The 208,930-nt window shown below is 43.9% G+C and overlaps 3 protein-coding genes across 6 annotated transcripts; 1 reads left to right on the top strand and 2 right to left on the bottom strand.

The window, feature by feature from the left end:
- Positions 1-7,431: 7,431 nt before the first annotated feature.
- On the bottom strand, positions 7,432-50,382 carry LOC143808555 (low molecular weight phosphotyrosine protein phosphatase-like). Its single transcript, XM_077291339.1, has 6 exons — positions 50,133-50,382; positions 48,776-48,849; positions 35,274-35,387; positions 33,249-33,310; positions 28,290-28,395; positions 7,432-9,301 (listed from the first exon to the last, which is right to left on the bottom strand). The coding sequence occupies exons 1-6, from the start codon at positions 50,173-50,175 to the stop codon at positions 9,224-9,226; spliced, it is 477 nt and encodes a 158-aa protein (XP_077147454.1). The 5' UTR covers positions 50,176-50,382; the 3' UTR covers positions 7,432-9,223.
- A 78-nt stretch (positions 50,383-50,460) lies between these two features.
- On the top strand, positions 50,461-171,594 carry SH3YL1 (SH3 and SYLF domain containing 1). 3 transcript variants are annotated; one of them, XM_077291335.1, is made up of 10 exons: positions 50,461-50,545; positions 94,734-94,844; positions 96,449-96,562; positions 96,660-96,724; positions 121,554-121,666; positions 122,982-123,110; positions 126,442-126,607; positions 130,438-130,498; positions 134,255-134,311; positions 171,215-171,594. In XM_077291335.1, coding segments are annotated over exons 1-10 (1,008 nt in total). In that variant the 5' UTR covers positions 50,461-50,544; the 3' UTR covers positions 171,406-171,594. The 3 variants fall into 3 exon arrangements, with proteins under 3 accessions (XP_077147450.1, XP_077147451.1, XP_077147449.1); XM_077291336.1 differs by lacking the exons at positions 50,461-50,545; positions 171,215-171,594 and adding exons at positions 69,993-70,219; positions 152,148-153,373; XM_077291334.1 differs by lacking the exon at positions 50,461-50,545 and adding an exon at positions 70,078-70,219.
- Positions 54,821-69,995, bottom strand: LOC143808554 (low molecular weight phosphotyrosine protein phosphatase-like). 2 transcript variants are annotated; one of them, XM_077291337.1, is made up of 6 exons: positions 69,811-69,995; positions 68,551-68,624; positions 65,363-65,476; positions 60,990-61,051; positions 58,890-58,995; positions 54,821-55,104 (listed from the first exon to the last, which is right to left on the bottom strand). In XM_077291337.1, the coding sequence occupies exons 1-6, from the start codon at positions 69,851-69,853 to the stop codon at positions 55,027-55,029; spliced, it is 477 nt and encodes a 158-aa protein (XP_077147452.1). In that variant the 5' UTR covers positions 69,854-69,995; the 3' UTR covers positions 54,821-55,026. The 2 variants fall into 2 exon arrangements, with proteins under 2 accessions (XP_077147452.1, XP_077147453.1); XM_077291338.1 differs by lacking the exon at positions 65,363-65,476 and adding an exon at positions 65,192-65,305 and having other exon boundaries at positions 69,811-69,961.
- Positions 171,595-208,930: the final 37,336 nt, after the last annotated feature.

The raw sequence follows: 208,930 nt of genomic DNA, 5'->3' as shown, positions 1-208,930 counted from the left end.
AGAACATGTAGTTTGAAATGTGTTGAGAATAAAGTCTGTGTTAGGATTTAAACTCAGCAGCTCTTGTGCACCAGGGGCAGCTCTTCCCTCTGAGCTATTCAGCTCGCTGGACAGTTCCTTGCTAAATCAGATACTAGTACCTCTGTTGTTTCTGATGTCTCCAACCTGAGTTCCTGATTGGCTCACCCTGTGATCTGATTGAGCATCCTACTTAAACCTGGCACTGCAGTTCCTTCATTGCGGGATTATTGAGCTCCCAGCCTTTAGTCTAGCTTCTTCCCACCTGCTGCTTATCCTCAAGATCCCACTGCTGCTCCGTGTACCGACCCCTGGCTATATCCTGACTACGTTACCTGCTTATCCTCCCAGCTATACTGCTGCACTGTGTACCAACCTCTGGCTATATCCTGACTACGTTACCTGCTTATCCTCCCAGCTATACTGCTGCACTGTGTACCAACCTCTGGCTATATCCTGACTACGTTACCTGCTTATCCTCCCAGCTATACTGCTGCATTGTGTACAAACCTCTGGCTATATCCTGACTACGTTACCTGCTTATCCTCCCAGCTATACTGCTGCACTGTGTACCAACCTCCGGCTATATCCTGATGAAGCTACCTGCTGGTGACTGAAACGCGACGAGAATAAAACTACATATTCTTCATATTTTAAGGACCTCAGACCTTCTTTCCTGCCAGCAGCTAGTGCAGCATTACCCGCTCTTCCACTATATATCCTAAAATTCATAAGAATGACACATGCAGGAATAATAAATGCTACTTTAACCATTTCCACATTACCCTGCCCCATTCTTCATTGTAGGAAAGTGTCTAAAACCTAAACAAAATGTGGTCTGCAGCTTTTTGCATTAAAATATGTTTTATTTTAGAGAAAGTCGGTACCCAGGATTGAAGCTGCTCCACCACCATTTGTGTCACTCCATTAAGATCTTCATGATCCTTTTCTTACAGCCCTGCAGACATTAACTTTATACATCACACTCCCTGTAAATCAGTGGAAAATAGTCCATTGGCCGTGTACCAAGGAACTTCTGCACTTGCCTATTAACCCAGCTTACCAATCAAATGCAGAGGGGCTAGGTTAGCAAGCTCACAGAATGCCACAGGGGGTTTTCATACCCGCTCATCAGCCCACTTGCTGCTAATAACTGGGTAGAGATAAGCATAGAGTTACTTTCTGCATGGCTGTATAGAGCTTCTTGGTACCTGCCATAATTAAGTGATATAGAAGATAGATGGTGAGGGCAGCAGCTTAGATTAAAGAAACCCGGTGACAGATTCCCATTAAAATTAAGTCCAGGCGCATAAAAAAAAAAATCACATGTATTGTTATCTGTATGGCATTGTTTTCATCAGCAGCAAATTAAATTTACAAGACCAAAACAAGCTTCTGTGGTAAGGGTATGTGCACACATCTTTTTCAGGCAGATTCCTCCTAGAATCCACCTGAAAAATGTGCCACAATCACAGTGCACAGCAATGTAAAAATAATACTGTTGTGCCCATCATGTGTGAAGACACAGGGTGGGGTGTGGGAGTCAGCGGGTACCCCAGTCTGCTAGCCGAAACCGCATGGATCAGGCATCATGTGGGGTCATTATACTCTATGGAGCATCATGTCTGGCCATTACACAGTATTGAGCATCATGTGTGGCCATTACACAGTATTGAGCATCATGTGGGGTCATTATACAGTACGGAGCATCATGTGTGGCCATTATACAGTACAGAGCATCATGTGTGGCCATTATACAGTATGGAGCATCATGTGTGGCCATTATACAGTATGGAGCATCATGTGGGGCCATTATACAGTATTGAGCATCATTTCGGGTCATTATACAGTATGGAGCATCATGTGGGGCCATTATACAGTATTGAGCATCATGTGGGGTCATTATACAGTATGGAGCATCATGTGTGGCCATTATATAGTATGGAGCATGTGTGGCCATTATACAGTATGGAGCATCATGTGTGGCCATTATACAGTATAGAGCATCATGTGTGGTCATTATACAGTATTGAGCATCATGTGTGGCCATTATACAGTATGGAGCACTGTATGGCCATATTTTTTTGTTTATAATTATTGTTTATGAAACAGTGTGATCAGCAGTGCTAAATGGATGTGGTTGGGATGTGGATATGGGTGTGACTACTTGTGAAATGGGTGTGGTCAGAGGCGTGGCCTAAAATTTGCCACGGCGCACTACGCGCGCCACAAACTTTATACCTCTTTCCCTTCTTCAAAAGTTGGGAGGTATGGTACCGCATTTGCCAGATCATGGCATGTGCCGCAAATCCCATAGGGAATGAATGAGGCCGAACGCAGTGTTGCTGTAAGTGATCCGTTACGCGGCAGATGCAGAAAAACTGCCCGATCTGCTGCAAAAGGCTACATTCACATCAGCGATTCTTGCCAAAGTCACTGTCGATAGTGTCATACTCACCAAAGGGGGAGGCAGCACTAAAAGTGCCTAGGGCAGCAGAAACTCTAAATACGGCCCTGGATACAAGGCCAGTTGACCGAAGGGTTATAACCTGGCTTCAGCTTCCAGGGCCGACTACCCCACCTGTGGCACGAACACAGAGAGGAGGTAATGACAATCTTAGGAAGATGATAGTCCATTGGGATACAAGGCCAGTTGACCGAAGGGTCATAACCTGGCTTCAGCTTCCAGGGCTGACTACCCCACCTGTGGCATGCAAAGAGGAAGTAAAGACAAGCTTAGGATGATGACAGTCCCTTCAGATACAAGGCCAGTTGACCAGAGGGTCATAATCTGGCTTCCCCAAACATTTCCATATAGCCAGGCAACCGGATGATGCCATTCCTGGCTTTCACAAGCGTATCCATGGGTTAGTGATGTTCAATGCAGATCTGCTCCATTATTTCAGGTGGGGCCATGGTCCCCTAAACTATAAAATGACAAATCTGTCCCTCGTGATGGAGAAATGATGTCTTGGCTGCTGTCCTGTAGTCTCTGGATCTCTTGGCTATCAAGATGTCGCTCTCTGTATATCTGGAGGTATCTCTCCTTTTTATAGTTAACAAATGTCCTTCAAATCGACATTCTCAGATAAAGTGGAAGACTGGAAACAAGACCAACTGCAGTTCAAGTTTCATGTATTCAATGTGTGCATGTTGTAGCATTTCAGAGTGCATCTTTAATTTGTTATATAGAGTGGTTCTATTCGCTTGCACCGGCATCATAAAGACGCAGTATGCATATACAGTACACTAACACATGCTCTGTATCCATATTTTGTGCACCCATAAGCTTGAATAGGCAAATTTAATCCAAAATACTTCTGACTAGTGCATGCTGCAGCCCCCCCAAACACCACACACATGGACATTCAATTCATGTGAAAAAGCAAAAAATAAACAACAACCCATCTTCGAAACAGCCCAATAAATTGATCCTAGAGTTGTCTGTGTGAGGTCAATCTTTTTCACATGTGGACCAAAATTATAGTCGTGTGAACGTGCCTTGAGGCTACGTGCCCATGACATCTTTTTTTAATATAGGAAAACATGATGTTCAAAGATGCCAAGTAGTGATGAGCAAATATACTCGTTACTAGAGATTTCCCGAGTACGCTCGTGTGACCTCTGAGTATTTTTTAGTGCTCGGAGATTTAGTTTTCCTTGCAGCAGCTGAATGACTTACATCTGTTAGCCAGCTTGGTTACATGTGGGGATTCCCTAGCAAACAGGCAAACCCCACATTTACATCTGTTAGCCAGCATAAGTACATCATTCAGCTGCGGCGATGAAAACTAAATCTCCGAGCACTAAAAAATACTCGGGAGGACACACGAGGGTGCTCGGGATATCTCGAGTAACGAGTATATTTGCTCATCACTAAGGCCAAGCTGTTAAAAGTGAGCAAACCATTCTTCAGATGGCCGGACAATGGCAGCAAAATATAAATAAAAATAAAACTTCCTGTAGGTATAAAAAAAGATTCAAATATGTGGGTGCACAATTTTTTTATGGATACATAGTGTAAGGGTATGTGCACACGTCCGGATTTCTTGCAGAAATTTCCTGAAGAAAACCGGAAATGTTCTGCAAGAAATCCGCATTTTTTTTTGCGTTTTTTTTAGCATTCTGCAAGCGTAATTAGCTTGCAGAATGCTCAAGTTTTCCAAGCGATCTGTAGCATCGCTTGGAAAACTGACTGACAAGTTTGTCACACTTGTCAAACATACAGTTTGACAAGTGTGACCAACTTTTTACTATAGATGCTGCTTATGCAGCATCTATAGTAAAAGATAGAATGTTTAAAAATAATAAAAAAATAAAAAAATGGTTATACCCACCCTCTGCAGACAGCCAATCTCCTCAGCGGCATCCGTTCCTATAGATGACGGTGTGGTTCAGGACCTTCGATGACGTCGCGGCTTGTGATTGGTCGCGTGAGTCACATGAGCGGTCACTCGACCAATCACAAGACAGCGACGTCATCACAGGTCCTGAACCACACCATCTATAGGAACAGAAGAGAGAGCATGCACCGGAGAAGCGGGAACACTTCGGGGCCATCAGAGGGTGAGTATATCACTATTTTTTATTTTAATTCTTTTTTTTTTTTACCAATTATATAGTGCCCAGTCCGTGGAGGAGAGTCTCCTCTCCTCCACCCTGGGTACCAACCGCACATAATCTGCTTACTTCCCGCATGGTGGGCACAGCCCCGTGCGGGAAGTAAGCAGATCAATGCACTCCTAGGTGTGCGGAATCCCCGCAATTCCGCATTTTTAATGAACATGTTGCTTTTTTTTCTGCGATGCGATTTTTTGGCGGGAAAAAATGCAACATTTGCACAAAAAATGCGTAATACCCTGTAAATAATAGGACGCATATGTAAGCGGTTTTTTTTGCGTTTTTATAGCGAAAAAACGCAAAAAATCCTGAACGTGTGCACATGGCCTTAGGGTATAAGCATACTGCAACTTTATGACACTGATTCTACTGCTGAGTTTTCCAAAGTGAAGCTGCTTATGGCAAAAATCACATTTCTATGAAATCAACATGTCCAGTTATCAAACAACACTGATTGTGAACCAATTTCTCCTGCTGTTGTGCAAATAGAACACACAACAGGTAGAAATGATAGGCAATTTGTCAGTCAACCCCTATAAAGGAGTGGATCTGCAGGGGGTGATTACAGACCATTTCTCTGTGCTCATTCTTTTTGGCTGTAGTTTTGGTAATTTTTGCATTTTATCATTGCTCTTACCCCTAAAACAAAGATAAGAAAGGGGATTATGTCAGCTCACCCATAGCGGAGTTCTGAGCTCGTAAAATCCAGCAGGGCCGCAGGAAGATCAATAACAGTAAATAAATCAATGCTCTGAATGTATAGCAAATTATTGTTATGTGTATTGCTCAAACATTTTTCTGCCTTGAGTCTTAACTTGCATTTTAAATGAGTTTTCATTGGTATATCACATCTATACTCTGATTGACATAGATCCGTCATGTGCTCCTGACAGGAAGCACTATATAATGCTAACTGACTGGCCATCTATAAATTACAATGACTAAAGACTTGAGGGTGTGAAACGCCTCTGCCTATTATCTCCTCAAGTCAGGGCTGTGATTATCATGCTGTTGCTTTATTTTTAATTTACTTAATAAATTTGATACTTTTACATATATCGAATCTCTGAAGCTGGATTTACTAATGATTGATGTCACCCCTAGAGATACAGTAGATGAGGAATGGTCTACAACCCACAGAAGTTGCTCAGGTAGTGCAGCTCATCCAGGATGGCACATCAATGCGAGCTGTGGCAAGAAGGGTAGCTGTGTCTGTCAGCAGTGTCGAGCATGGAGCAGATATGGTACAAGAAGACAGGCCAGGACACCAGGAGACAGATGGGACCTTAGGAGGGCAATAACCCAGCAAGACTGCTACGTCTTTTCCTTTGAGAAAGTAGGAAAAGGAGGAGCAGTGCCAGAGCCCAGCAAAGTGAACTCCAGCAGGCCACTAACATTTATGTCTGCTCAAAATGTCAGAAACAGACTCCATGAGGGTGGTATGAGGTCTGGATGTTCACAAGTGGGTGTTGTGCTTAGAGCCCAACACCATGCAGGGCAATTGGCATTTGCTAGGGAACACAGAGATTGGCAGATTCAACACTGGCACCCTATGCTCTTCACGGATGAGAGCAGGTTCACTGAGAGTGAGCACGTGAGAATCTGGAGACGCCGTACAGAACCGTCTGCAGCCTGAAACATCCTTCAGCATTACCAGTTTTGCAGTAGGTCAGTAATGGTGTGGGGAGGCATTTCTTTGGAGGGCCAAACAGCCCATCATATGCTAGTCAGAGGTACCCTGCCATTAGGTACCAGGATGAGATCTTCAAACCCATTGAGACCATATGCAGGCACAGTCAGCCCTGGGTTCCTTCTGATGCATGACAACGCTAGGCCTCATGTGGCTGAAGTGTGTCAGCAGTTTCTGGATGATGAAGGCATTAATGCTATGGACTGGCCTGCCCGTTCCCCATACCTGAATCCAATAGAGCACATCTGGGACATCGTGTCTCCTTCCATCCAGCAACGACAAGTTGCACCACAGACTTTCTAGGAGTTGACTGATGCTTTAAATGGAACCTGTCACCTGAATTTGGCGGGACCAGTTTTGGGTCATATGGGCGGGGTTTTCAAGTGTTTGATTCACACTTTCCTTACCCGCTGGCTGCATGCTGGCCGCAATATTGGATTGAAGTTCATTCTCTGTCCTCCGGAGTACACGCCTGTGCAAGACAAGATTGCCTTGCACTGGCGTGTACTCCGGAGGACAGAGAATGAACTTCAATCCAATATTGCAGCCAGCATGCAGCCAGCGGGTAAGGAAAGGGTGAATCAAACACCCGAAAACCACGCCCATATGACCCAAAACTGGTCCAGCCAAATTCAGGTGACAGGTTCCCTTTAATCCTTGTCTGGGAGGAGATCCCTCAGGAGAGCAGCAGCCTTGTCATCAGGAGCATGCCCAGGCATTGTAGGGAGGTCATACAGGCATGTGGAGGCCGCAAACACTACTGAGCATCATTGCCACATTTTGAGGCATTTCCACGGAAGTTGGATCAGCCTGTAAATTGATTTTGCACTTTGATTTTGAGTACAATTCTAAATCCAGATCTCCATGGGATATTATTATTTTGATTTACATTGATCATTGTTATTTTTTATTGTTTTCCACGCATTTCACCATGTAATGAATAAAGATTTGTAACTGGAAAATTTCAGTGATATCTAGGATGGGGTATTTTGATGTTCTCTAATTTTTTGAGCAGTGTATATATATTATATAAAACTTTAGACAACCTGGTTTCATCTATTCAGAAAACCTTGCCTTCTTGTCTTGAGGCATGAAGATGAATAAAGTGCATCTGCTAAATTAAAAGTCAATTTTTATTCTTGAATTTGATAAACATTGTGCAGTGTGAGGATTGTGATATGAAATGCTTTAGCGTCATGATATAAATTATAGGTCACCTCTTGTTAAATATGATTAAACAAAGCAAATGGTGGGAGTGAATGCCCACTAATAAGGGTACCGTCACACAGTGCCATTTTCATCGCTACGACGGCACGATTCGTGACGTTGCAGCGTCGTATAAGTATCGCTCCAGCGTCGTATACTGCGGTCACACGTTGCAATACACGGCGCTGGAGCGATAATTTCATGACGTATTTGCGATGTAGAAGCCGTTGGTTACTGTGCGCACATCGTATACAACCTGTGTCACACAATGCAATCATGCCGCCACAGCGGGACACTAGACGACGAAAGGAAGTTTCAAACGATCTGCTACGACGTACGATTCTCAGCGGGGATCCGGATCGCAGTAGCGTGTCAGACACAGCGATATCGTAAATGCATCGCTGGAACGTCACGAATCGTGCCGTTGTAGCGATCAAAATTGCACTGTGTGACGGTACCCTAACAAAACACAAATATCCCACTTGGTAAGACCAAATATATAGCACTTGTGAGAATTATAATAAGACTTAACTTTTAATGGTACAAGGATACATATATCAGACCAGGATATATTAATTGTCATAAACCAATACACTGCATCAAAACACATAATGGATAGAAAGAATGTGGAAAATTTTCACCCATTCTGCACTCTTCATTTTAGGTGGGGGTGTACTTTTTCCTGGGATATTCATCCAGGATAGAAAAGGGGTGCAGCCTTACCGTATAGAGGCTATGTCTGTCTCTAACCTCATGTAGTCCTGCCTTGACAAGGGCAATCCACAACTGGCGCTGTAATGGAGGCCCTACACTCTTATTTCACGTCCTGACATGTTGCTTCCAAGTAATTCCTCAGGGGCCAAAACACTTGTATCTTATTAATAAGGTTTCAAATTGTTAGGTGCAGGGTAAACATGGGTCCCTCCATTCTCTGTCTAATCCTGCAGAGAATGAATTATTGAAAAGGCTATATATACACACATATATATATATATATATATATATTAGTGGACAATTAGAAATTGATTAGTGTTTTCAGGGAATTTCTCCCTATTGTCCAGACCATAGTGGAAGGTCATAAATCAAAAAGTAGCTGGCATGAGGATGCCCATCCTAATTCCACTGGACCCAAGTGGAAAAGTACATACCATAAACCAAGTGAAGGACAGAATCCAATCCAGGTGAAGTAAAGGTTGAAAAAGACCTTTATGGTTGAAACGTCGCATTTGGCACAATAAAGAATTTTTTACTTCACCTGGATTGGATGCTGTCCTTCACTTGGACATAGTGAAAGGTCAGTCTACATCTTACAGCTGCCATACTTTCGGAACGTGACAGGGTTAAAAAAAAACAAACAAAAAAAAAAACAAAAAACACTGCTGTCAGTGGTTGGAATGCATGCCAGAGCCACCTCCGCTGTCGAGGAACGCAAAGCACCAACCTAACAATTACATAATTTCCGGTTGCGTGTATTGCATCACATCTGGAGATTTGGAACGCAGTCACCAGAATGTTAACAGGATTGGCAATCTACAGTCTTGTAAACCGCTCTCCCACCTCCCAATAGAGAGTATAATTCTGACAAGCGCTATATATCTTGTTACATATGACAAAAAGATTAATGTCCTGTGATAACACAACAGATCCAGCCATGACACACGGTGTTAACGTCAACACTTATGTGTAATACTAGGAGCACTTTTCCAAAAAGGATTTACAGCATCTAACACATTGCTGGTAGACAGTCTCAAAATCTTCATCGCTGCCCTGTAAATGGAAAAGGAAAAAAAGTCAGTTATACATGGAAACCTATTTACTAGAGATAAGATCTACCCCTCCTGACTTGTACAGAATGCCGTCACCGTCAATCGTCTGCATGAAACTGAGCACAACTCTGTATTTGAGGTATGTGCACATGACATCTTTTTGAGGCAGATCTGGCCTCAAAGTGCTCAAACACTCAGCAAGTTTTGATATCGTTCTTCTTAGGTTTCAACTTTTTTCACTTATTGTAGAAAAAACCCAAAAACACTTCAGACTTTGAAAGCCGTGAAGCTGCTAAAAGTAGTAACACGACCATTCTATGGAAGCCGCTTGTTATTTATAGTTTCAATGAAAAAAAAACAAAACACCATAGGCAGCTGTACCACCACAAAAATGACTGAAAAAATGTTTCAGGAAAAAGACTGTCACCACTTTCCTCAAACGTCTTCACCTTGAAAAACTCGGCGGCTCCAGTGGAGTCAAACAAATCATGTGCACATATCCTAAAGAGATTTTCAAGTCACGATACATCCCAGTTGGGATTCACTTTGTAGCAGCTGCTTAGTCATAACCTACACTATTCACAGAGACATATTGGGACACATCATAATCATAGAATTCAGGTCTTCATTCAGTGCCATTACCACAGCTGTATAAACATCCAACCCCTTGCCATGCCGTCTGCCTTACATGACAGAATGGCTTGCTCTAAAGAGCTCGCCGATACCAGTGCGGTTCAGCCACCTGTGTAACAGTCAATTCATGAAATAATTATTTTCCTATCATCTGTGAGTGGAATCATTGAGAAGTGTGGCCGAGTTGTTCTGGTTCCTAAAAGTTTCCAAAGTGAAGACCACGTAAAGTTATAGAGCTGGATTACTGGATGAATAAAAGTCACCAAAGCCCTGCTGATTCCATAACTGCAGAGTCGAAACCTCCTCAGGCATTAACATCAGCTGAAAAATGTGTATCCACTGGAAGTTTCAAGGCATGCCATGCCCAAACAGGTACATACAGTGGGTACAGAAAGTATTCAGACCCCATTTTTCACTGTTTCATTGCAGCCATTTGGTAAATTCAAAGAAAGTTCATTTTTTCTCATTAATGTACACTCTGCACCCCATCTTCACTGAAAAAACATATGTAGTAATTTTTGCAAATATATTAAAAAAGAAAAAACTGAAATATCACATGGTCATAAGTATTCAGACCCCTTGCTCAGTATTGAGTAGAAGCACCCCTTTGAGCTAGTACAGCCATGACTCATGGCATCTCATGGCATCATTCCCAAGAAGACTCATGGCCCATGAGTCTTCTTGGGAATGATGCAACAAGTTTTTCACACCTGGATTTGGGGATCCTCTGCCATTCTTCCTTGCAGATCCTCTCCACTTCCATCAGGTTGGGTGGTGAACGTTGGTGGACAGCCATTTTCAGGTCTCTCCAGAGATGCTCAAATAGGTTTAGGTCAGGGCTCTGGCTGGGCCGGTCAAGAATGGTCACAGAGTTGTTCTGAAGCCACTCCTTTGTTATTTTAGCTGTGTGCTTAGGGTCAATGTATTGTTGGACGGTGAACCTTCGGCCAAGTCTGAGGTCCAGAGAACTCTGGAAGAGGTTTTCATTCAGGATATCTCTGTACTTGGCCGCATTCATGTTTCCTTCATTGGCAACCAGTCGTCCTGGCCCTGCAGCTGAAAAACACTCCCATAGCATGATGCTGCCACCACCATGTTTCACTGTTGGGATTGTGTTGGGCAGGTGATGAGCAGTGCCTGGTTTTCTCCACACATACTACTTTAGAATTATCACCAAAAAGGTCTATCTTCGTCTCATCAGACCAGAGAATCTTATTTCCCATAGTCTGAACTCTGCCATAAAGGCCCGACTGGTGGAGGGCTGCAGTGATAGTTGACTTGTTGTGGACCTTTTTCCCATCTCTCTACTGCATCTCTGGAGCTCAGCCACAGTGATCTTGTGGTTCTTCTTTACCTCTTTCACCAATGCTCTTCTCCCACAATTGATCAGTTTGGCTGAACGCCAAGTCTAGGAAGACTTCAGGTGGTCCCAAACTATTTCCATTTAAGGATTATGGAGGCCACTGTGCTCTTAGGAACCTTGACTACTGCAGAAATTCTGTTGTAAACTTGGCCATATCTGTGCCTTGCCACAATTCTGTCTCTGAGCTCCTTGGCCAGTTCCTTTGACCTCATGATTCTCATTTGGTCTGACATGCACTGTGAGCTGTGAGGTCTTATATAGACAGGTGTGTGCCTTTCCAAATCAAGTGTTATCAGTCTTTAAATAAACACAGCTGGACTCCAATGAAGGAGTAGAACCATCTCAAGGAGGATCACAAGGAAATGGACAGCATGTGACTAAAATATGTGTCTGAGCTTATAACCATGTGATATTTCAGTTTTTCTTTTTCAATAAATTTGCAAAAATTTCTATATTTGATTTTTTTCAGTCAAGATGGGGTCCAGAGTGTACATTAACCCCTTCACCCCCAAGGGTGGTTTGCACGTTAATGACCGGGCCAATTTTTACAATTCTGACCACTGTCCCTTTATGAGGTTATAACTCTGGAACGCTTCAACGGATCCTGGTGATTCTGACACTGTTTTCTCGTGACATATTGTACTTCATGATAGTGGTAAAATTTATTTGATATTACCTGCATTTATTTGAAAAAAATGGAAATTTGGCGAAAATTTTGAAAATTTTGCAATTTTCCAACTTTGAATTTTTATGCAATTAAATCACAGTGATATGTCACACAAAATACTTAATAAGTAACATTTCCCACATGTCTACTTTACATCAGCACCATTATGGAACCAAAATTTTTTTTTGTTAGGGAGTTATAAGGGTTAAAAGTTGACCAGCAATTTCTCATTTTTACAACACCATTTTTTTTTAGGGACCACATCTCATTTGAAGTCATTTTGAGGGGTCTATATGATAGAAAATACCCAAGTGTGACACCATTCTAAAAACTGCACCCCTCAAGGTGCTCAAAACCACATTCAAAAAGTTTATTAACCCTTCAGGTGTTTCACAGGAATTTTTGGAATGTTTAAATAAAAATGAACATTTAACTTTTTTCACACAAAATTTATTTCAGCTCCAATTTGTTTTATTTTACCAAGGGTAACAGGAGAAAATGGACCCCAAAAGATGTTGTACAATTTGTCCTGAGTACGCCGATACCCCATATGTGGGGGTAAACCACAGTTTGGGTGCATGACAGAGCTCGGAAGCGAAGGAGCGCCATTTGACTTTTCAATGCAAAATTGACTGGAATTGAGATGGGACGCCATGTTGCGTTTGGAGAGCCACTGATGTGCCTAAACATTGAAACCCCCCACAAGTGACACCATTTTGGAAAGTAGACCCCCTAAGGAACTTATCTAGAGGTGTGGTGAGCACTTTGACCCACCAAGTGCTTCACAGAAGTTTATAATGCAGAACCGTAAAAATAAAAAATCATATTTTTTCACCAAAATTATCTTTTCGCCCCCAATTTTTTATTTTCCCAAGGGTAAGAGAAGAAATTGGACCCCAAAAGTTGTTGTCCAATTTGTCCTGAGTACGCTGATACCCCATATGTGGGGGGGAACCACCGTTTGGGCGCATGGGAGGGCTCGGAAGGGATGGAGTGCCATTTGGAATGCAGACTTAGATGGAATGGTCTGCAGGCGTCACATTGCGTTTGCAGAGCCCCTAATGTACCTAAACATTAAAAAAAAAACCACAAGTGACACCATTTTGGAAAGTAGACCCCCTAAGGAACTCATCTAGATGTGTTGTGAGAGCTTTGAACCCCCAAGTGTTTCACTACAGTTTATAACGCAGAGCCGTGCAAATAAAAAATATTTTTTTTTCCACAAAAATTATTTTTTAGCCCCCAGTTTTGTATTTTTCCAAGGGTAACAGGAGAAATTGGACCCCAAAAGTTGTTCTCCAATGTGTTCCGAGTACGCTGATACCCCATATGTTAGGGTAAACCCCTGTTTGGGCGCACGGGAGAGCTTGGAAGGGAAGGAGCACTGTTTTACTTTTTCAACGCAGAATTGGCTGGAATTAAAATCGGACGCCATGACGCGTTTGGAGAGCCCCTAATGTGCCTAAACAGTGGAAACCCCCCAATTATAACTGAAACCCTAATCCAAACACACCCCTAACCCTAATCCCAACGGTAACCCTAAGCACACCTCTAACCCAGACAGACCCCTAACCCTAATCCCAGCCCTATTCCCAACCGTAAATGTAATCCAAACCCTAATCCTAACTTTAGCCCCAACCCTAAATGTAGCCTTAACCCTAGCCCCAACCCTAGCCCTAACCATAGCCCTAACCCTAGCCAGAAAATGGAAAATAATTTTTTAAATTTTTTTAATTTTTCCCTAACTAAGCGGGTGATGAAGGGGGGTTTGATTTACTTTTATAGCAGGTTTTTTAGCGGATTTTTATGATTCGCAGCCGTCACACACTGAAAGATGCTTTTTATTGCAAAAAATATTTTTTGCGTTACCACATTTTGAGAGCTATACATTTTTCCATATTTGAGTCCACAGGGTCATGTGAGGTCTTGTTTTTTGCGGGACGAGTTGACGTTTTTATTGGTAACATGTTCGGGCACGGGAGATTTTTTGATCGCTTTTTATTCCGATTTTTGTGAGGCAGAATGACCAAAAACCAGCTATTCATTAATTTCTTTTGGGGGAGGCGTTTATACCGTTCCGCGTTTGGTAAAATTGATAAGGCAGTTTTATTCTTCGGGTCAGTACGATTACAGCGATACCTCATTTATATCATTTTTTTATGTTTTGGCGCTTTTATACGATAAAAGCTATTTTATAGAAAAAATAATTATTTTGGCATCGCTTTATTCTGAGGACTATAACTTTTTTATTTTTTCGCTGATGATGGTGTATGGCAGCTCGTTTTTTGCGGGACAAGATGACGTTTTCAGCGGTACCATGGTTATTTATATCCATCTTTTTGATCGCGTGTTATTCCACTTTTTGTTTGGCGGTATGAGAATAAAGCGTTGTTTTTTGCTTCGTTTTTTTTTTTTTTTTACGGTGTTCACTGAAGGGGTTAACTAGTGATATAGTTTTATAGGTGGGGTCGTTACGGACGCGGTGATACTAAATATATGTACTTTTATTGTTTGATTTTTTTTTTATTTAGATAAAGAAATGTATTTATGGGAATAATTATTTTTTTATTTATTTAGGAATTTTTTTTTTTTTTTACACATGTGGACATTTTTTTTTAACTTTGTCCCAGGGGGGGGGACATCACAGATCGGTGATCTGACAGTTTGCATAGCACTCTGTCAGATCACCTATCTGACTTAGAGCAAAGCAGGCTTACCAGTGCCTGCACTGAGCAGGCACTCGGTAAGCCACCTCCCTCCCTGCAGGACCCGGATGCCATGGCCATCTTGGATCCGGGACCTGCGAGGAAGGAGGTAGGAGACCCTCGGAGCAACGCGATCACATCGCGTTGCTGCGGGGGTCTCAGGGAAGCACGCAGGGAGCCCCCTCCCTGCGCGATGCTTCCCTGTACCGCCGGCACACCGCGATCATGTTTGATCGCGGTGTGCCGGGGGTTAATGTGCCGGGGGCGGTCCGTGACCGCTCTTGGCACATAGTGCCGGATGTCAGCTGCGATAGTCAGCTGACACCCGGCCGAGCTCCCCCCGTGAGCGCGGCCGATCGTGCTGGACGTACTATTCAGTCCTTGGGAAGTAGGGCCCACCCCACATGGACGGAATAGTACGTCCAATGGCAGAAAGCGGTTAATGAGAAAAAAAAATGAACTTTTTTGAATTTACCAAATGGCTGCAATGAAACAAAGAGTGAAAAATGTAAAGGGGTATGAATACTTTTCGCACCCACTGTACCAGCCTTACATCACTAAGCACAATGTAAAGTGTCAGCTGGAGTGGTGTAAAGTAGCCACCACAGGACTCTGGAGTAGTGAAATTTTGACCTGAGCAGTGACGAATCACACTTCTCTATCTGGCATCTAATGGACAACTCTGGGTTTGGCAAAGGCCGGGAGAATATTAGCTGCCTGACTGCACTGTTCCAACTGTACAGTTTGGTGAATGAGAAATAATGTTATGGAGATGTTTTCCTGGCATCAGTTCTCTTAGTTCAAGCAAAAGGAAATCTTGATGTTTCAGTATACAAGACACTGGAGAATTGTAGCTTCAAACTTTGTGGGAACAGTTTTGAGGGGGAAGACTCTTCTGTTCCCCATGCACAAAGTAAGGTACATAAAGGCATGTTTGGGTGGGTTTGGTGTAGAAGAACATGACTGGCAGCATTGAGCAATGATCTCAACCCTTTCGAAAATCACTGACCTTGCAAATGCTATTCTGAATGCATAAGCAAAAATGCCCACTGACACTGCAAAATATTGTAGAACGTTTTTCCAGAACAGTGTAAGAGGACCAGTGTAAGGGGAAGAGGACCAACCCCACATTAATGCCTATTGATTCAGCAGGCAGTGTCATAAGACCTCCCATAGGTGAAATGTGTAGGTGTCCAGCACCCTTGAAAATTGTTCCAGAAACTCATTGCAATTACAAGTTTCGTTATACACATTATTTCTAGTGTGTATTGGAAAACAAAAAAATGCAAATTGGACAGGACAATGTGAGAGAACAGAATCCATTTTGAGCATGTGGTAGCCATCTTGTCTTGTAACTTTTGTGTAATGGTGATCAGGCAACATTGATGGGCGGGGGAAGTTTCACATTTCTATTCACGCCCCCAAAGTTTCTATTGGCTCCTAGTGCTACAGATAAAGGAAAAGACTATTTAAAAGTGCCTACATATGCTAATAAACTAGAAATCCTGGGTACACGGCTACACCGTATAAGACTGTGCTGCATTGATTTCCTGAGCGCTCGTAAAACAAATGTTATGAATTTGGAGTTCAAAAGGCATAGAAGTGAATTTAGCTCATAGACAATTTCACACAAAACCAACAAAATGTGCAGGACAAAATTGTTGGCACACAACTTAATATTTGGTTTCACACCCTTTGGAATAAAAAACTGCAATCAATCGCTTCCTATAACAGTCAACAAAGTTTCATACAACTCTCAACTGGAATGTTGGACCACTATTCTTTTGCGGATTGCTCCAGGTCTCTCATATTTGAAGAGTGCCTTCTCCCAACAGCAATTTTAAGATCGCTCTACAGGTATTCAATGGGATTTAGCTCTGGACTCATTGCTGGCCACTTCGGAACTCTCCAGCGCTGTTTCCATCCATTCTGTGAGCTTCTTGAAGTATGTTTGGAGTCATTGTCCTGCTGCAAGACCCATGACCTAGGATGCAAACCAAGCTTTTTGACTGGGAAGTACATTCTGACCTGAAATCCTTTGGTAATCTTCAGATTTCATGATGTGTTGCATACAGTCAATGCACTCAGTGCTAGAGTGTCAAGAATGTGCTGCATCATGCGGGGACCTTAGGGGTATATGGGATCAGAAGGCTGCTGTGGTTGGTGGATCGTGGGTACTCTTTGGAGTGCGGTTGGCGTTTAACTTGAATGGGGAAGATTGATTTTTCACTTGGTGTGGAAGGGGTTAAGCGTTCCTTTTTGATCATGCTAGGATTCCATACGGCTTGCATCTCAGCTGCTGTCACTCCTCTCTCCTATACCAGTTGTAGGCTTCCTATGCTGACCTCCTTTGAGAAGTTGTTCCAGTCCCTGGAAAAGTAGTTCTTGTTTAAGCGGTGGAGTTCCATTTGTTTCCCTCCCTGTATTTCCTTACCTTAGCAGTGAGACTAGCATCTTGCTGCCTTACTAACTAGTTAGGGCTAGCTCAGGGCTTAGGTATGTGATGGCGCAAGGGGGATGGGCCCATCTAGGGGCGATAAGGAGCGCAGGGAGCAGTATCAGGTGAGTGTTGGGGAGTGTCCCTTTTCTCCTTTCCCTATTGTCATAAGGCACCCTTCACCTTCTTTCCTGGGTTTGCGCCGCAAGCAAAGAATTTTCTCGCTCCGGCGTGACATTATAACCTGCCCTATTTTCCTCTTCATGATTTTAACATGGATCCTGTTGTGGCTTTTGCAAAATAGATGCGAAGTCTATTTCTGGAAGTGAAAGATCTGCTGTGATTGGTTTTGCAACAGCAGACCTCTGGTCTGGTGGTCTCATTAGCTAGCCAGACTCAACCAGAAATAAAAGTGGCCCTCCAGGACAGGTTTTCTGGGAAGGAGCGAAGGTATTTTGTTCAAAGTTCCGCAGATGGGCCACTGAAACCAGGTGGAAATACCCTGATATTAGAAGTCATTTGTGTCAGGGTTTCTCAGAAAGGTTAAAAGAAACTCTGAAGGCTTTCAAGGCCGCTATGGCCTTAACAATTTGGATTGATAGAAGCCTCTGGGATAGACCTGATATCCCCTTCCCCAGGAGGACTCTCTAAGTGTGAAAACCCTCCCGCATGCTCTGATGAACCCATGCAGTTGGGGGAGTGTCTCTCCCCAGTCTACATTTTCTGCGATTCGCCATTAGACAGGGGCTTGTTTCTTCTGCAGTCAAAGTGGTCACTTTATTGAGGTCTGTCCCTCCATACCTAAAACAAAAAAAGTTGGAAAACTTCTGACCCCAGGTTGTGTGAAGGATTACAACCTGGGCGTACATAACTCCTCAGCATGTGTGTCTCAGTTTGTCTTACCTGCAATAGTCGTTGTAGGTATGAAAAGTTTCAATCTTTTTGGATAGTGGAGTGGGGACCAATATGGTGGATGCTCAGTTTGCCCAAACTCATGGTCTCTCGTAGTATTGTGGCAAATCCCATCCCCATATTTGCTATCAACTAAACACCCCTTTACACAAATTGTTCATAACTTCAACCTTCAAATAGGGGCTCTTCACAAATAATTAATTTCTTGCTATGTTCTTGAAGGTCTTCCTACCCCTATTGTACAACCTTCCTTGGTTGGTAACACACAATACTGTTATTGATTGACAGTGCAGGGAGACAGCTGGAGTGATTTCTGTAAGAATAACTGCCTGAATACTCTTCTTTCTACAGTCTCCCCTAAAACCTTACCCTCTTTTCTGTCCGGCTTTGAGGATGTATTCTCAGAAAAGGGGTGTCAAGAATTACCCCGTTAACTTATATCGCCAAGAGTCTTAGTAAGGGACATATTTGACCAACTTCTCCTGTGGCAGCAGGGTTTTGTTTTGTCAAGACAAAAAGATGGGAGTACGAGTCCCTGCTTAGACTTTAGTTAAATTGAATTCCCATCACAGATCCTTATCCCGTTCCGCTCATTCCAGATTTATTTAAATCAGATTGTTGGTGCTAAATGGTTCTCTAAGTTGGACCTAATGGGGGCCTATTATCTGCTTAGAATCAGAGAAGTGGATGAGTGGAAGACAGCCTTCCTAATATTCCTGAAGGGCATTATGAAAATCTCATCATAACATTTGGTTTGACTAATGCTCTTCCCATTTTCGAAAACTTTGTTCACAAAATTTTTCATCATCTGGTGACCAGATTTGTGGTGGCATATCTCGATGACACTTTGATTTACTCGCCCGCTTTCGAAACACATCAGGCAAATACAGATATTCCAAATGAATAAATTGTATGCTACTTAAAAAAAAGTGTAGTAGCCATAGAAGAGGTACAATTTTTAGGATATCTGATTTGGGTTTCCGGATGGACCCCGATAAAGTCCGCGCAGTACTGGAATGGGAACCTGAGGAAAATCTGAAAGCCTTATGTTTCCTGGGGTTTGCCAATTACTAATTGAAAGTTTATCCAGAATTTATCTTCAATTGTCAAATGTATAACTGACATCGACATGACCAAAAAGGACAGATTTTTCTAACGGGCCTGCTGGGCATTTATTTCCCTGAAATTATATATTTTACCATGGCACCTTTGCTCATTCAGCCTGATGCTTCCACAGTTTATTGTTGTGGTTGATGTGTCTGGAGTGAGGGTTGGGGCAGCTTTGCAGCAGGGGTAGTCTCCTGGTAAGTGGTGTTCATGCACTTTTTTTCCCACAAGAAAAAAAAAAAAAAATAGTAAGCACCGGCCAAAAAAACACATACTGGTAAAGAACTTCTGGCTATTAAGTTGGCTTTTTAAGAGTGGTGTAAATTTCTGGAGGGGGCAGCTCACCCGGTCATGATTACAGACTATCTGTTGTACCTGGAATCTGCTAAACATCTGAAGCAGAGACAAGCTAGATTGCCTTTATTTTTCACTAGGTTTAATATTTTTATCACTTACCGTCTTGGGGTTATGAACGTTAAGACTGATGCCTTGTCTCAGTTTCCCTGGAGGCGGTTGTGCTGATGACGGTTCTGATTCTACAAGAGGGAGTGGTCATTTCCACTGTTTCCTCCAATCTAGAATGTTCAGGAGGATGCCCGTGCTTCTTGTCCTTCAGGAAAATAAATTTGTGCCTTTAAATTTGAATCTTGAAATTTTAGGCAATCATCATCACTCGGTTCTTGGAGGTCACTTGGGCAGCAAAGCAACTATGGACCTTATTTCTAGTCAGTTTTGGAGGCCAAGGTTACAACAGGATTTTGTTGATTTCGTATCTACCTGCAATATTTGTGCACGTTCTGAGACCTGGCATACACTTCAGTCAGGGTCTCTCCTACCATTAGTTATTCCTGATAAAGTCCACAAACAAGTGTGTCTGTTCATGGTCTATTACCGACCTTCCTCCGTCCGCTAGAAAGACTGATCCTAGTGGTGATGGATAGCTTTAGCAAGATCGCACACTTCATATTGGCTCTTCTGAATACAAAAACCTTGGCTCAAGTGTTTGTTAGTGAGATGCTGAAGCTTCATGGGGTTCAATCCGATGTGGTTTCAGATCGGGGTACCCAGTTTGTATCCAAGTTTAAGGGCTTTTTGCTTCCACCTGGGGGTGCATCTATCCCTCTGCCTTTCATCCCCAATTGAATACTAAGGTAAGTATCTAGTGGTGAAGAGTTAGTTATCAGTTCTGTTAACACTTTGCTCTTGCTCTTTTGCCTGACAGCCTTTCCACGCATGTGCACTCATCTCTCTTTGGATTGCTCCACTGTGCAAGTCACAATTTCCGCTCTGCTTTCTTCATCCCATTCCACCAGTACATCATGTCTGCCCAGTAGTTCCTTGGGAACCAGGTTTTGTACTCCCACCCCTTCTCCTACTTATATCCAGTTCATGGGGGGGTCTCTGACACACACTGCCGTGACTGAACACGCTAGACACACATTGATGCTCCAGGTCAGATAATTTTGGTTATTCCATACCCCCCCTCTTTGGTCTGGTTATTTATATTCTGTTTCTGAAAGCTTCTCTATTAAATATTCTTCAAATGTCATTGCATACATTTTCACCGAGATCACCTATTGATGAGAACCTGACAGGTTTCTGTCTATCACTTCTAAATTTCTTGGCGGTGTCTTGTAATTTTCCCTATAGAGGTCATTAATTAAAAAAAATAATAATAATATATATTTTTGTGTGTATACATATATATATACACACACACACAAACACACACACTTGTTCTGTTGGATTTTTACTCCATATAATACGATCATTATGTATTACATACCTCTCCCCTTTTGATACCTGTGGGTAGCTTGACCTCATGCATACCCATATATCGTTATGACATTTATTGTACTTATCAGATATCTCCTCTTTCGACATCATGTTTACTTGGGAAAAAAAAAAATAAATTTCCAATAGAATCTATACGAACAAGAAATAGCGTCTATTATGACGAGTTTACGTAAATGTTATAAAAAAAAAAAGTCTAAATTTTCCTTTTCCTCATATTATGGGACATGTTCATGAATTCTCTTTAGTTACTGTATATATTTTTCACATTTTGTAAAGAGGTCCTTGATAAGGGCAGAGAGGCCAAAACGTCTGTATCAATTCTGTCTCGTGGGTGGCTCAATAAATTGATTTACTTTAAGCCAGATTCCACTTGTGCTGAAGACTTTTTCCTTTAACCTTGAAGATTGGTCTTCTTACTTACCAGTGGAATAACGATGACGATTGTTTAATGAAAATTCTGCCAAAGGAGAGTGCATTTTTTGGTGCATACGGTTTTCACCTGATGTTTTGTACTTTCAGTAGTGAGAGGTCTTCAGGGATTCCTGGGGGAAGAATGTTTTTCTTTGCCGCTCTTTTCTGTATGGCAAGAGGTACAGAGCATAACGTGAAGGTTATGGAGATGGGAGGGGGAAGCGCAGCTATAAACGTATGGCTTTAAAAAAATATATATACGTGTGTCAGGTCCGGACCTCTGTAAATGACTGTGTGGCTGTGATGGATGTTAATTTGAAATTTCAGGTAGCAAGAATTGTTGATTCTCATTTTGTTCAGTGTTCCCATTGGTAACTGATGCACGGGAAGCATTATGGTCCAGAAGAGAGAATGTAGGTTCCAGTATCAGAAGTTGATGCCAGTAAATTGGTTCATTCTTTCCATGCAGATGATCAAGATAAACCTGGTCCTGAGGAACCTCATAGAAGGGGGGCGATATCTGTCAAAAATGTGCCAACATCTCCCGAGACCTTTGGCGTGTTTGGGATCACGGCTGTTGATGGATCACAGGTACTCTTTGGCGTCCACTCAGCGTTTAACTTGAATGGTGCAGATTGATTTTCGCTTGGTGTGGAAGGGGATAAGTGTACCCATTAGGTCCTGCTAGGATTCCATATTGCAAAATCCTAGCTGCTGCAGCTTGCTGTCATTCTTAGCCCTCTCCTATGCTGGTTGTCGGTTTCCCATGCTGACCTCCTTGGAGAAGCTGTTCCTGTCCTTGGAGAAGTTGTTCCTGTTTAAGCTGTGGAGTTCCATTTGTTGTTTGATTTCTCTGTTCAATTCCCTGCGTTTCCATACTTTAGTAGTGAGACTAGTGTCTTGCTGCCCTACTCCCTAGTTAGGGCTAGGTCAGGGCTTAAGCATGTGACAGCGTTTAGGGGTGGGAGGGGACCCATGTAGGTGCAGTCTCAGGTGAGTGTTTGAGGGGTGTCCCTTCTCCCCTTTCCCCATCATCCGGGCGCCCTTTACCTTCTTGCTCCGATGTGACACAGAGGCAGCAAAAAAAACAACAAAACACCTTTAACCGCCACCATATTTGAATGTAGGTACTGTGTTTTTTTGTAGGTTTCATTACGTTTACGGTAAACAGTAGTATAATTAAAGCTCTATCTTGGCCTCATCTGTCCACAAGATGCTTAACCAGGATTTTGTCAAATGGCAGTCTAGCTATTTTAGGTCTGCTTTAGTAGTGGGGGTCCTCCTGCCAGAGTTTCATTTCATTCAAAATATCGAGGGATATTTCACACGGATACTGATGCGCCCCGAGTCTGCAGGACAGTTTGAATTTCTTTGGAACTTGATTGGGGTTGCTTATCCACCATCCAGACGCTCCTGTGTTGCAACTTTTCATCAATTTTTCTCTACTGTCAAGGAAAACTAGCTGACTATGCTGCACTCCGTGGATAAAGGAACATCAAGATCTCTGGAGATGGACTTGTAATCTTGAGATTGTTGATATTGTTCAACATTTTTGGTTCTCAAGTACTCTGACAGTTCTCTTCTCCTACTGTTCTCCATGCTTAGTGTGGCCCACAAAGACAAAATGCAAAGATTAAGTCAACTTCTTTTTTCTGGTTTCTGGTGTGATTTTCATATTGCCCACACCTGATATTTGCCACAGGCGAGTTTACATGAGCATCAAATGGTTGAAACAAAGATTAGTTGCATCTTGAATTTTGCAAATATGCCAACAACGGCCCATTTTTGGGGTTGTGTGTGAAATTATGTCCAATTTGCCTTTTTTCTTTGTTTTATCGTGTTGTTCCAATACACACAAGGGAAATAAAATGTGTATAACAAAACATGTGTAATTGAAAATTTTCTGGGGGGGAAATACTTCATTTTCTGGAACAATCACAAGGGTGTCAATACATTCGGCCATGACTGTAGTGCACGCTCTATGGTCTATGACTGTTTTCAAGCCCTAAAAATGGACCCTTCACAGGAGAGTGTTCTCTATGGCTTCATACATCCCTTAGTCCTAGAGTTTTCAGAGATTGTTTCCGAATTGGATCTATTTTATGTGGTGAGAAAAATAAGGGATCTGCCAGGGACAATTATATAGTTAGATAAGGATTCTGCTGTTTTTTGCAGATACCGGTGTGATACCATAGTAGCGACTAGCTATGAATAGGGCAGCACGGTGGCTCAGTGGTTAGGAATGCAGCTTTGCAGTGATGAGGTCCTGGGTTCAAATCTCATCAAGGACAACATCTGCAAGGAGTTTGTATGTTCTCCCCGTGTTTGTGAGCCCCAATGGGGACAGCAATGATGTCTGTAAAGCGTTGTGGAATAAGCGCTATATAAGCAATGCATAATAATAAATAATGATGGCAAACTAAGACTAGAAGATGCAGCTTTAACAAAGTTTACATAGCCCTTGTCTAAAAATGGACCTCAGTTAAACCTTGAAATTAAATGATATCTTGGAGAGTTTATATCAGAATTTTTTTTTTCTTTTCAGAAAATACAGACAATTTTTCTGAGAGGCCAAGTTGCCTAAACTGCTATGCAGCATATTTCGAAATGCTGTTAATATCAGCCACAGGAACCTTAGGTGGTTTATTTACATCTATAGTCTTATTGGCATGCGGTGTGATCCGTGTAGAGGACTTTGCGCAGCAATGGGGAGAAGGTGAGCTGTGACGATCCTCTATGTGAATTGCGGATTCAGTTTTCTTCTATATAAAAAAAATGTGTTTCATTTTGACTATAATGAGATGACTGCAGAGATGTTACGTCTACAGAACACGAATTGAGTTGCTCCGTTGGTCAAGAAAAAAAAAAAAATTCCAAACTTTTCGGATATTTTTTTTTAATGCAGAACTGTAAATCATGACAAGAGGTTAAAACATTTAAAAAAATAAACAACATAGGAAATTTTCTGATGACACATGCTCATCACCAGATTTCATAATATAAATTGTATAAATTAAATAGCTCTTTTACCTGAAGAGGATGGTGTGGTTACTTTGAGAGTTCATGCCAGAATGGCTGTACAATTCAGATATTCAGATGAGCATTCTAGGGGTCTCCACCCACCCAGCCCAACAGCTGCAGCTTGTATGGAGCAGTGTGAGATCTCAGAAGGGAGGAGGAACAATGAGGAGCTGTCAATCACGGTAGTTGGGCAAGGGCAAGGTAGTTGATCTATTACAGTGTATTGTAAAGTCCAGTCATCATAGCCCCCCAAAACTACTTTTTTCAGAATTTTCATAGTATTGCCAAGGTGATTGAATTATTATAAGGGTATGTGCACACGCTGCGGATTCTCTGCGGATCCGCAGCGTTTTTTGCAGTGCAGAAACGCTGCAGATCCTCAATTGATTTACAGTACAATGTAAATCAATGAGAAAAAAAAAATTCTGTGCACACTTTGCGGAAAATCCGCTGCGGAAACGCTGCGGATTAAAAGAAGTAGAATGTCACTTCTATTTTGTGAATCTGCAGCGTTTTTGCAGCCATTACATTATAGAAAACCGCAGGGGTAAAAAACGCAGCAAATCCGCAAGAAAACCGCAGCAAAAACGCACAAAAAAAACGCAGGTGCGTTTTCTGCCAGGAGACAGAATCCGCACCAGAAATTCCTAAGCCTAATCCGCAACGTGTGCACACAGCCTTATAAGGCTATGTGCACACGTTGCAGTTTTTACCGCGGAACCGCAGCGTTTCTGCAGCTGTACAGTTACACGTAAACCTATGGAAACCGCAATCCGCTGTGCACATGCTGCGGGAAAAACCACGCAGAAACGCAGCGGTTTACATTAAGCAGCATGTCACTTCTTTTGTGCAGAATCGCGGTGATTCTGCACACATAGGAAAGCATTGATCCTCTTACTTCCCGCATGGGGCTATGCCCACGATGCGGGAAGTAAGCGGATCATGTGTGGATGGTACCCGGGGTGGAGGAGAGGACACTCTCCTCCAGGCCCTGGGAACCATATTTGTGTAAAAAAAAAAAAAAAAAAAAGAATTAAAATAAAAAATAATGATATATTCACCTCTCAGCGCTGCACGCGGCCGTCCGGTCGCAGGGTTGTTGTGCGAGCAGGGCCTGAGATGACGTCGCGGTCACATGACCGTGACGTCACGAAGGTCCTTCTCGCACAGCATCTTTGGAACTGGACCGCCGCGTGCAGCTCCGAGGAGATCGGGACGTCAGAAGGTGAGTATAAACCATTTTTTTAAATTATTTTTAACATTACTATTGATGCTGCATATTCAGCATCAATAGTAGGAGTAAACCCGCAGCGGAAACCGCAAAACAAACCGCGATAAATCTGCAGGGATAACAGCAGCAGTTTTGCCCTGCAGATTTATAAAATCCGATGCGGGAAAACCCGCAGAGGACCCTCCCTACGTGTGCATATAGCCTAAAGGGGTTTTCCCACAAACAAAAGATCATTTTAAATCAGATCTTGGGATGAGGATGAGGATGAGAAAAGAGAAAGAGAAAGAGAGAGAAAGAGAGAGAGAAAGAGAGAGAAAGAGAGAAAGCGAGAGAGAGAGAGAAAGAAAAAAAAAAGAGAAAAGAATACAGACATAACAGCAGGTGATCGCACATGATTCTCCCTTTGAAGTAAGACATTGTTTAAAAAACAGGCAGTAAAATGTTTTACCTCACAGAAAGAAGCAGCCGTGATCCTCTGATGTAATGTCTGTGTACTCTCTTTTACTTCCCCCCCACCCAGGAGCTGTGGTATGATCAGACCATGTTCCTGCATGGTCAGACCCGGCCATTACACAGCAGGGACACATTTATAAGATTCTCTCAGCACAGGAATATTTTATGTAAACACATCTAATTGTGGAAATTATTATTATTCCAAGATCTATTGATTACAATGAACTTTTGTTTGTGGGAAAAAAATAATTTAAGGCTTCAGAAACTGTCAGGTTCTCTCACCTGGGTAATACTTGGGAATCCTGAAAAAATGATGTGTTGGTGGACATGAGGACGAGGTTTGGGAAACACTGATCTATTATAAAGGATTGTACAACCATTCTACATGGATTTTCAAAGTAAATAAACCAGCCACATCAGGTATTTAACAACGCATGCAGATTGTTTTGTGAAATCTGGTGAGATCTACTGTAAAGACGACCTTTCACCAGTTTTATCATGTTAAACTGGCCCCATTATAAAATAATCACTGCAGAGATAAAAATATATACAGTATATACTTGAGTATAAGCCGAGACCCTTAATTTTGCCACAAAAAAACTGGGAAAACTTAATGACTCGAGTATAAGCCTGGGGGAGGGGAATGCAGCAGCTACTGGTAAATTTCAAAAATAAAAATAGATACCAATAAAAGTAAAATTAATTGAGACATCAGTAGGTTAAGTGTTTTTGAATATCCATTTTGAATCAGCAGCCCCATATAATGCTCCATACAGTTCATGAGGGACCCCATAAGATGCTCCATACAAAATATGCCCCACATAATGCTCCATAAAGTTCATGATGGGCTCCATAAGATGCTTCATGCAAAAATATGCCCCATATAATGCTGCACAAAGGTTGATTATGGCCCCATAAGATGCTCCATAGAAACATTTGCCCCATACAATGCAGCATAAAGGTTGATTACGGCTCCATAGAAACATTTGCCCCATACAATGCTGCTGCGAAAAAAAAAAAAAAAAAAATGACATACTCACCTCTTGTCCTGAGCAGGAGAGGACACTGGCACTTGTGATATTCACCTGTCTCCGTTCCACCGCCGTGCGCTGCTCCGTCTTCCGCAGTGACTGTTCAGGCAGATGCTGCGCACTAAACACGTCATAGCGCCCTCTGACCTGAATGTCACAGCCAGGGGACGCGGAAGACAGAGCGGTGTGCAGCGGTGGAATGGGGACAGGTGAATATCGGAATGCTCACCCTCCCAGTTATGCTCACCTGCTCCCGGCGTGGTCTCTGGCAGCTTCTCACTGATAGATGATCTCCGGGCGCCGGCAGCTTCTTTCTATGTTCAGCGGTCACATCGCACCGCTCATTAAAGTAATCAATATGTGGCTCCACCCCTATGGGAGTGGAGTGGAGTCGCTCCCATATTCATTACTTTAATGAGCGGTACCACGTGACTGTTGAACACAGGAAGAGCTGCCAGCGCCCGGAGACCAACAGAGATGCAGGAACTGCGCCAGGAGCAGGTGAGTATGTGACAGTGCCGCTCCCCCTTCCCCGCTGACCCCTGGGACAACGACTCGAGTATAAGCCGAGTGTGGCACTTTCAGCCTAAAAAAGAAAAAAAAAAAAAAAAAAAATGGGCTGAAAATCTCGGCTTATATAGTATATATGTTGTTTTTCTCCTCATCTCTGTTGAGATATTAGCTAGTAACTATTACATGCTAATTTGCTATAACCAAGAGGGCATTAGCAGAGATGGTAAATTCGCGCAGTGAACACTTTCCCTCTGCATGACATTGACCAATCATAAGCAGGCAGTGTCATGCTGGCGGCAGGGAAGCTCCTCCCCTCCCAGGTTTCTCTGTGTGATATGGTATCAAGAATCTTTTATTGCCCCCTTGTATATACTGAAAATTAGCTTAATAGGCGCCATAAACTTTAGTAGCCGAAATCAGATGACAGATTAAATACAAAATAAAACAAACAAACAAAATGCACAACGTTTCAATTTGCTCTGCTGGTCGTCATTCCATGATGTGGCCAGTTTAAAAAACTAAAATTGGTGAAAAGTCATCATCCTTTTGCGTATGTGCACAAGACGGTGTTTTCCCTCAAGCGTGTCTTCTGACGTCCTTTGGGGCGACTTTGCCACCAGCACTGTATTTTTTATTTCACAAAAAAACATTGGTGGCTTCTAAGCGAAGCATTGTTTAATGGTAAAAAGAACTTTAGCCGAAACTTACGCGATATGGGTCTTCAATAATGAGGCATTTTTGAGGATCGTAACTTCCAAGGAGTTCGATTTTAGCTTTGCAGTTTTGCACTTGGCTACTTTTACCTGTCAATTCTCTGTAAAACAAGAGCCAAACATTTAAAAAAATATCAAGTGCTTCACCTAGTCTAGATATCTGTGGAGTGGGGTCCTACATCTGAGACCACTGAATTGGAGGAACATTTAAAAAAATAAATAAAACACACACACCCCACAACACTAAGGCTAGGTTCACATTGCGTTAGGGCAATCCGTTTAGTGCTAGCGGATTGCGTTAACGCAATGTTTTTGTAGGGGCCGCGTTTAGGGGTCGCGCTAACGTCCCCGCTCTCGCAGATCCTCGATCTGCGAGAGAGGGGAACGGACCTCGAGCGCGCCGTGGACGCTGCAAGCAGCGTCCGAGGCGCGCTACAAAAGAACGGCACATCGCTAGCGCGAGCCGAAAAAGGCACGCGCTAGCGATGCGCTACAGGCGAAATTTACATTGCTGTCAATGGGTGCGCTAACGGACCCGTTGCACGGCGTTAATTGCGACATTTTCGCCGTGCAACGCTGTCCGTTAGCGATCACCCACTAACGCAATGTGAACCTAGCTTTAGACAGTTGAACTAATTCTTACAAAAATACATTCACATTACTAAATTGTAGGCAGCTTCACAGCTTTTAACATGTGAAATTTTTATAATCACAAATACGAATAGAAGCATGCCCCTCTGGAATAACACGGTACATGAACATGCATTCCATGGTGACCAGAAAAATGCCCATATAGAAGACTGCCCACACAGACAAAATAAGTTTATTAAAAGAGGTCTAATAACAATAACTCCAGTTTATTAAAGGGAACCTGTCACCCCCAAAATCAAGGGTGAGCTAAGCCCACCGGCATCAGGGGCTTATCTACAGCATTCTGTAATGCTGTAGATAAGCCCCTGATGTAACCTAAAAGATGAAAAAAAGAGGTTAGATTATACTCACCTGGGCGGGCGGTCCGATCCGGTGGGCGTCGTGGTCCGGGGCCTCCCGTCTTCATAGGATGACGTCCTCTTCTGGTCTTCACGCCGCGGCTCCAGTGCAGGCGTACTTTGTTTGCCCTGTTGAGGGCAGAGCAAAGTACTGCAGTGCACAGGCGCCAGGAAAGGTCAGAGAGGCCCGGCGCCTGCACACTGCAGTACTTTGCTCTGCTCTCAACAGGACAGACAAAGTACGCCTGCGCCGAAGCGTGAAGACCAGAAGAGGACGTCTTCTGATGAAGATGGGAGGCGCCGGGCTGGACCGCGACACTCATCGGACCGGACCGGGACTGCCCCTGGGTGAGTATAATCTAACCTCTCTTTCTTATCTTTTAGGATACATCGGGGGCTTATCTACAACATTCCAGAATGCTGTAGATAAGCCCCGGATGCTGGTAGGCTTAGCTCACCCTCTATTTTGGGGGTGACAGGTTCCCTTTAAACAATCACTGCACACCTGCAAATCAGCTAATCTGTTTAAAGCATACCTGTCAGCAGGATTTTGCTAAGTAAATTACAGGCATTGTCAGGTTGGGGCTGTTACACCGACTAAAATGATACCTGGGGAGAAAAAAAATAAAAATCTGTCTTGTAGTTCTTGTGTAATAAGTGATAGAAGCTTTCAGTTAATGAGATGCCCGTGCTCCGGGGCAGGAAAGTAGGCAGTCTTATCTTCCTGCTCTAAGCCAGAGAAACCAAGAAGAGACCTGCCCACAGGCCTCCCCAAAACACAGTCTGTCTCTCTCGGTCTCTATGATGAGGAACATATTTGTGCTTTGGGGCAGCCTGTGGGCAGGTCTTTCCTTGATTTCTATGGCCTATAGCAGGGAGATAAGCACGGGCATCTCATTAACTGGAAACTTCTAACCCTGATCACACAAGAACCACAACACCGATTTCTTCACCCCAGATATAATTTTAGTTAGTGTAATAGCAAGAACATGACAATGCCTGTAATTAACTTCGCAAAATCATGCTGACAGGTTCATAACTTTCACCTGGTGATATTCCAGTACAGAAGTGGCAAACGTGTGATACAGGGCTTAAAAAAAAAACAACAAAAAAAAGCTTATATCAAGGCAGCCTGCCTGTGCATTAGCCAGATCCTTTTGCAATCCATCAGAGAGAAACCACATGCTGGGATGACTGCAGCGGAACAGGGAATTAAGTGAATTGTGAAATCCCACACAACAGTTTGTAGATTTGGGTGACTGCCCCAGGGCTGCACCATAATGCCACCATATTCTTATAGGAAATTGAGGATTTCTACCAGCTGCACCCTCAATATATGGGGAAAAAGTAAGTATGTGAGCACCTTATTATAGCATTCTTCATCTGGTAACGTGGCAAGGGGCTTATCAAAAACAAGTCTCACATCTTCACTTGGCACGAACGCTAATGCAGCAAGAGACTTCAGTCAATTTTATGTTGATATTAGATTCATATTCTGTCTTCAAACCATTTTTTAGTTTTCTGATCAGAGCAACACAGATGATAACACCCTTTGACCTTGGCATGTGGAAAGGCAATCCTTACTGCAGACATACAAGCCTTCTCAAAATCCACTAAAACCTTTTGAGGTGCCAGATTTGGAATAGCTTTATTATTTCAAACAGTCTCTCATACGTGTTCATGTCCTTTGTTTTTAGTAAAAATGTACAAACATAGCGGATACGAGTTACCCACCTTGGCATACCAAGTGTACTGTTGGTAAAACGCATTGGATACTATATCAAAGGTGCCATCTCCATAGATGGCATCTTTGTTCTGTTCAAGTGTAAGATCTCCATCGCCTAAAACCATAATTCTATTTCGATAATCATTTCCTGAATCATGAAGTATCAGCTGACTATACTTTTCTGGAGTATAAGAATGTATAGTTTTGGGGTTAGGCAAATTACCATCTGTTCCATGATGGACAAGGCTCCTCGGAAGAGACCATTGTCTTGGCATATGGGCCAATGCATCATTACTCAACACAGACAACACCGTTCTCTGCACATTGCGAGTAGCAGCAGCACTTACTGCTTTCGCGTCTTCTCTTATTTTGCTTCTGCTTTTTGAGGGCGGGAGTCATGACAATGTTCTGTTAGTTTTTGGACTATGTTGCCATGTTTTGTTTTGATAATTGAATGGCACGTTGTAGAGCGACGCCGTCTGCATCGATAGTGTGAAATGCAAGATAGTCAAACCAAGTTAATCATAACTTTGCTGATCCTCTGACAACTTGAAAACACCATTGTTTGCACTACAAGAAGGAATAGAACACTTTATCTAAAGTGTATTTTTAGTTTAGGAGAAATTGACAAATTTGGGAACAGATCTATTAAAGTAGAGGTTTAAAATTAACCAAAACACAATTGGCTGGCACAGCAGCAAAGTCATTGTTCAATGGGGTTGTACAAAAAAAAAGGATTGGAAACAATGCAGGAAGGCTGGAAAGCCCATTCCAAATAATGGCAACAAAGAAAGCCAATGGACTTCCATGGGCTCCATTGAAATACAATACAGCACAAAACAGGCAGCAAAGAAAATGCAGAATGGATTTCAACAATGGTCTCTGGGCCCACTTTACTTCTCCAGGTTCGGTTCATTCATATCTAGTCTCAGAATACAGATTCTGTTCTTACGAGTGGTCATTCCACTGTGCTAGATGTCACTCCAGTCAACAAAACAAGAACAAAAAAGACCGAACTCATGCCCAATGGTTGTGCTGAATAATGATATTTATTGTAGATATAGAACAAGATAGGGTAGGAGGGAAAACACAATACCAAAAGGAGGGCACTGACCAGGAGACGGAAAAAATGCTATATATAGTATACTGTGATACCCATGAGGGTAGATTAATTATTAAAGAGTAAATAAATAAATAACACAGTATGAATCCAAATCCATAAGAAAAAGTTATAACAGGTGTATCTATATGGGAAAGTAAAGTGCTAGTGCGATCATGCTAAAGGCTTGGGCAGCAAGTTAGACAACAGAGATTAAAACACATAAAATTATGTGCTGCTGGCTGATAGTAAATAAAATATAAAGCTGCATGATAATTACCTGTTATGTGTATGAAAGCCGTCTCCTGGATGCGCCCTGCCCCGACACGCGTTTCAGCGTCTGCCTTCGTCAGGGGATCTTATACTGCATAAGTTGTATGTCTTTATTATCATATTTTTACAACTTTTTCTTACTGTAATCACTGAACCTTTTTTTGTATTAAAGTATAAAACTTTAACAAGTTGAACCTTGAATGTTCTAAAAGAATCCATAGCCTAAGGTGTGAGCCTTATGAGTGGTAGACATTATTAGTATTAATATTTCCGGGACTAATCGCCCGTGTATTCGGTGAGTGGTGGCAGCGTGTATGAGCGGGTGTGTGGCCTGGGTCGGCCCGTGACTAATTAGTTACACCACGGAATAGGGATCCGTGACACCGTGACTTGAGCCCTTTATGGTCAAGATCATGGGTGTCCCAAAGGTATGCTATGACTTTAAGAATAAGATTCTTATGTAGTAGTTCCTGATGAAGGAGTTCTTTGAAACTCAGAAACACGTTGAATAAAGACCTCGTTTTAACAATACCTTTGGACTACATGATTCAGCAGCGCAGAATTTGACCACGTTCTCCTACATTGTATTCTCAATGGCCGGTCCCTCGTGGATCTGTAGCAGCGAATCTTTCCAATGCTTGTCTTAAGCTACGTCTGGTGAGTGCTTTTACCTTGCATTGACTGCTTAATCTCAGATAAAACCCTATTGCACTTTTTCCTCCAACAGTTTTCATAGCAAATAACTTTTTTTTTTTTTTTTTTAATTAAATTTTCATTAAAAAGGCACGATTTATTTAAAAAAAAAAAAAATTGCAGCAAGCAATTATAAAGTAATGGCTACGCATTTGGAAAGAATAGTTCACTGACCTCAGATTATTTTCATCCATGCATAGAATGTAGTCATAGGAGAGGAAATCATCATTTGTGATCTGGATATAAAAAGAAATACTGGATCAACCAGACATATTGACTACATTACTTCATACTATTGAGTTATGTAACAATTCTGGCAAAGTCGTGATGCTCCTCGGACTAAAAAGTGGCCATGGCGCCAATTGTACAGAAGTGATCATTGATCCCGCATGTACGACGAAACCAATACTTCCTAGAAAATTAACAGTGGCATTCCATACCCCATCTCCTGAAGAACAACTTTAGGCCCAGAAAAATCCTTATGTTGGTAAAAGGGGGTTCTCGGAAATGTTATCCTAAACTAAAAGGAGAATAATTTTCCGGGTCCAGTCTTTGACTATGTTTTAGCAAAGTTTTTCGAGAAAATAAAACGAAAACTCTACAAAATCTCAAAAGCTTAGAGCTTCTGCTACGGAAACAGAGCATAAAACTGCACATAGCATTTAGCTATACAAGAATATGCTTTTGGTTGAAAATGGCTTTATACCAATAATCGTTATATTAGCGGACACAAAACTGCAGACTATAATAACTCAGTGGATGAAGAAGAGTTCTATAAAGGAGTAAAGAGACCCTATTGCACTCCTACCTGCGACATACTACTGAAGATCCTACAAAGCAGCTACAGCCTTACTTTGCAAAAGAGCTGCCAGAGGAACAATCAGGATTCAGACAGGGCAGAGGAACAAGAGATGTATTTGCTAACCTTAGATGGATAATGGAAAAAACAAAACAATAATATAACAAAGAACTATTTTTGCTTCATCGACCATGTTGATCGCCAGAAACCTTGGAATACCATGAAAGATATGGATGTGCCGAACTATCTGATTAGTCTCATTAGAAACATTTGCATTGACGAAGAAGCAATAATCTGAAAAGAACACGGTTCAAAGTAGAGCAAGGCGTCAGACAAGGCTGCATCCTGTCACCATTTCTCTTCAATTTATATGCAGAAACTATTTTCAGGAAGCCTGGACTTGCCGAAAAAGAATGAATCAAAATTGCTGGACAAATCATCAACAATCTGAAATAGGCAGACGATGCAACACTGATAGCAACAAGTGTAGATGGAATGAAGGACTTATTAGAGTGTCAAGGAGGAAAACTCGAGCGTAGGACTTCTACTCAATACAAAGAAGACAAGGATATTGACTACTGCCAGGTACGATGGGGACACATTTGAGATGGACGGCGACGTACTGGAAGTTGTAAAGGACTTTAACCTACTCGAATCCATGATCATTTAAGATGCAGTGACAACACCAAAAGTCAGTAAGAGAATAGCTATGGACTAATCAACAAGTCACTGGACAAAGTCTACAAATTGAGGGACATTTCATTGACGACAAAGACACAGCTTGTACATAATCTAGTCATTTCTGCAGTAACATATGGATGAGAAACCTGGACGACAAAGAAACAAGACAGAAGGAGAATTAACACCTTTGAAATGTTGTGCTGGAGAAAAATGTTATCAATACCATGGATGGCAAGAAGAGCAAACAAATCAATTTTGGAATAAATCAAGTCAGACAAGTCACTCGAAGCAAGGATCACCAAGCTACGACTTGCCTACTTTGGACACAACATACGAAGAGAGCAATCACCGGAGAAGGACAGCATAGTTGGAAGAATAGAAGGAACAAGGCGAAGAGGAAGATCAGCAACCCAATGGCTTGCTACTATAAATATGAAAGACACTGGTGGACCTAACTAGACTTGCACAAAATCGATCTTCCTACAGAGTGTTCATCCATCAAGTCACCATGGCTCAAGATCGAGCTGAAAGACGTTAATAGAGACCCTGGAAAAAAAAAAAAATGTAAAAAAAAATCCCAAAACACTGAGCTGTCTCCAGTAAGACACGGCACAACAATATGGAAATTACAAAACAGCACAGCAAGAGGGTCCCTGCCAAATAAATAAAAGCTTGCATAATGGATAGGATTCAATAACGGAAGGAACGAGGTACATTACCTGCCTGGCAGTGTGATTCATAGAAACGCCGTGCTTCTTCATACAGTTCTGGCCACGATAGTCTGGGGGGTTTCCTATTTTATAAGTAGCGGTGGCCGCACTGTCTATGTTCCACTAGAATAGAAAGACAAAACAGTCCAATTCACCGACACATTTATATACGCCATTATCAACCTAGCAACGAATTTAGTACTAAGAGTTCCTGGTAGTTTTTAGTGGTATTCATTCATATTTTGAAGAAAACCCTCTTTATATTCATATGTAAATTAGCTGCTTACAGCACAGTGGGTGGGACTGCACAACTCCAGAGTTCCCTCTTTTCACCTCCTGCTATACTGATCAACGGCAATGAGCTATCCCATAAAAGAAAAAGTGCTCAGAATTACACAGCCCCACCCACTGTGCTCAGAACCTCATTTGCATACCAACAAAGCATTCTTTAACTATTAAGTGTATTCTTAAACTAAAGGAATGGCCTCTTTGCTGAAAGAAGTTGTTCACTACTTGGACAACCCCTTCTCATACCACACGTTTGACCCCGATAAAATAAAAATAAAAGTTTATACTCCCCTCCCGTGCCAGCACTGTTCCAGAGGTGTCAGCACTAGTTCTCCAAGGGGCTCTTGTGCGGTTGTTAAAACACGTGACCCTGGCGCACAATCAGCGCAGGCGTCACTGTCCCCACCTTCAGACAAATTGAGCATGACGAGGAAGTCAGAGACCAGCTGCAGACCGGACTTCCTCTGTCACACAACCGCACAAGAGTCCTGGGACCGCGAGTGCGGACACCTCTGGAAGGCTGCCAGTACAGGAGGGGAGTAGAAGCTTTATTTGATCAGAGCCAAACATTGAGATCAAGAAGAGGTTGTCCTTGTAGCGGACAACCCCTTTAAGGCCTGCAGACCAGGGCTACATGGTGCCAGACTGAACAAAAATAGAATTTAGTCTTACCGGTAAGGCTACGTTCACATTTGCGTTGTGCGCCGCAGCGTCGGCGCCGCAGCGCACAACGCAAACAAACACGCGGCAAAACGCACGCTAAAACGCTGCGTTTTGCGCCGCATGCGTCGTTTTTGCCCGCAAGTTGGACGCAAAAAAAATGCAACTTGAAGCGTTTCTTGCGTCCAACGCTTGCGGCCATGCGGCGCAAAACGCAGCACAACGCATGTCCATGCGCCCCCATGTTAAGTATAGGGGCGCATGACGCATGCGGCGCCGCTGCGGCGCCCGACGCTGCGGCGCTGACCGCAAATGTGAACGTAGCCTAATTCGGTTTCAAGGAACCTTCCACGACAGCAGTATCGGAAGATGTCTCCCCGCCCTAATATGGGACAGGAAACAAATAGGTTAAATACCCCTCCCCTTCCTGCAACCACCAGTGTTTTTGCTGGACACAGTAGCTTGTATAGTTACCACTCAAGTGCAGGAATCATCCAATAAGAATAAATCAGATAGGGAGGGAAATTAGTGCTGTCATGGAAGGTTCCTAGAAACAATTACCGGTAAGACTCATTCTATTTTCTCCAGTCACCTTCCACGACAGCAGTATTGGAGTAATGCCAACAGCTAAATTTCTTAGGGGGGACAATTGCCTGCAGAACGCGTCTGCCAAACGATAGGTCCCTATTGAAATTTAGGCTGTAGTGCCTGGTGAATGTGTGGACTGATGACCAGGTGGCGGCTCTGCATATCTGCTCAGACGATGCGTTCCCTCTCTCTGCCCAGGAAGTCGAGACTGAACGGGTGGAGTGGGCCTTCAGCGATGCCGGAGGTGCAAGCTCTTGAGTTGAATACACTAGACAAATGGCTTGTTTGATCCAGTTAGCGATTGTACTTTTAGCTGCCTTTTTTCCGTCCTGTCAGCTGGACGAATAGGTTTTGGTCTATCCTCCAATTTTCAGTCTGTTGGAGGTAGAAAAGGACCACCCTGCGGACATCCAGGGTGTGAAAGGCTTCTTCCTTCGGATTAGAGGGATTTGGACAGAATGAAGGTAAAACGATATCCTGACTTTTGTGGAAATCCGAGACCACCTTAGCCATAAAGGAAGGGTCTAGCTTACGGATTATGCTATCCATGGTGCATAATCCGAGGACGAGGGATGGATGGAGCGACAATGAGAAAGTCGTCTAAAATGTGAGATGATGGAAATCCCTTGTTGTCGGATAAAGGTCACCGCCTCCGCCATTATCTTGGAAAACACTCGAAGCACATGATAATAGGCATCCCTCAGGTCTACCGTAGCCATCACCCAATCCTGTCCAAATGAGCAGGATTGCTGACTTGACCGATTCCATTTTGAATCTCCTGTATTTGATTACACGATTCAAAGCTTTCAGGTTTATGATATTCCTGTGTTTTCCAGATTTTTTTTTTTTACACAAAAAATAGGAGAGAATAGTGGCCTTCCCCTATCTCTGGATGAGGTACAAGGGAAATCACGTTTGCGTGAAGAAGATCCTGCAGATCTAACATTAAGGACTCCCGCAGGTGTGGAGACTGTAGGTAGGTAACTGTCAGACACTGAGGGGGAGGACTCCCGAATTCTAACCTCAATCCGTCCCATATGGTTCGGAGAACCCACCGATTTGTGGAGATGTTTTGCCACTGGGCAAGAAAATCTGAGAGTCGACTCCCGACAGGAGCGCAGTCATTGTTTATCAGGAGTCTGCTGATGTTGGGGGACAAGGATATTTCTGTCCTTACCTCCTTTTGGGTAGCTCCATTGTCCTGTTTTACCTTTCCCCTTGTAGTCTCTCTGGGAAGACTGGTCATGGGAGAGACGAAAAACAGTTTCCTAGAGCTCTTCTGCTCTGGAAGAGATTTCTTTTTATCCGTAGCCTTGTCTAAAATTTCGTCAAGGGCCCGGCCAAATACATAGAGTCCCTGAAAGGGAATACCACAGAGCTTAGTTTTAGAGGTATGGTCACCCCCCTCATGACTTAAGCCATAGTGCTCTCCTGGATGAATTGGAGAGGACTGCTGATCTTGCTGGTACACGGATGGACTCAGCCGAGGCATCCGCCAGGAATCCCGATGCTTTCTGGAGTAGGGGAAGAGAGTCCAGTATCTCCCTAGAAGCCTGGGTAAGGTGATTTTCTAACGTGTTAAGCCAGCGGAGAACAGACCTGGCGACGCACATAGAGGCCACATTCATTTTTAATAGATTAGTGGAGGTGTCCCAGGATTCCCTTAACAAGCTCTCGATTCTACGATCCATGGAATCCTTGAGCTGGGAAGAGTCCTCGAAAGGGAGAGCCGTCCTTTTAGAGACCCTGGACACCTGCACATCTACCTAGGGGATCTCCTATAAGGAACAATTTCCTTCCCTCGGGAAGCGGATTCTTAACTCTGAAGGGACACTAAGTCCTATTCCAGGGAGGCCTGTTGTGAACTATACTTCTTGGCTCCCTCTTGTGGTCACTAGTGATTTGGCACTTGGATTGTCTTTTACCAGGTTTGTACTCACCTGCTTCGTTAGGCCTGGGGTGTTGCTATTAAACTTCCTGGATTCTCAGTCCAGTGCCTGGCATCGTTGTAATCAGTTCATTTCTGTTTGCTCCTGTCTTCAGGTCCTGGTTCTTTGCAAGATAAGCTAAGTCCTGCTTTCTTACTTTTGTTTATTTGCATTGTTCTTATTTTTGTCCAGCTTGTACAAAATGTGATTCCTGATATCGCTGGAAGCTCTAGGGGGCTGATATTCTCCCCCCTCACCGTTAGTCGGTTTGGGGGTTCTTGGATATTCAGCGTGGATATTTTGCAGGGTTTTTTGCTGACCATATAAGTCATCTTACTATCTTCTGCTATTTAGTCAGTGGGCCTCTCTTTGCTAAAATGTAGTTCATTCTTACGTTTGTCTTTTCTTCTTGCCTCACCGTTATTATTTGTTGGGGGCTTGTATTTCTTTGGGGTCTTTTCTCTGGAGGCAAGAGAGGTCTTATTTTCCCTGATAGGGTTAGTTAGTTCTCCGGCTGGCGCGAGACGTCTAGGATCAACGTAGGCACGTTCCCCGGCTACTGTTAGTGTTTGTGCTAGGATCAGCTATATGGTCAGCCTAGTTACCACTTCCCTATGAGCTGGTATTTATGTTTGCAGACTTTGCTTAATCTCTGTGATCCCTTGCCATTGAGATCATAACAGAGGCCCCACTCATGAAGGATAAGGTTCTCAATATTTCCGTGTATGGGAAACCCCTTTTTGGTCCCTAGGTTCCAGAACAATTCGTCCTGTACGGACTGTTTCACTTCCTCCTCCACCCCCATGGTGCCTTTCACCATCCTAATCAGCTCTCCCATATCATCGGAAGAAAAAATAGAATTATTCTTACCGTTAATTCGGTTTCTAGGAACCTTCCACGACGGCATATGGAGGTTGTCTCTTTGCCCTAATGGGGAACAGGAAACACAGAGGTTAAAAGGACCTCCCACCTCCCACTTGCCAGTGACTTACAACTGAGACCATTGCACTGGTTTACCTTTAAAATCCCAGAACTAATCCAGGAATATATATTGGGTGGGAAATTAGTGCCGTCGTGGAAGGTTCCTAGAAACCGAATTAACGGTAAGAATAATTCTATTTTCTCTAGTCACCTTCCACGACGGCATATGGAGGAATACCAACTAATTTGGCACTAGGGAGGGACAACGGCCTGGAGTACTTTACGGCCGAAGGCTAAGTCCTTATTGGACAATACATCCAGTCTGTAATGTTTAGAGAAGGTATGGAGTGAAGACCACGTTGCTGCCCTGCAAATCTGCTCCGGAGATGCGCCTGCTCTTTCTGCCCAGGAAACCGATGTAGATCTGGTTGAATGGGCTTTGATCCCTACTGGAGGCAATTTGTTTTGAGCGAGGTAGGCTTCCGTTATAGCTTTCTTGATCCATGTAGCGATGGTACTTTTGGCTACTTTTTTCCCCTTGTTTTGTCCTGAGAGATGGACAAATAGGTTATGATCAATTCTGAACGTGCGGGTGTGGTCCAAGTACTGTAGAAGGATGCGCCGGACATCCAAGGTGTTGAATCTTTTTTCTTCCAGGTTTGCTGGATTGTGGCAAAAGGTTGGTAGAAAAATCTCTTGAGAACGATGGAAGTCAGAGATAACTTTCGGAAGAAAGGATGGATCAAGACGCAGCACAATTGAATCATCTCTTACTAGAAGATAAGGTTCTCTTGTAGACAAGGCTTGTAATTCACCAATCCTTCTGGCTGAAGTAATGGCTACCAAGAACACGGCTTTATAAGCTAGGTTTTGTGGAGAACAAGAGGATAGCGGTTCAAAGGGTGGACCTGTCAAACCTTGGAGAACTACATTGAGATCCCATGGGGGAACTAGGATTTGTTTTCTAGGATTCATTCTGGTAGCTGATGTCATAAACCTTTTAATCCAACGATGACTCGCTAAATCTTGATCAAAGACCGAGCTAAGTGCCGAGACCTGTACCTTGAGGGTACTAGGCCTGAGACCTATTTCCAAGCCTTTTTGTAAAAAGTCCAATATGATAGGTATATTAGGCTTGAGAGGGTCTGGAAGGTTAGGCAGACAGAATGAAGAAAACTTTTTCCAAATTTTATTGTAAATGGCGTTGGTAACAGGTTTCCTTGATTTTTGTAGCGTAGCTATGACCGGGATTGATAGCCCTTTAGCTCTTAAAACCTGGGTTTCAGCAACCACGCCGCCAAGCTCCACTTCTGAGGGTCTGGGTGGAGAATGGGACCCTGAGAAAGAAGATCGTGCTTTATTGGCAATATTACTGGTCCATCCACTTGTAGATGGATAATCAGGTTGAACCAACTCCTTTTGGGCCACAATGGAGCTATCAGGATAGTTGGAGTCCTTTCTAGGCGTATCTTTCGTAGAACCTTGGCAAGGATTGGGATTGGCGGAAAAGCATAAGCTAGATGAAACGGCCAATCTTGGGTTAGAGCATCCAACCCCCTGGGATTGCCTCTTGGGTCCAAGGAAAAAAAGGTTTCGACCTTTGCGTTCTGGTGAGAGGCGAAGAGGTCGACATCTGGATGACCCCATCTGTGAACCAACATGTTGAATATTTGAGGATCCAGGCTCCACTCGCCAGGATGGATTTCCTGTCGGCTTAGGTAGTCTGCCTGAATATTTGTAGTTCCCTTGAGGTGGATTGCTGTCAGGGATAGTAGGTGCTTTTCGGCCCAAGAAAAGATTCGAGCGGAGATCTTTATTAGACTGAGGGTTCTTGTACTGCCTTGGTGCCTGATATGGGCCACCGTGGTCATGTTGTCCGAGTATATCTGTACATGTTGACCCGAAATCTGACGACTTGCCGCTAGCAGGGTCTCTTCCACAGCTTTGAGCTCCCTGAAATTTGATGATTTCTCGGAAATCGATTGACTCCACTGGCCTTGATAGGGGACATGGTCTACTATGGCTCCCCAGCCCCTCTTGCTGGCATCTGTTTTGATGGTGGTTAGAGGGGACTGAATCCAGGATACTCCTTTCAGAAGGTTCCTGGGCTTCATCCACCATGTTAAAGAGGCTTTCACTCTGCCCGGAGTGTGGATCCTCTTGGTAAGAGTGCCAGGTCGACCATCCCAGTTGTCTAGAATGTGGGCTTGGAGAGTCCTTGAGTGGGCTTGAGCCCAAGCCACCGACTGTATGCAGGCTGTCATGGAGCCCAACAGCGACATTCCTTCTCGCAGAGTAGGGGACCTCAATTCTTTGAACTTCCTGATTTTTGTTAGGAGGGGAAGTCTGTGATCGTCCGGGAGGAAGGACATTTGTCTTGCTGAGTCCAGCATTACTCCTAGAAATCTCCTGGTTTTTGCAGGTTGAAGCTGAGATTTTTGTAGGTTTGGAATCCAACCTAGTGATCTCAGAACGTCTAGGGTGGTAGACACATGGGATATCAGGGTTGTCTCGGTGGAAGCTACTATCAGAAGATCGTCCAGATAGGGCACTATACAGACACCTTGTTTTCGGATGAATGACACTACTTCTGCCATCACCTTGGAGAACACCCTCGGTGCTGATGAAATGCCGAAGGGAAGGACTCCAAACTGATAGTGCTCCACCTGATGACTCCCCTGTATTGCAAACCTGAGATATTTCTTGTGTCTCTGGTGAATAGGGATGTGGAAATACGCATCCTTGAGATCGATGGTAGCCATAAAAGAGTGATGTTCTATCAGAGGAATCGCAGATCTTATGGACTCCATCTTGAATTTGCAATACTTCACGTGCTGGTTCAGACCCTTTAAGTTTATGATAATCCGGACGTCTCCCGAAGGTTTGGGGACCAGGAAGAGTCGGGAGTAGTGACCTTTTCCCCCACTCTGATTGTGGGACTGGGGAAATTACATTTGATTTGATCAGGTCTCTGAGACCTAAAGACAATAGGCTGCGATCCCTTGATGATGGAAGGGAAGTGACTTTTAGACCCTGAGGTGGGGGAGAAATTAACTCTATTAACAGGCCCTCCTTGATGACATTGAGAACCCAGTGGGAGCTGGTGATATCCTCCCACTGATCCACATATCTTGAGAGTCTTCCCCCCACCGGGTCGGAGTCATTGTTTGTCCTGCTGGGACTGTTGCTGCTGCTGCTGTTGCGGGACAAAAATATTCTTTCCCCTACCCTTTGCATAGCTCCACCTGCCGGTTTTTCCTTTGCCTCTTGCTTGAGAGGGCTGAGGTTGTGGGCCACGAAAAAAACGTTTCCTAGGCTGTTTTTGCTCGGGGAGCGCTTTCTTTTTGTCGGTGGCTTTATCAAGAATATCGTCTAGGGCAGGACCAAAGACGTAGTCTCCTTTAAAGGGTATGGTGCAGAGTTTAGATTTAGAAGTAATATCCCCACTCCATAGTTTAAGCCAGAGGGCTCTTCTGGCAGAGTTGGAAAGTACCAGGGATCTGGCGGCGACTCTTACGGATTCCAGAGAAGCGTCCGCCAAATACCCTGTAGCTTTGTGCAGAATGGGTAGGGAATCCAATATCTCGCCTCTTGAGGTACCTTGAGATACGTGATTCTCTAATTTTTCGAGCCAGCAGGAGAGGGCTCTTGCCACACAGGTGGATGCAACGTTAGCCTTAAGGACAGATGCAGAAGTTTCCCATGATTTTCTGAGGAGACTTTCGATTTTTCTATCCATGGGATCCTTCAATTGAGAAGAATCCTCAAAGGGGAGTGCAGTTCGCTTGGCAACTCTAGCCACCTGCACATCGACCTTGGGAATATCTAATTTAAGGTCGTCCTCAAGCAGAAATCTGTGCTTCATTTCTGAAGGGGTACTGAGACGCCTCTCAGGTAGTTCCCATTCCTGATTAATCATACTGATAATATTGGGATGAACTGGGAAGCCCACTCTCTTCTCTGATGAAAGACCACCGAACATCTGATCCTGTATGGACTGCGGTACAGGTTCCTCTTCTAGTCCCATGGTATTACGTACGGCAGAGACTAGATCCTCAATATAGTCTGAAGAAAAAAGGTACTTCCTGACCTCAGCTTTAGGTGATCTTGGATCCTCCCAACCCACAGATGAGGCATGAGAGAGGTCCGAATCAGAGTCAGATTCCACAACCTGTATCTTCCTCTTCTTAGCCGGGGAATGAGGTTGTGGTAGCGGAGATGGAGGTGGGGGTGGAGGTGTAAAAGCTGCCAGAGAAGATTGCACCTCCTGTTTCACCAGTGAGCGAATCTCATCCAACAGAGATGGCTGCTCAGCTCTTATTATTCTGTTGGTACATGACTGACAGAGTTTCTTGTCCCAGTTAGGAGGACATTTAGTGGAACAGATAGGGCACTTTTTCCTATAGGCACCTTTGGGGGCAGGTTTTTCTCCCTGAAATATATAAGGGAGAGAGGGGTGAGGACTTCAAACCCCTGCTACACTCCTCCCGGATCCCATCCCTGCAACACTTACAGAGGCAGGGGTGGCGCTGGGCTCCGCAGATACGGGGCATGAAGAACCATCCATACTGAAGGAGATAGCCTTACCTCAGTGGTGGTTCAGCAGGCTTTTATGGACGCCGTCCTAGCACCTGCTCCAGCGATTAATCCCCCTCCAGGATCCAGGTGAGGGAGCTGCGCGGTCCGACACGCCGGCCAGCGAAACCCGGAAGTACCGGCTTCTTAGTGTATGAAGAAACCGGAAGTGACGCGCGCGAACCTCCGTCGTCACTTCCGGAACGCTGAGCCGGCAGCATGGAGGAGGAGGACGCCGGGCAGCTCCAGGAGGAGCCCGGTCAGGGAACCCAGGCCTGCTTTGCCCTCGTGGGGGCGCGGGAAGGCCGGGAGGGAGTCCCGAGGACCTGCGAGCAGGACGACGGGAGCAGCACAAGGAGGAGGCCAGAGGCGACCATCTGCTGCCCGGCTAGACAGGCAGCGCCTGTAAAGGTACCGTAGTCGCCGGCCACTACAGCACATGAAGAAACCTCTCCCTGTCCCATGGGGAACAGGAAAGACACTGGCAAGTGGGAGGTGGGAGGTCCTTTTAACCTCTGTGTTTCCTGTTCCCCATTAGGGCAAAGAGACAACCTCCATATGCCGTCGTGGAAGGTGACTAGAGAAAAAGGTTTTTTTCGGAGTGGGAGTGGAACCCTCATTCTCCCAATGTCCTTTGAACCAGAGGTACGGATCTAGCCAGAATCAGAGTCCAATTCCACAGGAGCCATTTTCCTCTCTCAGGAGGAGGTGGTTGTGGTATCAGGGTCTGGGAAAGAGTAGTCAGAGAGGATTGAACCTCTTGTTTTATGAGGGACTTTATGCTGTCCAGGAGAGAGGGCTGTTCAGTACGTAATATGTCGTCCATGCAAGGCTGACAGAGTTCCTTCTTATATGCAGAAGGAAGTCTGGAGGTACATATACCACACTTGCGGCTGGGCACCTTATCCTTTTTAGGGGCAGGGACCTTGTCTCCCTAAAAGAGAGAGAAATGTATACTAATTCACCATAAGGTTATACCCTGGACAGTAAGGGACCACATCTGCTACTTACAGTAGGAGGGTGAACGCTGGGCTCTGTAGAAGCAGAGTGTAAGGGTTGGTCACCGTCCATAGGTCAGTCCGTGACAGTCACAAAGGAACTCAGACAAATGGGCCTTACCTGGAGGCATCCCCAGACCAGGATTTTAAAATATCGAGGTCCCAGCGTTAGTTGAGTGCTCTTCCTCCCTGTGGTCAGAAGGGGGGGAACTTCCAAGAGGACGCCCCAATTACTGCCTGCTCCGGAAGACGCTGGCCGATGCGCACGTGTGCTCCAACGTGAAATGCACAGGAACAAACCGGAAGTTCGGGCAGACGTCACTTCCGGTGCGCGTGCGACGCTGGATCCAGCAGCAAAGCAGGAGGAAGATGCCGAGGAGCTACAGGAGGACCCCGGGCACACGTCACCGCCCTGCTTTACCCCACGAGGAGGCGCAGGAAGGGCGGGAAGGGGGTCCTGAGACGCACAAGAGCTGTGGAGACGGGAGCAGCCACCGGAGGAGAGCGGAGCCCCCGACCTCTGCTGCCAGGCATAAAAGGGTAAGAAGTGCTCCCGATCGCCGGCCACGGCAGCACTATCCCGGACCTCTTCATGCACCATAGGGGGTCAGAAAAAACACCGGTGATTGCAGGAAGGGGAGGGTATTTGACCTCTTCTGTTTCCTGTCCCCCATTAGGGCGGGGAGACATCCTCTGATACTGCTGGCGTGGAAGGTGACTGGAGAAAGAGAGAGAAAGGTGAAATAAGTTACTTTATAATTATCTGGACAGCAAGGGACCTCATACACTACTTACAGTAGGAGGGTGAACGCTGGGCTCTGCAGAAGCAGAGTGCAGGGGTTTGTCGCCGTCCATACGGTCAGTCAGTCACAGAGGGACATAGACAGATGGGCCTTACCTGGAGGCTTCCCCCCGACCAGGAATATATAGTATCGAGGTCGCCAGCGTGATTAGTGCTCCTCCTCCTCCTCCCTAGGGGGTGATGCAAGAAACGCCCGTCATGGCTGCTGCTGGGGCCGAACAGCACGCCCTCGCTCTCCAGCGTAGATCGCATAGGGATGAAACCGGAAGTTCAGAAGCGTCACTTCCGATGCGCGCGCGGCCTCCGGCAGCATCAAGGAGGGAGGAGACAGCCAGGAAGCTACAGGAGGACCCCGGTGCACTTCACCACCCTGCTTTACCCCACGAGGAGGTGCAGGAAGGGCGGGATAGAGTCCCAAGTCACGCGGTGGACGCGGAGATGGGAGCAGTCACTGGAGGAGGAGAGCGGAGCCCCCGACGTCGACTGCCCGGCACATGAAGGTAACAGCACTCCCGATCGCCGGCCACGGCAGCACTATCCGAAACCTCTCCATGTCCCATAGGGGACAGGAAAAACACTGTTGGTTGCAAGAAGGGGAAGGGTATTTAACCTCTTTGTTTCCTGTCCCCTATTAGGGCGGAGAGACAACCTCAGATACTGCTGTCGTGGAAGGTGACTGGAGAAATTACATCACATTGAATTAGTCTCAGTAGTGTGTCCTTCACAAAAAAATCCAACACTGTTAGACGGTTTGTGCTGGTGTTTTTAACTTTTATTTTTATCATTAGTATTTCTCTTTAGGCCCTGCTTTGGTCCCCCCTTTTCCTGCCTCATATCATCCGGCTTCTTGTGGAGATGCTGTACTTACTGCAGTTGTGGATCTTTGAAATGTTTCTGGACATCTGCCTTATACATGAAGACATCTATACTTCCTGTGTTGCAGACCTATACCATCATCTGTTTATTTTGAAGATATTATATGTTATTGCTATGTATAGGTATATCACAGATGTCCGGCTTTATCCATGGTTGTGGATTTTATTCATCCCTAATGCGGGTCTGAGTTTGTATATTATGTAGATCCATTTCTGATGTTCTAGTTACCATTTTCCAGCTGCAGGTGCGCCCCCGTGTGGCCGTGCGCATCACGCTGTGTGCGGGCGGCTGCCGCGCAGGGACGGGTGTCTTACGGGCTTTGTGCGCAGGTCCGGAGGTTTTCCTCCTGGCCTGCGTGCTTGGCCTGACGCCAGGTCCTTGTGCGGAGCCTTCTCGCCGCAGTGCGCATGCGCCGACAGCGCCACTATGATTGGTGGCTGCCGGTCATGTGATCCGGGTCAGGGGGGTTATAGGCAGATCCTGTACCATTAGATACCATATCCCCTTGAGGAAGCAGCGTGTGAGCGCTGCGCAACGTGCGTCGGGGCTCTACCACCGGCGGGACCCCTTCTCCTCTGTCCCCCCTTGTTGCATGGGTAAGCATATTTCTTATGGTTATTGCTGCTGCGTCCTAGGTCTTTATATATGATTTTATAGGGCACTCGCTTTAGACCGTGGGTTACATATCTTTTTAGCAGCCCTTTGTACTGACCGTTTTGCTTCCCATTGCACAAACCATCTTGCGCTACATTAGTGTCTATCATTTATTTACCATTCAATGGTTTTTGTATACGATTATCTTCCTTAGCGCTGGGGTTGGAGGGCAAGGGATTGTCCCTTTCTTTTCCCCTTCATGTATTGTTGTGGTACACTCGCCATTATAGTCCTGATTTTTAACTTTTTGTATAAATAAAGATTTTCATACATTTGTACTCTGGGCTCCTGTTCCTCCTTTCTTGAACTGTGTTCCTCCTTTCTTGAACTGTTAGACGGTCGCAGATCAGTGGAGACTTTGCTACCAGGGACTTTTTGAATGTTGCATGTGACCAGTCTGTCGTTCTTTGTTTTTTTTTTTGTTTTAACTGGTTACACAGATTTCTGTTTTTGGTCATGTGACTTTAAAACCTGCTGTCCTGTCTCCAGAGTGGTAGTGTGGTCTGATCCCCAAATGTGTTTATAGTAACAGACATTAAAGTCCTTTCAATGGTTATTCACATGCTCCCAAGTCCAGCATTACCGCCATCCACATCAAGTCAGCTGATCATTATCCATAAAGTGCAGCCCTATACATGTCCCTAGAAGTCCCTTAACAACAGCTATCATCTGAGACTGTCTCTAGAAGTCCTAAGACCTAGGCACACATACCATTAGTTTCAGTAGTAAAACAGTCCGGTACAGGTCGCAGTACCCTGGGCACATCAGTCACCTAGAATTTGTCCAGCACCCCATATGTCCCATGAGAAACGGCTACAGGAGTTGGGAATGTTTAGCTTGCAAAAAAGAAGCCCGAGAGGAGACTTAATAGCTGCCTACAAATATCTCAAGGGCTGTCACACTGTAGAGGGATCATCATTATTCTCATTTGCACTAGGAAAGACTAGAAGCTACGGGATGAATCTGAATGGGAGGAGACACATTAGAAAAAACTTTTTGACAGGGTGATCAATGAGTGGAACAGGCTGCCACCAGAGGTGGCGAGTTCTCCTCCAATGGAAGTCTTCAGAGACTGGACAGACATCTGTCTGGGATGATTTAGTGAATCCTGGTTTGAGCAGGGGGTTGGATCAGATGACCCAGAAGGTCCCTTCCAACTCTAACATTCTATGATCCTATACATTTTGTGATCTAGAAGAGGATAACTGTGTAACTTCTTACCTGGTGAGATACTCCCTCATCCGATACCACCTTTCTAAACACGGCTTCTGCCATTGGAGATCGACAGATGTTACCTGCAAGGAATGGATAAATCAATGACCTATGAGAGGGTCACTGCGTTTGGAAGAAAAAACGGCCATTTTCCTATCATCCTAAACAACTGCTTTAATGAAAACCGGACACCTGCCCAATCTGTGGACCGCATTGTATCAGGCCCATTTTAAGCCCTTCATGCTCCACGATCTGTCATAGAGCGGGTTGGGGTATGTGGAGCCGGCTCAGGAGCTTCGCTCACTCCACAAAGTGCAGGTGTCGGCTGTGTTACACAGCAGATTGCTATGGTTTAACTGCTTACATGTCACTGAGAAATAACTGACAGCAGCATTTAAGCTTTCACATCATGGTGACATGTTCATGTGGGCACCTCCTGCCTGACTCCCCTCATGACATGATTGGGGGGTGCACTGGGCTCAAACCACTGAAGCTCAGCTAAAGATAATCCCATATTCTATAATAATGAAGCCTTGCAGGATATAAAGCACTGAAACAGTCCACTATGGCGACAAAAAGAAAGTATCATGAAAAATACAATGTTTTTCACCCTAGGAAACAAACAAAAACAAACACAAGTATATTCAATATTGTCTGATTTGTGTACACAGTGTAATCCATGAAGTGTTTGATCAGTAGAAAAAAAGAAAGTCACGCAGTATGGTTTTGGTCACAGCCCCACTCACAAAAAGATGCAATTAAAATGTTGTATGTATCCGAAAATGATGGTAAAAAACTACGGCTCGGAAAGCAAACAACAAGACATTACTCAGCTCCATCAATGAGAACATGAAAGAGTTTCGGGAAAATTACAACAAAACATGTTTTTCAGAAATAAAGAACAAAATAGTAACCCCCCCCCCCCTCACTCTAAAAAATAAAATAATCCCCTCACTATACAAGTTTTGTATGGCTGTAATCCTGCTGACCCCGACAATCCTGCTTCCACATCACAACGAACACAAACCCCGAAAACCTACGGCAGAATAGGGGTCACATTATAGGTGAGAATTAATGATGTGACGCACAACTTAGCCCTTTATGGCAAGTTAACAATAGGGGAGAAGGAAAACAGAAACGTGATAGCTTTTTGCATCTGAGGGTTTGGTTTGTTTTTTAGAAAACTCCACTTTAAAAAAAAAATGTAGAATTCCTGAACTATGAAAGGAAATTGGTTTCTGTCAGGTCCCAGTGTTCATACAACAGCGACCTATGGAGGTAAGAAGAGAAGCCCCCCGGGGTGCAGGAAGTGGTCCCACAGCAGTGTCAGGCCTCCACACGGCCGCCCCTCAGTGTGCACACTCACCAAGACACACGAACAGCACAGACTTGCTCCCAGCTGCCGCCATGGCTTTCTCCGCCGTCTCCGGTGCACACTGGCCGCACTGTCACAGAAGAAGAGGTAGAAGCCTGAAGCCTCACATTACCGGAAGTGCGTCACTTTACGGCACTTAACTTCCAGACAGGACATTACTAGGACCTAAAGTCATGCTGCTGTATAGCACCACGTGACTGGTCTCCTCCAACTTCACCTGTCGCAGCATGTAAATATGGGCCCTGAGTCACGTGATGGTAGGCGGGGCTGTGAGGCAGGTGTTAGCCCCGCCCCACCAGTACTCATCACCTGTCTGTCGGCAGGGAGAGCGGCAAGACGGGGAGAAGCGGCGCCGACCTGTGAGCGCAGCCCCCGGGGAGAGAGGAGCCGGTGCCGCGCAACAAGTGAGTACGTGCTGCTGCCGGTGATGGGAGCGTCACCCAATCCTCCCAGGTATGGATGTCACCTCCCCGGCAGCAGTGGGGCCACTGGTTGTCACCCAGATTCCCCAGTACAGGAGGGGATGAGCCCATTTAGGAGCTGGAGGAAATCAATGACTGCCTCTTTGGTCTGTGCCCCAGCAGATTTAGTGGCAGAAATTTGTACACCCTGCAAAAAACTAAATCCCATTTATAGGAATGGAAGAGTGATGAGCGAGGGTCCAGCAGTCCCAGTACGGGGGTCTCCAGACACCTCTGCTCCATTCACTTCTATGGGAGTTGCAGTGCCCATAGTAACGAGGCGTCAGCCCCCCATCGCTCCTGTTGGTGATTGCTGGGGTCCGGCTGCTCAGACCCCTTAGGCTCTGTGCACACGGTGCGGATTTTGCTGCGGGTCCGCAGCGTTTCCCATGAGTTTACAGTACAATGTAAACCTATGGGAAACAAAAAATGCTGTGCACATGCTGCAGAAAAAAACGTGCAGAAACGCAGCGGTTTACATTCCGCCACATGTCACTTCTTTCTGCGGATTCCACAGCGGTTTTACAGCTGCTCCAATAGAAAACCGCAGTTGTAAAACTGCAGTGAAATCCATGGTAAATCCGCAGTGGACCAGAATACGTGCACATAGCCTTAGTGACCGTACGTTTCTGGCTGGAGGGTGGATTATCAGTAATCTGTGGTGGCTGCACAGCAGTGGGATCACCGCCTCGTACCTGCGGACATCCGCAGCTCTTTATTTGATTGGCCTGCCTGGTGTGATGACATTAAAGCACCAGCTACAGCCGTGGGGTACTCAGGCCGGGTCCGGTAGTCATTAAAGTGGTAGTCACAGTGGCGGTGACCCGGTCTGTGGCCCTGTACATCCCAAGTTAAAGGGAAGGTCTTTAAAGGGGTTGTTTTGAAAGGGAATAAAGAATGTTCGTGACGCCACCTGTAGTATTCGGTCAGGGATGACCGACGCTGCTTAAAGGGGTCCTCTGGTGATAATGGTATTGCAGTGGGGATGGTATGACTTCCCACAGGTGAAGCATAGTGCCCAGGGCTCCCGCTGCAGTGGGCAAAGATGATAGATGGTGTAGTGCCAGAAAGAATGAGGGGACACAAGGTTGCAGTCTCTTTACCTTTTACTGATGAAGTTCCAGTACCCCGATTACGGGGATCTTTGGAATGCGGGCAGCCTGGAAATGACTTGGAATCCCCCTAGCCAGGTGGGGTTGGAAGCCTTCCTTTCTGCGCTGTAGTGTGCGTCCCTTGCTGCCTGAGGCTTCTCACAAGGTCCTCTCTCTCTGTCCTAGGACAGTACCCACATGGCAGGCAACTCGAGCCTTTTTACAGGTGTCCCTACTTGCGGTGATTCCAGGCTCTATGTGCTGCTGTGCCTTCAGGTGTAATGGTGGACAGGCGACTTGAAATCTCCTGCACTCTGGTTTCTGCTGGGGGCATACAGTCCCACACATCCTCTGTGTCCGGTTCCTGCACTTCAACGTGGAGGGAGCTCAGTTGCAGCTCCTCACTTCTCCAGTGCTCCTTCTCCCCTCACACTCTCCTACAGACTGCCCTGTCAGGAGCTGCAGAACCTCGTGTCTGCACAGCTCCAGCTCTCTTCTTGACTGACTAGCTAACTCCTCCTCCAGCCAGAATATATAGGGAAGCCACCCTCAAATCAGGTCCCCTTCTAGCCTGGAGTCAGAACACGTTGCGTGTATGTGTTAAGGTACCGTCACACTAGGCGATATCGCCAGCGATCCGTGACGTTGCAGCGACCTGGATAGCGATATCGCTGTATTTGACACGCAGCAGCGATCTGGATCCCGCTGTGAAATTGCTGGTCGCTGCTAGAAGGTCTGCACTTTATTTGGTCGCTAGGTCGCCGTGTATCGCCGTGTTTGACAGCAAAAGCAAGGATACCAGCGATATTTTACACTGGTAACCAGGGTAAACATCGGGTTACTAAGCGCAGGGCCGCGCTTAGTAACCCGATGTTTACCCTGGTTACCAGCGTAAAAGTTAAAAAAACAAACAGCACATACTCACCAGCGCGTCCCCCAGCCTCTGCTTCCTGACACTGACTGAGCGCCGGCCCTAAACTGAAAGTGAAAGCACAGCGGTGACGTCACCGCTGTGCTGTTTGACTGAGCTCCGGCCCTGTGTCAGGAAGCAGAGGCTGGGGGACGCGCTGGTGAGTATGTGCTGTTTGTTTTTTTAACTTTTACGCTGGTAACCAGGGTAAACATCGGGTTACTAAGCGCGGCCCTGCGCTTAGCAACCCGATGCTTACCCTGGTTACCCGGGGATCTCGGCATCGTTGGTCGCTGGAGAGCGGTCTGTGTGACAGCTCTCCAGCGACCAAACAGCGACGCTGCAGCGATCGGCATCGCTGTCGCTATCGCTGCAGCGTCGCTTAATGTGACGGTACCTTTAGGCTACGTTCACATTAGCGTTGTGCGACGCAGCGTCGGGCGCCGCTGCGGTGACGCATGCGTCATGCGCCCCTATATTTAACATGGGGGCGCATGGACATGCGTTGCACTTGCGTTTTGCGACACATGCGTCACTGCGGCGCACACGTCAGGGCGCAGAGGACGCAGCAAGTTGCATTTTTTGTGCTTCCAAAATCAAGCAAAAAAAGGACGCATGCGTCACAAAATAATGCGTTTTGCATGCGTTGTGCGTTGCGTCGCCGATGCGTCGCCGACGCAACACACAACAACGCAAATGTGAACGTAGCCTTACCTGTGAAAGGGATCCTTGTTGCTTCCAGGCATGGCATCACCCTCCCCGAGAGGAAGGCAATATCACTGTGGTATCCCGAACTCCTGGGGTGCCACATCATCATTCCAGCATGAGGCATGTGTGACATCATACTGGGCCAACTAATCAAAAGAGGAGCCTTCCCTACATTACCTTTGTGGGGTCTCTGATCACTGAGCACCATCTGGGCCTCCAGGGAGGTCGCCTCACGTTTGATTCTTCTCAAATCTCTGCCAGTTAATGTGCTTTTTTTTTTTTTTTTTTTTAACCCCTTAAAGGGCACCTGTCACCTCGTTTTTTCAGTATGAGATAAAAATACTGTTAAATAGGGCCTGAGCTGTGCATTACAACAGTGTATTTTGTGGACCCCGATTCCCCGCCTATGTTGCCAAAATACGTTACCAAAGTAGCCATTTTCGCCTGTCAATCAGGCTGGTCTGGTCAGATGGGCGTGGTGTCTTCCCCCAGATCTTGCTTAGTTTTCCGTTGGTGGCGTAGTGGTTTGCGCATGCCCAAAGTCCCGAATCCACTGCACAGGGTAGTTAAAAGAGCGCGATGTGCACTATTTCATTGGTGATCGGTGGGGGCGGCCATCTTCCTTTGGCTGCGCGTGCGCAGAAGCGGCGCTCTGCTGGCCGCGGCTTCAGGAAAATGGCCGCGGGATGCCGCGCGTGCGCAGATGGAGATCGCGGCGGCCATTTTCCTGAAGCAGAGTTCGCAATTTTCAGCCATAGAGGCGGGGTTTTCGGGTGTTTGATTCACCCTTTCCTTACCCGCTGGCTGCAATATTGGATTAAAGTTCATTCTCTGTCCTCCATAGTACACGCCTGCGCAAGGCAAGATTTCCTTGTGCAGGCATGTACTACGGAGGACAGAGAATGAACTTCAATCCAATATTGCAGCCAGCATGCAGCCAGCGGGTAAGGAAAGGGTGAATCAAACAGCTGAAAACCCCGCCTCTATGGCTGAAAATTGTTCCCTCCAAATTCAGGTGACACAAGTCCCTTTAAAGGCAGGTTTCGGAGTGGACCCATCTGAAAAAGGTGTATATTCTCCCCTAGGAGAGATGTCTGGCCGACTTTGAAAAGAAAATAATCGCCATGGTTTACATGAAAAACAACGCTTTTCCCCAAGGTGTTTACAGTAAAAACACTCGCAGTCAGTAAGAAAACGGAATACAACCATTGATTTTTGTGCTTCTATTTGTTCCCACTTACTGCCAATTAACAGTACATAAAGCCTATAACATACGGTATACATGTCAATTTAGAAAAATGAGAGCTTTCCTCCACTGATAGTGTAAAGATCCAATATGTGAAATGTTGCTTTGGTCATAAAGGCCCCAAATTAGCCATGCTCATTAGTTAAAGGGTAGACAAAATACAATATATATATATATATATTTATATTTGAGATCAACCTGGTTTCATCTATTCAGAAACCCTTGACTTGTCTGGAGGAATGAAGAGGAATAAAGTGCATCTGCCGAATTACAATGGGCTTTATTCCTGAATTAGACAAACATGGTTCAGTGTGAGGATCGTGACATGAAAGGCTTTGTCATGATATAAAATTATAGATCACGTCTTGGTAAATATGACACAAAGATTAATGTCCTGTGATCACACAACAGAGCAAGCCATGACACAGTGTTAACGTCATCACTTAATATTGTGTAATAACATGTAATACTAGGAGCACTTTTCCAAAAAGGATTTACAGCATCTAACACATTGCTGGTAGACAGTCTCAAAATCTTCATCGCTGCCCTGTAAATGGAAAAGGGAAAAGTCCGTTAGGTTTCCATGTATACCGTATATACTCGAGTATAAGCCGACCCGAGTATAAGCCGACCCCCCTAATTTTGCCACAAAAAACTGGGAAAACTTATTGACTCGAGTATAAGCCTAGGGTGGGAAATGCAGCAGCTACCGGTGAATTTCAAAAATAAAAATAGATGCTCCATACCGTTCATTATGGCCCCATAGCTGTGCCATATAGTGCTCTGCACCGTTCATAATTGCCCCATAGCTGTGCCATATAGTGCTCTGCACCATTCATTATTGCCCCATAGCTGTGCCATATAGTGCTCTGCACCATTCATTATTGCCCCATAGCTGTGCCATATAGTGCTCTGCACCATTCATTATTGCCCCATAGCTGTGCCATATAGTGCTCTGCACCATTCATTATTGCCCCATAGCTGTGCCATATAGTGCTCTGCACCATTATTGCCCCATAGCTGTGCCATATAGTGCTCTGCACCATTATTGCCCCATAGCTGTGCCATATAGTGCTCTGCACCATTATTGCCCCATAGCTGTGCCATATAGTGCTCTGCACCATTATTGCCCCATAGCTGTGCCATATAGTGCTCTGCACCATTATTGCCCCATAGCTGTGCCATATAGTGCTCTGCACCATTATTGCCCCATAGCTGTGCCATATAGTGCTCTGCACCATTATTGCCCCATAGCTGTGCCATATAGTGCTCTGCACCATTATTGCCCCATAGCTGTGCCATATAGTGCTCTGCACCGTCCATTATTGCCCCATAGCTGTGCCATATCCATATAGTGCTCTGCACCGTCCATTATTGCCCCATAGCTGTGCCATATAGTGCTCTGCACCGTCCATTATTGCCCCATAGCTGTGCCATATAGTGCTCTGCACCGTCCATTATTGCCCCATAGCTGTGCCATATCCATATAGTGCTCTGCACCGTCCATTATTGCCCCATAGCTGTGCCATATAGTGCTCTGCACCGTCCATTATTGCCCCATAGCTGTGCTGCTGCTGCAATAAAAATAATAAAACACATACTCACCTCTCTTGCTTGCAGCTCCTCGGCGCCATCTTCCCGGCGTCTCTCCGCACTGACTGATCAGGCAGAGGGCGGCGCACACACTATATGCGTCATCGCGCCCTCTGACCTGCACAGTCAGTGTGGAGAGAGAGACGCTGGGAAGATGGCGCGGCGCCCGGCGTGTGGAACGAGGACAGGTGAATATGTAATACTTACCTGCTCCCAGCGTCCCGCTCCTTCCCCCGGACAGCTGGTCTTCGGTGCCGCAGCCTCTTCCTCTGTCAGCGGTCACCGGCACCGCTGATTAGAGAAATGAATTATGCGGCTCCGCCCCTATGGGAGGTGGAGCAGCCTATTCATTTCTCTAATGAGCGGTCCCACGTGACCGCTGTACAGGGGAAGAGCTGCGGCACCGAAGACCGTGGGACAGGCAGGGGGAGCGCCAGGAGCGCCGGAAGCAGGTAAGTATGCCTCAGCGCCCTCTCCCCCTCACCCGCCGACCGTGACTCGAGTATAAACCGAGGGGGCACTTTCAGCCCAAAAATTTGGGCTGAAAATCTCGGCTTATACTAGAGTATATACGGTATTTACTAGAAAGAACTATTACTCCCTACTGGTACAGAATGCCGTCACCGTCAATCGTCTGCAAGAAACTGAGCACAACTCTGTATTGGGGTATGTGCACACAACGTCTTTTCCAGGCAGATCCGGCCTGATAAAGAACTGAAATGCTGCAAAGAATGAACAGATCAGCAAGTCTTGACATTGTTCTGCTTATGTCTCTACTTTTTATTTTTTTTTCACTTTTAAATCCGCTTCAGACTTTGAAAGCCATGAAGCTGCTAAAAGTATTAATCAGACCAGTCTATGGAAGCTGCTCGTTATTTATCGGTTCAATGACCACAGGTATTTTCCTGAAATGTCGTCACCTTTAAAAACTCAGCGGTTCCAGCAGCGTCTTAAAGATATCATGTGCACATATCAGAAAGGGTTTCCATATTGCGATACATCCCGGTTGGGGATTCACTTTTAAGCAGTTGTTTACTCATAACCTACACTATACACAGAAGGATTGGGACAGATCATAACCATAGGATTCAGTCCCATTACCACAGCTGTATAACATCCCACCCCTCACCATGCCATCTGTGACAGAATGGCTCGCCGATACCAGCACAGTCCTGTAATAGCCAGCGATGTAACAAGTCAGTTTGCAAAATTACTTCTCTCCTAATTATGCCACCATCATCTGGGAGTGTGATTAAGAAGTGTGGCCAAGTTGCTCAGGTTCCTTAACGTCTCCAAAGTGAATACCAGGTAAAGATGCAGAGCCGGATTCACCAGGTGCATAAGTCGCCAACGCTCTGCTGACTCCATAACTGCAGAGTCCAAAGCTCTTTAGGCATTAACATCAGCTGAAAAATGTATCTAGTGGAAGCTTCATGACATGCCATGCCCAAGCAGCTACTTACAAGCCTTACATCACCAAGCACAATGCCTAGTGTCAGATGGAGTAGTGTAAAGCAGCCACCATTGGACTCTGGGGCAGTGGAAACACGATCTGTGCAGTGACGAATCACACTTCTATTCGGGGTTTGGCAAATGCCAGGAGAATATTAGGCTTCTTTTACACTTGCCATGATTTTGCGGCCCGTTTTTGCAGCCCCATAGATTTTTATGGGGCCACAATAATTCCACGGAGTGCCGCCGTATTTACGGCTGTGAAAAAAAAAGATTGAGCCAGCTTGATCTTATTCCCGGCTTACGGACACCGCCCCCATTGTAAGTCAATGGGGCTGCAAAAACAACAGAAGCTTGTTTATGCAGTGCGCAGTGACTTCCGGTTTTGTGGACCGCTTTTTTTCCCCTAATACTTTCGCTATAGTATTGGGAACCCAAAAAACAGCGATCCGCAAGTTTTTTTGCGGTCCGTTATTGCGGCAGATCTTGAAAATTGCGGCGATACAGCCCGCAATAACAGGCCGCAAAAAAACCCGGTATGTGTAAAAGAAGCCTTAGTTGCCTGACTGCACCATGCCAACTGTACAGTTTGGTGGACAACAGAATTTTATGGAGATGTCTTTCTGGCATCAGCTTAAGCCTCTTTGTTCTAGTGAAAATAAATCTTAATGTTTCAGCATAAAAGACACTGGAAAAATGTAGTTTCCAACTTTGTGGGAAGACTTCTGTTGTCCTTGCACAAAGCAAGGTACATGAAGACATGGTTGGGCAAGTTTGGTGTAGAAGAACATGACTGTCAGCAATGAGCCTTGATCTCAACCCTATCGAAAACCAATCACCTTCAAAAGTGCTATTCTGAATGAATAGGAATAAATTCCCACCGACATTGCAAAATCTTGAAGAAAGTCTTCTCGGAACAGTGGAAGCTGCAATGGGGTGGTGGTTAAGGTTGAGGACCAACTACATATTAATGCATATTGATCTAGCAAGGTGATGTTATAAGACATCCCGTAAGTGTCATGTGTAGGTGTCCCAGCACTTTCCATATAGTGCAGGCTCTATGGTCTATGATGGTTTCCATCCCTAAAATGGACCCTGAACACGAGATTAAAGTGCTAAAATTGGTGAAAAGTCCTCACACTTTTGAGTATGTGCACAATGTGTCTTTTCGGACATCCTTTGCGGAGACTTTGCCACCAGCAATATTTTTTTATTTCACAAATAGCAGTGGTTGGCTTCCAAGCAGACCATAGCTCAATGCTAAAAAGAAATTTAGGCGACACTTACGTAATATGGGTCTTCAATAATGAGGCGTTTCTGCGGGTCGTAGCTTCCAAGCAGTTCGATTTTAGCTTTGCAGTTTTGCACTTGGTTACATTTACGTTTCAAGTCTCTGCAAAACAAAAGCCACACATTTAAAAATATCAAGTATCTTACCTAGTCCCATAGATATCTGAGGAGAGGGGTCCTACATCCGAGACCACCGAATTGGAGGGATATTTAAAACAATATAAACCAAGACAGTTTAACAAATATATATACACACCTGTAAATAGATTAGCATTACTAAATTGTGGGCAGCTTCCTTAACCTGTGTAGTGTTCTTCATCAAAAATACGGATAGTAACATGCCTCGCTGGAATAAAGCGATAGATCAACATGCCATGTACTGCCTTTCCATTTCTTGCCTACGGGACTGCTGGAGATAAGAGCGTTTCACTCTGCATTCTTTGACTATGGGACCGCCGTGAATGCACAGTTGCTTCTCTCTTACAATGAGGAATCAGATTTTAAGTCATGAAAAAGTCAAAATAGAATGAGTATTGTCAGAGTCCAGCTATAGAATAAGTGTCCAAATGTGATCAGTCTCCGTCCACCCAGCCTGACAGCTGCAGCTTATACTGAGCAGTGTGAGACCTCAGCAAGCACATTTTAGAAGTTGAGGTAGATGGCAAGAATGCTACATGTCTACCCAACTCCATGCCAAACTGCATTTTGTTTTCTTGCTCCAAGAACTACAGTATATCTCATCTAATGCACAGCCCAAATGGTTTTAGTGGTTTCTACAGCAGTCCAATTTGTATCGGCATGCGATCTGTTATGATCTGGTGGCCTAAGAGCAGCATGAGACGTACTCTGGAGAAGGTGGTACCTGTACTGACCGCAGACCCTGAACTTAACACCGCAACTAGAAGTAGCCGTGGAATGTACCTAGCGCTCCCTAGACATCTCGAAACAGCCGGAGGACTAATTACCCCTAGAGATAGAAAAGGGAAAACTATCTTGCCTCAGAGAAAATCCCCAAAGGATAGACAGCCCCCCACAAATATTGACTGTGAGAGGAGAGGGAAAAAACATACACAGACTGAAATGAGAATTTAGCAAAGGAGGCCACTTCTAGCTAAATAGAAAGGATAGGACAGAGTACTATGCGGTCAGTATTAAAACACTAGAAAATATCCACCACAGAAAATACAAAATCTCCACAGCTAACTAAAGATATGGAGGGTATATCTGCATCTCCAGAGATACCAGCTTGGCTAAACAAATCCTTATACAGACCAAGCTGGACAAGACAAAAACATGGAAAAGAACTGAACAATAAGGCCACAGCATGTGGACAGCAAAAATCAAGGCCAGAACTTATCTTTGTTGAAATGAACTGCAAAGCAGAAGAGACCAGGCAGGGATGTGAATCCTCCAGGAACAATGGACAACTGGCACTGACTAAAGGGTGAAGCAAGACTAAATAGCCCAGTCAAAATTGCAAAAAGTGAACACACCTGATAAATGCTGCGATTCAGAGACAGCAGCGCTACCACTTACAACCACCGGAGGGAGCCCAAGAGCAGAATTCACAACAGCGATCCAGAGGATTCGTTTGTTCTGTCTACTTTCACTTTTGAACTGGATAATACTCCTGCATCCTATAAAGTAACAGTTCTGTAGTATTTTGAAGATATTCACACAAGAGTATTTGAGGAAATTAAGTGCCATTAAGACGCCTCCAGCTGGTTTACAGCAATGCAAACAATAGAGATGCTTCACATTTGAGCGAGGTGAGCAGGGACAGTCACATCTACTCAGAAGTGCCTGGAAACATACATGACTGGCAGGTCTAATTTACCTGCCCCTTACAAGGAGACAGGTATGGGATACCTGCTGATCCCAGCCCCGGGATGTGTGCACAGACATTCTCCTTTAGTGATGGAAGTGAGTAGAGCTGGAATAACCATACCTGCTTTGTTCACAGTATGAAAGGGGATCAGACTGATTTTTTAAGTTATTTTTTTAATTAAAATTTTATGATTTCTTTTCAACAAAATTGTAGCAAGCCGTTATAAAGTAATGTTTACACATTTGGAAATACGATAATAGTTAACTGACCTCAGGTTACTTTCATCCATGCATAGAATGTAGTCATAGGAGAGGAAATCATCTTTTGTGATCTGGACATAAAAAGAAATACTGGATTAACCAGACATATTAACTCCTTTCTCCCACCATGGCGAGTTCCATGAGACAAGTGATCCTACTCGACACTCCGAAGAGCACTTTACATTTCCATTTATTGATTCTGGCCTCTCACCCTGCACGTTTCAAGAGTGACATGAGGCGATGGTGTGCAGTGTTACCCAAATATTTGAGCAGCCATGGTCACTAGAAGACGACGGCAATTAGTGTTTCAAGACGTAGATGAGACACAGTTGCCAACAAGCCATGTTGTTAAGTCAACAAGCAGGAGCAGAGTGCGGAAGTGGAAGACTAGGTGGTGGATGATGAAGTCACTGACTCAACCTGGGAAGGTGCCATGCAGAGCGAGGACGGCAGCGCACGGGGTGGTGGTGGTGGTGGGGTTTGATCCGCAGCACAACAACAGGCAGAAGGAGGTAGTGGGATAAGGCAGGCAACTATTCCTCAGAGCAGCCACAGGCAGCAAGATACCAGGACAATGGTTAGGTGTTCCCAAGTGTGTGTTTGTTTTTTTTTAACAAAGTCCAGAAAACCAAATAAATGTAATTTGCAACCTGTGCCGTACCAAAAATCAGCCGTGGCCTGACCACTACCAGCATGCTCAGGCATGTCATCCAAGTATGCGACTAGGTGGGCTGAATACCTGGGTCAATAATCAGTGTCTGCAGGTGACACCACTGCCTCTTCCCCTGCGCATGCCAATCCCCTGTCGTGGATGCCTGCCTCCCTCCAGGCATCTGTCTTTGGACATTCGTAAGCACCATCTACAACCATATCTACCTCCTTGTCCCAGCTGTGCATTCAGCTGTCCCTACCCCAACCCTTAGAACGCGAGCGGAAATACGCAGCCACCCACCCAAACACAAAACGGCCACATTTCCATACTGCTTGCCGTGGAAATGTTGCAGTTTAGGCTTGTGGACACATGCAACCTCCTTGCGGCGATTTTCCCTGGGTATTCTGTCCACAGCAGCCACCATTTCTCCCATTGTGCCGTCCCCGCCTTTCACAAGCACGTGACCCTTACCATCACCTGTTCCCTGACCAATGCAGTTACTAGGAAGGTCCACTCAAGACACGTAGACAAGTGCTTGCGACATTTCCCTCACGGCACACTGTGTGAACCTTGTGGAGGCCAGGACCAAGTTGGACTCTGGGATGGCATACGTGCTACAGATGCCCAGAATTGCATAACCTAGCGCCATATGGGTTTTCCCCCACATCCTGCACCACTTCCATCTCAGAACAGTCATCCATATCAGTCACAAGCTGGAAGCACTGCCTCAGTGAAGCAGCAACAGGCTGTGCCGAAACGCGTTTCCTTAGGTGACAAACCGCACACCGCTGCAGAGATGTTGAAAGGTCTAACAAACCAGACAGATCAGTGAGTCTCGCCACTAAACCTACAACTAGGCATGGTCGTGTGTGATAATGGCCGTAACCTGGTGGCGGCTCTGAAGATTGGCAAGCTCGCACACGTTCAATGCCCGGCCCACGTGCTCCACTTAGTGGTTCAGCACTTTCTGAAAACCTACCCAGATTTGACTGCGTTACTTGTCAAAGTACGGCGTGTCTACACCCAATTCCGCAAGTCACTTACAGCTGCCACTGGTCTGGCAGTGCTGCAGCAGCACTTGCAAGTGCCACCTCACCGACTGGTTTGTGATGTTAGCACGCGCTGGAACTCAACATTACACATGTTGGCAAGGCTTAGTAAGCAGCAGAGGACAGTAGTTGAATGCCAGCTAAAACATGCCAGTCGTTATTCCAGTCAGCTGCTGCACATAAGAACAGACGAGTGGTCATGGATGTCTGACATCTGTGAGGTTCTAAAAAAACTTGAACGAGTCAACAAGACGGTTTTCGGAGATGACGCCATAATCAGTGTAACCATGCCGCTTTTGTATCTAAAGGCTCAATGCTCATAATTAAAAGGAGGTAGCTTTGCATGCAGGTGGAGATGGAGGCAGAAAGTACGTAGGGTGATGCTGCCCAGCCTCATCTCATCGCGGATTGGGGGAGGATGAGGTGATGGCTGGCTGATTGTGCTATAGAGGGTACTAGCCACACCAGTTTCATCCCATCCGTTCAGTGTGGATGGGTTGAAGAGGAAGAGATGGAGAGTTGTCCTCCTGGTGGGGACAAAGTAGTCTTGCCTGTTGGGAGTCTGGCACACATGGCTGACTGTCCCGATACTTTTCCCATGACCCTCGCATTATACGCATTTTGGGTAACAATGATTACTGGTGGTTCACGCTTCTCGACCCATGCTAGAATGATAACTTTCCATCTCTACTTCCTGAGGTGAAGAGAGCTGGTTAAAAAGGTGAAATACCAGAAGACCCTGGTTGAACAGTTAGTAAAAAATCTCCATCTTACTACCCAGGTGACAGAGGTAGTTGTTAGACAACAAAGGAGTAGAGACTAGGGAGACACACACCAGGTCCAACAGGGGAAAGGGAAGTCCAGCAAAGGTCTGGGACAGCAACCAGGAACTGATGCGCGGGGTAATTTGACAAGTAGGGCAAAGTTTTGGTACATGGTGAAGGAGTACCTGCCCGACCCTGCCAGAATCTTCTGGGATTCCGCTGTGCCGTACAACTATTGGGTATCCAAGCTGGACACCTAGCATGAACAGTCCCTCTACGCCTTGGAGGTGCTGGCCTGCCCTGCAGCTAACGTTTTGTTTGAGCGAGTTTTTAGGGCTGCTGGAGGCATAATAACTGATAGGTGCATCCGCCTGACAACTGAAAATGCTGACAGGCTGGCTTATCAAAATAAACAAGGCCTGGATTGGCCCAGACTTCTTATCCCCCAGTGGATGATGGCAGTGGAACAGAAAGTCAACTAAAATGTTCCTTTTTCTGGTGTGTTACCATGCACAACTTCCCACCCAAACAAGGGTATACGGTAGTTCTTTTCTAATTCTAATTGTGTCCTCCTCCAACATATCTACAGGGTCATGAGCCGACCCTCGCTCTTAGTTTTTCCAGGGTGTGTATGAGGCCTAACACTACAATTCTTACATACATATATATGTATACCCCAGGGTTAAATGTTTTTCAGCCCCTGCAGATAGAGAATGCACTAATAATGTAGGAGTCCCACTCCATAAAATTGGGGGAAAAAGTGTTTTCTGAGGCCTTCCTATATGTGCTTTCCAGGGAGTATTGCAGTCCTTCCTAATAATTGCATATAGCTCTGCAAGTGATCTTGGCGGTATAAATAGTCCTCAATATGCTGGGACTGGTGCCTCGCCAGCTTCTCTGGATGTTTCTAGTCATTTTAGTTCTCCTTCCATGTTGTCTACTGTGGCCATAGGAGACTGGGTAATACTGAGAGAGATGTCCCAGCTATTAACATAGCCTTAAGTTTTTTTTGCAGCTTTTTTTTCCATTAATTTTATGCATATTGAAAGCTTTGTTTTACTGTAGCAGCAACAGCTAGGAGTTTTCAGGAATGTCATGCACACAATTGATTTTTTTTTTTCCGGACATGGAAAACTGCGTTTTTTTAAAGAAGCAGCATGTCAATTCTTTCAGCGGTTTTTTTGCAATGCTTCTTCACCATTGAAATTAATGAGAAGTTACAAAAATGCAGCAAACACACTACATGTAAACATAGCCTAAGGAGTTGAGGAGGTTTTTTTTTTTTTATATCTTTTTAATTTGCATTATACACAAGTAATTATACAGGAAAGAAGGTTTCATAATATTTTTTCCTGTAAAATCCATCTTTATCTCCAGTTGTGTTTTATTTTCAGTCCATAAAAGTGGAGTAATACTCTTGCAACATTGTTCCTAGCAGCGGCATGGGAATCAGATGCATCTAGGCATCTAACTCCTTCATTTCAGAAGTTTTCCTGTACACCCCCCCCCCCCCCCACCACCAATCAGCTGATACCAAAGGACGCGATTACATGATACTACCTACTAAAATGACTCATTGGTTAAAGAAGAGACCTTGGGGGGGAGCTGCTCTTCAACACGTGGTCCAGCAATATGGAAATTTCAAAACAGCAGGTGAGTCGCAGCCAGGGTAATAAAAGCTAGCAGTGCCATCCAAGTAGAAGAGAATGGTGTTGGAAACTTAGCAGAAGACGGACTGTCCTATACCTGTCGTGCTTTATGCGATGTTTCGGTAGCATGGCTTTTAAGGCACTTTACGGCCCTTGAATCGGGGGAGCAACCCACGTTCCAGTGAGAGGTAGCAGCGCTGTCTATGGACCACTGCAATACAAAACATAATGGATAGGATTCAATGACGGAAGGAACGAGATACATTACCTGCCTGGCAGTGTGATTCATGGAAACGCCGTGCTTCTTCATACAGCTCTGGCCACGATAGTCCGGGGGGTTTCCTATTTCATAAGTAGAGGTGGCCGCACTGTCTATGTTCCACTAGAATAGAAAGACAAGCAGTCCAATTCATCGGCACACATTTGTATACGCCATTATCAACCCAGCCACAGGTTTTATATTAGAGTTCCTGGCAGTTTTTATCCATTCAGTAGCAGTTTGGCTGTTTGTTTTAATGGAAGGGTGTGAGTAAAAAAAAAAAAAAAAAAACACCTGCGGAACATCTTGGCAGAAGCAGTCAGACACTGCACCAAACCAAAATGTCAGATAGCACTTCTCCAATTATTTCATTACACTGGAATCTGTATCAAAGTAAGTGCAGATCCTTTTAAGAAGAACAAGATTTTGGAAAATCCCTTTATATTCATATGTAAATTAGCTGCTTAGCACACAGTGTGTGGGACTGCACAACTCCAGTGCTCCCTACTCGTCTCCTGCTACACAGCAATTAGCTATCCCACAAAACAAAGAAAAAGAGTGCTCCTGAACATAGCCCCACCCACTGTGCTCACATAACCTCATTTGCATAGCAACATAAAGAATGATTTTACTATTAAGCATAGTCTTAAATGAAAGGAACGGCCTCTTAGCTTCTGTATACCAAGGCTATAGGGACACGGACTGCACGACGTTACATCGAATTAGTGGCCGTAGTAAAATCAAACACTGTTCAGTGGTCGCAGATCAGAGGAGATTTTGCTACCAAAGAGACTTTTGAAAGTTTCATGTGACCAGATTTAAAAACCTGCTGTCCTGTCACCAGAGTGGTCGTATGGTCCTTGCCTTAGATACAAGCCTATGAAATTTGCAAGAGACATGTCTGCACATTGATGTCGTTATACATGTGGCTCAAACGTTTCCCCCAAACACACAAGTGACTGGGAGAAAATGTGCAGAGAAATATCTTGCCTTTTCAGGTCCTGGCCGTCTAATCTATGGATACAACATTTTTAATGATCAGAAAAGCCAGTGATAAATGACATTCAGCATACCATTTCATGAATTATCTAGTGTTAGGTCCAGTATTAATGATGGGCAGCTCGTGGCCAACAGTGCCACTAATAATGGTGTATTGTAGCTTGTAGTCAATATGACATTACAGAAGATTCACTGGAAATGAATCCTCAGCATTGATCCTATAGCAGCCTCTTCTAACCTCCTGCGGCAGGGACGGTCTCACTGTGGCTGCTCTGCACCGTTTATTACCAGGCACAGATCACACAGCAGCAGTCTGCTGACAGGCCAGGAGGACGGACAGCAGACGTGTCCTGTGTGGTATTACCCTGCAGCTAAAGGAAGCAGCAGCAAGAAAAGCATTCAAGTAGGACAATGCAAATTAGAGCAGTGCTTAACCCCATTTTCACGCCAATCGTACTATTAGAGGTTTGATAAGAGGCAATGCTTTGCCTTATAGAAAAAAAGCGAAGACAGGACTGACATTGACTGCAGCACTGATTACAAGATCCTTTCTCAGCTTGGGGAGTGCACAGCCCCCGGCCGCAGCACATTACTACTTGAGTTTTAGTCACTTGCTGCAGATCAAGCCCCGTGCACCATCTACTAGGCATCTCTATCCTCTGTTACAACTTTTGGGCAAGTACAAAGCAAAAAAGTTCTCTCCCAGGATCTTATAGAAGTGAAGATAAAAATTTGCATTATAATCCGGGTGCTTCCAGTGATTATGAGGTGGCCGGAGACAAGTTGGAAAGAAGTTTTATTGAAAATGTGTTTCATAGATGATCCACCTGCTTCCTCAGGTACATTTGAACAGGATTTCACATGTGAGAGAACTTGAATCAACTTAGAATGAAAATTTTCTTCCAATTTGTCTCCGGACTCATCATATCCACTGGCAGCGTCAGGATTATCCCACAAGTTTTTAATCTTCATTTCATGGTCCCTCTTCCATTCCAGAAATTATGAGTCCATGAACCAACGGTTAGAAATGCAACCCCATCTGCACCTTCCACAGGGTTGTGGAAGGTGCAGAACCTAACCAGCAGATTTATCGATTCACACAAGGAGCGATTTCCTTTTCTCTTTATCAGCCATGGCTCAAATCTTGATTCCCACTCAAACTACGATGGGCAAAATCTATGGCATGGTTTGGTATCAGTACAGGTTTACGTCCCCTACATGTGGCTATAGAGTGGAAACTCCCTATTCATTTATATTACACAGTAAAGTTCTATAAAAAAAAAGTGTGAAATCCTTCAACCACAACAGTTCAAAGTTTGAGTATGCCCTTTACATAAAGTGATGTCATCACTTTGATCTGTTCAGGCACAGCATCAAACACGTGGCTGATCCCAAAAATTAAAGGACAGTAAAACAAACTGGATTGCATCCCTATTCATTTAGGCTGCTTTCACACTAGCGTCGGTACGGGGCAGTTGCGCTGCGTCGGCCCGACGCATACTGTGCAAAAAATGCCTGACGTGGGCAGCGGAAGCAGTCTTACTACGCTTCCGCTGCCCTATTGCAAGGTCCGGGGAGGAGGGGGCAGAGTTTCGGCCACGCATGCGCAGTCGAAAATGGCGGACTCCACGCACAAAGAAACGTTACATGTAACTTATTTTGTGGCGGCGGTGCACCAAAAAACCGTCGCACGACGGTTGCGACGAGTGGCACTGCGTCGCAATGCATCGCTAATAAGTCTATGGAGAAAAAACGCATCCTGCGGGCAACTTTGCAGGATGCGTTTATTATCCACAACGACGCATTGCAACGTGCAGTGCACAACGCTAGTGTGAAAGTAGCCTTAAATGTACCCTGAATGAATGGCGGCTGGACACTGCAGAAACAAACAGTGATTAGCCATTCATTCTTCAGACTGAGAGCGCTCCTAGACATTGGACCACCACTCAAAGTTCTTCCAGCAAAAAAAAAAAAGAAAAAAAAAAGTGAGATTCCAGGTTGTGATGTAGCAAAATACCAAAAATGCCAAGGGGGTGAATACTCTTGCAAGCCACTGTCGATCACTAGTTTCAGTAGTAAAACAGTCCGGTACAGGTCACAGTACCCTGGACACATCAGTCACCTAGAATTTGTCCGGACCCGCCATGATATTATACATTTTCTGTGATCTAGAAGAGGATAATCGTGTAACTTCTTACCTGGTGAGATACTCCCTCATCCGATACCAGCTTCCTAAAAACAGCTTCTGCTATTGGAGATCGACAAATGTTACCTGCAAGAAATGGATAAATCAATGATCTAAAAGAGGGGGCCACTGCGTTTGGAAGAAAACATACTTTTAATATTCCAGGGGGACCGAGAACGTGCTATACACTAGTTGGACGAGCAGGCGGTTTCTCACCAATAGTACTGGATTAACAGGTCTCTGCCTACATGCACCTATAGACCTGTTAATCCAGGGTAGAGGGAGGGTAAAAGCTGGCGGGACCTGTCTGTCCAACTAGTCTATAGAGCGGTCTTGGGCCTCACAACTATTACAAGTATGTTTTTTTTCTGTGAAATACTGCAGCATTTCAGAGTCAAACATAGCTGGGTAAGATAATGTGGCTCACAGATTGGGCAGCATGTATCAGGCGCACTGCCAGCCCTTCATGCTCCATGATGTATACATCTGTCATAGAGAGGGTTGGGGTATGTGGAGATGGCTCCGGAGCTCCGCTCACTCCACAGAGCGCAGGTGTCGGCTGTGTTACACAGCAGACAACAGATTGCTATGGTTTACCTGCTTACATGTCACTGACAGCAGCATTTAGGCTTTCACATCATGGTGACATGTTCATGTGGGCACCTCATGACATGATTGGGGGGTGCACTGGGCTCATACCACTGTGAAGCTCAGCCGACGGCTTCATACGAGAAGGTGATGTGTCCCATATTCTGCTATACTGAAGCAGAAATACCGTAACTAAGGCAGAATTACAGGTTACTTTCCGCTGCACTTGGATTAATACATTATATGTGAGAATTAATGAGATGACGCACAACTTATCCCTTTATGTCAAGGAAACAATGGGTGAGAGGGAAAATAAAAACGTAAGAGTGGGTATTCTCATTCTCTGGTTATTGTATGCAATGAGTCCCTGCGTGGCTCAGATGAAAATGTGGTTTTTATATGTTATGTGTAACCAATAAAATCTGATTAAAAACGTCAAAGTGATCATTTTTTGGCACCGTCTGAGGGTTTTTGAAGAAAATTTAATTAAAAAAAAAATATAGAATTTATGAACTATGAAAGGAAATATGTTTGTCTATTCCCAGTGTTTCTATAACGGCGACAGCTGGAGTCTGAATCCAACAGCGACCTATGGAGGTAAGAAGAGAAGCCCCCCGGGGTGCAGGAAGTGGTCCCACAGCAGTGTCAGAGCTCCACACGGCCGCCCCTCCGTGTGCACACTCACCAAGACACACGAACAGCACAGACTTGCTCCCAGCTGCCGCCATGGCTTTCTCCGCCGTCTCCGGTGCACACTGGCCGCACTGTCACAGAAGAAGAGGTAGAAGCCTGAAGCCTCACATTACCGGAAGTGCGTCACTTTACGGCACTTAACTTCCAGACAGGTCGCCTGACTGGAGCTGACGTCATTCTGCGTGTCAGTGATGGCACCACGTGACTTGTCTCCTCCAGGTCACATGTCGCGGCATGTAAATAAGGGGCCCTGAGTCACGTGATGGTAGGCGGGGCTGTGAGGCAGGTGTCAGCCCCGCCAGTACTCACCTGTTCGCAGGAGAGGGGCAAGACGGGGAGAAGCGGCGCCGACCTGTGAGCGCAGCCCCCGGGGAGAGAGAGGAGCCGGTGCCGCGCAACAAGTGAGTACGTGCTGCTGCCGGTGATGGGAGCGTCACCCAATCCTCCCAGGTATGGATGTCACCTCCCCGGCCGCAGGGCAGCAGTGGGGCCACTGGATGTCACCCAGATTCCCCAGTACAGGAGGGGATGAGCCCATTTAGGAACTGGAGGAAATCAATAACTGCCCCTCTGTGTTTGGTGTGTGCCCCCGTACAGCGCCCCCGCAGAGCACTGCTGTCCACCCAGCAGGTTTAGTGGCAGAAATGTATACACCCTGCAAAAAACTAAATCCTACTTATAGGGATGGAAGAGTGATGAGCGAGGGTCCAGCGGTCCCAGTACGGGGGTCTCCAGACACCTCTGCTCCATTCACGTCTATGGGAGTTGCAGTGCCCATATTAAAGGAAACCTGTCACCCCGTTTTTTCAGTATGAGGTAAAAATAGTGTTCAATAGGGCCTGAGCTGTGCTGTGCAATGGTGCCTTTATTATCCCCTGATTCCTACCTTTGCTGCCAAAATACCTTAGTAAAGTCGCCGTTTTCAGCTGTCAATCACGCAGGTCTGGTCAAATGGGCGTGGTGAGATCGCTGTTTCTCCCCCATCTCTTGCTTTTCTTCCCGGCGTTGGCGTAGTGGTTCGCGCATGCGCAGCAGCCGAATGCCCTGCGCAACGGCCGAAAAAGAGCGTGATCTGTGCTATTCCCCTGGTTATTGGCGGCGGCCATCTTCCTGAGGCTGTGCGTGCGCAGATGGAGTGCTCTGCTTCCCGGGGCTTCAGGAAAATGGCCGCGGGATGCCGCGCGTGCGCAGATGGAGAATCTTTGTAGATTTCAGTAGGCTCCAGTGATCTGATTCCAGTCAGCAGGTAATGTGTGTGTAGGTGTTTTGTTTTGTGTTGTTTTTTACCGAAGATGGCTTTTAGCTTCTTTTCAGAATGAATGATTTCTGGAGCAGAAATGACTACTAAGCAGAGAAAGAAGCAGATCCTTCTGATATATTACAATGTTTCCTATATTTGCTCGTAATATTAATTTCAGCAAACATTTTATTAAAGTATAATGACCATTAAAAGAGATTGTCCACGACTAGGACACCCCCTTCTCATTCCTCATGGGTGGCCCTGTTAAAATTAAAACCCCTATAGTCGCCTCTGGTGCCATTCCGGTAGTGTTGGCCCTTGCCTCCCCGGGGCTCATGTGAGTTTATGACGTAATCTGAGCCCTGCCCCCAGTCGGTGCCGACGTCACTGTCCAAACCTTAGGACAAATCGAACACTGACAGGAAGCCAGGGCTGCAGCGGCTCTCTAACTTCCTCTTGATGTGTGATTTGTGCGCAGCTCAAGAGACGCCACAACCACACGTGAGTTCTGACACCTCCCGAACGGCATCGGGGTTATGTTTAGACGTTTTTATTTTAACAAGGCCAGATGATCAGATTGAGAATGTCCAAGTTTAAAAGATCGTCTTAGGATGTCGTTCCTTTTGGTGCTATGTCAAGATGTGGCTGCCTTCTGAAAGTTGCAGTTACCTTTGGTTGTATCATCAGAGATTCCTTGGAGAAGCCACTACAGGGGTTGTCCTTTCAGAAGTGTTATGTCGTAGACATGGTTGATCTGACGTCTGCTTTTGTCAATCCTGGCACTTGTGATAGAACAGATTTATGCTATATTTTGATATCTGAGAACACCATGAATAACGATCCCGTCAAGTTATCTGCAATAGTAAATCATCCCCTGAAGGTTTCCCAGTGTCTGTGCTGTAATGAAGAGTATGGGGCTAAAAGTGATGAGACTCGTGGAAGTCAAGCCTGTCCTTTAACAGCCTGAGTAGGAAACTCTCTGGAAATTCTGATTTAGCATTTTATTCCTGTGCTAAAGGGCATTTCCAAATTCTGTGAAGGACAATCCCCTGTTTGATCCTACGTTCAGTAGCTCTGTTGTGGCTTGTGTCCAAAGCCACCTCCTTCCCAACATCACTACTGGGCATATCCCAGCTGTAACCCACCTTCAGCTTTTAGCCAGTGATGTCTTCTCGAAACTATAATCCTATCCTCAAGAAATTCTTGACCCTTCCTCAAGGTCCAGCTATCGTCTCGAATTACTACTCTTGTTTCCCTTTGGTCCAATCCAAACTTCTCCTCTCTGGTGTGCAAAATCCCAGAATTTCTACCGGTTACATCCTTTCTCCTCCTCTCGATTCCTAAAATTTATCATTTAGAAAACTGAACTCCTCATCTTTCCTCCATCTGATTCAACCGTCCCATCAGACTCCTCCGTTACAATTAATGACTCCAAATTTTCCATAGCCTCACAAGTCCGTTGCCTCAGTGTAACCTTTATGCTAGGACTAGATGGCGACTGTGGCCGCAACAACCATCGCATTACTGAGGTTCACTCGGTGCCGCTGCTACATCATGGCACATTAAAAGGAATGGAGTTGTATTGCACCTAAATTACGGTGACCGCGATAAGCAAGACGCATAAAGCCGGGCTTCATTGGGTTTTTTTTGTTACGTGTTGGTCTCGGTAGTGAAGGTGTAACTAACAATGCAACTTCAGTCACTTCTGAAACACCGCGATGTAGTAAGTCACTGAGTGAACGGTCGTGGTCAAAGCCGCCGTGTAGCCTTAGCTTTAGTTCTGCTCTGTTATTCAAACCACACATCCACGTCCTTGTTGCCTTCATTCTAAAAAAAAAAATATAAACCTTGAGGCAACAAAAATACCATGCCCTCACCTATTACAATTTCTTGCTGTGCGGCCTCTCCTCCTCTTAATGTATCCTTAAAAGGAATCTGTCACCAGGTTTTTTCCACCTAATCTGAGAGTAGCAAATTGTAGAGCTAGAGACCCCGATTCCAGTGATATGTCACTTACTGGCCTGTTAGCTGTAGTTTTGACCTCCTCCTGATAAAGAATAATAAAAAAATCAAAAAAATGGTAAACCTACATATTCATGAGCTCTGTATAACCCAGTCCCCACCAATGATTGTCAGCTTTGGGGATTAATCATGGAAAACATTATTTGTAAGTGAATATTACTGTATGATCAGACTACACTGGGTTTGTTTGTAGTCTGTTACCATGGAGAGGTAAAAATGAAATGATGGAGCATTTTTGATCAAGGCCTATTGCAAAGTTTTGCAGTTTTTGCACATTTTAGAGGCAATGGAGCAGCATAAAAAATGGTAAAGTGTGACCATAACCCTTTAAGTATTGTATCACAAAACACCGAACATCTCAAAATGCTTTAAGCTTTGGTTGATACTTTGGTTGATATCCCAGGGGGCTTGTTGTTACCCAGACGTATCTCTATCCACTTGAAATGGAAGGCAATGTATCGGACTCACCCGAAAACTACCATACAGGATTAGCATGTTATCTGCAGGTAGGAGCACAATCGTGATGAAAAACCTGTTCATCTAGTTTATCCAAATGTTATGTATGCCAAGAATGCTCCACAGAGGCACGACTGCACTCCCAGATCATCCAGAAGTGGGCTAGTACAGGTCCTTCTCAAAAAATTAGCATATAGTGTTAAATTTCATTATTTACCATAATGTAATGATTACAATTAAACTTTCATATATTATAGATTCATTATCCACCAACTGAAATTTGTCAGGTCTTTTATTGTTTTAATACTGATGATTTTGGCATACAACTCCTGATAACCCAAAAAACCTGTCTCAATAAATTAGCATATTTCACCCGACCAATCAAATAAAAGTGTTTTTTAATACCAAACAAAAAAACCATCAAATAATAATGTTCAGTTATGCACTCAATACTTGGTCGGGAATCCTTTGGCAGAAATGACTGGTTCAATGCGGCGTGGCATGGAGGCAATCAGCCTGTGACACTGCTGAGATGTTATGGAGGCCCAGGATGCTTCAATAGCGGCCTTAAGCTCATCCAGAGTGTTGGGTCTTGCGTCTCAACTTTCTCTTCACAATATCCCACAGATTCTCTATGGGATTCAGGTCAGGAGAGTTGGCAGGCCAATTGAGCACAGTAATACCATGGTCAGTAAACCATTTACCAGTGGTTTTGGCACTGTGAGCAGGTGCCAGGTCGTGCTGAAAAATGAAATCTTCATCTCCATAAAGCATTTCAGCCGATGGAAGCATGAAGTGCTCCAAAATCTCCTGATAGCTAGCTGCATTGACCCTGCCCTTGATGAAACACAGTGGACCAACACCAGCAGCTGACATGGCACCCCACACCATCACTGACTGTGGGTACTTGACACTGGACTTCAGGCATTTTGGCATTTCCTTCTCCCCAGTCTTCCTCCAGACTCTGGCACTTTGATTTCCGAATGACATGCAAAATTTGCTTTCATCAGAAAAAAGTACTTGGGACCACTTAGCAACAGTCCAGTGCTGCTTCTCTGTAGCCCAGGTCAGGCGCTTCTGCCGCTGTTTATGGTTCAAAAGTGGCTTTACCTGGGGAATGCGGCACCTGTAGCCCATTTCCTGCACACGCCTGTGCACGGTGGCTCTGGATGTTTCCACACCAGACTCAGTCCACTGCTTCCTCAGGTTCCCCAAGGTCTGGAATCGGTCCTTCTCCACAATCTTCCTCAGGGTCCGGTCACCTCTTCTCGTTGTACAGCGTTTTCTGCCACATTGTTTCCTTCCAACAGACTTACCATTGAGGTGCCTTGATACAGCACTCTGGGAACAGCCTATTTGTTGAGAAATTTCTTTCTGGGTCTTACCCTCTTGCTTGAGGGTGTCAATGATGGCCTTCTTGACATCTGTCAGGTCGCTAGTCTTACCCATGATGGGGGTTTTGAGTAATGAACCAGGCAGGGAGTTTTTAAAAGCCTCAGGTATCTTTTGCATGTGTTTAGAGTTAATTAGTTGATTCAGAAGATTAGGGTAATAGGTCATTTAGAGAACCTTTTCTTGATATGCTAATTTATTGAGACAGGTTTTTTGGGTTATCAGGAGTTGTATGCCAAAATCATCAGTATTAAAACAATAAAAGACCTGACAAATTTCAGTTGGTGGATAATGAATCTATAATATATGAAAGTTTAATTGTAATCATTACATTATGGTAAATAATGAAATTTAACACTATATGCTAATTTTTTGAGAAGGACCTGTATATCTACAATAAGGCTATGTGCCCATGTTCAGTATTTAGTCAGTACATTAGTATCTGTAAGCCAAAACCAGGAGCTGGACAATCCGAGGAAAAGTAGAATGGAAACACATGCACCACTTCTGGATTTATCACCCGCTCCTGGTTTTGAACGTGAATGTGGCCTAAAACAGATCATTATGAGGACTGACTTTTGAGACCCATGTAAGCTTTTGTTTCATCATGTTTATTAAGACATTACATAACACAGGTAAAAAAAAGATGAAGACTGAAGGCCTCAATCCACGAGCAACAATAGCAAAATAACCTACATAAGGAACGATCAGACTATGTGTCAGAACATTATGAAATGGTAAAAATGACAAATAGGTCCATGTCTCTGGATTTAACTTGGCCATATGAGAGTAGATAACCGCCTCGTCACGCTTCCTACTCCAGCCCTGCCAGAGTAAGATTTGGCGGTGCATCGAAAGCTCCCACCGCTCGTCACCCCAGTCTAATACCAGCTTCTCCCACTTCATCGGAGCTGAGCGAAAATGGGTTCAGAATACCAAAAATCGCATAATTTTAGCACAACCACTAGTAGCGCCAAAATTTCACATTTCAAAGCTTTTTGCTCCAGAATGCTGGCCTGAAAGCTTTGAATCTGTCTCATACTATGGGTATGAAATTCACTTAGTTTTGCCCAACCCCTTTAATATAAATGCTCAAAACACAGGTCACGATACAGGGAAACTTCCAATAGGAGTACAATGCAGAAGTAAAGGTGACCAAGAAATGAAAAGGGTGGGAGGGGAGAAAAGGGAAGTCCTGAGAAAGCGTTTCACCTGTATCCAGCTCCAGATGAGGGAACAACAACAAATTCATCCTTTCAACTGGGGACAGAAAATTCCAATTTTCCTATCGCCACGACAGCACTCCTACGAGAGAGGGGATCCGCCCTCCATCCGGACAGGAACCTACAGGATTTAAAGGGGCGGTCCCCCTCACCACTCCAGTTGGGGTTCCTGTCCGGACGGCGGGAGCCTGCAGGAGAACTCACCCGAGTCCACCATGCCTCTGCGCAGTATCTTTAAGGAACGGCAGAATCGGGGGCCCGGAAGCAGCGACGGGGGGTGTCCTGCGTGCAGACTCCCCCTCGTCTGGCTATGCGGAGCGCGTCCCAGGAGTCGGGCAGTGCCGTCCTGGTCCGCTGTTTGGCGCGGGTTCAGTGTTCTCACCGGCGCTGGTGAACCCGGAAGTAGTTCTTACACTTCCGGGGTAAGCCGGGGAGGAGCGCTGCAGCGTTATGAAAAGAGCGGCGGCTGTGGAATGAAGCGTGCAGCAATGTCCTCAGTAGGGGACGCCGAGCACCCTCAGGGAGAGGGACCGGAGCAGCGCAGCAAGAGCGGTAGCCGCTCAAGAAGCAGCAGCAGCGTGGTACGGGGGCAGCAGCGTGCGAGCGCCCCAGCGTCACAGGTGGATCCTTCTCCAAAACCGGTATTCACAGATTCAGCCTTATGGTGAGTGTTAACAATGCTCCTGATGCTGATATGGTCCGTTATTTTTGCGCTTTGTTTTAGGGGAAAAAATCATCTAAATCTAAGCACAAGCAATGTGCTTTATGCACGACTCCAATGCCTGACAGTTATGCTAAAAGGCTTTGCCAGGCGTGCATCTGTCAGACCTTAGAAGAGGAAGCTCCCCTTCGATCATCAGACCTTAGAGCGGTCATCAGGGAAGAAATAAGCTATTCCCTTAGAGGCAGCCGCCATGAAATGCCGAGCAGGGACATATCTCCGGGATCTAGTCCGTCCCTGCAAGAAGGTGAATGTTCCCGCTCCTTATCACCATCCTCCTCAGAGGAAGAGGGAAGGCCATGTTTTTCAGTGGATAACATGGATATGTTAGTGAAAGGAGTCCGAGCAACCATGGGTGTTGCAGAGAACAGGGAACCAAGATCTGCACAAGACATAATGTTTGTGGGCTTGTGTCAGAAGAGTCGTAAGACATTCCCGGTAGTGGATACAGTTAAGACCCTTATAAAACGGGAGTGGGATAAACAGGACAAAGGTTTCCTGCCGTCATCAGCAAAAAGAAGGTATCCCTTTGACGATAGTGATCTGACAGAGTGGATGAAAGTCCCAAAAGTGGACGCAGCGGTGGCCTCTACATCTAAGGCCGGTGCCCTGCCGCTGGAGGATGTAGGCCTTCTGAAAGATCCGTCAGATAGGAAAGCGGACATGTTTTTGAAGAAGGTGTGGGAATCATCTGCTGGTGCATTCAAACCGGCGATCTCTAGTACCTGTACGGCTAGATCCGTCATGGTTTGGGTAACCCAGCTGGAGGAACAGCTGAAATCCAAAGTGCCCAGAGACAAAATGCTGAACTCTCTATCACAAATACGAGAACTGGTGGCGTATTTAGCGGATGCATCTGTGGATTCTCTAAAATTAGCAGCTAGATCAGCAGGTCTCTCAAACGCTGCTCGCCGAGCCCTATGGCTTAAGACCTGGAAGGGGGATGCCCAGGCGAGAGCTAAACTGTGTACAATTCCGTGTAGGGGTGAGTACCTGTTTGGCCCGGTATTGGATGACATCCTGGCTAAAGCTGAGGATAGGAAAAAGGGTTTTCCTAAAACATTTAATCCTACCTTTAGGAATACCTTCAGGAGACGCTTCCAATACCGATGACCTTACCAGAACCGAGACTGGGAACCAACAGACCCGAAGAAGAAAGGTTCGGACTTTAATGCCTCATCATCTTCATCAAGAAGAAGAAGAAATTATCGTTGATAGTGACCTCCCAGTAGGGGGCAGGTTAAAACACTACTATGCTCAGTGGGCCAAAATATCATCGAGCAATTGGGTTCTGGGTATTATTAGATCGGGGTTAAAATTAGAATTTCGGGAAAAACCTTCTGATTTTTATATCTTGACTACCCCTGATTCCTTAGACCAACAAAAGGCCCTTGAACAAGAGGTTCAGATGTTAAGAAGGAAAAAACTTATAGTAGAGGTTCCAAAACATCAGCAGGGGAAAGGGTTCTATTCCCCTTTATTTTTAATCTCCAAACCAGATGGATCCTTTCGAACCATCATAAATTTACGGAAATTGAACAAGCATCTACAATATCATGCTTTTAAGATGGAAGCTATTAAAACGGCGACTAAACTTCTTTTTCCCAGATGTTATATGACAGTCCTGGATTTAAAGGATTCGTATTACCATCTGCCCATTCACCAGGATCATCAACAATTCCTCAGAATGGCGGTGCGCTTAAACGACCAGGTCAGACACTTTCAGTTTACTGCAATGCCATTTGGTCTATCTATGGCGCCGAGAGTGTTTACTAAGGTCATTGCGGAAGTAATGGCCTATGTCAGAGAACACGATATGTTAATTATACCCTACTTGGATGACTTCCTGGTAGTGGGAAATTCGTTTTTTCAGTGTAGGAGTCGCCTAAATCATGTAATATCTTCCTTACAGGACTTGGGTTGGCTAGTCAATTTGGAAAAGTCAAGATTGGAACCATCATCATGGCTAAACATGGGACATTTAGGAAAAGGAGAAAGCTGGAATATAGTACCAGACATCACGGTCACAACCGATGCCAGTCCGATAGGATGGGGAGCTCACATAGGAGATGTTTGGACTCAAGGGCAATGGTCTCTCTTAGAGGCTCAAGAGTCCTCGAATTGGAAAGAGCTTTCGGCAGTAAAAAAGGCCCTACTCAGGTTGCTACCATCTCTGTAGGATTCACATGTAAGAGTCCAGTCAGACAACACAACAGTAGTGGCGTATCTCAACCATCAAGGAGGTACAAGATCAAGATCCCTAATGAACACCTCCACAGACATATTCAACATAGCCGAAGCTCACTTTCGCTCTCTGTCGGCCATTCACATTCGGGGAGAGCTCAACACAGAGACAGATTACCTCAGCCGTCATTCTCTACGTCAGGGAGAATGGGTTCTAAGTCGACGGGTGTTCAAACAGATAGTAGATCTATGGGGGTTGCCTGTTATAGACCTATTTGCAACGAGAGAGAACAGACAGACCAGAAAGTTTGCTTCGCTTCGGGTGGCGGACAAACCCTGTGTAATAGACTCCCTTCAGATTCACTGGGATTTCCCTCTGGCATATGCATTTCCCCCGATGTGTCTGATCCCTATAGTCCTCACAAAGATCAGGGAGGAGAGGGCGAGAGTGATCCTGATTGCCCCCTTCTGGCCCAGGAGGGCATGGTTCTCGTTACTCAGAGCAATGTCTGTGACCAACCCCTGGGTATTGCCAGTCAGTCCGGAGCTTCTTTCTCAGGGTCCATTCCGTTACCCCAATGTGGAATCCCTGCATCTGACGGCGTGGAATTTGAGAGGGAGTTATTGAGGAGAAGAGGGTTTTCAGAGGCTCTCATATCTACTCTGTTAAACAGCCGGAAAGAAGTTACTACTAAGATCTATGCTAAAACTTGGAAAAAGTTCCTTGCCTTCTACCAACATCCCTTTTCAGGCAAGGTTCCGATTCCGGCTATTCTGGAGTTTTTACAGAAAGGCCGAGAATTGGGCTTGGCGGTAAATACCCTTAGAGTCCAAATTTCGGCCTTGGGGGCATTATATAACAGTGATGTGGCAGGAAATAGATGGGTGTCTAGATTTATTAAGGCCACTGAACGTAGTAATCCAGTGTATGTGCCTAGTCTGCCACCATGGGATTTAAGTTTGGTTTTAGACGCTTTAACCGAACCCCCCTTTGAACCAATAGATTCGGTCTCCATTAAATATTTAACTTTAAAGACAGCCCTCCTAGTAGCCCTAACTTCTGCTAGGAGAGTGAGTGATTTACAGGCTTTATCGATAGATCCTCCTTATTTAATGGTCTTTCAGGATAAGATCGTGTTAAAACCAGATCCAGCATATCTACCAAAAGTAGCTTCCAAATTTCATAGAAGTCAGGAAATAGTGTTACCATCTTTCTGTGACAATCCAGGTTCAGCTGAGGAGCAGAAATGTCATATGCTAGACGTTAGAAGAACACTGTTAGAATACCTGCACAAAACAGAGCCAGGAAGGCAGAGTAGGGCTCTGTTTGTTTCCTTTCAGAATCCAAGGAAAGGGGCGAGTGTAACAAAAGCGTCTATCGCCAGATGGATAAGAGATGCCATATATCTTGCTTATAATGCCAAAGGCCAGATACCACCAGACGGCATCAGAGCCCACTCTACTCGAGCCATGGCCTCATCCTGGGCGGAAAGAGCAGACGTCTCCATAGACGTAATATGTAAAGCGGCAACGTGGTCATCTCCTTCCCCCTTTTATAGACATTACCGTCTTGACCTATCATCAGAGGCCAACTTAGTTTTTGGCCGTTCAGTACTTAGTGCTGTAGTCCCTCCCAGGTGATTGATCTTTGAAAATCTCTCGTAGGGGTGCTGTCGTGGCGATAGGAAAACCGGTTTTTACGTACCGGTAATAGGATTTTACAGAGTCCACGACAGCACCCGCACATTCCCCCCCGTAGTTAATCACTGGATTCCTGCACTCTATTGGAAGGTGTGCCATTAGTTATCACTCTTTAGAGGTGATGGTATTTAGTAATGTTTATGTACTAACTCAATGGGCGGTGTCCCTTATACTCTGAAACACAAACTGGAGTGGTGAGGGGGACCGCCCCTTTAAATCCTGTAGGTTCCTGTCCGGATGGAGGGCGGATCCCCTCTCTCGTAGGGGTGCTGTCGTGGACTCTGTAAAATCCTATTACCGGTACGTAATAACCGGTTTTCTGAGTATTGGATCCAGGGTAGCCAGGTCTGTTCAAACACAATGGCCTTCCTTATCTCGCAAAACTACTAGAAAGCTTCTCGTTAACGATAATTCCTCATCATTTTTCTTTTACTCAGTCTGATTGTGGGATGGCAAATTGCTTCTTATATTGTTCCTCAGTCTAGGGGTCCCTAGCTATCCCTGTCCCCAGGGGAAATCCTGGGTTTCGTTCCTCACTATGCTCCTGAGTAGCACTAGTCTGTAAAGGGAATGGGGAAAACATAAATGTTCCGTTTGCCCATTAGACTGAGGGTGAAACGCCAAAGAATGCGATAGCTCAATTCCTAACCGAGCACAAAAAGCTCTCCAGAATTTAGCAATATATTGAGTTCCTCTATCTGAGACAAAATTAGAAGGAACAACGTGGAGTTTAACAATCTCCTCAACAAGCACCTGAGCTAAAGTTTTGGCATTTGTTAAAGACGGCAAGGCGATATAATAGGTTTTCTAAAATGACGTATCGCCAAAATTACCAGCAGAAGTGGGCAAATCCGTTATAAAATACATAGAAATGTCTGTCCATGGTTGACTGGGAATACTCAAAGGCTGCAAATATCCAGAAAACCGGGTATGAGAGGCCCTAGAAGCGCATAGGCCACCGGATCTTAGGCCACCGAAAGCAACGCAATATGAGGTCAAGCATTCTTTTAGCCCCAGGATGACCAGTGAATACCGAATCGTGATGTACCGTATTTTTCGGACTATAAGACGCACCGGACCATAAGACGCACCCCAAATTTGGGGTGAAAATTGCAGAAAAAAAGATTTTTTTATAAGATGGGGGTCCGTCTTATTGTCCGAATTTACAGTATCTTACCTGAGGGCTGGCGGTGGCAGAGCAGAGTCACAGGAGGCATGGTGTCGGCAGAGGTGGGGTGATGCGGTACGGCGTGCCCCTGAGCAGGGTCCCGTCCTGACGCCATGGCCTGATGTGCTGGGATGAGGAGGCGCTGGGATGAGGAGGCGCTGGGATGAGGAGGCGCTGGAATGAGGAGGTATAGTGTAAGAGGGGTCCCTTTCCCCGGTGAGGTGATGCAGCAGCCCGGTAATGCAGCAGAGCCGGGTGAATCCTGTTATTAATAACATCAAACTTAGATGCCGCGCTACAAGGGGATGCTACTACTTCGTAGAGCAACACAAATAATGCAATAAACAAATCCTAAGGTGAGTTACCTTGTGGCCGTCACTGATGTGTCCCCGTAAGGCAGTGGGCTATTGTAATAACTGTGTTCTCCGTGCTGATGAGAGCAACGTTCCTCAGACAACACAGACAAGGGAGCGTCCTCCCAGTCTGTAGAAACCCCTGCGCGCACGCTGCTGATAGTGCCGGCACAGTTATCACAGTAGCCCACTGCCTTACGGGGACACATCAGTGACGGCCACAAGGTAACTCACCTTAGGATTTGTTTATTGCATTATTTGTGTTGCTCTACGAAGTAGTAGCATACCCTTGTAGCGCGGCATCTAAGTTTGATGTTATTAGTCTTTATTCAGAAATAGCAGGTGTACACACACCACCTGCATAGGTGCCTGCAGCTTGGGGGGGGGGGGGGGGCACAGTCTCACTTTAGCGCCGGTGTTCATTCTGAGTATCTGAATCCTGTTATCACCGGTGGTGGCGGCCATCTTGCGGAGGCCGCGAGTGCGCAGATGGAGCCTCTGCTGCCCGGGGCTTCAGGAAAATGGCCACCGTGATCCCCATCTGCGCACGCGCGGCATCCCGCGGCCATTTTCCTGAAGCCCCGGGCTGCAGAGGCTCCATCTGCGCACGCGCGGCCTCCGCAAGATGGCCGCCACCACCGGTAATAACAGGATTCACCCGGCTCTGCTGCATTACCGGGCTGCTGCATCACCTTACCGGGGAAAGGGACCCCTCTCACTGCGCCTCCTCATCTCCGCACGCCTGCCGCCGCACCTCTGCCACCGCACCTCTGCCACCGCACCTCTGCCGGAACGGGTAAGCCTGCATTTCGACTATTAGACGCACCCCCCATTTTCCCCCCTTTTTTGGGGGGGGAAAAAGTGCGTCTAATAGTCCGAAAAATACGGTACCTCCAAGATTTTAAGACGCAGATTGAGGTAAAGAAATGATTTGTCCTTCAGAGCCCCAGGCTGCATGTTACATTGAGTCTTTGTGATCTGAGACTCAAAAGCGGTACAAAGCACCAACATCAACACTCCCTTCTGAAGGATAGGCACAGGTTCTTCACAGGATTCCTCCAAGTAATACTCCTAGACAAAGCATCAGCCTTAATGTTTTTAGAACCATGTCGAAAGGTAACAAAAAATGTTAAACCTATTGAAAAACCACGACCAACGAGTTTGTCTCGGCGTAAGTAATTTTTCAGACTCAAAGTTGAGGAGATTCTTATGGTCTGTAGTCACTGTAACAGTGGATAAATCCTCCCAAAAAGGTTGCCACTTCTCAAAAGCTAGTTTAATCGCGAATTGTTCCCTATTCTCCATATCATAATTGCATTCAGCCGACAAGAGTTTCTTAGAGGAAAAAGGCGCATGGACGCAGCTTGCCAAGAGCCGGACCCTGAGATGATACCGCTCCTACACCCACTTCAGAGACATCCAGCTCTTCAGTAAAGGGCTGAGACACATCAGGCTGTATTAACCCCTTAGTGACAGAGCCAATTTGGTACTTAATGACCGAGCCAATTTTTACAATTCTGACCAGTGTCACTTTAAGAGGTTATAACTCTGGAACGCTTTATCGGATCCCGCTGATTCTGAGATTGTTTTTTCGTGACATATTGTACTTCAAGTTAGTGGTAACATTTCTTCGATATTACTTGCGATTATTTATGAAAAAAATGGAAATATGGCGCAAATTTTTAAAATTTTGCAATTTTCAAACTTTGTATTTTTATGCCCTTAAATCAGAGAGATATGTCACAAAAAATAGTTAATAAATAACATTTCCCACATGTCTACTTTACATCAGCACAATTTTGGAAACCATTTTTTTTTTTTGTTAGGGAGTTATAAGGGTTAAAAGTTGACCAGCAATTTCTCATTTTTACAACACCATGTTTTTTTAGGGACCACATCACCTTTGAAGTCATTTTGAGGGGTCTATGATAGAAAATAACCAAGTGTGACACTATTCTAAAAACTGCACCCCTCAAGCTGCTCAAAACCACATTCAAGAAGTTTATTAACCCTTTACGTACTTCACAGGAACTGGAAGAAAAAAATGAACATTTAACTTTTTTTTGCAAACATTTTACTTCAGAACCATTTTTTTTAATTTTCACAAGTGCAAAAACAGAAATTTAACCACAAATTTTGTTGTGCAATTTTTCCTGAGTACGCCGATACCCCATATGTGGAGGTAAACCACTGTTTGGGCGCACCGCAGAGCTTGGAAGTGAAGGAGCACCGTTTGACTGTTTCAATGCAGAATTGGCTGGAATTGAGATCGGACGCCATGTCGCGTTTGGAGAGCCCCTAATGTGCCTAAACAGTGGAAACCCCCCCACAAGTGACACCATTTTGGAAACTAGACCCCTTAAGGAACTTATCTAGATGTGTGGTGAGAACTTTGAACCCCCAAGTGCTTCACAGAAGTTTATAACGTAGAGCCGTGAAAATAAAAAATCGCATTTGTTTTCACAAAAATGATTTTTTCGCCCACAAATTCTTATTTTCACAAGGGTAACAGGAGAAATTAAACCACAAAAGTTGTTGTGCAATTTCTCCTGAGTACGTCGATACCCCATATGTGGGGGTAAACCACTGTTTGGGCGCACCGCAGAGCTTGGAAGAGAAGGAGTGTCGTTTTACTTTTTCAATGTAAAATTGGCTGGAATTGAGATCGGACGCCATGTCACGTTTGGAGAGCCGCTGATGTGCCTAAACAGTGGAGACCCCCCACAAATGACACCGTTTTGGAAACTAGACCCCTTAAGGAACTTATCTAGATGTGTGGTGAGCACTTTAAACCCCCAGGTGCTTCACAGAAGTTTATAACGTAGAGCCGTGAAAATAAAAAAATCGCATTTTTTCTACAAAAATGATCTTTTTGCCTCCAAATTTTTATTTTACCAAGGGTAACAGGAGAAAATGGACCCCAGAAGCTGTTGTACAATTTGTCTTGTGTACGCCGACACCCCATATGTGGGGGTAAACCACTGTTTGGGCGCATGGCTGAGCTCGGAAGCAAAGGAGCGCCATTTGACTTTTCAATGCAAAATTGACTGGAATTGAGATCGGACGCCATGTCGCGTTTGGAGAGCCCCTGATGTGCCTAAACAGTAGAAACCCCCCAAAAGTGACCCCATTTTGGAAACTAGACCCCCCATGGAATTTATCTAGATGTGTAGTGAGAACTTTGAATGCCCACGTGCATCACAGAAGTTTATAATGCAGAGTCGTGAAAATAAAAAATAATTTTTTTTAACAATAATGATTTTTTAGCCCCCAAGTTTTTATTTTCACAAAGGTAACAAGAGAAATTGGACCCCAAAAGTTGTTGTCCAATTTGTCCTGAGTATGCTGGTACCCCATATGTGGGGGTAAACCACTGTTTGGGCGCACGGCAGAGCTCGGAAGGGAAGGAGCGCCATTTTGGAATGCAGACTTTGATAGAATTGTCTGCGGGCGTTATGTTGCGTTTGCAGAGCCCCTGATGTACCTAAACAGTAGAAACCCCCCACAAGTGACCAAATTTTGGAAACTAGACCCCCTAAGGAACTTATCTAGATATGTGGTGAGAACTTTGAATGCTCAAGTGCTTCACAGAAGTTTATAATGCAGAGTAGCGAAAATAAAAAAATATTTATTTTTCCCACAAAAAAGATTTTTAGCCCCCAAGTTTTTATTTTCACAAGGGTAACAGGAGAAATTGGACCCCAAAAGTTGTTGTCCAATTTATCCCGAGTACGCTGATGCCCCATATGTGGGGGTAAACCACTGTTTGGGCGCACGGCAGAGCTCAGAAGGGAGGGAGCACCATTTGACTTTTTTAGCGCAAAATTGGCTGTCGTGTTTGGAGACCCCCTGATGTACCTAAACAGTGGAAACCCCCAAATTATAACTCCAACCCTAACTTCAACACACCCCTAACCCTAATCTCAACCCGATCCATAATCCTAATCACAACCCTAACGATAATCACAACCGTAACCCCAAAACAGCCCTAATCTCAACCCTAACCATAACCCTAATCAAAACCCTAAATCCAACACACCCCTAACCCTAATCCCAACCCTAACCCTAATCCCAAACGTAACCCTAATCCAAACCCTAACCCTAATCCCAACCCTAACCCTAACTTTAGCCCCAACCCTAACCATAACTTTAGCCCAGTCGTCACAAAAGTTCAATGTAACCTTTTTTTTTTGTACGTCGCGTCCGCCATTTCCGCGCATGCGTGGCCGTAACTCTGCCCCCTCCTCCCCAGGACATAGACTGGGCAGCGGATGCGTTGAAAAACTGCATCCGCTGCCCACGTTGTGCACAATTTTCACAACGTGCGTCAGTACGTCGGGCCGACGCATTGCGACCGCCCCGTACCGACGCAAGTGTGAAAAAAGCCTAAGGCTACTTTCACACTAGCGTCGTCCTCGGCCCATCGCAGTGTGTCGGGCCGACGTACCGACGCTAGCGTTGTAAGCGCCGCACAACGGGTGCAGCGGATGCTGTTTTTTCAACGCATCCGCTGCCCCATTGTGAGGTGCGGGGAGGCGGGGGCGGAGTTCCGGCCGCGCATGCGCGGTCGGAAATGGCGGACACGTCGCACAAAAATGTTACATGTAGCTTTTTTTGTGCCGACGGTCCGCCAAAGCACGACGCATCCGTCGCACGACGGATGCGACGTGTGGCAATCCGTCGCAATGCATTGCTAATGCAAGCCAATGGAGAAAAAACGCATCCTGCAAGCACTTTTGCAGGATGCATTTTTTTTCTCCAACGACGCATTGCGACGGAAGCCAAAAAACGCTAGTGTGAAAGTAGAAACCCCCCGAATCATGTTCTCTGGGGTCTCGGCTACCCTCGGCAACCGAGACCCAGAGAAAATCCGACTCTGGGGGGCGCTATTCACTTTTTCCACAGCGCCGTTAATTAACGGCGCTGTGGTTTAAGTACCCTTAGCGGCCGCCGTTAAAAGGCGTATCGGCGGTCGTTAAGGGGTTAATACAGGAGCCAACGAAAATGATTCTTTAGGCCATGTTCACACTTTGCGGGTTTTACCGCGGATCCGCAGCGATTTTGATGCTGCGGGTCCGCAGCAGTTTTCATAGCGTTTACATTTACGGTACATCTAAACCCTGTGGAAACAGCAATCCGCTGTGCACATGCTGCGGGAAGTAAGCGGATCATGTGCAGATGGTACCGGGGTGGAGGAGAGGAGACTCTCCTCCAGGCCCTGGGAACCATATTTGTGTTAAAAAAAAAAAAAATAAATTAAAATAAAAAATTATATACTCACCTCTCAGCGCTGCATGCGGCTGTCCGGTATCAGGGTTGGTGTGCGAGCAGGGCCTGCGGTGACGTCGCGGTCACATGACCGTGACGTCGCGGTCACATGACCGTGACGTCGCGGTCACATGACCGTGACGTCACGAAGGTCCTTCTCGCACAGCATCTTTGGAACCGGACCGCCGCGTGCAGCGCCGAGGAGATCGGGACGTCAGAGGGTGAGTATAAACCATGTTTTATTATTTTTAACATTACTATTAATGCTGCATATGCAGCATCAATAGTATAGGAGTAAACCCGCAGCGGAAAGCGCAAAAACAAACCGCGATAAATCTGCAGGGATAACCGCAGCGGTTTTGCCCTGCAGATTTATCAAATCCGCTGCGGGAGAACCCGCAGAGGACGCCGCAAAGTGTGCACAAGACTGTTAAATGTGTACAAAACCTTTTTCTTGGTCATGTCAATAAGAGGTCGAGCTATGGCAGAAGAGTTTTTAATACATTTTCTGTAATATTTTGCAAGACCCAATAAAACGTTGTACCTTAAAGTCACCAGGATGGTCCCATTTTAATATAGCTGTAATTTATTGGGATCCATCCAAAAACCCGTAGCAGAGATTACATAACCCAAGAAAGGAAGTTCCTGCACATCGAACATGCATTTCTTGAGTTTAGTATGTAATATATTCTCTGAGAATACACAGTACCTGCCCGATATGTTCAATATGACACTCGTAATTCCATGAGTATATGAGAATGTCCTATAGGTAAATAATTCCAAATCTCCCTAAAAGCTAAGTAAAAACATCCTTAACGAAATGTTGGACTATCACAGATGCGTTGTTAAGACCGAAAGGCATTACAAGGTTTTCAAAATGCCCCTCTAGTGTGTTAAAGGCTGTTTTCCACTCCTTCCCTCCCCCCAATTTGACCTGGATAATATTATATGCTCCCCCTAAGGTCAAGTCAGAGAACCATTTAGCACCAGCAATCTGATTTCAGAGGTTAGGAATGAGTGGTAGAGGATACAGATACCGAACAGTTATTTGATTGAGCTCCCGGAAGTCCAGACATGGCCGTAAATTACCTTATGGGGGCATCACAACACAGAACCAGACCCCAATCAGAGGACAATAAAACATTCACTCCTTATCTATGAACTGTTCCAATATTTATGGCCACAACTGTTTATCACTCTCCCATAATGATAATTCGGCTTCATGTCACTTGTCTTATCTATGGCATTATTTCTTTCTGGGTTGTGTTTATGTATGGATATGTGATTCTTCAGATTTTGCATTATTCTATGCCTGATGAAGAGACCTGAATAGTCTGGAAAGCTTGCAATTTTTTACCTTTTAATGGCTAACTGAAAAGATGGTATCAACCACTGAGGACTCTCAATTCTACATATTTTTCACCCTCCATTGGCATTTTTCATGTTTTGCTTCCTCCCAACCTGGAATTTCGATTTGTTTGTTTGTTTTTTAGGGGTTGTATTAATTCATGTAAAGAACATGCCTACAACTGAACATTTTTTTTTTTTTTTCTTTTTATTGTGAAATAAATAGGACAAAATTGCCGAAAACTTTTTTTGTGCATAACTATTCACCCCCTAAAGTGAGTACTTTGTAGACCCTCCTTTTGCAACAATTACAGCTGAAAGTCACCTTCGATAAGTCTTTATCAGCTTTCCACATCTTGCCCCTGGGTGTTTTGCCCATTCTTCAAGGTAAAACTGCTCCAGCTTCTTCAAGTTAGATGGCTTCTTTTGGTGAACAGCAATCTTCAAGTCTTACTACAGATTCTCAATTAGATTAAGGTCTGGGCTTTGACTAGGCCACTACAAAACATTTACACTTTTCCCCTTAAACCCCTCAAGTGTTGCTTTAGATCATTGTCTTGTTGGAAGGTGAACTTCTGTTGCAGTGTCAAATCACTAACAAACTGAAACAGGTTTTGCTCTAGAATGTCCCTGTATTTCTCACATGAATCTTCCCCTCGACTCAGACCACTTTCCCTGTCACTGCTTCCTGAAAAACATCCACACATCATAATGCTACCACCACCATGGTTCACTGTTGGGATGGTGTTCTTGGGGAGATGAGCTGTGTTGGTTTGGCACCATACATAATGTTTAGCTTGGTGGCCAAAAAGTTCAACTTTTCTCATCTGACTTGTACTTCTCTACAACTTTGTTAAAATGAAAAATTCTTATCGCTGCCTTTCCCCTAGGTTTGGTATTCAATAATCACACCTGCATACAGCTCTGATGGTTTTCATTGCTCTTAAGGTTTGTGAAAGGAGGAAAGGAAACATTTGAAAGCATAAGAGTCTAATCATGAATGGGTTAGGGGCTTGCAATTCTTATTGCTGCATTTTCTCCTTGTTAATCTGAATAGACCATATCACCATCGCTACGTCACAGAATAAGATGCATGTCTCCATGTTCTAAATGACTGCAGGAAATGGCCGTGAATGAGGAAGCACGATGAGATCACAAGCCGACACCGCTGTAATTGAGATTTTCGTACTAACTGATTTATATTCACAGTTGATAAAGTGTGTGCAGCCTGCAAACCGTGTGAGAACAATGACCGATCTCCATAACTAGTTTAAATAAAATCCAACTTTTGAATTCAATAATAATAAAAAGCTTAATCTTTCAAGAACTGTTCTTTATCCCCATATTTTTCTTATAAAGTCTCGTGGTCCTTTCATTTTGAGGATGATTAAACTTTTACACAATTGTGGTAATCAGACTTCTATATGATTGTGTCCAAAGGGGGTTATCTCAGAAAGTGGACCCCTTTTCACATTGATGAAGCCACAGTGATCAGGTTCTCCTATCCCCTAAAAAATAAAATGTCTGAATTGTGCCAGTGTACGTTCCTTATGAAGTGGCCGCATCATGAGAAATATAGTTTTACATGAGACAATTGGATAAATGCTCAAGTCTATCAGCGCAAGAGCTGATGATTGCAGGCGAGTCTCTGTGCTGTCCCTTTTGGAGAAATCGCCTCCATGAACTCCATAGGATGTTGTGTACTACGTCTTGCTACCCACCTCCAATAGGCGTATGCGACTGAAAATGATGCCAGACAGTACACCGTGACTCCATCTCCATCATAATGGTCAATAGCTCCTTTGGTGTGCGGCGCCCCAGGTTTATATATATATATATATATATATATATATATATATATATATATATATATATATATATATATATATAGGTAGTCTGTGGGGAAAGTTAGTTCCAGACAGGAGTTCTGGAGGGAGTTCCAGACCAAAGTATGAGGATTACAGAGGGTCAAAGGAGCTGTGCATGCCCTCAGAGCTGCAGCACCCAGACAGACATTGAAAGGCAGAACTGTATTGCAGCGAGCGTGAAGGAAGTCGAAGCAAAGGAGAGGATGCCAGAAGGGGACCAGCCACGCTCAAGCTGTCTCCTTCTAAGGCGCAACATCCCGGTAGCCGGAACACCGAGGGAGTAAGGACCTCTACGTCTTATTTCAGAGACCGGCAGGACAGCTAATTGCAGGTTACCTGTCCACACCTACACCCAGGAGGCACGGTGACACCTACAGAGCCGGGTTATCTAAGAGACCCTATAAGCAGGCTCAAGTCACCAGTCATACAGGGTTTTGTCATATCCTATATGGGGGACAGAGAGAACGGAACATCGCATCTGTGAGACCCTTATGTGAAGCCATAGGCAGTAAGGGACTACACCACCGCAGCGCAAGGGAAGGCTACTGATTTCCACCTGTACAAGGGGACTATGGACTTGCCTCCAAACCGACCGGACTCTGCCCTGTGATCTGGTGCCCTGGTCTGTGGATGCTGAAGTCTTCAGTAAAGGTAAAGAGACTGCAACCTTGTGTCCTCGTTCTTCACTGTGTCATCATTCACCATCTATACACCGGGAAGCCCTGGGGATACACCACCTGTGGGAAGGTATACCATCTAGCTGCCATAACATCACCCCAGAGGACCCCTTAAAGCATTGTCGGTAACCCTGACCAAATACCACAGGTGGCGTCACGAACATTCCCCTTAAAGACCTTTCCCTTTTACACGGACGTCCCAGGGCCACGGACCGGGTCAGCCACCGTGACATCCCCTTGTGAAGTACCAGACCTGGTACCGAGTACCCCACGGCCCTTGGGGGGCGATCCTGGTGCATACACCCAAATCACATTTTGCAGGAGTTCTGACATAAGCTACGATGAGCCAGTGAACATAAGTGGCCAACGCTATGTGAACCTAGCCTTGGGTAACCTCATGCACGGTCATGTAAAAGGAGTTGACCTTTCTTGGATGGTTCTTTGTTGCTAACGGAACCTTCTGTTCAGTTTGCGCTCTTACAGCTATATTTTACTCTTCCACAAGTTCCCTCTTCTGTCTGTGTTTCCGCCAGTGGTTCTTACTTTTTTTTTTTCAGTTGATTGAGGTGTGGCTTTTTTGTGATCTGAGTTGACATTTTTGTCAATACGATTTTGTTTAGATGCAACATTCTTATTGTTTCCTATTACATGCCGCAGTGATCGAAAAGCCAAAATCACTAAAGTCTGTACATTTCGATCTTTTTTTTTTTTTTTTTTTTTTTTCAATAACTTCTTGCTCCTATGAGTTCCTAACAAGAAAACATTTTGAAAGCATATTTAAAAATGTATCCTCGTCAAGAACTTATTTAACGACTGGTGACATTTTTTAATTTGACCTATGGCTACGTACTTATAAAGTACAGTGCCATATTTTGTAAAGGAGTTTGCCGATCATTGAGCCAGCAAAATGTTTGTTAGTCACCATGCAAATGGTAAAGTATTGACGTACTTGTCTTATAAACCTCCAAATTAAACAGTTAGTCAATTTGTCTCTGATAGACTCGTCTGCTGATTCACGGCCGCTCAATACCTTCTTCTCATCTGCAGCCAATCCTGGAGGTGAGCGTTCCTCCCTGCAGAGTAGTCACTAATCGCTGCATTCGGAACCTATAAATTCAGCAAATCCTCTGGACAGATATTAGTTGTCTGTTGCCTTCCACCTTGTCTCCTTCCTGAGCCGTAGCTGAATACCTAATGTACAATTATGGATATTTAGGTTACATGATTAAATCCTGTTCACAGCAGATGTAACTTATCGAAGAAAAAATTCCTGCCATGTGGCTCGTTGAATTCATTTGTTACCTCCAAACTGGGATTAGGATTAAATATCAATTGGATATTATTAAAGTGTAACTCCTGTTTTTTATGTCATTTCTAAAATTGGTGACCACTTAATCGTTTGCCATATGCGTCAGTGTCTTCTACCCACTGGGACAAGATCCAGTCCATGTACTGGTATATCTGGTCAATAATTCTTGCTAGTTCTGCTCCTCTAATCCCCAGCAATCAGCAAAGGAGTAGCTGTGCCCCAGGACACCTTTCCAGTTGGACCCTACTATATTAAACAACCCAAATAGGGTACATATTACTGATTGGAGAACCTCCTTTAATACAGACACCCAGCAGCACAAGGGAGTTTACTGCAGTGTTGCAACATGGGGTTGCCAGTTACTGTGAAAAGCTAGCTTTGTGCCCCATTATCCAGTAATAATGTCCCCTTGATTACCCCTGTTAGAAAGTATTAGTGCGGTTCCTCCAAAAGTTATAATGCCACATTGTGCCTATGCCACGATCTTTCCCCCTGCACACAGTGGATTGGCACAGGTAGCAGTGGCCTCATTGTGCTGCTTGTGCCCACGGTCTGCAGGACCGTCTGTATCGTTGTGATGATGCCACCAATACAGTTGATGGATAAAACCCATGAAAAAAAACTCAAAATGAACACATACCCTGTACCAAGTAAATAGTGATGGTACATGCAAATTACCAAGGTTACTTAGTTAACACTGTTTTAATGTAAAAGCCACCATGACAAGGTGGACCCAATCAGGAGGGTTCGATCTCTATCAGTAAAATCTCACCTTGTGTCAGCTGACCTCAATGTAAATAAGCGCAGAGCAGGACCTTGGCTCGAATCTTCAACCAACTGCCCCTGGGAAGCTGTGTAGATGGAATGCCAGGCTCAAAAAAGGGGGAGCCGTGCATCTGTGCAAAGTACAAGAAACTACATCAAAACCAAAGAAATCCCCGGCGCCTGCGCTGTAAGTTCGAAAGGCAGCGCAACTGTGCATGCCCGAAAAAAAAAAATAAAAAAATAACAGCGTAGGCAGCGGGGACGCTAATGAAGGAAGAGGAGGCGGCGCCTGGTGCACAGAGGCCATGATTGATGGCTGTGAGGCGTCTGGATTAGGGGGGAAAGACCTGCCCCCTTGGCGATTTCACAGGTATGAGGGACAAACTTAAAAAGCGATTATTGCAGCAGTGCCAGGGACCCGAACTAAAAGAGCCACCTTGTCAGAATGCAGCATTAGTGCTGCACAAGGTGGCTCTTTTAGTTACAAATGCCTGGGGGGGGGGGGGTGACAGGTTCCCTTTAACACTATTTGATCATAATAGTGTAAAAGCCATGCCGCCACCACAAGGTGTACCTGATTGGGATGGTCCTATCTCGTTCATATCTGCACTCTCCTGCAGATCTGGGGCATCGGCCAGAAGTCCAGGGCATGTGCACTGGTCCAGATCTTAAGCATTAGTGACTCTGCTGCTATTTTTTTTTTTTTTTCTATTTCCTCTGAAAGCCTGCTCCTTGGGGTAAAAGCCTCTATGCCCCCTGACACACCCCAGACTCCCACCATTAAATGTCACTATATACTGGAACGATTTAGCAATGCAGCAGAGGGATCTGCCATTACGGAGGCAAAAGCTTGAAGTGTTTTATATCTCAGCATATAGGGAAATTGTGACCATAAAACGTGCAAGGTGTCTGCCGAAATGTAAAAAGAAACTGGTTTCATATCAAACTTGCAGTAAAGGTATAACTAGTTATTGTGTAGTGTATGGTATCACATCTAGTAAATTCGGTCATGTCCTGAACTTTACAAGATGGAGGAGGGAAGTCGTCTTTGAGAAGTTTGTGACTGATTTGCTCAGTGGCATGTGTCTCTACGCTCTGGAGAAAGGGAGACGTTAAGGTACCTCTTCCTGTTACCTTCCCGGTGCGTATCGAAATGGCTAATGGCTTTCGATCTGCTTTGTGCTGTGTTACATCATTGTGTAATGTGTGTTCTATTCACAGTGAATAACCCCATCCCTTCCAACTTGAAGTCTGAAGCCAAAAAAGCCGCAAAAATTCTAAGAGAATTCACCGAAATCAGTTCCAGGTCTGGACCAGATAAGATTATCCCAGGTACGGGCTGTGCTTCGTTCCTTGTGAGACAACAATCTCCCTTCTTGCTCTTGCCCTCTACAGTCACTACATATTATATTAGATAAAATCTGCTTAACCACAAACTTATGGACGTCTGAAGCAAATACACCGCCCAGTGCAACACGACTACTAAGGCAAAGTAGATTATTAAAGGCGATTTTGCTGCACCATCTGAGAGCCTGATATAATGTAGAGAGACACTGATTCCAGTAATGTCTAGCTTATTGGCCTGATTCCTGCAGTTTTGCTAAAAATCCTTGTTTTATATGCTGCACATCTTGACGTTCTTCGAATGCTGATCTCTGTATAACCCCACCCACACCACTGATTGGCCGCTTTCTGTGTACACTGCATAGGCAGAAACCTGCCAATGAATGACAGGGCAGAGTTATATGGAGCTCAAGAATATGGAGTACTACATGGCAGCATGTTTACTAGTCCAGTTGTGATCGCCTGGTGATAAAATAAATAAATCACTTTTATCACAACTAAAGCAAACAGCTTGGTAAGTGACACGTGGCTGGAATCCGTATCTTTTTCTGCATTAACCTGCTCTCAGATTGGGTGGCAAAAAAACCTGGTGATAGATTCTCTTTTAAGGGCTCCCTCACACTGCTGTAAGATATGGCAGAGTACGATCCAATGTTTTACCAGACACAAAAAAAGAGAATGGACAGCACCTCCCAAAAAATCGTATATTGATCTAATGCCGCTAGGCAAAATTATATCATGGAATATGAATAAATATTCTGCTCAGAGTGTATGAAGCCCACTGCCACGTCACGGTGAACCTCGAAGCCCACTGCCACGTCACGGTGAACCTCAGGGAGTACTAACTTCTATCACCTTAAAAGAGCTGTGTTGTGCGCTATCCACCATCACAGCACCCATGCTGCAAGACCCCAGGACTATGATGGATTATCAGCAGAGTTCATCTCCTCCACCTCTCTTCATGAGGACCTTTGCCTGGATCCGAGCATGCCTATAAAATACTTCTATAGAAGTTAATAAGTCAGTCTATTTCTGGCTCATGTGGCTGCTATAAGACCTGTCTATAAATTCTGTTATCAGATGCTGAGGATAGATGGCAGGCCTCGCAATCATGTTCTATAATCAGAAAATAAAACAGATTAAAAAAAAGTCTCTCTACCTTGTTTTAATGATTAAAAATCCTATGGTATGGTGGTATATTCACTTTAACCCCTTCTTGACATCTGCCATGTTCATCTGTTGCAGCTTAACCACTAATGTGCCATTGACATTTAAGTGATTAGATCTTGGCGCTTTCTCGCCCATTAGTTCCCCTGTCACAAGATAAGTTACTCCTGGCGCCTTGGTGTGTACACATACGTGTAGGTGAAACAGACCTCTGAATGAGGCCTTCACGGAAATCGCCCCTACTTCTCAAATGTAAAAAAAAACTACCTTCCTAGAAACTACCCTACTTTTGCAAGATCCAATCTTTCTTCCTGTTCCCACATATTGTAACAAAACTGAGGGTATGTTCAAACTTTAAAGTTATGCTCCAAAAAGTTTGTTTTTTCTCACCTTTTACTACTTTCTGCATTCACTGTTCTTTGCAGCTCATGTCATTGCCAAAGCACAGGGCCTTGCTATTCTCTCTGTTATAAAAGCTGGCTTCTTGGTGACTGCTCGAGGGGGAAGTGGCATCGTACTCGCCCGCCTTCCAGATGGAAGTAAGTATTGCGCAGTTTCCTTTCTTAGATCATACCACTGGTTTGAAAATACGATTTCTTGCACCTCCCTTGTAAATTGCGCCTTTCCTTTCCTCAGGATGGTCCGCCCCATCTGCCATCGGCATAGCTGGACTTGGGGGTGGATTTGAAATTGGAATTGAAGTAAGTGTTGAAGTCATCACTTTAAACGTTTTCACGGGTGCAGATTTTTTATTTTTTATTATGTAAGTCTTACAATGACCTTTTTGTTTTATTTGATAGCGGTAGCCCTTTGTATCTTTATGGATGGCTCAGTGTCATGGCTTCTGTTTATAATAGACCCTAAACCTCAATGGAGGTTCCTGTTGATGACTGACAGCAGAACAACTTTTAGGCTTTGGCCTCCAAGTAATCTTAACTAGCTTTATATACAGTCTTCAAAATCTATTATTGTTTTGTAGCAATTTAAAGGTGTTTCTCCATGAATATAATAAAATGGACCTTTTCGAGGAATTCAAACAGCAGCCCATCATGTTGGGGCAGGCTGCAGTCTGAAGAAACACCGCTCCCGAGACCTGTCTTAACTGACAGAGGATCTGTATTGTAAGCCCAAATACCTTCTTGAGCTGAGAAGAATGGCTGTGACATCATAAGAAATAAATATTCTTAGTTTACTGAGCACGACCTCATGAGCAGTCAACTAGCCGAGAAGATCTTTCTTCTGTCACAGCTCCGATATGTGTTTATAATACAGCTCTGTCATTTGAGGCACAGATCCTGGGAGCTGTGTTTTCTTCAGACGGCAGCCCATCCTGACAAGTGACTAGAACGAGCTTCCATATGAATTACTTGACAGGGGCTATTTTATTGCATTCTTGGAGAACGCCTGTGTTTAGCTTTCTTTGTACAGCAAATAGATTTCTTTTAATTCTATCAGGAGGATTGTGCTCAGTAGCCTACAGACAGTGTCAGGTTGGTGCAGTTATACTGATTAAAATGACACCTTGTTTGATGAAATCAGTCTTGTGATTGTTGTTTAATCTGTATTTTCAGTTCATGATATGCCCATGCTCCAGGGCGGCCTGTGGGGTGTGTGCTTAGCTGTTCTGTATGGCTTCTGACAGGTCACTGATCCCTCAGTGACCTGCCCCCAAATTTACATAATGACCCGCTGCAGGCGGCGCCATCTTGCTAGAGGGGGAAACATTCCTCCTCCAAGATGGCGTCGCCTGTGCAGTAGCAGCTATCATCGAGGCACGACTCATTATGCACTTGCACACGCCAGGAAGCCCGGTGGATGTACGCCAGGAGGCGTGTTCGGCTGACTGGGGACTTGTCCTGGTGTCACACATCTGGGGGCGTGCAGTAACCAGATGACCTAGAACTTCCAGGGGTACCGGCGAGACCTGGAGGGGCGGACAGTAGCGGCGCAGGTCCCGCATTTAATTGTGGCAGGTCTGCTGAGTAAGCGCTTCCATGCTCAGCGTACTCTCCAAATAATGAAGAAGGACACTGAGCAGCAGCCTGATGGGGAAGTCCCAGAAGCAGGTGGAGCTGCGTCGACCCAGTGTCGGTGAGAGACTGAGTTCTGCAAAGAGCAGCCGATCCACTCCGAGGAGCTCCAGTAAAGTGGCTGATTCTACAGTCTCCAGCTAAGATGTGTCCCACTCTAAGGCCCGGGGTCACACTCGTGCCGAGTCTCTCGCACCAATACCCGGCACTGCCGCATTAATGGTCCCGAGCGCCGGGTATTGGTGTGAGAGACTCGGCGTGAGTTTCTTGCTTTACGCTCGCAAGTGTGACCCGGCCTAATTCCGGTACTATTTGATTTCCTCACAGTGGTATGTGATCTTTGTGAAAGTTCACTTGGTGATGTGTGTTTTTTTTTTTTTTTTGTTTTTCTTGTCAATTATTGCCATGGAAAGAAATGTGTGGCAAAGTTTAAGCATAAGGCGTGTGCGCTTTGTAGAATGCTATTGCCTGATTCCTACCAACAAAGACTTTGCCGGTCATGTATAGAACAGACGGTAGCGAAAGAGACCCCCAACGTCACCACTGATTTAAGGTCCATCATCGGGGCAGAAGTTAAAACCCTGCTGTTCTGTTCCCATGTACTATACACTTGTATTGCTCCCGGGTCACTATGACCCAGTTTATTAAATCTTGATTTTAGATACTCTAATGCAATTATTTTTAGACCTTTTGCTTACTAGACTGTATGGGACCATGTTTGGAAATAAAAAAAGAAAAGAAAAATGAAATTGAAATCTTTTTTTTTTTTAGAAAAAAAAAAAAAAAAACTTAGTAATAAGCAAAACAAAAAATAGCAAACTACACATGTGGAAAAAAAAAAAAAAAAAAAGCAAATCAAACATTTTGTGAAAAAAAATTAAAGATAATAAACACTTCAATTTAAACATATTTACATGGTAATATAAATGTATGTATTCTTGCATGAAGATCAATAAACATGGGCTTTGCATAAGAATTTTTTGCATCGAGAACATGTAATACTTGTTTTACTATCACAAGAATAAGCGCAATAGCTGCACCTTTTTCTTTTTATTCTGGAAGCCCCGCTGGTAGAGGCCATGGGGGTAGAAGTGCTTGTGGAGGCCATGGTTTTACTTTCCTGAGCATGTTGCTGGATGCTCTGTACAAGGCCTGCTGCTCCTTCCGTTCTGAAAACAAGGGGATAAGCCAGGAAGACTTACTTAGCCCAAAAAAATCATTTGCAGGCCTTTAGAGCTCAGCTTTACAAAATAAGGCCCTCTTAGACAGCGCCTTCTGCGCAGAATATGCACGTGTAGTGCACACCTAGTGATCTCTCTGGATGCGCTCTACATTATAGTATAGACTGTGCACCAAAAATAATCAATATAAAGCCATTTTTATGGTGCGCAGATCTCAATGCGTACACCCGGCAGAGCGCATGTACGACCCCATTGAAATAATTTAGGAAATAAATAAATTGCTATACAATAGTAGATGCAATAAATAGACCCAACTGAGGTTATAACTCCTTTATTTCACAGAAAATATGGCCTCACAGCTGTAAAAAATGTGTCCGGGTCACTATGACCCGAACATGACAAGTGTATAAATCGGCGTGTAGCAAAAAGTAAACACACACACACACAAAATCCTCAGAGATAGGTCCCCCCAAATGAGGAAAAGTCAAGTAACCTCAAGTTTTAGAAACTTATGGAAAAAAATCTACAGGGCCTCACAAATTCTCTATGGGTCACTATGACCCGAACACAACAGGGTTAAAGAATCCCTAAGATCCCTCTGTGAAAAAGAGCTTGGTAAGAAATAGAAGGATAAGAGGGCTAGGCAGTTATCACCTGTGTCAGTCGTTTCTAGTAATTCGGATTCCCCTGATTCCTCCTCGGCAGCCTCTTCCTTAGACAGCAACACCGAGCATCTGCGTAGATACCATCAATATATATTAAATAAAGATATCAATATAATCAAGAATTAGTGATCAGCTCAATGTATGGGTATAAATTAAAATGTACCTTTTTAATCAATTCTAAGAAATAGAAGACCCTCTGTCCAGCGAGATAAATGACAAGACAAGCAAATACTAGCATCTGGTTTAGCGTAGGATTATAAAAATGCCTAGAAGGAAAACAATCCTCCTGCGCACAAAGAAGAAACCTTTGAGAAAAGTCCCTTTAAAAGTGTTTATATATCCGATGAACCAGTGTAATGGAGACCACAGTGTGGTATACCATAGGTCAACAAAATTATATTGCACCATACACCTCGTTGCAAGAAATGTACCTGTGTAATAAAAATCAGTGTGGTATACCATAGGTAGATAAATAATCTTTGCACAATATGCTTATTCTCAAAAAGCACACCTATCTCTTGATTTTATAAAGATGGTAAAGGACCAATCTCACACAGTTGCATTCATAGATGGAACCGGGCCGTGTCTCAAATGCATCAGAGGATCCTGGTTGTCCAAGGGGAGGGGGGGTTGGACACTTTACTGCCACACATTACCCCACTGCAGTGGATTCCAAAGGACCCATATCAGAAATGCTTCAAGATGGTCCCGATGCGTTCATCTTTCAAATTATCAGGGGAGATGATCCAAAGGGGGGGTCTTAAAATGTAATACAGGATGATGGCTGCATGCCCATCCTATGTGCAAAATATGGTCTGATCTGTAACCATTGGTGGTGGAGGCGGTTAATTAGGCCGCCTTTTGACAGTCAGGTAGTCACTTCCGGTGTGCTCCAACAGTAGAGCGCACCGCCAACATGCACGTATCACTTACTGTCTGTGCGTGCGTTCCAGCAGTGGAGCGTGCACACACAGACAGTGCCCACACTTCCTCCGATATCGGCATGTTTTATGTCGCTCATCCCCATGCTCTCAGATGACTCCAGCAGCAGTCCACTCCTTGTGAGTATCTCCCGAAACACACAATAGCTAGGTAGATCGGGGAAGCCATTTCTTTAGCTCTTTTAGTGAGTGTCAAAGCAGTTCCAGAAAGTTTGGGCCATGGCAACCTCCTGGGCGGAGAGATCTGATGTCTCAATCAAGCAGATTTGTAAGGCGGCAACCTGGTCTTCTCCTTCCACTTTCTATAAACATTATAGACTGGATATGCTTTCCTCTTCCAACCTCCCCTTTGGGCTGTTGTCCCTCCCTAAATTCTTATTTCTCTGTAAGTTTCTTGTGGTGCTGTCATGGGTGACCGATAAAGACTTAGTTACTTACCAGTAATGGGATTTTTTGGAACCCATGACAGCACCCTTATATTCCCTCCCATTACATGTGGTTGAGCACTTCTTTTGCTAGTGTTAGAAGTTCACATTTTAAAGTTGTGATATGTGGTGTTGGTAAATTTGAATTTTTGTAATAACCATAGGAGGTCCTCTTGTGCTCTGTAATCCAACTGATGTAAGGGAGAGGTGCCACCCTTTTTAGCCTTGAAGGGCAAATCGTCTCTCTCATGGTGCTTTCATGGGTTTCGAAAAATCTCGTTACTGGTAAGTCTTCTCCATGCAAGGCTGAGTTCACAGGAGTGTATAGGATGGCCTGTATGTGGAGAGCAATGCCCAGTTTGGTTGTGGGTCTCCCGACCCGATCTGACAGCCTCTTGTCTGTCTACTAGACAAACAGTTTGGGTTGGGACTCCAGTGGTCAGATAATACATTGCGGCCCAGATACAGACCATGAAATGCACTAAAGTCAGCGCGGCTTTATGTGTGGATGTGCCAGGTTCTCCACAGCAAGAAATCTTCTTTTTTAGCCCCTTTTTACTTGAATAAGTGAGAACCTGCATGTCTCGATTTTCCCCTCTCCATTTTTGATAACGTTTTGAGCAATTTTTATGAAAACTACATCTTAAACCTTACACCTTTTAAACCAAAGTCCACCAATATTTGCAAGATCTACCAAAAATCTGACTTTCACGGGACCTCTCAACTCTTCATAGACAGGTGGTGTACGGGGAGAGAAGGATCGGCACGTCTGATTTCCGACGTCCGATTCTGTTCTTCTGCAGAAGATAAGCCTCTGTCAGGCATCCGCAGACAGGAGACCTCAGCCAAACTGAATGTTAATGTACATGGCGGTGTAAGGGGAGATTGATGTTGGCTGAATGATTGTTCCTCCATCAGATATCTGATGGTTCATGGGGTCTTTAGACATCATCCGTTAAACATGTTGTCTCCTTTGGCCAATGCCTTTCCACTGCATAAGCTTTGTATGGATGTTTAATCTCTTGATTTTGCTGCCCCAGGATCTGCTCATCAAAATGACAAGTGTGTGCATAGTATGTAAAGCAATATGCCCATTTTAGACATGTATGGCAATCGCCAACTTTGAGATAGGGGTTAGGGGTCCCCCAATCCCACCTCATTCCTGTGGAAGCAGCCGGTGGCCTCATGTCTACACTGCTTTCCCTATTCTATTATTGGGGTGACATAGCTAGGTACTTTTTCGTGACTGACACCTATAGCATTGAATGGAGAGCGGGGCACCTGTGCTGCCACCCCCCCATACAGGCTCGGTCTAGTTGCAGCAGCCGCCTCATCAGGCCTCATCATTAAAACTAAGTACAATATAGGCTTAAAAGTTTAAACCTTTTTTTTTTTTTTTTTTTTTTTTTTTTGTTTTGTTCTTAACGTTTCGGTGTATCTCACACACAAATTTGGCTTATAACGCTGACACCCAAGTGTTTATATTGCTAATTTTTGATATAACCACATGCTAAGGAATATAATGGTCTAGAGGAAAAGAAAGCCTGTGTTCCCCGCTCTGGGACTCTCTGTACTTTTTACTCTAAATGATGGCAGACTGTCCTTTAGCATTGGATGAATCTCTGCCCTTTACGTCACCTATGTGGTAATGACAAGGCATCAGACATAGTGAAATAATGGAATATAATGATACAACCGTCTATTATCCTAAGTTACATTTGGTAAAGAATAAGGGCAAAGCCCAAGCACTGAATAGTGGACGCTGACGCTGGTCTGAAGCCGGAGGCACGAATATCATTTATTGTTAAAGGGAATCTGGCAGTAGGTTTTTGCTATGTAATCTAAAGGCCGCATGCTGTAGGGGTTAAAACACGAATTTCATCAATGCTTCTCTTATCAAGCTCTGTGGTTTTGTTTGTTTGCAATGATTGTTTTAGCACCAGGAGCTTATACATGCTTTAATGCTGCATCATGTGCCTCCTGGTCTGACACTCCCCCTCCTGTGGTAGGCAGCTCACTGACTATGGACTTTCTACATACAGAGCCTGGTGGGGGCGGAGTTAGCTTCCTCAGCTCTGCTGTATAGAAAATCTAAAAGCTCTGATTGTGTGAAAACTACTGCACCCAGTAATCTTGAGAGATACATCATTGGATTCATCTTTTCTTTGTCTACATCATGCTCCTCTCAGCTGATAGCAAAAACCAGCTGACAGATTCCCTTTAAGTTCAATGTTGTACAACACTGTTATTTTAAAGGGAATCTTTTTTTTTACCAAGTTATTGCTACCCTATCTGAGAGCAGTATAATGCAGGAGCAGAGACTGATTCCAGTAATGTGTCATTTAGTGGGCTGCTTGCTGTGATTTTATGAAATCACAGTTTTATCTGCTCCAGATCTACCAGTTCTCTGAATGCTGAGCGCTGTATAACCCCGTCCACATCATTGTTTGGCAACTTGTGCACACTGTGAATAGGCAGAAAGCTGCTGATCATTAGTGGAAGCAGGATTATGCAGAGATTATGAATATAGGGGACTACCTGGAGCTTTCCTAGTCCTCTAGTGATAAAATCACGGTTTTATCAGCAGAAGATTATCAAGGCTACAGCAAGCAGCCCAGTAAGTGACACCGCTGGACTAAGGATCCATCTGTCTCAACATTATGCTGGTCTCAGATTAGGTGGTAAAAAGCTGATGGCAGCTTCGCTTTTAAGTGGTTGTCAATCTTTAAATGAATGAATAGACGACTACTTACGGACGAAATAACATGTTGGTAACAACCCATCCAATCCACACAAGCAAAGAAAATGAAAGCATAGATGTCCATAAATTATTTATAATAATGACACAGGAAAAAAAGTAATATCAGCTGGTTCAATTTATGGCCTACAAAAAGGTGTCTCATTGCCAAAGTACCGCACAAGAAGCATCTCATGATGGGTAAAACCATTGAGCTGCCACAAGACCTTTGCAACCTTATTGTTGCTATACATACTGATGGCATTGGTTACATAAGAATTTATAAACAACTTAAGGTTCCAGTGAGAACTGTTGGGGCCATAATCCGGAGGTGGAAAGAACCTAATTTCCCCATAAACTGGCCACGGCAAGGTGCTCCCTGCAAGATTTCAGGCAAAGGAGTGAAAAGAATGTTCAGAAGAGTTTCCAAGAGCCACGGACAACCAGTGGAAAGCTTTAGAAAACTTCTAATCAGCAAGTACAATTGCTTTAAAGAAAACCTCAATGGCCACTCAACCTCCATGGCCTGTATGCACGCTCACTACACAAGACTCCTTTGAAGAGCATGTTCAAGCTCATTTAAAGTTTGCTCAACAACCATTAGACATGCTTAGAAAATACTGGGAGCATATAGTCAGGTCAGATAAGACCAAGAATGAAGTCTTTGGATGCTATAATACACACCATGTTTGGAGGCCAAAAGGCACTGTATATCGCCCCCCTGAAAAACACCATACCAACAGTGAAGTTTAAAGGTGGGAACATCATGGTGTGGACCTGTTTTTCCGACACTGGCAAACTTCATTTCATTGAATTAAGGCTGAGTGGACAAATGTACCGAGACATTCTTGAAAAAAATCTGCTGCCATCTCCCAGAATGATGAAGATGAAATGAAGGTGGACCTTTCATCAAGGCAATGATCCCAAACACACAGGCAAGGAAACTCTCTCAATTCGTTTCAGAGAAAGAAAAATGAAGCTGCCCAGCCAGCCAATCACCGGACCTGAATCCAGTGGAAAATGTATGGAGTTCATAGAAGGATTTAATGGGACCTTCAGAATTTGAACGTTTGTGTGGAAGAATGGGCCAAAATCACACCTGATCAATGTATGTGATCAATACTTTTTTTTTTTTTTTTTTTTTTTCCCCCTTGTCATTTCTCATTATTATACTTAACTTAATTTATGGACATCTGTGGTGATTTCTTTTCCTATGTAGATTGGATAGATTGTTACCAACATTTGGTGAGAATTTCATGACAATAGCACCTTTTTAGAAATGTATTTACTTAGAAAATTGGTGTTATGTTTAATACCATACTTATTTTGCCTTCTGGAAAAGGAAGGGGACAGGTTTTAGATGCTTTCTAACTTGAATGCATGGTTTGGGATTTTTTGTTGTTGTTGTTTTTTCAAGCATATTTTTCCAAAATGTATACTGCAAATTAAGTGACCCTTTATTGCTACTCTACTGAATCTTCTTTAAAGCGGATCTATTCCCAGATGAAAGTTGAACTTTGATTTGGCCACAGAGCAGCTTGGATAAGAGGCACAGACCAGAGCCATCAGACCAGCTCACTGATGGATTCTCTGTTAAATCATTGCGCAGCCTGTGATACAGAGAAGCAGTAGAAGCCAAACCCTGCTGAAAAGCATGGTGTCCATATATGTGCCCAGCGCCGCCTCCTCCTGCTTGACTGACAGTCGCTTTACTGTGACTTTAGATGAAAGCTATAAATCAAGTATTAGGATGCGGCACTGAGCGGAGAATAGAGCTGGAGTGACAGAGGCTTCAGATCTACAGAGTTCTTTGGCCTAATTTACAGCCTGAACGCCGATTTTTGCAGTAAGAGGAACGAATTGTTCATGTAAAAGTATTGCTGGATGTCGATGAAAAATCTACACGTACATATAAATTGTTTAGGAGTGGAATCCTGCTGTCAGATTCCCTATCAATATCTAAAGTGTTAGTGAAAAATAAGGAAACATGCACCTCAGCCAAAAAAATATGGTTTTATCGTAAAGTAATTAGCGTAATTGCACGGGACCAGACAGCAATCCGTGAGCATTTTAATACATGCACTGCACACATAATATCTAGGACCAGGTGGTAAAATAAATTAGAGTGCTACTTTAATGAGAATTTATCACCAGGTTTCTGACACCTAATTTGATAATCTGCTGATAAAACAGTGATTTTATCACTAGAGGACTAGTAAACCTGCTGCCAGGTAGTCCTCCATATTCATGAGCACCCACCACTGATTGGCAGCTTCATGTGTACACTGCATAGGCAGAAAGTTGCCTGTGGTGTTATACATAGCTCACAGAACTGCAAGATCTGCAGCAAATAACATGGTGATTTTTATCAAAACGGCAGCAAGCAGCCCAGTAAGTGACACATCGCTGGAATCGGGGTCATTTTGCTGCTCTCAGATGGGATGGCAAAAACCTAGTGACAGATTCCTTTTACACAATATTGAAAACTGCAGTCGGCTAATCCAGGATGTACCCTTGTAACACATGTAACAGATGCAGTGATTTTACTCTTCCTCTTTTCCTAGTAACAATGTTTCTAAATTTACTCTGGATTTCTGAGAGTGCAAAATAATGAAAATGTGTCTGTATTAAAGTTAGTTGATCTTGTGATACCTATCTCACGAGCCCCTAATCGTTTAATCAACCCCCTCTTGGATTTCCATTAAAGTAAATCAGTGGGATTGTTCAGCAGACAGGCTTCTGGCTGAGTAACTACCCCAGACATCTGCTGGTGAACGCAACGTTTCCAATTTTCATGAGTAACAGTGGACTGTCACATCCGAGCAATGTCCTCAGACCGACAACTGTCACGTTATGGTGCGATATAATATCTCTCTAATATTGGCATCCTACTGGTCCTCGCATTTCCCACTGGTCTCTGCTTAATCATTTAGGAGCTAGTGGAGGAAAAAGTATAGAAAATTCACATTACAGAAAAATCTATATCTGAAAAGACAAAACCGGAAATGCAGTGAAAGTTTAGTACCGTGTGTTTATACACACATGGTCAAAATTGTTGGTACCCCTCGTTTTATGGCAGAAAAACCCACAATGGTCACAGAAATAACTTGAATCTGGCAAAAGTAATAATAAATAAAAGATCTATGAAAATGAACAAATGAAAGTCAGACATTGCTTTTCATCCATGCTTCCACAGAAGAAAAAAATAAATGAAACTCATGAAATAGGCCTGGACAGAAATGATAGTAGCCCTGAAAATAATGTGACAAAAGGGACATGTTAAATCACGGTGTGTCCACAAACTAGCATCACAGGTGTCTACAATGTTGGAATCAGTGAGTGGGCCTGTATATAGGGCTACAGATACTCACTGTGCTGTTTGGTGACATGGTGTGTATCACACTCAACATGGACCAGAGGAAGCGAAGGAAAGAGCTGTCTCAGGAGATTAGAAAGAAAATTATAGACAAACATGTTAAAGGTAAAAGTTATAAGACCATCTCCGAGCAGCTTGATGTTCCTGTGACTACAGTTGCACATATTATTGAGAAATGTAAGATCCATGGGACTGTAGCCAACCTCCCTGTACATGGCCACAGGAGGAAAATTGATGACAAATCAAAGAGACAGATAATATGAATGGTAACAAAAGAGCCCAGAAAAACTTGTAAACAGATTAAAGGTGAACTTCAAGCTCAAGGAACATCAGTTTCAGATTGCACCATCCGTCATTGTATGAGCCAAAGTGGACTTCATGGGAGACGATCAAGGAGGACACCATTGTTGATAAAAAATCATAAAGATGCCAGACTGGAATTTGCCAAACTACATGTTGACAAGTCACAAAGCTTCTGGGAGAATGTCCTATGGACAGAGGAGACAGAAATGGAAGTTTTTGGCAAGGCACATCAGCTCTATGTTCACAGATGGAGAAATGAAGCATATCAAGAAAATAACACTGTCCCTACTGTGAAACATGGAGGAGGCTCTGTTATGTTCTGGGGCTGCTTTGTTGCATCTGGCACAGGGTGTCTAGAATCTGTGCAGGGTACAATGAAATATCAAGACTATCAAGGGATTCTAGAGAGAAATGTGGTGCCAAGTGTCAGAAAGCTTGGTCTCAGTCACAGGTCATGGGTCTTGCAACAGGATAACGACCCAAAACACACAGCTAAAAACACCCAAGAATGGCTAAGAGGAAAACACTGGACTATTCTAAAGTGACCTTCTATGAGCACTGACCTAAATCCTATTGAGCATCTTTGGAAAGAGCTGAAACATGCTGTCTGGAAAAGGCAACCCTTCATACACAAGACAACTGGAGCAGTTTCCTCTTGAGGAGTGGGCCAAAATACCTGTCGAGAGGTGCAGAAGTCTCATTGACAGTTACAGGAATCGTTTGATTGCAGTGATTGCCTCAAAAGGTTGTGCAACAACATATTAAGTTACGGGTACCATCATTTCTGTCCAGGCCTGTTTCATGAGTGTGTTTATATGTATGTGTAGATAGATAGATGGTTATGCCCCTTACCCAGGGGTGAGGTATATGGGTAGCCAGACCCTCCCATCTCTCATAGCTACCCGTAACCCGAACCCAAATATACTACACAATTCCTTATTACTTTATGAGCATTACAGAAAACACTCCGGGTCACATCACAGCGACAAGCCTTCTCTGTGATATATATAGTAAATATAAGAAAACTGACCGAACAGCAATCTAATCTGAACTGGTGCATAACCAAAAAAGTCATATAGCAAATAGATCAATGGCTGCACTAGGTAGTCAGCTCAGTTACCCATCCGATCTGAGATTACCTTGACGTTTGGTGGATGGGCTCACAACTTTTGGCCAAATCTTGTGCTAAGAATCTCATGTGTTTTTTCATAAATTTCCCTAGCCATTATGCTATTCACATTTCACATATTGCACATTTCCTTGCCTTAGCACAGTAAATTTCGAGTGCAGCCATTGATCTATTTTCTCTGTGATACATACCTCCCGTCGATTAGACTCCCTTTAGCCATGCTTTTATATATATATATACACTCACCGGCCACTTTATTAGGTACACCATGCTAGTAACAGGTTGGACCCCCTTTTTCCTTCAGAACTGCCTCAATTCTTCGTGGCATAGATTCAACAAGGTGCTGGAAGCATTCCTCAGAGATTTTGGTCCATATTGACATGATGGCATCACACAGTTGCCGCAGATTTGTCGGCTGCACATCCCAAAGATGCTCCATACAAGGCAGGATGGATCCATGCTTTCATGTTGTTTACGCCAAATTCTGACCCTACCATCCGAATGTCGCAGCAGAAATCGAGACTCATCAGACCAAGCAACGTTTTTCCAATCTTCTACTGTCCAATTTCGATGAGCTTGTACAAATTGTAGCCTCAGTTTCCTGTTCTTAGCTGAAAGGAGTGGTACCCGGTGTGGTCTACTGCTGCTGTAGCCCATCTGCCTCAAAGTTCGACGCACTGTGCGTTCAGAGATGCTCTTAGGCCTACCTTGGTTGTAACGGGTGGCGATTTGAGTCACTGTTGCCTTTCTATCAGCTCGAACCAGTCTGCCCATTCTCCTCTGACCTCTGGCATCAACAAGGCATTTCCGCCCACAGAACTGCCGCTCACTGGATTTTTTTTCTTTTTTGGGCCATTCTCTGTAAACCCTAGAGATGGTTGTGCGTGAAAATCCCAGTAGATCAGCAGTTTCTGAAATACTCAGACCAGCCCTTCTGGCACCAACAACCATGCCACGTTCAAAGGCACTCAAATCACCTTTCTTCCCCATACTGATGCTCGGTTTGAACTGCAGGAGATTGTCTTGACCATGTCTACATGCCTAAATGCACTGAGTTGCCGCCATGTGATTGGCTGATTAGAAATTAAGTGTTAACAAGAAGTTGGACAGGTGTACCTAATAAAGTGGCCAGTGAGTGTGTATGTATATATATATATACAGTTCTGAAGGCAAAAGGGGGTCCAACCCGTTACTAGCATGGTGTACCTAATAAAGTGGCCAGTGAGTGTATATATATATATACTGAATGTGTGTATGTATGTCCGGGATTGGCATCTGAACCGTCGCAGCTACAGCCACAAAATTTTGCACAGTCACACGTCTGGACCCCGAGAGCGTCATAGGCTATATTGTGAGGTGAAATTTTAACCCCGCGCTTTCCAATTCACCAAACAATTTTGCCCCTATCTACATAATGGGGAAAAAATGAAAGGAAAAGTGTTGGAGGCAAATTAACAGCTGCCAGATGTGAACAAGGGGGACTTAAAGAATGAGAGCGATGGCGCCAAAGAGTATATACTGTACAGTTGCTAAGGTGGGGCCCCGACATGGGATAATCACCACACCACCACGGGGATATGAACACACACACAAAATGCGCCACACACTACCACGTGCTCGAACACATATACCACCCTCAGCGCACATTTCACCACACATACACCAACCTCGCCACATAAAAGTTGAAACACAAAAGTCGCCGCTCAAAACTCGCCACGCGCAAAACTCTCCACATGCAAAACTCTCCACACGTGCAAAACTCACCTCATGGAAAACTCGCCACACGCAAAACTTGCACACGCGGAAAAATTGCCACATGCACAAAAGTTGCAACACATGCAAAAATTGCACATACTCAAAAGGCACCACACATAAAACTCGCCACGCGCAAAACTCGCCATGCGCAAAACTTGCTGCACACAACTTGCTACACTAACCTGTCACATGCAACTCGACACACAAAAAGTTGCTACACGCATGTCGCCACACAAAACTCAACACACACAACTTGACACACGAAACTCGCCCTAAAACACACACAAGTCTGGTATTATCCTTCAAAAATAAAAATCTGATTAATAAGCAGACAAACTACAAGAGCAACAAATGTACCATATAGGAATCCGGCAGCTGTCAGTCACATGACCTGTCTATTATGTGTATGTTTGAGCTAATATATACTGCCAGGGGGGAGGGCTTACTGTTGGCTGGGGATTTATCAGGCTGCCAATTTAGCTTACAAATACTGAGGTAAAAATACTGACCAAATAACGTGTGAACGAGGTCTAATACAGGAGGAGATGACATACAGATATATACTATATACAGGAGGAGATGACACACAGGTATATACTATTTACAGGGGAGATGACACACAGGTATATACTATATGCAGGAGGAGATGACACACAGATATATACTATATACAGGAGAGATGACACACAGGTATATAGTATATAGAGGAGGAGATGACATACAGGTACATACTACATACAGCAGGAGATGACATACAGGTATATACTATATACAGAAGGAGATGACACACATGTATATATATATATACAGGAGCAGATTACCTACAGGTATATAGTATATATATGAGGAGATGACATACAGGTATATGCTATGTATAGGAGGAGATGACATACAGGTATATACTATATACAGGAGGAGATGACACACAGATATATACTATATATAGGTGAGATGACACACAGGTATATACTATATATAGGAGGAGATGACATACAGGTATATGCTATGTATAGGAGGAGATGACATACAGGTATATACTATATACAGGGGAGATGACACACAGCAGGTATATACTATATACAGAGGAGATGACATACAGGTATATACTATATACAGGAGATGACATACAGGTGTATACTATATATAAGGGAGATGACAAACATGTATATACTGAGGTGAAAATGAGAGGTGTGAGTGCAAAATGAGAGGAGTGAGGCAAAATAGTGGAGTGATCGAAAAATGACAGATGTGAGGTCGAAATGACAAGTGTTAGGGGGGAATGAGAGGAGTGAGGGGGAAAATGAGAGGTGTGAGGGGGAAAATGAAAGATGTGATGGGGAAAATGAGAGGCGTGATGGGAAAATAAGAGAAGTGAGGTGCTATAACTAACCACAGATATTTACTATGCCCAGGCAACGCCGGGCTCTTCAGCTAGCTTAGATTTACAATCTCCATGCTTTTCTCATGGTCAACTTTATGTGGCCTGTTCAAGAGTTTGAACAGCCAAAAATCTGTTTGTCTTTGCACCTGAAGGAAAAACTAGGAATGTCGTTTATCAAAAGGCTCTCGAATAAGTAGTAGAAGATTACTTCACATTACTTGGCCAATTTAGTTAAATCTGTGTGGAATATCTCTGGTGTTGAAATATATGTTGTAAAATGCTTCTATTAGCTTAGTTTTTGCCTTTTAATAATTACATTTCTATCTATTTGTTTTGTGGGTTTTTTGTGCAGAATAAATTTTTGTTAACACATTCTATTTTGCTAACAGCAGTTATTACCCCGGACGAAGCCGGGTAGTACAGCTAGTGTGTGTGTATATGTGTATATATATATATATATATATATATATATATATATATATATATATATATATATATATATATATATATATATATATATATATATATATATATATATATATATATATATATATATATATATTTATTTTTTATTTTTTTCCTATGGAAGAATGTTTGACTTTCATTTGTTCATTTTCATAGATCTTTGATTCATTACTTTCGTCAGATTCAAGTTATTTCTGTGACTATTGTGGGTTTTTCTATCATTAAACGAGGGGTACCAACAATTTTGACCACGTGTGTAGGTGTAAAGTAATTTCCTCTGGTAATTCTCATTCCTTATCATTGACCCATGTCAATATGCCGCCAATAAGCTGACAAATGAGCAAAATGCTTGTTTTTAGGATGATTGGTTGATTTAAAGGCCTTTAAAAATTATCCATTATTGGCAGCACATCCCCCTTGTAAACGGAGAATAGCTATATTTACATGGACAGACTTCCGCCTTCCAAGAAGAGATTGCCCATAAAAAAAAAAAAAAAAAGCAATATATGGGTGTCCCTTTACAGATCTTTTCACATAAGCTGATACAATTGTGCATTGACAGAAATAAAATAAAAAGTTCCCTTTTAATATTCTATCTGTCGCTGCATGTAAAGGGACACCCATATATTGCTTTTTTTTTTTTTGGGCAATCTCTTCTTGGAAGGCGGAAGTCTGTCCATGTAAATATAGCTTGTAGTGTGTAAAGTCAACCTTCTAATCGACAATTTTCTATAATGATCCCTTTTCGCTCTTGGCTTTTTTCATGTGCAGGCTTCACACCAAATTAATTTCTATAAAGGGAACATTAGGGTGAGACTTACAGAGAATTACTACAGTAAACTTACTTTGGCCTTGCTGGAAGAAATTGGCTGTAACAGTAAGTGGTGCTAAAGAAAACCAGCTGGAGGGTTACACATGACTGTACTAAACAAGAGCATGGTAGAGAGGCCAAGACGTCCAGAAGATCATTGATCTATGAACAACTGCATCTGAAAATAGTGACACAATTGCAGAAAAAATGTTTCTCAACCTAAAATTGAAAGACTTTGGATATAGCACCATGTAGAGTACATATCAAAAGATTCAGCTATTCTGGAGACATCCATGTGTACAAGGGACCAAGCCCACAGTCAGTACCGGATGCTCCTGAGCTATGGGCCCTTAGACGCCGCTGTGGTAACAGGCATGATTCACTCCTAAACATCACTGCATGGGCTCAAGGATACCTCCAGAAATCATGGTCTGAACACCGTTCACCGTGCAATCTACCTATGCATGTTAAGACTTTATCTTGCAAAGAAGCCTTATCTGCACAATCCAGAAATGCTGTTGGTGGAAGGTGGAATAAGATTCTGCAGGTGAACAACTGACTACGTCGATGGTGCCATCAGCAAGGATTTGGATTTCTGGATCATGGAATGAATTACCTACACGATGGACTGCTTGTTATAGATGGGGGGGGGCACCTTACGAAGACTGGAAATCATGTATTTGGAAGTCACTTTGCTGCACTCATCAGGAGAGCTTTAAACTAGAACAATGTGGGAAGGGAAGCAAAAGGCCAGAAAAATCCATACACATGGCAAATACTATTGAGAACTCTGCTGTTAGAAGTGGAAGGGAAGAACAAAGACAAAAAAAAATCAAAATAATAAAAATGTTGGAGAAAGAAACCAATCACAAACTAAAATGTTTCTATACGAATGCACAAAGTATGGGCAACAAACAAGGAGAATTGGAATTACGAACACAGGAGAAGAAATATGATGTCATTGGAATCACTGAAACTTGGTGGAGCGATACACGTTTGGCATACAAGACAAGAAGGATACAACTTATTTGCAAGAAACAGACTTGATAAACGAGGAGGAGGTGTCACATTGTATGTTAGAAAAGCGAATATCTGCACAGAGATTGAAGCTTCAGAGACTGGGAGTTCTGTGGAAACTGTTCGGGTAAGAATACAAGGAGAGAACAACGGAAAGGACACGATTGTAGGCATTTACTACAGGCCGCCTGTGCAAGCTGAAGATATGGATGAACTCTTTATGCATCAAATGGCCAAGTTTTCCAAAAAATTTGACACAGTGGTCATGGGAGATTTCAACTATCCAGACATTTGTTGGGAATCTCAGGCAAAACTAACGGGTCAAGCAAATTCTTATCCTCTCTTGCTAACAATTTTATCTTCCAAAAGGTAGGCGAGAAAACAAAGGGATCTTCTACCTTGGATCTAATCCTTATAAACAGGGAGGAAATGGTTGAGGACCCTAGAAGGTAGCAACCATGCTATTTTAGAATTTTGGATAACTAGAGGAAGACCTGTGAAGACTCAGACATCAAGGTTAGATTTCAGAAAGGCAGATTTTAAGGGACTCCGAAAGAGAATTGGGGGGATCCAATGGCTGGATATCCTTAAGGACAAAAAAGTCCAGGAAGGGAAATATTGAAAAATGAGATTCTCAAAGCACAATTGTTAACAATTCCAAAAAGAGGGAAGAATAGGAAGCATTTAAGGAAACCAGGATGGATGAACACAGAACTTAAACACATGCTAAAAAGGAAGAAAGAAATATTTTTCAAATGGAAAGAGGGAGGCATATCTAAAGAAGAATATAATGCTGTCTGCAGAACCTGCAGGGCACGAATCAGATTAAGTAAAGCTGACAATGAATTAAGGCTTGCAAGAGACGTCAAAAGCAATAAAAAAGGATTTTGGGGATATGTGAAAAGTCAAACATGCTATAGGATTTTTGCAGGATGAAAATGATGAAATGGTAAAGGATGTAGAGAAGGACGAACTTTTAAATTTCCTATTTTGCATCTGTTTTCTCTCAGAAAGGAAATGTAACCTCAACTGATTTTCACTGTCCTATTAAGGGAATAGAATAATAATCTTTATTTTTATATAGCGCTAACATATTCTGCAGCGCTTTACAGTTTGCACACATTGTCATCGCTGTCCCCGATGGGGCTCACAATCTAAATTCTCTATCAGTAGGTCTTTGGAATGTGGGAAGAAACCGGAGTACCCGAAGGAAACCCACGCAAACACTGGGTGAACATGCAAACTCCTTGCAAATGTTGTCCAAGGTGGGATTAGAACCCAGGACCCCAGTGCTGCAAGGCTGCAGTGCTATCCACTGAGCCACCGTGCTGCCCAGAATCCATGATTTTTATAAACAGAAAGATAGTGAGGAAACACTTAGCTAACATAAATTAATTCAAGTCTCCAGGTCCAGCTGAATTACACCCCAGAGTACTGAAGGAGATAGCAGAAGAAAAATTTTTGAACCACTCTCCATAATCTTTGATAATTCTTGGAGAACAGGAGAAGTCCCAGAAGACTGGAGAAGAGGAAATGTTGTTCTTATCTTCAAAAAGGGGGAGGTGGACCCAAGGAACTGTAGGCCGGTGAGTCTGACGTCAATACTAGGAAAGATGTTTGAACAAATGATTAAACATCATGTATGTAAGTACCTGGATAAGAATGCAGTGATTAACCAGAGTAAGCATGGGTTTGTAACTAATAAGTCATGTCAGACTAACTTAATTTCCTTCTATGACAGAATCACTGACTGGGTGGATCAGGGAAATGCTGTAGATATAGTATATCTTGACTTCAGCAAAGCATTTGACAAAGTATCTCACACAATCCTTATTGAAAAAATGACTTAGTATGGAATGGACAAGGCAAATGTTAGGTGGATTCATAACTGGCTTAGTGATTGGACCCAAAGAGTGGTCGTAAATGGCTGCACATCCAGTTGGAAGAATGTCTCAAGTGGGGTACCACAGGGTTCTGTCCTGGGCCCTGTATTGTTCAACATCTTTATCAATGAGTTAGATGAAGGAATTAAGGATAAACTGATTAAATTTGCTGATGACACAAAGCTAGGAGGGATCGATAATACTAGAGAAGAGAGAGAGAGAGGATTCAAAGATATAAATAAACTGGAGAAGTGGGCAGCAACTAACGGAATGGTTTTTAACAGGGAAAATGCAAAGAACTACATCTGGGCAATAAAAATGAAAAAAAGCATATACAGAATGGGAGGAATAGGGCTAAGCAACAGCACATGTGAAAAAGACTTGGGTATACTAATAGATCATAAACTGAACATGAGTCAACAGTGTGATGCAGCAGCAAAAAAGGCAAATACAATTCTGGGATGTATTAACAGAAGCATACAGTATAGATCACGTGAAGTCATTATTGCCCTCTACTCCTCTTTGGTCAGACCTCATCTGGAATACTGTGTACAGTTTTGGGCATCACATTTTAAAAAAGACATCAGCAAACTGGAGCAAGTTCAGAGGAGAGCGACCAGAATGGTGACTGGTCTGCAAACCATGTCCTATGAGGAACGGTTACAGGATTTGGGAATGTTTAGCTTGCAAAAAACACATTGTAGAAGGATGATCTTTATTCTCATTTGCACAAGGAAAGACTAGAAGCAATGGGATGAAACTGAATGGGAGGAGACACAGATTAGATATTAGAAAAAACTTTTTGACAGTTAGGGTGATCAATGAGTGGAACAGGCTGCCATGAGAGGTGGTGAGTTCTCCTTCAATGGTAGTCTTCAAACAGAGGCTGGACAGACATCTGGGATGATTTGGTGAATCCTGCATTGAGCAGGGGGTTGGACCAGATGGCCCAGGAGGTCCCTTCCAACTCTACCATTCTATGAGTTTCTTTCCATGTTGAATTTTTGAGCCAATGTCAAAAGCATAATTTAAAGTGAATATAAAATTCTAATGTACGGTCTTACATTAATTTTTAGGACATGTACGACTAATGTTTGGTCAGGCCACCAAACATTTCTTTAGTATAAAGGGAAATCTGTAGACTGGAGCAAAGATTGGGCATGTGGAAATGCAACATGTCTGTGCCAGGGGGCTCAACGCAGATTAGGTAGTGGACATTCTGGCATACACATTAGAGAATTGACAACCATCAACATCTTATGCAAGTTCTTCCCTGGATTCCTAGTGATATCACTAAATTAGTGTACTCATCACATTTATATTATCCATAGTACACAGGAGAAATGGGAACATAGAAACATTTAGCAGCTGATCTCCATCCCTGTGGATGTCATTTCAGTATCACTCTAAATCATACATTTATCCAAAAATAACAGCAGAAAATGCCTTGTGTTTAGTTAGGTGTGAAGGGCTGACTGTGAATTAATTTAAGGAGTGTAAAGTGTGGAAGTTCAGAGCAAGTATCGAGTGATTGTAGATTATTTAATGTCTCGTTAGATTGACAGATTCTGGATCGCTGGCCCAGGGCCAGATTTTTTTTTTCCTCTAACGAAAACTTCAAGTTATTCTAAATTCTAACCTGTTCTGCGTTTTTCAGCAATTACTGTACACCCTCTATTGGTGTTCACCAAGCTGCATTGTATGTAGAAGTACTGATGTTGATGAACTTTTTCATTAGCAATAAAATTAGTAATGATGGACACTGATTGTGTCCGCAGAGGTCTGCAGCTCTCTAGTACAGCAAGTGGGAATGTTCAGATGAGGCTCTGTGCAATGTATAGAATAAGACAGATGGGAACATCTAGTTTTACTGTGCTAAGGAATACTAAGGTTTTACTTCAGATATTACATAAAATACGGCTTCTCAACCCTTCCCGTTATGTTTCATGTCTCTTCAACCATGAATAGCTTGGTCCTCATGTGCAGAGCCTGTACAGCAGCACAGAGCCTGTACAGCGGCAAGTAGTGTCCCTTAATACTCCAAAATTCGCTGCCATATGCATCTCGTGTTGCTGTATAAAGTATGGTGGGCTACAGTTATTCTCCCATAAAACATCTAAGATGCTGTATGCATCTTGTTACCTTTAGGGCTTGTTCAGATGAGCATATTCTACATACATGGACTACCCGTGGGAGCCATGCTTTGCACGCAGAGCCATTATGAGCATTGTGCCCATGCACATAGCAGGTTTTCCCACACACGGACCAATGATCTACATGGTGAACCTTGCAGTATGCACTATCATGATCTGTTTTACATGCATAGCAGACGAGTACACGGAGTAACGGCTGCAATGTGCCAGAGTTTGTTTTTCCATTTGAATTTGGCTAAATGTCGTTTTCTACCCAAAATAGTATGTTGCCCCCTTTCCCTAGTATGGGATAGCTTGCTGATTGCTGAGGTTTCGAACTCTGGGATACCAAACAATATCGAGAAGGGGACTGCTAGAAAAAGCCAGCTTTCTCCACTTTCTGCTAGTCCTATAGGCAGTGAATGGAAAGGAAGTTTAGCTTGCACTCCTCCTTTCAAGATTGGGCTCAGCAATGTCCAGTTTTCTGGATCTCTGGGGCCTAGCCATTGAATTATTAGCAATCGGTAACTACATCTCGGTGTTGTCTTCCATTAAGCATACATGCCTGAAGATGGTGCACATCAGATCGCCTGTTCTCTCTGCGCATGCCTCCAAATCCCGTTTTGTAGGGGGTTTGGATGTAAGCCCCAGCACAAAACACAATAGGAAAGCACTCAAGTTATTCGCTATCTTACAGACTTAACTCTGGGAACTTCATCTTGAGCAGAGGGTGCTTATGCCTGACCTCCATTCATTGTTAACGAGACTACTGTAGAAAGTCGAGTACATCACTTTGCTTTGCAAATCAATGAATGGAATGGAGGTCAGATATTTTAATATTTATGTACGACACCATGCATCTGGAGAGTGAAGTGCTGTATTTTCACAAATTTTAGTTTGACTTTACTTTAGATAATCAAAAGCTATCACTAGATGTAAGTTTTTAAGGTTTTTTTTTTTGCTAACTTTTTACCTTTGTCATTGAAAATGGACAGTAAAGAACGCTGTGGACCTTGGATACAATTTTTGAAATAGGGGGGGGGGGGAATATCTCTATCTATATTTATACACATATATACACTAGCTGTTTCTAGCCAGCTAACGCTCGGCACGCTCATTGCTATCTAATTAATGCTGCTAGTGATTAAACTGAAGTAAATAATGACAACATTCAATAGCGCTTACACAGGTGGTAAATTAACTTAAATTGAAGTTAATAACAATAATAATAATTAAAAATCAGAATAATACTAATACATTTTATTCACAGTGTAAAATCAAAAGCAAACTGGATTCGTGTGGTAATGTGTGGGGACGGAGCCTCGTGTGGTAATGTGTGGGGACGGAGCCTCGTGTGGTAATGTGGAGGGACGGAGCCTCGTGTGGTAATGTGGAGGGACGGAGCCTCTTGTGGTAATGTGTGGGGATGGAGCCTCTTGTGGTAATGTGTGGGGACGGAGCCTCGTGTGGTAATGTGGGGGGACGGAGCCTCGTGTGGTAATGTGTGGGGACGGAGCCTCGTGTGGTAATGTGGGGGGACAGAGCCTCGTGTGGTAATGTGGGGGGACGGAGCCTCGTGTGGTAATGTGTGGGGACAGAGCCTCGTGTGGTAATGTGTGGGGACAGAGCCTCGTGTGGTAATGTGTGGGGACTTAGCCTCGTGTGGTAATGTGTGAGGACATAGCCTCGTGTGGTAATGTGTGGGGGTGGGATTATATGTGGTAATATGGTGGGGGGGCGGGATTATGTGTGGTAATGTGGTGCGGGGCGGGATTGTGTGGTAATGTGGTGGGGGGGCGGGATTGTGTGTGGTGATGGGGTGGGGGGCGGAGCTACTGTGCAGGGGGCGGGATCATCTGTGGTAATGCAGTGGGATTATGTAGGGGGCGGGATTATGTGTGGTGGGGGCGGGATTATGTGTGGTGATGGGATGGGGTGGGGGGGCAGAGCTACTGTGCAGGGGGCGGGATTATCTGTGGTAATGTGGTGGGGGGTGGGATTATGTGTGGTAATGTGGGGGGCAGGATTATGTGTGGTAATGTGGTGGGGGCGGGATTGTGTGTAATAATGGGGTGGGGGGCGGGATTATGTCTGGTGATAGGTATCTCTCTCTATATATATCTCTATCTATATAATGTGTGTGTGTGTGTGTGTGTGTATATATATATATATATATATATATATATATATATATATATATATATATATATATATATATATATATATTCTATAATCTCTGATGACAGTACTTTATTGATCGCAAACACAAGTGCAGATTATTCATCAAGTAATGTGCTAGTCTCTGTGTTTTTCGTGGCTCAGACTTGTTCTGTTGTATGGTGGGTCTCCTTAGTGTGGGATAAGGATGCTTTTTCCATGAAAAAAAATTGAAAACTCGATGCCACCATTCTCTTTGTTAAAGGGTTTGTCTCTACTTTCTGAAACTGTTCATTGATTGGACAATGTCACCGTGTAAGGACACACCCCCTAACTGGTAACACCCAGTTGTCAATTTGTAAATTACTAGGAGGAACTGTTCTGCTATTACATGGCATATACAATTGTTTACATCAGACGTATATCCAGAGAGATGACCCGCTTATCTTTAGACACGTCGTTGCAGTTGGACAGCCATTTTACGAAGTGATATAAGCCTGATCCTTATTGGTCCAGTTTCCCTATTCCCAGCCGAAGGGCTCTTGTTTTAGGATATCATTTGGGACCATTTATGAGTTTCCAGTGTAGTATTATGTGACATCCTTTCACTAAAGCAAGAAGCAAACACAGTAGGTCTTTGCTGGGTACCTCCATATATGCCGTATATAGATGTCCCATTTCTTAAAGGGAAACACTACAAATCTATTTTGATTTAGAAAGTTAAGACTTGCTTTCACCAGACAATAACTTATCACCTATCCATAGAATGATTGAGTACTTGTTGATTGGTGGGGGTCCGACTGCTTTGAACTGCTCCTAACCGTTAAAAGGAGAACTTCAATCCCTATGAGAATGGCTTAGCGGTACATTCTCATCCTCTACTTCATTCATTCCCCGTGGGGCTTCCAGGTGCTGTACTTGGCTTTTTCTGGCAGCCCAATCTGCCCATCGGAGCAGGTCTGACCGGCCTGACCCTCCCCCACCGCACCACCACCAATCAGCAAGTTATCGCCCTTCCAGCTCATTGGATATGCCATAAAGACATTGCTGACTTATTAATTTATTCCTTCATCTTCTTGGAAGAGTATTTTAGTTTTGTGTAATACTAAAGTCCCTGTGTTTTATTTTACCTTTAAAAACAGGTGTCCGATTTAGTTATTATATTGAACCACAAAAGAGCAGTCGAAGCTTTTGCCAAAGGCGGTAACTTAACTCTGGGAGGAAATTTCACAGTTGCTATTGGACCTCTTGGGAGGTAAGGGCAAGTAATGAGAATGGGACAAGTGAAATAAATATTGAGCTTTATTAAAAAAAAAAAAAAAGTACTAAACTGGCAAGTCAGTACTATTAGTTATTTAGTTTGTGTCTGAAGTTTTCTCCCGACTGATTCCTTCTCACGAATGCAATCGCATGGATCGTTCTAAACATGATGTACAATGTGAATGCATCTAGGTTGTGTATTTTCATGATAATTTATACAAATATGTAATTATCACAATACACTATTTTCTGCTGTGATCTTGGCTAAGTGACAGTGGCAGCCGGGTCGAATACTGAGCCGGCTGTCAGTCAGTGCTGGGTTCTGGTTACAGCCACCACTCACCTGCGCTGACCGGGCATGTCAGCGGTCACACAGAAGGAGCACCCCGGGTATACTACCTGCCTGTGTCTCCATTGGGCTCTGCAGATTTTTCCTGCACTGTCCCGTGGCATGAACATGACTGGGGGCAGGGCCAAGAAGCAACAGGAGGCTGCAGCATGTGCAAGCAGAGAAATCCAAGATGGTGCCTACGCAGCAGGTGGCAGGATGGGAAGAGCGGCTGCTCCCAGCACAGTGGTGAGACTTGCTGGGTTTACTAGAACTCCTCTCGATCAGGACACCTCTTTAGATGGGTCACGTGCTCTCCGTGAAGGGTAACCTACCCAGTCTCCTGAGTCCTTGGGGAAGGGTTAGGCTGTATCTGCCCCTAAAGGCCTTCCTGTCCTGCAGCTTCACTGAGGGGCAACTCTCCCTGCCACCAGCCAGTTACTGAGCCAATTACACGACCAAGAGGATAAATGACCTCAGTCGGCCTGTGACCCTCACAGACCTGGTCAGCTAATCTCAGCCCCACTGTCTGAAACAGGTGACCTGGAAAACAGACTCAGCAGGAATAATGTAAGGGTGGTTGGCATCCCTGAAAACCGAGGGAAACCGTCCCACTATACACTGACCGGTGACTTTACATATTCCGCACCTACAGTTTCCCTTTTACTCCATTTTATCAAGCCAATTGCTTTTACTTGTCATTAACACTATTTCTACAGTTGATATAATAATAATAATAATTTTATTTTATATAGCGCCAACATATTCTGCAGCGCTTTACAAATAAAGTCTATTAACACTTATTTTCTATCATGTACCAATTTCTCCTAACTTTCGGGACTTAATTTCTTGTGACCTTCCAGCACCAGAATATTAGGGCTTGTTTTGTTTTTATGGTTATGACCTTCTTCCCATGAGCTCCATCTACCTGTATACATAGCTGAGCATGGCATCAGACCCTGAACTCTTCCTGCTCTTCTAGAAATCTGGAGGGAGATGTTGCAATCAGGAGCTCGGCGGCGGTCTACACGTACTGCAAGTCACGTGGGCTGTTTGCAGGAATATCGTTGGAAGGGTCTGGGTTGATTGAAAGGAAAGAAACCAATCGCAAGTAAGTTGGCGCATTATCAGTGTTAGTTTGTGAAATAGTTGGAACGTTTTCGGTGGTGGCGCGTCTCTAACACATTGTATTGCTTCCTGACCAGAGGGGATCTGACTGCAGGAATCCCCTCCCCACCCTCAAAGCCTTATAACGAGATGGTCCCAGGTTTGCTTCTTGCTGTAGGGCAGTACACCTATTATTTCCTTTACCTCTGACAGTCACATTTGGAATGCAGCGGACACCTGCCTACAGCTGTGAGAATCTGGGCTAACTCGCCGGAGGCCTTACCGCTTGGGTCAATAGCGACCACGGCACTTAAGTAGTCAGGATGTAAGACAGGCGGCGCTCCCTCTATTGGTAGCTTGGAGCCAATGGTCTTGGCAGCCGGGGGAATAATAACAACCCCCATGACTGTCATGTTAGTTCTCCAACTAATGGTAGAAATCTGGGAGGAAATATTACAGGGAATTGTACAATTGATCACGTTCCCTAGTAAGGCATAAAAAAAACTTGTAAAATGATGTAAAAGTCTACACCCTTTTTTCCCCATTTGTCACGTAAAAATAAAAAATAGAAAAAAAACTAAAAACAGAATTTCTATTGGTGGAGGAAACATCTGACAAAATCATGCACCCAGTTATGGACCATTGGGTTATGTTCGCATTCGTGCCTTGCCGTTCCATCTGCCCTTACCTTAAGACCTCCTTTTACTTGTCACAATATTGTCGGTATTGGAAAAACCAAGTGCCAGTGCTATCCGTGTGTCCATATGTTCCATCCATGTGCACAATCCGTGTGATACGTGCTGAAATAGAATGCAGAATAGAAATGACAGATGTTTAGGTGTTAGATGTGCAAAGATAGGGTATACGTAGATAGAAAGATATCTGTGTGATATACAGGTCCTTCTCAAAAAATTAGCATATAGTGTTAAATTTCATTATTTACCATAATGTAATGATTACAATTAAACTTTCATATATTATAGATTCATTATCCACCAACTGAAATTTGTCAGGTCTTTTATTGTTTTAATACTGATGATTTTGGCATACAACTCCTGATAACCCAAAAAACCTGTCTCAATAAATTAGCATATCAAGAAAAGGTTCTCTAAACGACCTATTACCCTAATCTTCTGAATCAACTAATTAACTCTAAACACATGCAAAAGATACCTGAGGCTTTTAAAAACTCCCTGCCTGGTTCATTACTCAAAACCCCCATCATGGGTAAGACTAGCGACCTGACAGATGTCAAGAAGGCCATCATTGACACCCTCAAGCAAGAGGGTAAGACCCAGAAAGAAATTTCTCAACAAATAGGCTGTTCCCAGAGTGCTGTATCAAGGCACCTCAATGGTAAGTCTGTTGGAAGGAAACAATGTGGCAGAAAACGCTGTACAACGAGAAGAGGTGACCGGACCCTGAGGAAGATTGTGGAGAAGGACCGATTCCAGACCTTGGGGAACCTGAGGAAGCAGTGGACTGAGTCTGGTGTGGAAACATCCAGAGCCACCGTGCACAGGCGTGTGCAGGAAATGGGCTACAGGTGCCGCATTCCCCAGGTAAAGCCACTTTTGAACCATAAACAGCGGCAGAAGCGCCTGACCTGGGCTACAGAGAAGCAGCACTGGACTGTTGCTAAGTGGTCCCAAGTACTTTTTTCTGATGAAAGCAAATTTTGCATGTCATTCGGAAATCAAGGTGCCAGAGTCTGGAGGAAGACTGGGGAGAAGGAAATGCCAAAATGCCTGAAGTCCAGTGTCAAGTACCCACAGTCAGTGATGGTGTGGGGTGCCATGTCAGCTGCTGGTGTTGGTCCACTGTGTTTCATCAAGGGCAGGGTCAATGCAGCTAGCTATCAGGAGATTTTGGAGCACTTCATGCTTCCATCGGCTGAAATGCTTTATGGAGATGAAGATTTCATTTTTCAGCACGACCTGGCACCTGCTCACAGTGCCAAAACCACTGGTAAATGGTTTACTGACCATGGTATTACTGTGCTCAATTGGCCTGCCAATTCTCCTGACCTGAACCCCATAGAGAATCTGTGGGATATTGTGAAGAGAAAGTTGAGAGACGCAAGACCCAACACTCTGGATGAGCTTAAGGCCGCTATTGAAGCATCCTGGGCCTCCATAACATCTCAGCAGTGTCACAGGCTGATTGCCTCCATGCCACGCCGCATTGAAGCAGTCATTTCTGCCAAAGGATTCCCGACCAAGTATTGAGTGCATAACTGAACATTATTATTTGATGGTTTTTTTGTTTGTTATTAAAAAACACTTTTATTTGATTGGACGGGTGAAATATGCTAATTTATTGAGACAGGTTTTTTGGGTTTTCAGGAGTTGTATGCCAAAATCATCAGTATTAAAACAATAAAAGACCTGACAAATTTCAGTTGGTGGATAATGAATCTATAATATATGAAAGTTTAATTGTAATCATTACATTATGGTAAATAATGAAATTTAACACTATATGCTAATTTTTTGAGAAGGACCTGTATAATTGGTGCTGTTTAAAATACACATTTTACAGTACATGTATTTAGCTAATAAAAACATTTTTTTAAATTGCCCCCCTTCCCCTATTTTTAATAACCAGCTAAGGCTAAGCATACAGCTGCGGGCTCATACTAATACCCTGGAAAGATCCATGGATATTGGCCCCTTCCCAGCCTAAAAAGGACGGACTTTAGCTGCCCCAGAAATGATGCATCCATTAGATGAGCCAATTCTGGCTCTTAGCTCTGCACCTCCCGATTTGCCCTGGTGCGATGGCAATTGGGGTAATTGGATTGTGGGGTTGATGTCAGCAACAGACACGGACATCAAGACCTAGGGTTAGGACAATTTCTCTTCACCTATTTATTAAAAAAAATAATCCAACAGTAAATCTTGAAATCGTTGTGAGACGACTTCTTCAATTTTGCAGTCAAAGAACTTAAGAGTCGCATATGAGACAAGATCCATCAACAGGAGCTTGTTGATGTTCTATAGGTAACTTTCCAATTTATCTTTCCACCATTCTGGGTATAGAGGTGCTGAAAAATAATAAAAAGCCACACTATACATACTGTCTAACAGCGATGTAACACGGAGGGTGGATTTATTCTCTCCCCATGGTGGAGCGCTTACTGCATGAATCCAAGATGCCAAAAGGGAGAATTGTCAGCTAATGGTTTCCAGATCCCGCTAGGTATTCTTTATGTCAGCGATCAAATGTCGTATTCTCCCCAACACTTTTCATTGATTTCTCACGTATCCGATTCCTTGCAATATAGAATATATTGTCTTGTAACCTGCAGGATTGTAATCAAGGATTTATTACAGATTTTATTGTCAAGAGGACATCCGGGCATATGAGGTCTTGTTTGGTGAAATTCCCCGCCCTGCACAAGCCGAAGAACTTTATGACATTCTTGATTCTTTCACTGAAAAATATGAAATTGAAGAACAAAGTACGAACCGGAGAAAAGTCGTCAGAGAACAAAGAAAGGTGCGAGCTGCAGGCGCCATCAATTAGTGGCTTTACCTTTTTCATGAAGTCAGCTGCTCATGTACATGTCCTTTTGGTCTTACGGAGCTGGGATACAGCCGGCACCTGCCGCTGACGGCAACGACCACAGCCGGCTCCGGTCACTGATGTTTAACCATTTAAATGCCGCTATTAATCTAACAGGTGTATTAGATGGCATAATTACAAAGTGCAACCACTCCAGCTCCCATAAGCATCCATGAGATGCAATTTTGGGGTGCCAATGGGGTTAACATAGTAGCTGGAGATCTACTGACAGCCAACATCGACGCCATCTTGGTGCTCCCATGAAACCCAGTCAGTAATTTCACTGTATAGTGCCATATTCTAGTATCACTATATTTAGCACAAGCAATCACACAATTACAGGTTCAAGTTCCTTGGAGGTGACTAAAAAATAAAATTAATATAAAAATAAAGATAAAAAAAATAAACATATTTGATATCCTGTGGGACAATCAGAGGGAAAGTATAATAGAAACACGTCACCTCTTCTGTATTTATCACCCACTCCTGGTTTTGGCTTGTAAATACTGATGCAAAATGCTGAATGTTCGAGGCTTAATAATAAGCAGGACCACTCTCCCAGGTTGTCTAACCTAGGAATAAGTAGTGATGGACAGTCAGCAGGGTGCAGTGTCAGGACCCACCGGAGGATCCTCCGGAGGGCCAGTCCGATGCTGCCAGCAGAACAGTGTAGCACGGAATTATTATATGCTGCACAATTATTATTTTATAGACCTATTTACTAAGCGACACATCGGTGGAGCTGTCTGGGTCTCTTTAAGATGCAGTTGGCTTTAGCTCATCCACCCCAGTGTGTGCTGCCTACTACTGCAGCCAGATAACCAGGGACTGTTACGGTAATTGTGGATCGCCTGGGAAACTGTAATCAGACTTCTACTCCAATCTGAAAGCTGTCGCCTTTCATCACCTGCCATTTACAGTGCAAAGCTCGCCTAAAAAGGAGCTGATCTGAGACAATCGCGTTGGTACAATCTCTTACACAGGACACATGAGGGAGATTCTGGTCACTGATCAAAAAACATTTTGCTATTTGTACAGAGATAACAGAGCTGAATCTGCCTGCCTTTTACACTTTCAAATGAATGTGATATGTTTTTTATTTTTAGTTGAATTAGGCTTTATGGCTGCCGCAGTGATGTGTGCTTTATGGCTGCCGCAGTGACATGTGCTTTATGGCTGCTGCAGTAAATGAACGTTAATAATCAAAATGAATGTCCAGTAAGAGACAAACAAATCCTCCCCATACCAGGGAATTGCAGGGGAGCTGCATATATACAGTGGGTACAGAAAGTATTCGTACCCCTTTAAATTATTCACTCTGTTTCATTGCAGCCATTTGGTAAATTCAAAAAAGTTCAAATTTTTTTTTCTCATTCATCTTGACTGAAAAAAACAGAAATGTAGAAATTTTTGCAAATGTAATAAAAAAGAATAACTGAAATATCACATGGTCATAAGTATTCAGACCCTTTGCTCAGTATTGAGTAGAACCCCCTTTTGAGCTAGTACAGCCATGAGTCGTCTTGGGAATTATGCAACAAGTTTTTCACACCTGGATTTGGGGATCCTCTGCCATTCTTCCTTGCAGATCCTCTCCAGTTCCGTCAGGTTGGATGGTGAACATTGGTGGACAGCCATTTTCAGGTCTCTCCAGAGATGCTCAATTAGGTTTAGGTCAGGGCTCTGGCTGGGCCAGTCAAGAATGGTCACAGAGTTGTTCTGAAGCCACTCCTTTGTTATTTTAGCTGTACGCTAAGGGTCATTGTCTTGTTGGAAGGTGAACCTTCGGCCAAGTCTGAGGTCCAGAACACTCTGGAAGAGGTTTTTATCCAGGATATCTCTGTACATGGCCACATTTATGTTTCCTTCAATGACAACCAGTCATCCTGTCCCTGCAGCTGAAAAAAACACCCATAGTAAGATGCTGCCACCACCATGTTTCACTGTTGGGATTGTATTGGGCAGGTGATGAGCAGTGACTGGTTTTCTCCACACATACCACTTAGAATTATCACCAAAAAGGTCTATCTTCATCTCTTCAGAAAAGAGAATCTTGTTTCTAATAGTCTGGGAGTCCTTCATGTGTTTTTTTAGCAAACTCTATGTGGGCTTTCACATGTCTTGCACTGAGGAGAGGTTTCCGTCAGGACACTCTGCCATAAAGGCCCGACTGGTGGAGGGCTGCAGTGATAGTTGACTTTGTGGAACTTTCTCCCATCTCCCTACTGCATCTCTGGAGCTCAGCCACAGTAATCTTGGAGTTCTTCTTTACCTCTCTCACCAAGGCTCTTCTCCCAAGATTGCTCAGTTTGGCTGGACGGCCAGGTCTAGGAAGACTTCTGGTGGTCCAAAACTTCTTCCATTTAAGGATTATGGAGGCCACTGTGCTCTTAGGAACCTTGAGTACTGCAGAAATTCTGTTGTAACCTTGGCCAGATCTGTGCCTTCCCACAATTCTGTCTCTGAGCTCATTGGTCTGACATGCACTGTGAGGTCTTATATACACAGGTGTCTGCCTTTCCAAATCAAGTCCTCTATCAGTTTAATTAAACACAACTGGACTCCAATTAAGGAGTAGAACCAAGAAATTTCTACATTTGTGTTTTTTTTTTTCAGTCAAGATGGGGTGCAGAGTGTACATTAATGTGAAAAAATGAACTTTTTTGAATTTACCAAATGGCTGCAATGAAACAGAGTGAAAAATGTAAAGGGGTCTGAATACTTTCCATATCCACTGTAGATCTTTGTATTAAGGTGGCCACCTTCAGTAGGAGTCATACAGCCACTCCTAACGACCCCTCTATACACATACACAAGCATGCATGTGTGTTCAATGGTAAAATGGGTCTAGGCTGCTGCCAGACCTCTGTCGACAACCTACCTCCCCTGAAAAAAAAAAGACATGATGAAATGTTCCCCATCCTGTTTTCTATCAATGTCCTCTGTTAGGGGGAGATTTAGAGGCCCCATCACATGTGTGTGTGCTGGCCTTTTAGAGTATAGTCTTACTAGCCATTGTAGGCCTCCAGTGGAGAGTGTCGTCTCTCATTAACGTTTATTACACCTATATAATACTTGGACCTAAAGAGTAACGCACTCACTTCCGAAATTTTTCGACCTTTGATTGGTGGTAGGGATGGAGACCCTGATTCTAGTTATGTATCACTTAGCTTATTGGGTGCCGCAGTTATAGAATCACAGCACAGTTTTCTCTGCTGCAAAGCTCCATTGTTGAGCTGTGTATCACCCCGCCACACCTGAGCTTTCTGTGCATATTTCTATAGTGACTGAGAGCTGCTAAACAGTGGTTGGAGCAGGAGGCTTGAGGCCAGTTGTCCTGTAGTGATGATCTCCTCCTGATAAAACACCGATTGTATTGAAACCACAAAATACAGCTCAGTGAGTGACACATCCCTGTAATTGGGTCTCTGCCCCTACACCATGGTGCCTAGCAAACAACTTCTAACAGATTTCCTTTGGCAACAGATTATGTAGTTTTGCTGTTCTTCCAAAACCGCTGTAACATTCAATCAGATTTCACTGCTTCTTCCTCTTTTATTTGTACGCTACGTTTTTATTCGTAGACCCCTTTTTTGTTTTATCTGAGTTGTCTCATGTAATATTAACCAGCTTTATTTAGCACCGACCTATTCTGCAGGAAATAACAAAAAAGACAAGTAATATAAGAACAAAGGAAATAAATCTGAATCTAAGGGAAATCTAAATGTAGCCATAACCTGCCTGTGTGTTTTATTTTTATGTAGAAAGAGATGTCATTTAAGTCGAACAGACAGCGCTCTCATCAGTCCGCAAACGGTACAGAAGGTAAGGACCGGGCTCTGTCTGTATCAGATGGTTACAGCTTTTATCATGTCCATATCTTACAGGTAAATACTTTAGGTAAAGTAGATAAGCTGGACTTGCCTTCCTGGGAAATTGTATGGTTGCAGTGTAAAGCATGGAGAGTAAAAGAGCAGCAGCCTGAGCCACCGATGAGTCGAAAATACACAGGCTTGTTGTGGGAATACGGAAAAACCTATGTGATGGTGTAATACAGTCCATAGCAATAAGCCAATGTTTGTTACACTGTGTGACACCCTTCCACCTCCATTTTTAAGTTTTCGTGACTGGGTGAATATACGGCCATTTTATTGGTTGGATGTATGGCATTTAGGGTTCAGGTGTCACAGAGCACCATCAGTGGAAGGCTCGCAGCACTTAGAAGGGCTCCCGAGGACAGGCTTTGCACTAGCCACTTTGTTTAGCTTGTTCCAGGGGAACCCTAAGTCCTATACTGGGTCTTGAACTTACGCCATGGTGCTCCTCAGTTGATTTCATGGAGTGCTGGCCGGTGGAGCGGTCCAGCAGAGGATGAGTCAGAAAGTCTGATCAGTAAAATCAGTAAAAAGAGGTCAGGAAAAGAAAAAGTAAGTAGGTAATAAAGTAGTCAAAACCTGAGTTGGGGTCAGTAACTGGAATTAAACTAGCCGGGCCGAAGAGTAACTGGCGTGAACCAGAGCTTCTATAAACCGATCCAAAGATGGGAGTATCAAAAAAATAACCAAATTAAATATCTACCAAAGTACTGTATACCAATTGAAGGTAGAAAAATCCCAAATACTCCAGTAAAATAGGTTAAATATGCAGTATTAATCAGTAATTATTATTTTGTTAGTACAGAATAAAAACAACAAAACTCGCAGACATGATTACATATCTCGTTGGCAAAAGTGAGAAGTCGCTAATGTCTCATGAAAATGATAGTTATATCTAAATGTAAACAATAAGTCGGTTATTGTTCTAAATGGATCATAAAATATATATATATATATATATATATATATATATATATATATATATATATATATATATATATATACACACAGTGGGGCAAAAAAGTATTTAGTCAGTCAGCAATAGTGCAAGTTCCATCACTTAAAAAGATGAGAGGTGTCTGTAATTTACATCATAGGTAGACCTCAACTATGGGAGACAAACTGAGAAAAAAAATCCAGAAAATCACATTGTCTGTTTTTTTATCATTTTATTTGCATATTATGGTGGAAAATAAGTATTTGGTCAGAAACAAAATTTCATCTCAATACTTTGTAATCTATCCTTTGTTGGCAATGACAGAGGTCAAACGTTTTCTGTAAGTCTTCACAAGGTTGCCACACACTGTTGTTGGTATGTTGGCCCATTCCTCCATGCAGATCTCCTCTAGAGCAGTGATGTTTTTGGCTTTTCGCTTGGCAACACGGACTTTCAACTCCCCCCAAAGGTTTTCTATAGGGTTGAGATCTGGAGACTGGCTAGGCCACTCCAGGACCTTGAAATGCTTCTTACAAAGCCACTCCTTCGTTGCCCCGGCGGTGTGCTTTGGATCATTGTCATGTTGAAAGACCCAGCCACGTTTCATCTTCAATGCCCTTGCTGATGGAAGGAGGTTTGCACTCAAAATCTCACGATACATGGCCCCATTCATTCTTTCATGTACCCGGAGCAGTCGTCCTGGCCCCTTTGCAGAGAAACAGCCCCAAAGCATGATGTTTCCACCACCATGCTTTACAGTAGGTATGGTGTTTGATGGATGCAACTCCGTATTCTTTTTCCTCCAAACACGACAAGTTGTGTTTCTACCAAACAGTTCCAGTTTGGTTTCATCAGACCATAGGACATTCTCCCAAAACTCCTCTGGATCCTCCAAATGCTCTCTAGCAAACTTCAGACGGGCCCGGACATGTACTGGCTTAAGCAGTGGGACACGTCTGGCACTGCAGGATCTGAGTCCATGGTGGCGTAGTGTGTTACTTATGGTAGGCCTTGTTACATTGGTCCCAGCTCTCTGCAGTTCATTCACTAGGTCCCCCCACGTGGTTCTGAGATTTTTGCTCACCGTTCTTGTGATCATTCTGACCCCACGGGGTGGGATTTTGCGTGGAGCCCCAGATCGAGGGAGATTATCAGTGGTCTTGAATGTCTTCCATTTTCTAATTATTGCTCCCACTGTTGATTTCTTCACTCCAAGCTGGTTGGCTATTGCAGATTCAGTCTTCCCAGCCTGGTGCAGGGCTACAATTTTGTTTCTGGTGTCCTTTGACAGCTCTTTGGTCTTCACCATAGTGGAGTTTGGAGTCAGACTGTTTGAGGGTGTGCACAGGTGTCTTTTTATACTGATAACAAGTTTAAACAGGTGCCATTACTACAGGTAATGAGTGGAGGAAAGAGGAGACTCTTAAAGAAGTTACAGGTCTGTGAGAGCCAGAAATCTTGATTGTTTGTTTCTGACCAAATACTTATTTTCCACCATAAAATGCAAATAAAATGATGAAAAAACAGACAATGTGATTTTCTGGATTTTTTTTTCTCAGTTTGTCTCCCATAGTTGAGGTCTACCTATGATGTAAATTACAGACGCCTCTCATCTTTTTAAGTGGTGGAACTTGCACTATTGCTGACTGACTAAATACTTTTTTGCCCCACTGTATATATAATATTGAAAATAGATTATTTGCATTTGATATGGTCACATGCACACTTCTCAGCACATGACGTGAAGTGTTCCTGCATGGGTTAATTTATCTCCTCTCTCTGAATCCTACTCTCAACCTCTGTTTTAAGCTATAAAGTGAGCATAAACCACATGGGGTGATGCGTCCCCAAAATATCTTACTATCAGACAATCAAAAGGTCTTAATAAAGGATTTGAGCTTTAATATAAAAATATACAGTGCTTACTATAAGGTATGTGTATAGTTGTCTGTTTCCTTGAGGGAAGGAGAAGTGGATTATGGAGCACATCTGCGTACACAGTCCTCAAATGGGAACCCTTTCTCTTTGTGCCACCCAGCTTTTTATAGTCCTGACCATAGGCTCATATTTCCAGGATAACCCGATTGGCCCCTTTAAAAGATGCTGTTTGTGACAATTGGAAGTATTCTACACACCATCTGCTAACTCTGTGAAGCTGCCATGTTTGACACCTCTAGCATGCTCCCTGGAGACCCCCTGTAGTTCCTAGTTACTGCATTAAGAGCAGGCAGATGTGATGTCCTTTCTGTAGCCTTACCCAGTTGTTGTATACTTCCTTCACAGATATACATAAATTAGCACAAGTAACAATAATCAGGTACAAGTCGAATCAAAAATCATACTGCCAATTAGGTCAGAATGAAAACTCTGGTAAGTCTAAGTAGATGAATCCAGAGCATTAAACCAATAGAAACCAGAGGATGAATGAAATGTCTGCTCCAGACCTGCAGTCATATTGACTTCCCACTCCCCTGCCAGGCATGTTTCGCATATTGCTTCTTCAGGTGGTAACTTCATCAGGTAACTTCAATTATGCATCAGTTTAATCACATGATTGAAGACTGTATGATTTGCAGCTGTATTTAGCCTGAATAAGAGTAGTGTTCCTTATATTTGCTCTCTTAAAGTACTTAGTAAAGTTTTACACTTTTTTTTTTTTTTGAACGAGTGATCAATCTGACAAGTCTCCATTGTTGAAGTGACATTTTCTATCTTTCTTATTTTACAAGATATGACTCCATATTGTAACTTTTTTTTTTTCCTTTTCAGCTACGAGACCTACTCAGAGAAGTTTCCCCGACCTCTCCAGCTATAATATGAATGAGCGTGAGTATGAGCAGACTGGTACTTGATATTCTGTTTGATGCGAGGTTGCATGCAGCTACTCAGCCCTGGAAACCCATGAAGCTCCCAGAAAATATTTTTCATGCAGATGTTCAAACTAATATGGAGGTTTGGACTCTTCACTTATGGAGTCAGCAGAGCATTGCTGACTTTTATGCTCTGTTCCTCAGGACTCGTTGACCCCACTTCGTTACTTTACATGGTCTCCTCTTCTTCATGTCTACATTGCTGTGGTTCCTTAATGCCTCCATGTTTCAATACTGCCACACACAATACTGAAAGTTCTTCCCTAAAGTTCCTAAATATTTCTCAAACTGACTTATTACAATGGTGACAGCCAATTACAAGACCCAGACACAAATTTGGTCAGATCTTTAAAGGGAACCTGTCACTTAATTACCGTATTTTTCAGACCATAAGATGCACTTTTTCCAAAAACATTTTGGGGGAAAATAGGGGTGCTTTTTATGGTCGCAATATGCTTACAAATCCTGCGGCTGTGACGGTGCGGTGGGGCTCTTGGTGTGGCGGTCTGTGAGCCGGGGCAGTGGTAGCAGCTCTCTGTGCTCTGTGGGGGGCTCCGTCGGCATTTCATCAAAGCCCGGAGGCCCCTGCACATCCATTGCTGCCATGTTGCGGTGGCCTCCGGGAACATGGCCGCCGGACCGGGGGCGGTGTATGCTCAGATTCAGATCTCGTCCCGAGATCTCGGGATGAGATCTCGTTGCTGAGATTTGAATCTGAGCATGTGCCACCCTTGGCCCGGCGACCAAGTTCCCGGAGGTCACGTAACATGGCAGCAACGGATGTGCGGGGCCTCCGGGCTTTGACAAAATGCCGGTGGAGCTCCCCACGGAGCACAGAGAGCACCTGCCCCGGAGCTCAGCTCCCCTGCCCCAGCACAGAGCCGCAGCCACCGCACCAGCTTGGGATGGGATTTCCCGGAGGCCACCGCACCAGCCTGGGCCACCGAACGACCCCTGTAACCACTCCTCCACCTGTGCCGATCGCTTCCCTGGGAAGCTGAATTCGGACTGTAAGACGGATCCCCATTTGACACATTAGTTTTTTTTCCCTATTTTCCTTCTGAAAATTTGTGGTGCGTCTTATGGTCCGGTGCGTCTTATAGTCCGAAAAATACGGTATACTCTTCTAAGCTGCCCTCAATGTTGTTGGGGTGAGTTATGTTCATTTGTAAGATGTATCTATAAAGCTAAACGCCCCAGTATATCAGTTAAAAAATAAAGATTATAAGCATTTTTTATTTACTTGCCTTTAGTGTAAATCCCTCGGTTCCAGTCATGTGGGTGGTGCTGAATATCTGTAGTCACGCTCCTCCGGCCAGCAGTCATGTCCACCGCAGTTTGATTGATGGGCTGAACTGCCCAGACATCATGGTGCTCCCTGAAGAAGCTTGCATGAATGAGCCGATGTCCAGCTCCACCCACATGACTTAGAAAACCAGGGATTTACATAGACGGTGAGTACAGATTATACATGGTTTTATCTTGCTTATATACTGGGGTGTTTTTTATAGACACAGGTCAGGGATGAACATTGTATTATGTTCACGGCATCGGGGGCAGCTTAGTACCGGAAAATGTGACCATCCTCATAAAGTAACCCATTCTGTCACAAATGTTTGAAAGATCCAGATGTTATACACTTGTGATGATGGGACTGAATGAAGATTCTGAAATCCGCCATTAAGTGGTGTGTCCCAATACTTCTGTCTGTGTGGTGTACTTCACATACTGAATTATTAGGTGCAGACGGCCGTAGGTTCTCACATCCTAGTGAATGGGAACGATGATGCAAATGACACTCTGATTAAACCGTGATCAGCATAGTGTGATGTGATTCTCTTGGAGAAGATGGAGGAAAAAAATGTCCATGTTGTCAGTGCGCGAAAACTGGACGGCACTCCGATTTCATCCGCGCGCACTCATTGACTTTCATGGGCGAATGCCATCCAAATATCAGATTGAGCTCAGAACTCGGTCATACAGTGATGTTTTTTTTTTTTTCCTCCTTTCGGAGAGACCTTCTCCAAGCAAAAAAAATAACATTGGTCTGGGTTCGATCTGATGTCTTGTCGGATTGCACTTGGACCAATTTTAATATGGTCGTCTGCACAAGCCCAGAACGTGATGAAATCCTTTACCTGCTAAAGTGGACACATAGAGAACAATCAAGATTGGGAAGATGCACCTAAATAGCTTGGTGGCATTATTTGTACATGGTACTAGGATCAAGATTTCCTATTTTCCAGTAATGCTTGTAAATCAGACGCCTGTATAGTAGATGAATAATCTGTAAGTTTTGCTATGTGCATCCTTTTATTATATTAGATTTTATATAAGCTGCTGTGCACACACTGTCACGTTTCCCGGTATTCTCGGTGTGGGCAGGTGGTCACAGATCTGCATGTATGTGATTTGCCGCCTAGACTCCTGCTCTTTCTTCTCCTGGAGAAGCCTTGTGAGATTAGTCGGCACGTCCTATGGAGAATACTGGGCTACAGTGAGCACATCAGACTGTCACAATACACCAGGGTGAAGTCACAGAGCGTGACTGCAGGTCTTTCATTGGAGCCCTGACAACCACTTTAAAATGAGGTCTTTGGGAAGCTACGGACTGGCGTGGCGCCTGCCTGGCACGTGGGTACATCGCAGTTGAGTGATGAGCAGTCCTGAAGGGGATAATAGAAGCAGAGTTTATATAACCACATGGTGAATGGACATGTAAAAGGCTTCCCCGTAAAGCTCCTATTATTCCAGTAATCCGGAGGTGAAGGATTTCCCAGCCTTTTCTACATCTCGGCAGCTGTATTTATAAATCAAGTAAATATGTTAATCCCCCAGTGGTCTCCCCTTCTGGTTTCTCCTATCTGTTACATCACCACCTACAAAGACAAAGCAGAAAATGTACCCAAAATATTTTTAGTCTAATACTTACGAGGGAATCCTTTCTGGGGATTATCCAATACAGAACATGTTTTCAATCATTTCCATTTATGAATGAGGACAGTGGATTGTTGTGAATGAATGAATATCCTATGAGGAGGTTGGGGAGGGTCAGATACATGAAATGGGGAAAAAGCATTGAGACATCTACACATTATACCTACAGGAACTTTTATGACCGCCAGTTCTATGTCCAAACACATTAATGTGGCGTTCACCCACCTTTACAGCTATTACATCTTTTCCTCTTCTGGGAAGTTTTTCTACAAGAGTTTGGAGGTTTCTGGAGGAATGTTTGACCTTACAAATGTTCTTCTAGATGAAAGTGCAAACGCAGATGTTGGAGGAGAGGGCTGGACTCACAATCTCCAGTGAACTTCATCCCAAAAAGTGTTAGATGGGGTTGAGGTCAGGGCTTTAGTCATGTTTTTCCACACCAAACTCCCCTCCAACCATGTCTTTATGGACTGTTCCTACAAAGATGAAAGCTACTGTCTTGTGTGCTGATGGACTAAGATTTCCGTTCACTGGAATAAAGAGGGGACAATGCAGTCAGACAGATAACCTCCTGGCATTCACCAGACCCAGATTTGTCCATCAAATTCCAGATGAAGAAGTCTGCTCCATCACTGCACAGAACACTTCTCCACTTTTCTAGAATCCTTTGGCAGCTGCTTTGCACCACTCCATTCCACAATTGGCTTGGTGATGTAAGGCTAGGTTCACATTGCGTTAGGGCAATCCGTTTAGCGCTAGCGGATTGCGCTAACGCAATGTTTATTTAGGGGCCGCGTTAGGGGTCGCGTTAACGTCCCCGCTCTCGCAGATCCCGATCTGCGAGAGCGGGGAACGGACCTCGGGCGCGCCGCGGTATCTGCAAGCAGCGTCCGAGGCGCGCCACAGAAGAACGGCACATCGCTTGTCAAAAAGAGAAAAGGAGACCTACACGAAACCAGGGATCACCCAAAAAAATATATATATAAGAAATTACAAATTTTATTAAAGTCACACAAGACACATCAAACAATTAAAAACCACAAAATAGGTACATACCCCAACAGGGGGATGCCCCCCAAGACCACATGAAGGCTTATTCCACAAAGTATATACATATAAGGTACAAGGATATAATCAAAAATATATAACCTGTATGAACGTGGAAAAAAAAAATATATATATATATATATATAGCTGCTCCTCAATGTGTATAAATATTCTCTAGGCATATAATCACTATGACCTTTATAATATTACATAGGAATAGAGGCGTATAGTCACTATCTCCTTTCTAGTGCTAAATGGATCAAATACACCAGCAAATGGTACAGATGTGTAGCCCAGCACCTATAATAGGCCCAGATGCCGTACAAAATATCAGAAAATACTGGCACAGTAGTTGATGATCTAGATGCCAGAGACGCCTGGCACAGTACAAAAGGTAAATGAATGATAAACACTATACACACCCATGAATATTCCCATCCGCAAATATTGCAGTATAGAGATACAGAACAATACCTAACCACACTTAAAATATATGAGGAAGATACGAGTGTAAAAGGTGTAAAATATCAGAGAACGCCCTATTGGTCAGCCCGGAGCAGGAGACAGCACCCGTGGGGTGTAAAGCCGGTCTGAAAAGGGGGGCGCAGAGGCCCAACGCGTGTCGCCACGAGCGTGGCTTCGTCAGGGGCAAGGTGAACAGAAGAACGGCACATCGCTAGCGCAAGCCGAAAAAGGCCCGCGCTAGCGATGCGCTACAGGGAAACTTCACATTGCTGTCAATGGGTGCGCTAACGGACCCATTGCACGGCGTTAATTGCGACATTTTCACCGTGCAACGCTGTCCGTTAGCGTGCACACATTAACGCAATGTGAACCTAGCCTAAGACTTGAATGCAGCTGCTTTGCCATAGAAACCCAAGCAATGAAGCTCCTGGTTCATTATGTTTGTGCTGATGTTAGTTCCAGAGGAGGTGTCACAGGTTTACTGTGACAGAGGAGCCAGAAGACCGCAGCTTCTGATTTTTCTCCTGCATTGATTAGAAGCACTTCACCTTCATATTATATGGTGCAGGTTTCTTTTAGCAGTTCAGGGGTTAATTTGCTCAGTTGAGAGCTCTCGGAAGCGTTCCTGCATTAAGGCTCTCAGCTGTTCACTGTAAGCCACTCCACTCTCCTATATGTTCTAGGCCCTGGCTAGTACTCATTGCCTGCACAGCTGATTCTGCATGGTTGGAGGTTGGTGGTTGTTGTTGTTTGAGAAGGCGTTTGGTGGATTTATCTGAGACTGCTGCTATTTTTTGAGTGTGTGCTAATTCCCTTCCTTCTCCCACATTGGTTTTACCCCATCTTTCTCTCCCCGGTGTTTACCTTTGTTGTTACATTAGTATATTTGTATGATTTGGTATATTCCTTTATCCCTCTTTGTATTACCTTTTTAGTCTGGTTGGTGTGTTACTGTACACTGCTACTCCCCTCTTCCCTGGGTGGGGGAAGGGTACAGACTGAGGGCGGATTCAGGAGTTAAGGCAGGGAACGTGGCCCTGGCGTCTTCACCATCAGAAGTAATCGGGAACAGGGCGAGCTAGGGTGCCCCTAGCGTTAAGGACAGGGAAGGAGCCCCAGGACCTGGGACACCCATCAACAGAGCCTTGACAGGAGGTTTGGACTCCGCAGTTATGGAGTCAGCAGAGCGTTGGTGACTCCTCTGCTCCTTAGCACTCGGTCACCCAGGATTGTAACTTTACGTGGTCTCTACTTCTTGGCTTAGTTGCGCAGTTTCTTCAACTTTTGAATAATATCACTTGCAGGTGGCGGTGGACTATTCATGTGTCAGAAAATATTTAGCTTCACAAGTGACTTTGGTTTGTGGAAAATCGTGAGCCCCTCAGAATCAAGACATATCCTACCTTGCATATCGCTTATTTCTGTACCTTCTCATCATCGCGCTATTTTAGGTCTCTGTAATCTTCACCTCTTTTTACAGTCGTGACTCAGAAGATACAATAATACAGAGGGAATTATTTAAGTCTAATTAGCTATCATTTTGATTTGCTTTCTTTTTCTATTTCGATTCCTTCCATTTATTAATTGCCATTAAGACACCTTTATTTTTAATGCTTTTGCTGCCGGCTAAAATTTTCATGGCAAAATTTTTCTGTGTGCTTCATATACCTTTTATCATAAAATGGAACTTGTAATGTGTTCATTTAGTTGTAGACACTTCACGTCATCTAATTCCGTAGCATCATTATCAAAGTTCAGGCGGCAACCAAGCATTAAAATCCTTCTGAATGATCTGATTCACCCACTCTGTCCCATGGGCCCAAATGACAGCATAGGGAATGACGCAGCCCTCCTCCGCAGCAGCAAATTGAATGTCCTACGAGAAACCCGTCCAAAATTCTCTAGAGAGAAAACCTCTCATCCACTGTGGAGCTTTTTCTGTCGACAGTGACTAAACTAATAGCCCCCCTCTAGCCCATTTACTTAGTGTAGCAGTTGTAATAAAATCCCTGCTTTTCTCTGCTGCAGTACTGTGAATGCAGAGCCGCGTATAACCCCACCCACACCAATGATTGGTAGCTTTCTGTGTACACTGTTCATTGACAAAAAGCTGACAAACACTGGTTGGGGGTGGGGTTACACCGAGCAAGACACCTAGTCCTCAAGTGATAATCTTCTGATAATAAAACACCCATGTTATTGTAACAAGATACAGCCTAGTATGTGATACATTATTGTGATCAGGGTCTCGGGCCCTGTGTTATTCTGCTTTCGGATCACATGCCAAAAACCTGCTGACAGATTCTCTTTAACATATTTTACCCCCTTACATGCGCTGGTGATTGTTGAGGGTCCGGGTCCTGAAATCTCCACCGATCGCTCTAAAAACTGATCTGCTCTTTTCAGGAAGCTAAAGCACTCTGCTCCTGAATTCAATGTGTCTATGGGCTCAATGGAAAGTTTAGACTGGTGTGATGCTGACTCATTTCTCACGGCCAAGCTGCTGACGGAATAGAAAGGAGTCCGAGGTCAAAAGCCACGAAGGTACATCATAAACAGAAGGAAGACACAAAGGCATAGTCAGGTAACGTTCCAAGGTCATAATGCCAGGAGGATAGCTGATTAGAGCAGAAGGGGTTAAATAGATGGATGGTCAGAACAAGGTCAGGCAATGAAAGATCTACAAATACAATGCTAGGCACAGAGAGAGAAACCACACAGTAAATGTATATATGTCTCGCAGAGGTCCGAGAGTAAGAGCCCAGTTAAGTAGCCTGGAAATCACCTGGGATAATGAACAGCTGGAGACAGCCAGCACCTACCAGTCTTAGATTGGACTGCCGAGCTATCTGTAACTGCATCCAAGACACATTGAGGGGTGGAAGAGTCACAGTATCCCGTGTTCTAGGGGAAAGGGGGGGGCCTGCCGGACCTCCAGGCTTAACTTCACAGACTGCACTTTAAGTTTAATGTTCCTAGATGACAACCAAACCTTATCCCCAATCTTAAAAACAGGACCCACCGAAAGTCTTTTATCGACCTTCCGTTTTTGGTGAATCTGAGCAGTCCCAAGATTCTTTTGAACCTCCCTCCAGACATCCCCAAGTCTCTGTACACCTTCCTCCACCCCAGGACATTCAGAACTAATTCTACTAAATTTACCAAAATGGGGATGAAAACCATAGTTACAGAAACTGTGAGGTTCCAGTAGACTGATTTTAATTAACTGTTAAAAGCAAACTCAGCGAGAGGTAAAAATGAGGACCAGTCCTCCTGCCGAGCTACCGCAACACATCTTAAATTTGTTGCAAAGATAATAGGTGCTCTCAGTGTGACCATTGGTTTCAGGATGATAAGCAGATGACAATTACAAATCCTGAGTACAAAAAGCTCTCCAGAATTTAGAGACCAATTGCACTCCCCTATCAGACACTATGTTAAGATGAATCCCATGTAACCTTACAATATGAGAAATAAACAACCTGGAGAGTGTCTCTGCATTAGGTAATCCTGACAAAGGAACAAAATTATCTAGTTTTATGAATCTGCTATCTGGGTGGTAGTTGACAGTTTTCCTACCAGACAGAGGCAAATCCGTGATGAAATCCGTGGACAAACGAGTCCATGGTCTTTCTGGAATTGGCCTAGGAGCCAATTCCCCAGCTGACTGTCTGTGACTGACTTTAGTGCGTGCGCAGACTTCACAAAAAGATACAAAATATTTAATATTATGCATGGACCTCCACCAGAGCACAAGGGGTGTCATGAGGTTCTAGAGCATCCTTTAAAGGGAACCTGTCACCCCAAAATCGACGGTGAGCTAAGCCCACCGGTATCAGGGGCTTATCTACAGCATTCTGTCATGCTGTAGATAAGCCCCCGATGTAACCTAAAAGATGAGAAAAGCAGGTTAGATTATACTCACCTGGGCGGGCAGTCCAATCCAATGGGCGTCGCGGTCCGGTCCGGGGTCTCCCATCTTCATAGGATGACGTCCTCTTCTGCTCTTCATGCTGCGGCTCCAGTGCAGGCGTACTTTGTCTCCCTGTTGAGGGCAGAGCAAAGTACTGCAGTGCGCAGGCGCCGGGAAAGGTCAGAGAGGCCCGGCGCCTGCACACTGCAGTACTTTGCTCTGCCCTCAACAGGACAGACAAAGTATGCCAGAGCCGCGGCATGAAGACCAAAAGGGGACGTCATTTGATGAAGATGGGAGGCGCCGGACCGTGACACCCATCGGACCGGACCGGACCGGACCGCCCCTGCTTGAGTATAATATAACCTCTTTTTCTCATCTTTTAGGTTACATCGGGGGCTTATCTGCAGCATTACAGAATGCTGTATATAAGCCCCTGATTCCGGTGGGCTTACCTCACCCTCGATTTTGGGGGTGACGGGTTCCCTGTAAGTGTTTCAGTAAGACCTTTGTGGAACTGACATCTGCATCATTCCACAGAACTTTAATGGACCACTGCCAGAACTTAGTACAGTAATCCAGCTGTGCAACCCCCCCCAAACTGCACTTAAAGGGAACCTGTCACCTTGTTTTGCCGCTATAAGATGCGGCCACTGCCTTTCGGGGCTTATCTGCAGCATTCTATAATCCTGTAGACAAGCCCCCGGTCCGACCTGAAAGAGAAGAAAAACAAGTTTTATTATACTCCCCTGGGGGCGGTCCGGTCCGATGGGTGTCACAGGTCCGGCACCTCCCATCTTCATACGATGTCGTCTTCCTGCCGCGCTCCGGCGCAGGCGTACTTTATCTGCGCTGTTGAGGGCAGAGCAAAGTACTGCAGTGCGCAGGTGCTGGGCCTCTCTGACCTTTCCCGGCGCCTGCGCACTGCAGTACTTTTCTCTGCCCTCAACAGGGATTAGTACGCCTGTGCAGAAGCGCGGCACGAAGCAAGCAGGATGACGACATCGCATGAAAATGAGAGGCGCCGGACATGGGACCTGCGACACCCATCGGACCGGACCGCCTCCGGGTGAGTATAATAAAACTTGTTTTTCTTCTATTTCAGGTTGGACCGGGGGCTTATCTACAGCATTATAGAATGCTGTAGATAAGCCCCGAAAGGCAGTGGCCGCATCTTATAGCGGCAAAATGAGGTGACAGGTTCCCTTAAAGTGCTGTTTTTTGAGCAATTGGTTGGGGGGGGGGGGGTGTCTCATTTGACATCTAATAAATGCTCCAGTCTTGGGCCCCAGTGGGTCCTTCTCTTATTTGCTTCCATAACAGACCATGGTTTCTCCTGTCTGCATATAAAGTGGGGAAGCATACGTCTCGTGTTTGTAGCTACGCCAGCGTCCCCTTATTCTGCAGGTGATAGACAGAGAAGGGGTCTGGTTTAGCTGCTGATATGAATAGTCATATTCCCCAAACAACCTGGGAATAGTATACTCATATCCCAAGAGATTCAAGCAATAATAAATTATTAATTTTTTTTTTTATGATTTTATGTACGATATTAATTCAAGTGTTAGATATGAAATGACAAGGAAAACCTCCACAAGGGCACAGGAAATGCCTGAAGAACAAATAAACATAGTATAGAGATCCACACATGGGAAAAGCCAAGGGTATTAGATCGTAAAGTGCTGTGCTGTAGTAAGAGGTATAAGGTGATTCCAGGTTCCAAATGACCCCACACTCCTCCGGAAGAAGCTAGGCGAAACGTCGTTGGGGTAGTGGGACACAGAGCCTTAGACATCTAAGGCGGCAAATGTAATATTGGTTACTTACCCTTTTATATGTTTTACATTGCATGTATGCCACTTTTGAGATAATTTGGAACCTTAGGCTAACCATGTGGGTAGGAATTAATATCTCTATACCATTTAAGGCATTTCCTTTGTCCTTGTGGGGGGTTTTCCTATCATTTTATATCTAGCATTTGATTGTATGTATTCAACAAAAAATTATTTTTTAAATTTATTATTGCTCAAATCTCTTCTTATCCTGGGATATGAGTATACTGTTCCAAGGTTGTCTGGGAAAGATATATTTGGTGACGTGTCTAGTATTAGTCTTTTTTCAGGGACTATTCTGATTACGAACAGTCAGCCAGCTCCTTTAATATACAGCCCCTGTCACGTGTTGCTACCGGAAGCAGTCACTTGTTGGATTCAATCCAGAAGTCCTCCTGGGACCCATGATGAGACAACATTCAGATGTCCAGTGTGTTTAGTAAGTTAAATAAGTTACTCGGTTTTGCAGATTTACCTACTTTATGGTTTTTTTCATCAAAATAAAATATAGAGAAGGCAACTGGGAAAAACCAGGTAAAGGAACGAAACGTATAGACTTTCAGAACATGGAGTCCTGCTGAAGGCTAATCAAGGGCAATGGAGAACAGTTCTTGTGATATACTGGTCTTTCCCAGCCAGAAACTATATATTCTATTAACATAAATGTGATCCATCATGTAGTAGGATTCCGCACAGCATACAGTAGCTGCACAATGTAAGGCTACTCCTGTAATAACACAGGTGCGGGCTGAACCTTCTGTATAATGTGATGGGAAAATTGCCTAAAAGTTGTGCTGGTCCCAAGGAGCACGTATTAGATGGTTATCGATATCATTGCTACTTTCTGTCCAGGATGTTGGCTTTCCTTTTCGTTTTCTTAACGCCTACATTTTATGATTACGGTCATTATGTGGAGGTGTTTATTTTTGCAGCTTTGTATCATTAATCCTGGGAAAACTACTGTAAGAGAATAAGAATTAATTTTCTTTCTCCAGGTAATTCCCAAAGTTAGCCTGAATTCCCTATTGCAAGACTCGTTTTCACGTTGGGTTAACCAAAGGCTTTTGACGAACATTGACCATTCCAATATAAATAAGGCTCTTAAGAGTATTTTTCCCTACATTGTTCTCAACACAAGGAAAAACTACACCCGTGTAATAATATCCAATGTTTAGATGTGCATCTTTACCCTGAAGATTATTCTTTAAGTTCCAACAGTGCAGTGTTGACTCTACTGCTGACTTAAGGCCAGCTCCATTGTGGACCTCAAGGAAGGTCAGCCATGAGTATTTTTTGAATCTTCTCACCAATGTCTCTTCTTTGCATCACACCTAACCCCTTAAACTCTTTTCGCCTTTAGTCCATGCTCATGTCGAGGATTTCTGCCTCCTGTTGGGTGGATTGAGGAGGTTGTATTTTCACAATTGTTGAATTGTCCAGATTAATATAAAACAAAAGGCCGAGCAGGCTGTCTGTAGATTAATTCCAGGCATGGCATTTATTCCTAGTCTTGTTGAAAAGTTCACTAAAGAGTCCAACATTGACTTATAGTGTTGCCACCTCTCCTATAAGGGCATTTACACTACAAGATAATCGTGAATGAACATTGTTAAACACTCATTTCACGATTATCTTGTAGTGTAAACACGCTGCCGATGACCGTCAGGTGAAATGATCTTTCGTGCAGCACCAAAAAAAATAATTGTTCTTGGCAGTGGATCATCCTGTGTAAACGAAGACTTGCGTTGCCGAAAACTGACAGCCTGGGGACACTGAAAAATTACAGATGTCTATGTGCACATAATTTGCTTTGGTCTGCCTGTGCAAACAGGCATGCAAACGATTGTCGATCGGTGGTCTTATTGTGTCGTTAGTCGGTCCATCTAAATGGAACCCAAGTGATTGTTTCATTCTTCTGTGAGCAAGCAAAATACACATTCTTCTTCTCCCATGCAAAATTGTCTTTAAAAATCCATACTCCAGCTAATCTCTTTAAGGGGAACCAGTAATTTCCCCTAATATATTCCAAGCAATGCACATACAATACATTTTTCCCTCTAATCACAGCCCTGTACTTCTATAATTCTTGCCCTTGTAATAGAAATGGGGTCTGTATTCAGAGCCTTCTGAAGTTTATGCGCAGCAGCCAATTAGAGGAGACAGAGCTGCTCTGGGGATGGCGGCAGCAGTAGCCTGAACCAATGAGAAGACTGGAGGTGTGTCTCACACTAGCTTAGATACACTGTAGCTAAACTGTAGTTATAAATTATAGCTAATAGAACGGAGTAAAAAAGTTTGCAAGAAAAAAACAATCTGCTGAAACATATAGGCTACTTCATGAGCTAATGTGTGGGGTTTTTTATACATTTTGTTGCCAGACAAGTCTCTCATTTCTTGTTTGAGGGATTTTCATCCATTCTTCCTTGGAAAATTCTTCCAGTTCTGTGAGATTTCTAGGTTGTTTTGCATGCACTGCCATTTTGAGGTCTAGCTACCGATTTTCAATGATGTTCAGATCAGGGGACTGTGAGGGCCATTGTAAAACCTTCAGCTTGTGCCTTTTGAGGTTGTCTATTGTGGATTTTGATGTGTGTTTAGGATCATTATCCATTTGTAGAAGCCATCCTCTTTTCAACTTCAGCTTTTTTAACTGAGGGTGTTAATGTTTGCATCAAGAATTTGATGAAATTTTATTGAATCCATTCTTCCCTCTACCCGTGAAATGTTCCTCTTGCCATTGGCTGCAACACAACCCCAATTTGTGTGAATTTTGATGAAATTCTATGCATTTTTTTTTCCCCACTTAACTTTGATCATTATGGCCAAAAAGTTCGATTTTTACCCTTATCGGTTCTCAGGACGTGTTTCCAAAATGCATCAAGCTTGTGTAGATGTTCTTTTCACACATATTGCTTGGCTCAGCAGAGCATGTTTGTATTGTCAGCGTCGAGAGGAGTTCAAGCCATTGACGGACAACGCTACAAAGAATGGAGAATGCTGAAATGCAGACATTCTTTCTCCCGATAATCTGCCATTAGGGGATTGAGGGACCCCCTTGTTAGATTCATATGATGTGTCCCGCCACCTTTTTTCTATTTTTGTCCCCTAGATCTAGTCCTTTTTTATTGCTTTAGGAAATGTAATGTAGGACTGAGCTGCTTTAATCCCTTTTTATTTATACCGTGCACAGACGGTTTATTTTCTTTTACAGCAGAGGAAAACCTTTCTAAAAAGCTAATCTGGATTATCTGTGGTCTTGTCCGGGGAAGCCCCTTTTAATGGAGCTATGCTTGAAAGCATTTTAAGTGTTATCTGATAATGATGCATAATGTATGGCATTCAGAAAACCACACAGAACATTCAAGTCGAGATTCGTGTCACCATTAATGATTGAGCTAGATGTACCTGTGGGATTCAGACTGTTTAAGGTCAGTGTTTGTAGCATTAATTTTTATTCAGGATTGTACATCCACCATTCACCTACCCAAACAGATGCATTAATGTCTATGGGTATGAACCACTGACCCGATCCAGTACTTATCCCTTCACGTTGTAAATAAATACAATATGAATACAATTACAGCAAAAGCAAACTGTATATATATCAAGGTAAATGGTGCCTCATTACTTCATTATGTAGCAAATTGTAAAATGCTCAAAAAAATAAAGGGAACACTAAAATACCACATCCTAGACCTCTCTGAATGAAATATTCCAGTTGCAAATTTGTATTCATTGCATAGTGGAATGTGTTCAGAATAATAAAACATAACAATTATCAATGTAAATCAAAACTGGATTTGGAATGATGCTCAAAATCAAAGTGGAAAATCAAATTACAGGCTGATCCAACTTCAGTGGAAATGCCTCATTACAAGGAAAAGATGCTCAGTATTGTGTGTGTGGCCTCCACGTTCCTGTTTAACCTCCTTACAACGCCTGGGCATGCTGCTGATGAGGCGGCGGATGGTCTCCTGAGATATCTCCTCCCAGTCTGTGGTGCAAAGTAACGTTGGTGGATGGAGCGAGACATGATGTCCCAGTTGTGCTCAATCGGATTCAGGTCTGCAGAACGGGCGGGCCAGTCCATAGCTTCAATGCCTTTATCTTGCAGGAACTGCTGACATACTCCAGCCACATGAGGTCTGGCATTGTCCTGCATTAGGAGGAACCCAGGGCCAACCGCACCAGCATATGGTCTCACAAGGGGTCTGAGGATCTCATCTCGGTACATAATGGGAGTCAGGCTACCTCTGGCGAGCACATGGAGGGCTGTGCGGCCCTCCAAAGAAATGCTACCCCACACCATTACTGACCCATTGCCAAACCAGTCATGCTGAAGGATGTTGCAGGCAGCAGATCGCTCTCCACGGCATCTCCAGACTGTTACGTCTGTCACATGTGCTCAGTGTGAACCTGCTTTCATCTGTGTAGAGCACAGGGCATAATCCTGGTGTTCTGTGGCAAATGCTAAGCATCCTGCACAGTGTTGGACTGTGAGCACAACCCCCATCTGTGGACGTCGGGCACTCAGACCATCCTCATGGAGTGGGTTTCTAACTGTGCAGACACATGCACATTTGTGGCCTGCTGGAGGTCATTTTGCAGGGCTCTGGCAGTGCTCCTCGTGTTCCTCCTTGCACAAAGGCGGAGGTAGCGGTCCTGCTGCTTGGTTGTTTCCCTCCTACAGCCCCATCCACGTCTCCTGGTGTACTGGCCTGTCTCCTGGTAGCGCCTCCAGCCTCTGGACACTACGCTGACACACAGCAAACCTTGCCACAGTTCACATTGATGTGCCATCCTGGATGAGCTGCACTACCTGAGCCACTTGTGTGGGTTGTAGAGTCCATCTCATGCTACCACGAGTGTGAAAGCACAACCAACATTCAAAAGTGACCAAAGCATCAGGCAGAAAGCATTGGTACTGAGATGTGGTCTGTGGTCCCCACCTGCAGAACCACTCCTTTATTGAGTGTGTCTTGATAATTGCCAATAATTTCCATCTGTTGTCTATTCCATTTGCACAACAGCATGTGAAATTGATTGTCAATCAGTGTTGCTTCCTAAGGCTACTTTCACACATCAGGTTTTTGCCGTCGGGCACAATCCGGCTAATTTAAAAAAAAAAACAGATTTTTTTTTTTTTTTTTCTGCCGGATCGTTTTTTTTCTCATAGAGTTGTATTAGCACCGGATTGCATCTGATGGCCTAACGTTTCATCCGTTTTTTGCTGGATCCGTAAAATTAGTTTTCCGGCAGCAGGAGAAAATGTCCAGAGGAACGTTTTTTCTGTCTGACGGAAAACTGCACAGCAACTGATCCGGCGAAAAACGTATGAAGAGTGAGGTGAAATGACCGTATCCAGTTTTTTACACAAATCATGCATTTTCCATTCTGGAATCTCTCAAACCCGGGGAGAACATACAAACTGCTTGAAGATGTTGTCCTTGGTGGGATTTGATCCCAGGACCCCAGAGCTGCAAAGCGACAGTGCTAACCACTGAGCCACCATACAGTGCTAACCACTGAGCCACTTATATTCAGATCTCATCATTGCCACAACTGTTCTAGATTTCTAATAAAATACGAGCTTTAAAGGATTATTCTCATCGTGAAAAATGGTTAAAATGGCAAACTGCTTTTAAAAAGAGCAACGTTGCAATTTACTTGATAATAACAATCTCCGTTCTTGAAAATGGAGGGCCTTTTACATGTTTTCTTTACTGCTCATTGCCAATGTTACCGGCCACCTCTTCAGTCTATCAGCGGTGTCTAGGTTACTAGGCAAGGAGGGCAGGGCTTGCAGGCTCTGCTGTAAAGCTTGTAAGCGCTGCTCTGAGACTAGCTGGATCCATCCTACTTCAGTGCTCCTGCGCTCCTCCCAATACTGCACAGGGTAAGCTAAATCTTCTGTCCACATTGGAAAACACACCATTTGGGCCAACAGTGCACCCATGCTGGTGGGCCGAACTTTAAAAAGAGCGGATCACTCCTGGGGAGACATGGGAGCGAGGGGTGCTCCGGAGGATTGATGCTGAGAACAGCCCTTTCATTAGGTTTTGTCTATGGAATCTGGTACCAACATGTTATGAATGTCTTTTTTTCCCGTCCAACTCCTGCATAGCTCCCCTGTTGATCCATGTGCTAGCCAAAAAATGAATTGCCTTTTGGACAGTCATTACCTTTTAGTCTCCAAGCCGTATTTGACACCATCTCCGTATATGCCTCTCTGTTGACCTGGATAACTCCCCAAGTCATCCACAGTGCCAAGGAAATGCTGCACCTTTGCTGTTCCTTGGAATATTATTGCTCGCTTGATTTTTTTTTTTTCAGTCCCTATTCCCTCAGTCCCGGACATTGCAGTTGGACTGAGCAGAAGTGAGCTATGCTGGCTCTGTGGATTACATTGGAGATGCCATCCATATCAATCAGAGGTGGAGGGTCAGCATTCGCGGGCATAGAGGGGGTCATCGGGCCCAATATTGAACAATGCCGGACAATTTCAAACTGTTTTGCACTTATGCGGAGGAAATGACAAATGAAGTAACTTTTGCAGTAGATCTCGATCAAACAGCTCCTCAGCTCCTACCGACTTGTGTCTACAGCTCCAATACATATCAAAGGAAAATGGTCAGGCATGTTGGCATCCATATTCTCAGGAATAGTGGGGCTCTCTCTCTTGGATTTATTTATTTTTTATTTACTTTTGTAGCTCCATTAATTCCTCAGTGCTTTACAATGCTTTAGATTTTGAGCCCCAATGGGGACAGCAATAATAGATTCACAATCACTAGGTTTGTGGAGCGTGGGAGGAAAATGGAGGCGATCCATACAAACTTCCTGCAGATGTTGTCCTTGGTGGGATTTAATCTCCAGATCCCAGCACTGCTAGGATGCCGTGCTAACCACTGAGCCACCGTGCTGCCCATTTGGACTTATTGCATATTTATGGTATATGATATAGCTTCAGTTTTATCTGGAGATTTGTTCTTGATAAAGGAAGTGCTATGGATGGGTATGCAGTCAGTATTAACTGCCCAAACTGGGTGCCTTAAAGGGAATGTGTCATCAGAAAATTACTGCTTAAAATGTGTTTTGTTTAGTGATGAGCGAATATACTCGTTACTCGAGATTTCCTGAGCACGCTCGGGTGTCCTCCGAGTATTTTTTAGTGCACGGAGATTTAGTTTTTACTGCCACAGCTGAATGATTTACATTTGTTAGCCAGCTTGATTACATGTGGGGATTCCCTAGCAACCAGGCAACCCCCACATGTACTTATACTGGCTAACAGATGTAAATCATTCAGCTGTGGCAATAAAATCTAAATCTCCGAGCACTAAAAAATACTCGGAGGACACCCGAGCGTGCTCAGGAAATCTCGAGTAACGAGTATATTCACTCATCATTAGTTTTGTTTAATGTTTTTTTTTGTTGTTGTTTTTTTTTTCATATATCTGAGAATAATCTGAATAATCTGCTCATAGTATAAAGAAAAGCAGCCTGTACACCTCAGTATTACTTGTTTGTAAGCATTAAACAAAATCATCTAGCGAATATTCTTCTACACACGGGTTCCTTCGTCTTCTATCTCCTAGAGTCCCATGTATGGGAGTATCCGTTCCAGCATTCTGATCGGAGAGCGTTTCCTCTGCCGGCGTATCACCAGTGGTGTGGGTGAAGGAAGTTGGCTCCTTTGTGTATGCATCGCCTGTGACCGAGAAACACCCGGGTTGTCCACCAGCCACCTTTTCGGTGCTGACACTTGAAACACTCACCAAGGTCGAGAACAGTGCCTAAAGTGGATCTGCCTAATCGGGAGTCAGAGGCGAGCTGATCACTGGGGCACGGGTTCTAATCGAAGCAGAATTGTATGCTCACTATGTCATGCATATTTCAGCATTATTTATTAACTGGTTGACCATCTAAAAGGTCCCCATACACATAATATGAAAGTGGACCGAACCAGCTGATTTCAACAGGACTGGCCAAGCAACTCTTCCTCGACTGTTGATGTCAGGGTAGGGAAGGACAGGCTGTTGTAATTTCAATAACTGGTCCTCTTGTGTTCTGGATAAATAAGTGACTGTTAGAGATGTCTTGCAGAGGATGTCTCCTTTTTACACACAGAAAACTCATGAACACTTGGCCAAGCTCCCATAAGTATGGGTGAGTCAGGAAAGAGATGTCGTCCTAACAGAAGTTTGAACAACTGCTATCTTGTGTATTGCCAGCAGAAGCCTGTTCCTGTAAGCAAGATATTGTATTTATATTGCCCCGGGTCAACCAGAAAAGATGGGCATGTCTTACTAACTCCAAAAAGCTAAAAGCGAGCAGGGGGTGTTGTCATCGCTTTGCAGTATACGTTTAGTTTCATTTAGGATTCGATCAGTCTTTTTGAAAAAGTAATGAAAATTGGGGAAGGATGTTCTTATAAGAAAAGTAGGAAAGCAACTTTTCCTCCATAGTTCCTCACTTCTTTGTCCTAGTTTAGTTGTTGTATTTGGTGAAATTGAGGACATTTTCTACATTCTCCTCGTGTTGTGATTTCACTGTATAATGTCTCTCCTTGGGGGCGCCGATTCCATTTGGTTTCTCTATCTGTTGAAAGTGCAGGTGGTGCGTAGAGGACAGAGACTAGTGATATTTGGATGTTTTTTTCCGAATGTCCTCCAGAGAATTTTACGCAACATCTTGGTCGGCAATGCAGTAGAATACAACATTTTGGCAGATGTGCAGACTTCAATCTGATAGATGCTTATTAATCTGTGTACTAAGTATTTTCAGAATTGTGGGTCTAAAATAAATGCATCTGTAGACGTGAGTATGGGGTGTTATATGATCGAGCTCTACCTTAGGAAGTAATGGAACCATTTGGTTGGATCGACAAACTTCAAGCTTTGCCAAATATATAAAGACAAATATCATTCTGCATCATCATTCTTGTATCATTGTTGTATTAGCATCATTGTATGTAACCAGTAATGCAATGAATATTAAGCCATACACGGACAATACTTGTATATTAAGTTGGGGTATAATGAGGTGCTATCAGACCACTATTGGTTGTCAGCCACCTTTCCTAGAAAATGACCTTTAAAGGGATTGTCCGGTATAAATTGATAAGTCTGCAGTCACTCTGTGCGAGTGCTGACCTATCAATCTCCCAGTGCACGCATTCTGCGGTGCAGGAATTAGATAGATTCTACAGGGTATGTATGAGTTATACATGCTCCTGGCGAGAGCCTGTCTAGTGGGCATGACCTCGCTCCATACTCTTGCATGGAGCAAAGCCGCTCCCCATCTAGTAAGACGACCGTCCAGGGGGCATGGCCAACTAGAGGGTTCAGCCTCATTCCATAAAAGTGTATGGAGCAAGGCTGCACCCACTGGCCGGGAGTATGTATAATTCATACATACACTCCGATCCCAAGTCAGAAACCGGCAAATCTGCACAGTGCGTGCAATAGAGTGACTGCAGACTTAGGCCAGAGTCACACTATCAGTATTTGGTCAGTATTTTACATCAGTATTTGTAGCCAAAACCAGGAGTGGAACAATCAGAGGAAAAGTACAATAGAGGCACATCACCACTTCTGTATTTATCATCCACTCCTGGTTTTGGCTACAAATACTGATGTAAAATACTGACCAAATACTGATAGTGTGACCCCAGCCTAATCCATTTGGACCGGACAATCCAATTAAAGTTAAGTTCACACTATGAGTTTTTGGTGAGTTTACAGTTCCAGCAAAGTGGATGGGATTTATAGAAATCTCAAGTCCTGTTCCTTTTTTTTTTTTACGCTGTGTAAACTCAGCCTCGAAGCATGTTTTGAACTCCACGACATATCAATTTCTCTTGCGGGTACTCAGAGTTTTGTGTGGATTTTCCCCATAGAATTAGATGCAGAGAATAAGCAGGTTAAAAACACATGTTCAGTTGTGCTCAAAAGTTTACATACCCCCGCAGAATTTGTGCTTTCTTGGCCTTTTTTCAGAGAATATTAATGAAAACACTAAAACTTTTTCTCCACTCATGGTTAGTGATTGGGTGAAGCCATTTATTGTCAAACTACTGTGTTTTCTCTTTTTAAATCACAATGACAACCCAAAACATCCAAATGACCCTGATCAAAAGTGCATATACCATGGTGATTTTGGCCTGATGACATGCACAGAAGTTGACACAAATGGGTTTGAATGGCTACTAAAGGTAACATCCTCACCTGTGACCTATTTGCTTGTAATCTGTGTGTGCACATAAAAGCTGAGTGAGTTTCTGGGATCCAGACAGACTCTTTCATCTTTCATCCAGCCACTGACACATTTCTGGATTGTGATTCATGGGGAGAGCAAAAGAATTTTCAACTGATCTATGGGAAATGGTAGATAAACTGTATAAAACAGGAAAGGGATACAAAAAGATATTCAAGGAGTTGATAATGCCAGTCAGCAGCGTTCAAACTGTGATTAATAAATGGAAAATCAGGGGCTCTGTAAAAACAAAACCACGGTCAGGTAGACCAGCAAAAATGTCGTCCACAACTGCCAGGAAGATTGTTTGAAATACTGGCACTGTGGCCATTTCAAGATGCACAATAAGGAAGCACTTGAAGAAAAATGGGCTGCATGGTCGAGTCACCAGAAGAAAGCCATTACTGCGCAAATGACACAAAGTATCTTGCCTACAATACGCAAAACCGCACAGAGACAAGCCTCAAAACTTCAGGAACAAGGAATTTGGCGTGATGAGACCAAAATTGAACTTTTTATCCACAACCATAAACTTTACATTTGGAAAGAAGTCAACAAGGCCAATGATGAAAGGAACACCATTCCCACTGTAAAGCATGGAGGTGGAGCCTGATGTTTTGGGGATGTGAGCTACAAAGGCACAGGAAACTTGTTCAAAGTTGAAGGAAAGATGAATGCAGCACATTATCAGCAAATACTGGATTGCAAATTTGCAATCATCAGCCCGGAAGCTGCGCATGGGATGTACTTTGACATTCCAAAATGACAACGATCCAAAACGCAAGGCCAAGTCGACCTGTCATTGGCTACATCAGAACAAAGCGAAGGTTCTTCAGTGGCCTTCTCAGTCTCCTGACCTCAATATCATTGAGACACTCTGGGGAGATCTTAAGCACGCAATTCATGCAATTCTGCCGGGGTATGTAAACTTTTGAGCACAACTGTAATATGCACTTGACAATATCAATAAAGCATTATCAAACCCAAATGACAAGGTGTCAAAAACAAAAAAGCAGCTTTATTTGAAGCCTCATATATGAAAAAGAAACCAAAACCGCAGCATAAAAAATACAGTAAAAGCACAGAAGTGAAAAAACACAAGTAACCTACTTTACCTAACATTTGCAGAGACTCTCCAACAGCAAAAACTCACCAAGTACTCATCGTGTGAACACAGATATATTAAGATACTTCACGTATGAAAACAGTTACAAATAAATGAAATATATGTATTTTCTTATTGGAAGCTTTCTATCTCTTGCTGAACTCTGGCTGTTGGGCTTCTAGTTGTGGCTCTTCGTGTAGCGCTGAATGGAGTTTGGGTCTTATTCTTGGGTTTCTATGAATTTTCACAGTTTACTGACATTCCTAAAACACTGATGGTTTTCTTGGCTTTCTATGACATTGCTCTGCAGTGTGTAATATAGTTTGTAAATTATGAGCCCCATTAGGGATTTAGACAGTGTTCACATCACATTTTTACCCTTTGATCAAGACTCAATCTGGGGCTTTTATTATTATTCTTCACTTATGTAAAGCGCTGAGGAATATTATGGTGATAAACAAGCAAAGTGTAATAATTTAGATTGTGAGCCCCAATAGGGACAGTGATGACACTGTCTCCATTGGGGTTTACAATCAAAATTCCCTGTCATTATGTCTTTGGAGTATGGGAGGAAACTGGAGAAAACCAACACAAACACGGGGAGGACATAGATGCAGATGTTGTCCTTGGTGTGATATGAATCCATGACCACACGGCTGCAATGCTAGCCACTGAGCCATGCTGCCACCTGAAGCCCTGAAAAAGCAAGATTTGGCCAGAAATCCCACTGAGCTATTCACTGTAAGGAGACCGATAGATACAGCTTGTGTTCTCGGAAGGCTCAATTCCAGTCATATCCTTTCTTTTCTAGGTGGACACTCGTAGACCACGTGTCTTTATCTGCCTAAAATGATGGACGATGCCAGAACAGAGGCAAGATGGAGTACAAAGTGACTGTAGCCTTTATATAGTGAATGGCTCTCTGGATTTCCATCTGAATCCACTTTTTCGAGGCTTCAGATGTTGGCTCCTGATGGAGTCTTTAACGTAGGGCCAAGCTTGACGTGAACATAGTCTTAGCCTGATGTGAATGGTGACAACCTGTAAACAGTGCTTTGGAATATGTTGGTGCCATACCAGCAGCAAGCAATAATTCTCTCGTAGAATACATAAGATCTTAAATATTCTGACTTATCCAGAGCGTATAATGAGTCTCGTCATTGTGAAGCCTCCTTTGTTTCATCCCCTCTATTCTTAAGCCTTCCTTCCATGGGAATGAATCACCATTCTGCTGTAGGATCTAGACTATACAGTATAAACACCAGTAACCTAATAATTCAAGCAAGGATTTCTATTACAAAGCCCATTGTAATCCAATCCTCACATAATTATCTTCATGTCAGCAGTGTGGCCGCCGTTGACTGGAGAAGCGGAGCTGTGGGATTAGGTGCTGGTTATGTTCTGGTGTCAAAATCAAAGGAGATCTGTAGGGGAAAAGCTCCGAATATTGTTCTTAGAACTAAAAATGCTTAAGACTTCTTACTGCGAATGTAGAAGATGCTGAAATGTGCAGTAGAGCTTACGACATTGTGGCGTAAGGTTTATAATGAATGCCCGTGGCATATGTCCTCCAGCTTTCCGCAGTCTCTCAACGGCAAGTTGATATTAAATTTTGCAATTTTGACATCTTAACCAAGAACGGTGTGGCCCAGAGATGTAGCCATAGGAGGTGCAGAGATATCAGTCAGACAACCCAATGGTCGTGTCTGTTGGGTGGAGGCAGCAAGGTGCTCACCCTTTGCAGCTCTTGTGGCGAGGATGCACTGGTCTCCTGGTCAGTCTCTGTACGTCCTGCACCAGTGATGAGGCGTTGAGATGGGATCACTAAAGCCTGTGATAGGCTGCAGAGGTCACCAACCGACCTGAGACATCGTCAGAAGGGGCCGGTAGACCAGTGAAGTCTCCCACGGAATCAGGACAAGAGTGGGATGGGGGAGTATACTTTGTTTTTGGTTTTTTTTAGACTGGTTTTCAGATTTCATTGTGGATTTCCAGGTAATATGCAACAAAATCTCCCAACTGAAATCGATGGGGGAAATCCACAACAAATTTCTCTTTCCATAATAGAAATTGATGTGCTTGAAATGAAAAATTCAGAACCACAAGCCCCTTTCCATCAGCAGAATAACCACAATGTGTAGGCGAGATTTTACACGAAACATGCGTGGTTCCTCACCTCAGATATCTTCAACAAAACAGCCACTCTATCCAGCTGATATACTGTACAGACCAAAAGTTTGGACACACCTTCTCATTTAAAGATTTTTCTGTATTTTCATGACTATGAAAATTGTACATTCGCACTGAAGGCATCAAAACTATGAATTAACACATGTGGAATTATATACTCTACAAAAAAGTGTGAAACAACTGAAGAACCTAGAATATAAGACATAATTTCAGTTGTTTCACACTTATTTGTTAAGTATATAATTCCACATGTGTTAATTCATAGTTTTGATGCCTTCATTGTGAATGTACAATTTTCATAGTCCTAAAAATACAGAAAAATCTTTAAATGAGAAGGTGTGTCCAAACTTTTGGTCTGTACTGTGTGTGTGTGTATGTTATATATATCCATATCCACGTTACCTGAGGAAGCCACGAAGCCAGTGGCGATACGTGTGGCGTTCCATCCCTTTCTTTTTCATTTATTCTTGTTTGCATAACCCCTCCATATTCTCTGTTGGTCCTTAAGGTTTGCACGTATAAAATCTTGTGCATTGTGTTGTTCAGTATGCTGTTACTGCAATAACGTTTTTTAGATTTCTAGACAATTCAAACTGAAATTTTATATGTGTATATAGTGTTTTTTTCAGCATCTATCGTCCATGTGATTACATGTTTGATATTGCCATCACTATATTTTGGACTGATGGCATTGTAGACATAGATCTGAATCGCCACATGCTTTGAGATCTAGCATTGCCGCTGAGTTCCAGCATACTTTGGTTGTTTATACATTCGAGATTTACTTATATTAGGGGATTATTATCTTTCTAGAGCAAGGTTACACATTGGCTCCATCATGAGAATGTAAGTTTACTCTGTTAATATAACCCCTTTTTGGGGATTTTTTTTTTTATAATTTGTGCTGTTTGTCATTTACATAAATTTGTTTGGTATTTCATACAATAATTGCAATTTTAGGTGATCCTTTTTGAATGCTTTTTCTTCACTTTATGGTACTTTTTCAGATTGGCATACATTAGGCTAATCCCTTATTTATATTTGGTGTCCTCCGTGCACATTTATTTATACAAAGCTCCTTATCACTCACTTTTTTTGTATAGCTGCACTGTACTGCATATACCATCCTGTCATTTCCAGGGCTTTCTTCAGACTGTACTTCTACTGTGTCTATTGCATGTCCAACATGCACAGGAAAGCTCCGCTCTATAAGGCTCCTTCACATGTACATGTGTCCGTGTAGCATCCATTCTTACACATAACAGAGACACATATCCACTAATACCTATGGGGCTGCGCACAATTCCGTGTTTTCACATGGACTTTGTGTCCATCCATGTGTCCCACACGTAGACATGTACATGGGTCCATGTAGAAACGTACAGCGCATGGAAGACATCGGTCTGCAGTCCATGTGACATCCTTGTGCTGTCCATTCTTTCCATGTGTCTTTTGTTCTTTCCGTGAATAGAATGCAGAATAGAAATTACAGATTTTTTTGTCTTAAAGATGTGCAAAGATAATCGAAATGGGGTAAATAGATGATAAATCGATAACTGTGAGATGTACAAGTTTTGTGCATTGCAAAATCTTTTAGTCAAAAACATTTTTTTATTTATTTATGTGGGGTTCCCCTGCATTTTTTAGTAACCAGCAAAGGTAAAGCATACAGCTGTGAGCTGATATTATCAGGCTGGGAAGATCTCTGGTTATAGGGCCCTCCCCACCCTAAAAATACATACCAGTCCATACCTGCCTCAGAAGTGGAGCATCACATTAGATATTCCAATTCTGGCGCTTTGGCTTGGCTGGTGCGTTCCTCTGGTGCATTCCTCTGGTGCATTGTCAATTGGGGTAATGGGGCTTGGGGTTCATATCAGCTGCAAAGTATCCAAAAACACAGCTGACATTAACCCTGGTGCTAGTAATGGTGAGGTGTCTATCAGACACCCCCATTACTAACCCAGTAAGAAAAATGAAACACAAACGCACAAAAAAATACTTTATTTAAATAAACACTCCCCCACACGTTCCCTGGTTCACCACTTTATTAAAAAAAAAAATCTAATGTTGGTCCAACGTAGTCCTGCAAATGGAAACCTGAAATAAACTTATGCATGAAACACAGAGAAATAAAACAGATGTTTTCCTTTGCTCACCGCTTTATTTACAAAAAAAAAAAAAAGTTCCCACGCAGGTCTGACATAATCCCGGTAAATAGTGAAGTCCATCGAATCCCCCATACAAAGCCCACAGAACCTCGTTCTGACGCTCCCTAGTCTTTGCCAGCAGTCACTTGCGGACACGCAGTACTGCGCAAGACCCGGCCATTCTGAAGAGTGGTTTCATCAGTACCATTACTGCCCTTCAGAGTCAGCGGGTCACGTTTCCATTTGTAATACTGGTGGCTTCACTGCTACTAACCCAAGTCCCCACAGTGCACACTTCTTTCCTCAGGATGTCGCAAAGCATTGTAATTTCATCATAAAATCCTAATCGAGAATGTAATCCTGTTATTTCTAAATATGTCGATTAATGATGTGGATGGATGAAGATGAGGCTGAGCCTCCACCCTTCATTATGCCCACAGTATCGGCCTGCAGACTTTCTTTTTCGGGTGCTACTTCATTTTTTCACAAGCCTGTCTTATCATCTTACTCTTTGGACATTATTCCTTCAGATCTTAGCAGAATGATTACCACTGCTTATTACAGGTAAAAGTTATTAGAGGTTCTCCACTTTAGGAAGTCACTACTTGTTAGCAGGACTCCTTGACAACAAGCTGATAAGCAAGTGTCCGTCGGCAATCGACTATTTGTTGGGAATTTTGGCAAATGTTCAGTTTCCTGTAGCCCACCACAGGAAAAAGAACTCCACAGTATAGTGTAATGTATGACTGAGTATTGCTCCTTCTAACCACTCTCCACAAGACCAAGAGATGAGGACACTGAACAAAAGACCTCTTTGTGGTTAATTCAGAATTCCCTAATACAGTGTATGAAAATTGGTTTTAAAAATTGGGACAGCCGCTTTAAGGAGTTCGCAAAATAAAAGACAAGATTTAATAGATCAATCCAGGAACAAGCAAATAACAAAAATGCAGTTAATAGTGATGAGTGAGGTGTTATCCGATCACGCTTGTGTCCCAATAGTGTATCTTCGGCGTGCTTGAGTACTAAAGTCCACGTGGCTGCATGTCTCGGGACTGTTCGACAGTCACAACACAAGCAGGAATAGCCTAACAAATAGGTAATCCCTTCATGTGTTGGGTCTGCCGAACAAACACGAGACATGCAGCCGTGGGGACTCGAGCATAGTACTTGAGCACGCCGAAGATACTCTTAGTACACAAGTGTGATCGGATAACGCCTTATCTGAGCACGCTCCTTCATCACTAGCTGTTGAACATTTCCAAAAGGCCATCTTTCTTTCTTTTTCTTTTTTTTTTTTAATAAAACCACCTCCTTATCCACAGCAGATTTTACCTGACAGGTTTTCAGATAAAAGCATTTTGCATACTCTCCATCTTATCCAAGAAGGACACTCTTCTACCATTAGAAGACCATTTTTTAGGCAGTCTGAGTATGGGCTGTGATTCATGGATGGCCCTAGGTCTCCTGACCAGAACTTGATCGAACTTCCTATATGCCTGTGAGTTTGTCATGTTCAGGTCCGCACACACTGACGTGTGAATGCCGCTGTTTAATGTCATTTTGGGTGATGGCCTCAGTGATTCCTCTACCATATTCTTCTTCCCTGAGTAACTACATTTGATTGAAATTAAAGCATATAATTTTATTACAGCACTGACTAAACCTCCCGGCATAGTGTAGTGATTAATGGCATTCTCGAGATATCTTCATCATCTAGCTCCAGACTAATACAGCATAACCCAATATATTCAAGCCAGCAAAGCCTCTGCCAAAACAAACCTCCTCCGACTCCGAGGCCGCTAATGTGTAAATAGATCCGATCCTTATTAGGATATATAAAGGAGTCATTTATCTGTACACGTGTTCCTGTAAGAGTTATACATTCCCCATCTCGTGGACTTGCTGCCTTCACAGAACAGAACTATTTCGTAGTTAAAATAAAAATTAGAAAATTTTATAGATCTGATACTATACTAAATACTGTATATCCAAATTACCTCTTCAAAGAGGAAGAGGACTTGATCTCAAGTGGCACCTATTGTAAGTAGCTATTCAAAAAGTCAGTATCAAAAGCACCTTTCCATGTAACTTAAGACAAGAGCCAGACCAGAATCTCACTTTACAGACACGTGCTTTGGAGTGATGCCCCTCCTTAGGAAAGCAAGAAATCGGATTTGACTGTATAAGGATACTTTCACACATCAGTTTTTTGCTGTCAAGGCGGATCCGTTAAATTAAAAAAAAAAACGGATCCGGTGCAAAATGTGAAAAACTGATGCAACGGATCAGTTTTTTTGCCGGATCCATTTTTTAATTTTTTTTTTAAACCGGGGATAGAGTTTGGATTTCCCTGTTGCGGGGAGTGGAGAGAGAGAGAACGAACAAACTCCAGAATTGAAAATGCAGCTATGGGGCATGCTTAGTGTGGAACAAAAAGGATTCATCAATTTTGCCTCCCGTTTCATCTGTTTTTTGCCAGACACAAAAATTGAGAGAGATTTGAGGTAGACACGGGAAGCTGTTTCAGTAAAATGTCCAGGCTGGTTTATTAAAATTCCATAAACCGATTTAGGATGAAAAAAAAAAAAACAGCCCGTTCAGGCACAAAGTCAAAACATAAAGTAAATAGTCCATACATTAGTGTGGCTTTGCCTGCTGGGGTTCTTGTCCAGCTATTTAGTCCTTAGCTAAGACAAACACACTGGATGTCTACACACTTTCACACAGACACTGAATAAGACTTGGTCTCCTTTTTATCTGCCGTACCACGCCCCGACATGGGGCTATATGAGCAGCCAATCCCTTCCATCTCTCTGACTGCTCGTAAACCCGGCCCTGACATGCCCTATTAACTCTCTCAGCATTATAAGTGCTCGAGGCTGCTTTCCCGGGCTTACATCACCGAGGCTACGAACCTTGATGATGCATATCTCCCCTTGGTGACCTGTCCGGCAGCCATCTTACAGTATTTAAAAAAAAAAAAACCTGTAAAAACAAAATGGTGCATCTTTTTTAATGAAGCCCAATTGCAAAATAGTTTGTATTCTTTTGTAGAAATTATTACATTAAATTGTCCACCAAAAGTGGACAACCCCATTTCATTATTTTATTTTCTGTCTGGATCAGCCGGAGTTAGTACATATGAACGGTTACATTTTTCTCAAGGTCAACCGTTGAGTCCAAACAGGAGAGGGTATGAGGAGGGAATGGGTGTGGAGTAGCTCAATTCCACATCATCCTTTTCCAGCTGTCCACAAAATCATTTCCCGTGGATAAGACCTGAGAACATTGAGGATGTTTCAGACCCTTCATTTGTGTCCTGTGATGGATTGGAGCAATCTGTGTATGTACGTGTAAATGGACTTGTGACTGTGTATGTAAGTGTGTGAAGAGATTGGGGAGTGGATATACTGTAGAAGTGTGAAGAATCACACATTTCATACATCTTGACAGCGCTTTGTGTTGATTGGTTAATCAAAGTATTATGAAGGGGTTTTTATGCTTATTGGCAAATACTTTTTGGAGTTGTCATTTGGTACATTCATCGTGTCAGCTATCGGTGGTTTCTCCATCTTGACATTGCAGCCGGATATATTTTCTCATGTATTTTATAAACTTCATTGCATAATCCGTTGTGAGTTCCAAAAAGCGACTTGTCCTAATGCTGCTTACAAATTATCCCCAGCTGTTGGCAGGTGGAAAAGCAATTCTGTCCGCAGGAATCAGAGTGCCTGTCCATCACATTGTGTATTTCCAGACAGATGGAAATTTAGCACAATGTGATCGTTCAGAAACAAGATGAGGCTATTTTTGTTAGTTTATTTTTGCAGGCACGATTAATGATTTGTTAAAGGATTGTCCAGTATTTGGGTAAAGGATCAGTTTCTATTTCCAAATAGCTGCTCAGCCCATTCACTGCTTAACACTGCCCTAAGGCAAAAACGGCAATTGTATTGGTGAAAACCTTTTTTTGGGGAGGGAGGACGATAACTGCTTTAGAGAGCTCCTTATTGTATTTCCATCCCTATGTTATACCGTCCATTGATGACTGATGATGATTGTGTTCTGTAGTCTTCATCTTGCCAAGCCCATTCTTTTGTTTAAACTGGTCTCCACACAGAAAAGTAAGACTGTGTGCACACTGTTACAAGCGGATTACACCTAAAAAGGCGCCACAAACTCGCCCCAAAATGTGAGCATACTGCACAGCAATGTAAAAACGACATTGCTGTGCACATGCTCCATCTTATGTCACTTCTATCAACGTCAGGGTTCGAAAACCATGACGCAGTTAAAAATGGCTGTTCACTCTCCGGTCAGCTTCCGTTATGAAGCCACTTAAACCACTACCACTGCTACTTTTATATTGAAAGCCTAACCTAAACATATCCATCTTAAATAAATTGGGGTGCAATTCCCAGCACTCACCGATCAACTGTTCCCAGTGCCGGCGGCTGCCAGGTGTGATCAGCTGAGGCGCTGCACAACTCCGTCCACTGTATAGTGGCTAAGGCCATCTACCGCACATCTGCCCTTCGTCAAGTTAATAGGAGTAGATTTGCACTATGGCCATTATACAGGTGACTGAGCTGTTCTGTGACATCCGTCTGGGAACAGCTGATCAGCGGGGGTGCTGGGTGTTGCCCCCAATTGATCTTCTAGACTGATGACCTATCCTGAGGATAGGTCATAAATCTCAGAAGTAGACAACCGCTTTAATATCGAGAACGAATATCCCTGGCCCACTTTTGCAAATTCAAAGGTTGTCTGTTATGGTTCTCAATGGCAAGAGAACATAGCCCAGCATACATAGGAACTAGCTCTTGGAAGGATGGAAACTTAAACTGACCATGAACTAAACCTGCCGCACAACTAACAGTAGCCGGGTAGCGTAGCCTGCGTTTTATCCCTAGACGCCCAGCGCCGGCCGGAGGACTAACTAATCCTGGCAGAGGAAAATATAGTCCTGGCAGAGGAAAATATAGTCCTGGCTCACCTCTAGAGAAATTTCCCCGAAAGGCAGACAGAGGCCCCCACATATATTGGCGGTGATTTAAGATGAAAATGACAAACGTAGTATGAAAATAGGTTTAGCAAAATCGAGGTCCGCTTACTAGATAGCAGGAAGACAGAAAGGGTACTTTCATGGTCAGCTGAAAACCCTATCAATACACCATCCTGAAATTACTTTAAGACTCTAGTATTAACTCATAACATCAGAGTGCCAATTTCAGATCACAAGAGCTTTCCAGACACAGAAACGAAACTGCAGCTGTGAACTGGAACAAAATGCAAAAAACAAACAAGGACAAAAGTCCGACTTAGCTGGAAGTTGTCTGGTAGCAGGAACATGCACAGAAAGGCTTCTGATTACAATGTTGACCGGCATGGAAGTGACAGAGGAGCAAGGTTAAATAGCGACTCCCACATCCTGATGGGAACAGGTGAACAGAGGGGATAATGCACACAAGTTCAATTCCACCAGTGGCCACCGGGGGAGCCCAAAATCCAATTTCACAACAGTACCCCCCCCTCAAGGAGGGGGCACCGAACCCTCACCAGAACCACCAGGGCGATCAGGATGAGCCCTATGAAAGGCACGGACCAGATCGGAGGCATGAACATCAGAGGCAGTCACCCAAGAATTATCCTCCTGACCGTATCCCTTCCATTTGACCAGATACTGGAGTTTCCGTCTGGAAACACGGGAGTCCAAGATTTTTTCCACAACGTACTCCAACTCGCCCTCAACCAACACCGGAGCAGGAGGCTCAACGGAAGGCACAACCGGTACCTCATACCTGCGCAACAATGACCGATGAAAAACATTATGAATAGAAAAAGATGCAGGGAGGTCCAAACGGAAGGACACAGGGTTAAGAATCTCCAATATCTTGTACGGGCCGATGAACCGAGGCTTAAACTTAGGAGAAGAAACCCTCATAGGGACAAAACGAGAAGACAACCACACCAAGTCCCCGACACAAAGCCGAGGACCAACCCGACGCCGGCGGTTGGCAAAAAGCTGAGTCTTCTCCTGGGACAACTTCAAATTGTCCACCACCTGCCCCCAAATCTGATGCAACCTCTCCACCACAGCATCCACTCCAGGACAATCCGAAGATTCCACCTGACCGGAGGAAAATCGAGGATGAAACCCCGAATTACAGAAAAAAGGAGACACCAAGGTGGCAGAGCTGGCCCGATTATTGAGGGCAAACTCCGCTAAAGGCAAAAAAGCAACCCAATCATCCTGATCTGCAGACACAAAACACCTCAAATATGTCTCCAAAGTCTGATTAGTCCGCTCGGTCTGGCCATTAGTCTGAGGATGGAAAGCAGACGAGAAAGACAAATCTATGCCCATCCTAGCACAGAATGCCCGCCAAAATCTAGACACGAATTGGGTTCCTCTGTCAGAAACGATATTCTCCGGAATACCATGCAAACGAACCACATTTTGAAAAAACAGAGGAACCAACTCGGAAGAAGAAGGCAACTTAGGCAGGGGAACCAAATGGACCATCTTAGAGAAACGGTCACACACCACCCAGATGACAGACATCTTCTGAGAAACAGGAAGATCCGAAATAAAATCCATCGAGATGTGCGTCCAAGGCCTCTTCGGGATAGGCAAGGGCAACAACAATCCACTAGCCCGAGAACAACAAGGCTTGGCCCGAGCACAAACGTCACAAGACTGCACAAAGCCTCGTACATCTCGTGACAGGGAAGGCCACCAGAAGGACCTTGCCACCAAATCCCTGGTACCAAAGATTCCAGGATGACCTGCCAACGCAGAAGAATGAACCTCAGAAATGACTTTACTGGTCCAATCATCAGGAACAAACAGTCTACCAGGTGGGCAACGATCAGGTCTATCCGCCTGAAAATCCTGCAAGGCCCGCCGCAGGTCTGGAGAAACGGCAGACAATATCACTCCATCCTTAAGGATACCTGTAGGTTCAGAATTACCAGGGGAGTCAGGCTCAAAACTCCTAGAAAGGGCATCCGCCTTAACATTCTTAGAACCCGGTAGGTATGACACCACAAAATTAAACCGAGAGAAAAACAACGACCAGCGTGCCTGTCTAGGATTCAGGCGTCTGGCGGACTCAAGATAAATTAAATTTTTGTGGTCGGTCAATACCACCACCTGATGTCTAGCCCCCTCAAGCCAATGACGCCACTCCTCAAAAGCCCACTTCATGGCCAAAAGCTCCCGATTCCCAATATCATAATTCCGCTCGGCGGGCGAAAATTTACGAGAAAAAAAAGCACAAGGTTTCATCACGGAGCAGTCGGAACTTCTTTGCGACAAAACCGCCCCAGCTCCGATTTCAGAAGCGTCGACCTCAACCTGAAAAGGAAGAGCAACATCAGGCTGACGCAACACAGGGGCGGAAGAAAAGCGGCGCTTAAGCTCCCGAAAGGCCTCCACAGCAGCAGGGGACCAATCAGCAACATCAGCACCCTTCTTAGTCAAATCAGTCAATGGTTTAACAACATCAGAAAAACCAGCAATAAATCGACGATAAAAGTTAGCAAAGCCCAAAAATTTCTGAAGACTCTTAAGAGAAGAGGGTTGCGTCCAATCACAAATAGCCCGAACCTTGACAGGATCCATCTCGATGGAAGAGGGGGAAAAAATGTATCCCAAGAAGGAAATCTTTTGAACCCCAAAAACGCACTTAGAACCCTTCACACACAAGGAATTAGACCGCAAAACCTGAAAAACCCTCCTGACCTGCTGGACATGAGAGTCCCAGTCATCCGAAAAAATCTAAATATCATCCAGATACACGATCATAAATTTATCCAAATAATCACGGAAAATGTCATGCATAAAGGACTGAAAGACTGAAGGGGCATTTGAAAGGCCAAAAGGCATCACCAAATACTCAAAGTGGCCCTCGGGCGTATTAAATGCGGTTTTCCACTCATCCCCCTGCTTAATTCGCAGCAAATTATACGCCCCACGGAGATCTATCTTAGAGAACCACTTGGCCCCCTTTATGCGAGCAAACAAATCAGTCAGCAGTGGCAACGGATATTGATATTTAACCGTGATTTTATTCAAAAGCCGATAATCAATACACGGCCTCAAAGAGCCATCTTTCTTAGACACAAAGAAAAAACCGGCTCCTAAGGGAGATGACGAAGGACGAATATGTCCCTTTTCCAAGGACTCCTTTATATATTCTCGCATAGCAGCATGTTCAGGCACAGACAGATTAAATAAACGACCCTTAGGGTATTTACTACCCGGAATCAAATCTATGGCACAATCGCACTCCCGGTGCGGAGGTAATGAACCAAGCTTAGGTTCTTCAAAAACGTCACGATAGTCAGACAAGAATTCAGGAATCTCAGAGGGAATAGATGACGAAATGGAAACCAAAGGTACGTCCCCATGCATCCCCTTACATCCCCAGCTTAACACAGACATAGCGTTCCAGTCGAGGACTGGGTTATGAGATTGCAGCCATGGCAATCCAAGCACCAACACATCATGTAGATTATACAGCACAAGAAAGCGAATAATCTCCTGATGATCCGGATTAATTCGCATAGTTACTTGTGTCCAGTATTGTGGTTTATTACTAGCCAATGGGGTGGAGTCAATCCCCTTCAGAGGTATAGGAGTTTCAAGAGGCTCTAAATCATACCCACAGCGTTTGGCAAAGGACCAATCCATAAGACTCAAAGCGGCGCCAGAGTCGACATAGGCATCCGCGGTAATAGATGATAAAGAACAAATCAGGGTCACAGATAGAATAAACTTAGACTGAAAAGTGCCAATTGAAACTGACTTATCAAGCTTCTTAGTACGCTTAGAGCATGCTGATATAACATGAGTTGAATCACCACAATAAAAGCACAACCCATTTTTTCGTCTAAAATTCTGCCGTTCGCTTCTGGACAGAATTCTATCACATTGCATATTCTCTGGCGTCTTCTCAGTAGACACCGCCAAATGGTGCACAGGTTTGCGCTCCCGCAGACGTCTATCGATCTGGATAGCCATTGTCATGGACTCATTCAGACCCGCAGGCACAGGGAACCCCACCATAACATCCTTAACGGCATCAGAGAGACCCTCTCTGAAATTCGCCGCCAGGGCGCACTCATTCCACTGAGTAAGCACAGACCATTTACGGAATTTTTGGCAGTATATTTCAACTTCATCTTGCCCCTGAGATAGGGACATCAAGGCTTTTTCCGCCTGAAGCTCTAAATGAGGTTCCTCATAAAGCAACCCCAAGGCCAGAAAAAACGCATCCACATTGAGCAACGCAGGATCCCCTGGAGCCAATGCAAAAGCCCAATCTTGAGGGTCGCCCCGGAGCAAGGAAATCACAATCCTGACCTGCTGAGCAGGATCTCCAGCAGAGCGAGATTTCAGGGACAAAAACAACTTGCAATTATTTTTGAAATTTTGAAAGCAAGATCTATTCCCCGAGAAAAATTCAGGCAAAGGAATTCTACGTTCAGATATAGGAACATGAACAACAAAATCTTGTAAATTTTGAACTTTCGTGGTGAGATTATTCAAACCTGCAGCTAAACTCTGAATATCCATTTTAAACAGGTGAACACAGAGCCATTCCAGGATTAGAAGGAGAGAGAGAGAGGAAGGCTGCAATATAGGCAGACTTGCAAGTGATTCAATTGAAAGCACACTCAGAACTGAAGGAAAAAAAAAAAAAAAAAATTTTTCAGCAGACTTCTTTTTTCTCTCCTTTCTCTGCCAATTAATTTAACCCTTTGTGGGCCGGTCAAACTGTTATGGTTCTCAATGGCAAGAGAACATAGCCCAGCATACATAGGAACTAGCTCTTGGAAGGATGGAAACTTAAACTGACCATGAACTAAACCTGCCGCACAACTAACAGTAGCCGGGTAGCGTAGCCTGCGTTTTATCCCTAGACGCCCAGCGCCGGCCGGAGGACTAACTAATCCTGGCAGAGGAAAATATAGTCCTGGCTCACCTCTAGAGAAATTTCCCCGAAAGGCAGACAGAGGCCCCCACATATATTGGCGGTGATTTAAGATGAAAATGACAAACGTAGTATGAAAATAGGTTTAGCAAAATCGAGGTCCGCTTACTAGATAGCAGGAAGACAGAAAGGGTACTTTCATGGTCAGCTGAAAACCCTATCAATACACCATCCTGAAATTACTTTAAGACTCTAGTATTAACTCATAACATCAGAGTGGCAATTTCAGATCACAAGAGCTTTCCAGACACAGAAACGAAACTGCAGCTGTGAACTGGAACAAAATGCAAAAAACAAACAAGGACAAAAGTCCAACTTAGCTGGAAGTTGTCTGGTAGCAGGAACATGCACAGAAAGGCTTCTGATTACAATGTTGACCGGCATGGAAGTGACAGAGGAGCAAGGTTAAATAGCGACTCCCACATCCTGATGGGAACAGGTGAACAGAGGGGATAATGCACACAAGTTCAATTCCACCAGTGGCCACCGGGGGAGCCCAAAATCCAATTTCACAACAGTTGTCCAAGTTTATGAATTACTAAATACACAAAAGTGCAAATAATGTGTATATCCCATCGAAAAATATAGGGATCATAATTTGTCCATAGGGAATCTAGACGACGTCTCGGTCCACTCTAGACCTTTTTCAAATCCTATCTGGAATAGGACAGGTGAGTATATGGCATTTCCAGTTGCTGAGGTTCTCCCTCTGCTATCTTACCCGGGAGTTGGGACCTTGGGTGCCCCCGGTTGAAGAACACTAGTGAGTTGAGTTCTGGATAATTCTAGAAAGGATCAAAAAGTTTACAACGACGAGAGCAAAGTAGTGGAAGCAACTCCTAAAATCATAGACCATGCATGGTGTAGTGGTGATTTTTGTTTGCTTAATTTTTTTTATGCAAAAAAGATAATTCTTTTTTTCAACCAAATAATTATTTTCTTGTCTTTCCATTTTATAGGGGGTCCAAGAGCTGACTATGTCACTGCCACCGCCATCTATCCTTTTGACGGTTTACAACCAGGAGACCTGTCGTTCCAAATTGGCGATAAGATCCTGGTCACCACAAAGACGGAATCTCAATATGATTGGTGGGAAGGAAAATTAAAGGGAGAACTGGGTATTTTCCCTGCCAATTATGTAATGATTTAACTTCCTATACTTTTTCAGAAGGTGCCGGTGTTACAATTTACAGAGTTACAATAGAAATATATTTATATTGCCATCTTTTATTTATGGGTGTGTTTACTGGGAGATTATATAAATTATTCTGTGCAATAAACTGTTTACAATGGTTGGACCATGATTTGAATAAATTATGATTTTTATTTATTTTCTAGAGATTTACAGCACTGATAAAATTGTGTTCCTAATTATTTTACAATCATTAACTGTGACTATATGGATCTAAAAATCATTGTCTTTGATAAATGGATATCTGCTCCATCATCTCTGGATCAAATTTTTATTCTCATTTGATTTGTTATTGATGATTTCAAAACGGTTTCATTTGATAACAGAACAATAATTAACTAAATGCTACAAAGTTGTGCTATATCCCGCAATACATAAAAATAACATTTGTTGGCGATCTTATGATGGGAAACCTACTTTTAAGTGTTGGTATTTTCTTTGAAGAAAAACACAATGTAAGAAAAAATTTAAAGCTTCTCCAGATTTAATAACAAGCAAATTTATCAACTTAAGGCTACAGTCACACATTTGGGCAGCAGTGTTATATTTAGTTTTTCTCTCAACTGAAAGAGCTAGGCCAAGTTCACGTGTTGAGTATTAGGTGAGTTTTTACATCAGTATTTGTAAGCCAAGTTCCGAGAATAATAAACCACAGAGCGTAGAGTTAGAAATGGTAATGAGCACCTGAATTCCCAACGATACACATGACTTTAGTGTGACAATACACGGTTTAGGCTATGTCTGCTTATCTGTATGCCGAGACATTGGTACAACCAGCAAAGTCCAGAATGAATCTTTCTTCCTCTAATGTCTCGGGATGAATTGTAGCAAATAGCACTAGTTGTTCCTTGCGTTCTTGGTATTGCCCAGAAAATTTCAATGCACATGAAGTTCTGCCTGGTGTTCTCCAGCCAGTGGCATATTTGTCAGATTATACCAAGTTGAAGCAACCGCTCTTTCGGTGTGACGTCACACACTACGGTAAATCCAGTTGACTAAAAGTTCCTATCCAATGATTTTGGAGGTAGTGTCCTCCTTTGTCAGGGATTATTTTCTTGAGAGGACTTGAAGATCTAGTTATTTTGTGGTTAACAGTGGTGCTCAAAGCTGTTATAAACTTAAACCCGTTAAACCGTGTTGGCACCCTTGAAATTGTTCGAAAAAATGAAGTATTTCTCCCAGAAAATTTTTGCAATTGCGCATGTTTTGTTATACACATGTTTATTTCCTTTCTGTGCATTGGAACAATACAAAAAATTGAGGGGAAAAAAAAGGCATAATTTTCACACAAAGCCCCCAAAATAGGCCCAATAATATTTTAGGCACCTTTCCAAAATTGTGGGTTAACATCTTTGCTTTCAAGCATGTGATGCTCGTTCAAGCGCACCTGTGGCAACTAACAGGTGTGGGCAATATAAAAATCACAGTGGAAACCAAATAACAAGGGGAGAAGTTGGATCAATCTTTACATTGTTTGTCATGGAGAACAGAAATAGGCTAATAGAACTGTCTGAGGATTTGAGAACCAAAGTTGAACAATATTACCAATCTCAAGGTTACAAGTCCATCTCCAGAGATCTTGATGTTCATGGTGTGCAACAAAATCAAGATGTTTTCAACCCATGGAACTGTAGCTAATCACCTTGAACGTGGACGGCAGAGAGAAATTGATAAAAGGTTGCAACACAGGATAGTCCGGATGGTGGCTAAGCAGCCCCAATCAAGTTCCTAGGAAATTCAAGCTGTACTTCAGGTTCAGGGTGCATCAGTGTCAGCACAAACTATCCGTCGACATTTGAATGAAATGAAACGCTATGGCAGGAGACCCGGGAGGATCCCACTGCTGACTAAGATACATAAAAAAGCTAGACTGCAGTTTGCCAAAATGTATGTACTGTAAGTAAGCCAAAATCCTTCTGGTAAAAAATCTTGTGGAAAGATAAGACCAAGATAGAGCAGTTTGGGAAAGCACATAATTCTACTACAGGTGCTTCTCACAAAATTAGAATATCCTCAAAAAGTTAATTTATTTCAGTTCTTCAATACAAAAAGTGAAACTCGTATATTAGCGTCATTACAAACAGAGGGATCTATTTCAAGTGTTTATTTCTGTTAATGATGATTATGGCTTACAGCCAATGAAAACCCAAAAGTCATTATCTCAGTAAATTAGAATACTTTATAACACCAGCTTGAAAAATGATATTAAAATCTGAAATGTTGGCCTACTGAAATGTGTGTTCAGTAAATGCACTCAATACTTGGTCAGGGCTCCTTTTCCATCAATTACTGCATCAATGCGGCGTGGCATGGAGGCGATCAGCCTGTGGCACTGCTGAGGTGTTATGGAAGCCCAGGTCGCTTTGATAGCAGCCTTCAGCTCGTCTGCATTGTACAGTACATAGCATGTACCAAATATCCAACATGTTTTTGAGAAGCATAGTCTCCTTCCTTATGGATAGCACATGCTATGTCCGTCTATTCCGTTCATAAGCACCTCTGTAATTGGATAATTTTCAGAATTGGATTAGACATGCAAATTACATAAAATACCCAAGAAACGCCTAATAGTATGTGATATCTTTGCAATTTCATGTTGGAGTTTGAACTGTAAAATATCAGTAAGACAATTAATCAATATGTTCAGAAATTTTTCTGCTTTGTCACTTTTCATGATTAACATTTCAAACAAAGCTATTTGGACAAATCAAATCCTGTGTGTTACAAAAATGTACATCGTTTTTACACCAATGTTCCAAGCACAGTCTCAGTCCTTTACATGATTTTTCTTTGTGCAATATACATTTAGAAAAGAACTGTCAAGATCGTGTTGGTTTTTGTCCATGAGCAATTTGTCAACTGCATGGAGCAGATTGAACATAAGTTTGCAGTTGGAATTACCTTTGGATATAATAGTCTCTGATCCCTCCCTTCTGTTCCTTGCTTTATAATATAATTGGTGGATACGATGTCATGTTGGATTAGTCTGCCAATGTTGTTTTTTGAACTCGATAGTTCAAAGCGTAAATCTCTTAACCCCATCATGACATATGACAAACTTTTGCGTCATATGTCGTGTCTCTGACATTGATACGGGCTCGCATGCTGAGCCCGCATCTTTCCCCGCAAATGATGGCTGATTTAATCAGCAATCATGTGCCTTTACCAGAAATAGGCAGAGCAGATTTAACTTCTTAAATCCCACTGTCAATCTCTGTCATTACGATCCTCTTGTGAAAGCCAGCTTATGGCCGGCGTTCATAGGAGATCTTGATTTTCACTATACATTGCAGTGCTGATGCACTGTTCTGTATAGCACAAGAGATCAGATTATCGCAGCTTCAACTCAAGGGGACTATTACTGTAAATACACTAAAAAAATGAAAGAAATTTAAAAAAAAATGAAGAAAAAAAAACACAAAGTTCAAATCACACCCCTTTTGCCCCCATTACAAACAATAAAAAACTACATATATTTGGTATCTCGGTGTTTAAAAAAGTCAGAGCTATCAAAGTATAAAGTTATTTAATCTAATCGGTAAACGGCATAACAAGAAAAAACAGAGCAATAAAATGAAAAGCTAAAATTAAATTTTTTTTGACCACTATAAAATTGCAATAAAATGTTATGAGGCAACCAAAACATTGTATCTACCCCCAAATGGTATCAGTAAAAACAGCAAAAAATAAGCCCTTATACTGCCCCCCAGATCCTGATCAATGAGAACGTTACAGGTCTCGGAATCTGAGTACTCGTGGCTCTTGGAAGAAGGGGAGGAAAAAAATGAAACTGAAAAAATGGAAAATTGCCATGTCATGAAGGGGTTATTATTATTATTATTGTTTATTTATATAGCACCATTAATTCCATGGTGCTGTACATGAGAAGGGGTTACATCAAAATACATGGGCGGCTCTTGTCTAGGGTGACTTTAGTGAAGAAATTCTTATACTGGGGAACCCAAAAATTGAGGTTTCCAGAAGTACTGTATGTAAAAAATTACAGAAAGATGACGGTGCATCATGTAATAAGTTTCAATAAATTAGTATACAAAGTAGAGGTACCCAAAAAAGAGGTGCTCAACTTTTAATTTCTTTGACAGCTTATCTCACCCTGTTTTAGTTTTGGAGAGTATATGAAATGCATTTTATAATAATGTATGCCGTTTATATTGTGATTGAAGTCTTCTGACAGATCCACTTTAAGTAATATTATCATAGAAATATTTCAACAAATAATTATATGACAAATATATCCATTTAAAAATCTACCATTTTCAATAAAAGTAGTAATCAAGTTTTGTCCCCTTTAGCCTAAGCACAGAAGTTAGGACGCCTACGTTTGTTCCACAGAGTCTTCAACTTTTCATGATTTCCTGAAATATCCCTCAGTTCACATTTACATTAACCTCTAATTCAGTGACACCTCGGTTATTATAAAATAGACTACTGTACTGTTGTTTTAATGGCACATACATCTTTATTTTACTAGCCCATTGTGTATATGTTCAACTTAATAATTAGTTACAGATGTTTTTCATTAGTTTTCAACACTTCAATTTAGGTTTTTTTGGCAGTTGTATTTATTTTATTTTATTTTTTTATGGTAAATGGATATTTTTCTCTACATCATTTATACTACATCCACATAGAAAATAAATGCAAATGTTGTCTATAATTTGCACTACATTATACACTTTATTGTGAAATATAAAATAAGTGATTATTGTAAATTGTATATTCAGAATGAAGGCAACAAAACCACAAAGGAACACATATGGAAACAAGAAGAAACACGTGAAGCTAACCAGAATATGTGTTACATCTTAAATTCTTCAGCACATCCCCTATATACCGTATTTTCTGGTGTATAAGACGACCCCCAACTTTTCCATATAAAATATGGAGTTTGGGATATACTCGCCGTATAAGACGGGGGTCATCTTATACGCCCAGTCATCTTATATGGCGTTTGCGGTGCGGATGGTTCCCAGGGTCTGGAGGAGACTCTCCTTCAGGCCCTGGGATCCATATTCATGTAAAAAAAAGAATAAAAATAAAAAATATGGGATATACTTACCATCCGATGGCCGGCGACTCTCAACGGTGCAAGCGGCGGCCTCCGTTCCTAAGGATGCATTGAGCGAAGGACCTTCGATGACGTCACGCGACCGCGTTGTCATCGAAGGTCCTTCGCTCAATGCATCCTTAGGAACGGAGGCCGCCGCTTGCAGCGCTGAGAGTCGCGGGCCGTCGGAGGGTAAGGATATCCCATATTTTTTATTTTTATTCTTTTTTTTACATGAATATGGATCCCAGGGCCTGAAGGAGAGTCTCCTTTCCTCCAGATCCTGGGAACCATACAGGACCGCTCCCTGCACACGCCGTACCCGGCGTATAAGACGACTCCTTACTTTAGAGATGATTTTCAGGGGTTAAAAAGTCGTCTTATACGCCGGAAAATACAGTATATGTGTATATATACACACACACAAGTATATATAGGGTTGCCACCAGGAATCTCAGGGCCCCATACTGGCAAAATGTTTGGGCCCCCCTTGAGATTCCGAACCTTCCACAGTCCCGTCACCCACTCTTGGAAAAGCTCCACTTCTGCATGACATCCTCACCAATCACACGTTAAAAATTCCCATTGAACATCATAACACAGACATAACCATTAGCTTTTGTTTTGGCCAAAAGATTTTTTAAGCCGCCACCTTGACAAAGTGCATTCTTTTGGCAGGGCCATACTCTAACCTATTAAATATTTCTTAAAATGCCCAATTCTCTTTTTAGGTATATTTTTTATTTGTTTTTCTTTAAGGGAATGAGTCACATACATTTTTTTGAAATGATCAATAATACGATATACAGGGGACAAATACCATCACATTATGGTCAGACCGCATATTACCACCCTATAGTGACCATATAATACCACATACAAGGGACAAATACTGCCACACCACGGCCAGACCACATATTATAATCACAAAGTGACTGAATAATACCATGTACAAGTGAGAAATACTGCCACACCATGGCCAGACTACATGTTACTACAATACAGTGATTGACAAAAAACCACATACAAGGGACAAATACCACCATACCATGACCAGACTATATATTACTACCAAATAGTGATTGAATAATACATACAAGGGACAAATACCGCCACACCATGACCAGAGCACATATTACCACCACAGTGACCGAATACTACAATACTGATTATTGATAAAAAACCACAATACTAATACTACCATGTACCATTATACACAGGAGCTCTATACATAGTAACAAGTGTAGAGTGTCAGTGTACAGGTAACACATTGACTCACCAGCCTCTAGTTTAAGTCCTTCATCTCTCTTCTTCATCCAGCACAGGCCCCCATCTCTTCTTCAAGCCAGGAATCATCTCAGCAGAAAATAAGTTACCTTACACTAGGGCAGATGAAAAAAAGTGACAGTGTTGCCCTGCACAGTAACAGGACCCCCACTGAAAACAGTATCTTGAAAAATAAAATACATCAGGGCAGTAATAATATCCCTTATTTAGCCCCTACAGTAATAATGTCCCATATCTTGCTCCTATATGTACTCCATTCTGGAACCAACATGTCTCATTTCTGGCCCCTTGTGTCTCATTACCGGCCCCATATGTTCACCCATCCTATCCCTATGTGACTACATGCTGCCCCCATGTGACTGCATCCTGCCCTCATGTCTCCGCATTCTGCCCTCGTGTCTCTTCATACTGCCCAAATATTGTCTCCATTCTGCCCCATGCCTCTCCATTCTGCCCCATGTCATCTGCATTCTGCCCCCATGTTTGCATATTGCCCCATGTCTCCATTCTGCCCCCATGTCTTTCCATACTATCCCCATGTCTCTCCATACTGCCCCAATGTCTCTATACTGCCTCATGCCTTTCCATACCGCCCCATGTCTCTCCATAGTGCCCCATGTCTTTGCATACCGCCCCCATGTTTTTCCATACTGCCCCATGTCTCTCCATACTGCCCTGCCCCATGTCACACTATACCACCCCATGTCTCCATACTGCCCCCATATCTCTCCATACTGCCCCATGTCTTTGCATACCACCCCATGTCTTTCCATACTGCCCCATGTCAATCAATACCACCCCCATGTCTCCATACTGCCCCCATGTCTCCATACTGCCCCATGTCTCCATTCTGCCCCATGTCATCTGCATTCTGCCCCATATCTCTACATTCTGCACCCATGTCTCCATACTGCCCCTATATCTTTCCATACTGCCCCATGTCTCTCCATACTGCCCCCATGTCTGCATTCTGCCCCATTTCTCCATACTGCCCAGTCTTTCCAAACCGCCCAATATATCTCCATACCACTACGACTCTCCATACTGCTCCAATGTATCTCCATTCTGACTGATCTCTCCATATTGCCCCCATGTTTCCATACTGCCCCCATGTTTCCATACTGCCCCCATGTCTCCATACTGCCCCATGTCTCCATACTGCCCCATGTCTCCATTCTTCCCCCATGTCGTCTCCTTTCTGCCCCATAATGTGACATTATAAAACAAATAAAACGTTTCTCCTTACCTGGCCGCAATCCAGCGTCATCGTCTTCCTTCATCCATTCGAGGCATGGACGACCCAGCGCATGACAGTGACGTCATACACCGCCGACGTGCGCACCACCATACGCTGCCGCCCTATGATTGGCTGGTGGCTGCTAACTATTACAGTGTAGAAAGCCTCCCACATGGTAATAGATTTCAACTGAACCAACAGAATCCTGCCGCTGGGGCCCGTTGCTCTTCGGGCCTCATACGCCAGTAATGCCCTGATGTATGTATAGTGTGCAGAATACAGTGTGAGGGCAGAGTATAGGGGGTAGTATATAGTGTTAAGGCACCGTATTGAGGCATTATATATTGTAAAGGCACAGTATGGGAGGCAGTATATAGTGTCAGGGCAGTGTAGAGCTGTATATAGTGTGAGGTCACATTATGGGGGCAGTATATAGTTTAAGGGCACAATATGGAGGAGTATATAGTGTAAGTGCATAGTATGTGTGGCAGTATGCAAGGGATACTAATAGGTCAAAGTTTAAGGGGACAGTATACAGTATCATGACACAGGATAGTGGTAGTATAAATTATCATCTAATCTGCTTCATCCAATAAGCATTCAAGTTTCCACAGCTTGGAGATGGAAAATCTGTATAAAAAATTAGGATATTGTCAAAATACACACTTGCCAATACTCACTGACAAGAAAAGCGGTGTTAGTTATGTTTATCTGCCATGCTTAAACTCTGTATCCTCTGCATTATTCTCCATATCTGACCAAATTCTCCTTGCTAAGTGAGAAAACTTTAAACATCTGTTCGGAAAACTAATAAACCCCCACAAGTGTGAAAGCTTTCTTTTATTTGCCTGTGATTTCAGGAATATATGAGCAGTTATAAACTTAACGATGGTCTTAGCAAATGTCTCCCAAATGGAGACTTGTAGTGAGCAATGATTCTATCACAAGTCAACAAAGCTCAAACAACAAGGGAACTCGGGTGTCTCGGACTCCTTCACCAAACGTACGAAGCATCTAGGGATGTAATTAAATTTGTTGACTGCTATTGACAACAGGATTCAGTTTCATGAAGTGAAATTGTCCTAAACCATTGAAATCAGGATGGGGAAATTACATCTCAGTATGGTTTCTCGAATATATGACTCACATGTTGGAACTCAACGCGAGCCAAGAATAAAGCAGATAAAGTAACACGAGTTTGGGTTAAGCGTCCAAATTATGAATGTTTTACCTAAAAAGGGAAAACAATTACACGTGTTAAAGAGATCACGGATCAGTGTAAAATGGATCAATTATTCTATTTTTTCTCAAACATAATAATCCTATATATATGCCTGTAAAATACCACTGTGCCGTGTAGTAAGGGGAAGTCACAGAAATCGTTGGAAAAGTATCTCAAGATCAACCCATTTAACGTTTGCATTGATTTTGTAAATTGAGTAAAGTCAGAAATTCAATTACCAGTATGAAGTCTATTACTACTGTACATTCATAAACGTTAATTTTATAGTATTTACAAGTGTTCAAAGACCATTTTTATATTTGCTATTTTCTCTTGATTTTCCAATTTACTCTTCTTGATATACACCAGTGATATAGAGGGGTAGTATTAATTGATGTGTTTAGTCTAACTAAGTAAATATTACTGAAAGAGACATATAGATTCTTTTAATGACATACCGTAAGAGATCCTATGGGCGTTCCCTGCCCAATGGATTGAAGCTGTAGCTAGGTTGCAAGACCAACACAGCAACGAGTCAGTGATGGCGCAATAAAAAGCTTTATGAGTTAATTTCCTAGGATTCAGTGGAAATTGCAATAGTCACACCCTGATATATTCATAATGATGGCAGATTCATGTACCATCAAAGTTTACTATGGAAAAAACCTTTTGAATAAGAAACAATTTATTGAGTATACATACAGAAAATAAAGACATGGTCAAGAGTGCGTAAGCTTTAGATATTGGTCAACAAAAGTACAGTACATTGAAGCACCGGTCACACAGGAAAAGATTTGTGTTATACAAAGATATACAATGTATCAACTTAGCAAGAGTGACAAGACCACACTAATATAGGGCATTGGAGATAAGAAGAATGATCTATGGAGGACCGAATCTCTCTCTTCTGTACAGTGTAAGCTCTTATGGTCAGCAGGGTCCTCTTTTTCCTGTAGAGTGTAAGCTCTTATGGTTAGTGGGGTTCTCTCTCCTATAGTGTGTAAGCTTTTATGGTCAGCAGGGTCCTCTCCTGTAGAGTATAAGCTCTTATGGTCAGCAGGGTCCTCTCCTGTAGAGTATATTATAAGCTCTTATGGTCAGCAGGGTCCTCTTTTTCCTGTAGAGTGTAAGCTCTTATGGTTAGTGGGGTTCTCTCTCCTATAGTGTGTAAGCTTTTATGGTCAGCAGGGTCCTCTCCTGTAGAGTATAAGCTCTTATGGTCAGCAGGGTCCTCTCCTGTAGAGTATAAGCTCTTATGGTCAGCAGGGTCCTCTCTCTCCTGTACACTGTAAGCTCTTATGGTCAGCAGGGTCCTCTTTTTCCTGTAGAGTGTAAGCTTTTATGGTCAGCAGGGTCCTCTTTTTCCTGTAGAGTGTAAGCTCTTATGGTCAGCAGGGTCCTCTCTCTCCTGTACACTGTAAGCTCTTATGGTCAGCAGGGTCCTCTTTTTCCTGTAGAGTGTAAGCTTTTATGGTCAGCAGGGTCCTCTCTCCTGTAGAGTGTAAGCTCTTATGGTCAGCAGGGTCCTCTCTCTCCTGTAAAGTGTAAGCTCTTATGGTCAGCGGGGTCCTCTCTCTCCTATAGTGTGTAAGCTTTTAGGGTCAGCAGGGTCCTCTCTCTCCTGTGGAGTATAAGCTCTGATGGTCAGCAGGGTCCTCTGTTATGATCCGGTGACTTTGGAGCCGCATGAACTTTCTCTGGAGTAGGTGGAAACTGTACTGACCGCAAAACCTGAACTAACACCGCAACTAGAAGTAGCCGTGGGGTGTGCCTAACAAACCCTAGACACCTCGACACAGCCGGAGGACTAAATACCCCTATAGATAGAAATAGGAATACTACCTTGCCTCAGAGCAGAACCCCAAAGGATAGGCAGCAGATCAGCAGATACACCTGACCAGGCTGCCGGAAAGAAGCAGGGCGCGTCCGAGGATGAGTATATACCTAATAGGAATATACTCACCCTTGGACGCGCCCTGCTTCTTTCTGGCAGCCTTCCTTCCTAAGAATGAGCGCGTGAAGGACCTTAGATGACGTCGCGGCTTGTCCATGTGACCGCTCGCGACCAATCACAAGCCGCGACGTCACCGCAGGTCATTCACGCGCTCATTCTTAGGAAGGAAGCCTGCCGGTTAGTACCAGGGCGCGTCTGAGGGTGAGTATATCAATATTTTTTATTTTGATTCTTTATTTTACACATTAATATGGATCCCAGGGCCTGAAGGAGAGTTTCCTCTCCTTCAGACCCTGGGAACCATAGTATCCCATTGCACTGCATTGGGTTTCGTGTTTCGGCCGACCCCGACTTTTTTATAGGATCGGCCGATTTCACTCGACCCGACTTTTGAGAAAGTTGGGTTTCGTGAAACCCGACCCGATCCTATAAAAATAAAAGTCGCTCAACCCTACTGACCAGGACTGCAAATCAGGGGCAACTGCATTACCACCTACAACCACCGGAGGGAGCCCAAAAGCAGAATTCACAACAGTACCCCGCCCCTTGAGGAGGGGTCACCGAACCCTCACCAGAGCCCCCAGGCCGATCAGGACGAGCCAGATGAAAAGCATGAACCAAATCAGCAGCATGGACATCAGAGGCAAAAACCCAAGAATTATCCTCCTGGCCATAACCCTTCCATTTGACAAGATACTGAAGTTTCCGCCTCGAAAAACGAGAATCCAAAATCTTCTCAACCACATACTCCAACTCCCCCTCAACCAACACAGGGGCCGGAGGATCAACAGAGGGAACAACGGGTACCACATATTTCCACAATAAAGATCTATGGAAGACATTATGGATAGCAAAAGAGGCCGGAAGCGCCAATCGAAAAGACACCGGATTAATAATCCCAGAAATCCTATAAGGACCAATAAACTGAGGCTTAAACTTAGGAGAAGAAACCTTCATAGGAACATGACGGGAAGACAACCAGACCAGATCCCCAACCTGAAGCCGGGAACCAACACACCGACGACGGTTAGCAAAACGTTGAGCCTCCTCCTGAGACAACACCAAATTGTCCACCACATGAGCCCAAATCTGCTGCAACCTGTCAACCACCGAATCCACACCAGGACAGTCAGAAGGCTCAACCTGCCCAGAAGAAAAACGAGGATGAAAACCAAAATTACAAAAAAAAGGCGAAACCAAAGTAGCTGAACTAGTCCGATTATTAAGGGCAAACTCGGCCAATGGCAAAAAGGCCACCCAATCATCCTGATCAGCAGACACAAAGCATCTCAAATAAGTCTCCAAGGTCTGATTAGTTCGCTCGGTTTGGCCATTTGTCTGAGGATGAAATGCAGAGGAAAAAGATAAATCAATGCCCAGCCTAGCACAAAAGGCCCGCCAAAACCTAGAAACAAACTGGGAACCTCTGTCAGACACAATATTCTCCGGAATACCTTGCAAACGAACCACATGCTGAAAAAACAACGAAACTAAATCTGAAGAGGAAGGCAATTTAGGCAAAGGCACCAAATGAACCATCTTACACGGCCCCAATTGGACAGACCATCAGCAGATTTGGCTTTCAGTACCATCTTTATGCTGATGACACACAACTATACACATCAGCCCCTGACCTTACCCCCGCTGTACTACAGAACGCCACTGACTGTCTGTCTGCAGTCTCTAACATCATGTCCGCTCTCTATCTGAAACTCAACCTCTCCAAAACTGAACTTCTTCTGCTCCCGCCTTCTACTAGCCTCCCTAAATCTGACATTTCCCTCTCCGTGGGTGGCACCATAATAACGCCTAGGCAGCAGGCACGCTGTCTGGGTGTTATGTTTGACTCCGATCTCTCCTTCACCTCCCACATACAATCTCTTGCCCGCTCATGCCGCTTACACCTAAAGAACATCTCTAGAATACGCCCTTTTCTCACCATGGAGACCACAAAAACTCTCACTGTCGCCCTAATCCACTCCCGTCTGGACTACTGCAACTCTCTATTAATTGGCCTCCCCCTCACGCGACTTTCCCCTCTCCAGTCTATCCTTAATGCAGCAGCCAGGGTCGTCCATCTGGCTAATCGTTACTCGGACGTGTCCGCTCTTCGCCAGTCGTTATGCAGCGCCCCAGAGTCCTGGTCGTTGCAGTACTGTGGCTCCGCCGCTAAGGGGGGCTATGGTACGTCTGATGGCACTGAAGGAGTTCATCTGACCAGGTATCACATACACCAATACATTTCACAGTCGGGCCTCCAGGGGGAGCTAAGGGTGCTATTTATTAGGCCACTCCTCACCGTGTGGGTAAACTGGGGGTCAGGCAGGAAGTTAGTTCAGAAAGCTGACTGGGTTGGAACCAGGCAACACCTTGTGGCAGGAGGTGTTGTGGGGGAAGATTCGGTAGGGTCCCTGTCAGGTTTGGGACCCTGACAGAGGCCTGGCAACAAGAAAGAACGTCACGGGACCGTGCCTGCTCAGCATAGCGGCGGTGCCCTAAGAAAGGATCAGAAGCGAGATATATTGTGCTGAGTGAGAAACGAGATCAAAGCAAGAAGGAGATTACCAGTAGGAGTCGTGCTGTAAGATCGAGGCAACATCCTACTGAGGCGCACAACCGGCGGCCGGAACGCCGAGGAAGTATTCATATATCTAGCTCCAAGCAATACTTCAAACCAACGGCAGGACAGTCAGTCACAGGCGGGCTGTCTCACCTAAATCACCTATGCAGACTTGGGGGGCAACCTGTGGAGAGGGGCGACTCTAGGGTCCCGGAAGAGCTCCGAGCCTACCCGTCATACGGGTGCGTCCCAACCATAACACCGGGAGGGACGGAGGATTAGCAGAACATCATCTAATCGAGTTGTTGTGAGGGAACACGAGAAACAGACACAACAGTTGGGACTATCCCGTAAGCACAGCAGGGGAGGACCACAACACATAGCGCAAGCAGGAAGGCACAGATTTCCACCTGCAAAGGGAACTCTGGAGGTGCCATCGGACCGGCCGGACTTGCGCAGCCTGGTGAACCGTATTCCAGACTGAGGACCCAGAGACCTTCAGTAAAGAGATAAAGAGACTGCAACCTGGTGTCCTCGTTATTTACTGCACCGCACCACCACCACCATCCATATCATTCACTGTACGCCCCTCAGCAGGGTCACGGACCAGGCCTAGCCACCGTGACAACCCCAGAGCAGAGACTCAGAGGCCCGGTACCGGGTACCCCTCGGCCCTGCGGCAGTGGGGGCGCTGCAACTTGGCGTCACGAACAGGATCTACTTAAGCCTGAAGAATCAGGTCATGTGTGCCTTGGAACTGTGATTTACTGTGTTTGGACTGTACTTTATTGCAAAGACTGTGCCGCGCCATTTACCGCCAAAATCCGCCGCCATTACAGCGCTGAGGAGAGCGCAGGAGAAGAAGAGGGGCGTGGAGTAGGCGTAGACAAGCTGGAGAGCGCGAAAGACAATGGCCGCCCAGTCTAAATATTGTTGCATCTTAAGGGCGGGCCCGTCAAAAGGGGAGATCCGCCTCCTGATCTTCTATGGCGGGCGGAGACTGAAGAAATGAAACTATGACCCAGAGGAGGTGGGACTGGAGACTAGAGAAGGCCTGCAGAAAAAGATGGCCCCGCATCAACCCCCATCACCGGAGGATTACTCTGATATGCCCCCGCTGGAGGATCTGGATCCGTGGGAGCTGTCGATGGGGCATCCTTTGCCTGCACGTTCCCCAGCCCGTGTGCCTCCCCCAGGAGAAAGGAGTGACGCTGGAGGAGTTACCCCAGGTAGGGGTACTGAGTGCCGCGACCCCCAGGGGGACCGCCTCACCTCTGCACCAGACCCGGCCGCTGCTGTGGCCACCGGTGCCCCAGCATTCCTGCCGCTTGATCCCAAGGAACCGAGAGGACCAGACATGGGGCCCTTCCCTTGGGGAGAGTACAGGAATCACCTGGTTGCAGAGTTCCAGCGGGAAGTGGAGCGGGAGGCGCGTGGTGAGCTGCTGGAGGACTCCCTGCCGAAGTGGGGCGTCGTCATTGTTTACCTGCCCCAGACAGGAAAAGGCTTCATGCAGGAGATTGGAACAGCCCTGAGAGTCCGCATCACCCGGGATGAGGTGGAGCCCTGCCTGCGCGGAGACGGTGCCAAGTCCCTCCTGAAACCGGGGGATGTGGTCACATATCGCCGGCACCTAAAGGGGAGCAGCTGGTGGGCCCGGGATATGCAGCGCTGCACCGCCGTTCTGGCAGTATCCCGAACCGAGGGGGAGGAGCTCGCCGCTGAAGCCGCTGCTGCCGCCGCCGCTACCAGCATCATCCATCGACCCACACAGACCCTCATTGCAGTGCACGACCTGGTCGTGCGGAGGACCCAAACCCACGGGGTACACCTGGCCACGGGAGTGGATTTGGAGTTCAGCCTGTCCGGGCCGCAGAAAGCCACCTGCCAGGTAAAGCCTCGGTGGGGGCTGCCATAAACTGAGTAGTGAGTAAGCTTTAATGACTGTAAATAAGTTAACTGTTTTTGCTATGTTGCTGCTAAAACCCGTCCAGGGTTAACTCTTAAAGGGATCCCTTTGTTGACCCGGGATCCCTATTGCTCTTTGTTTGTTTTTCTACTTTTTGCTCCGTTACTAAGAAACTGCTGAATCATGAACAATGCATGATACAAACTTCTTGTACATAGTTGCACCTTCTTAAAGGTGCTCCCTACTGGTTTTATATAAAAGATGGACTCTTTGCGAAGATACGGTTATTGGAACTTGTACCGGAGTCTGTTGTGAAATTGGATTTTGGGCTCCCCCGGTGGCCACTGGTGGAATTGCACTTGTGTGCATCATCCCCTCTGTTCACCTGTTCCCATCAGGATGTGGGAGTCGCTATTTAACCTTGCTCCTCTGTCACTTCCATGCCGGTCAACATTGTAATCAGAAGCCTTTCTGTGCATGTTCCTGCTACCAGACAACTTCCAGCTAAGTCGGACTTTTGTCCTTGTTTGTTTTTTGCATTTTGTTCCAGTTCACAGCTGCAGTTTCGTTTCTGTGTCTGGAAAGCTCTTGTGATCTGAAATTGCCACTCTGATGTTATGAGTTAATACTAGAGTCTTAAAGTAATTTCAGGATGGTGTATTGATAGGGTTTTCAGCTGACCATGAAAGTACCCTTTCTGTCTTCCTGCTATCTAGTAAGCGGACCTCGATTTTGCTAAACCTATTTTCATACTACGTTTGTCATTTTCATCTTAAATCACCGCCAATATATGTGGGGGCCTCTGTCTGCCTTTCGGGGAAATTTCTCTAGAGGTGAGCCAGGACTATATTTTCCTCTGCCAGGATTAGTTAGTCCTCCGGCCGGCGCTGGGCGTCTAGGGATAAAACGCAGGCTACGCTACCCGGCTACTGTTAGTTGTGCGGCAGGTTTAGTTCATGGTCAGTTTAAGTTTCCATCCTTCCAAGAGCTAGTTCCTATGTATGCTGGGCTATGTTCTCTTGCCATTGAGAACCATAACAGTTTGACCGGCCCACAAAGGGTTAAATTAATTGGCAGAGAAAGGAGAGAAAAAAGAAGTCTGCTGAAAAATTTTTTTTTTTCTTTTTTTTCCCTTCAGTTCTGAGTGTGCTTTCAATTGAATCACTTGCAAGTCTGCCTATATTGCAGCCTTCCTCTCTCTCTCTCCTTCTAATCCTGGAATGGCTCTGTGTTCACCTGTTTAAAATGGATATTCAGAGTTTAGCTGCAGGTTTGAATAATCTCACCATGAAAGTTCAAAATTTACAAGATTTTGTTGTTCATGTTCCTATATCTGAACCTAGAATTCCTTTGCCTGAATTTTTCTCGGGGAATAGATCTTGCTTTCAAGATTTCAAAAATAATTGCAAGTTGTTTTTGTCCCTGAAATCTCGCTCTGCTGGAGATCCTGCTCAGCAGGTCAGGATTGTGATTTCCTTGCTCCGGGGCGACCCTCAAGATTGGGCTTTTGCATTGGCTCCAGGGGATCCTGCGTTGCTCAATGTGGATGCGTTTTTTCTGGCCTTGGGGTTGCTTTATGAGGAACCTCATTTAGAGCTTCAGGCGGAAAAGGCCTTGATGTCCCTATCTCAGGGGCAAGATGAAGTTGAAATATACTGCCAAAAATTCCGTAAATGGTCTGTGCTTACTCAGTGGAATGAGTGCGCCCTGGCGGCGAATTTCAGAGAGGGTCTCTCTGATGCCGTTAAGGATGTTATGGTGGGGTTCCCTGTGCCTGCGGGTCTGAATGAGTCCATGACAATGGCTATCCAGATCGATAGACGTCTGCGGGAGCGCAAACCTGTGCACCATTTGGCGGTGTCTACTGAGAAGACGCCAGAGAATATGCAATGTGATAGAATTCTGTCCAGAAGCGAACGGCAGAATTTTAGACGAAAAAATGGGTTGTGCTTTTATTGTGGTGATTCAACTCATGTTATATCAGCATGCTCTAAGCGTACTAAGAAGCTTGATAAGTCAGTTTCAATTGGCGCTTTTCAGTCTAAGTTTATTCTATCTGTGACCCTGATTTGTTCTTTATCATCTATTACCGCGGATGCCTATGTCGACTCTGGCGCCGCTTTGAGTCTTATGGATTGGTCCTTTGCCAAACGCTGTGGGTGGGTATGATTTAGAGCCTCTTGAAACTCCTATACCTCTGAAGGGGATTGACTCCACCCCATTGGCTAGTAATAAACCACAATACTGGACACAAGTAACTATGCGAATTAATCCGGATCATCAGGAGATTATTCGCTTTCTTGTGCTGTATAATCTACATGATGTGTTGGTGCTTGGATTGCCATGGCTGCAATCTCATAACCCAGTCCTCGACTGGAACGCTATGTCTGTGTTAAGCTGGGGATGTAAGGGGATGCATGGGGACGTACCTTTGGTTTCCATTTCGTCATCTATTCCCTCTGAGATTCCTGAATTCTTGTCTGACTATCGTGACGTTTTTGAAGAACCTAAGCTTGGTTCATTACCTCCGCACCGGGAGTGCGATTGTGCCATAGATTTGATTCCGGGTAGTAAATACCCTAAGGGTCGTTTATTTAATCTGTCTGTGCCTGAACATGCTGCTATGCGAGAATATATAAAGGAGTCCTTGGAAAAGGGACATATTCGTCCTTCGTCATCTCCCTTAGGAGCCGGTTTTTTCTTTGTGTCTAAGAAAGATGGCTCTTTGAGGCCGTGTATTGATTATCGGCTTTTGAATAAAATCACGGTTAAATATCAATATCCGTTGCCACTGCTGACTGATTTGTTTGCTCGCATAAAGGGGGCCAAGTGGTTCTCTAAGATAGATCTCCGTGGGGCGTATAATTTGGTGCGAATTAAGCAGGGGGATGAGTGGAAAACCGCATTTAATACGCCCGAGGGCCACTTTGAGTATTTGGTGATGCCTTTTGGCCTTTCAAATGCCCCTTCAGTCTTTCAGTCCTTTATGCATGACATTTTCCATGATTATTTGGATAAATTTATGATCGTGTATCTGGATGATATTCTGATTTTTTCGGATGACTGGGACTCTCATGTCCAGCAGGTCAGGAGGGTTTTTCAGGTTTTGCGGTCTAATTCCTTGTGTGTGAAGGGTTCTAAGTGCGTTTTTGGGGTTCAAAAGATTTCCTTCTTGGGATACATTTTTTCCCCCTCTTCCATCGAGATGGATCCTGTCAAGGTTCGGGCTATTTGTGATTGGACGCAACCCTCTTCTCTTAAGAGTCTTCAGAAATTTTTGGGCTTTGCTAACTTTTATCGTCGATTTATTGCTGGTTTTTCTGATGTTGTTAAACCATTGACTGATTTGACTAAGAAGGGTGCTGATGTTGCTGATTGGTCCCCTGCTGCTGTGGAGGCCTTTCGGGAGCTTAAGCGCCGCTTTTCTTCCGCCCCTGTGTTGCGTCAGCCTGATGTTGCTCTTCCTTTTCAGGTTGAGGTCGACGCTTCTGAAATCGGAGCTGGGGCGGTTTTGTCGCAAAGAAGTTCCGACTGCTCCGTGATGAAACCTTGTGCTTTTTTTTCTCGTAAATTTTCGCCCGCCGAGCGGAATTATGATATTGGGAATCGGGAGCTTTTGGCCATGAAGTGGGCTTTTGAGGAGTGGCGTCATTGGCTTGAGGGGGCTAGACATCAGGTGGTGGTATTGACCGACCACAAGAATTTGATTTATCTTGAGTCCGCCAGACGCCTGAATCCTAGACAGGCGCGCTGGTCGTTGTTTTTCTCTCGGTTTAATTTTGTGGTGTCATACCTACTGGGTTCTAAGAATGTTAAGGCGGATGCCCTTTCTAGGAGTTTTGAGCCTGACTCCCCTGGTAATTCTGAACCTACAGGTATCCTTAAGGATGGAGTGATATTGTCTGCCGTTTCTCCAGACCTGCGGCGGGCCTTGCAGGATTTTCAGGCGGATAGACCTGATCGTTGCCCACCTGGTAGACTGTTTGTTCCTGATGATTGGACCAGTAAAGTCATTTCTGAGGTTCATTCTTCTGCGTTGGCAGGTCATCCTGGAATCTTTGGTACCAGGGATTTGGTGGCAAGGTCCTTCTGGTGGCCTTCCCTGTCACGAGATGTACGAGGCTTTGTGCAGTCTTGTGACGTTTGTGCTCGGGCCAAGCCTTGTTGTTCTCGGGCTAGTGGATTGTTGTTGCCCTTGCCTATCCCGAAGAGGCCTTGGACGCACATCTCGATGGATTTTATTTCGGATCTTCCTGTTTCTCAGAAGATGTCTGTCATCTGGGTGGTGTGTGACTGTTTCTCTAAGATGGTCCATTTGGTTCCCCTGCCTAAGTTGCCTTCTTCTTCCGAGTTGGTTCCTCTGTTTTTTCAAAATGTGGTTCGTTTGCATGGTATTCCGGAGAATATCGTTTCTGACAGAGGAACCCAATTCGTGTCTAGATTTTGGCGGGCATTCTGTGCTAGGATGGGCATAGATTTGTCTTTCTCGTCTGCTTTCCATCCTCAGACTAATGGCCAGACCGAGCGGACGAATCAGACTTTGGAGACATATTTGAGGTGTTTTGTGTCTGCAGATCAGGATGATTGGGTTGCTTTTTTGCCTTTAGCGGAGTTTGCCCTCAATAATCGGGCCAGCTCTGCCACCTTGGTGTCTCCTTTTTTCTGTAATTCGGGGTTTCATCCTCGATTTTCCTCCGGTCAGGTGGAATCTTCGGATTGTCCTGGAGTGGATGCTGTGGTGGAGAGGTTGCATCAGATTTGGGGGCAGGTAGTGGACAATTTGAAGTTGTCCCAGGAGAAGACTCAGCTTTTTGCCAACCGCCGGCGTCGGGTTGGTCCTCGGCTTTGTGTCGGGGACTTGGTGTGGTTGTCTTCTCGTTTTGTCCCTATGAGGGTTTCTTCTCCTAAGTTTAAGCCTCGGTTCATCGGCCCGTACAAGATATTGGAGATTCTTAACCCTGTGTCCTTCCGTTTGGACCTCCCTGCATCTTTTTCTATTCATAATGTTTTTCATCGGTCATTGTTGCGCAGGTATGAGGTACCGGTTGTGCCTTCCGTTGAGCCTCCTGCTCCGGTGTTGGTTGAGGGCGAGTTGGAGTACGTTGTGGAAAAAATCTTGGACTCCCGTGTTTCCAGACGGAAACTCCAGTATCTGGTCAAATGGAAGGGATACGGTCAGGAGGATAATTCTTGGGTGACTGCCTCTGATGTTCATGCCTCCGATCTGGTCCGTGCCTTTCATAGGGCTCATCCTGATCGCCCTGGTGGTTCTGGTGAGGGTTCGGTGCCCCCTCCTTGAGGGGGGGGTACTGTTGTGAAATTGGATTTTGGGCTCCCCCGGTGGCCACTGGTGGAATTGAACTTGTGTGCATCATCCCCTCTGTTCACCTGTTCCCATCAGGATGTGGGAGTCGCTATTTAACCTTGCTCCTCTGTCACTTCCATGCCGGTCAACATTGTAATCAGAAGCCTTTCTGTGCATGTTCCTGCTACCAGACAACTTCCAGCTAAGTCGGACTTTTGTCCTTGTTTGTTTTTTGCATTTTGTTCCAGTTCACAGCTGCAGTTTCGTTTCTGTGTCTGGAAAGCTCTTGTGATCTGAAATTGCCACTCTGATGTTATGAGTTAATACTAGAGTCTTAAAGTAATTTCAGGATGGTGTATTGATAGGGTTTTCAGCTGACCATGAAAGTACCCTTTCTGTCTTCCTGCTATCTAGTAAGCGGACCTCGATTTTGCTAAACCTATTTTCATACTACGTTTGTCATTTTCATCTTAAATCACCGCCAATATATGTGGGGGCCTCTGTCTGCCTTTCGGGGAAATTTCTCTAGAGGTGAGCCAGGACTATATTTTCATCTGCCAGGATTAGTTAGTCCTCCGGCCGGCGCTGGGCGTCTAGGGATAAAACGCAGGCTACGCTACCCGGCTATTGTTAGTTGTGCGGCAGGTTTAGTTCATGGTCAGTTTAAGTTTCCATCCTTCCAAGAGCTAGTTCCTATGTATGCTGGGCTATGTTCTCTTGCCATTGAGAACCATAACAGGAGTCCTTACGGTGTACGGACTGGTAGCTGAAGAAGCTACGCTACCTCATAAAGACTTGGTCCCCTCTTAAAGGGGATGTTTACCTGTGCACTTATGAGTAGTACTGTCTTAAAACAGTAAAGTGATAATGATGTCTTGAAAGAAAGTAATAATGCTGATATGAAAACGTTAAATGTAACTACCTAGTTAATTGTGAGAAATGGTTGATAATGTTAATGAAAGGATGAGGACAGGGAGTGAACCCGGACGGGGTTAGTTGGTGAGTCCTCCTAGGAGCCATACAGAGAAGGCTCAGTAATTTTAAACTGAAGGAAAAATGTTATGTTCTATACTGTGTATAGTGGTGGAAGGGCAGTAGGCCCGGACTGAACAGGGCGGTCCTGCATAGAAAGGAGAGGCAGTAGGTCTGGAGCCGTTAGGACAGGCGGTCCTGCAGACGTAAAGTAGGAGAATGTAGCACAGTTGCTTAAGCCTTATAATGTGTTATAAGAAGGTCTTTAGTGGATTCAGAGTGTACATCCTTAAAGGCAATGTTGAGTTATTGTTCAAAAATTTGCACTAAGTAGAATACCCGGTTGGGTAAGAAAAGTTATTTATAGTAAAGTTAATTAAAGGTATTTAACCATGTTTGTAACGTTCAAGTGTTCTCACCTCCCATAAAGGGAAGCTCTGTTCAAGTATGCTTATTGTTATTGCACTCACAAAAATTGTATGTCTTTTTGCTGACATGTATTGTTGTTTTCTTCCCAGTCCCGGAGTACTGGATTTAACCGGGGGGGAGTGCAGCGCCCCAGAGTCCTGGTCGTTGCAGTACTGTGGCTCCGCCGCTAAGGGGGGCTATGGTACGTCTGATGGCACTGAAGGAGTTCATCTGACCAGGTATCACATACACCAATACATTTCACAGTCGGGCCTCCAGGGGGAGCTAAGGGTGCTATTTATTAGGCCACTCCTCACCGTGTGGGTAAACTGGGGGTCAGGCAGGAAGTTAGTTCAGAAAGCTGACTGGGTTGGAACCAAGCAACACCTTGTGGCAGGAGGTGTTGTGGGGGAAGATTCGGTAGGGTCCCTGTCAGGTTTGGGACCCTGACAGAGGCCTGGCAACAAGAAAGAACGTCACGGGACCGTGCCTGCTCAGCATAGCGGCGGTGCCCTAAGAAAGGATCAGAAGCGAGATATATTGTGCTGAGTGAGAAACGAGATCAAAGCAAGAAGGAGATTACCAGTAGGAGTCGTGCTGTAAGATCGAGGCAACATCCTACTGAGGCGCACAACCGGTGGCCGGAACGCCGAGGAAGTATTCATATATCTAGCTCCAAGCAATACTTCAAACCAACGGCAGGACAGTCAGTCACAGGCGGGCTGTCTCACCTAAATCACCTATGCAGACTTGGGGGGCAACCTGTGGAGAGGGGCGACTCTAGGGTCCCGGAAGAGCTCCGAGCCTACCCGTCATACGGGTGCGTCCCAACCATAACACCGGGAGGGACGGAGGATTAGCAGAACATCATCTAATCGAGTTGTTGTGAAGGAACACGAGAAACAGACACAACAGTTGTGGGGACTATCCCGTAAGCACAGCAGGGGAGGACCACAACACATAGCGCAAGCAGGAAGGCACAGATTTCCACCTGCAAAGAGAACTCTGGAGGTGCCATCGGACCGGTCGGACTTGCGCAGCCTGGTGAACCGTATTCCAGACTGAGGACCCAGAGACCTTCAGTAAAGAGGTAAAGAGACTGCAACCTGGTGTCCTCGTTATTTACTGCACCGCACCACCACCACCATCCATATCATTCACTGTACGCCCCTCAGCAGGGTCACGGACCGGGCCTAGCCACCGTGACAACCCCAGAGCAGAGACTCAGAGGCCCGGTACCGGGTACCCCTCGGCCCTGCGGCAGTGGGGGCGCTGCAGTTACACTGGCTGCCCATTCATTACAGGATACAATTCAAAGTACTTGTTCTCACCCACAAAGCTCTCCACAGTGCGGCACCCCCTTACATCTCCTCCCTCATTTCTGTCTATCGGCCTAGCCGACCGCTGCGCTCTGCAAACGACTTTCGACTAACCTCTGCACTAATCCGTACCTCCCACTCCCAACTCCAAGACTTCTCCCGTGCTGCGCCAATCCTCTGGAATGCTCTACCCCAAGGACCATCCACAACTTGTATAGTTTTAGGCGCTCGCTCAAAACTCATTTGTTCAGAGCGGCCTATCACGTTCCCTAATCAGGCATTTTATGTTTGTGTGTGTGTGTGTGTAGCCCATTCACTATCTCCATCTACCCCCCACCCCCTGAAGATGGCTGGACCATCATTGTAAATACATCATTGTAAATACACACCTGTACTTTGTATCTCCTTACCTCATTGTAGATTGTAAGCTCTCACGAGCAGGGTCATCTTATTTTGTCTTATTTTTCTTTATTACTGTATTGTTAACATTGTTACCTATGACTGTTGTGTTTCAAACTGTTAAACTGTAAAGCGCTGCAGAATATGTTGGCGCTATATAAATAAAGATTATTATTATTATTATCTTAGAAAACCGGTCACAAACAACCCAGATAACCGTCATCCTCTGGGAAACCGGAAGATCAGAAATCAAATCCATAGAAATATGCGTCCAGGGCCTCTCAGGGACCGGCAATGGCAAAAGCAACCCACTAGCACGGGAACAATGAGGCTTGGCCCGCGCACAAGTCCCACAGGACTGCACAAAAGAACGCACATCACGTGATAAAGAAGGCCACCAAAAGGACCTACCAACCAAGTCTCTGGTACCAAAAATACCAGGATGACCAGCCAACACAGAACAGTGAACCTCAGAAGTCACTCTACTAGTCCATCTGTCAGGAACAAACAGTTTCCCCACTAGACAACGATCAGGTCTGTCAGCCTGAAATTCCTGAAGAACCCGTCGTAAATCAGGGGAAATAGCAGAAAGAACCACCCCTTCTTTCAAAATGCCGACCGGTTCAAGGACCTCAGGAGAATCAGGCAAAAAACTCCTAGAAAGGGCATCAGCCTTAATATTCTTGGAACCCGGAAGATACGAGACCACAAAATCAAAACGACAAAAAAACAAGGACCATCGAGCCTGTCTAGGATTCAGCCGCTTGGCAAACTCGAGGTAAATCAAATTCTTATGATCGGTCAAGACCACAATACGGTGCTTAGCTCCCTCAAGCCAATGTCGCCACTCCTCAAATGCCCACGTCATAGCCAACAACTCCTGATTGCCAACATCATAATTGCGTTCAGCAGGCGAAAATTTTCGGGAAAAGAATGCACACGGTTTCGTCAAGGAACCAACATGATCCCTCTGGGACAAAACGGCCCCTGCGCCAATCTCAGAAGCGTCAATCTCAACCTGAAACGGAAGGGAAACATCCGGTTGGCACAATACCGGAGCAGAAGTAAATCGACGTTTAAGCTCCTGAAAGGCAGAAACAGCCGCAGAGGACCAATTCGCCACATCAGCGCCTTTTTTCGTCAAATCGTTCAAGGGTTTAACCACGCTGGAAAAGTTAGCAATGTAACGGCGATAAAAATGTCTCTTTACGGACGTGGGTTGAACCTTAACCGGATCCATCTCAATAGATGAAGGAGAAAAAATAAAACCCAAAAAAGAAACCTTCTGCACCCCAAAGAGACACTTAGACCCCTTCACAAACAAAGCATTGTCACGAAGGATCTGAAATACCATCCTGACCTGTTCCACATGAGACTCCCAATCATCAGAAAAAATCAAAATATCATCCAAATATACAATCAAGAATTTATCAATATAAGTCCGGAAGATATCATGCATGAAAGATTGAAAAACAGATGGAGCATTAGTGAGCCCGAACGGCATCACAAGGTATTCAAAATGGCCTTCGGGCGTATTGAATGCAGTTTTCCATTCATCACCCTGCTTAATACAAACAAAATTATACGCCCCCCGAAGGTCAATCTTCGTAAACCAACTAGCCCCCTTAATCCTAGCAAACAAGGTAAAGGGTATTGAAACTTGACCGTGATCTTATTCAAGAGGCGATAATCAATACAGGGTCTCAAGGAGCCATCTTTCTTAGCAACAAAAAAAAATCCTGCTCCCATCGGTGAAGAAGATGGCTGAATATGCCCTTTCTCCAAAGACTCCTTAACATAACTCCGCATAGCGGTATGTTCAGGCACAGACAGGTTGAAGAGTCGGCCCTTAGGAAACTTACAGCCTGGAATCAAATCAATAGCACAATCACAATCCCTGTGCGGTGGAAGAGAACTGGACTTGGGCTCATCAAATACATCCTGAAAATCAGACAAAAACTCTGGAATTTCGGAAGAGGAAGAAGAGGAGATGGACATTAAAGGAACATCATTAAGAACCCCCTGACAACCCCAACTAGTCACAGACATAGACTTCCAATCCAACACAGGATCATGTACCTGCAACCACGGAAAACCCAACACGATAGCATCATGTAAATTATGCAATACCATAAATCGACAATCTTCCTGATGGGCTGGCGCCATGCGCATGGTCACCTGTGTCCAAAACTGGGGCTTATTTTTAGCCAAAGGTGTAGCATCAATGCCCCTTAAAGGAATAAGGTTCTGCAAGGGCTGCAAGGGGAAACCACAACGCCTGGCAAACTCAAGGTCCATTAAGTTCAAAGCGGCGCCTGAATCCACAAACGCCAAGACAGAAAATGATGACAATGAGCAGATCAAGGACACCGATAACAGAAATTTAGGTTGTACAGTACTGATGGTAAATGAACTAGCGATCCTCTTTGTCCGTTTAGGGCAGACTGAAATAACATGAGAAGCATCGCCACAATAATAACACAACCTATTCTGACGTCTGAGTCCTTGTCGTTCTGTCCTAGACAGAATCCTATTACACTGCATTGGCTCAGGACTCTGCTCTGAGGACAACGCCACAGCGCGCACAGTTCTGCACTCCCGCAAACGCCGATCAATCTGAATGGCCAAAGACATAGAATCACTCAGACCGACAGGCGTGGGAAACCCCACCATAACATCTTTAACGGATTCAGAAAGACCCCTTCTGAAAATTGCAGCCAAAGCATCATCATTCCATTTAGTCAACACAGACCATTTTCTAAATTTCTGACAATACAATTCTGCCGCCTCTTGACCCTGAGATAGGGCCAAAATGGTCTTCTCTGCTTGATCCACAGAATTAGGTTCATCATATAATAGTCCTAAAGCCTGCAAAAAGGAATCTACATTAAGCAAGGCCGGATTCCCAGATTCCAGGGAAAATGCCCAATCCTGTGTATCACCACGCAGCAGGGAAATGACGATTTTAACCTGCTGAATAGAATCCCCAGAGGATCGAGGTCTCAAAGCAAAAAACAGTTTACAGTTGTTTTTAAAACTCAAAAATTTGGACCTGTCACCAAAAAACAAATCAGGAGTAGGAATCTTCGGCTCTAAAACAGGAGTCTGAACAATATAATCAGAAATTCCCTGTACCCTAGCAGCAACCTGGTCTACACGAGAAGCTAATTCCTGAACATCCATGCTAACACAAGACTCCTTAGCCACACAGAGAAAAAGAGGGAAGAAAAGGCAAAGCAAACTGCAGAAAAAATAATGACTCAACACCTTTCTTCCCTTCTTCTGAGATGCATTTAACTCATAGTGGGCCAGTTGTACTGTTATGATCCGGTGACTTTGGAGCCGCATGAACTTTCTCTGGAGTAGGTGGAAACTGTACTGACCGCAAAACCTGAACTAACACCGCAACTATAAGTAGCCGTGGGGTGTGCCTAACAAACCCTAGACACCTCGACACAGCCGGAGGACTAAATACCCCTATAGATAGAAATAGGAATACTACCTTGCCTCAGAGCAGAACCCCAAAGGATAGGCAGCCCCCCACGAATATTGACTGTGAGTAGGAGAGGAAAGACACACACAGGCAGAAAACAGGATTCAGCAAAAGAGGCCACTCTAGCTAAATAGGGAAAGATAGGACAGAATACTAAGCGGTCAGTATTAAAACCCTTCCAAAAATATCCACAGCAGATAATACAAAAAGTTCCACAATCTAACTAAAGACATGGAATGTATATCTGCCACTCCAGAGAATCCAACAAGACTGAGAAAATACTGACACAATCTAAGCTGGACAAAAAAAACACTGATTAGCACAGAATGATTAAGCACACAGCATGTGTGCCAAAGAAACAAAACCAGACACTTATCTTTGCTGATTTGGCAGAAGGCAGAAGGAACAAAACCAGGACCAAAACCTCCCAACAACCATGGACAACTGGCAAGGACTAATGAATCCTGCACGCCTAAATACCCCAGTCAGAACTGCAATCAGCAGATACACCTGACCAGGACTGCAACTCAGGGGCAACTGCATTACCACCTACAACCACCGGAGGGAGCCCAAAAGCAGAATTCACAACAGTCCTCTTTCTGTCTTCTGTAGAGTGTAAACTCTTATGGTCAGCAGGGTCCTCTCTCCTGTAGAGTGTAAGCTCTTGTGGTCAGCAGGGTCCTCTCCTATAGAGTGTAAGCTCTTTGGTCAGTAGGATCCTCTCTCTTGCTCTCTATCTCTTTCACCCTCTTGCATTTTTTCATCTTTCGATCCGCACCACACCAGACAGATTTGTGCAACATTGGTCTACACCGGCAAGTCACTTATCATCAGAGGCTGCACGGTACCACACCCGAACAGTACCATTGCAGGGTAGGTTGCCTGCCTCATAATGAACACTTGACTTGCTCTTTAACCTTTTCAGCACTCACATTATAATCCATTGTCAGTTCCAAGATTTATATAATAATCATATGCCTTGGGCAGGAATACTTTATACATAAAATTTTTGCGTTAGTGGCTAAAGCAGAGCTTTCAAAGCATACCTACCAAATGGTAATCTTATCATGTTAGCCAGTATTTATTAAAGCATACTAGCGCGACAAACAACTTGATTATTTTTGTTCTGTTTAGCTATTGGATTTACCATACAGAATCCGAAGTTTGCAGCTTATTGCTTTCCTGTTCTTCCTTTATCATCTGTATAGTGAGAGCGCTACTGCTTTCTTTATTACTCTTAGATTTAGTAATCGTTTTGCTCTTGGCAGAGTTCTTAAAAACTAGTTTACACATAGCAATTTTTATATAATTTCAAAAATAATTACCAAGATTCCTACAAATAATTGCTCTGATAAATTATCCAAATGATCAACCCTACAATTATACCAGTGTGTTAGTGGAAATCAGAAGGTCCGGTGCTGCGGGGACTAATGCCTTACTGGCTATTTCAAGTACTGAAAAATACTCTGGACTGGGATATCCCATGTAAGAACGTGACAATCTTTATCACTAGTACCTGATATCAAGTAATATGTGGAGACTGTGTAATTATGGTTGTTCTCATCATTTTTAGTAAGACCCAACTGCAGCAATGTTGGCTTGATGGAAATTCAATATGCCATGATTATTTATGGTCATATTAAGAGAATTACATGCTAAATGATTGCAAGCAGTTCCAGATGTTCTTTCAACTTTTGTAACCTTCCATTCAATATATTTTATTCATTTAGGCATAAACTCCTAATTCCTTCACATTTTTTTTCCTTTATGGTTTTATATGTTTGACATCTGCTCTGCGTCCCAGATGGAATTTAAGTATTCCTCAATAATTTAGAAAAGACTTTCGATAGCATTACGATTTTCAGCTAGGAAAGTCTATAAAAGTAGATGAGACTGCTTATAGAAGAACATGGGTGAAGAAGATGGTAGGAAATTCAGTAGTGGTCTAGTGTTCGCTGTTGGCTTTCGGGTTCTTCAGGTTTGATATTCTCTGATATTTGGAAAAGAAATACCATCAGCGATCTAGGAGCTTGGAATCCTGCCAATAACCATCTTAAAGGGGTTGTCCGGCCTTAGGCTACAAGTGTACAGTCACTCTATGAGAGGATTCTCCAGTTCCAAGAGCGGAGGTATCACATACTTGGGTTCACGCGCCCACGGCTCTCGACGTCCGATCCGGAAATTCGGCAAAGCGCGCAGTGCTTGAAAAGTGAGGATTTACAAGTCTGCAGTCACACAGAGTGGCTACGGATTTGTAGCTTAAGGCTGGACAACCTCTTTAAGTTCTACCTTTGCTTGTACATAGGGCTACATACTGTAGATTGCAAAGCCATAATTTGATGTTGGCACGCTAAAAAGCTTGCTGGAAAATATTGGAAGTAGATAATTTTTAATAGTATTTATTCCCCATTTTTAAGATTCATGACATATGAATATGATATGCCTCATTCTTGTGACCTCTTTGTTGGCTGAATTATTTTTGTATGTGAATAAAGTGTTTGGTTTTGTTGGAGAATACAACAGCTGCAGGCTTATTTTGGGGACTGTCTTGAGCAGACCACAGATAGCGCTGTGTTAACTGTTAGTTTGTTGATATGTTTTCTTCCTATTTAGACTGTACTGTTCACCTCTCAGTCTTGTTTTTGTCCGTTTTTCTCCTGTAATCCTCCATGATGTGATCACAAAGATAAAAGCTGCTGCATTTCCAAAGTAAAACCGTTTATACTCTCATAAAATTTCTATACTGCTGATTCTGCTGAAAGCGGTAATCTGCAATAGGCTGCACCCTCTTCATTCTATGGCAGTGTGCGGCAAATAGCTGTCAGGGTCCCTGAGATATTCCCCAAGGGTTCAGAGTACAGAACAACATATCATTTATTAGAGTCACTTTAGCTTTTTTCTTCCTACTTTACATAGCATAATGTGATTCCTATAAAATATATTGTGTAGACTTTTTGCCTATGGTTATTAAAAGTTGGCCTGTAATTATTTGCTTTTTATTATAATGTTGGTTCCTATTATTTGCCTATTAGTATTTCTTCATATTTTTCCTGATAACAGTTTTACACCATTGATAAAATATCAATGATAAAGTATTCATTAGTAAACAGGACGTGGTTTCAGAGTAAAACCCCAGGATATGGCAGTTTTGCTACAGATATTGCATTGTATAAGCCAAATCCATTTCCTGCCTCAGGTAATGAATCCAGATTACACTGAAGCTCCTCATAAAAGAACATCCTGTGCTGAATGTGTTCAGAATCGTCTATTTCAGCAGTAATGCCTGGTGCTGTGGCGTCTGTCGATTTTACTGCTTTCTAAGCTACCACCTGAAATCACTTGTTTTTGGTGGAAGGTGAAGATAGATAGGAATCATTCTAAAACAATGGACTACTGTGGTTAGAAGTCACGTGGACAGTGCAAGCCACTATGAAGACACGTTCCAGATATGCTGTTCTGGATTTAATAGCTTTAATACATTGAATATAGATTTTATATAGTTTTATAATACATATCATTATGAGCACACTGAGTTTCCCAAAGTCCATAAATTTACAGACTATTCACAAAAACTGGGTGTTTTCTTTTTCTGCTATCCATTGAATCCGACAGAAAAAAATACTGATTCTGTGGCAACTGTAAAGAAGCTCTGTCAGTGGTCGCCTGGCAGCTCTAAAATGGCTACCACGAATAGGCTGGGCTCAAGCTACTCCATTTGCCAGGGTCCTGGGTTGCCCTGGCCTTCACCCTTTAACACCTATACAGGGATCTGGACTTACATAGAAGTCCCTTAGCAAGGGCCACAGAGTCAACTGCTGTTCGGTAGTACAAGCTGGCAAGCAGGATAGTCAGATAGCCGGGTCAAAACCAAGAGGGTCGAGAAGGTACAAGATTATGAAACAATCAAGCCAAGGTCAAAACAGGAAAACACATACACCAAACAGGAGAATGCAACACAGACCAAACCAGGGAAGCACAAAGCCATATCTGGCAGCTTCCAGCAGTAAGCTAGAAGCTTTAATAGGATGTGGTGCTTTCAAGGAGCAGATAACATCAGTGGAACAGCACAAACACTCATACTGCCAGACTGGATGACCCTGAAAGTCCCAGACACCCCAACCTTAGTCGGTGGACATAGTCTGCATCGTCCAGAACTTCTGGTTTCGATATCTCTTCTATCACCAGCGCCACCTACAGTGTGAACACTGTGGTATCAGGCGACAGAAGCAGACGTCGCAGGAGCAGGTACTGGGGAGGATGTGACGGCAATCGATTGGCACCCTATGATTGAGTTGTGGATGCGCCGATGGGGTGACTGAGGGAGCTATCTTCTTCTGTCAAACTAAACATCCAAAACACGTAGCCGAAGCTCAGCTAGTCCTGTGCCTGCACCGTCCCAGCGCTGTAACTGTGAGTCCTGATGCAGTAAAGCGATACCACAACAAAGATGAAACCTTACATGGTGCATATTTAAAGAGAATATGTAAGAATGATTTTGCTATGTAATCTGAGGATAGAATGAATGATGTAGGGGTTAAAATGCTGAATTCAGCAATGTGTCACATATCAGGCTGTGTGCTGTTGTTTACTTACACTCAAGGTTTTACCACTAGGATATTATCATTGATGTGACTAGCTGGCACGTGGGCACTCATCCGACTTCGCCCCCTTCTGTAATAGGCAGCTCACTGTCTATAGAGTATGTACACAGAGAGCCTGGTGTGGGCGGATTATCTATAGTGTGGGCGGGGTTAGCTGTAGTGTGGGCGGGGTTAGCTCTCAGCTCTGCTGTATTGCTAAATCTAAAAACTCCGATAGTGTTAGAACAGATGCACCCAGCAAACTAAGTGATGCATCATTGGATTCAGGTTCTCTTTCTCTACATCAGGCTGCTCTCAGATTTGGTAGCTAAAACCTGCTGACAGATTCCCTTTAAAGGAGTGTGCTATTTACTGTGCAGACATTAAAGACAAGGTCATTGTAGAAGAGCGTCTCCTCCTAGGAACTGCATTACTTGGGGGTTTTAGCCTTTAATCAGACATTAAAGGGAACTTTTCATGTTCTACATCTAGTCCAATCTGTGGGCAGCATAATATTGACCAGATTGGTATATATATTTTTGGGAAAATATTCACTATAGCTAATTTTTCCATCTTATTATTTCTTATTCTGGGTTCAGGAGATCAGAGAGTTTTGCTAATCAGAGATTGACAGCAAAATTACACAAGAAATCACTTAAAAGACCACCCACTGGACTTCTAAGGCCATAATGAACATGTATATGAATTAGTAAAATACAAATTAGGGCATCAGTGATTTTTCTCGTATGCAAAAAATCAGACCGACATTCTTCAATGGTTTTCAGTGTTTCAGTTTTATTGACAGTGTTTTCGCCCTTTACTTGTATTGCGCTAGACTGCGTCCACTAGTCAGATTCTGGCCCCGACTATGGATATTGTGCACCTGCAGTCATGTGACCGACAATCCTGGTGCTGACACTGGTGAATTCCCGCAGTGGTGCACAGTGCATGCACTGGGAGAATTCATAAGTCTGCAGTCACACACTAGGACCACTAGGTCTGCAAAAAGAACACGGACATGGTGAATAGCACTATAGGCTACTATTGGTGCTTCTTCTTGTCGTGAAAACAACATGTGAATACAGGATGTCTGAACGAGACCTTTGTGTTCATTCAGAGTATAGAATCATATGTGTGTCCTATCCATGTTAAAATCGGATGTCAAAAGGACTTTTTGGGCCCCTTAGGCTCCAAGGCCTGGATGTGCGATGACAACCCCTGCACCTATTGTAGTAATACCCCTCATTTAAAATAATAACCTTTTATTTTATAACCCAAAATAAAAAAAACACTTAGAAACAAAACCACAATGAATGAATTAATTACTAATAAACAATTAATAAATTAATTACTATATTTGCAATTCATGTGATATATACAGGAGATAAAGTGCAATGCTGAAATTCCTAAATAATGTGCATCATGTACCTTGTTAAAGGGATTATCCAGGACTATTTAATTTCTTCTATGCATGCACCTGTCTGTTATGCAAGGCGCCAATCTCTACTGCTTCAGAGTAGCCACGTCCTGCTCCTGCTGGCAATTCAGGGGCTTATGCTAATGTCCCGACGACAGAGTAGGACTTCTCTTCCCTTAAGTTGACTGCCAATGTCATACTAATTGACCTCCGGCTCCCCTCTGCCTAACTGCGGGGAGCAGGCTGTCAATGAGCATGATGTCAGCAGTGACGCCCCATCAGCAGAGTAGAATGGAAGAAGAAGAGTTGCTCAATTGATGTGGAGCAGCTGAATCACTGGCAGGAGCGGTGGCCGGGTAGAACAAGCAGGTAGTTGCCTCTTTTAGAAACCACCTGCTGATCAGTTTTTAGGTCCATAGTAAAAAACATAAATAAAATAGTCGTATGCAACTCCTTTAAATATGACAGGTTTCCATTAAGATGCGGCTGTACTGCATCCAGGTGCAACCAGCCTTCCTATTTATGAAGATATTTAGTAAAACACTCTCTGCTACTAGCAAAACCCCCATTATATGATGGAAGCATAGTAATGGATTGGTTTTAGCGTCTCTCGTAGCAATTTTTTTTTAGAATTCTACATTTTAACCATCAGCAGTGCAGTATTTAATGGATTCCCCATTGGTCATGTTTTCTACAAGCCTAGTCAATATTGTCTGATTCCGGGCCAGCCAGGAAGACGACTTGTTTATAGGAAAGCGTCCAGAGAATTTCAGGCTGAACATTAAATTGAAACAGATGTAAACAGTAACCGGGATCTTCAGATAAGGTCTAAAAGTCAAACAGCGGATTATAAATGAAGGACACGTGAAATGGCCATGTCAGGCCTCATTGTGTCAGCACTCACATACTTGGCCGCTTCCTCGGCAGTCACCTTCGTGCACACATCCTCCCAATACTCAGAAAGAAAAGTGTAAAATCATGGAGTAATGTAAAACATGTAGAAAGTGGGAACGTGTCGTCTAAGGTGACCGTGTGTGGTACAGAGGCGTAGGACAGTTACATTATACTTCAAATTTTATCAATCAGAATCCGTCACCTATAAAAACATTATTGGGAACTAAAAATTAAAAAAATAAAATAAAAACTTACCTGCTAAATTGGCTGGTCACAGCTGGTTTTAACTTGTGGTTTTTGCACTTTTTGTAATATTTTTTTTGCTACAAATTTAGCAAATTGGTGATCTCGATTCTTGACTTTTGTGTAAAGTTCAACATTTTCTTTTTTTTCTGCCTGCAATCTTTTTTTGTAACTTTTAGTTCATGCTTTTGCTTGATGCCGCAAAAAACGCAACCCTGGTTTCAAATTTTGTGACTTTTCAAGAAGTCACATGTGATGAATCAGTCTAAAACATCTAGTAAAGACATACAGATGTAAAAAATCAGAAAACAAAATGATCAACAATAGATAAAACAGGCGTAAAAATCGTTTGATGAATTTGTTAGTAATCATTGTCACTAATTGAGATGAATTAAAGACAAAAAAAACTGGTGGCAATACCATGATGAACTGGGACCGATGAGGTTTCTTATGACAAAACATTTTGAAAGTGGTCTAAATTACTAGACTATGGGGGCTTCTAACACGTCGATATCCACTAATTGTGTTTTATCGGCCTTTCTCAGAATATGCAAGTCCTCACAGTGATGGTGGGTATGTACTAAGCTCGTACCTCATCACCTCCTCTAGATCTAGTTGTCCTGTCTTAGAGACTACAAGAAATCCCTGAAACAGTAAGCCCGGATCAATGCTTTTGCCCTGTGCATCTGATGACTACTCAGGGTCTTTTACTTTGTCGGTCCTCTTAAAAGTGAATACAAATACATTTTGTCCTTCCCACTGACTTGTACTCGTGCACATTGACGTCCTCTTTTGCCACAATACCACTGATGAAATTTCTCAGTGAGGGGTCAGCTGAGAAAGGTGAACATGGTGACACCTATGCATACATTTTTGAAATGCTTAGTGTATCTCTTCAATTCCTGAGAGAGTGGAATCTTTGTTTTGTTCACTTGTGGTATAAGTGATTCCATCAATGTCCTGCATATCAAGATTGTAGTCTGGCATTATGGTGGCTGACAAGTCCACAACGTTCTCTGATCTTCCGTCATCTTTCTTCCATGAGTTAATTCACCTGAGGTTTTAAGTGACCTCATAAGTCTTTGTTCAATCACAAGATCACAACCTAGACCAGCCCAAAACTGATTTGTTTGACAGATGACATGCAACCCATTTTGAAACATTCTGCAGACCTTAGGGTTATTGTTTAGCAATTTGCTCATTTCCTGAAGGAACAGTCCCATCCATTAATGTAGCTATGGCACCAAGCAAATTAATAAAAATTTGGAAACTATCAAGCACAAATATGATTTTTTTTTTCAAACTGGAATGCTGTTGGGCAGGTTTGATGATTTCACTAGCTTTCCAGTACAGTGGTGGATCAAAAGTTATTATATGAGGGACATGATATCTGCTGGCTAAGTTACTGATGAATTCTAATGTTGATAGAATGTAGGTTTTGTCACCTGGTGACATATCGATCATGGGCAAAAAACATACAGTTAACACCATAAAATGATTGGTCTAATAAAATAAGAAAGTAAAAAGAATTAGATGAATTTGCCAATTTTGGCGGTTTTCAACGGCCATTTTTAAAACAACATACTTCCGGTTGGCAAATTTTGGTAGACTTTTTTTCTGATGATCACTACAAATGGTAGACAAAAACGTTTGCAGAACTTTTGTTGGAATTTGTTTTAGGTTATGGGATTTTTTTGTCTAAATTGACATGACTATAGATACTGTAGTAAATAACGACCATAGCATCTAAGTGGTTCGACAGGGGGAGGCACCCTCTGTCACACCCATACAGCCCCTACAATTACACATAACCAATGGGTGTTTAAATTGCAGCTGGAGGCCCATTGGGAGTAGTGCACAGTCTAGACCTTTATTATTAGATCCCGCATTTTTATGTATGTGTAAGGAGATGGACATATTGCCCATGTTCCCCCTTGTAGAAGCAAGCATAGTGTGTGATGTAATGTGAATTGTGATAGGCGACAAAGATGTTAGTGATATTGACAATGTGTAATTTGATGGGAGGGACAGTTAGAGCTAATGTTTGGGACTAGCTCAAAGTGGGAGGGGTAAGTTGAACGGAAAATGACAATTTGCTGGTAGTGAGGCAGATAGGTTCTGGAGTGCGTAGAAGGAGGATCATAGATACAATGTATGCAGTGCCTCATTCTGCGGTGTCTCTGAGCTGAGAGGAGGCTGAAAGGAAGAGATAGCGATATCCGGAGCAGTGACATCTGGAGTAGAAGTGACTAAGGGTACCGTCACACAGTACCATTTTGATCGCTACGACGGCACGATCCGTGACGTCGCAGCGATCGTATGATTATCGCTCCAGCGTCGTAGACTGCGGTCACACGTTGCAATCACGGCGCTGGAGCGATGCTGAAGTCCCTGGGTAACCAGGGTAAACATCGGGTTACTAAGCGCAGGGCCGCGCTTAGTAACCCGATGTTTACCCTGGTTACCAGCGTAAACGTAAAAAAAAACAAACAGTACATACTCACATTCCGGTGTCTGTCCCCCGGCGTTCTGCTTCTCTCCACTGTGTAAGCACCATAGCCGGAAAGCAGAGCGGTGACGTCAGACGTCACCGCTGTGCTCGCTTTCTGGCTGGCCAGCGCTCACAGTGCAGAGAAGCTGAGACGCCGGAGGACAGACACCGGAATGTGAGTATGTACGGTTTGTTTTTTTTACGTTTACGCTGGTAACCACGGTAAACATCGGGTTACTAAGCGCGGCCCTGCGCTTAGTTACCCGATGTTTACCCTGGTTACAAGCGAACACATCGCTGGATCGCTGTCACACACAACGATCCAGCGATGTCAGCGGGTGATCAAGCGACGAAAGAAAGTTCCATACGATCTGCTACGACGTACGATTCTCAGCAGGATCCCTGATCGCTGCTGCGTGTCAGACACTGCGATATCGTATGGATATCGCTGGAACGTCACGGATCGTACCGTCGTAGCGATCAAAATGGCACTGTGTGACGGTACCCTTAGAGACAGAGTGAACTACCAGAGACGGGTCCTGTGCCAGGATGCCTGGCAGAAAGGCTCAGGCCTTATAACTCATGAAGTTAACAGGTCCAAACAGAACTGAGTATGTGAAACGAGTAAAGTGTCCCAACAGGAGTTCCAGAGCATCAGCATTACCAGTCATATTGGCACCCAAAGGGGAAACCAGATGCAGAACTGCAGGACGAGTAAATGACCC

The sequence above is a fragment of the Ranitomeya variabilis genome, chromosome 2, assembly GCF_051348905.1.
Source record: "Ranitomeya variabilis isolate aRanVar5 chromosome 2, aRanVar5.hap1, whole genome shotgun sequence".
In the NCBI taxonomy this organism is placed as follows: Eukaryota; Metazoa; Chordata; class Amphibia; order Anura; family Dendrobatidae; genus Ranitomeya; species Ranitomeya variabilis.
Note: the sequence above shows the minus strand (reverse complement) of the source record. Positions and strands in the feature narration are given on the sequence as shown.

Coding starts and splice junctions, on each gene's coding strand:
- LOC143808555 (XM_077291339.1), bottom strand. CDS start 50,175: ATGGCGGCAGCTGGGAGCAAGTCTGTGCTGTTCGTGTGTCTTG. Junction 48,850..50,132: donor TGTGCTGTTCGTGTGTCTTG/GTGAGTGTGCAC, acceptor CATTCCTTGCAG/GTAACATCTGTCGATCTCCA. Junction 28,396..33,248: donor ATGGATGAAAATAATCTGAG/GTCAGTGAACTA, acceptor CTTGTTTTACAG/AGAATTGACAGGTAAAAGTA.
- SH3YL1 (XM_077291335.1), top strand. Junction 96,563..96,659: donor CGCCCGCCTTCCAGATGGAA/GTAAGTATTGCG, acceptor TCCTTTCCTCAG/GATGGTCCGCCCCATCTGCC. Junction 123,111..126,441: donor AGGAAAGAAACCAATCGCAA/GTAAGTTGGCGC, acceptor GATTTATTACAG/ATTTTATTGTCAAGAGGACA.
- LOC143808554 (XM_077291337.1), bottom strand. CDS start 69,853: ATGGCGGCAGCTGGGAGCAAGTCTGTGCTGTTCGTGTGTCTTG. Junction 65,477..68,550: donor ATGAGGGAGTATCTCACCAG/GTAAGAAGTTAC, acceptor TTTCTATTCTAG/TGGAACATAGACAGTGCGGC. Junction 55,105..58,889: donor TTATTGAAGACCCATATTAC/GTAAGTGTCGCC, acceptor TTCCATTTACAG/GGCAGCGATGAAGATTTTGA.